General features: G+C 38.6%; 10 protein-coding genes and 1 long non-coding RNA gene across 19 annotated transcripts; 8 read left to right on the forward strand and 3 right to left on the reverse strand.

The window, feature by feature from the left end:
- Positions 1-14,039: 14,039 nt before the first annotated feature.
- On the forward strand, positions 14,040-22,210 carry LOC148674221 (uncharacterized). Its single transcript, XM_088624169.1, has 4 exons — positions 14,040-14,369; positions 15,878-16,758; positions 18,092-18,175; positions 19,146-22,210. Exons 1-4 carry the CDS (start codon positions 14,318-14,320, stop codon positions 19,149-19,151), a joined length of 1,023 nt encoding a protein of 340 aa, XP_088480295.1. The 5' UTR covers positions 14,040-14,317; the 3' UTR covers positions 19,152-22,210.
- Positions 22,211-24,399: 2,189 nt separating this feature from the next.
- On the reverse strand, positions 24,400-29,675 carry LOC148674222 (caspase-7-like). 2 transcript variants are annotated; one of them, XM_088624171.1, is made up of 4 exons: positions 29,194-29,675; positions 27,305-27,468; positions 26,413-26,548; positions 24,400-26,039 (listed from the first exon to the last, which is right to left on the reverse strand). In XM_088624171.1, exons 1-4 carry the CDS (start codon positions 29,402-29,404, stop codon positions 25,795-25,797), a joined length of 756 nt encoding a protein of 251 aa, XP_088480297.1. In that variant the 5' UTR covers positions 29,405-29,675; the 3' UTR covers positions 24,400-25,794. The 2 variants fall into 2 exon arrangements, with proteins under 2 accessions (XP_088480297.1, XP_088480298.1); XM_088624172.1 differs by lacking the exon at positions 29,194-29,675 and adding an exon at positions 28,131-28,213.
- A 1,515-nt stretch (positions 29,676-31,190) lies between these two features.
- Positions 31,191-39,453, forward strand: dusp11 (dual specificity phosphatase 11 (RNA/RNP complex 1-interacting)). The gene is made up of 9 exons (XM_088624170.1): positions 31,191-31,694; positions 32,252-32,327; positions 33,392-33,523; positions 33,878-34,001; positions 34,800-34,860; positions 36,327-36,373; positions 36,541-36,616; positions 36,962-37,096; positions 37,535-39,453. The coding sequence occupies exons 1-9, from the start codon at positions 31,450-31,452 to the stop codon at positions 37,860-37,862; spliced, it is 1,224 nt and encodes a 407-aa protein (XP_088480296.1). The 5' UTR covers positions 31,191-31,449; the 3' UTR covers positions 37,863-39,453.
- Positions 39,454-40,582: 1,129 nt separating this feature from the next.
- Positions 40,583-49,420, forward strand: LOC148674224 (STAM-binding protein-like A). The gene is made up of 10 exons (XM_088624175.1): positions 40,583-40,735; positions 42,391-42,621; positions 43,411-43,486; positions 43,809-43,904; positions 44,446-44,824; positions 45,510-45,634; positions 46,434-46,571; positions 47,089-47,201; positions 47,840-47,939; positions 49,007-49,420. Exons 2-10 carry the CDS (start codon positions 42,419-42,421, stop codon positions 49,061-49,063), a joined length of 1,287 nt encoding a protein of 428 aa, XP_088480301.1. The 5' UTR covers positions 40,583-40,735; positions 42,391-42,418; the 3' UTR covers positions 49,064-49,420.
- Positions 49,421-51,305: 1,885 nt separating this feature from the next.
- On the reverse strand, positions 51,306-65,325 carry letm2 (leucine zipper-EF-hand containing transmembrane protein 2). Its single transcript, XM_088624174.1, has 11 exons — positions 64,704-65,325; positions 63,916-63,989; positions 61,799-62,258; positions 59,628-59,771; positions 58,409-58,546; positions 57,354-57,557; positions 56,509-56,628; positions 55,763-55,882; positions 54,977-55,087; positions 54,360-54,431; positions 51,306-54,045 (listed from the first exon to the last, which is right to left on the reverse strand). Exons 2-11 carry the CDS (start codon positions 63,960-63,962, stop codon positions 53,983-53,985), a joined length of 1,479 nt encoding a protein of 492 aa, XP_088480300.1. The 5' UTR covers positions 63,963-63,989; positions 64,704-65,325; the 3' UTR covers positions 51,306-53,982.
- A 1,448-nt stretch (positions 65,326-66,773) lies between these two features.
- On the forward strand, positions 66,774-107,911 carry nsd3 (nuclear receptor binding SET domain protein 3). Of its 3 annotated transcripts, none has more exons than XM_088624178.1 (23): positions 66,774-67,120; positions 74,203-75,218; positions 76,273-76,432; positions 77,163-77,317; positions 78,152-78,757; positions 80,953-81,070; positions 82,524-82,624; positions 82,983-83,028; positions 83,526-83,656; positions 84,624-84,749; positions 85,124-85,250; positions 86,340-86,537; positions 87,834-88,013; positions 91,415-91,564; positions 96,380-96,536; positions 97,060-97,262; positions 97,755-97,867; positions 98,605-98,874; positions 99,034-99,150; positions 99,652-99,793; positions 101,035-101,141; positions 101,364-101,568; positions 102,049-107,911. In XM_088624178.1, the coding sequence occupies exons 2-23, from the start codon at positions 74,247-74,249 to the stop codon at positions 102,288-102,290; spliced, it is 4,626 nt and encodes a 1,541-aa protein (XP_088480304.1). In that variant the 5' UTR covers positions 66,774-67,120; positions 74,203-74,246; the 3' UTR covers positions 102,291-107,911. The 3 variants fall into 3 exon arrangements, with proteins under 3 accessions (XP_088480304.1, XP_088480305.1, XP_088480306.1); XM_088624179.1 differs by having other exon boundaries at positions 91,541-91,564; XM_088624180.1 differs by lacking the exon at positions 91,415-91,564.
- Positions 107,912-110,075: 2,164 nt separating this feature from the next.
- plpp5 (phospholipid phosphatase 5) lies at positions 110,076-121,321 on the forward strand. Of its 2 annotated transcripts, none has more exons than XM_088624176.1 (8): positions 110,076-110,235; positions 111,478-111,606; positions 112,493-112,601; positions 112,704-112,794; positions 113,444-113,507; positions 114,293-114,417; positions 115,621-115,791; positions 117,136-121,321. In XM_088624176.1, exons 2-8 carry the CDS (start codon positions 111,536-111,538, stop codon positions 117,303-117,305), a joined length of 801 nt encoding a protein of 266 aa, XP_088480302.1. In that variant the 5' UTR covers positions 110,076-110,235; positions 111,478-111,535; the 3' UTR covers positions 117,306-121,321. The 2 variants fall into 2 exon arrangements, with proteins under 2 accessions (XP_088480302.1, XP_088480303.1); XM_088624177.1 differs by lacking the exon at positions 110,076-110,235 and adding an exon at positions 110,385-110,647.
- Positions 121,322-123,594: 2,273 nt separating this feature from the next.
- ddhd2 (DDHD domain containing 2) lies at positions 123,595-145,309 on the forward strand. 2 transcript variants are annotated; one of them, XM_088624181.1, is made up of 19 exons: positions 123,595-123,835; positions 125,234-125,533; positions 127,697-127,895; positions 128,678-128,868; positions 129,115-129,204; positions 129,731-129,851; positions 130,093-130,182; positions 131,315-131,456; positions 132,204-132,412; positions 132,847-132,914; positions 134,446-134,577; positions 135,195-135,290; positions 136,600-136,776; positions 138,455-138,610; positions 139,897-139,999; positions 140,381-140,542; positions 141,593-141,682; positions 143,763-143,940; positions 145,192-145,309. In XM_088624181.1, exons 2-19 carry the CDS (start codon positions 125,366-125,368, stop codon positions 145,271-145,273), a joined length of 2,454 nt encoding a protein of 817 aa, XP_088480307.1. In that variant the 5' UTR covers positions 123,595-123,835; positions 125,234-125,365; the 3' UTR covers positions 145,274-145,309. The 2 variants fall into 2 exon arrangements, with proteins under 2 accessions (XP_088480307.1, XP_088480309.1); XM_088624183.1 differs by lacking the exon at positions 141,593-141,682 and having other exon boundaries at positions 123,596-123,835.
- A 5,984-nt stretch (positions 145,310-151,293) lies between these two features.
- On the forward strand, positions 151,294-214,932 carry tacc1 (transforming, acidic coiled-coil containing protein 1). Of its 3 annotated transcripts, none has more exons than XM_088624186.1 (13): positions 151,294-151,562; positions 179,477-179,580; positions 194,744-195,857; positions 199,751-199,811; positions 201,802-201,997; positions 205,885-205,946; positions 208,814-208,948; positions 209,394-209,470; positions 209,608-209,651; positions 210,024-210,184; positions 210,460-210,566; positions 211,635-211,755; positions 212,475-214,932. In XM_088624186.1, the coding sequence occupies exons 1-13, from the start codon at positions 151,498-151,500 to the stop codon at positions 212,541-212,543; spliced, it is 2,316 nt and encodes a 771-aa protein (XP_088480312.1). In that variant the 5' UTR covers positions 151,294-151,497; the 3' UTR covers positions 212,544-214,932. The 3 variants fall into 3 exon arrangements, with proteins under 3 accessions (XP_088480312.1, XP_088480311.1, XP_088480310.1); XM_088624185.1 differs by lacking the exon at positions 151,294-151,562 and adding an exon at positions 161,329-161,653; XM_088624184.1 differs by lacking the exon at positions 151,294-151,562 and adding an exon at positions 176,062-176,679.
- On the reverse strand, positions 160,009-161,311 carry LOC148674230 (uncharacterized). Its single transcript, XR_015935279.1, has 2 exons — positions 161,143-161,311; positions 160,009-160,562 (listed from the first exon to the last, which is right to left on the reverse strand). It is a non-coding gene; the product is annotated as an uncharacterized LOC148674230 (long non-coding RNA).
- Positions 214,933-217,741: 2,809 nt separating the features above from the next.
- LOC148674231 (uncharacterized) lies at positions 217,742-226,860 on the forward strand. 2 transcript variants are annotated; one of them, XM_088624190.1, is made up of 3 exons: positions 217,742-217,907; positions 221,355-221,495; positions 225,334-226,860. In XM_088624190.1, the coding sequence occupies exons 1-3, from the start codon at positions 217,859-217,861 to the stop codon at positions 225,552-225,554; spliced, it is 411 nt and encodes a 136-aa protein (XP_088480316.1). In that variant the 5' UTR covers positions 217,742-217,858; the 3' UTR covers positions 225,555-226,860. The 2 variants fall into 2 exon arrangements, with proteins under 2 accessions (XP_088480316.1, XP_088480317.1); XM_088624191.1 differs by having other exon boundaries at positions 217,745-217,907; positions 221,382-221,495.
- The last annotated feature ends 3,770 nt before the right edge of the window (positions 226,861-230,630 follow it).

The raw sequence follows: 230,630 nt of genomic DNA on the forward strand, positions 1-230,630 counted from the left end.
GACTCAGTTTATATCCATAAGCATTTGTTTTAGGTTGAACTTGATCAAAATGGCTTAGGTAACTATTATTATTATTATTATTATTATTATTATTATTATTATTATTATTATTATTATTATTATTATTATTATTAGAAGTAGTAGTAGTAGTCATAGTAGTAGTAACAGACACCCTTATCCAGTGTGACATACTACAGTATATATACACTAATAGTACATGCCGAAAATTCTCATGTAATTACAGTAAAACAATAACAGCATGAAAAAAAACAAACAACAAGAAAATAAAATGTATATTTTAATTCTTTTTTAAGTTATATGTTATTTAACTTCTTGTTGCTGCTGTTCTGTTTTTGTGTTTTTAGTGATTCCTTTAATGTCTTTGCATTGGAGCGTACAGGCAAATAAGCATTTCATTGCAATTGTGCGTATGACAAATAAACTGAACTGAACTAATCAAATCCACATTCTCCACTTTCAGCTCAAAATATGTATTTTAGTATAATAAAAATAATTACAACTTACAACCACAAGCAACTAGTGTGCGGCTGTTCCTTTTGTTATCACAGGTATTTTACAATTAATGACCAACCACTGGAACTAACACTAAATTAATTTATTTCATTTCTTTCTATCTTATCAAATATTTCAAATACTTTTCTACGTCAAAGAAAGAAAAATCCAGTCTTTTAGTGGCAGATATGTTTCATAAAAAATGTGCTCCCATTTTAAAGGAGCTGCCAGTTTGAGATTCATTATCCAAAATGCTTCCATTTTGTTTTTGTGAGTATGACTAGTGCTTTAGGAACACAAAATAAAAATAAAAAAAGGCAATCTAAAGGCCTGGTGTTAAACTGCAGCATGGTGTCAGTGCTCTCTGGTGCTTTCTCCATTAGAGCTTCTTAGCAAGGGAATTGAGATGGACTTATTATGCAAGACCTCCTGCTATGCTTGCATCTTCACCTCACCACTACTCCAATTAAGGCAATTAAACATTGAACAGCTTCGGCTCTGGTAACTGTTAACCCAAACAATGCTATTTAAATGAACACACCCCCATAGTCTCACTGAAGCATCTTCTGCAGCAGTGCTATATAGTCCAGTCAAAGAAAAACTGTCACATTTCGGATGTTTTAAGGTAGCACTTCCAATCTCCAAAACAGCATTAATGCAGCTTGCTCAAAACAATGTTTGAGTAAGGGAGTCTCAGAAGGTAATGATTTAGCTCATCTGTGTTTTACTTTCATTCTGACTTCCTGCATAAACTGTGATGTGTGTCTCAAGAGAGTCTACCATCACTGCTCAAATGTTTTTTTTATTGTCCAGGTGCCTGCTGTAGGATCTGAACAAAGATGTTGAAGAAGGATTCTATTTACTATAACATGTCTTATGTCAACTAAGTAGAAAATGTAATCAGGAGATTGACACAGCACACACACAACAGGATAATCAAGTAATTAAATAACAGGGAAATGCAAGAGATTTCATCTGCCCCACCCCAAACTCGAACAGAAGAGCTTTAAATGAGTGTGAATTTGAACACATGAGCTACACCAAGGAGTGTCAAGGAGCAGATAAAATACAACATGTATCACTTGATTGCAGTTTTCTGTTTACCTAAGCTTTCCTGTTTTTATGTAATAGAGAGCTACTGTCATTACAGTATTGGTTTTAAACCGATTGATGGGGGTGCGAGCTGATGATTTAATCAAGGCTCTGATCACAAATGTGATCTAGTATAATATGATGTAGTGGATCTAGTATGATACCAGAGCTAGTTAAAGTCAATTTGCTTTGACATTTGGGCAAAAACCTTCATTTAATTTTAGATCACTTTAAATCCCACCCTTTTATTTGGAATAATATCATGAAATGAATATATATTTAAATATATATATTCACATGTTCGGTTCTGCAACAGAAACTTAAATAATATAGACAATAAAAAGATTAATTAAAAATAAATTACTTTAAAAAACAGGTCATCTTCTGTATGAAAGGTGTTAAATATTTGTTGGAGACTAGATTCCTTTGTTTTTGTAGATTTGTGAAGTAGGATGGCTGTTTGAAAGCAAGGATCAATATTTGACAAAAATATCAGCCTTTGGAGTTTAGCACTCTCTAGAAGCTTTATCGCAGAACATAAAATCAATTCTCTAAATGTGAAAGCCAGTGAGTTCATTCAGATGAAATGAACAATTTAATAAAACCTCAACAAATTCTAGAACCTTTTAGTTTATCTTCTGACCATCTTACTTCTTTCTTAATCAACAATAAAGCACAGCCTTCAACTCTTACTTTGAGAAAAAAAAAACATTGCACCACAATTGTACAAAATCAGATAGCACTTCAGATATTTTACATAAAGTTTCTAAAAAAATCTAGTTAAAATCTTAGTTCAAACTAAGAATCTCTACGGTAACGCCTTGTAGAAAGCCACATCTGATAAGAAAATCCTCTGAAACCAGCCATTTTTATTAAATGAAAATATTTGTTTCTGCCTTCTGGGGGGTCTTTAAACCCTTAAAATTCATGACTTTCAGGATCCTACTCGCACACCATCTGTTATTCACCTAGAAATTAGGTAAGATTATAGATGAAACTTTAAAACATGTCCGTACTTCCAAGCACAATGGTGTTTGCCCAGTCGTTAATTGAATATTAATTCACGTACTTAATCAAAATGTCTTGAACCATCCGAGTGAGCCATAGTTCTTAATCCGGTTACCTAATTCAATCTGCTCTGCTGCCCTTCTTTCTTAAAAGAAGATGTTCATCAATGTAATTTACACTGGCAACTTTGGTGGTGAAAATGAATGTTCCAGCAGTTTGTTTAAGGGTTTACAAGAAACGGTGTGTGGCAGTAGTGCGGTCATGATTCCTGAACGCCCGTGGCTCTGCCTGTTGCCCTCTCTCTTTCTTCCACATGTGCCTGCAAACAGTGGGGATGGAGCCATACTGCTGTGGGAAGCCGGATTAAGCTTTGCCTGTGAAAAGGACGCATGCATGGATTGACATGCTCATTGTGCGAGGCAGTCAGAGCTCCTGCGCCCACTGAGCAGGACTGGCCTGCCTGGAATAAGGTGTGATCTGGAATTTTAATGGCCCCCCATTAGCTCTTGCTGATAAGGGGAAGGGAGGGATTGTAAATTGGTTAACCCCAGGGGAGTGCTTGTACACAGAAAGCCAGTCTATCGATCTACACACCTGGAGGTGATGGTGATAGAAGGGGGGGGTTCCTAGCTCTGGTAATCACGCACAGACACTGCCTGTTCCTACAATTAACAGCCCAGCAACAGAGAGGGTGTGCGTTTATGTGTGTATATATATACAGTGCATGTGTGGCCGTGCAACTTGCTGGTGAAAACCGTTTAAAAATGAACAAAGAAAGTAAAGCTATAAAACAACCTTAACTCCACATAAAGAAAGATAAAATGCTGTCACACTCTAATGTAGTTACAATATACTATATGGAATCTATTGCAAAGTAAATTGAGGATTTATGAATTTAGGTTTATTTTGATTTTTCTATTTTTTAAGGGAGGGGCTGTTTCCCAATTCCGATTTAACCCGACCACTATGCTGCTTTTCAACTTGGTAATGAAATGCATTTTAAGAAGCCTTTGACACTGCTATCTGTTTAAAATTCTAACTTAAAACATATCAGATTAGCACGAGGCAGTCTGAATAATTCATTCGCAATAAAATCCAATGCAGACTTTCAACAAAAGTGTTGCAGGATTTAAAAAAACAATATTAAGTTTTAATATAGCGTAGCTCTCACAACAGAGAAATGTTTATTATGATCATTACAAAAGTAGGTCTAGTCTGCATGTCAAATAAAATCTTTTGCTTTGTGTGAAGAAACACTGAAGCTGTTTCACAGTAGAAAAAAAATGAACTGCAAGCTAAAAGAAACTCTAAAGAGATAAGGCACTTAAAAATGTTATAAGCAGTCAGGTATCTGATCATGTTGACATGCAGAATTAAATCAGAGCTAAGGAAATGGGCCATGCGATTGTATTTGCACACAAGATAATGTGCCTTGCTATTAACAAGTGAAAAGAAAGCTCTCCATTGTGTTACGATTGCTTTACTACATTGTAAACTCAAGAACTGCCTGCATACTGTAGCAAGACCATAATCAAATTACACGCATTAGGTATAAGTAATACACAAATACGTCCTTGTTGGCACTGACAAGGAGACTTTCAATGTTTAATAGTTTTTATTCATTTTACACAAGATTATAAATCTGTAATGAGAAGGCTCAGTACAGGAGCTTCAGAAGGTTGTTTGTATAATGCATTAGTAAAACTACATTTAGAATACTATGTACAATTGTGGTCACTACATTACAAAAAATACATTGCTGCTTTGGAATCAGTCCAAAAAAAGAGCAACCAAATACATCCTTGGGCTTTAAGGAATGCCCTACACCGACAGTCTAAAAGAACGCAACATTTCTAGTCTTGAATAGAGAAGACTACATGGGGATTTGATTCAGGATTTTGAAACCCTCAAAGACGTTGACGAAGCAACTCTGGGAAAAGCTAGGAGACACCAGTGGAAACTATGGGGGAATCAATTAAGACTGAGAAAAAGAGGCACTTCTTTACGCAAATGGTTGCGGGTGTCCAGAACAAGATACTCAGCCAAGATGTTAACACTTGCACCCTGGTTTCGTTCCAGAAAGTGATGAATATCACATCATTTACTTACCAGCAACCAATGAATTTAGGTAAGCCAGACGGCTCCCTTCATTTTGTAACTTTTCATAAATTCTTATATGTTCCTGACAATGAGTCAGTCTATCCTTATTGTGTTATATGTTTAAATCAGATTACTGATATGAGAACAATAAGGCTTATTGAACATAACATGAAATAGATTTGCATACGGGCCCTTGACATATTGACATGCTATATACATACTTTCTTTCTACAGACATACTGACTTCATATACATGTGCAAATCTGTTATTCAGATCATATGTAGGGATTAAGTAAATCTTTTTCTGGAAGGTTTCAAATAGAGTATTTCAGATCAAATCTATGACCTACTCCTGCAAAATGGTCTAAATAAGTCACATATATCCAGACATAGTTCACGTGGGTAGTTTGCAAAGGAACAAGTAATAGGTTTATTACATGCTGAAAAGAGAGGAGAGAAAACACAACGTTTCAGCTGTGAAGCCTTCTTCAGGCGTGAGAAAGACAAGTATATATCCAGAAATAATGCTTTACCTTCTTTGCAATGCAGAAAAAAAAATTACATTCACTATTTTTCCAAAGTGGGGAAAATTCATTTCATTCATTATTACTGAGGATTAGAGTAATAATGAATTAAAATCGGTTACAGAAGACTGATATCCATAAAAAACACTGGATAGTGTAAATGCTAGTACATTGGTTCAACTAGCAAGACTAGAATTTGCCTCCTCAGCTTGCAAAAGGGGTGGCGATATAGTCTTCAAGTTACAGGTCTGTGCAACACGTCGATTTGTGGATTAGCAAGATGGAAAATGAACCACAGGCGACAGCTACTACTGCATTGTTTTAAACTCCAGCATATTATAGATGTGACACTGAAAACACAGTGATATGCACCCTTCCCAGCCCTTAACTAGGACTGCCCTATGGCCTTGTTCTCCTCTTACAGCAGAACAATTGGTTGTGTACCTTGTGAATCAGGCTAACTCTATATTATATCTTTCAACGGTGCACATAGAACAGTCATACATCACCTTAGCCCCTGAGGGCATGCACATACTTGGGACAGTGAAAGTAAACTCCCTACTGCCAAATGCCAGGCAGACTCAAATACGACAAAAACACACAGGATTATTTCAGCTCAGCATAGAATAAAGCACTGCAATGTAGAATTCATATAATCTTTTGGTCCATAAAGCTGAGCTAGGTCGTGCGTCTCTTTTCTAGCCTCTCCACCACATATGTTGACACTGCGCAGGTTTTTAAAACATTTATGACAACAGACAGTGCCACCAGGTGGTCAGCCCCTGAATTGCCACCTTCACTCAAGAGTGACCTTTAAACGTTCAGGCGAATTGTAATATTTTCTTTAAGTTTATTATATCCTATCATTAATTGCATTTTTTATTATGCACATTCATAACGATGCTGTGGCTTGCAAGTACTTAAATTAAACTTGTAGTTCAACATCAGCACTACCAAGTGGCCAGATCATGTCAGAGCTCAGAAGTTTAGCAAGGCTGGGCCTCGTCACTACTGAGATGGGAGAGCTCTAAATTTGTAGTCAATAAGTGACACGTTTCCTTCTGGACAACAAGTTCCATGTATAAATACAATTAAGTAATTACGCTGTAATAATCATTTTTGTTTGGATGTTTTTATCTTCAGGGTAACTAAGGTTTTTTTTGGGTGAAAGAAAGCCTAATGTTATCCAATTTCACTCCAGTCATGTGAAACCGCAACTAAACAGCATCTCTAATTCATGAAATTGAGAGGGCCTTGATTTAAAAAACAGCAGCTGAGTCACTGAAGAGAGCCTTTTGTGCGGTGAGGATGAGGCTGGAGGAGGGGGAGGTGCTAAGGACATGGCTGCTAGAGGGCTTCTCTGAGCAGGGCAGACTCAGTACCCGAGTCCCCTGCTGCAGGCCTGACCTCCTATCTTCTCCCCCAGCTGAATCCGATTACAGCCAGGCCCTGAGGACAGTGGGTCATTGACAGAGCGGGATGAGCAGACAATAAGATATTATCTGAAGGAATCTCTGGGTTTCCCAAAGAAAGTCCTTCTCAGTGTCAGAGTGATGAGGCGATCCTCAACCTGACATCAAATCGTCCATTTAAGAAGAAAGAACACTGGCACTCATTCATAATTCCCAACAAAAATAATAGGAACCCTTTTTCCCCTAGATTTAAGAAACATAAAGGGAAACTCATAAGGGTTTTAAAGGCTGACTATGAAGAAACTGCAGTACATAACCACCTAATATATAACAAAATCACAATGAAAATGCATCCACATCGCCTATGGTACCTTTGTCTACAGGCTCTTATAGGGAAAACACTGTATCTTAAAGACTTTGATGCCCCTTTAGCCACAGATAAAATGATTACAAAAAACACTAATGTGATTTGGACTGCAGTGATAAAACATGCCAACAAGTTATGAATTTCAATTTTACTCAGGGATTGCACTGCAAAGTTTATCAAATCTAAAAAGGAAACTAAACATGTTTAAAATAAATACCATACATTACATTAAATAAGACAAATATGGAATTAAAGATGATTGGAATGAACCAATTTTAATATGTTGTCCCTCAACACTCAATGTTAGCTTGCTGGGATTATACTAAAACACACGTACATCTTTATTTCCACAGTTAATAGGTTTATTCTATGCTGAAAAAAAGAAGAAAGAAAACACAACGTTTTGGCCGTGGAGCCTTCTTCGGGTGTGTGTTTATTTCCACAGTTGTCTGCCATCCTATATTAAAAAGAGAATCCTTGCAGAAAAAAAGATGGTTTCATCTTTATGCCCTGGGTCTCCTATTTCCCCTCTTCTTACATAGAGAATGTTGCTCCTTTGTGTCTCCTTCAACTCTTGCTTGCGTTTCACGTAACACTTTGTTTTTATTGCATTATAACAAAAGGCAGCTATATGAGCTTGCTCCTCAGATATGGCTATGAGGGGCAGAAAGAGATTAATCAGTTCTCTCCATAATGCCAGTCTCAATGAAATTGTTTTTCTCACTATTTTTAGTTCCCTTAAAAGCCTGCTTGTCATGTGTACATACTCTTATTCTACTGTCAGCCTCGATTTCCATTACTCTATTTTTATTTTAAAAATACGGAGGTAAATAAACGAAGCATTCACTCTTTAAATAAGTTTATTTGGTGACATGTGACTAACAGAAAAATAGTTGTGTACATTTCAGTCACAACGCCACTCATGTTGCCATAAAGTTTCCTGGCAGAGCTCTGTTTCTTACACTCTCTCAACTGGTGTTCCCCATGGCTCAGTCCTGGGTCCCGTGCTGTTCTCTCCACACCCACTCCCTGTGCCCACTCATCTTACTGAGCTGTTTTTATTCCATGTTTATCCTGCCAATGCTCATATCTCTCTCCTCTTTTCCTCTCTCTGATACTCGTCTCCTCCTGTATCTCTGCCTGTCTGTCTCTGAAGTCTTTTCTCCTTCCTCTTCTTCTATGAACTGTTACATCTCTTTTCTTCTTCACCTCCCCCTCTTCCTCTGTCAAGAACTTCTGTGTCATTGATCGCTCAGCTCTCTCCTGCACCAAACATTTCTCCTCTGGCACTTTCCTGACGCTTCTTCTGAAGCATGATTTGTAGACTCCTCCCATTCCTCACCAGCTATTCTACACAGCTTCTAGCCCTGGTCCTGGTATTCTCTGATGTAGATTATTGTAACTCAGCCACCCTGCCTATGCAATTTATCCAATGTGTTTTCTCTTCCTTGCTTTTTGCATGTTACTCTGTAACTCTGGCTCCCTATTGCCGATGCGAAACCCTAGTTCACTCCTACCACCCTCATCCACTCTTGTCATGCCTTCTCTTCAGTCCCTACAGCTCCTCTCACTGTCTCTTTACTCCTCCTCTTCTTGAGCTCATTGACTCTTCTCCTATGCTCCACTGTGTGGAATGAGTTGCTATACGCAGAAAGAGAGGAGTGGCTCACTCTGTCTGTTGAAGACTGTTGCCCTGCTCCAGACTCATAATGTCTACATTATACACCGACTTGTTTAGGATGAGACAGTGGAGTGCGTGATAGTATATTACTTTTTGCACATACAATCATAATGATTGTGGTACCTACTGACTGGTACCTCCTGAGCCATTCTGTCACCTGGGAGGTGCAGCAGGTATCTCCTTTACTTTTCCAACCACCCAACCCCTCACTGATAACGGCCCATTCCATGGTCTGATTGCTAGCACAACAGCTGACATTACTGTAGTCCCCACTAGCAGTATATGCTATGGTTGTGGTTCTGGCTATTTCGTTTTGTTTCCTACAGCATTTGTGTTGCACTTCCTGTACTGTACTGACCTAATTGTGATTTAATTTAATTCATGCTGTTTTATTGTATGTGCTTTCCTTTGTAGTTTATGATGTAATGCAGACGTTGTATTTGTAAGTTGCTCTGGATAAGGGTGGAAATTAAGAAAATATAACAATAGAGAAGTAATGATATTAAAAATACAAATTCACAATTTTGATTCACAAACACTGGCAGTAGGGTAATTCAGGTCCTAAAGGTTAAAGGTATCATAAAAATAGTCAAGAAGTGGATGCCTTCTTCCCTGTCTTGTAATGTTGAATATGTGCACATTGGAAATGTAATGTACAAGAGAAATACAGGAAATAGCTTGTGTTCTTACTGATCCAAGGATCTCACTTGGATAGTAGTGAAGGTATACTAGGCAATGGGCTTTAATAACATGATCTGGTACCTCAATCCATTCAGATTAATGTGTGCACGGACTTTTCTCTGTGCATTGCTTGGATGTACTGTATGCTACAGCACCGATACAAATAATTGATCTTTTCTATAAAACTGCTGGAAAGGTTCGTCAATATCTTTCACTGAGTTTAAGACAGTGACTGTAGATTGAAATCCAGTTCCTCTCTGAGCTATATTACTGTTAGTTTTAGTGACAACAGACCAGTGTGTAAACATTTTAATTGTGCATCATGTGTATTTTCTCTCCAGTACCCATCCAGGATATATTTCCTATAATATAAATGGGAGTTGGAAGTGATGTGGTCTGCAATTTCCTGTTTACTTACTTCATTCTACGTGCTGTCTAGTTCTTTGTGCTCTCCTTCCTCCTCCTAGTCCTGTTATAGATGAAGTGTATTTACCTTTTGCAAATAATTCTTCAGATTTAAACAGTATGTGTTGTCTAAAACAATTTCCATGAAATAATATTTTCGGCGATGAATGAGAGAAAGAAATGTAGAAATATACCAATACGTTCCACTGCCTGAAATGCACATGGCTCTATAAGAGCACTAAAAAAGCTGGGGTTATGGCGCTCCTCCATATTAAATTAACACTACTAAATCTATAACATCGGTTTTCTACATGATAACCAGCATCAAGACCCTGGGTAATATCATGCCAACTAACACGTTTGCTGGTTTGGGTCTGCTCCATTTTGTGCTTGGTGTTCTACTGCAGCAATGTCTACCTTTTAAAGCTGCTCGTTTAATAAGGAAGGGCTTTGCACATCACTCCCTTGGCTCTTTCTCCAGCACTAATTTCTGATAATTTGGTTGAGGAGTTTTTGGTTATCTAGGTATCACAGTAATTGAAATTACAATGTCACAAGAATACACACCATGATTAACAAAACGATAACTGTGCCTTTGGAGTCTAAGAGCTCGATTTTAATTAACTTAATATAATGTATAAAGTTCTATGTTCATGGGTACATTCTCAAGGGTATACACGAGAGCACACATGTCTCGTTAAAACCCTGTATATTGATCTCCAGGAGAGGCAGGTGACATCACTGATTCAGAAGTTCAGCTCTCTGACTCCTTCAATAACACCTGGGAGGTTGTTATGTCAGCAATACAATCTGCCTGCAAAAGTAGGACTGATATCAGTAAAATAGTCTTTCTCATTTCTTAAGCAATTTTTACACATATTTATATATGTGGTCTGTCTAAAACTCAGTTTCAGAATTTGAAAGAATGTTCAGTTTCCAAAAGCAGCTCTGTGTATACTTTTAAGGTTTCCTGTAAGTCCTTTAAATTTCACAAAAATATCCAAACTGATCCCAAGCTAGAGATAAATCCTGGTATCACCTCACCCTGTTATAATGTGTTAAAGCTCTGTGATGATACACTAAAGCAGTGGATTAAAACTGAGATTCAACAGCAGCCGGTCTCTTCCCCTCATACAGAGAGATTAATTGATTAACTCCTTCTCATATAGAGTTTGACAGGACACAGCAGGCACCACTATGGAAACAGGTAATTCTGACCGAGAGCAAAAAAGCACTTTTAATTTATTATTTATACCCATTTGACCTTAAAAAAGGAAATGCAAATGGTGCTAAAAAAAAGATCATTCAGGCTTTTAAATGTCAAATGCCACAATTAAGATTCATTATTATTAGATCTCCGCAGGTTTTCGTTTCCAGCTGAGGGGTAAAAATACCCTAATTAACATTTGGTTAATTAGCCCATGCCCTCATGTCTCTATTCATGGCAGAAACAGAACTTGAGGGTCACTAATGACTAATGATATAAAACTCCAATAAGAAAGAAATGTTCCTTCTGTTCAGGTTTGATGACAGACAGTCGATATTTCAAGAACACTGAATCTCACAAAACCTGTTTGTGCAAAGTTTCTGATCTGTCATTACAGATAATGCCTGACAACTCCCCCTTACCCCCAGTGGACAGATTCCAAGTCAGACTGAAAGCAGATTGTTTCATCTGGGGCTTGACAGTCTCTGCTCGGATAAAAAGAAATTCTCTCAAAGGCTGTGACTTCAGAAATCAAGGATTCATTCACCTTTAGCGAACTTCAGCAGTTGGGAAGCACTCCAGAAAACAGTTTAAAAGGAGCAATATTAACTTGAGGAATTTAAATATGTGGAAGAAAAAAGAATGTGGAATATGTTTTTGCAAAAATGTGTATAAAATCTGAGAAAGTATATAGTTTTAACTAGTATCTTAACACTGTGTCCCAAGTTACATTCAATTAAACACAGTGCAGTCAGTGAACCTCGTAAAGTGTTTGGGCTCTTTGTTCACAATCAGATATTCTCTTGGGTGCATGCTCAAAATAAATATTACAATCCAGGAAGACAGGAACAGATTAATCCACAACCATGCTGAGATTTTGCTGCTGTTGTAATTTTTATCTCTTTTTCATCTGTCCTCACTGGAACCTGCCGTGCGACAGCACTGAAATTTTAATGGTCTGACTCTGTTTGAAGCTGCGATACAGAGATAAAGCACATTTTCTGGCCTTTCCGTGAGGGCTGATTGTGAAGCGGCAGACCCAAAATATTCATTTCTTGTACATGTCAATTTTAAATAGGTTATGTGTAGTGCAGGATTCCTACTCTAAGATACACCAAATGACACAATAACCAGAAAAGATCACAGTTCAGTGTGAGAGGACTGTGATTTGGGCCACTGGGGTCATAGCTTAATGTGGTTAACAGTTAAAGTCGGGAAAAGCAAATCTGATCGATTCAAACAGCCAAACCAATGTTTGCGATAAAATACACATTGTTGTTTTATATCGCCGCCTGCTGGAAAACGTCTGGCAATACAGCAGTTATTTCTTTATGTGTCTAATCTCACTGACAATTGCATCAACAAACTGTATATTTTCCTAGATAATGTATATATAATGTAATCTTAATTATATCTCAAATAATGCATTGAAGGAGCTACACTGTGTTCAACATTTTAGTTTTTTACTAACCTTAATTTACTAACCTTAATTTTTCTTTAGTGAAAATTATTGCCAGTTTTATTGAACTAAAGTACTTTCTGTTGATATGAATTGCTATAAACATTTTTAAATGACAAAATAAAAAAAATCATGATATTTTAATTGGATAACAGATCTGTAGGTCGATTGCCCAGATGGTTTAATAAATGTAATAAGTTTTAGCAGAAAAACATAATCCATACAAATTGTTTAAAAAAGACAGAATCCCATTAAAGAAAGGGAGTGAAATAAATTGCAATGATAGGTAAAAGATACTACATAGGAATTTGATTCGCGTTTTCAAAATCCTAAAAGGCACCACAAAGTCACCCACTGGACGTCTTCACAAGCATTAAAACACATTAACCACTAGAAGCAGCTGCTTCTCATTTGTAACCTTCCTTACGGAGGTATATCCTCATCCCAGATCTGAGCTGAAAATAAAGATCTTTAAAAAAAAAGTTACTTGATGCATCTCTTAACTCAGTTTAACTCTGCACAACGAAGCTGTTGAGAATGAAATAAAACTACATGCTTTACTGACACCTAGTGGTAACATGCTACTACTGCATCGGTGCTGTCATCTGTTCACTTGCACCACTGTCACCGTCTGGATACTTGAGGTTTGGAGATCCCCGATGATGATTGTTAGAGTAGCTTACAACACGTACATACATGCCATACTAGGCTCAAACAACATTTTTATTTTTATTTTATTTTTCTTATTAATGAAACAATTCTATTACGCCTATCGATTACAATCTTCTTTTTCCAATCTATTTCAAGATACAGACAGCCATGTCGGAGACACTAGCTAGGAAGAGATTTGAATTGCAGTGGTTAACGAAACAGCCTTTATAGGTGGCAACCTTCAGAGACCTTCTTAGAGGCCTCAATCAGATATAATAAAAAATACGATTCGAGTTCCTTGCGCTCAGTGGCTGAATAACTAAGCTGTAGGTCTTACTTGATGATCTCCTTTCATCTTGGATGGCCTGACAACAAACTTTCGCAAAGCTCTTTGGTTTCTGCGCTGCGTTCCGGTGACCAAGGGTAACTTTGTTTTCCTCAGCAACATAAATACTGTGATAAATCTGGATGATATTCTTTGTGGAAATAAAATCTGCGTTAGATACTACTATACACATATTTTAGGAGGGACGTCCTTAAGAAAACTCGTCTTGTTCCAAGTGTGTACAGGTCTACGTAAAAGAACCTGGTAACCATTTGTAGAAAACACGACTGTATTAAAATACACCATCTTCGTTAGTTTAGCTGCCACGCATAGGATTAAATCTGAAAGACTGACATGCTCAGCCTGAAGTAAAATTACCACTTAGACCAGAGCACTTCGAAAACGTAGCTGATCAATAATCGAAGCTGAACGATCTATCGAGTAGTCGATTTTTCTCCTTCTGAGAGTAGTTTCCTTGTGTATTTAACTGCTCTTTGATTTACTCAATTCATAATTTATTACGGACACGGTCACGAGCGTTATTCACGGTTAAGGATTTCCGGTTCACTTATTCACCAGGGCTACTGTTCGCTTAATGGAGGACATTTCCTACAAGACAAGAAAAACTAGACAAACCTGGAGTCTACTGGAAAGAGCCAGTAGCACAGAGGAGGTTTGGGTATTTTTTGAGAAATGCAACGTGATATCCAATCGTAGGGCCCCCCTGTCTTTAGGACAAACCACGGCGTTGCTTTTTTGCTTCGCGTCACGTGTGATAAATCCTCTTCTGTAACCCTTTGCGACACAAGGAAGAGAGAGACAGAGGTGACGGAGTCATTTTTGACAGCGTGTACAATTTGACTCGTTTTATTTCGGTCGCTTCTGCATAAAAATGCGCCGTTTAGTCATTATTCTGTCGGTGGTGTGGTTGTTTTTAGCAGCGGGTAAGTAGGAAAACTACTTCAATTACCAGTGTACTCCTGCGTTTTGCTTGTCGCCAGACACTTTCACTTTGTTGTGTGTTGTGTATTGCGGGTGTAATTTTGGCGATTGTAATGTAACGGCCAAGACGTTGAGCTCAGCTGCGTGACCCGACGCTGGCGTTATCGGGGTATATAAAAGAGAGATTTATTGACGACTGATACGTGCCGATTTACTGTTATATCGATGGGATTTAAATCGATGGGATTTTATTTCCGCTCGAAGCTGCGTTTAAGCTGGTGTACAAAACCTGTAAATAGGCGGCCTGTTAAAAAAAAAATTACAATTGAAACAATGAAAGTGTGCAAGCTGAATGCTTGCTTAAGTTCGTCGACAATGGCCCTTGTTCCGTTTTGTCGTCGTTCTTCAAACCCTTGTAAAACGATTCTAAACCGGGTAAATTCTGATGAAATGAAAGGGATGCACCGCAGAATGTCGACTGTAATATATGGATGTTGCATTGTGGCAACGACAATATCACGGTTGTTAAAAATGTGATCCGGCTTCTTAAAGTATTACCTGACGTGAAACAGCTTTCCTGAAGTGCGTAAATATCATAGATTCGTTATGTGCTTACTTACAGTATATATGATTTTAGTATTAGTAGTTCAGGTGGGTGGTTGCGTCAGCATGCGTAGCCTGCGAAGGAACAAGTAATACTGTAGGTTTATTCCATGCTGAAAATAGAAGAAAACACAACGTTTCGGCCGTGGAGCATTCTTTAGATGTGATTTTAGTATTAGAACCTTATATCCCCTATATATGCCGCATTAGCTGAAAACAAGACTACTGTGATGGAGATAGTGTTACATATACTGTAGTATTGAGCTTGGTTCTACCTTTTGTGTAAACTTTCTCAAAGCATTTCGAGAGTGCCCCGTGTCTTTAGGAAAATAAATCTGAAAAAAGATCATTCCTGAAACTCGTTGTACTCCACCATGTAATTTTAGAGTCTGCTGTGTACTTTTTCTATTATATAGTTTATATAAACTTGTGAAAAATCTACGATTTAGCATTGCAGGTCAACATCTCTCAATGCTGGAGTGATCGCTGATCACTTTTAATATTGCACTAATGAGTCTGTGATATGAAAAGTTAAAAGAGGACAGTAAGATGTTTGGATCTGTGGATTACAGTGCACAATTGCTATAGTACATGAATTAGATAATAAACCTGACTACAATACAACAACTTGTACAGATAAGAACTCAAATAACAGATATATCTTCAACTGCAGGGCAGTATCATTGATTCACAGTTACGTATCAGACGTGTGCAGTAGGAGTTTTAAATGACATCTGGAGTTCTTCTCATAACACAGGGATTTAATTGGTTTGGACTAGTCGGTCTTTAATTGTTTTATTTTTGTTTGTTTCCTGAATCCATTGTATCCAGAATGTGTTTTTGGTTCATTTAGCCTGTTACAAAGTGTAAGAAGTTTATGTATGATTCTTTTTCTTCTTAAATGCAGCAAGCACTGGAAACGCAGCAGGTGTAAATTCAAGGAACAACCCCAGTACAACTTCCAAAGGAGAAATTGGAAGTCCAAGCGTAGGTCCAAAAACTAGTAGTACATCTCATCAGGATAAGAGCCAGGCAATCGACCAAAATGCCGCTTCACATGTTGAGTCCTCTACGACTGTTCAGACAGCTGTGGTTGTCAGTGGTCCCAGCACAAGTGCCAACAGGTCCGGTAATCCATCTGTGGCAACAAAGCAAACACAAGATTCTGTGGCAGAAAAACCTAGAACAACGAACATTCAGGAACAAAGCAAGCAGGGTGGAAATAGCCCTGAAGGGGACAAGGACAAAACCACAAACCCAGATTCTGTTCAAGACCCTCCAAACAAAGACCCACAAAGTAAAAGTACTAGTGTGCCTGACAAGCAGACAACCTCTGAACCCATATCAGACACAGAAAAGACCCAGAGCACTGAAGAGAAAAATTCTGGTGCTGCACCTGGAACCAAGATGGTTACCAGTATCGAACAAAGACACCCTGATACAGCAGAGAAGCAACCAGAAATAGTCAGTACCCGACCGCCCACTGCCCCGATGACTGGGGAGTCGCAAGATAATGATCAGGACAAGAAGCCTACAGAGGCCCAAGAGGAAGGAGAAGGAGATGAAGGAGAGGAAGGAGAAGAAGATGAAGGAGAAGTAGAAGAAAAAGGGCAGAAGACCGATGATGTAAGTGTCGATGATTCTGAAGATAACTCTCGGCTCAACAACCAGGATAGCTCTGGCCTGCAGCCCAAAGATGACTCTGAGAGCAGCCACTTCTTCGCCTATCTGGTATCATCTGCTATGTTGGTGGCCCTGCTGTACATCGGCTACCACAACAAACGCAAGGTAAGGCTGATGTCTGCTCCCTCTAACCCCCCTGCCCTTCTTTACCTTGGCCAGATGCAGGTAGTGTGTTGCTAGTCAAGCAGATCAAGCACCAGACAGCCTGCAGATTTCCCTTGCAGTTGGATTTGCCGCAACTGATGTTTAGCTTTTGTGTTGCACTGAGCTGTAGGAAGCCCCAGCGAGCTGCTATGAGTTACACTTAGAATCACAAGCTGCAAGAGCTTCAGCAAGGATTGGTAACAGTCAGCAATTCAAAATCGGGCTCATTTCTAAATGCAATCTGATATTGCACCTTACTTAACATTCCAATAGGCCTATAGTGTCATCAGCACAGATTTGGTAGATCCTGCCTAACTGGTAGTGTGGTGTAGGAGGACCTAGTCACATTAACTACCTGAACTATTAGGAATACTGGAGATGGGACTGTGCCATAGTTTGATAAAATCATTGACCTTCCATAATATGGTCTGTAAGATACTTTTCTTGCCTTATTTTCATTTGTGTCAAAACCTCCTTCCCCAGTAGAGCAAACTGGCTCAAACAGGCATTTCCCCTCACATGTCTCAAAATAACCTTTCTTCACTGCTGAAAAATACCACTGCAGTTAACACATTATGTAGTTAATAAACCCTGAGTCAACTGGCAAGCACTGAACACTGTTGCTCATGTGGGTGGAGACTCTTAATTCTCTTAACCAGTCTCTCAGAAAAAACAATCTTTTGGTCTGATCTTAACAAGAAACTAGATACCTTGTCCAGTTTTCTTACTTAATTACTTTATTGTCCCAGGTGGGAAATATGCTTTGCAGGTAGGTAAGAAATGTAATACAACACATTTAACACAACACAAACCCATTGGCAAATAAGAAACGTACATGCAGAAGATGAGAGAAGCAAGTTAGCAGCTTAAGTAAACACTTAGAAAAAAAACCAAATAAATTGTGTCATCAGTGTGCGAGAGATACATAAGATACATGTATGATGAAAAAATAAAAAGTAAAATATACAGTACAATCAGTTGTCGATTTAAGCAGGTTAATAACATGGGAATAAGGGATACCTTATTTCTATTGCACATAAATCTGGGTAGTCTAAATCAACAATCTGATGGAAGGAGCTCAGAAACACTCAGATTCCCTGTTTATTTCCTAGTTAAAAGCCTACTTGAGACTAGCTGCATTAGTGTTCTGTTTGGCAACCTCTAGCATATCTGGCACTCTGAACCTAGCATGGACAGCTCTAAGACACAGCTGCTCCAGTACACAGGTACTATACAGGAACTCCTTACTTGTCTGCTTATTGACATTTTGAATTTGTTTCTCTCTCTGTCCCAGATCATTGCCTATGTTTTGGAAGGAAGGAGGTCAAGAACGTTACGACGGCCCAAATCAAATGAGTACCAGAGGCTTGAACAGAAGGTAACAATTTTAAAGGACAGTCTGCTTCATCAAGACCCCTCTCAGCACCCCAATCACTGTCTTTCTCACAAAACTACTGATGAATTCAGTGACCAGTTACCAGGTTAAATTTCTAACCCATTTGCTTCTCAGATCATAGTTCTTGTGTGTTAGCAAGGCTGTAGTGACTATAGGTCACTAGACATTTCGGTTTAGACACCTGTTTGTCTTTTGTTACAGAGTTTTTGTTCAGGCTGAAATAAGGCTATATATACAATTTAAAGGCATTCATATAAAACCATTAAACATGATTGTTCATGAAAGTTATGCTTGTAGCTTTCTATATTCAAACATGCAAGTAATCTGCATGTTTCAATCATCTGGACATTTTCTTGACCGTAATAATTTGTGAAGTGTTTTGAAAAAATTAAGGGCAGTAGATACTATCTCTCCTACGTGCTAGACTAAATTAATGTAATAAAAAGTGGTACACGCACTATTGGAAACCTATGCAGTGTGGAACTCGAGCCATAAGTATTTTTTAAAGCAGTTTTGTTTTAAATGTTTTTTTTTTGATCGAACATTAACATCTTAGAGATATCAAGCCAAAGGATCTCTTGATTTACAAAGAATAAACAAATACCTAAACAGAACCAGAGAACATTTAAGTTCCTGTTTTTTATTTAATACTAAGTGATGACTGAGATGACAGCACTTCTAAGGCTGAGGAGTATATAATTGCTGTTTTTAATTTACACTGTGTGGTTAAATAATTAGTCTGTTTTATATCAAAACATTGTGGTTATGCCCCAGTATACACCTGTACTTAAATATATACACGAATCAACATGCATGCCTTCTTCTAAATGTTTTTTTTCTTTAGTGCACTTTAGTGTATTGTTTGTATATCTTGGACAGTACTGTAACTTGGGATTAATATCTACATCACCTCTCGCACTAATCCTCCATAATGTGCCCCTCCTTCCCCCAGCTGTGAAACACCCACTGATGTGAAGACAGAGAAGACCTTTCTGCAGATGATGTGAAGGAAGAAGAGACAGAAACGTTGCAATCTGAACATTTTTTACATTTTATTTAATGCACTTTGAACGATCCGCAATTTTTCAACTTGCTTTGTGCTTCTTGCTTGATTAGGTTATAATTTTTTAAGCAAATCTTAATGAAAAGAAGAACAGCTTTTATGTATTTTGTGGCTGCATTCTCGTTGCATGCCGTGAAGAGGATAAAATTGCCTTATGCCAGGAGCTTGCTAACAAAACTTTCTACTCAGTGCTGGGAAGTAGACACCATGGCAGGACTCCTGGGTGTCTTTCCTGTGATAAGACATCTTATTGGCAGTACAGTGCACGAATGTAGTGTGTATAAGCTGGACAGAGAAAACTCAAACCATGACTTACAAAGCAGATGAAAGTAAATATTACATTATTTAAAGATGCCAGGAACCGAGATCTAACTGAGTTAGCTAGCAGAAAGGCGGTCTGCCTTGATGAGAGTTAGAACAGATGGTTTGTTTCGTCTCGTGGGTTACAGCGTTTGTCTGCTGATGAGAGAGATGTAAGAAGTCTTGTGATTTTTATTTTCCTCAAGAACATAAACAAGGGGCTGTAGACTGCTCACTGGTTTGTGATCTTATCTGTTTGCTATGGGACTAAATTGCACTGACACCTTCAAACTGAAAGGAGAAAAAAGAGAGAGCATGTGATCATTTCTGAGCTGGAAGCCAGTCTTCTAATCTTCTACCACAGATTACTTCATCTGTATTTCCCTCTGTGTAATCTCTTCCTTGTGGCAGTGCCTGCAACTCTTTATGGTACTTTACATCTTGTGTGGATTTCAACCCAAAGTGATATTTCTGCAAGACGTTCACAAGACAGAGTATACTCTGATGTATTTCCCTGTGCACTTGGGTACAGCTAGTCTGCTTTTGAAAAGCTCCTTGTCCTGTTATTCTCTTGCAAGGAACTCGGATGACAGGCATTTTAACCAGTATCTCGGTAATGCATGGGTGAAATACAGATGCTTTAAACTGTTCTGAGATGTGGCTCTCAATGGATTTATTTCATATTTGCTAGAAACCATGGCTTGTTTTTTAACTGTGCTGCTATACAAGATCCCAGACATTTTTTAGAGATAAATGCCTCTCAAGAGCACCTTGTGAAAGGATTGAAACCTAGTAGTGTGTGAATACTTGAAAAAGTCTTGCTTTTTTGTGATTTATCTGACCAACCTTCTACAACCACTATGATACAGAGCCTTTGTCAAAATGAGCACCTTTGCCATAGCATAATTAGCATAAGATGTATGACTGTGACACAATGCTAAGCACAAAGTGCAGCAGACAGACATTTCCATACCCAGCAGTTACTTGGTTCACCTGATCATTCAGAAGACTGCTGCTGGTATAATGAGTGCAGAACGGCTGTGAGGAACACTTGAGAATTCTGTTTTTGTGAGGGCTTATTGGGTAATCTGGCCAAGCCCTTGACAATTCTCATTCAAAAGAAGCTGAGTGAGGAGTTTCTAAGGGAGCTCAACCACTCTCAGATGCAAGAGTAACATGCTGTAGCCTGGGTCCTAGCTGGTGACTATCATTTCTCTGTGGCTGCCAACAGTCAGCTCAGGACCTCCAATGTTGTAGATGGGATGAGTTGGCCAGGGATCTCTTGGTTCTATGACTCTTTCAACCTCCCCAAATGCCCTGAGTAATTTATCTGCCTCTGCTTATTCAGCACTGAACCCGCTGTGTAATAAGAGGGTTTGTGGGTCAGATTAGAATGAGGTGTGTTTTCCCTGATGTAGAGTAGGTACAAGGGGCATCATTAGGAGCTCAAAAATAAAAATACAATAGACAATTTCAAATTGGGTGGGTATTGAATAATTAATTGCTGATTAAAAAAAACAAATTGAATCAAGACTGTGATGCAATAATGATGATGATGATAAAGGATTGTCCCAGAAAGCCTGAATTGTCTTGATAGCAGAGGACTACAGTGATTGTAGAGTGATTGCAGGTCATTTGTGATATCTATGTTCTTTGAAGGCAGCAGCTTTGCTGGGGTTTAGCAACAGACTGCAGTGCTGCAGGTGTATTAGGAAAAAAAGCTTATTAAGTGAATGATGATAGTTTATGTGATTTTGAATGTTTTATCCTGGGAGTGGGTGGGTGTGGAATTTCAATTAAGATCAATTTACAAAGCAGGTCTATGATTGTTTTTTTGCCATGTGAATTTGTTAGAGAAATTACCGAAACAAAAGCACTTGCTTTTACAATGGATGGTTTTGTTAACTTCAGTTCTGAAATGTGTTAATTGTGTTACTGGTTTGTTTGTGTCTCCTATTTATTTAAAGTAGCATCTTGTAATTATGTGTTTTCATATACGTCATTAGTTCTCAGATTGCTAAAGATATCCTTCACTTTATTTAATTGAAATCAGCAATGCGGTACATTTTGAGTTTCTTCAAAAACTGCATTACTAGTGTGCTATGGAGATGACCAGTAAATATTAATATTCCTGTTGTCCAAATAGGTAATTTTCAGGAATCACAATCCATTCTCTGCAAAAGTAATCATGTTTATCCATGCAGAAAATATTTAGCAAATTAAGAGCACTTGCATTTTAAATGAGGAGCTCAAGAGAAGTGGTTTAGATGATGAGGTCCATTCTTTTTGTTATTGTAGTTTTTGCTTAGATTACTTTCTAAAAGTGGGCAACCCTAGTAAATTATTGTAACTTAAAATATTTTACCCACTTAGATTTTGTTTCAGATGTGGTAGAGTGTAGGAGAGTAAGACCAACTCTTACTGTGAAGGAAACTGTTAGGATCCTATAATTTAGTCTAAATGACAAATGAAAACAACTCTTTCATTTCTTACCTGGGACCCTTTTGGACAGAACAAGGACCTGCCTTCTCAGATGTTTCCATAGTCTGTCACTGTGGTGACAAATGCAGCTGGCTGGTGCAAAGATACTGTTTTGTTCTTTATAAATATTTGATTCACTTTTTCTGTCAATGAAAAATAAATTTGAGACCTGATTTAACCTGTTTGAGTACATCCATTTCAGAATTTTTTGCTTCTGCTTTCAGGGGACTTAAAGACCAATAAGATTTTCATTGGACGTCCTGGTATTCTTACCATTACTATAACCAGGATTCTTGCTCCTCCTTCAGCTTCAGAAGAGTTTAGAATATTTGAAGTTGGACAAAAAAAATATACTGGGCACACAAAGCATTTTAGCTTTACTTTAAGCATAATTTTAATTAAATTGGAAGTATAATTAGGGGTTCAAAGCAATTACTGGAATTACTGGTGAAAGTCCCTAATGAGAATTTTAAGGCAGATAAAGTTTTAGGTATTCCATCCTTTTGTTGAAATGAATTATGCATTCCTGGCAGATGACGTTTAATGTAGACATGCACATGCAACCAAGCATAAACTATTAATAAAATGGAAATGCTGAGCTAGAAGAGACTTAGAATATTGTGTACAGTTTTGGTCATTATGTTCCAGAGCAGAGCGATGCATGCTGGGGCTTAAACGTCATATGCTGAAATGCTGAAGAAAATGAACCTTTTCAGACTTGAGCAGATAAGACTATGAGGGAACCTGTTCCAAGTATTGAAAATCCTTGGCATCAAAAGTATTGGTCATCACTTTGCATACTTCTTTGGAATAAACAATGAAATACAAACCAGAGGATGTAATTGGAACATACATGGAAGTGCACTTCAAAATAAGAATGTCTTTCCACAGAGGAGTGGAGTATGGACTAAGCTACCCAACCAAGCTCTTGAAGCTGATACCCTGCCTTCCTTCGGGAAACACCTGGTTGAGATCTTTCGATCGATTAGCTGCTAAAAACAGACTAGATGAGATAAATGGCCTCATGTTTGTAATTGATCCAATGTTCTTAATTCTGCTATACAAACATCACTGCTTACATCACCTAAAGAGCATTAGTCTGGTTACTTGTACAGTTTTACAAGACCTGACGTGAAATCCTATATATGTCTAAGTCTAAGATGGAAATAAAGTGAATCGTTTAATTGATTGCTTAGAACGCCACCAGGAGGGGCCATTGTCACATCTTTTGGATTTCAGCAACGCGTACTACACGTTTTATTTAAAAAGTTGTTTTTCCCCTAAAGATTTTCTTTTTCAAAATTTCACTTGTGGTTATTTCAGTCGTTTTGTGATCTGTCACAGACTAGGACGCTTTCAGAGAAATGTATTATTTTTAGGATAAGTCTAACAAAAGAAAACAAAATTATGAACGAGGATAAGGGAGTTGAACCTTTGATATTCCGTGTTTCCTTATTACCCTTTTATTACCCTTTTCAGAGAGGGCAGTGTTAAGAGGCCAAGGTACAGTTATATCTAAAGCACAGTATTGACATAAAAGAGCCACATGATTTTCTCGTATGTTCAGTAAACCACAACAGGCTTCTTGCTCAGTAAAATGGACTGATAAGATGCAACGTTTTCTATATGTGTAACCTTCATTATCGTAGTTCATTTATAAATTACACGTTCGTGGTTTAAAAACATGTAGCGAGTTTATATAAAATGATGTTCACTTCACGGGACTTCGGTGCGGTTCTCGGTAATATTTTCTGTTCAACAATTTAAATAAAATTTAGGTTCACGTGGGAATTTCATAAAACAGATTTAAATGAGTGTCGTCCCAAAAAAAGAGGCTGCTTCTTAAGAAGTCAGATAAGTTCCGCACTCCTGACGCTCATAGCTGTCAAAGACAGAAAATATTTTTTGTCTTTTGTTTAACGTGAACACAAACTTGGCACGCATAGTTTTACTTCCAGTATTTTCTTTTTTAGTACACAGTAAACGTAACGTAATTCATTCAGGTGTCACAAGTTTGGTGTCCGGGTCATTTCACTAAAGATTAAACAACCGTGTCCGGGTTTCCCTTTCTCTATTTATCTCAAGATGTTAGTAACCTCAGTTTTTGTGAGGCCAGGTGTTCTACCTGAACAGCCAGATCCTTCTAAATGAGTAACACCTGATGGGTGCTGGAGGGCAAATCCGACAGAGGTGATGACAGACGCATTTGTCTATCTATGCTTGATGCATTTCTTGAGAAAACGTGTTAAACTGTCTAGTATGTGACAATACAGAAAGTCCATTCTCTTGGTAGGGACAAATAATGGGGTAGGTGAAAAGTTTCAAAAAGATAAATTTACAGTACAAAGAATATATGCAGAAGGAGGTGAAGTTGTTCTTTTTAATTTAATTCATTTAACCAGGTTAATATCTTAAGAACAAATTTACAATAATAACTTGGTGAAGAAGCCTGCAGCACAACAAAGTGTGCAATTTAAATCAAAGTATTGTTTTTTAAATTAAATCCATACATTTTAAATAATTATTAAATTGTTAGATGGCATATAGTACTGCAATATATTCTGAAGAATTAAATTATTTTCTCAATTAAAGGTCTGTAAATTAATATTCCTCAGGCATGCAGAGAGGGCTGATCAATCAAAGCAGAAATATAACAATCAAAGGAGTTGCATTGTCACATTTGTGGCACAATTTAACTTTCCTTTTTGAATCAATTTCAAAACATTTCATGTATATTATTGTCTTGCAATGCAAAATTAAACTGTATTTATTTAAAACCTATTTTCAATGGCTAAACTTTAATCAAATACTATTTTACTACTATATGACTATTTTTTTAACTATAAAATGGAACATGATGCAAAACAATCACTTAGCTGTTCTTTTAATTGCACCTGTAACTTATAATTCCCTAAATGTCATTCAAAGAAACAAAAGCTCAGTTACTTATGCTCAGTAACTAGGTGGCTAAATGTGTAGAGGGCTGTGGGCTCAAATTCACGTGTGAACCAAAAATCTGCATATAAAGAAACTGGTCATTGTAACAGTAGCGAGTTGTTTTGGATAAATGCATTAGCCAAATAAATTAAGAATCATGAGAACAATCCTAGTAAGCAAGATCCCACAACCAGATGCTGCTGTGTTGATATCTGTTCCACCGTGTGCATTGCATGGCATCACATAGCAGGTATCCTGCTGTCAATCCTGTTCAGTTCCATACTTCAGGGCTCTATATAAGTACAATATGAATGACTTTCACCACTAGTTACAAGATAAAATTAGAGAGCTAGCAGTGTTCTGAAACAGGAATAATTCAAGAAGACACTTCATAAAGCAAAGGAAATAATCATTGTAGAGATCTTATTTTAACATGAAACATATACAGTATACCTACTAAAAATAAAAAAATATAATTTAGGGACCAAAAACCAGGACATTTGGGGAGCACCATATCTGTATACCCTCCAGTGCCACAAACTAGACAAGCAGTGCCCAGTTGTTTAGCCCCATTCACAGGATGTGGAAACTCAAATGCCTCACTAGAAGTGTGTGACTTTAAAGCATACGGGACAAGGGCATAGAGTCAGGAGTCCAGGGTGTTGGGCAACATCTGACATTTGTGACAAAGCCCAGTCCACGGTCAGACTGCACCAACTACATCAGCCCTCAGTAGCTTCACCACGGACCAGTTGCAGGAGCTGGATGGCAACGGGGCCTCGTCAAGCGAGGCTGTGAGAGGGGAGGCTGGGGACAGGTCTTACTGTGGGTGCTGGGCTCTGTCAGCGAACGGGAAGACCTCTCGGGTGAGTCGGGTGACAAAGCAGGGCATGACCTTCTTGCCAGCCAGGTCCCTCCCCCTGGCTTCAAAGTTATAAGCCACACGGTAGTTGAGACGGGTGAGGAGCTGGTTGATCTCCAGGTTCTTCCCACCCTCCTCTTCCAGGAGGTCGCAGAGGGTCTGGATGAACACCGAGCCCAAGGGGTGAAGGAAAGCCGAGTACCCTGCCGACGACAGAACACAGCCGTGTTTAAGACTTCTGGCCCTGTTGATCGGTCACTCTCCCAGTCATTCTAAAAGCCACTATAACGTGCTTTCTTGCCAGTAAAATGAGCTGAATTCTCATTCTTCCATGGCTTCTCTTATTAAATCAAAGGTCCAGCACTTTTATTTGAACATTTTTGGATTCATTACTTGTTGTCCTAAAATGTCTAGAAGGCTAAGACTGCTTACCTTGTGTTCCCTTTGTTAAAGCCAAGAAGGTGTATCGGTCTCCCTGTTCCACCATCTTTCATTCTGGGTGACCCGGTACATTAGCTTCAATAACGCGTTCAGCCTGTTCTTGGTGGCTGACTTTTCAGCGTGACTGGGTCTTACCTGGTGAAGTAGCGAATGTGACGGCGCAGTTGATGGGGATGGCGTGGCAGTGAGAGAAGCTATCTTCTTCCTGGCTGAGCTCTGGCGAGTCTGTCTGGAGTTCCACCCCGCTATCCAGATCGGTCCCACGACAAGCCTGCGAAAAACAGAGAAACACAAGCCAATGCTATGGTTCTATGACTAGCAAAGACCTTTCTTCACAACTGAAGTGTGGCACTCTCAAAAATGTTGAAAGACATGTCCATTTTGTTTGCAAAGTCAATACCCCAGTACAGATAAGCTAGGAGGAGAGTTATTTTCACCCTGACTTAGGTCTTTCCATTAACTCTTCATCTTTAACATTCAAATTCAAGTACTGTACAGAAGACTTTTTGCAGAAAAATGTTAGCTCTTCTGTTTAGTTTACACATGCTTGGCTTTATACAATTAATTTTTTTTGCAACAGGAAATGATAATTTTCAGTCAGGTTCTCGTACATTCCCAAGACACATTGTAAGAATTTCTGGAGCATAGCTTTTGATAAAAAAAACAGAGCAGACTGGTTTTGTCAGAGAATTTCGAAGAGAAGTATCTAAGAATACCTAAGAGTATCTTAGGTTAAATGTTTGATTGAGCATGTTTCCAGCCTAATTCTAACCTGAACAAGTAGTCAAGATGATCTCTGTGGCACTGATTAATATAGATTTTATTTTCGTATCATGAAGGAGTGTCACAAGATTAATAAACTCAGATCTCTTTCACATTTCACAATCCCTAAGGTCTTAAAGAACCTCTCCTGGGAAGAAATGTGGAAAAATCTGCATCTGGAATTATTTTATGGAAGAAATGAAACTCTGTGGCCTGGACAGTTAAAACTGTAAAAGTTAAAATACAGAGAACAGACATGACCTACCTGCACAAAGAAGACCTTAGTCTTCTCAGCCATGACAGGATTTCCAAACCATCCAAAAATATCTGCCAACCTCACTGCAGCCCCATCTGCCCCAAAAATTAGACCTTCCTCTCCGTGACTAGACAAGACCCCCACGAAACACTTGTCGACTGGCTCCGTGCTTGCTGGGGAGGTAAACGGAAGAAAAGGAGAAAGGAAATGGAAGGTTTGCATGACTGGCATTCTTCTGGATATTCCCCATGTTGGTCTCTTGCTCTTTTGTGATTGTTTTCTTTGCAAATGTGTTTCTTGGCTTAGTTAAGGGTATAGTTCAGTGAACGAAGACTAGATAGTGCTAGTAGCCAAAATAAAAGAATTACAAGCTATCCGTCCATCATTTTCTAACCTCTTTATCCGATACAGGCTCGTGGTGGAACCTAAGCCCGTCCCAGGAAGAAATGGGCACAAAGTAGGACCCTGGATGGGACACCACACAATCACAGGACAGACAAAACACAAACTCACATCGGGACCAGTTTTCCCAGAAGCCACTCAACCTGTCCTTGGGCAGTGGGAGGAAACAAGAGCACCCAGAGGAAGCCCACTCAAGCCAGGGGAGAACATACAATCTCCATGCAGATAGCACCCTAGGAATTGAACCCAGGGCCCCAGCACTGTGAGGCAGCAGTGCAAAAGCACCGCATCACCGTGCCACATCTTATTTTTAAAAATAATTTTAATAAAGCAGACTAAACAAAGAACACATAATGGAGGAATTGAGTAGAAAGCACAGAAAAAATACCATCCTTCTTTTTCTTAGTTCTACATAACAAAAACAGAGTTTTACCTGTTTTCATGTTTCATCAAAACTGGGACCAAAGGTTTTTCTCTTTTAAGCAGTAATGTTTTATGGCTTCTATCAGCTGGGGCAGCCTCCTTGTGTAATATACTATGACCTAGTTGAAATCATGTGATTTATGAGAATGTCAATTATCACTGCTTCCTTTAAAATCTGTCTGACTTAAATTGAAGGTCTGGGAATTCTGTCTGCAGGTTTACTAAACAGAGGTGCCAAATTGTCTGCCCATGTGAACAGATGCAGAAATATACATCTGCTGGGAAAAGCCGAGACAGTGCACATTAATATAACTGCAACTGCAGATTTATTTATCACGCCTTCACATTACATCCAGACAAAAGCTGTTGGGTTACTGCATGCTTGGTCACAATATGAAAACTAAAGGGTATATGACGTGTTCTTAACACCTGTCTTCATGATTGTGGGTTCTGCTGAGCTCTTTTTGCAAAGCTCTTATGATTCTTGTTTCCATTCAGTTCAAGCTTTATTGTCACCTAGGGGAAATCTGTTTTACAGCACAGTCAAACAACACAATGACAAATAAACATCACCAAAAGGGAAGAGAATACAGTAGTGTTACAGCAGAAAAGAAACAAGAGACAGGGTAGATACTTTGCATTGTTTAAGAGTGTAAATGCAGTGGGAACGAAAGATTTCCTGGGTCTGTTGGTTTTACACCTGGGAGCACATTATTATCACATTATTTTAATTGATAAACACATTTTATACATTGATTATTTGTTTTGCATGGCTCTAGGCAATAACAATTAAATAAATACATTGCCATTTAACAGTTTAAGAGAGCAGATTTGTGTACTGAAATTCAACCTTGCAGTTTCAATGTGTTTCAGTGTGTGGTGTTAACTCAATAAATCACACCGACAGAACTTGCTGTGTACAAACATATACTGCATTACATACTGTAATGAATATAGTGATGAATGCATATAAATACATGGTAGTAAGCACTGTTTTCACAAGAGCTGGTACATCACTTACATGGAGCACCATAAAGACATGCAAGACATTAAATCACACAGCTTGGGCCTACCTGTTTTAAATACTTGCTGGATCTCATTTGCAGACAGGTCATTGTGAATGTCCACCTGGAATCCCAGTCGAGAAAGGATCTTGTGGAGTCTCTTTGTGTCTCGACGCGCCCCATTTCGTATGCCCAAATCCACTCCGGGATCAAATTTGGTCACCGAAACCAAAACAGCCTTGTTACAGGTTAGGGGCTTCCTTGTCCGTAAGAATGGCATTGAAGAGGAGCTCAGCAACTGGGAGGAATTAAGAACTAAACCTGGATGGCAGTTTATGGGAAATCCACTGATCAGATATCCCGTGATCTTAAAAACGAACAAAAGTACAGACTTTAATGAACTCTCAAGCTAAAGAGACCTCCAAGTACTGGAAGATGCATCTACCAGTTCTAGGAAGAGAAGAGGCTGAGATCTATTAAGCAAGCTTCCCATAAAGAAAGAAAAGGACTCTTTACACTTCTGAATCATATACTTACCTAAGCGCTGTGAAGCATTTTAAATTAGCAACCACTCCCTCCTGCAGGATAGCCTTATAAGGAAATTGCCTTTCTCCCTTATTTCCCCCTTGTGTAAGTTTCTTGATTTGCTTGCACACTTATCCCTGTTCATTCGAGTAAATACACCTGTGTTGAAATTCCAAGAACCTTGTGTTTTCTTCCATTGGAAATTGCCAATTACAAGCACACAGCTGAACATTTTAATTGTAAGAATTGTATCTTTAGTGTTAAACATTTTACAGACTTATGCTGTCAAAACAATTAATAACATTTCATACAGGTTTTCTTGCTATGTTTTGTGCTTTTGTGGGTTTTGTTTTTTTTTGGGGGGCTTTTAATTGCATTACAAGAGAGATTAAAAATGTGAAAACTGAATCAGGAATCACAGGAAAATACAAGAATTGTATTTCAGTTAATTGTGGACTCTACTTAATGTGCATTTTTAAATTTGATGTTTAATGATAAGGGCATCAGGAAATGTCATCCTCCCACAACTAAGTTAAATGTTCATGAATGCATTTTTTTAAAATGTGCTGCTTCATATGACAATTAGGACACGTGGTATTGGACAGAATGACAATATGTCAAGTCCTAGAGATAACATTTATACAATATTGATATCATGTACAAGTTCATACGACTTTTACCCCCTGAAAGACCACTGTGGAATTACCTTATACAAATATGTTCAGTGGTGTCCTGACTAATTTGTACCTGTACATTTCCTTTGGGTGTGTTCAAGATAAATACACATGCATCCCAGTATTGTGAAAGAGTAAAAAGTACCCCAGAGTACAGCAAGTACTGTACATGCTGCGACATATCGTCTGGCTGGCATAATAGTGTTTTGAGCTTTGGCGCCCTCTGACAGGCCACATTCAGTATTGTAAGTAAAACATGAAAACGATACGCAGACCATCAATGGCTTCAATTCTTGGTCGTAAAATCAAGAACCTTCTCTTCCGTAAAGGCGTATTTTCTGTGCTGACCTTATCTTTGTTTACTTTTTAAACATTTTTCTTAAAGTGTATTTGTATTATAATATGAATCCCTGACGATGTTTGTGATATATGTAGTCGTTTTTGTTTCCTTTTCTTGTTCAAATACAAAGTAAAAAAAAAAAACACCCGTGTCTTCCAGATTTTACTTTAGACGAGCTCTTATTTGCGGGTAAAATTATTTTTAACAAGGCACATTCTTAAATTTTACTTTTAGGTATCAGCATTTTAATAGAATTTGTAATCAACTCCAGTTTCTTAATTTCAGAACTCCTCTCGTACAGACGTCATCTCACATAAAATGATGTACGCTGCAGCATGTATTTTGTAATCCAAGAACAATCTGACTTGAAAATTGCCTTCGAATATCACTTCAAGATTTAAAGCCGTAACTTAATATTACATTCCAATTCGTACCGAATATTTCAGCAGAGTACTATTATTTCTACACCGTGACTGTAGCTGGGAAATGGAGTCCTTACATGTTGCTACTGCGCAAGCTCGGCGTTGCTGGGGTGGACGGAAACGGAAGCTCGTTTGGGAACTTGTATTCGTCATCCGCCGGCACGAGGTGAAAGCTTTCAAAATATGCGGTTGTATTAAAAAAAAAAAAGCGATTTAGGGTCGTATGCAGTTTAGAGGTCGTTTATAAGGAAAATGTCTTTGTACGCATTTAATGCCTACAATATTTCAAGATCTTCAGGTTCTTCTGTTTTGTATTTCATAACTAACTGCGGCTTTTCCTTCGCTTCTGGTATGCATACAACTAATGCTTTCTCTCGGTACGCAAATTAAAGCCGGACTACTGAATGGCTTGCACTACACAACAGTTTTTAGTTTCAGTTTAAACAGCAGCAAGGCCTGCCTCAGCCCGCGATTAGCAGTGATTGAAAGCCTGAGGTGGAGATCACAGCAGCAGTCCCGTGCGGCGTGCCAAGGAAGAGGCGCCTTTTTTAATCCATGCAGGCAATATCACAGGAACAAGCCTAACATGGCGAATAAAATCCCGGACAGGTATGTGGAGAGAATCATTAACTATATAGTTCAGCGGTCGTACCGGTGCATCCCTCTTTTATATCTCCAACTCCGAAAGAACTGTCGAAAGGAATTTAATTGGTCTAATTAATCCAATAATTAGATGATTGATGCAGTTAGGAATTTGGGTAGAGACTCGCAGTTACATGTGCTGCATACTTGTATGCCTTTGATGATTTGGCTGGCTAATAAGTAATGCTGGATTAATAAATATGCATTTAATGATTGGTTTTACTCACTGTGTGGTGCATGGTCACGTGATTTACTGCTTTACGATTTTAATTACCACGCTAATTGTCACCCTCATTAATATGGTGACCATCATGGACCTGAAATATATAGGAACCTTTTCAGGGTCAAGAAACTGAGCAAAATGAACTTCATTGCTGTTGACACAGGTCAAATCAGACACGAATAATCAACAGTGTCCATAAAACCCAGGGATATCATAGTGCTTTCATTCTCAGTAGTGGATTAGCCCATGGGGAAGAGTAAAACGTTTCAGGTCAAAGATGGGTGTTTTTACTTTGTTTCAGATGGACATATTACCAGGCTTTGGGGAAGAGAATTCCAGGCACACGGTTCATTGCTTTTAAGGTCCCCCTGAAACGGGTAAGGTTGCAACCTTACTAGTTCCTGTCTCACTTTTGGGGGTTATTAATAAACAGTTATTTGAATTAATTTCAATCGTTCAATAGTGCTTAAGGTATGGTAAGGTTTGTACCATGTTGAACAGTAATATTTGGTTGTCCCCAGTTTGTATGTATGATCAGTTCATCATTATCATTCTTCATCACTGCAGAGGTTCAAGTGGGAAGATGAAGTATCTGTGCACTTTAATGTATAAAATTGTCCTATAGTTATTGATTGACCTTTTTAAATGTATTTCAGGCCTAATTTGTTCACCTTCAATGTAATCAGAGGTGCCCATAATTCTTTTCTGTACACTCATTTTCATCATTTGATGAAGGAAAGCATTACTTGAGAAACCCATTCAGTCATACATCTGTTTGGAAGAGGCTTGCATTTTTTGTCATTGAGCATATTCTTGCACAAACTGAGAAAGTCATTGCCATTTAAATATCTCTGTCATAATGACAGATGTTTAGCCAAATAGACAATGTCATAAAATGCTTAGTAAGTCATGTTTCAATTAGTGGTTATAAATGAGAAGGCTCCTTACTTTAAGCCATCTGATATCTAATTGATCCTGGGATCTCAAGGAAGAAGTTGAGGTATCGGCTTTATCTTGGCTAGGTAGTTTCTTCAAGACTCCCACAAACCTTTGAGGCTCCTGCTGCCAGTTTTAAGTGTACTTCTGTTTCCATTTGTCTCTATTGGTTAGTGTTTCACTGTTGATTTTGTTGGCTTTAAAGATGTCCATTATGGATAGCTTTAAAGATAGCTTTTCAGTGCCTTTGAGGATTTTGAATGTTTGAATTGGGTCACCTCATACTCTTCATGGGGGAAAAAAGAGTTGGTTGTGAGTCTTGATTTCTCCAGACCTATTCAAGAGTAGTGTAATTTTTTTTTTTTGTGACTTGGTGACCAGTTGCATGCACAACATTCTAAATGAGGTCTTACTTGGGAATTGCCTGATTGTAACATAACTTCCCTTCAGTGAAATGTGTAGTCTTTAAAAGTGTGTCCTGTTGTTCTCTGTTGATATTTGCCAGTCTTTTGAGAGTAGGCTGCACCCCTCTCAATACTTTGGCCCATTTGACCTGGTTCAGCAGCTGAAGGAGGAGAATCAGGAGCTGGGCCTCATCATTGACCTCACCTTCACCACACGCTACTACAAGCCACAGGTTAGTGAGCCTGTTTAGAAAGTCCCTGGGACACAAGTTCCATCTGGCGTTGATGTAGAACCTCTTAAAAACACTGCTTGAGAAACTCTTAACACCTTCACATATCCCTTATTTAATCAATGACTCAAAAGCACTAGACAGTTATTCTAGGGCTTAACTCCACTCTGCTGTTTAGGAAAAAGTATCAATTGAGGTCACTAGGCTTCTTCAGTTCTCTGAAAACAATTTGGTGGTCAAACTGTAAATTAGCAATAACTAGCTTTAAATAAATGGCAATAAATTGTATTAGGGGTCCTCTGACTCACAATAATAGGTACTACGAGTCATTCGTTTTTCTTTTATTCCCATTCCAAGGACTTGCCAGAGAGTTTACATTACGTGAAGATCTTCACTGCAGGGCATGAAGTGCCGAGTGACAAAACTATCCTTAGTTTTAAAAGGGCTGTGAATAAATTTCTGCAGGAGAATGAACACAATGGTGAGTCTCTTTACTGAGCTATACCTACCAGTGTGCTGTAAATACTTATGTTACTGTGTGCCAGGGCAACTTAGGGTTAGGAACAGAAGGTCCAACAGTAATTATATCTGATTAATAAGATCTTTTCAGAAATACTAAAAATGCTGATAAAGAAAGTCAACACCAGGGGACTTTTTTAATGTTTTGGAATTGTTTCCACAGTTTTGGTTATAAAAAAACATATTACATACAATGTTAAAAAACAAAGTTAATTTAAAATCAAACAAGTCTTCCTAACTTTTTCCCACTTCAAATAATAATGTGTGCTGGGGTAAGCTTTAGAGTGTCTGTTCATAAACTGTTTTTCTGGCTCTATTTAAATTTAGTGTTAAGTATATTGATGTACAGTGCTCTCCAAATGCAGGGACACAAACAGAATTATTTTTGAAATAGGTACTTATGATAATTGAAGTTGCTCTTTGCAGTGTTATAATGTAATACTGTAGTCATATTTTGAATGAGACACATTATCCAGTCCAGAACTCATTCTGCTGTGTCATCATTTTTATTCTTGCTTCATCTGTGCATGAACAAATCTGAAGAGCTCTGTATCATTCATGTCGATCTCATGATCACAAATACATGTCCTGACCGTAAAGCAAAAATAACAGTTTTGACTTGACAGTCCCAGTACTTTGAGAAGCTGTATCATGTACAGGTTACATTGCAGAATATGTATGTAGTTAACTTTGAGTAGTCCAACTTTGAGCATTTACAGTTGGTATGGTGCTTGGCAAGTTTTTTTTTTCTCCTATTTAGACAAGCTGATTGGAGTGCATTGTACCCATGGATTAAATCGGACAGGTTATCTCGTGTGCAGGTATGTTTAACAAACCTTATAAAGGAATGTGCTCTCCATGGGAGTTTTTCTAAAGTGTGTGGGCCAGAGGTAGTGTGAGACTGACAGTCTAGAGTGTGAGGAGGGAGAGAATGCTTTATTTTATCCAGCAGCCATATCACCCTGCAACTCACACCTGGCAACCCACTGAGGCTAAGCAGGTGTGAGTCTGGTCAGTACCTGGATGAGAGACCTCCTGGGAAACACTAAGGATGCTGTTGGAAGGGGTGTTAGTGGGGCCAGCAGGGGGCGCTCAGTGTGTGTCGTTATGCCCCAGTATAGTGATGGGGACAATATACGGTCAAAAAGGCCCCATCCTTTGGATGAGACGGTCATTAAAAATCCCAGGGTGTTTCTCGAAAAGAGTAACCGGGTTAATGCCGGTAACCCTGGCCAAATTTGCCATTGGCCTTTACCAATCATGGCCTCCTAATAACCCCCATCTATGAATTGGCTTCATTACTCTGTTCTCCTCCCCACTGATATCTGGTGTGTGGTGAGTGGTGTTATGGTGGTGGAGGGGAGTCCGTATTACCTGTAAAGTGCTTTGAGTGGAGTGTGCAGAAAAGCGCTATATAAGTGTAAGGAACTTATTTCCCCCCCTCATTGTGACAGCATGCGAAATTCCCTAGGGCGCTAAACACAAAAGTCCAGGTTAATTGGCTTAATTGGAAAATGGAACCTAGGTGTGAATGTGTGTTTTGTCACGTTTGCTTGGAGACTCTAGCTTCCCTGTAACCCGGAATTGGAAGAAGCAGTTAAGAAATGGTTGAATGCTTTAAGCAACATGCTGTACCACTTGAAAGTGAAGGCCCTTGACACACATTGGCCAGAACGCCTCTCGGCCTTCTGCTGATAAATGTGTTGGAATCAGCACTTCCCCAGAAACATGCTTCAAAATAATTTCTCTAAACTGCATTTGCAAAACAAAGTTTTTGACAAACTTGCTCTGGTTGGAAATTTTCTAAATATTTTATTCTGATAATACCAGTGGCGTGTTTGTCATGTAGTCTTCAGTATGCATTTTACCATATAAGAATAACGGGGCCAGTACAGTTATCTAAGCCAAAGGCAATTCAACTTGATCAACTCTTCTGTTTTCTGTAATTTTCTAAGTTATTAGTCGAGATTAACTTGACCTTTATCCCTTGATCTTTTGGAATTTGGGGCTCTCCAAGGTTGGGGTTAGAGATGATTAATGTCTTTAACCCAGTGTTAATATATAGCAACAATCAAGGCAACAAAACATTCTGGATCAACATTTTTTAACATGTAGTTTTACCTTTTCACATATGTGAAAAGTACTTAAACTTCTGGTCTCATCTGCTGTGTGGTTTTCATTTTCAGTGTTGGGTACTTTGTTGTTCTCTATTGTCTGTATTTATGAAATGTACACACGAGATTTCTAGCCACCAAATCTTTTAAGTCTTTTAATCTTTCATGTTCAGGTACCTCATTGATGTGGATGGGGTAAATCCCAAAAAAGCCATGCAATGTGAGTAGATGGTGTTAAAAATCATGTTTCTTTTTGATTATTCGAGTCTCCTTCTTTTGATATGTTAAGTACTGTACTGTTCTTTCATTGAAGTCCTAAATCTTAAGTTCTTCTAGAAAGGCCCTTCTGAGATACTAGACATGTTTTAACACAGGTGTTGTGTTTAGTGTTCAACAAGTCCCGGGGTCACTCCATAGAAAGAGAGAACTACATCGAAGATCTTCGCCATGGTCCAAAAAGAAGGTGAGATTCCTAGATCAGTGTTGTGCCTTCATGTCACTGTTTCTTCCTGTGCAATAGTTGCTTGAAATGCTTTTAGATTTACTGGGCAACTGAAATGCATTTTCTGATTGGATCATAAAGGTTTAAGGTGCACAAATAGTGGTTTATAAGGAATATTACTACTAATGCTTTCCCACATAAAAATGAAGGATTTTAGGAACACTGATTCATCTACCGAGGAATTTTGTAAGGTTTGAAAATGATTACTGGCATATCAGAGTGGCATCTCTTGTGCAGACATCTCTTTTCTGTGGGGGCATGGGTTTGTTCCTTCAGTGCATACCGAGTGTCTCTCTGTTCCTAAAGCAATGCAGGCATGGAGGTGGCAGAGCAAGAGCCGGTCAGAGGAAGTGCAGGTCAGGTGCAGAGTGTCACACCATTCAGTAGGCCTGCACCCCACTGTGGACGGGAATCTCTCCTGGGGCCCTACAAATCTTGTCGGTATGATAAGTCTTTCTAATGTGGTGCAGTGCTGAATGTGCAGTGCCTTGGGTGGAGTGTCTAGAAAAACGCTATATAAGTGTAAGCAATTATTATTATTATTAATGTGTAGTAGCTTTTTCACAGATGTAATCAGAAAATGTGTGATCTTGTTAAAATAATTGCTTTTTCTATTGCCTACATATGTCAAACTCCTGATCCATCTGGTTTGGAATAGAAAACGTTTAATTGACATCGAGGCTGCCATTTTTAATGTGTACATACTGTACATGGTGGAGTGCTTAGTTTGCCCTCAATTATTTCCCAAATCTCAGCTGTTGTGTTTCAACCTTTTGCATGTGCATCTGGCTGGGGCCCTGCCAAATACACAATGCCAAATGGCAAGATATCACACCTGCCCCATCCATTCTCTCATTTATTTTTGTCCTCTGTTCTCAGGCCACCATACCCCCCCTCTGGTATTCAAAGAGACCAGCCCTACCCACCTTTCCTTCCCCGCCCTCCTCCTGCTCGTGGGATGCGACCTCCTGGAGCCCCCCGACAGCCTTTCAGACAGGCCTGGAGAGGGCCTGCAGATTCTTATCGCTCATCTTTGCCTGTTTTCCACCACTGTGCTGGCTCAAGTGGCACCACCGGCCCCAGGCCAGGAACATCCTTGAATGGCCAGCAACCTCCACCCCACACTGGCTCTCTGGAAGAACCCCGCAGAACCAAAGAAAAGGCTTACTGGAAGGCCAAAAAAAAAGAAAGGAGGAACCCGAAATGAAGCTAATCTGTATGATCAAGGTTTCAGTGGAAGAGCACATGCCAGCCAGCTACAGTACAGATGGCAAAACATTAAGAATTTGTAGCTCATGTTATGGTTTGCTCACTCTTTTTCTGGGTGGTGGAAAACCGAAGTAAAATAGCAATTGTGTTCAGCCTAAACATTGGTTGCTTGAAGTCCCGCACCTAGTACTTCTTACTACAAAAGAACTGCTCCTGAACACCCAGATACATTTAAATCTGTAGGGCAAAATTATATATTTATAGCAAAATGGGCTTTCCTGTCAGTAGGTAATGTGGAAAAAGAGTGTCAGATCCTTGAAAAATGTCATCAGAAGGTGGACTATCACCATAGATGAGAGGGTAGTCAATAGGACTTAAAATCTTTTTTTATATCAGGAATTTCTGTAACATGCATCAACTTGAAAACCTATTATAAATTTGACCTTATAAGAACTAAACATTTCACATTTTTGTTGTGAAATATTAAGCTAAGGCTGCAGATGCTCAAGAAACATGACCATTTTTTTTCTAAAAGATCTCCTAGTCTCTAAATTCTTTGCTTTTGTAATGATGGGGAACTAAATCTATTCTGATGGATCGGATCTGTTTGTGGTATGAACAATCTGCAAAGACAGACAGACTTTTGGTTTCATTGTGCCCTAGGTTTGAATGGTCATGGTCTGTGTCCAGTTTAAAAAGTGATATTCTCCTTTTTTGCTTTGCTTCGCATGTTCCTGCTTTGCATCACTTGCGGTTTGATTACAGTCCAGTATTAAAAGTTAAGTGATGCAAGGTGTGCAAATATTTAAGCTGTGTCTAGTCTTTAACCTGTGTGTTTTATAGGTTCTGGGTAAGAGCTACAAAGGGTGAAGTGGTGCCAAATTAACATACTTAGCTCCCATTCTTCAGTGTTAAAAGTTTTAAAATTGTGTGCTAGTTTACAGATGAAGACATCTCTATTGTTAATTGAAACAAGGCAGTGCACTGGGCTCGTTAAATCTTCTAGCCTCTATTCTGTTGGTAGGTTTCTTGTCTGTTTTATAAAAAGACGTAACTAAGCATTGGGGTTAATTTGATCATTGTGAACGTTCATCTGCCTGTGAATAGTAGTACAAATGAAATACTTTAATATTAAATTATTGATGCATCAATCAAAATGAAGAAGGAACATCAAGGTTTAAGATGAAAACATTAGACAATATTTAACTGCAGCTTTGTTAATGGGAATGGCTTTTCACTCTGCTTATTTCTATTTCTTTTTAGAAGAGAAAAAATTGCATTATAAAATTCAGTTTTTTTGTAGTGTCTCCTGAAGGACTTAAAATTGCACCAGTTGGTAGTATAAACTCCAGGAGCACAAACACCAGAACCTATTTGTCTAGACTGTATGATTCAATATCATTTACATTTGACCTTTGGTTTTATATTGTATTTGATTTTAATGGTTTTAACTTAAAATTGTGAGGTGCTCTTTCAGATTCAGTGTATATTCTAACACATTATTCATTAGGGTTTCTGTACTTTGACCAGTTTCCAAAAGTGCCATTTCTATTAATGAACATGATGAATAAAGGGCTTTTGTTGAATAACGTATGTTTCGCCTTAACGTTTGAATGATGACACTGTGCAGTGCTTTGCAAGAGTGCCACAGGGCACTTTTGAACAGTCTAGCAGGCTATTTGGATACAATGGAATTTTAGTATTTTTCTTTGGAAATGTATGCATGTTAAAATAATTCCCTGCATTTATACTGCACTTTTCATCCCACTGGTTCCAAAGTATTGTACATCCTGTATAGGAGGGAACACACTTTATTCACCACAAAAGAGATACGCAAAATGTGTTGCATTTGCAAAGAAATGTACATTCACCTGTGGGGAAAAAAACTGCACTTCCACTTGTAACGCCTACAGGTATCCATCCTTTTCCGAACCTCTTTATCTCCTACAGGGTTGCAGGGGAGTGGTTAACATTGTTGCCTAGCAGTGCTGGGGCCCTGTGTTTCCATCTGCATGGAATTTGTTTGTTATTCCCATGTTTGCATGGGTTCCCCCCCACAGTCCTAAAACACACTAGTTACTGCTGTGTTTGAACTGCAGAGGACTGGTGTCCTATTCAGGGTGTATCCCAGCTTGTGCCCATTGCTCTCTGGGAAAGGCTGCAGCTCCCCTGTGACTATTGGGTAAAGGAGTTAGAAAAGGGAAAGGTGATGTTAAGCCCTTGGGCACCTCAGGTCGCATTCCCAGTCACGATTTGTATGTGTAAAGTCTACACTTCCTCTTGGAGCTTTAGGTGTATGTGGAAATTTCCCGAGATGCAATACCTAAGAAAGTACAGATTGTGTTTTTGTGAGAAACGCGGTTACTACATTCAAGTTTCATATTCTTCAACCGGGGATGATCGGGATTAGTGGTCTGTTTTAAAAAGAACGTAAGCCATCTTCAAAATGTGTTCAAGGGCAGGTTATTTAGAAAATTCAGTGGGATTAATGGAAGACACTTGGTTTCTAAAACATTATTTTCATGACTGGGGGATATATCTTCCTTTCGGCGACGTTCAAAGATTCAGTCAGAGTAGAACTATTGAAACCATTTTCTCTCTGAGTTCGATACTCGGTACTCTTGAGTAGCATTTCAATAACGCGGTCCTGCGGCCGCAACTCGGCGATGATGACCTCATTCCCAGCTGATCGTGAGTGGCTGAGACACGGGCTGCGAAACAGGAACAGGAACTGCTCCCGGCAGCAGGAAGTAGTAATGTGACAGGCGTACGCTTGCTTTTTTCATTGTGAAAGCTGCACAAAAAAAAAATCAAGAGTCTTTATCAGAATATTTATAGTCGAATTTAAGGCACTGGGGATTATATAGATAGGTAAGATGTGGATGGTGATAGAAAGTAATTTTTGGTGGTGGTTGTTTCTCCGTGTAAACCGATTTACCTGTCTGTTTTTATAATGACCGTCGTTATTTTATTATCGTATTATAATTAATATAGACCTAAAAGCTTGTTTGATCTTATTGGATTGCCTTGGTTTTTGTCGGTGTAATCTGAACGTTTTGCTCCTATTACTAATTCTTTCATAGATTTTAATATAAAGAACTGGAATTTTGACGTTTTACTTCATGTGAAATTGAAGTTAAATTGGTAATGTGGGTTTTTTATCCTGGATTGACGTCAGTCAATGAAAACTTATTTATATAACTATATAGGCTGTATCTGTGTTTTTCATTTCGTTTAAACAGGTAGTAGAAATGAAAGATAGTTGCAAGCACTTTTAAAAGGCCTGTCTTTCACCTTGGAATCAGGACTGTGGTTGAAGTACAGTTATCTCCGAGCCCGGTCCGGCAAAAGTTAGTTTTAGAATTTGTGGTGATTTTCGGTTATGATTTGCAAAGCAAAAAATAGTTATTTAATGAAAAAAATGCCACCAGAAGATCAACACAATACTTTCTTTTTGTCATTGCGACGTTAGACGCATTAAATACTAATTAAAATATGTGTAGTAGCACATAAACACTTCATGAATGCTAACGAGTGCATGAAAGCAAAATAGTTTTTTGATTTATGTGACTTAATCCTCATTGCCTCGTTTTATAGCACTCTTTCTCACTTAGATTTCAGCCGAACCGTATCAATTTGTGCGGTGTATTTTTAATACTTTCTAGCTAATTTGAAGTAAGAGACGCCACCAAAAGGGGTTAAAGACAACTTTCATGTGAAATGTATTTCAAGATTTAAGTTCCATTTCCAGAACAGGTCTTAACTTTCGGAAGGCTCTGATTGTACACGCTGCCCAAATCTTCGTTTGGCTTCTGGAGAACTAAAGGCTGGGGACTCCCAGATCTTGCTGTGAAACTCTAGACCCCAGCTAGCCAATCCTTCTGTTTATTTCATTTTATTTGAAGTACATCTTTAAGTGATCAGGTTTTCCTCCAAATTATGATAATACTAAAATAGCAATTAAACCATCACGTTTACCCATTGGTACTGGAGCACCATTGATTGATTGTAATTGGCCAGGATGTGTGTGGACTACATGCATCAATAAGTAATCGAGATTATTCTGACTATCAGTTTAATTGTTTTTTGCTATCAGCATTCTTAATTAAATTAGTCCCCCATGCCTCAAAATGCACAAGAAAGTCAGGAGTTTTCAGCTCTGTTCCTAGTGGACCACAGCTGTATCATGATGTTTGCTTTCAGTTTCGAAATTCTTATTCCGAATGCTGTAAATTCCATAGACAGTGTGGATTATTTAGCAAAATGGACAAATTCAAATTTTGTCCCTAGACTTCCAGAGTGTTTTCTGGATACTCTACCCAGAATAAAGTAGGTTTTGGAAATGGCAAGCTGAAAGATAAAAGATGTACAATCAGGCAAGAGATTAGATGAGCTGAACAAGTGAGGTCTTAGGCTTGAGTGGAAGCAGGGATACCCTGCTGCTCCGGGAGGGCTGGAGTCTTGGGCTCTGGGTGACGCTGGACGGATGACTGGGTGCTGATGGCACCAGGTGTGGTGTGTTGTAGGTGGAGACCTGGGAAAGCTGGCGCCGCCATGCCAGAGCACAGCGATGCACACCTGACGCCCGAGGAGCGCGTGCGCGCCCTCACGAAGATGGGGAGCTCCGTGGACGTGAACGAGGACGTGCCCCCGCGCCGCTACTTCCGGTCGGGCATGGAGATGATCCGCATGGCCTGCGTGTACGGGGAGGAGGGCAACGCGGAGCGCGCTTTCATCCTCTACAACAAGTACATCACGTAAGGGAGTCCCGGGCTGTGTATCCCTCGACTGCATTCTGCACAGTGGCCCAGGCTGTGTGGTTAACCCAGACTCCTAAACACATTAAAGGGGCTTGATCTCTGCTCTCCTGGGGCTGAAGGGGGTGGATTGGGGCTCCCATAGCGTGGAATCATGAACAGTGAGGCCAGCAGGACCATTTCATGCAGCTTTCTGCTGGTCTCTGTATTGAGCTGCATGTGTCAGCTGCATGGATGGTGGCCTACAGGCAATGCACTGAACGGCTTGAGCTGCAAGCCAAGCTTGAATAAGACGTGCAATGCAGTACAAAAATCAGAATAATACCTAAAATATTTTTTTCACATTAACACAGTACTGGTGTTCCGTGTAGCTTAGAAAATGAAAAAGATGGGGGCAATAGTTGCTTACTTTCTCTTTTGTAGTACTTTAAATGGGGTCATGCTTTCGCATTGTAGCCTACATAGTAAGTTAATATGAAATATGCGCGTTATAGCAGTGCTTTTCTTTATTAAATGTTTTTTATAAGCAGTTTTTTTGTTAGTGTTTGAGGCAACACATAAGAGAGTTGATAAATGGAGAGGTATTTGTTTTGCTATGTTTGGGGGTTTAAAAGTTATAATAGTCATCTCTAGCAATATAAACTTGAAAAAGAAACTTGGCTTTTGCGATCCATGCGGCTGTTACGTTGTAGAGTCCACTAATATCCTGAGTTGAGAACGTTCACCTTTTTGTCTCTCCACTGAAGCGTGTTGCATTTCAAGTGCTCTTTATCATCTTTTCTTCCTTAGGCTGTTCATTGAGAAGCTTCCCAGACATCGAGATTACAAGACAGCCAACATTCCAGAAAAGAAGGAAACTATGAAGGTAGAATGATCAACTCTTCTCTGGTCTCTGCAGATCAAAGATTTATTTCTGATGCTTGATTCTTGTGTTGTGAGGTAATGCCAGTAAAGATTTAGACAACTATGTTAAACCTTAGCAACATCTGACTTTTTAAGACTTTCTGACTTTGCAAGCAAGTAAAAAATCTTTGCAAGCGTCTTTTAAATGTTCTTAGGTTTTAAACTGTAGTGCTGTATTATTCTACGTTCAGGATGGAGGTTTTGTTTTGATTTGTTCTAGCCATAACTTTGTTCAATAGGTTCAATAGGCAATTGTAATATAAATGCCTTCTTTTGTGAGACAGAAATTGAAAGAGATTGCTTTTCCTCAAGCTGAAGAGCTGAAGAAAGAACTCCTGAAGAAGTATGAGAAGGAATATGAGGAATATCTGGAGAGAAAAGTATGTAGCTGACACAGAGGGATAATTTAAATGAGTCTGAGAACCAGACTGTCTGATGCAATTGCAAATGTACATTTTTATACATGTAAAGCAATTTATTTCATCTGATCTTTTTCCTGTATTGTTTTCTGTAATATTTTTGTTTGCTGTCAAATATTGCATCATTCTTTTCCATTCTTTCTTTATCGTGTGCTTTTAAGCTTGATAAATCGAAAACTATTCTTTCCATTACTAGATCTTTGAAACAAGATCTCTGTTTAACACTGTTATTAACATTAAAATAAAACATTGCTTTAATTATTTGACAACAATTTTGAAAATATTAAGCAATTTACTGAAATCACCGAAGGTTATCTGCAAGAGGAAGCCATTGTTTTAGTTTGAACATGAACATGAATAGCTCCTCTGGGCTGCTATGCAGTGTTGATGCCCAGGATGTGATCGTAGAGAAGATCGATAAGGTAGCTGACAAGCCCCAGCATCACGAGGAGCTCTTGTCTGGTGCCGTTTCTTGGCTTTAACGGTCTTTTCCTGCCGTCAGAAAGCTGAGGAGGCAACCCTGGCTCGCGAGCTGGCCAAGCAGAAAGAGCTGGAGGCAGAGAGACAGCGCGTCGCGGAGCAGCGACGCAGGCAGCAGGAGCAGGAGCAGTTTAGCGCCTTTGAGCAGATGATCCGCCGCCAGGAGCTGGAGAAGGAAAGGCAGCGGATCCTTCAGGAGTACAGCAGCCCCAGCGCCCCTCCTCCTGACGCTCCCCTTGTCCCAGGCGTCCAAGAACCCCCCCAGCCTGTCGTCATGACTACCCCTACCCCCCCGCAGAGTCCAAAGGGGACCTGCGCTCATGTCTCTCCATCTGCACCAGCCTCAGCTCCCACCTTTGACCGCTCGCTCAAACCTGGGGCACTGGTTGCCCCAGGAAATAGTAAGCAAATTCTGTTCTTGCTTGCCTCTGTTCTTGCTTGCCTGTTTTATGCGTTTCCCAGTCCTTACAGTGTGTATCTCCTAAGAGTACCTATTTTTCCAAAATATTGTATGAAACGTTCTATGTTCCCATCCAACTATTACTTCTAAAATAAATCCTAATGTCAGGTCACGTTTCAGAATTGAGGGGTGAATGTGCAGACAGATCGCAGAATGCTTCATCTCTTTTATTCAGTATATTGTAGGTTGACCATTTTCAAAAGATCTGTTTTAGCCTGATTAGCTATCTGGTAAAGGAAGCAACGAGGTGCCATCGACAAACATACAGAACCAGACATTGCAAGAATTAACTATACACAATAACTTGGACATTCATATGGTATGAATTTCTTAGTAAAATGCCTTGTGTAAGACCTGTGAAGTACCTGACTATTCTGGTTTTCAGGCTGAAACCTTAAAATACAAATCAAGTAACTTCACTTGAAGCAACCTAAAAGAATAGCATGAGTACTCAGCATTGTATCTACTGGAGTTTTGCTGAAAGTTGCCTAATAATTAGGTAGTTATATATCTAACATAAAGCTTTACTACTCTGCTTGTTAGGTGTAAGAGCTCGACCTGTTACACTGGAGGTTGTGGAGAGCTGTGTTGCTGGCAGCACTGGTGACGAGTTTCTCTCTATCCAGGTGTGGCGGTGGACAGACTCCGTCAGGTGGCAGTACCAGCAGAGCTGTGCCACAAGTTCCTGAAGCTCGCAGAGGCCAACACAGCACGAGCTGTGGAGACCTGTGGTATCCTCTGTGGCAAACTGGTATGGGGCCCGTCTGAACAATATGAAAGGCATAATTAATGATTTGGTTGTTAGTGTAGCCAGTAATTTTCTGTCAGCTGTAAAGTGGAGAAGCCTGGATGCAGAAACAAGAGTTTTCTGCTGTATAGTGTATATGTAACTTTATTTAATGAACTGCTTTGTGCTGTGCTAGTTGAAGTAGAGATTTGCCCATGTTGTAATTTTGATACCATTATTTACTAGCTATTTACTGAACCTTGCCTAGTAATTAGTTAGATATCTAATATAAAGCTTAACTACTGAACTTGTTACACTCTTAAGAATTACACTGTGTGCTGGAGTGTATATATATATGTAATACCAGTAATTAAAACATGTAGAAAGACAGACAAGTCCTTTTCAACTTTAAATTGTTTATTGAAATTAACTATTTTAGTATAGATTCCTTTGAAAATCTGCACTTGTAGATTGTTGTATTTAGGATATCAGTACAAGAAGATTAACCAGTTAGTATGGTCAACAATAGACATTTATGCGGTTCATACGGTTACAATATAATCCTACAAGAAAAATGTTTCTTTGGATCAAAAATGAATTTCTAGATGCAATTTAAGAAAGAAGGTTTGATTAAGGTAAATTCAGTAGTTTATTGAGAATCTTGATAGCAGATTTCATCCATATTTAAATATGTGATTTATAGAGATTTATGTCAATGCTTGTATCTCCTGTGGGACTTGCAGTGCTGTAATGTGGACATTTAATGTGTCAAGCAGTCGCTGTCTGTGTGAATTTCACCTGTAGGTATTTGCTTGTGTTTCAGATGCGCAATGCATTCACGGTGACCCATGTCATTGTGCCCAAGCAGTGTGGAGGACCAGATTACTGTGACACAGAGAATGAGGAAGAGCTCTTTCTGGTCCAGGATCAATATGACCTTATTACACTAGGCTGGATCCATGTGAGGCACAGTTGAAACACTTTCAGTCGTAACCAATCCTTCTCTTTCAGTGTCTGAGAAAAATTCACCCTCAAAATATTTCATCAGCAATTCGATATGAGCACAAAATAAGGGTTTTATTTTGCCATGAACACCTCTCATTGTACCTTTCGAAGTTGGTAAAATCTGGAAGTTGATTCTGGAAGTTGATCACTTCCAGAAGGCTGAGTTTCCTGATTCACAGAGGAGACTTTATATAATTAATACATCACCTTCAATCCCAAACCTTCCTTGACTAAACTTCATTTTACACAAGAGCATCTCCATTCATCACATAGGAATGACTTATTGTTCCATACCTTCTCTGATGGAGAATAGTTTGTGACATTGAATTATTCAACAAATTCTAACAAATTAGAGAAAACAAATCCAAGAAAATAGAAATGTGCTTTATAGTTTTGTACCATTAATAGTTTAATATCATTGCCATTATGCTATTCTTGTATCATAAAATGATTTACCTTCTGTCTATCTGCAGACACACCCCACACAAACAGCCTTCTTGTCCAGTGTGGATCTGCACACTCACTGCTCCTACCAGATAATGTTGCCAGAATCCATAGCCATTGTCTGCTCACCCAAGTTCAATGAGTGAGTACAAGAGATGGAAAAAGAAGAGGACAGAAATGTGAGGTGGTTGGTGTTCACTGTAAGAATAAAGTAAATGGGTTGAGTTTCGTTTTTCCCTTGGAGAAATTGATTCTCCCAAAACTGATTTGCAATATAAAACAACCATCTAGCTGCACTGTTAAACTGGACCTCTAACAGTTTAATGCTGGGGTATACACTGTCTTTTAATAAATAAGAAAACCGTAACAGAATATCTTTAGAGGTGAGACAGTCATCTGCTTTATTACCTCCTGATTTTAAAATGACATCCTTTGCAAATCTAGCAGTTGAAAATCAACTTGAAATTAAGACTGTCAGAAAAAAATGGTGCCAATACGGTTATTATTGCAGTTTTGTTATCAAAGTAGTGTAGTTCTAATACATTTAAAGAATTTGAACATTACAAAGAAGAACATTCAGACTTTGTTGTGTGATCTTGCTCCTTTTAAAATTTGTAATTGTCACAGAGCAAGGCTGATTCATTGGAGGGGGGTTAAGAAAGATGTTCTGTTGAAGCTAGCTTGATAAAGGAGGGTACTTCCTTGACACCAAGGTGCAAAAGTGGTTCGGGAGCTTCTCAGGTGCCATTGTGCCAGGCTGAGGGAGTGTCTGTTTTGTAGGACAGGGTACTTCAGACTGACAGACTACGGAATGGATGAGATCTCGTCCTGCAAACAGAAAGGCTTTCACCCCCATCCAAAGGAACCCCCCCTCTTCACTGTGAGTTACACCTCTCTGCCTTTTCACATGAAATTAAATCAAATTCTCATGTATTTGTCGTTTCTGCTTGTGATCCATTTATGAAGTTCTGCATGGTCTGCACCGGACTCTGAAGTTGATCACTTCCAGAAGGTTGTTTATTGTGTTATTTTAAAAAGTAGTTGTAGGAGAACTCCGTGGCCGTGGAGTGTCCAGTTATGGTCATGCCATGTTCAGCAGTTTGCTTGTGCAGATTTAAATATATGCATAGGGCTTCTTTCTGTGGTTGGAGGTATGAGTTTGAGGATCAGTTAAAAGTTTGTGCCACAGCCTTTTATTTTCTCCATACAAGTTATCTGACAAGAATTTGTTGTTTGCAAGATTTTTTGTTGTTGCTCCGGTGCTTTTGCTGGTACACATAATGATCCCTTTACAGCAAGCCCAGGTTTTAAATTCGGATCTGGGCTCAGTGTGTACATTTCCTTGTAGGCAATGTTGGTATTGCTTTGACTATTTTAAAACGAATTTGTGGTCTTGTGCCAAATAGTGCAGATGACTTGTGTCTGAGTGCTGGAACACAATGAATAGCCAGGCCTGGCTCCACATTTTCATGCGTGGGGCACTAGTCTTAATGGGACTGGTGTACGGTATAACTCATTAATCCAGAGGCGGAGCGGTGGCTCTGTGGCTAAGGATCTGCGCCTGTGGCTGGAAGGTTGCCGGTTCAAATCCCGTGGCCGGCCGAGGAATCCTACTCCGTTGGGCCCCTGAGCAAGGCCCTTAACCCCAACTGCTCCAGGGGTGCTGTACAATGGCTGACCCTGCACTCTGACCCCAGGCTCTCTCCCTATCTGTTGTCTGTGTGTCTCATGGAGAGCAAGCTGGGGTATGCGAAAAGACTAATTCCTAATGCAAGAAATTGTATATGGCTAATAAAGTGATCTTATCTTATCTTATGTATCTGTACCTTTCGCATCCAATAAAGTGTTCAACCATAATCAAACTGTTTATCCAGCCAAATATACATCCGTAATGAAGAAGCAGTGGAGTGCTCTTCGATTTTGACAGTTGCTTGTCTCTTTCTTCAGGCATGTGGTCACATAACCATCGCTGATGGGAGTGTGACAGTAATGGATCTGCGGTGATGATGCAGACTTGCATTTTGTCTTCACTTTTCTGCGGCGTTTGGGGTTGGCGTGTACAGCATCTTTTGTTTTTCAAAGAAGCAAACCATCAAAGACGAACTGAAGTATTTCAGCCATACAATTCAGTCACTCCTTCTCCTGACATGTGTGGCAAGAACTGGAACAGATGTACCATGTGCTCATAATATCAATATGAAGTACAATTACAAGTCTTCTACACTAAGCCTTTTTCTTGGATGTCTTTAAGTGCTGCAGAAATATATCCTCAAAATTAACAAGTTCAGATGTCACAAATGGAGATTTTGAAGGCTGGGTGGTTTGTACTTGTATAAACACTAAAACTGTATGTAGAATTTACTATTGGATTTTTTTATTTCCATGTTTTGGTTTTTAACCATACTTTGTGATACAGGATGCTTAGGTACCTTAATCAAAAAGGATCATTTCACCCAGGTGTGACTTCACAGTTAGGCATATTACACCTAAACATATCTATACTATGTTCTCATAACATCACTAAATTATACGTACATCTGTGACTTAAAATTAATCAGAAAGATTAAGTGTAAAAATGCTTTAATCTAACAAAATTGTAAATTACAGATAAGTTTGGGAACTTTTTTCTGAGTTTGGAATAGTATATTGGCACCCTATTTATAATGGTATTAACTATATAAAGAACATTGAGTATTTCTACATGTTATTTCTAGTTAATATGAATAGGAGTTTTAAAAAGTTTTAAATTCATCTTCTTATAGCAGGGTGGTGGCGTAGTGGTTAACGTTGCCACCTGGCAGTTCTGGGTCCCTGAATTCAATGCCTAGGGTGCTGTCTGCATGGAGTTTGTATGCTCTTCCCATGTCTGCATGGCTTTCCTCCTGCAGTCCAGAGACATGCTGGTAGGTTATTTGCCTCTGGGAAAAACTGGCCCTGGTGCGAGTGTGTGCATGTTTGCGTTTGTGTGGCCTGTGATGGATATTCGTCTTGTCCCGAGTGTATCCTGCCTTGTGCCTGTTGCTTGCCGAAAGAAGCTTCAGCTCCCCTGTGATCCTGGATGGATACTATAGCAAAATAATCTTGGCATTAAAACTGAATATCACCAAGGGCTCATCTCACATTTTCAACAGTAAGATGGATGCTAACAAGAATTTAAGCTAATTTTCTTTGTGTAGTTGAAGTAATATAACTCCTACATTCTTCTCTAAATTACATCTCTTATTTGTTTCAAAACCATAATTTTCTAATATACTTTTGTTCACATCATGGTAAAGTATTCGTGTAGTGTTCACCCAGGAATTCAAATGAATCTGGCACCACACTTTTGGACATTTTGTTATATTTTATATTTCCTACTGGAGCATGACAAGCTTAGGGTTTTATTTGCAGCACTAAACTGAAAATACACATTCTGGTATTATATATCACGATGCCACTGGGCCCTTCACGAACAGTGAAGGATGAACGGACTGTATGGACAACCTGTTGAATTTAGGTATTTCTCCTCAGGGGGTGTTGGGTCTTGTTGCCAGATTAAACAGTTGCCATTTCTTCCGTGGTTAAATAGAGTACATCTGTCATGGAGCTTTTTATGTATCTTAATAAAAAGGTACAGTAAATACTGCTTCATGCAAGGGGAGTAGCAGGATCTCTTAAAGCCAAAATCTTCATTCTAAGATGAAAACAATTGTGGAGCTACGATTGTGTTGTTCAGTTTTAATTGGTTGATTGGATGAAAACTATACAGGTAACTTACACATACGGTGTATGGTAGGTTACATTGTAAATGTATTAGTCACTTATAGATATGACTACTTACCAGGTTTTGGGAACTTCATCAAAGTGCACTTAGATAAATTACAGTGTGCAGGAAATATTTTTGTCCTATATACAAGTTCAGAGTGAACTGAAAACTTAATTGCATTATTCTCTTAAATATGATGAATTAGTCCTTCAACAAAGGTTACAGAGCCCCAGAATTAGTACAGTGACCACATTTCTTAAATATTTAATGCAAAGCTTTCAGTTACAATCAACATTATGCCAAATGGAGCTTGCCCCCTCCCATCTATTGGATGTTCTTTATTAAATAGAATGTTGATATAATTGTCTGAGTTTTATTAATACTAGCATTACATTATTTCACTAACTGCAGTCTTTTATATCAACAGCAAGTGGTTTTACCTTTTGATGAAAATGGATTGAATAGGGGTTCTCAAGATGGTAATAAGATGGATCAGTTGACTTATAAAGACCATATCATAGAATTTTTAATAACTCCACAACAACAAATGTCATTAAAAAGCTAAATTACAAGTTGAAGGTCTTCAAACTTTAATTGTCAAACATAACATTTTCTCTCCAAAACCTGCTTATCTGATACAGTGGACATTTCCAAGGGAGCAACAGATACATGTATGCATACTTGGCGATACTTTACATACAACCCAAAGCAATATAGTTAAGAATTACGTTTGTCGGGCTTAATTTACAGTAACAGTACCAGAGTTCTCTACAGCATAAGGTAACTGAAGGCTATCCTATTTTTTCATGTTATTCAGAACATTTAAGGTCTCTAATAACTGACTACTTTGCATATGGAGTACAGTTCTGACATTTTACAGGTTTTAGAAATGGAAAATTGTTGTCCCAAACATTAAATAAGAAAAGAGAGAGAATACTTGAAAAATAACAGTAGTTATATAATTACAAATGTTTGTATGTTTACATAGCATACCTCTGAACCCGGAGGACACTGCAAGAATATTAACAGGACAGGAGTGTAATCAAGCAAGCATCCCACTGAAGGATTGAAGCAATGCCGAACATCTCAGTTGTAGGCTGTGCCACCACCTTCTAAGGTTTGGATACGCATCATAGAAGAAAAAGCCTTAGCTGGTGGGCAGGTCAGACTGAAAAAGTGCAATCACGCAGAACAAGACAAAGCAAACTTTGAAGTATACCATGTGCTGGAAAAAAATGGATGCCTTTTGAATTTTGTTTGGGGTTTTGCTGATCTTGGCAAGAGAAAGTTTCATAGGAAATGTTAAGCGTTTCTAATGGTCCTGTTCACTTCTTTTCTGAGACACCTGTTTGCCCTTTAATTTAATTTATTAAAAAATCGTATAAAATTAAACTCATTTCGAAATCTGCTGCATCTGGGGAACTTGGGTTTACAGTTTCATCTCCTTTGCTCGTAGTGATTAAAAATGAAAAAAGCAAAATAAAACCACCTTTTTCATGGCTTCTTCCAGCAACGGTTCATTCACAATAAAGCGAATACAGAAGCAATCCCAGCTGCCAAAACCCACCCCAAACCCTGACCGTTACTGAGGTCAGGGCCAGCGGGGTGCTGGAAGGGCTGTGCTTTAGACTGAGGTAAACATTAAAACTCAATGTAATACTTCCCAAAACTTTAAATTCATACTTTTCACTAGGGAAAAAGAATAAAGGCAGCACCAGTTCATATGTAAAATGTCAATCATCCATCTTATACTTAAAATCCCTTATTTTTGTAAAGATGGAGCCACACAAGAAAAGCGTCTGACTTGTGGTTTATGTGCCGTCATTTTGCATGTTAGTCATCAAAGAAAAAATGTGCAACAGAATTAAAACTCCAATATATCAGAGCGCTTACAGTCTTCATTTAGGCATTAATACCTATCTGATAAAGTATAAGACACAAAAAGTCAAAAAACTAGTATGAAGAACTTATGTAATACAAGTTGCACCAATTTAAAAATATATATGATGTATAACTTGAAATTCATATTCCCAAATAATGGATATCTCTCACAGTATGTACACAATATAAATATTTCAAAAAGGTATATATATATAAACACATTAGTGATGCTTAGGATAAAACCGAAAGCAGGCCAAGTAACCTTGCTATTTTTAACAGTTCTGTATATCCCCTGTCTTTGAGAATTAAGATGGGACCTTAAATTCAGCAGGGATGATGAAGTACCATTAAAAAAAGCAGCTGTCAGCTGCATCCTAGCAGGATGTGGATGACAAGGTGGAATACTGACTTTCCATGGTGAGAGAAGAGAGAAGAGTTACCAATTACAGTCCTCTTAGGTTCACTAGTGGGAAGGTATTTAGTCACCACCACAGAATGCAGTTTTGTGGCTCACTAATATTTCAAAAACTGCAAACAAATATACAATATTTACACATTTTACACAGAGCAAAGCTGTAGCCAGTAGTAAGGTCATTCTTGACATTTACTGAAGTTAACCAACCTGTCAGAAGTTCAGGGCTTTTTATATAAAAGATATTCATTTAACAAACATGAGTTCCTGTCCTGAAACTGCTACATCACTGTAAATATGGTTTTGATAAAACCAGTGTAAACATTAAGACTCAAGTCTTTACTGGAAAGTGACTGAAAGGCTGCAGTAGCCAAAAAATGTAAATTTGGAACAAAGAATTCTATTTAAAAATAAGTGTAGCTGTATAATCACACCACATGAGAACCTTGGGATGGCATGTTTACCATCCCAAGGTAAACAGAGTTCTTGGAAACATCTTTACCGAGACAGGAGCAGTGTGCTTCAGATGTGAACACAACTGAAAAAGCTCTGCTCCTCAGACAGTATGGCAACTTAAAGAAAATGTAGCAAGACCACGATCCTCCTGGTTTTAACAAGACAGCTCTTTGGAGTGGACGGCGTGAAACCAAATTACCTGTTTCCTCGGAGCTGTGCTCCAATCTTTTCAAAGTAATTTAAGTTAGGTTTTAAATACAACCCATTTTCTCAGGGGTGTTCTTGAATATGTTTTTGGAGTACATAGAAATATGCCATTTCCTTGTTCTTCCCATAGCAGCAAACTGGCGAAGTCCATTCCATCTTCATCTCTCTTTCTGCCCAGATCTAATCCATCTGAATCCCTCTTGGAATCTTCAATCACGTTCCTCAGAGGCTTCCCATCCCATTGGCACTGACTTTCGTTTTCTGCGTTTCCTCGGAACCCTTAGACTGGTCACGGCGAAATGACAAACTATGAGTATTCCACAGATCACTGAAGAGTCAAACTCAAGTACCTTTAAATCTACAAATAAGCTCCGATATCCTCATTTTATATCACGTGGACATCCAAACCATAACTCTCTCCGACGATTGTTAGGAAAACCCAAGAAAAAAGTTTCTGCTCATTAATGACTTAATATTCATGAAGGAAAAAAGGTTTATATTCTGAGACAATGTGGCTTACCCTTCTTCACAACTACACAATAAACTATGTAATACTCATTTTAAGCAATGCACCTTAAATTAAACATCATAGAACTTACTGATGCTACTTGTGCGATTTGGGTACGTGGCTCTGAAATGGCCTTAGCAGGTTTATCCAAGATCTCTTCGCCCTGAAAACACGAGTTAAGACATCTGCTTATACACTGCTGTGGAAATGCACACCTCGTCCAATGCTCATGACCTCTCACATATAATTACTGTGACTTACTGCAGTCTAGGCCTACAACACGCCATTAATAAAACAGAAGCCATCTGTTCGTTTTCAATCACAGAGCATAAAGAAGTGTCTCTTCTATCAGCTTTGCCGAGAAGTAAACTTGCAAAATATTTCTCAACAGAAAGGGAAGTACGCAGACAGAACTCCTGTAGTCACCTATGGGATCTGTGACAACACGAAAAAGGAAACTTTGTCTCTCACTAATTTGTTTTTTAGGGAGCATGTCATGTAGTGCTGAAGTGAGAATACATGCATAGAAATGTACTGTTGTAAACCTAGTAATATACGGATTTCACAGGGACAAATTATATTCCCAAATTAGCAACACGCAATTATACAAAATATACATCATTGCAAAAAACATACTGTAAGCTTGCACTGGCCAAGTCAATCATTACTCGCAGCTCCAGTGATACAAGGTAACTACTGTTTTCTTACCTTTACTCCCTGAATGACAGGAGCTGGGTCGACCAGTACTTCCAAAGAGGGGGCTGCTGGTTTCTCGTTCACTGGGGGTTCAGTGCTCTCAGTGAGGGGAGGGCTTACTGTCTGTAAGAGAATATTTAGTCTTCTGCTTGAAACAAACTTCGCTAAAAAAAAGCATTTACCAGCGTTTCAAGATTTCTCTTGCTTTGTGCATCGTTCACTATTGTGTGCATTCTTAACTTTGCAGTTTGGGCTTTTTCATGGACTCTAAAGGTGTTAAGGAAATAAAAATTGTGAGTGTGTGTCCAATTACTCAAAAAGCAAATGAGGTAGTTACTATACAGTACTATACTTACAGTAGGTATGTTTAATTATGTCTTACTAGGTTAACAGTGGTTTATTAAAACACAAACTGCAGTATGAATGTTAGTTATTACTGTTTCTTTTTTCATTTTTTAGTAAAATTAGGGGTGACTTTTTGGGGTCCGGAATGAATCCAATTTTTTTCCCATAAGAAATAATGGAAATAGGTTTCTTTTTTTACGAATTTTCGCTATACGAAAGGATTTCTGGAACGGATTATGTTCGTAAAAAGAGGTATGGGCGTACTTCCTGAAACATTCCTCCAGCACTCTGGTCACATGATGATAACAGGAGTGTCCATCAGTGCCAATGAGGGGCTGGAAAACTGGTAACCAGGTGGGAGAAAGGCATTCAGTCTCTTGTAACCCTGCTTTCAAGCTTGATATTCTCCCACAGGCTTCAAAGAGCACACATTAAATTGGCGAGGGCTCTCACCTCCAGCTTGGGCACCGGTGGGATGATGGGCGGTTTTGGCATGACGTCGGTCAGGTACATGGCACGAGACAGCAGCAGCAGGGAGGGAGGAACATTCTCCTGAAGGTGCAAGTCCAGCCACTGCATTGGGGACAGAAAACGACTGCAGAAAACCACTTTCCACTGCTGCCCAGGTGTGATGTTGAAGCCAATAGCCTATCTCTTTTCAAATGGCCTGAAAGGCCCTCCTCTCACCTGTTGTAGTCTTTTTACGTAACAATTCAATGACAATGGTGAACCTGACCAAACCTCCATTCTTTGGAAGCATAAATTTCATATCAATATGACACTGTTCCGTGTTGCTTTGTATACTATTTACACCAATGTAGATTAGGAAATAGCTATTTAATATTCAATACCATTTGGCTAATATGGAGGGCATAAAACAACTACAGAGATCTACATTACTCATTCTCCTCACAGCATCCGTTTATAGATTTTTAGTACCAATAGAACGTATCATTTTTACCCGTTTAATGTCCCTTTGTAGGAATCGTCTATAATTATAGAAAAGCGTTCTTCTGATGGGAATGAGATCACAGTAGTTAAGGGAAGGTACTGGTTGAAAATTCAACCTTTAGCCTTTACTGTCTTCCTTTAGTAATCACCTGCTGTCCAAACACCACACGAATAAGGGGAGGACTTGGACCTTAAAACGCAATGACTGGGATTCCTTTGTACAGACACAGGGGTGGCGAAGGAGGTACCTGTTGCAGCTGTTGGCGCAGCTGATCCTCGGTCAGGCCCAGTGACCTCATGCCCCGACTCCGGCAGGCGGCCTGCAGCTCCGACACGCTCATGGCCGCCACGCCCTCTTTCACAATCATCTACACACACGGTGACACACAGGGATTACACAACATTCCTGCTGGCCAGGGCTCACGACTGGCTTTACACAAGACAAAAAAAGGTTGTGGAAAGACCAGACCTCGCACCACCACAAAGGACTGAGAGCTAGGCGTGAGGCTATTTGTGCTTCTGCAAGTACTAGCAGGCACTATCACACAGGTTTTGGGCTTTGTTCTGAAAACGCTTCAGTAAAATCTGTCCGAACAGAAGAAAAAAAAGATATCCCTCCAAATCGGCACATAACGTCAGACAAATTATAATGCAGTATTTAAAACAGGAAAGACAGAGTAAAAAAAATTTTTTTGGCAGTATTATAATTAGAATCTGAAGTATAATTGCTATAATAAACTAAAAAAAAATACCCTAACAGCAACAACCATATTCTCAAAAAATCCCTCCAAAATTAAATAAAGCATCCAATGTTTGGTTTCAAAACTGCAATTAGATTAAAGGTCAGTTATTGCCCAACTCACTGAGAACAGCTTTCATTTGACCAAAAAAAAGATTGAGGAAGGTCGTTTTTGTTCCTTGAATCCTGCCTCTTCAACTGTAGGTAGAAACAGATGAGTTCTGACTAGAGGCAAGAGTAAGGCACCGGTCTGTTTTTTGTTCCCCCTATAGTACAGATGGGGATACACTACAGATACACTCTAGAGACCCCTTGAGGCCGACGTGTTGGCCAGGCCAGCGCGCGCCCTCTTACTTCGTCGTCAGCCTTGACAGAGCGCAGCTTGAGCAGCAGCTGGAAGCGCAGCAGGTTGTTGGTGCCGATGGGCTGCAGCTCCAGCAGTTTGCACAGGGCCACCAGCTGGGGGCGCTCCAGGTGCTCCAGGGTCAGCTCGTCCTCAAACAGCTTCGAAAACCTCACGATGTCTTTGGTGGAGGGCTGCTCCCCTGTGTGACGCACCTGCGCATACACACACAGCCCTGTGAGCCAGGGACAAACGCCTACATAGCTTTTCACCACCACACCTCGGAGACAGAGCTCGCCGAGTCTGGGATTGGTTAGTTATATTTTCACTTGATTTCAGTCGAAATCAGGGCATTTGTATTCTTGTGCCCCACTTAGACCTTAGCTCAGGTTAACATAACTTAAAACAACACACCTCACAATCACAGTCAAGTTCCTCATTGGTAATTGTGGACCCCAGTGTTATTAAACAGCACGACATCACAGTGCTATTTATATCAAAGAAATTGGTATGCACTACACTATTGAGTCGTAAATTATATTTTTCTTGTATTAGATGGCATATCGTTCCTTTTCAATGACCATTACCTCGTTTGGTTGCAAATATCTAATTGATGTAAGGGTCATCACATTCCATAAAAAGTTCCCTTGTAGAGCCATCTGAGTGACTCACATGGGTGCAGACTGAGCCTCGTGTCACAGGTTTGAGCCTGAGCCACGTCACTAGCCAGCTGTGGGATTCCCCAACCAGCGGTGCCCAACTGACTAAGCACTGCTGGGGGCAGGGTGGGCCTGGAGCCCCCTGAGGCCCATGTGCAGGGCTGCATCACCTGTGATGTATTAAGAGGCAGGTGGCTCGAAGGTGGGCAGGTGGAAGAAGTCCGAGTGCACGTCTTCGTCACTCTGGTGTGAGCTGCAGCTGTGGCTGTGCAAACACACACCTGGCCAATTTCAAACAACTGGCAATTCTGCATATTAGCAAAAAATCGTTCCCCTTGAACCGGGCGTCAATACATCTGGAAATCTTTTCAATCACAGATGCGTTGCTTCCCGTTTTGTTAACGTACCTTCTGCACATAGGACGAGAATTTCTCCGTTTCGTCAGCAGTCTGGGCCTTGTTCCTTCTGGCCATCTCTGCAATGGTCTCCTGGAGGAACTTGGCCAACTCCAGCTTGGCAGCCAGTCCCTTCTTCTGTTTCTCCTCCTGAGAAGAGAACAGCGGTCTCTTAAACCTCAGATACACAGGATAGAGCAGGACCTTGTTACAGCAAGACACAGAGCACAATATCATTAAAGCATAAGGTCATTTTAAATGTTATGACAGCAATAACTGGAACCACTGACTTGTTATTTACCATCAGCAGCTTACCTGTTTCTTTCAGAGAATCTGACTTTATCATTTTCATTAAGTAGTTTAGTACATGTATGCTGTATTGAGAGGATACACAACACTGAAATTGCATGCTAAATTCCACGCAATAAACCATGCTTGCTAACAACCACAGAATACATCTATTGTTTTGGAGATCTGGGTCAGCAGTCGAAAGATAGAGGCCTGGGGTACCTATTGAGTGTATTTTATTTCTAATGTTACATGGTCACATGACATGCTTAACTCCCTAAGAATGCAGGCTACAACCTGTTTCATTAGGTTTTGAGATCATATACTGTTACAGGTGACTATGTTTCAAGAATTAGCAACCCAGTTCTCACAACTGTTTTTTTTTCTGCCGTTACCTTATACAAGACAAAAACAACTCCAGGTCTTTCATTGCAGGTGTAAAATTACTTACTGGGATTGTGACATACATCACAAATTAAATACTTAAATCCTTGGCTGTCAAAGCTCCTTAATCTTAACTTAATCTTTTTAGTTGTGTTTATCAGATCAGTTGCAGATTAAACATTTGTCCGAGTACACAAAGCCATATATTCCTGGCCAGGTATATCAAACTCCAGTGTTTTCTGGTTCGTGTTCTACTCGAGCTTTCAGCTACATTGCTGGTCTAATTATTTAATTAGCAGCACCAATGTTAATACTTCTAAGCAGGCTCAAACATGTTTTATAGGTAGCTGTACTTATTGCGGTGCATTTTTTTCCCCAAATTAAGAAAAATCTTATTGTATCCAATTAAGAAAATTCGGTTTGTTGTGTAATATGCAAACTGGACCAAAAACAACAGGACGCAAGGCTATGCAGGAATTTGCTTTCAGTTTTTGAAATGGGACTTTCCCCAACTGTGACTTTTGATTGCTTTTGTTCTCCTTTTTTTAAATTAAAATACCTTCTTGGACTCAGTCTCAAAGGTGGAGGGCAGCATCTCGGGGAAGAGCTTGAGAAACACGGGCAGCAGGAACTCCATGAAGGGCACGATGATGAACACGATGAAGGGCACGAGCCGGAAGAGGTCAGCGCACGTCCTCATCAGCTGAACGCACAGAGGACATTAACAACGTCAGTACAGTGGTCTTGGACAGTCTGACAGTTTCTTTGCATGTCTTGGGTCTTTCTTTAGTTGTATAAATTATATTTTACATGTCTCAATGTCTCATGGTGAAATACCTATTGAAAGTTAAACAGCTTTACTCTATTGTGCACAGGTGGTTTCATCATCATCATATTATTTATATAGCACTTTTTATCCCAAAGTTTTCCCAAAACACTTTTACACATACTCTTTAGGAGGGGAAACACTTCATCCACCACTGAAGTGCACCACCCAGCTCAGTGATGCACAAAACCCTTTATACAACAAAACCACTTTTTATTCTAAGAATGACAAAAAAACAGGTTTTAAAATTCCTGTAACATTCCAGTGCGGGAGTCACCAACATTTGTTTGCAGGGTTCAGAATGTAGCAGGTTCACTGTAAGCTGTAAACAGATTTGCGCCCAGGAGAAGAGTTTAATTGATCCGATTAAGATTTAACTAGACCAATTTATTCCTGCTTCACAGACTTAAGCTGCTGGGGATTCAGAGAGACACTCAATTCAGGACCCTGACGTCTGTCGTTGGCTTCAACTCAACCATCATCAGTAAAGTCTCAAAATTGGGCCTCGGTCTCTCTCTTCAAACACTGTTTTAATTTAAATTTATTCTATCCTGCGACAGTGTGCAGGTATAAGAATAATGGTAACAGGCTAATGGTTCAGGCTGTTTTAGCATTTAATTTTAGCTTTTGTTTTGACAGGGTTTCTAAAAGCTTTGTTTCTTTTAAGGGATAATTGTTCTAAGAACATGTATGGACACACCTGCACTTTACACCTTCAACCACAACCTCAAATAAAGTCAGCAAGGAAAGCCTCTGGAGGACAAAGTAAATGTCACTGATTCAGCAGTGAGGCAGTGAGGCTCGATGGAAGTAGCCTCGCACGTCACTGGCTATCATCTTCCATGAGCCTGAAAGTGACTGACAAGGCCAATGATGGGGATGTGACATTGTCTACTGTGGAGAAACTGTTGTCCACGCTTATCATGACAGAACACAACCTTGACCCAACAGCATGGAGACCGGGACAATTGGGGGTTCCATATTGCGCAACGTCCATCCACCCAATCAGCCATTGAGATATTCTAGGAGGGACACCACCTGCTAAATATCCTGCTGTTGGAGACTTGTTTGGAGTACTAAGACAGGAACAAGAACCCCAGACAACAGGTTTACACCACACCAGAAAATATGGGTAATCAATACTTGAGCACCCATGAGAGAAGTGGTCACTTCCTCCACTGCAGGAAAATCAAATTTGTCACCAAACATGACTGTGCCATGACATTCAAACACCTGACTGCATTGCACACTTCTGCCCCAAGACAGAGAGCTGCTGAACTTCTACCAAACCAAATATTAGGCTAGAACCTGGCTTCAAAAGCTGAACATACTATTTCAAGTTGCAGATGTAATTACATCTATTAGGAAATTCTGAGAATCCCTCACTGTAAAAGCTTAACTATAATAGCTTCTTCAGGACAAAATTCTACAATCTTCTTAGCAGTAACAGCCTGTGAAACTTTGGCCTGAAAGTGCAGCATTAAGGTTCGATTTTTCAGTGGACTTCATTAAAACCCTTTAATTGGCAGGCCCACCACCTACCCACCCAGCCATCTCCTAATGCTTTATCTTATACAGGGTCACAGGGAATTCAGAGCCTATTGCTACAAGCAACATTAGCAAGACAGGATACACCCTGGACTGGACACCAGTCCATCTCAGGGCACACACAGACACAAACACACTCGCCAATTTTCCCAGCAGCCACTTCACCTACCAGTATGTCTTTGGACTGTGGGAGGACGCCAGAGCACCCAGAGGAAACCCCCACTAACACAGGGAGAACACACAACCCCATGCAGACAGCACCCCAGGAATTGAACCCAGCCAGCAATGCTAAAACACTGTGCCACCCTGTCGGCAGGCCAGGCTTTGTTCCATTTTTTAGCACGTAGCCGCCTTACCCTTCTCCTCTCTCTCCTGGTGAGCAGCTGCCCGTGCAGTAGCCTCCACACCATCCTGCCCGCAATCTTCGTGTCAATCCCCAAAAGCCGGAAGCCGTTATAGTAATGTCTGAGCTCGTCCAGCACCCTCTGCCGCAGGGACTTCCTCGCCACCGCTTTCTCTCTGCCGGCAGGGGAGGGCGAGACGGGGCCGGCGGCGGGCTTCGGGTCCTGTGCCACCGGGTCGGCGCCGTCCCCCCCCGGCCCTGCTTGCGTGCCCTGAAGCCAGCGGTGCGAGCCGTGCAGAGAGCGAGAGGGCAAGCAAGCAGACCTCGCGGGAGGCAGAGCCCAGCAAATATACCCCCACTCGACGGGCCTTCTGGACAGGAACGACCTGCTCCCGTGCTCCAGGTGGTAGTGGAGACAGGCTGCGGGAGGCAGGGGATGGCAGCTGGGTCTTTGCGCGAGCAGGTAGGATCCCCTGCAAGCGGAGAGCACAGGTTAATGCCTTGGCATTCATTTCTAAAATCAGTACAGATTACAGAGCCCTGTTCCAATGATTACTTGAGTATCTTGATGACTTGTCTTTCCTCTATAGGGTGCAAATGACCCTGAGCTGAGGTGATCATCGCTTACCACTAATGAAAAGCAACAAGGATTCGCATCAAGCTCTAGTTAATAAAGTATCTATCTCTTCATATTTCTGGCCTTCTCGTGAGCCAAACAAAAACATGTCACTCCTGAACAGCATTCTTCAGCTGTTAAATGTGCCATTCAAGCCTGAGTGCAGCCTACAGCACTCCTGACATCACCTGCCGCGATTCCGTTAGGTAGTATGCAGTAATGTACGCATCCACTGTCACTCATGCCCAACAGTCAGTAATGAAACTTGATGCCATTTTATTTTTACTGCTGCAAGCTGGCTTTCTACATTATTACCTTCTCATTGCATCTGCTTCCAGACACTGTTGCAGAATGGAATTTTGTAAATGTGTAAAGCAATGCGCTTTAATTTTTGTGTAAAAAAACAAAACAAGGATCCCATTAACCTGGGCCTCGAATTGCTGAAAGTGGACGGAAGTCAGACATTTATTGGGCGCTGCAGAACGTCAAGACATTTTTGACTGCTCTTCCAGTGTATTACTAGGCTTTACTGCAATACCAATCAGGCAACACGTTTACGGTCCACATGCATACACAAAGTGGTTCAGCTGTATCCAAGCACTTGCTGACAAAGGCCTTGAACGTCCTGCCTGCTGTCCGCTTTTAGAATAGCGTCCATAATAGTTGCTCTTCTTTGGAGGCTGAAGTTCTGTGATGAGATGTTCTGCCATAATTTTAAAAAATGATGTCAGAAGTGGGTGGGAAGATGGCGCTGTGTTCGTGTGCGTTTCCTCCGGTTGCTACAGTTTCGTCCCACAGTCCAAAGACATACTAGTAGGGTAAGTAGCTTCGGGGAAAACTGTCCCTGGTGTGAGTGCGCAAGTGTCTGTATTTTTGTCTGTCTGCGATTGACTGGTATCCCATCCAGGCTGTGCCCTGCCTTGTGCCTGCTGCTTGCTGGGATAGGCTTCAGCACCCCTGCAACCCTGAACTGGATGAAGCTGTTAGAAAATGGCTGGACATGAAAGTTCAAATGGCCATGCCTGGCCCATGTACTGGAAGTAGCCAACACCTGCAATTATTCAGCTGTTCCAATGTTTGATGTCAGTCCCTGTCACAACATATGTGTAATAATAATAATAATAATAATAATAATAATAATAATAATAATAATAATTGCTTACACTTATATAGCGCTTTTCTGGACATTCCACTCAAAGCGCTTTACAGGTAATGGGGACTCCCCTCCACCACCACCAATGTGCAGCATCCACCTGGATGATGCGACGGCAGCCATAGTGCGCCAGAACGCTCACCACACATCAGCTATCAGTGGGGAGGAGAGCAGAGTAATGTAGCCAATTCATAGATGGGGACATACAACTGTTAGGTACAAAGTAGCTTTTATCCAAATACAACATTATGATTGTCCCATACAGTTTTCACATTCTCCTTTAGTCACGTTACAGAATACCTGTGAACTTGTTGTAAATACATTTTTATTTAGCATTCTGTAGCCTCCGGTAACAACTCACCTTGATCTGGCCACATTGAAAAGAGCCTGGGAGCCATAAGCAGCCATGATTTGTTCAGGGTCCAGATGGCTAAACTAAAAAAAAAAATGACATTACATTACTCTCTCCTCTTCAAAAGACTGTTTTCAAATGCCTTGCGTTTCACAACACTACAGGTTTACTACATACTGTATATGATAGACTTACATGACTCAAAAAGTTCAAAGGAAAACATTATACAAGAGGAATAATTGATATTTCTGAAAGATAAAAAAAAACACAACTTTCACACTATATCCCTGATAGGTAGGGATTAGTTGGATGCTAAACCTGTTTAGTTTACAAAACGAAAAAACATGTATCTAAGAAAAAGATCATGCACAGACGTCTAACATCACTGCTACATTAACTGGCTCCCATGGCTAGCTAGTCTGTGGATTTTCGTTTTGCTTATATAATCGCCCAATTATTTACGTTTTTATCATCACACTTTGCTGCCCAGAATGGGCACAAATTTTGTTACAAAGGTAGATGTTTTGTTACAAAGTTACCGACGTTACTAAGGACTGCAACCCTAGAACTGGACCCCCAGAACAAGAGTTTCGATTTTAATTACAGTAATCCCACGAACTCCTGCTCGGTCACAGCGCAACGGGCGCCTGGTACCTTGCAGGTCTTTCAAAAGCGGTACTTATTTTGTAGCAAGCTGTCATCTTCAGTAACCCTGGCGGCTACACTTTTGCAGTGGGAAAACGAGCCCGAAACTTTTGAGAAAGGAACGCGGCCTGTCTCCATAAATAAGAACTTACCCGTCGTTAGGCACTATTGTTACAAACTGCAGCTCAGTCGACAATTATTTTCCAGCAGCGATATTTTTCACTCGTTAAAGCCGGTAAGTCCAGCTGTAAATCCCCAGTCGAACAGACCAGGCTTGACCGACAGGTTCAAACTACCAGCCAAGCTTTTCCACTTACTTATACAAGGAAAATGTTACTCTGAGCACACAGCGGTTGGTTATATGCGAGGAAACACTCCCAAAACTTTCCACTGCCACGGTGAAGTTATTTTCTTCGGCCGGCACATCGGACTGACGAGTAGGATTTAGGTTAACTCAGACGCCCTGGCACAGCGGCGTCAACTTTCGTCTTTCGGTTTTGTCGGGGGCTTGTGAAGGGGACAGGAACGCGACTCCATTCAAGGGGATCGCTCGGCCGGCAACGACGGAGGAAGAGACGACAAGAGAGGGATGGCAAGAATAATTCCAAACCCATTGACGACCGGTTTCTCAGGACCTAATCCAAACGCTTTCCAGCCGCTAACCGCAGCAGCAGGGCCCAAGCATTTTCGGGAGGTTACTGCAGGTCAAACAAGCCCCACTGACGCTCTGATCAGGCGAGGAGGGAGCGCGTTGAGAAACGCCTCTCTACGCCAATGGCTGCTGCAGAAGCAGGCCGATGCAATCCGTGACACCAAGCCAATGAGCTGTGTTAGGACAAACCCCAGGGTCTTCTCTTATCCTGAAACACCAACAGCCATGCAGTCCCATAAAACCCATAATAAATACAGATCGGCTTCTGCATCAGAACGCAGTATTAAATAGTCATGATGTGAGTCCCTTACTCCAAAGATAATTCTGCTGGACCACCATACCGTTTTTGATTTACAGATATGCGGGTCTTTCGGCAATTTTAGAAGGATAATCCAATAATCGTCTAAGAATTACTCCTATTTTCTTTTACAGTAAAAGCTTGGACCGCTTATATTCGTTTGTGGATAGGCTATACGTTTTTTTTTACTTCAGAGGTGAATTAGGTGTAAGCAAACTCGTAATTATTCTTATTACAACCCTGTACCCAATGAAAAGACTAAATAAGAAGATTTAATATGAGTTTTTCTTATTTGTTTCTTAAACTACAAAGTGAAATTGGCGTCAGCGCTTGAGAGATACACATCTTTAGTCCAGTATCGGTAGCTACTCATAACATTCATTGTTTTCGTTATTTCAATGTCCTTAGCCTTAGAAAAAATGTATTTTTCTATTTTCATATTTCCACATATTCATATTTTCACAGTCTCCACCAGTGCATATACTGTATAGAATAATTAATAGGGGTTAAAGAAAATAAAAATGGAAAAACGACCTTCGACCCTAGTATATGGTGCGCCTATTCACGATCATGTGTTCTGTTTGACGTATTTAGGTGGGGTGTATGAAACAGGAGTTAAAAATGTTAAAAACACGAACGTCAGATTAACCTCAGTACCGAAAATAATTTTGTATTTTACCCTTTTTCCTCTAGAGGGCAGAAAACCCACTACTATAATTCAGAGCCTTAAATATCAAAGCTTTTCGTAAATTATATAATATTCTGTTACAAATTACTTATCACTATAATAAAAGATTATGTACACCAATACCCTTGAAAAGGATTTACAGTGATATTTATAATTATAATTCTGAGTTTTCTTTCTGAACTTGCTTTACATCGTGTCCCTTGTCCAACCCCCTTGTCTTCTTGATAAAACGATCTTTAATAATGCAATACATACACTTTAACATAACACGAACGTATAGAAATAAACGAATCTTTGCAATTAGGTTGAGTTACTGATTCAGATCACATAAGCATTTTTGCTAACTTTCTCAAGTTATAAAACGACATCTGCAATTACTGGCAGTTGACACCTGCATCTCCAGAATGTAATACTGGTTCACGTATTTGAAGCTTTCTCTTCAGTGGAACCAGACTCCCCTTCATACAGTATAAATCGACATTTCCTTCAACGCATAGATTGTAAGTTTCTGTTCTGCTTCAATAAGACAACATTACCCGGCATGCTGTTAGCCCGGCCGAAGCGGCCAATCGCGCGGCGCTGATTTTGGCGCTGAGCAAGGAGACAGGGCCTGAAGCAGGGAGCTTTTGTTACAGCTAGAGGGAGAGAGGGAGACAGTAATATTAAAAATACATAGGAACCAGATTTAGCCAAATTCCGCTCCAACATCCCGCAAAAAAAGCGACCCTCTAACAAGTCTACGGCCACCAATTCAGCCATGGAACCGCGAAGTGACTGAAAATTGCCCCCAATTTTATCAATACATTGAGTTAGCAAGCGAAGAGGCCTGTACTTTAGTATTCTCCAATCTTTTGTTGTATCTGTTTTTTTTTATATTGCACCAGGAAGCTCAAATATTGGGTGTATTTGTTTAGAATGGAACACGCTGAAGGTACTGGCATTTTTCTTCTAATTATCATCCTTCTCTCTCTTTTTTTTTCAGTAGCGCTCTCGCATCTCCGCATTTAAGGCTGCCTTTTTTAAGTGATGGGTTGATTTTTTTTTCTGCTGTAGCGAGTGATGGAGGTGTAATCTGGCCAATTTGATTTAAAGGGGCAACGGCAGCCATATTGGTTTCTGCCTCCGCTGTTTAGTATTTTCTGCCTTCCGCATTTTTGCGTTTCCTTGCTGGGATTTAAACGTTAAGAGGGGGGCATTTGATTTTTTTTTGTTGCCGTGTCCGCGCGTGTGAACGTCGTTGCTGTTTTTGTTAATTAACACCAGTAAAATGTGGGCAGGAGCATGGGTACTGTCCACTGTGTGATAAATGGCACATCAAGTTTGACATGATGCATGTCTGTGTCGAATTTTTTAACCAGCTTTTTTTTTTCCTGTGTGTTTTGATTTTGGTATTTTAACTATGGGTTGGTTTGCGACCTTTAATGTACGGCAGTGTGCTGAAATCTCCTTATCCAGATCGATCTTAAGTTTAGTTCATTACATTGAGTTTTTACTCTATTCCAATGAGATTCATAAGTACAGGTAGAGATAAACGATTCCCCCCTTTTCCCGATTAAAGAATATTCGACGAACTTGACACACTCGTCACTTTACTGGACATCTTTATGGCTAGATTTTATTCAAAAAGTATGGAAAGCACCAAATATATGTTGATCATTTGTGATGGCTGAGGTTTACCTGTGTTTCTAAAGATGAATGGCTCCTTTTGTAATTTAAGCTGTTGGATGAAATGAATACTTCGTACCCACAAAATAACGCATTTAAAAAAAATAATATCAATATCTTATTATTGTGTGGCTGGATTTTCTCTGTTGGCTTTGATCGTATCAGAAACAGCCTGTGCGTGCAGTTTTCATTTGCTCTGCAAGGTCCGATGCTTTCTAACACGTTTAAGGTCGAAGCATTTAATGTATCTCGGGACAGAAACCCAGTGGATTTATCGTGAGGCCTGTAGGAACAGGACGGGAAACATCACCAACAGCGATGCTCTCTTTGTCCTCTAAGTCGTCTAATAATAATAATAAGAAATACATTGCTGATTATTCTAAGCATATCCTGTTCGAACTTTTGTGCCTCAAGTTCTCTGGATTTTGTCGTATCGTCGTTTTCTTTTCCGATACACTTCCCAGCAACCAACTTTTGAGAACTGTTTTCAGAAGTTTTTTTGTTTGTTGGATTTGTGTGGCATACACCGATAGGAAGGAAAAACAAGAAAAAGATGTTTCGAAGCCATAAAATAAGAAATTAAATTGCATAATCTTTATTGCATAAGAAATGTAGATATTAGAGATTGTAAATATTAAAATGGAGACATGCATATCTCATTTTTTTAATATAGATTATGAGAACAAGTATCAATTTACCCTCTTTATCATTATTTAGTGTGTAGTTTTGATTGTACATATAAATTGCTATATCAGATATTTAACAGGATAACAATCCTTAATACCTTCACATACCAGGTGTAATATCTGAACTGAATATGTTATACCACAGTGTGAAGTCAGAAAAAGCAACTTTGTCTATATTTTCTGCATTACTATGATTATTCAGTTATTAGGTACTTAGGAAATAGGGAAACAATCTTCAGTAATGTTTTCCAACACAAGAACGTCCATACTGTGGGACTAAATGTAGTGCACAAAATTAAAATAGGAATTGTAAAGTGATCAGGTCTTTCCTCTATCAGGAAATTGTGATTTTTAGACCTCCCCAAAAATCGTAAAAAGATTTATTTTACCCCTCCCCAACACACACAGTTTTTCTTAGTATTCCAAGTAATGAATGAGTTCCTCAGTTTGGAGATACTCATCAATGGGATTTGGCATTTACCTCAAACTAAACACTACCCCTTTAGATCTCAGCAGTTGGGATTTGACTGAGGGGCTGCTTCGCATCCTAACGAACCTAAATTAATCAAAGCACAGATCTATCTGTCCACCGCCCCCCATTTAGCCCTTCTTAGCAGAATTCTTACATTTGAAAAATTTTAGGTATGCCTGCTATTAGTATAGCAAGTAGTTTCATAGTTCCAGTTCAGTGTTTGATTGTGTGATAAAAGTTTAACAGATCTGCTTATACAGAGGTGCTGTTTTTCTCTGACGTGTTGGAGAAATGTTTTTTTTTGTTTCTTCCGCTTAAACATTTTTTATTCCGATACATGCTTGTGAAATGAAAGCATTAGTGTTGAGTGTGTGAATGTGACTGCCAGACCTCTTTAGCTATAGGGGCAGGGCTGACAGCCTTCTCAGTATTGCATTTTCCCCTTTAGCAGCACAAAGATGTGAAATGATTGTATTAAATTCAGCTGAAGACTGATTACTTTCTTTAAAGAGCCGTTACAGGGTGAACACATGAGTTTCTGTTGTTGAATTCTTGTACAAGTTATTCCCATCGAGCTTAGTGCATACCTCATATGATTGAAAATTTCCACTATTGACATCATTTAAAAAGGAATAATTAAAAAAAGATGCTGAATAATGGCAGGCAGCTGGTAAAACCTGAAATGGATTCAAGTGCCGTGCACTGGGAGTCTTTGTTTTTCTGTTTAACACAGGACATGAACTGTAGTTCATCTTTGTGCAAGTTGTCTTTTTCTGAACATACAGATCATGTCAGTTTTAGGGAGCTGTTTTAGTGTCCAGCTGGTCTAGTGAATAAAATGCCTTTTGAAAGGGAAGCTGCGGAGGAATGGGTGAAGGTTAATTCCATGCCGAAATGCAAATAGAGAGAAAAAGATGCACCGTCTTTCTTCCACACACCTGAGGAAGGCTCCACTGCTATTGTGTCATGTTTTTTCTTCTTTCTCTTTCCTTTTCAGCACATAATTACCTTAGATGATGAGGCACTCGCTGAGATCCTGGCTGGTTGGTTGTTGTCTGAAATCTGTGGGTTTACTGGTTATCAGTTTGACTTCATTACACAGCTACCGTACACGTGAAGTAAAGATTCTGATTTGTCATGGGGAAAAACAGGCCAGATGTACCCTCCTCGTGGATTGTAGAACCTGCATGCTGCCGTAAACACGGCAGAAATCACACATCAAAGCTGTGCCTTTTTACATGGAGGGTTGAATTTGGGAACTGAGATCACATTTTTTCAGGATCTTTTTTTTGTGAAGAACGAGCATAGATCAGTAAGGGTGTGAGTCTCTAAACAAGCACACAAAGAAGATAGGCTGTATAAGGACACCTCTGTCATGCTTTGTCACACAGTGCTTTTATTGAAGCTAATAACAGCAGTGGACCTAGCTGATAAAAAAATAAATAAAGCTGAGATCAAATCAAAGAGTAATTTGGAATTACCGTGCAAGCATTGATCATTTGTTTTTATTTGTTTTTGTTTTTCTTTTGTGTATGTGTCAACAGCTTCTCGGTGAAGAAGTTTTAAAATAAGGCTCTGGTCCATTCCATACGAACTCAACCAACCTGGCACTGTGAGCCTCGCAGTCACAAGTTTTCACCCGACTTAACACCCTGGTTGTCAGTGTCTGCTATTCCTCAACCAGTATGGCACAACTCGGAACCCTCAGGAGAAAGAAAAAGAACAGGGATCTAAACAACAATATATGGAAGAATGGGAAAAGCAGAGGCTACCCTGTCAAAAAAAATTGCCTACGCAGAAATGATAAAATAGTTTTAAAATGATGTCAAAATTACCCTTTATGGTTTATGTGTAATGAGGATACGGATATCTTTGGTAGTGTGAGGGGTCCAAAATGGGTCACCTTTGACTACCCCTGTCTCCCTTATACTAGTCATTCTGATCCAGAAATCACAGTCTAGCCATTTCTCCCGTTGGTAAACATAGAGACATTTATAGAAATGTTCATGAAAATCAAAGGGGTTGAGGTAAACAGGCAGTTGATTGCAGATGGTATGGCTCTCCAGTTATAGAGCAGGCGAATCCATTTCAGGTTTTTCTCACCACTATCTCTTGTACATCTGGTGCTGAAGATTTTGTTCTGGTCCTCTGATGTTGTGTCATTTTGTAGAGAGTTGTGGACTTCAAACAACATAAGACATTTGCGTCTCAGCACCTGAAACCCTTACAGAAGAGCCAGCATCTTGTCAGATCTGAAATGAATCAAATCTCTGTAAAATGTAGAATTCGCTGTGCAGACTACAGAAAAGCCCCCAACCCTATTACTGTTACGTTTGGTAAACTAAACCTTGTGCATTTGTACATTGTAGTGGTGTTCTGTTCATTCAAGCTGGTGATAACATCTCCAGGAAAGTGGCACTTGAAGTACTTCAAAGTTGTGGCTGCCACTGCATCCGTTTTTTGGATAGCAAGCTTGTGCTGATCATGAACCACTGAACTTCTTGCACAAGAAATTCTTCATTTTGTACAAGGCAGCTGTGGTCGTGGGGTTTTTTTCCTTATGTAAGCAATGAAATCAGAAGTGCTTTTCATAGCATTCCTTCTGATATAACATTAGTGTTCTTTGGTTGACCTAATGTATCAATAGGTAAATTAAGTTGTTGGAATTGCAGATGTATTTCATGACATGATTACATTGGTTATTTCAGTGATACAGTACCTTCAAATTTATATGCAATCATTTTGTTACATTACACTGACAAACATAGTTATGTTATGATAAATTCAGCTGGCATTTAAGTAGGTTGAAAAATTACTTTGGGAGAAAAAACAAGTTGAGAGTTTCTCCTTCTCTCTTTCTTTCTGAGGTCGCAGTGACTTCCTTAGAGTTTCAAGCATTTCGTTCTTGTAAGAAACTATATGAGTAAGACTCTTCCCACCACAAAGTACAAAGGTGTTTTTAGTTTTACCCAAGCCTTTCATGTCTGGTCAAATGTCACCATGTGGTATTTTAAAACCTGTTAAGTGCAATTGTTCTTTATCTGCAATGGCAATTTCATACACTAAACACACATGATTTTGCAAGAGATAAGCAACATCAACTGCCGTTATCAGGCATGTATAGCCACGTGAAGCACTTTTTAAACATTATGCCCTTTTAGTCTACTCTTTTGCAAATAACCATCCGGAAAACACTGCTTGAGCTGCTTGAAATTGTTGTAACTGAGCTGTTGGTGTTTTGCAGTAAGTGTTTAATAATCTCATACAGCACAGCTTAGCCCCTCACAACACTACTGTTCATTGGAGGTTTGCGTTTAATTAGTTCAGTGCATTTTGGCCTGTTTTCATAAAGCATTTTCCATCTAATCGTGATGCAAATATACCATCTTACAATGATACAGCAGCAAACAAAAAAAATCACAGTGCCTATGGGCACTCATTTAGACGGTCCTGCTCTGAGTGGTTGACACTTGAAAGTTAATCGTGGTATTGCATTTAAAAAGGGAAAATGGGTGTACACAGTGTGGCAGAAAACATTCGTGGTTAGGGAAGTATGTCTCCTCTCTTGATTCTTGAATCTTGGCAGTGATTCTTTGGAAGAAGTGGTGTTTAATAATAATAATAATAATAATAATAATAATAATAATAATAATAATAATAACTTACACTTATATAGCGCTTTTCTGGACACTCCACTCAAAGCACTTTACAGGTAATGGGGACTCCCTGGATGGTGTGATGGCAGCCATAGTGCACCAGAACACTCACCACACATCAGCTATCAGTGGGGAGGAGAGCAGAGTAATGAAGCCAGTTCATAGAAGGGGACTGTTAGGAAGCCATGATTGGTAAGGGCCAATGGGAAATTAGGCCAGGACGCCGGGGTTACATCCCTACTCTTTTTAAGAAACACCATGGGATTTTTAATGACCACAGAGAGTCAGGACCTTGGTTTTACATCTCATCCAAAGGATCGTCACTATACTGGGGCATTAGGACCCACATGGTCTGCAGGGTGAGCACTCCCCTGCTGGCCCCACTAACACCTCTTCCAGCTGCAGCCTTGGTTTTTCCCAGGAGGTCTCCCATCCAGGTACTGACCAACTGGGTTGCCAGTTGTGAGTTGCAGGGTGATATGGCTACCGGCACACTTTGCTTTTTACTTTAGTGTTTTGAAGGCGAAAACTATTCAAATAAGGCTGATGTTTATGTTTCTTAGTATCAGTACCTGCAGAAATGCCCTTTATATTTAATGTGTTGTGGAGCTAACGACTTGTTCCTGTCTGCAGTTGCAGCTAAATGTGGGGGGGGGGGGAAATGAAAGCATATCAGTACTGTATTTTAAAATCCTCCATGATAGTTTGACAGTTTTCAAATGCAAATGATATAAGATTACAATATGTAGCATATACAAAATTAAGAAAAATAGATATAGGAAATTTAATTTAATAGGACATTTAATTGAGTACTTTAATATTAGTTTCTGCTCAAGTGTAAGTAAGTAAACCAGGAAAGGGCAGTCCTGGTCTTGGGGGGCATGTGTACGTGCTGATTTGCTAGCTCTCAATGCAGCAGCATCTGATGACCTGGGAGATGTATTTAAGTGACCAATTACCAATCATGTAATTACCAGTGATGTAATGTATTGGGCCAATAGATCAATAATGATCTTGTTTATGTCAATAAGAGAGAATGAGTCAAAATGAAAACTGTAGACACACTGGCCTTTCAGGACCAGGACTGCCTGGTCCTGAACAGGAGTAATGTGACCTTAAGTTCATAAAACCTGTCTGGCTAGAGAGTGCTTTACTGTTGTATTTTTCTTTATAAACAAACAAACATATAATGTGTACTACAAAGAGCTATCAGTTGATATCAGTATCACCTTGAAACAAGACATGAATAAATACAGTACTTTGCCATATACTGTAATCGTCTTTGCTATAATTTTTGTCACGTGAAATTATATTGCTTTTATGCATCATTGTTTTTTATATAAAAAGGAAAGGCATTATTTTATTCCTTCCAACCTACTGTGGTTGCTGTTTGTTTTTTCCATTATGAAATGTTATTTTCTTATAAATCCAAATTAAGGCTTGAATTATTAACTCAAACCCACTTTCTGATTGACAAGCACGTTGAAATGTTTCCTTTATTTTTTTTTGTCATCTTCATTTGTGTTTCTTGCAGGCCCTGTAAGAGAAAGGGAAAGTTAAGGATGCTGGAGCAGAACAATGGATTTCTCCTTCTCTTTCATGCAAGGGATCATGGGAAACACAATTCAGCAACCACCTCAACTCATTGACTCGGCTAACATCCGCCAGGAGGACGTGTATGATGCCGGGAGTGACAATGGGGAAGACGGGGGGCCGTCTGCCTACGAAACTGCCCTGGAGTCGGGTTTCTCTTATCCCCCCTCAGCTGCAGAAGACCTGCCTGTTGTCACCAATGGCTACCCGCCCAATGTCAGCCTCTATGAGCCGCAGGCCAAGTACGCCATGTATTCTCAGTTCCCCAATGGCTCTGCAAACGGCTACAGTGCCATTCGCAGCTACAGCGATCATTGCCTGCTGCAAGGAGAGAACACTGTGTTGAGAGCCCCTGTTGTGCAGGAGAAACCCCCCTCCCCTTCTTCCCCTTCCGCTACACATCATCATCACCCTCATCATCAGCCACAGCAGCAGCAGCAGCAGCAACACCACCACCATCACCATCACCCTCACCCTCACCCTCCTCCACCTCACATGAACCCGTCCGTACTGCCCCCTCCTCCACCGCTGCTTCTCCCCTCCTCGCCTCCTCCCTCCTTGGCCACCATCATCACCTCCCCACCCCATCCACAGCCGCCCGCCACGCCCAAGAAAACCAGCTCTCCCGAGATCAAGCTGAAGATCATCAAGACCTACCAGAACGGCAGAGAGCTCTTCGAGTCCTCGCTGTGCGGGGATCTGCTGCACGAGTTCCAGGCCAGCGAAGCGTCCCGCAGGAGGCACGAGAGGAAGAAGGAGAAGAGGAAAAAGAGCAGCAGGCACAGTTTGCACAGGGACCAGGAGGAGCAGCAACAGCAGCACGAGTTGTGTGTTCCGGAGCCAGCTCCTGAGCCAGTTCCAGAGCCGCTTTGTGAGCCATTGGATGTGCACAGGCCCAAGCTCGAGTTTTCACCCAGGAACCGTACATGTCCCGAAGCAGAACCTAAGGAACACAAAGTGAGCGCCGAGCCTTTCTCTGCCTAATCTAAGCTGCTCATTTGATTATTTTCCCTAGAATACAGATGAATGATCTGCACATTAGCAAGGCTCCACCTCAGAATTGATTTTGAATAATAATGGGAAACAATTGCTTCAATGTTAAAATACCCTTTTGTAATATGGCTTGTGTGTGTTTAAAGTTTGCTTGTGTGAATAGGGTAGAACTGAGCAGTAGTATTGTTTACATAAGTGTAATATTTAAGAAATATTTTTTTTGTTTCGTTATTTTTTTTAAAGAAATATATCAAATTAAATGAGACATGCTATCCAAAACAAGACTTTACAAAGTACTTCTTAGTGACAGTCTCTAAAAGGGACCTTCCTAGGAGTAAGTCAAGACATGATCTTGCTCTTAATTACCAATGGAGATATGGTTATGTAAAGTATTTCAATTACATTTCATCACATGAAAAACTTATATACTGGTACATAAATATGGAAAATTAAATTAGACGAGCCTTATGAGAGAATAGGTTGCAAATGTCATTATATAGTTATTAAATTTTTTGGGGGTTGTCATCTTCCATCTCTTATATTTACCTGAATAAATAACTTGCATAGATTATGAACTTGTGAAGCCCCAGAAAATTACAATGTCCTGAATTAGATCATCATGTTCTCCTGCTGCACATCTGGTGTTCTCATTCTGTGTGCAGGTGGATAAATAAAACATTATCATGCTCTAATCTGCTTCACCTTAGATTTAAAAGGAATGCTGTATAATATAATCTACAATCCAGCAACTTGCTTAGATAGGAAATGTGCTTAGAAAGATGTGAAAAAAAAGGATGGAATGAACTTGTCTTTCTTGCAATAAGTCATTTTTCTTCTGAAAAAGTGGTATATCTGTGATTCTCCAGATGTGATTTATGAATATTTTTAATCTCCAGATAGTTTTATGGAGAATGGTGTGCCTGTTCCTGTGGGTTTTTAAAATGCACTGCTGTGTTGGTCTCTTCTCAGGTCCAAAGGTGGTAACAAGAACTGTGTTTAACTTTCTGTTTCTTGGCAGATTCAGAAGCACTTTCCTACAGTTATAACAGGTACTGGTTGTTGTAAGGACCATGAAGTCGGTGATTTGGTCTGGGCAAAGGTTGGGACGTACCCTTGGTGGCCTTGCATGGTATCTTGTGATCCACAGTCAGATGTTCATACCAGGATAAACACTAGAGGTAACATACAGAATCCCACAAAGTCTAGATTTTCTAGGTCTTGATCAAATTTTTCAGGCAGCAATAATTTAGCAGATTCAAGATTTATTTCAGACACTCCTGTTCTGCAGTAAAAGTGTGATCACACAGATTTGATATTGTGCTAGAAAGTACTATAAATGTTGAGGGCTGTGCTGAGGCTCAGTTACCTTATTGATTGTAATACAAAATATGAAAATTGCAGTTGTTTCTGTAATTTAAACATTTATATGTTTATTTAATGAAGGGATGTTTTCTTACATGTTACACATCTACATTTCCATCTTAATTAATTTTATTATGGTCTGCTCTTGTCCTGTTCAATTCCGTTGTAACATTAGCATGTTCTGTTTGTAAATGCAGAATAGCTTTCTGGTTCTCTCTGTGAATTACTTTGAAAGTTTACAGGGATAGCTCCTGTTCAACAACAGACTGAGCAAAGCCAGATGTTATGAGATGCAGGTTCTTGTTTATAGGCAGATGCTAGATGTGTAATATTTCATGCTGTTTTATTAGTTTTGCACAGATAATTGTTGGTAAAAATCTTAAAACTTTTAATTTGATTTTCTGTTGCTTGTAAAACCTAAAATGGCACCAGAAAGGGAATCTTATTTATCTCACTGCTATGAAGGGCAGTACATAAAATGATGTTTAATTGCATTGTAGCCTTTCTCCAAATGTGCACTAGCCTACCTTTCTGGTTTGTGCGCAGGTCACAGGGAGTATCATGTGCAGTTTTTTGGGAGTGTTCCTGAAAGGGCGTGGATCCACGAGAAGAGGGTAGTTGTATATCAAGGGCGGCACCAGTTTGAGCAGCTGCAGGCAGACACCCTCCGGCGAGCCTCAAATCCTGCAGAAAGACACAAGGTACTCAAGACGCAGCTTGACATACCAAGGCATTGTTCTCGAAGTATTCTGTATATACTGTAGGTCTTTAGCTTAAATTTTTGTTTGGTGAGTGAAAGGTTGCGGCCTTAATGTGAAAGTGGTCAAATTCACAAAACAGAATTTCATATATTATATCTTGCAAGTTTAAGATATCTTCCTATATATAGATATAAATATATCTATATAAGTGTTATATAATTATAATTCCTTGCACTTTTCTGGACACTCCACTCAAAGTGCTTTTACAGGTAACGGGGATCCCCTCCACCACCACCACCAATGTGTAGCCCCACCTGGGGTTATGTGTACACATAACCTTGTTATGAGGCGACAGCAGCCATAGTGCACCAGAACACTCACCACACATGAGTTATCAGTGGGGAGGAGAACAGAGTGATGAAGCCAATTCAGAGATGGGGATTATTAGGAGGCCATGACTGGTAAAGGCCAATGGGAAAGTTGGCCAGGATGCCAGGTTAACACCCCTTCTCTTTTCAAGAAATTCCCGGGGATTTTTAATGAACATGAAGAGTCAGGACCTCGGTTTTTCATCTCATCCGAAGGACAGCACCTTTTTGAAAGTATAGTGTCCCTGTCACTATACTGGGGCATTGAATTTGTATTGAATGTATACACTGAGTAATCTTTTCCTCTTTTTTTACCTTTTTGTCTGAATTTAGGACACTAGAATTTAGGAGGTACCATAAGGAAGGCAGAATATAAAAAAGCAAAACCTTTTTCTATCGCCCCCAAGCCCCCCATTTCCTCAAGTTACAGACGTGTGACGGGGATACGTTTGTTTCCTCTCCCCAGCTCCTCAAACCGATTCCCCAGAGGGAGCGTGCTCAGTGGGAGGTAGGGATCGGCCACGCGGAGGATGCCTTCCAGATGACCCGGGAGGAGAGGATAGAGAACTACACCTTCATCTACGTGGACAAAGAACCAGAAACGTCTCCGCCCCCCGCAGAAAAACCCGCCTCCAAGCCTGACAACAGGAGAGCCCGGCGAACTCGCAGTGCCGTTTCCAGCCCGCGACCTGACCCCTCGGGGGAGGTGAGCTCTGCCAGGCCCGGCCTCCCGCCACGCCGGCAGCAGCCCAGAAGGCAGTGCAGCATGACGAACTCCGAGGAGCCTCCGCAGCCGGCACAACCGGAGCAAGACGAGCAGCAGCCGCGCTGCCCTGTACCCCAAAACCAGCCGTCGGAGGAGCCCAAAGACCAGGGGGCTCAGCAGCCCCCAGTTAAAACAGCCTGGAAGACAGCCGCTGCCAGAAAGCTCCTCCCGCTCTCCATAACCATGAAGAAGCTGAACGTGGAGATCCAGAAGTGCGACTGGCCTCTGCCAAGGGACAGGACTCCCTCTCCGCAGGAATCTGAAGGAGAGGACAAGCCCAGCGATCAGCCGGTCTGTCCCCCCAGGGTACAAGCTCTTTGTTTCTTTTTGTCAAAATTCAGCAGTTTCTTCTTGAAAGTTTTTCACAATTTAAAATACTGTGCGACATAATCTGGGGCGTGTCATAACAGGATCTTTAAAATGGGCTGCTCTAGGCCAACAGACACCCCAAACACAGAGCTGTAAGGTTGGAAACACCAGTGCCTTTATTCACAGTGCAGCGAAAATAGGAACAGCACAACCATGAACCAAATTGCTTACCAGACATGAAAACAAAATTCTCAGAACAGTCTCTTTCTAAAATCTTTCATAAAGTTTCCTAAAGTTCAGAACTTACTATTCCTTTACCAGATACTTGCAAATCCTTTAGCCCACATCTACAGGTAAGTCCTTATCCCTCTGGTGAGTGGGGTTCTACCCTCAAACCCCTCAGATAGTAGCCATCCACTCACACAAACAGACTAATACTGGAAGCTTCCTCTTCCTGCTTTTTAAACAGTCACCTGGCCAGTTTGCTTTCTGCAGCTAATTGTCGCAGAGGATCCTGGGAAATGTGGTCCTTGCAGGCCGGTACTCCCACAAGCCATTACCTTTGGACGTTCATATGAGTTTAAAATTCATATTACTGGTAATTAGTACATTACACTTACATCAACAAGTAATAGAGTAACTTGTGCACTTGGTTGTCCATCAAGCACGTGTTACAGCAAAAGGCATGAAGGTGCTCAACCAGTAGCAATGGAATCAAGATGTGGCCACCAAATAGGGATCAATTTTGGCTGAAAATAGCTGACCTTCATTGGAGATAAAAGCAGGTGTTCTCTCAGATAGGACCTCAAGGTTACAAACTAGAGGCTGCCATTTGTCTCATATAGCTCTTTTGTTTGCTACTAGCCAATTGATCTAAGGATCTTGTCCTGCCATTTCTTCAATTAATCCAGCGTATAGGCTTCAACAACATTGATGTGTAGCTTGTAGAGGTTAGCTTGATTCCTACAATGACAATACAGTTGAATAAGTACTAATTTATAATCTGTCTAAGCATTTGATTAAGAATAATTGGAATAAGATGCAAGGTTCACATTACCGAATATAAGGTTCTTCTTGAATTTGCCATTTTTTATATCATCTAAGGAAACACTTCAAACTTGTATATATGATTGAGTCAGCCTGGATTGGATATAGAAAAACCTAGTGCTGTATAGACGACCACATGTAATTATTACATGGAATTATCCGTTTGAATAAGTGTAAAGAAGTAGAAACGGCAAGGTTCACTGAAAAAATGTTAAAGATCAACACTCTTATCAATCTTACATTGAAATCCCCAAAGTGTTAATGTTTTTAGATGATAAGTCCAATGTGTTTCTCTTAAGAAAATTCCCTCATCTAAACTGTTTTATCTTTTCAGTTCCAAAATAAAATAGACCTGTAATGTTGTGCCATCTTTGCATCACATTCTGAAGTAAGAGTAGTCCAAACTTTACGTTCTTTGCATTCCTACATTCACAGATTTTAATCATTTGCAGAGACAGTAGATATTATTGCAGGAATTACAATTAATCACCCTTCAAATCGCAATCCTGACCTGGGATAAAAAAGCACTTAAGTTTTCTTGGTATAACAATGTTGATTGCATTTTCTACATTGGTATTTACCAGAAAGCAGTTATGAAAGTGATGGTTTTCTGTGCATTATGTGACAGATCTGTTTTTATCTAATTCTTCATATTCTTAGCTCTACTAAGAAAGTAGTGTAAAAATATGCTATTCTTCGCTAGGTTTATCTTAATCTAGGCCTATTCAATTTAATTATTCAATTCAATTTAGAGTTTCCTTGTAAATTTTGTAAATTCATAATGAACTTTGTATAGAAAGTCTTTATAGTGTGAATCTTGTATGTTTCTCTTGTCTGTTTACCTTTTATTTTTTATGCTTAATTGAATGTGACGATTAATAATTAATTGTCATGTTTGTCATCTGAACTATTGATTGTAGTTAAAGAGTGGAGAAGGCCCCAGCTTTTACTTCTGATGAAGGACGAGTATATTGGAGTAAATGTCAGACTTTGCTTTGGTTTATTGTGATTAAAATAAAGTTTTGAATTTAGAGTGATTGTTGTGAGATGTCTTTTTTTAAGCATGCATGTTATGCCATCTCCTCTGTGACAGAAACGTTGTGTTAAACCAGACAACCTCTCTTTTTGTGTTTCTCTTTCTGCAGGGAGCAAGTAGCAAACCTGAGATGAGCTCCAAGGAGCAGGAGAGGCTTGTGTCACCTGTTGGACGTAGGAGTGACCCAGGAATGGTACAGCACTCTTCCACTGCAGAGGTGTCTTCAGGTACCTCCAAGATGTGACAGCTTTGTGTTATTGATCATCATCTTTTCATTTCATCACATCCTACAAATGTGTAATCCAGTGGAAGTTGGAAATCCATTCTTATTTCTAATAAACTTAACAATGTTTTGAAGGGGTGTTTGTAATTATTTGCTTTTCAGTGCTTGTTTTATAAGGAAGACGTTCCTCCTTTGATTTTCCCTAATACAGGTTTGCCCACAAGATGGAATGAGTTTAGATCTGCCCTGAAATTTTGTTTTGTAAAACCTATCTGCCTTGGAAATGTTTTTCAAAATTTCCTGTGGTTTGTTGTCACATTTTCCTCTGTCTTTGCTGTTTCTGAAGACTTCCATTCCTCTTGACTGGAAATGGCCTGTTTTTCATTAGAGTCCTTTTTCATCATTCACTTATGGGTGAAGCATCCTTGTTCTTTTTATAAAAGCTTTTTTTAGTTATATTGAAAACCACAACATCTGTAGAATGTTGGTACAACTTGGGTTCCCCAAGTGTATAAAACAGATTTCTTAAACGTTTTAGAAACCCATACTACCTTGCATTCCTTCAGTTGTTTTTCTGTTTCAAGCTGCATACATATGTTTTGAGAAGCTGACTAAACATCAGCAGTGTAGTCTTTCCATTCAATATATAGCATTCTCTTTGGGATTTCATAGGAAGGCTGTTAATGTATCATCTCAGCTTCTGAGGAAATGGATGTACCTTAAAATGGGTGTATTTTCTTGTCCAAAGATCCAAAAAGACGGTTACTGTTGTATCAAATCTGATCTAGGCCTGTCTCCCAATGCTCTGTTTAAAGTTCCTGTCGTACGTTTGCTTTAGAGAGCTAAAAGATTTGAATCCTGGAGCCCCCTGAGTGGTTCAGTCAATGAGTGCTTGTTTAGATTGGAGATTGAGCCTCATGGCCTGGAGTTTGCCAGTTGAAATCTAGGATGTACCATTAGCCACTGTGATGGCTTCTATAAGCAGCAGCACACAAATGCGCAAGCTTGCTCGGATTAAGCGGGCTTGAGTTCACCAGGGCGTCATCAGTTTGCTGAACCTTCCTGATCGTCGAGAGCTGTGTTACCAGTTGACACTGACCCTCTTTTGGGACTTGTTGCATGAAAAGTGGCAGACCCCGGTAAATCTGATCTGATTAAAAAGTCCAAAGGGGGAGAGAAAATTAATCAGTGGTTCCATAAACCACAAAGTTCTCTTCAGCCTAGATTGGCTCAAATGATTTTTTTAGTATGCATCCTAAGATGCTTTTGCATGATAAAACACTAAATACCATAAGAGGACATTTTTTTAGTTGTCCTCACTAAAGTGATAATGTACTGAGTTTCCAATGTTGCAAAGGAGAGCATGATGTGCATAATAAATAAAAAAAAACATTAAATGTAGGTTTAATTGCACTGAGAAGGGGAATTCTTGTATTACATCTGATGTTTTTCCCCAGGTTTGTTGGAAAGAAAACAACAGAGGAGGTCTGTACGAAGTCGGTCAGAGTCGGAGAAAGGTACAGACCCGGTGCCAAAGAAAAAGATGAAAAAAGAACAGGTAAAACATTTTTCAGGATTTATCCAAAACTGAAAAAATTATCCAGCATTGCTCTTTTATGCTCTGATTGTTAAGCTGGAAGTCAAAACTAAATATAACCAACATTCAAGCTTTGGAACAGTGCTATCAAGTATTCACCTACGACTACAGAGTACTTGTAAGGGAAATGTGTCACAAATGAATGACTGTCAACAATTTGTTGGAGTGTCTAAGAATTCTGAACCACTAAACTGGCTGATGAAGTTGCACGGGCCTCAGGTCTAGGCTGTTCCAACAATCTTTCGAGTATCAACTGTACCAAATTTTCAGCTACACTGTAGTTACCCTTTCCTAAAGCTGAGATATTTTTTCATTGCAGACAGAAATGGTCCCACAGGCAGCTTTGAAGACAGGATCACAAAAGGGTATTTTTTATTATTTATTATATCATATATTTTTTATTTTAGGACTTCAGAGATAAGATAGAACTTTTAAACCTCATATCTTTAAATTGGCTCTTATGTATGAAATCATACAGAAATGCATGTATGTCTTCTTTTGAAATATTTTCCTTTTTTGAAGCTTATGGACACAATTTTTAACAGCGGTTACTGCACATTTTAAATTGCTCTAGTTAAAAGTGTTTCAAATACTTCTAATAGTCAGTTAATGAAAGATGTCTAAATATAATGCATTAATTCTTTATACTGTCTAGTAATGGATGTAGTTCTCCTGCTCTGGGGAAGTAATGTGCTCCTTTAAATGGAGAACTTTTTATTGGCATCCATCTGATTTCAGTCTGTGAGAAAACTGTTCTCTATCCCATAGTGCTTTTGAAACTGTTGCAAGTTGCTTTATTTCCTTCCGTGTCTTATCTGTGATACAGCTTTAGGTTTCTTACAGGTTGTTTCATTTCTTATAGGTGCTAGTGAGATTTCAGATTCTTGTAAACCTCTGAAGAAACGGAGTCGCGCATCAACTGACGTGGAGATGGCCAGCTACCAGTACCGTGACACATCAGACTCTGATTCTAGGGGTCTGAATGACTCTCAGGTAGGAAAGAGAGAAGATGATTCTCAGCAGTAAGACCTTACTATTTTCATCTGTTACAGTAACTGTTTTGAAAAACATAAATGGAAAAGTTAACATTGGCGACTAGAGGAATTTGCAATGCTGATTAAGCATCCTATTTCAGCCCAGTTTATGAATTGAGGTAAATGAGATTTAATTATGCAAGACACTAGTAGTTTTAGTAGTTGTGACAAAGTTTTTGGATGCAGTTTCATCTGCAGTGGTACAAGCTGTCAGCCTGGTTGAAGATATTTTTTGTTTTGTAGTGTCTCTTCATTTCATGTTCTGTTGATCACATTAAATAATTTTTTTGGCAGAAATGTTTAATCAGAGTGACTTAAATTTGTCCCCATTCATTCAGCTGGGTATTTTACTGGTGTCACACCTTGCTCAAAGGTATATCTTCTTTGTCTCACCTTTGAACCCACAGCCTCCATGTCAGAGTCTGGCACTCTAACTGCCACTTACTATTGTAGGAAAGCAAATACAGTACAAACACAGATCCAGAGTCTGATAAGGTGCATGGTTATGAGGCTCAGAACACGTACAAAATGTAATAAAAACTAAGACCCACTTTAAAACCAAAACTTTTTCCCTCCCACCAAAAATGAATTATAAACCCAATATTTAATGCCAGGTTACCATAGGAAGTAACACATACACTCTGGCAAATAAAATGCAGACATTAAGTTGCCAGGTATGTAACCTATAATCGGTGATTGGCTTTCATTGAAAAGTTGATTTTAATATACACCTTATCCGCTCAGGTCTTAACTTAACCCTATTCCAGGCTGGCATTTCAGGAAACAACAAACTTGAAGGAAAGAATGTTGTGGGACATATCCAAATGAGCGTTAACACATTATATTATTCTGCATTCAGGTTTGTTAGTTTCAGGGACGTGTGCTCCTCTTGTGTTGCGTTAGTGTCAGTGACGTTTGACCTGCAGGTGGGGTTTGGGAAGCGATCAGACAGTCCCACAGCTGCAGACGCTGATGCCTCAGATGCCCAGTCTGTGGACTCCAGTCTGTCACGGCAAGGCACAAGCACCACTAAGAAAGACACCGTTTGTCAGGTGAGTGCAGTGTTACTCTGTTTCTTACAGTGCTTCTCTTGGAAAAGTTGTGATTATCAATAATATTAATAATAGCAATGGTTAGTGTTCAGAGGTAAAACCTACTGGATCGGGTAATTCTAGTACAGTAAAAGCACATGTGAAGAAGGGCTTTTTGGCTTTTTTACCTGAAGTGCGATTAAGCTTATATTAACTGTGTAACTCAGTTAGGAAAAAGGGTTTTCAAGAATTAAATCTGTCTTAAGTGCTGGAAAGAACTGGCAAGGACAATTTTGCTTTTATCCAGCTCTTGAAGGGATGATTTTTAATAAATGAAGCTGGAAAGAGTTCAGTCATTTATGCAGATTACCATTAACATTTCTCCCCCTTATCAGATCTGTGAAAACTTTGGTGACACACTTGTTTCCTGTGAAGGAGACTGCAGCAGACTGTTCCATTTAGAGTGTTTAGGACTGACTTCCTTGTTGGAAGGAAAGTTCACATGCATGGAGTGTAAAAATGGTAAGTCACCTGGCTGGTTCCAACAGCACACACTGCAGGGTACATTCGTTTCTATAGGAAAGGAAATGCTGTAACAGAGAGCACAGTGTTGATGCACGTCTTCATAGCTTCAATAGGAAAGAGTCTAAAATCCCTGACTCTTCCTTTAAGGCTCTTATATATTTCAGTAAATGCTTAGACAGCCATTGGAGAAACATCTGGGCACTGAAAACTAAAGTCAAAACGTTCTCATTTGAACATGATGGCTCCAACACTACTTTGCATTAAGGCCAACATTTTGTTAATAAAATCAGATTTAGGATTAACAGAAGAAGTTTCAAATCTTTTTTAAGTTTTATTCTTTCAGTAGACTTTATGCTTTCTTTCTGTGATTTGCATGCCCTTTGCAGTATTTCATAGTTGTTATATTGAAAGTGCATAATAAGTATTAGTGTAAATTCTGAAAACTGATGTCAAGAAGCATTATCAATTCACATTGTTTGTACTAAAATTGTCCTTCCATCCTCAAGTGACATATCTCTTCTATGGATTTGCTTGGTTTTCATTCACTCTAGCTTTGTCGAGTCACTCATAGAATTGAGAAGTGTCGCTTACCAAATGCTTTCCGCTGGCTCCCACTGATAGATGCAAGTGAATCATTGGAAGCTTTCTGTGAAATCTGACATTTGCTTGTAAAGAAAGACACACTGCTGATATGACCTTTAGGATATGATTCCTGCTAGATCTTGAACAGGCCTTAAAGCCCAGAATTGCGTACCACTTATACAGTTTAATTAAAACATGATTGCCAACAAGCCCACACATTAACTTCAAATGAAAGGTCAGTCCCTAGCAAAATGTTAAAAGTCAAATCTCTAAAGCACCTGCAGAATCTGTTCAAGAATTTCAGATAACCTTAAAATGGGGTTCAACTTTTTTAAACTCCCTTTTTCTTCTTTTCAGTCTTTTTCTTGTTGATCGTGGGCACTTGTTGAGGGCTGGCGCAGGCTGCATGGGTGTACACCGCTTACACGCGCCGGCAGAGCTGGCATTAATTGTCGCAGATCTCGGCGTGCAGGGTGGCCTCAGTCCTGTTCTGTGTTCTTCCAGGTGCTCACTCCTGCTTCTCCTGCAAGGCGTCGGGCAGCGACGTGAAGCGCTGCTCGGTCAGCGGCTGTGGCCGGTTCTACCACGAGTCGTGTGTGCGCAAGCACGCCAATGCCACCTTTGAGTCCAAGGGGTTCCGCTGCCCCCAGCACAGCTGCGCCACCTGTGCTCTCGAGCGAGACATGCACAAGGCATCCAAAGGTACTCCCTGCTGCTTTCTCAATAGCCGTCCCAGGAAGAAAGCCATTTCTTATTTCTAAAGACTTCTCTGTTTGTTATCCACAGAGAGATTTTTTTTAAATCATTTATGCGTTTCTTAAATTTCATGGTGGCCTTAGTGTCGGGTGTACGCATCTTGGCTTATTTATAGAACATCATTGATCAAGTTTGTTTCTAAAATATCTTGACATCTAATGACAGTAGATTTCTTGAAGTGTATTACTAAACCATGTACGCTGAGGCTGGGTGAGTATTGGTGAATTAAGCGGAAGACAAAATGTACTTTAAATGAAGATGAAGAAAGTGAGGTAGGATATTAAGGTTTTACCAGCTGGAGGGCTCAGTTCCTACCAATGCAATTTCCAGCTTTCTGTGCTACTAATTGACTTCCAGCTAGCACAGCTCTAGTGCTGCATTTATTGCAAAACATTACTTTAGAGTGATGATATTCTAAACTAATTTTACAACAGCATTAGGCTGGCTATGGGGAAAAATGGTATGGAGCAAGTAAGAGGTAAAGAAAGTGATGTCATGGTCACACTTAAGTTTCTTTATACTTAATACTTATAAATGGTTAATACTAGTAATGTTCATTGAAGTGCTACGTCTGCATTAAAGAAGATGGAAGGAGAATTGTACGTCGATCTCATTTTCTTGCTGGGAGATCATAAGGAATAAGATAAGAGACCCTTGGAGTCTTTAAGAAGAACTTGGATGCTTCCTTGAGAATTAGCATACTGTAGATATATCCCCTTTCTGAGACTCCCTGAAGGTCACCACTCACCTGCCCAGAAAGAGGCTGACCTGTCCAGCCATTGATTTCAGGAGTTTTCTTTTACTACTTGTTAGAGGTTTTTGGTGGATCACCTGAGTGCTGGCAGACCATGGTTAATCCAAAATCAAACTAGAATAGGTGGTCCAAATTCTGTTGTGCTTTAGATAATATTCTTATTTTCCCTGCTGTGGCACTTTGTGACCTTTGTCTTTTCTTTCAGACAGGGACCTGGGGTACTTACCCAAACTCTCTACTGTTAAACTTCCAGTTTTAGGTGGTTTGAGCTATTAATTTTGTTTTAAATAGTTTTCTTTGGAACTCCTTAAAAACTCCTCAAATATATTTAGATTGAGTCATTTCCCCACTTGGGGTAAAGTTGAGAAGACACGGGGATCCCAAGATTAAGGGTCAGGTGGCCTGACACAGAATCTGGTATTCTTGTTACATGGAATGTCAAAAGCTTTGTACAACTCCTCCACGGTGCCCTGTTCTGCTTCTTACAGGTCGCATGATGAGATGTATCCGGTGCCCCACTGCCTATCACACAGGGGATAGCTGCGTTGCAGCTGGCAGTGTAGTAATCACTCCACATATTATCATATGTAGCAACCATTCAAGTTCCAAAAAGAATGGACACATAACCTCACCTGTAAACGTAGGCTGGTGTTTCGTCTGTGCCCGAGGTAAGCTTGGTCTGACTCCTTTATTGCTTGAAAAGTCACCCTAGTACTGGTCTTAGGATTTCTGTTTTTTAAAGTTAGTCATGCAAACAGGATTTTTCTGGAGATCAAATGTCTCATACAGGACTGAAAACCTAGTTTTAAAATGGTATATTTACACAGTCTCCCATTACTTGTGATCTTGTTTGGTGTATATCCCCTCTACATGTATTTAGTATCTGTTGTTATTTTCTGGATATAGTTAGTTTAATTTACCACCCTTTTCAGGACGTATAGCTCCAGAATAGACTTAAGTTAATCATTTTGAGATGCACCTGGTGACATGAACTTGCTTCCCTAGGTTATGCCCTCTTGTTCACCTTTGAGCAGCCTTTCAGAAGAACTTTTTTTTTGTTTTTTCATAAAGTAACTTGAGCAGTGGTCAAAGACAAAAAAAAAAGCATTTAGACAGTAGGGACTTTTTCCCCAAATAAAACATTAAAAGAAAAGTTCAGATTCTATATTGAAGTGCAGTTTTAATAAAGTTTAGCATACATCATCAGTGGTGTCCGTGTCACTTTGTAAAGGCCAATCAGCAGTTGCTCGTGTCACAACTACCGGCTCATTTGGAGACAGTGTCAAGGAACTGGGGTCTGCCTGCAGTGTGCGTTCTAGTGGTGTGGTGAAACAGCCGAGAGCCAGTTTGTTATGGGGGTCCGTTTGGGTGGTCTATCACTGTTGAGGTTGTGGAACCCTTCTGGGTTCTTATGATGTACAGGCAGTCCCCTTTTGGAGAAGCCTGCTCATTCCAAAAAAAAAAAAAGTTAATCACTCAAAGGTTTTTATAGCAAAGTTAATCCAATTCCTCTCATCACCTGCAGAGCAACCCCTCGATTTTCAATATAGTTGGCAGGAGGGCAGGAACAGGTAACTCCTCTTAGTTCTCCATTTCTCTTCCTTTCAAAGTATATACTCTTCACTTTCTTTTACTGAAACCTCTGGTACACTGGGCTCTCCCTTCCACAGCTAGTCTTCCTTTACTGGAAGACACTTGGTTCCTGTCTCATCAGGAACCTACTGGTGGGCCTCACCCAGTTTAACCTCTGACACCCAGTTTCCAATTATAAACAGCACCTAATCTACTGCACTTCAGTGCCTCTGGAGAATTAAAATTAATCCAGGATTATAGATTTATATAAAATGATAAATTCACTCTGGAAGTATCTTTGTTAGTAAATCTAACCCAGATCAAAATCCTTGCAAGTTTTGTATTAACTAACTTAAGAATTAAAACTGGGTTTAGGGCTGCCGGCTGTCTTCTGAAGCACAGGAGAAAAATCACTTTTTTACAACAATATCTAACTTCCTACAGTTCATATTACTACTAACTCCCTCCCTGAACTGCAGGGGCTTAGACACAGCTTAGCCCCATGCCTCTGCACCTGACTGCACATATACAGTACTCTGACTGCTGCTCTTGAGGAATGTTCTGTTATCCACATGGCCAATCAGATGAACCCTTTACCGCCTGTGTAATTTTGTTCCACAGGAGGCAAATCAGTTAGTCAGGGCATGTGTGTCCAATTTACTCTACCAGGAGGAGGCTAAAACAAAGCCTCCGCTTGCACCATCACTAATGGCTTGTCATGACGTGTCCTCATCGACACCTGCCATTGAGCTACTCCTGCCTGTATGTATGCATATAGCTGCAGTTAGGGGTCTCCGAGATGAAAAATGCAATGCAAAAAGCAAAACAAATGACAAAATAAATTACTTTATCCTTTGCAAACCAGACTTCAGAAATACATCCTTAGTCTTTATTCGTGATCAAGTGTTTAACAAGTTGCTTATGTTTATTTAAGCATACAGTACATGTGGTTTATACATTGAATAGTGTCATGAATGAATGTGTTGTAGGAGTTTTAACTGTCTTTGAACTTCAGAAGTCAACACTAGAATCACTAACATTGTGTTAAATCAACTTGAACTAGAGCATTATAAATAACTGAAAAATGCATGTAGTGCAGAAATGGTGTTTATGTGATGTGCTTTGCACTAATACCGGAGTTTGTAATAGCCCCCAAAAATTTAAAAACCAAACACTTTGCATTCTTCCCTTCTAAAGCATGTTTCATCTGAGGTTTGCCTCAAACCACATACAGTATTTGTATTCCCAGATTCTGCAGTAAAACAGTAGTTCATAAGAACAATCTCAACATAATTGAATTAATTGTGCTGAAATTAAAAGTTCCGCGTAGATCTTGGGTGGTTGACTAGCTGAGAAATGTTTTGCATGATTGCACATCTGCCTTAAACCTGTTCTAAAATAAGAAATGGACAGGAGTATTCAAAGAACTTAGGTATTTTCAGTTTTTTGCAAATGATGTCCTTCGAGTGTTCATAAATATTATTTTACCAAGTGAAATTTAAACGTTAGTCCCTTTTACCGACATCGTTGTTTTCTATGGCTGGTATAGATCCAACAGTAAAGTGTTTCGTGTAAGAAATCCAAAAAGCAGGTTTGACCTCCATATTTTTTTAACAAAAAGTTTCTAGAGCTTCCAAGTTTATTTTCCCTTTTCTAATGAAAACTTTCTAAACAGATTATATGAAAATGTAGTGTTTTTAGACTGATATTGACAAATTGATTAACAGTATTTGTAAACCTTACGAGAAGGTGTGCAGCTGAATCAATCCTTACAGTGTGTGAAAATATCTTGAATAATATATCTTAGTTTCTTCTGTGTCTTCTATAAATAATATGTCTTCGTTTCTAGTACCGTGCTGCAGTAAAAACACACTGTTGGCTTGAGGACATGTTTTAAAATTCTAACGAAATTTTAAAAAATCCTGGGCGATGTAGCACACTGCTTTAAAGACTGATGTGAACATATGTCATACTGGGTTTTAAATGTATTTCGTGTCACCTGATGTGCTTCTTCATCTTTGCATGTTGAAGTTGACATTTTTAGAACTCCATATGTCCTATTTGTATGCAACTAAGGAAATGTATTATTCTTTAAACATGAAATCTATACTGAATTACAGATGAATTTAAATTATAGGTCATTTTATAATATACACAGCACAGATCGAGAGATATTGATTCTAAAATTGTATTTTTTTATACAATTTTCTTCAGTTTATTTGAATAAGACTTTTATATTGCCTTTTTATACTTTATAGCTGTTCAACATAGTTATAGTTACAGAACATATGTTACTGTACTCTATTGGTTTTTAATTGGGAATTGGATTTTTTTAAAGACAAACTCCCTTTCTTTTTAGACAACTGTCAGTTTATTCTTCTGTTTTCTCACATTTACATATGTTTAATAGTTTGTCTTTTTTGTTGTTGTTTTGTTTTCTGGAATCATGGGTAGTTTCATTGCAACTCATCATTTTTCCTGTTTGTTTTATGTATAGGGCTATTAGTGCAGGACAATTCTGACAACATATTCAGTTCATATGCCTATAAGTCGCACTACCTTCTGACTGAGTCAAATCGTGCTGAGTTGATGAAATTACCTATGATTCCTTCCTCTTCGTCAGCTACCAAAAAGAATTGTGGGAAAGGTAACAGAAACTGTTTCTTTGTTTTTTATTTCTGTGTTTGTGTGTCTCTCTCTCTTGGCTATCTTCCTCTACTCTTTAATGCTTTGTGGCTAGCAAACCTGTTGCTTTTGTATAAATACTTTTTTTTAAATCGTGCCTGCTGTTTATGCAAAATGCAAAAACTAAAAACAGGGCTTAAAATAACATCTGATTGGAGGTTCAACAGGGACTTCTGCTGTCTTGTGAAGTGCTGGAAGTAAAGTTGCCACATGATATGAGCTGGCAAACTAGAAAAAGAACATTTTTTTTCTTCTCTGATGTATCCTGCAGCAGTTTGCAAGGGGGGGGGGTCCTGTTCTGTCACGCACAGTGTAAGGTTTTAGGCCCAGTTACTTTGGGTTGAATGGATATATTAAAATGACTCTTGCCCTTGTTGCAGTGTAACTTAAGATCCCCAGTAGATGCAAAAAAGTAAGATGCAATGGTACATTCAGTATTTCTTGCATAAATAAATGAAAACAAGAATAAGCATCAGGACCATCAGTATTGGATACAACTAAGAAATATGTCTAAAATAATGGAAGATTTTTTTAAAATAGTGTTCTTTTTCACACCCCAGCAATCAGTATTTCAACAGTCCTCCCTTGATTTTGACATAGAGAAGATGCATCCTGTACACCTTTAACAGGTTCAAGTGTTCATCCAGATTTTCTCCAGCTCATTCTGCTTCTTATCTACTTTCTTTAGTTCTTATCATGAATGTTCTGTTAGCCTTAGGTCTAGGGATTGTAATATCTAATGGTGCTGTAAATTATTATGTTCCCTTAACCATTTGGTGATAGATTTGGAAATAGCTTCATAGCTTCATAATCAGTTTTGAAAATATATTTTCAGTCAACCTGATTAATTATAAATAAAACTCTTTTTTCAGACCAACTTTGTTTTTTTAAAACTGTGATAATCAGACTGAACCCTGTTATATGTTGTTTTGTTCACTCCTGGCAAAACTGCTCCAGTTCTGACACTGAATCGTTGATGGAATACAATCTTAAGTCTCGTATTCAATTTTATTTTGGACTTAAGTTAGATCTTTTCTTATTAGACCACTTCAGTATGACTCAAGTCTTGTGCTTCATGTCGTTTTCCTGCTAAAAGGTTTTTTTTCAACCCAGTCTTAGATTCTTGGGTGACTCAAGCAGGTTTCCACTCAGTTCCGCCTGTATTTTGCACCATCCATTTTTCCCTCAATTGTGACAAATGTCCCAGTCCCTGCCGTTGAGACGAATCCCCATAACATGTTACAGCCACCATCAAGCTTAAGCCTGAGCTGTCTACATCGGACATAATGCTTAACAGTAAGACTACAAAGCTAAATGTTTGTCTTGTCTGTGTCATGTCCGGGCTTGGAGCTGCTCACAGCCCACGCTTGCCACAAGTAACTGCAACATTCCCAGGAGTGCTCGCATTTCACCTGAGCCAGTGAGGACCAGGTCAGGCCACCTGTCTGTGTGTCAGTCTCCCTTTCAATCAGAGATCCAAACTTCTAATCAATCCTCCATTTAAACGAGGCACCTCATTTAAGTCCCTGAATCAGTACTCTGACATTGAGCCCGCCTTTGCACTACCTGGAGTAGTGCAATTCCCAGCCTGCCTGAGATACCTGCATTTGCAGGATTTCAGAAAAGCCGCTTTCCTTGACTTCCTAATCTCCGCCCACAATCAGCCTGATTCCAGCAATGTGCCTTTTCTGTCAGCTTTGTTTCTCCGAGATTCCTATTGAGCCTCACTGCTCCAGACTTCCCAGTCAGCTTCACTGCTCCAGGCTTCCCAGTGAGCCATACTGCTCCAGCCTTCCCTGTCTGTCTGCATGCATCATCTGGCTCTGTTTTTCACACTCTTCAGACTTCTGTAGCCTCCTGAGTCAACCCAACTCCTGCAGTTAGATTTCTGTCTGTCATTCCAGCACAGTGTTGCACAACAGTGCAACCAGCTATGGTGCAACAGTCTGACCAGTATGTAGTGTATCTTATATAAGATTTATAATGAGTCTTTTCCAGTAAAGACCACTCACCATATAGGCTAGCTTTGTGTAGAGATCAGGACATTATTGATATATCAATGGTGATTCCCACTTCAGACATAGAACTTTACAGATCTTTCAAAGTTGCATCCCTAACACGTTTGCCTGGATATTTGGTTTGGAAAAGTGGCCTGTTCTAGGTAGCTTCTGTGTGAGCTTTCTAATGTTCCTGGTGTGACTTCATAAACTCCATTTGAGTTGTATCCAGCTACAGCATGTGTTCCCATTTGACTTGGGGATTCCATTAGTTGCTGTTTGGCAAGTGAATGCATTTTCTTTCAGTGCTGCCATTTCTAACACGAACCCCAGATTCATGAAGTCAGCCTCCAATTGTAATTCTGTAGACATTGACTCCTGATGATGAAACTCCTTTGTGGAAAATGCACAAAAGACTGTGCTATCTTCACTTCCCGGGGTGTGAGTTAGCTTCCCACTCCACTTTTTGAACTGCAAATGTGGGTAAAACTGTTTTATGTCCTGTTCCTGATGGAGTAGCAATCATCTCATTGCAGTTCTTGGTGACGAATAACACAGCTGAAACAGGAATGTCTTTTGGACTTTGTTATAGCTGTTACTGGAGTAATTGAGATCTGTATGGATTATTGTTTAGTCATCACTTAAGTTGTCGAGGTCAGTAGTCTTTTGCCTTCAATCTTCAGGCCGTGTTTTAACCTCCTCTTTCTGAAGTGATTCTAAGTGTTCGTAGTGTTTTCCCACCCTCAGTACCCAGTGCCAACCAAGATGACTTCCAAAAGCTTTATTTTAAGCCCCCAAAGTGCTTTGTCAAACTAAAAGATGATTAAAAACATCAGATTAGAAATCTATTTTCAAATTATTAACAGGATGTGAAGAAATTTGATCATTAGGTAAATATGCAATTATTTTGACTAATCCAATACTAGTATTAATATTAATATTCATATTTTCATTTATTGATGTAATAAGTAAAGTACTCATGATTTTCCCCCCTGAAAACGACTTGCATTACGCACATTATTAATTAATGTGAATAAATTTGAACACTTTGTATTTATGTAACTATTTAATTATTCTGGTTATTATTTTGATTCATCCAATACTCACAGTCTTACAATTGTTTGTGTTTTCATTTATTGATGGAGTAAGTAATGTACACATGATGTTTTTGCTGAAAACAACTTTGTTACATTGCAACAAGGGTATGAATACATTTTGAACCAGCTCTATAGACACTAGCTTTTTTAGGGTTGGCACTTAAAAATAGATGAGAATCTGGGAAAATATGCCTGAAGTATTCTTAACCTAAATGTAAGAATTGCAGTCTTCAGACTTTGACCACTTTATTTTGCACAAAAATGTATTTGTACTGTGCCCTGACCATCCATGCACACAAACTGTAGATAAATACATTAAAATTTGTTTTAAATAAACAGGCCATTTTCATAAAGCTTTTTGATTCTTAAAATGAAATATATATTCCAAGTATATTTTATAGAACTAGAAACCTAAATAAAACAATGTTATTTTTGCTAGTTTGCTATTATTTGGCCATTTTGTAGTTCTTGACAATTTATACATTCACAAAAGCAACAGAGCTATTGAACAGGTATCGGGATTATGTACTTGGTTATTTTGAGCCCTGAAGGTGCTTGGCTTAAAGCAAAGTGTGCTGCTGCAAAGGACCTTTTCTGCTTAGCTTTCCAGCTCATTTTTGATTTAAGATGGTTTTTTGCTTCCTGCTTATATTTGTTTTTACGCTGATCAATAGAATGGGGCTTTTATTCCTCTGATTAATGTCACACGAAGCATTTGTTGGCATGTTTGGTACGTTTTTAAATCATTGCACGACTGCAAAATGAGCTAATTGTTTATGTATGTTTTGTATTCTGTTGCTAAAGTGTCTTATAGTGTTGTGAATCAAAGTTCTATGATATTTTTTTAAAAGGAAATATGGAAACTTGATTAAAATGTCCATTCCGTCTGCTGACATTTGATTTGATTGACCAGTTCTGTCTAAATATATGATCCTAGTATGTTTCATGATCTAAAAAGCATGCTTTTGCAAACACAGCCCAAAAAGAGTTATTTATTGCCTAATCTTCTCAAAACGTTATCTTTAAAGTTAAGCTAGCCAGATTGCATTTAAAGATGAGAACATTTCTGCACATCTTGAAGTTCAAAAGTAAGACATTTCCTTGAAAAATAGCACCATAAAGGTTTTTGTGATCATTTAGGAGAAAAAAGTGTGACTTTTTGCTGATGTTGAAACAACTGTACTTTTGATACTAAAATGGACACAACCTTTCACTGGGAAAAAGGAAGAGGCGCAACCTACCAAATGCACAACTTGTCACGTTCACAGACAAGAATGTAATGGGATATCATGCATGCGTGTCACTTTGTTGCTTTTTTTCCATGTGCCTGTTTTTGAAATGTAGTGTTCGAGAATTATACAAAACAACTGTCATGCTCCGAATCAAAGTAAAACTTTGATGCATGCAAGCATTCCTGTGTATTGCTTTGTTTTCAAAGTTTTTCCTCAAGTCTTTAATTTACACCCAGTTACTAATATTATTTTCAAGTCTTTCTTGAGATCATTTATTGTAATATTCAGATGTACAGTACCTTAAAATAATCTGAGTACAATCCTATAGCTCTTTGTGACATACTTTAAACCAGGGGTAAATTAAATGCTTTTGCAAAAAGCTTTGAGGAAGGGGCCCCTTGTTTGCTTTAATGAATGCAAGCCTTAAACCGCACCATTTCTCTGTGTGAAGGTGGAAGATTGTTGTGCTGTGAATCCTGCCCTGCCTCTTTCCATCCTGAATGCTTGAACATTGAGATGCCGGATGGGATCTGGTTCTGTAATGAGTGCCGAATAGGGAAGAAGCCTCATTACAAGCAGATAGTCTGGGTCAAGCTGGGAAACTACAGGTGAGATACAGGATCAGATACAAGTGATTGTTCTATCAATCTTTTCCTTCTGACTGAACCCAGGCAAATGGCATACAGTATGTACAATTAAGAAGAGGACTTCCAAATGACAGGGTGTCAATTATTGTGAGGCAGTGTGGTCTTCTGTAATGTACGTTTAAGCAGATCATTTGATGGACACACAAAACATTGACTTTATAAATGCAGAGCATGTTAACTACAAAGCCTCACAATTTATCCCTTTACATTTTTTTCTTCACCATTTTTCTTTCATCGACTCGAACCATTATTTTCTGGGTTATTAGAAAGAGCTGTGCTTTGGTATTTTATCTTGAATACAAGTTTTAACTTATATATATCAGAAGTATTTTGGTATTAGACTTTTCACATTTTGGCAAATAATTTAACCTAATAGTAACCTAACCTAACAATAACCTAGCCTAATAACGTGACTTTACCCTATCCAGAATGTGAAATCTTTTTTGGGGGGTTTTATAAATTGCTGCATTCATTTTCTGTACAGGTGGTGGCCTGCAGAGATCTGCAACCCTAGACTTGTTCCTTTCAACATACAGACTCTGAAGCATGATATTGGAGACTTCCCCGTGTTCTTCTTTGGGTCTCATGATTACTACTGGATCAATCAAGGTAGAGTCTTCCCCTATGTTGAAGGTGACAAGAACTTTGCTGATGGCCAAATTGGAATAAACAAGACCTTTAAAAAAGGTAAGGCAGAAGTTGTGTTGCTTTAATAACTTGATTAAACTGAATCATCTGCTTCTGACAGTGAACATCTATGTGCCATACCTATCCTTCCTCATTGTGACTGAGAATGCTATGTAAATTAAGATTTTTTACAGGCTTAGTTCTTTTATGATACGTTTGTTGTCTGAGGAAATTTAATGCACACTTTCATTCTTTAGTGGTTCAAAGCAACAGCATTTCAGAAGAACTGTACAAAAGGAGCTGGTCATGGTTAAATTTGTGGAAACAGTGTATTTATAAAGATTAGGCCTCACTCAGCCTCTCGTTCAAGGCTAAGGTAAATATTCCATAGCAACAAGGATTCTAATGGTCTCCATGAGTTCTCTAGAATGATAGAAAAACTGCATACTTACAAACTACACAAAGCACTGGGCACTGTATTCTGCATGTATTTCAAGAGACAGATTGACAATAGATCAAGTGATTGTGAATGATGATTTCCTCCGTTCCCAGCACTTGAAGAGGCTGCTAAGAGGTTCCAGGAGCTAAAGGCACAAAGAGAGAGCAAGGAGGCATTGGAGCAGGAGCGCAGCTCACGGAAACCACCCCCATACAAATTTATCAAGGCAAGTGTGCTCTAGAAGCAGAATGTGAAAGCATCAGTCAGTCAGACTGTATGTTAAATAGCGCTTGCAAGGAAAGCATCCTTTGCAAAGGAGTGTGCATGAAAAGTTATTCAAAGTCAATAGATAACATTTACAATAAGATGAAACAATAAGAGCAGATAAATGGCAGTGCAATTAGTACAATTTCACCCCAGCACGTGAACGTTTCAATACGAAGGGTAATGCAAAATTAATAACTGTACAAGCCTACAACACAATCCCAATCCCAGTCTATTAGCCAATCACTAACATGAATGTTCAAATTCATGATTAGGGAAATACAACAGTTTTTGTTTTTTTAATCATTAGTCACACTGGGCCTCTGTGTTTGAGTGGTTGAAGCACATGAATAATGAAGAGTAAGGCTCCTGCAGAAGACACTTTTTGTGTGTTCTCATCACCATCCTGCATTTTCAGCCTGAAAGTCTAACTATTCGTAGTACAGTACAGCTCACTGTAAATTACATATACTGTATGTAGCTATAGCTTTGGGAGGAAGCAGGGAGAAGAAGGTATTATTAAGATCACACTTCTCCCCTGATTTCTGAGTTGGGAGAGGCCAAGGGTGTTGAGCATGTCAAGGTACCGTGAGATTCAGACAGAACAGGAACTTGAGGAATCATTCTTTTCTTTGCGTAGGTGTGAATGCTCCTCTTATTGTACCAGCATAACACCTGTGTGTGTGTTTTTGTCCCCAGTCCAACAAGCCAGTTGGGAAAGTCCAGATCCATGTGGCGGACCTGTCTGAGATCCCTCGCTGTAACTGCAAGCCCACCGATGAGAACCCCTGCAGCCTGGACTCGGAGTGCCTGAACAGGATGCTGCAGTACGAGTGCCACCCTCAGGTGTGCCCGGCTGGGGAAAACTGCCAAAACCAGTGCTTCACCAAACGCCTCTACCCTGAGACAGAGGTCATCAAAACAGAGGGCCGTGGCTGGGGTCTCAAAACAAAGAAGAGCCTGAAAAAGGTAAGCACAGTGCTCTGATACAGGTGTATCTTTGTGTTATAAGCTTAGTTCTGTTGCCTTAGCTGTTGCACTGGAGGTACCTATTTGTATAGTGTTCTGTTAGGTCTTGACAGGGCAGGTTTACCTTGTTTGAGGTGCGCGATTGCTTTAACCCCACAGGGGGAGTTTGTGACTGAGTATGTTGGAGAGCTGATTGACTCAGAAGAATGCAGGCAACGCATCAAACATGCTCACGAGAACCATGTTACCAACTTCTACATGCTGACTCTCACTAAGGTATGGCTCTTCTTTTCTCATTTTTCATCAGATCAGAGACCTTTTTCATGTATGCTGCCCTTTCATTTTTGGTCTGTCGATTGAAACACAAAGTTAGTCCTGACAGCTCAGAGCCGTGGTCTCTAGAACCTGTCCTTCGGAAGTCTTAGTCTTTGTGCTATGACGTTTGACGATGACAGTGACAGAAAACGCAGGTATCTGAACTGCCAAAGCCATTGCAATTGATTCAGTTAATTAACATCACAGTGAGAATAAAAAGCATACAGTTCTTTAGGGCCAGGACTTAACAGATTTCTGGTTTAGCAAGAGAAAATTCAGAGACCTGTTAAAACGGTACTAATAAAGACAAACCATCTTGTTTGATGTTGGCTTGAGTGCAGAGCAGAGGTTGAGTTTTTTTTTTTAAATAAAAAAATGATTATGATCACTATTCAGATATTTTCTTGAATAATAACATACCTGTAAATTCTTCAAATGGAAGTCAAAGTTTTTCTTTTGCAGGATCGGGTCATTGATGCTGGGCCGAAAGGAAACTACTCCCGGTTCATGAACCACAGCTGCAGCCCGAACTGTGAGACCCAGAAGTGGACGGTGAATGGGGATGTCCGAGTTGGCCTGTTTGCTCTCTGCGACATCGAGACTGGTGAGATAGAGGTTACCTTTCTCAATGATTTTAGGTAACATAAACAGCATTTGTAGCCCCCTTGTATTGACTGTAATATATGTCGTAATGTATGCAAGAGCCTGCAGCTAGAAAAACCTGCATTGCTTCAAATATCTGGTCAGCAGTGGGATGGGACCCTCCAAGGAAAGCTGCTTCTGCAAGTGGTGTTGGTGGACCAGAATTACCAGAAACCGATGCCCCAGTGTAGTGTTCGGTGACCATGGCACTGTGTCATACGAATTGTCTTGTATGAAATGTTAAACCGTGGTCTTGACCACTTAATGTTAATGATCCCATGGCAGCTTTGAGAAGCATTGAGGTGTTAATGCCAGTGTTGTGAATAAATTCCAGTCTGGGTTTAAACAATCTGGCCTCCTCGAAGGCTCCGCTTTAAATTATTCAGTGAAGTATTTTTTGAAGAGCCTGAAATACTCTTTTGTGGTGCATAGTAAAAGCTGCACTCCTATTACTTGTGATGAATGATTTGGCCACTGTCCATTTATATACAGCACTTTGGAATCCTTTGGGATGGAAAATAGTACATAAATGCATAAAGAACTACATGGCTACAACAAACTACAAGGCTCTGCATGGCTTGGCACCTCAGTACCTGTCTGAACTACTACAGTCCCACTCCCCACCTCTCAACTTCTGCTCTTCTAATTCTGGTCTCCTATCTGTCCCCCAAACTTAAACTCTATGGGTGACAGGGCCTTCTCCTGTTATGCCCACAGAACTATGGAACTCTGTCCCTAAGGATATCAGAGAGTCACCTTCCCTAAACCACTTCAAATCTATTCTCAAAACCTTCTTTAGAAGGGCCTTTACTTAACTTGTTCTATTATTTACCACTCTGCTCTTACTGTATTCAGTACCCCATTTACTGTCTCCTCTCATTGTGCATATCTATTATATATATCTAGATAGTGTTTTTTTTATTATTGTTGTCGTTCTGTAAAGCGCTTTGAGAAGCCACCTTTAAAGGTGCTATATAAACTAAAGATTATTATTACTGGATAAATTGTTAATCTAATTTAGTCAGTGTGTTAACAATATCAAATGTGCCTGAACCTAAAACGTAGAGAATTAATCTTGAAATCAGTATTGCAGAAGTCAAAATAATGATTCTGTGTCAATTCAGTAGTTCTCTATCTTGTCTCTGGAGGAAAATATGTTGGAAGTATAATCGATCAATATTTCCCCCTGGTGTTTTGTTGTAGAAACTGAGCTGACGTTCAATTATAACCTGGACTGTCTGGGAAATGGAAGGACAACTTGTCACTGTGGAGCTGAAAACTGCAGTGGGTTTCTGGGCGTGCGACCGAAGGTAAGAGAACCCCTATTTTATTTTCCCAGGGAGAAAACTGTTTAGTCTACAAGCCACTCTGAAATGGATTCATATTAAGGTGTTACTGTGGCACTTTATTTCAAAACCACTGCCTTTAACCAGTTTTTTTCGTTTAATTTGAATTTTGAATGTCCTTGGACTCAATGGATTGCATGAACCGTACTTTATTTGTTTTGTTTGCATCTGTTTTTCCTTGCGCAGAGTGCGGTTGTTATAGAAAAAGAGGAGAAGGCGAAGAATGCCAAACTCAAAGCAAAGAAGCGCAAGATCAAGCCCGAGGCGAAGCAGAACCACGAGTATTTCTGCTTCTGCTGCGGTGAAGGGGGGGAGCTGGTGATGTGTGACAAGAAAGACTGCCCAAAAGCATACCACCTCTTATGCCTTAACTTGACGAAGCCACCGTATGGTACGTCTCCCCACTCGTTGAATGCAAAGACTGACCCTTTTTGCACTAGGCTGTCTGGAGGACACATTTGACTTCTTTTGACATCACAGAAAGTGTATGTCTTTCATAATGTGATAATATGTTTTAAAGTAGTGAATCTTTTGATAATTCAAAGTTCTGCAGTTCATAAAAGTAGTTGAGTTTCCCTGAAATCTACTGGTTGAATTTGATCTGGAGATATAATTATATGATTATATCAGTGGTTCATTCTACTATTGCTATTTCCCTGTTACTGTTTCTTTTACTGGACTTATTACTGTAGAGTGTTCAATTTTTAAAAGTTTGATTTCTAAAAACAAAATACCTATGTGGCTTTTATACTTAAATGGACTAACCGACAAACACATGCACACAAGACGAAACCTCAGCTGTGTTTTGGACAGGTTTAGAAAACGGAAGAGGTGTTTCTGACTGCCCTGCTGTCCTGTGTTCTGTGTGCAGGGAGGTGGGAATGCCCCTGGCATCAATGCAGTGTGTGTGGGCGCTCCTCCATATCCTTCTGCGAGTTCTGCCCCAGCTCCTTCTGCAAAGACCACGAGAAGGGGGCTCTGGTGCCCTCTGCCCTCGAGGGCCGCCTCTGCTGTTCCAGCCACAACCCTAAAAACCCACTGACACCCGAGTCTCTCAACAAGGTTAAAGTCAAACTGGAGCCCCTGGACCCTCCTGATGCAATGGGAGAATGAGGCACCCTGAGTGCAGTTTTAAAGGGGGTGTCCAATGAAATGGTAAAAGACTCGAGTTCAGAGCGTAAGTAGAGGAAGTGGGCTTGTTGCTTTTCAGGCAACCATAGTTGATACTCTTATATATCATGCACACATTTAAAGACTGAAAGTGTTGTTCTCATTACAGTCCATTCCAGTTTACAGCAGGTAGGAGCAGCAGGTATTGAGAAGTAGTCCAGATGAGGCTGACTTTTCAGAGAGATTGATGAACTGAACTTTTTTCCAGAGGTGAACCAAATATGACAGTATTGAATAATTGGCACTTTTTAAATGACATAATCTTATCACTGGTGGAGGTCCAATGGTTCTCTGCCCTGCTGTGTTTTTGTTTGTCTTTGAAACTCCTGTGAGATGTGGTTGCCTGGAGGCCTTTAGTTTTTCCAGTTTTGCACCATTTATAACACGTCTTGCTGTCTGTACAGGGACATAAAACAGCAAAACCACATTCTGCCAGCTCGTAGGTCACTCCAAAAATATGAATATTGTTTTTATGTACCTCTTGTAAAACCTCTTTTTTGTGCAATTTTAACAGGAACACACTACTTTTCTGGACATTTACTAATTATGTATGTCTTTTACTAGGGAACTTCATTTTAAATCCTTCTTTTAAAGACAGTGATTAAGGTTTTAAACCCTTCCTTCACCTTGTGTAGTATTTTTGTACTTCTTCCTCAAAATTTACATTCTTGACTTTGAAATAGTTCAGTAAGTGTTTGGATGTCATTCTGTCAGGTTCTCAAAGGAATTCTTTAAGGTTATTGGTGTGACTTATGTCAAAGTGATTTTAATCTATTTTTTGCTGCTTATGAAACTGTTAATGTGTTTAATGTTAAAGAAGCTGCTAGTTCATGTAACCTTTCCACCCTTTTCATCATTGATGGGTAATGTGAATGTCAGAATTGGGCAACGAAAAGGAGCTGAAGGCAATCTGTGAAAGAATGCTTTTGCACTGATCGGTGTCTTGAAACTGCCATTTCTGTACATGCAATCAATTAACTAAATTTCAGTTTCAGACTAAGAGATGTTAAAATTATTTAACTCTTTAGTCACTTTTCTGTTCACCTTCTCTCATGAAGGCTAATGATCTTAATACATTTTCTTAATCGTGTATTTAGCATTGTTAGTAAAATCCACTGTGATCATGTTTTGTTAATGACATTGCAAACAGGCAAAATTCAGGAGAGCAGGAAAGGAAATTTTAGTTCACCATTTTCTCTTTTAATATCCTGCATATGTCTGAGTGCTTATTTGAAATTTCTGAAAAACCTTCGTCATAGTATGTGGTGTAGTGTACTTCAAACTTGTCATCTCCTCATCCCAACGTGTTCTTATACAGGTACTTCAAGTGATGTAGAAGATTTCAAAGTTAAGAAAAACTTGTTTTAACTCAAGAGGGGGCAGTGAGGGAGTAATAAAGCTGTGTATTGACCAAGGTTGGAAGTGGGATTTAAAACATTTAACTCTTTTGTCTTTTAAAACTCCCCTGACTTTTTACTTTGGGGCACAAAGAAAACATGTTTCAGTACAGTGAAGTTCACAGATTCTTTTTCCTATTTTGATGAACTAGGCAAAATTTCATATTTCACAAGTGTCAAAAATGGAAATTAGGAATGCCTTTTAGTTATGTTTTTAGAGACTCCCATCTATTGAGGTGTTTGTTTCCCATTTTTAAGGAACTTAAAGCCATTGCATCCACACTGAGTGCACAGTTATTGTGACTGGGCGTTGCGTGTCTGAAATTTGCACGTAGCTCCATGATAGTATGTGTCATCACATTCAACTCGCGGTCATGAATACTGCACGTTCAAAGAGTTGGTTTGGGAAAAGCCAACTTCTCATGCATACAGACAATTACGTTAATATCCTAATAGTGTTGCACAGCTTGAATTTTGTAGTGAAAGTTTGAAGTTATGGCATTAACAGTTTGCAGGAAGCCCAGCAGGTAATTAAAAAAAACCGTAATGCTTGATCTAAATTATCTTATTTTCACTTCAGTGGTAAATAATAATGTGTATCAGTTTGAAATGGTGCATGTAAGTGCTTTTTTGGTTTTGTTGTTGGGTTTTTTTTTTCTCTAAAGCACTAATCATTATATCACCTACATTGTGAATGACTTGTTTTTTTAATGGTCTCTATTTTCATAGAATAACAATGTTTTGAAGAGATTATATCTGTAAATATTCAAAGAATGTATTCCTTTATTTAAAGTATTAGTAAAAAATAATTTTAAAAATCCATATTGAGAATTTTAAGACTTAAAGGCATATTGCTTTATTTTTTCTTCAAAGGGTGCTTTGAGAGTAGATGTCTTTAAATAACAGAAATAACAGAAAGTCTGGTAACATGCATAGACCATTCTTGAACATATGTGTGGTGGAAATGTGCTTTTACCAGGATTGTTTTACCATGTGTTATTTTAAAATTAAGTCATAAAGTGTTTTAATATTGTTAATCTTTGAAGAAAGGGCATTTTTCTTTATACACTTTGAAAATGTGTGGTTACCAGGAACGAGCGTACTGTATCTCTCAACTGAGTTAATCCAAAAACCTTTTTGAGAGCCTAACTACCTTAAGCACTGTACTGTCCATTATGTTGGAATAATTCTGTCCTTCATACTAGCTAGAGCACTGCCTACCAACTCACATCACTACCATCAGATAAATGCTTGGAATTAATTGCAGTCTTACTACACTTTAGGGTTTTTTGCATTTTGTGATGCTGTCAACCTTCAAAACCAGAGTAGAAATTGTTCTAAAATATGAAATGCTGATCTTTTGTGATGTCTGTTTTTATTCGTATTAATCAGAATTTGAGGAGTTTACATGTAGACATTGCCTCTGTAAAAGGTGTCAGATACATTCAGTATTGGCCATATAATTGTAACTGTATCTTGTCTTTTGTTTTTATTTATTGTTTTTTTTTAATGGTATTTCTGATGTCTTTCTGAACTCTTCCCAGATCCTTCCTGTTATTTCTAATGACATCATTCATTCCTTAGTTTAACTGCAAGCAATTAGCAGTTTTTATTATAGGTACTTTGAAACATCACACAACAAAAACACAAAATATTACAAATGTAATTACATGCATAATTATAGTAACACTATTGGCACCCTTTTTTTACCTGTGTATGTACATAAAACTGAGCAAAACCTTCCAAAACATTTAAAAAATACATTTCATTTTGTTTTTGAAAGAGGAACTGTACAAATACATTTTTGTCTAATTTCACTCACTTCAAACTTCATAATGAAGATCAGAATAGAATTGGAAATGAAAAGAATGGGCCAATGATGCCTGAAATTCTTTTTTCTGGAGTCATGCAATGAAAATGAAAGTCTTGATTAGTGTATACCATCATCTTAATATGAACTTTAGAAAGCTCCTGTAGTTTATGTAATTTATCTCCTCAGTAACTCATTACTGGTTTAATGTTTCACACAAGTTGGGCCTCTGCGGGTTGTGAGGGAAAACAAAGAAATTAATTACCCACAATGGTAACTTTCCCTTCAGTGAAAGCCTCTCAGCTCTGTTAGAACTTTAACACAAATTAGCCACCAAATAATGAAATAGCTGCACCACTGGCACATGAAGAGTCACTTTATTTATATATAAATCTGCCTTTTTTTTCCTAACGTTCCACAGAGTTTACTTGAATGTTTTTTATGTTGCTTCCATTTTATTTATAATTGTTTTATACTAAAATGTAATATTAAGTAGATTAGATGCAGTTTTAATGATTTTATATGGGGGGGGCGATTGTAAATGAGGGCAAAAGAAGCAGAATTTGAGAAGACTTCATTTCCAAGCCACGGTTTTCTATGACGAGTAACAATAGTGTTTACCCCACACCTTTGCCACTTCTAGAGCTCTCACAGGTAGATAGTTGTAAATCACGTTAAATGTAATAAAGGCATGAGTAAAGTCATGACTGCAGGTGTTTACACTCACATACGAATATTTTTTTAAGCTTTGCTACTAACCAACCTTTGTTTATCTCCAAATAACTGCTCAACACTCTTCTGCACTTTTTGTGTTTAAATGGCGAATCATCCTTTTTTTTCCTTAACGTGTGTAAGCACTTGTTAGCCTCAGTCTTGCTTTGTCACTAAATCAGTTCTTCACAGCTCTTTTATGTTTTCCTGAAGCAAGACTAGAGCCCTCACTGGAGAGCCATGTGGCAGAACTTCATTGAAAGGGGGTCCTGTAATTCATTTAGAAGCAAACGGTGTGCAGTCTATGTGATGCTATTCCCCCTAAATCTGCTGGACTGGTGCCTCTTTTGATAGTGTTTACTCTTACTCATGGGGCTAAGACAAAAATTTTAAAAAATATTTTTCTTTATAGAAGTTCTATCTCATATAGCTGCTTGAGGCATTGTCACCAAAGGGCTGCATACGTATAGCTACATGCATGCCTCTTTTAGGGTGCATATCAGGATTTTGTTTATCTTAAAAACTGCTTTACTGTGACTTCTTAACAATTATTCACTATTCTACTGCTTTATTTTTCAGACTCTTGCTGGCAATGAGATTGCACATAGTCAACCTAGCCTAAATTAGACTTGGTTTACACCTCAGGACTAACACATTGTTCTTATTTCAGATTAAGTTTGAAGCCAGAAGTATTACTATACTGATAATGCTTAATATGTGCTTACCCCCCACACACACGCACACAAAGGGTAGAGAGGGTCTCATTGTATAAAATGGTGCATTCTAATTTTTATGTTTGAATTCTGTCATGGCCAGTCAGTATTCCATAAACCACAGATGTATATTCTTGAAAAAGGAAGAAATTAACATATTTATATACATATCATGTACTGCTTATGCTTCAGAGAGTGTATTATGGACTGTCTGTTGCTTATTTTTAAAGAAAGTCTTAAGATGAGTGTAACTCCTGTATAATTTGAGATGTACAACAACATAAACAATTTTTTTAGAAAAAGAAAAACATGTAATTTTAAAGGGATCCTGTTCTCAATCTTGCAAATAGACTCATTTCCACGTGAACTTTACTTTTAAATTTGTTGGTTTTGTGAAATGTTGATTGTAATTGTTGACTATCCATCATGACATAAAATGAAGTATACACTCTGAATATTTGAAAAACTGTTACGGCTTGGCTAGAATGATAATTCATCTTCAAAACACTACAGTAGTGATACCTCCCTAAGATTTCAGCTGGGGGGTTTGTAATTGTATTAATTGATGTTGCTGTTTAGAATTAAAACACCAATTATTTTCATTTTGTTGTTCAGCCTATGTTATTGCATAGTGTAAAAGAATGATGCTTGTCTAATCCTGTATATAGTTAGCAAAAACAATTGTCATTAGTTGTAGTGTATTTAGACTGCCTGTAATATTTAGCTTCTGAATGTGTGTGACTGTAGGAACGTATAATTTTTTGTACATTATATTGACTGAGATGTCCTTTTTTTATTTGAAATATTTTGGAATTCAGATGTGTTTTGCTTCTGCCAGAATTCATTCTGAAAGGTTTTTAATGACATTCCACAGATTTATCAGTTTCAGACTTTGCTTGAGGTTTGACTTCAATAAAACTGTTCTGAATGTTACAGTCTGAGGCATGAGTCTTGTCTTTCAGTTCCAGTGCCTTTGTGGGATCCCTATCTTATATAATATGTAATCTAATATGTAGTTTATTCATTCTCACCACTTAGTTTATTCCAAAGAAGAAAATGACACATTAAAAGTTGTGAAATGTTGCATAATCTTTTGAGTGTCCATACTTTATTTTTTGTATTCTATAACCTTACATTCTACTCTAGCAGAAATGCTTAATGAATTTGTTTTTCAGATCAGTATTATAATTAGATGTATTGCAGTTTTTTTGCAGGTAAGTCTTGTTTTCTGCAAAATCATAAAGAATGATTTAGTATTATTTTGAATATACTGTAATAAGTTATTTGTATAGACTTGTATATTAGATATTGTATGGTATACCTGAATACAGGGTATATGGCAAACCATTTCCAATGCATTCCATTCCTTGAGATGTAAAGAAATTTAGCTTGCATGAGATGATTTATAAAAACGTAACTGAGTGCTCTCTGGCCGTACTATCTTGAATGTGCCCAATATCATCTAGTCCTGGAAGTTAAAATAGGCTTAAGACTGATTACTACTGAGACGGATGACTACCTGGGGATAATAATATCTTACCGATTGTACTCAAGAAAATAAGAGATGTAGAGCAGAAGTCGTTTACACAACTCTTTCAACAGGACTGAAGAATTACTAATGTAGTGTCCATAAAAAGGTTTTGAAAAGTATAGACCAATAAGTCTACTACATATAAGGTAATGGAAACTATTATAAGGTCTACACTAGGGGATCACCTAACTAGAGGGACATCATACCCTAGTGAGTCGGCATGGATTTAGAAAAGGTAGGTCTTGCCTAACAAACTTGTTAAGAGGTTTTCAAACACAGCACTGGGATTGTATACAGAATGGGTATATGATATGGCGCAGTATATTATGATTTTTAGAAGGGTTTTGATAAAGTTCTCAAATTTTCAGAAATAAAAATTCTCAAATTGCAGGCAGTAGGCATTCAGGAAAATTTGAGTGTGTGCTAAGAACTGGTTGTTATAGAAGGCAATGTGTACAAATAAGGGGTGAATCCTGAAACTGGGGTGATGTAATTAGTGGAGCAGGGATCTCTAGTAGGTCCACTGCTCTTATATACAGTATTTTTTTCATTACTTGCACTGTGAAAAAGCACCTTGTCTGATTCACTGATTTTATGGAGAAAGCACAATGCTCAGACAATTAAAAAGAGCTGTCACATATACATTGTAAAGTATATAAGCGATGGCCTTACAAACTGATACGAACAGTCCTTTTGTATTTTGTGTGACAGAAACTATACATATTATAGTTCACTTAACAAAAGAATGCAGAACTCTTGTCAGTTTTGCATGCTAAATTCTACCTCTGTAGCCTGGAGAACTTGGTATTTCAGATTGAAGTAACCAGGTCAATGCTAAGAAGCTTTACTATACTAATAGATTTTTTAAAAATAACATAGTAAGTTATGGTTGGAATAATGATTAGCATTGCTGCCTCAAAGACCTGATGCTTTCTGCGTGGAGTATGTTCTCTCTGTGTTGGGGTGTGTTATCTCCCCCAGTTCAAAGACTTACTACTCTTGATCTTAGCCAGAAGGCTGAGAAGTTCACAGACGTACAGTACAGTACGTGTTGGCTTAATGTCCGTCTGCCCTGTGACGGACGAACAGGATGTACCCTGCCTTGCGCCTGTCGTTTGTTGGGATAGGCTCCAGCTCCTCCGTGACCATGAATTGGAAGAAGAATTTGGTAGAAAACTTATGAATATTAAAATTTTAAATCTTGTAAGTTAGGTTGACGTGGGCTAAGAAAGTGTGAGAATCGCGCCTGTTATAAATTCTGGATAATGCCAGGATTTCTCCACAAAATTCTGTAAAATATGTAAAGAAAATTCTTTTTAGAATTTTGAAATGCTGGAAACTGGAAATGAGAAGAAATATTACCTCATTGGTAAGGAGGAGCATGTTAAGTGATAAAAGATATGACCTGTGCAAAAAAAACATGTAGCAAACAATTTTAATAAATGTCTTTTTTACTGCTTGGCTTAATTAATATACCCGAATGAATATCACACAGTGATAATGTTATCTCTTCAGTGTCCTATAGATGTCGCCGTGCAAAATGATGCACTTTTTTGTCTTCCTGTAAGATCTATTCCGAATACCTCGATTTTTGTTGAACTGCGGTCAGACGTTTCCCATTCAGAGCTTTGCCGCTGAGCAGATGCCACGTCTTGCGCGAGTCATAGGTCAGCGCTTCTTCCGACGGCCGACCGAAACGATTATAGAGGCGAAAACAAAACAGAAGGTATGTGCACAATTTTAATAAAAACGCTGTTTAATCAGAGTCGACTTGTACAAAGCTAAGGACAAGGAGGTTGTGGTCGGGAGCCCGGAAATTACGTTATTTGAGAAATGTTGGTGCATTATGTCTGCTGCTCCAGGACAAGACAGAAAGGGATGCTTCTCGTCTTGTGTTGGTTCTGAGTAACTATCTATCGGTCTGTCCACAGCGTGTTAGGGTGTAGCAGTCGTGCCGTGTTTTAAAAGATTAACTGATAACATCTAGCAGTGAAACGCTGCAGTCGTCATGTAGTTGAAATCGTGAAACAACAACTCAGTTATTGCAGATGTCCCTCCCGGCCGCTGAAGGCGAAGTACTGTAGGGATGGCAAGCTAAAATAGGGCGCACTGTGTCCATCCTGCTTTCCAAACCACAGGTGTGCTGTGCGCTTCGGCTTTCTCAATTAGGTGTTTAGATTATTTTGATGAAACTGAATCGACAGGCCCCAGTGGATGAACATTAACAAACTCCACATTAGAGATATCTGTGTAGTTGTTACATTATTTTTCTTCGCCAGAATGTTAAATGCTCTATCCTAAAACGTTTGTTTAAAATTGTCTATTTTTGTATCCAAATGCATGTTGTATACAGTACTACTGTACACCCTGTAGTAACTAGTTCTTGGTCAACTACGTGATAGTTACAGTATGTTAGGTGCACTTCCGTGTAAGGGAAGAAGAGATTTTGTTGGTGGCTGACAATTTGCGACATGGTGTGTGCTTTTATTAGAGTTGGACGCATCCACTTTATTCTCACCATAAGGGCAAGCGTAGTTGGAATTGTGTGTGTGACTCTGAAAAACTCTGAATCTGTATCCTTGCCTGTATTCAATTAAGTTCAATGACTTGCTTTCTGCATGTGCTATTGTAGTGGTCTACAATCGGCTGAAGACCATACTGAAGGCTGTTGGTGATCAGTGCTGGCAGTGACACTAAACTTACAATGATTTACACTCATCCTAGGCAGACACCTAGTTCAAAGACTGAAACAGAACAAATGTATGACTTAGTGAAAGTGGGCTGGGGAAAGATTCTGCTTGTGTTTCACAATGTCTTTTGTGCAGATTTTGGAATTGTGAAAATGTGCACGGATGTCTTTAAAACCTTAGTATTAGGGTATGCTTTTTTAACACATTTTATGGGTTGTGGGAGCATTTAGTTACACTTAGTGTAGTTATTTTGTCTTTGTCTTTTTCTCTGTATACAGGATACAAATGGATTTGCTTAAATAGATTTTCTGGATGACCCAAAAACCCACTTAAAAGATGAGGAAACAATTTGCACATGGCTTCATCTCTGAAGCTGCCATTCGACTGCTTCTCCTTATAGTTTTTCTGTAAGTACTGATCTTATATTGCATATTCAAACCTAATGCGTGCGTCTTAAATGTGAGGGAGTAGGGTTAGAAATATCTAACGCAATGCCTATGCGGATTTAGAACAGTGTCTAGGAGGGGAAAGGTGTGTATCTCTGTGTGCATGTGTTGAAAGCAACTAACTGAGATTATAAAGCCCTGTCTTTTGAATGATCTCTTTCTTTTAATGGGCTGGCCGTGGGCAGCAGTGTGGAGAAGTGGTAAAGGTTCTGGACTTGTATCAGGAAGGTTGTGTGTTCAGTTCCTGGGGGGGTTATTTTAACCAAATTGCTACATTAAATGGACCGGCTGTATGCAAATTTGGTGCAGTGTCTGTAATGTATGCAAATGGCTGCACATTGGATAAAGCATCAGCCACTGCAAATAGTAATAATAATCCAGAGAGGTTACTGGCCAATGTCTATAGAGGCCTCTTAATTCTCTTGTTAATTTAGCTAATATTCTTACATGAATGTTGGTTGGCAATTGATTACCTGCCATAGTGATTATACATAGCCTGTTCAATCAAAAATACTGCTTGTTGAAACTGAAAGAATAGTGTGCCAAGGAGAGCTTGTTTGTTAAGTAATTAGAAAAAATGGGTTGGAAATACACAACAGTCAAATTGGTGCACAGGTACAGCAAGAAGATTTGATTCTGATAGTTTAGGAGTGAACGGGTTATGTAAATTTGGATTGTAGAGGCATGTAATTGTAAACCAGAAATGAACTTTGGCCTTCGGTTATGCAAATAGCATTACTGAAGGCCACAGTTCATTTATGGTTTACATTCTCAAGCTGAAGTTCACAGTGTGTCCTCAGTTACACGAGTCATTGATTGCCTTGCTGTCTGCATTGTTTGTCTTCAGCATTACAGAGCAACTACCTCCATTCAATAGGGAAATTCAGCCTGAAGAGCTCTGGCTGTATAAGTACCATCATGTGGAGATGGACCATGTTCCCACCTTTCTCATGTTTGTAAGTAGCGCATTCGAAACCCTATGGGTGTGATTACCTTTCAGTGGTTGTCCCCTTGTGTTAATGCAAGTTTCCCTTTTTATACCTTCTTCTGTCTTGCAGACCATTGCCTGTATCACCCCACTGATAGTCATATTATTATTCAGCTGTTCTAAGAAGACCGAAAAGGGAGACATCAGGGAAGCGTCTTTAGGTATCGGTTCTTCTACGTCTCACACTTAGTGTACTTCTACATTACAGCTGTACGTGAGAAGAGACTCCCAAGGGTTGCAATTATTAAAAAACAATGCCTTGTGTGCATGAGGTAAGCCCTGCCATAGCGAATCAGTCACAATTCAGAAGTTTGTTTTACTGCCGAAGCATGGTGATGTGACCACTGAGCCCCAGAACCAATGTCTGTGTGAGTCTCTGGAAATCTGAATCTGTGCTTCCAGAGGTGAAGGAGTTGGGGGATAAACTCCAGGGTCACCCCATGGTACCCGACGATAGGTCGAGAAAGTGTAAATAGATTGTATGCCGTGTTAAGATGATGCGTCGTCAGTAGCTTTTTCTGATTCAGCACTATGCATTGAGTCTACAAGAGTACTGAAATGAGATTTGACCTAAGCCTATTTGCCATTAATACTTTGCCACTGGCTGCACTGCCTCTTGAGAGTACAGATATAATTCCTGCAGGTTGATCTCTGCCCTGTGAAGTTTATGAGCTTGGTAAGACCTGCTCATTTGGAATCAGAGCGGAGCTGGTAGCTGGCTCAGCTACCAGATCTGACAAACTCAAGCAGCATTGATCTTGTGTGATGTTGGAGGTAACTGCAGCTGTTCCTCTTTTCCTTCCTCTATAGCTGTGACCCTGGCTCTAGTGCTGAACGGAGTGTGCACCAACACAGTGAAATTAATTGTGGGAAGGTGAGTGCTTGTGCTGAGGTTTACTCTCTGTGCCCAAACTCTAGATTCTACAGGACAGCTTCCTGTGCAGAAGACACTAGTCTAGATTGTAGTAGTTCAGGTGGGTAGCTGCGTCAGCATGCATAGGCTGCAAAGGAACAAGTAATAGGTTTATTCCATGCTGAAAAAAAGAAGAAAGAGAACGCTTTCTAGTCTAGATTGTTTGTCTGTCTTCATGTATGTTAATAGGGCAGTAATAATGATGGACGACTGTATATAATAGTAATAAACTTTATTTTATATAGCAAGTAAGAGACAGAAAAACAGTAAGAAAAAAACACACTATAAGAGACAACAGAATTGCACAATTATAATAAGTAGTTTAAGTAGCAGGCGTAGGCTGCGAAGGATCAACTAAAGGTTTATTCCATGCTGAAAAGAGAAGAAAAGAGATTGGTGTGTGACTCGCTTGTGTGAAGAAGAAGAAGTCTCCGCAGCCAAAACGTTGTGTCTCTTTTCTTCTCTTTTCAGCATGGAATAAACCTATTACTTGTTCAGTTATAATAAGTGTATATAGTAGGAAAGCAAAGGGGGCAGACACTAATATCTGTAATATTCATTGTTGGAAAGGAGAGTGATTAAATAGAAGTGGGGAGGATACTGGGCATTGTGAAGGAGTGATTATTAAAGCCCAGATGAGTTAGATCAACCCCCTCGCATGTGTGCATATATGCCAGCATTCTGGAAGGTCTATTCTCATGTTTTTGATGAGAAACCTTTTTGTTTTATTCTTGCTTGCCCTTCAGACCGCGGCCGGACTTTTTCTACCGCTGCTTCCCAGACGGACAGATGAACCCAGAGATGCGCTGCAGTGGCGATGCTGAAACTGTGATGGAGGGCAGAAAAAGCTTCCCCAGTGGCCACTCTTCCTGTAAAGTCCCTCTCCCGCCACAGCGAGTAGTGTTGCAGACAGTGCGTCGTAGGGCCTTGCAGAGGAGTTAACTTGGACAAGCAATGGCAGTGCACACACCTGTAGTGTTTTTAATAGCAGGCGGCAGGATTATATTTACTAATAGGTATGCAAAAATGTAATGGCATAGCACACCGTCTTGACATACTCTGAGAAAAGAATAATTAGTATTGGAATAATTTAATTACAACATCTGAGCAGCGGATTGATATTGCAAATAAGATGTAGATCCGAAAATATACAATTCTCTTTTAAATTAGCCAGGAGGGTTAACAAATACTGGTAAACCTGGATAAAATGCATGTCCCCATTAAGACCAGATTCAGAAAGTGAAGTAATATTTCTGTCTAGACTACTTTTTATTTTCCTTTAATTAACAATATGGATTTGACAAAGTAAATATATTTCTTATAATTAGGAATTGAAGACACAATATCAGATATTATGCTAGATCAAAAAGCAATAACTCAATATTTAACTTAATAAGTCAAAAAATATTTATTTACTTGTAGAAGTCTGCCAAAATCATGCAGACTTTCATGGACCTTGAAAACGGTTGTCTTTTTACATGTTTTGATTGTGTTTGTTAATCTCATTGTGTCATCTCTGCAGTCCCAGACCAAATACATATTAAACCAGTTTGTCTTTTTGCCGACCGCTCCAATTCCATGCTCAAAAGTAAAAAAACAAAAACAAAGTGTAGAATTCTGTAGTGTAAAAGTGTAAAATATTCCCTGTCAGTGACTGCCCAGTTCTCTTCTTGTGTCCTCTGCCTCAATAGCAGGAAGCTTTCTACAGGAAGTGCTTTAAATGGGCAAGCATGATGTCCTCTGACTGAGCCTGAATTGGCCAGAGGTGCATGTACTGTATATGTTTCTGCGCTTTCCCACCCTTCTTTACTCACCAGAGGAAGATTCCACAGTCTAAATAACCTCTGCTTGTTCCTTTGCCAACCAAACTCTGGCACCCTCTTCTAACCTGTAAATAAAATATACCTTTGTCCATGGCAGGTGTGGTGGACATGTTCAGCACAGTGCATTTTGAGTGTTAAGTTTAATGTTTTAAATGCATAGGACAGGACATTCAGTTTAACCTGTGTCTGAATTGTTCATCTCACTGTGTTACTGTCAAGTCCTCTTACCCATACTTTCTCTTGCTTTCTAGTTGCCTTTTCTGGCCTGGGTTTCACTGCCTTCTATCTGGCAGGAAAGCTGCACTGTTTCAGCCCAGCAGGCCAGGGGAAAGCCTGGAGGCTGTGTGCCTTCCTGATGCCCCTGTTATTTGCAGTCATGATCGCCCTCTCCAGAACCTGTGACTATAAGCACCACTGGCAAGGTGAGCTTCTTCATTTGCAGCAGGCTGGTCCCAACCGTGTCTGCAAGTACACTTGACAGACTGCAAGCATCATTGTTAGTCTTATCATTACTAGTAAATATTCTCTCTTAGAAGTTCGAGTAGGTAGCTGCTTCAGCATGCGTAGGCTGCAAAGGAGCAAGAAAACGTTTATTCCATGCAGTAAAGAAAAGAAATGGGACACAACGGCTGACACCTGACACCTGAAGAAGGCTCCACAGCTGAAACTTTGTGTCTCATTTGTTTTCTTTTCTGCATGGAATACACTTTTACTTGTTCCTTAGCAATATTGTCTGAGCTTTTCAAAATCTAGCATTGCCAGTTTATCACCAGCAGGGTGAAGTGATTTGACATTAGTTTAGGACTTTTGTCCTTGAAGGACATGTATATTGTTATGCAGTTTGCCATCAGCTGAAAACAGAGATGAGGGCTTTTAATTAATTGTTACAAATTTGCATATTACACATATTAATGTTCTCATCAATTAAAAGAAGTCTCATTTAACATGCTCTTCTAGGTAACTCTGTGCCAATCTGACTTTTAGCACTCAAAAGTGATCATTTCAAGCTTAAATGTACCTTACGTAAGTAGCAAAAGGTCTTCAGCACTCAATTTGTTGCAGTATGAAGGAATCGTAGTGTTCAAGGTGAAGATGAGTTGATAGTTCTGATCTATCTCACAAACCAATCACAATTTATTTTTGTTCTGCTTGAATTCAATATATACATAGTATTAGGTTTCCGGCTTACCTTTTAGCATATCTTCAAAAGGTATTATAATACAATATTCTGTTGCTTTCAAAGATTTATTTGTAGCAAAAAAGCAAAACAAATAGGAATGGTACTTCATCTTACTGTGAAATCCATCATGTGTTCACAGCAGTTGCCATTGGATCAAGCAAGGTACAGTACTTTACCCCAGCTGCTCCAGTCAGCAAAACAGTAGATACCACCTTCAAACAAGGATGCTCTCAGAGAGCACTGCAATCAGTTTACAGGGGTTTCCAACCCTAGTCCTGGAAACCCATGTGTTATATGTCACCATTTTCTAAAGAATGGCAACACCTGTTTAGTTATTGATGACAAGCAATCAGTTCAGTGAAAACAGCTCTGGTCCTTGAAGGTTGAAGAGAGTCGATTGTGGTCGTAAATGATCTCTTAAGTGCTTGCTTAATCTTCATAGTGTACTTTCATTTTAATTATTGCTGCATGAAGGTGGTTCATTTACAGTATCTCCCCTGTTTGAGTCTGCACCTCTTCATACAACTTAAGACTCTGTAAGAAGCATTCATAACCCTATAATGAATTAAAACCCTTTTTTCCCCAGATGTGCTGGTTGGGTCTTTGATAGGCTTGACGTTCTCCTACATGTGCTACAGACAACATTATCCTGCACTGTCAGACATTGAAAGCCACAGGCCCCTGCGGAACAGAGACACTGTATCAGCTGTGCAGGAGAAGAAGCAGACAAGCTCGAGCTTCATTCTGCCTTTATAGGGATCTGAACTGTCCTAAGAGATGCATTTTAAAACCATCCCAAGACCCCTCCATTTCCTTCACACCACATTCTCCTTATACCTCGCTGGATTCTAGTTGTGTAAGGTGGCTGTGTTCTCCAAATGCACACATCCAAGGTGATAGATTTGAAATTCCAGACACTGTGTGCAACAGCTGGAACAGTAATCTGGCATTTCGTTACAGTACCCTTGGTGATTTATTCCTAGATCCTTTATCAACCTGTATTGGCTGTTGAGTATTTTGTCTTCTATAGACCTGAGTAAATATGCATGAATGACAGTCATGGATTACTCTACAAGTGTTTTTGATTATTCTGGTAATGCCGGCAAAAGTGACAACATAAAAAACTGGAGGCATTTCATGTTCTTCTGTACTGTAAAAATACAGTAAGAAAATATCTTTACTCTTTGCATTTTAACAGAGAATGTGGACAATGTCCTCTAAAATGTCTCTCAGATGATGCTGGTAATCATAAAAGCAGGGAGCCTTGACCACAAACTCTGCCTGCAGTTCCTCCAACTTCCTTGTAGCTTTGATATTGTGAGCAAACAGACTTGATTTTTAGACTGTTAAAAGTGACATCTTATTATATAATTTAGAAATCTTATTGGACCATTTATTCTGCTGCTTAAATTGTAGGTTTTAGGTAAATGTAACAGACTTAACTATTGTACACCATGACTACAATACCATGAGTGGTGCCGTGTCTATGATTAGTTATGAACATCAGGAGAGCACAGGAGTGGAATAGGTATAAATGTATTTTTTTGTGCCCAACATGATGGCTAATGTAATGTAAGGCCTTGAATCGCATATCTTACTTTCTGCATAGTGAAAAAAGTTTAGCAAAGACAAAGTGTTCCCATGCTTTATACACATCCTGTAGCTGAAAAGTAGTCAACGGTGTATGCAGTATCTTCTAGCATGTTAATGTTTGTTTATTATCACCAGACAAACCTGACAAACCTGCTTTCATTGTGGTCTTTACAAAGCGCGTGCATAAATGTTGTACATATCGTCTTTGTCTTTAGCTTGTATTTCCAGCTGAGCTTTTTATTTTGTATAATTTTCCCCTTTATTGAACTAATAACGTGATAAATATTAATGGTTTGTCTTAAGGTCTGGGGAATAGTGACATATACTTAAGATACCTCGCTATCCAATCTCTTTTACTACAGCTCACAAGAAAATACTTTTTTATATCTATGCAGTAAATGTTTTGGTATTTTGTATAAATGGATTTTTTAGTGACTACAGGACTCTTTAAGTGGTATTTAGGTTTTGATATTTTCTGGATAATACAGGGTAGCTTACAGTGAAGAGAGACCCGTGTTCTGAAGGGAGTGAACTGTAGCTGTCAGGGACTGAGCTTATCAGTGTCGGGTTCAAGACTCAGTGTGTTTAGAAGGCTGAAGCTTTCTAGGCGGTCTTTCAGTGTTGAGGACTGTTGCTGCATGAATTCTGACTTGTTAATTGGTCTCCTATATTTTACATAAAAACAAAACTTGCGTTCTTGTAGGATTACACAGTCCATCACATGCCTTGAAGCCAAAGAGACCATGAATATCTGTCAAATTGTGCTGTTTTGTCTTGCACTGCATTTTTGTAAAAATGAGGGCAAGATAAAGTAAATAAACAAAAAGGCACCAGTATAATTTTTATGCTTGTCAGGAGTCTGCTTTCCTGCAGCAACCTTCAGAACTGAAACTACCTATTTTTCTGGATGAAAACAGCTTATAAGAATAATACCTTCACTTGTTTTCTTAGGTTGATGCTGAGTTTCTGTGCAATGCTCATGGTCCTATTCATACCTCTTATCTCTTTCTCTAAACCGAATGTGCTTGTCCATTGTAAAATTGGGAGATTGCAATCCATAGCATCTTATATTGGTTTCCTTTGCAAACATTGCTGAGTGATCTTAAAGAGTATTCCCCCAGTTAAGATGCTTAGAAGTGTTCTGCTCTTTGACCAGATCTTCCAGATTTGAGCAAGTTCCAGGGTCTGGTCTATGTATGTGGCTATTGTAATTCAGTGAGTAAGAGATGATGGATTAGAAGTTGTGCAATACTGGGTAATTCCCTTTGCTAATGCACAGCACTGTGTGTGGGTGCAAACTGTTGAGATTGTGAGATAGCTAATTTGGTTGCTTTCACCTCCAGCTTTATCAGACAAGCAGAGATTGTAATCATAGTGGTGGTACAATGAAACTCCTCATTTAGACATTCCATCTCAACATTCCTTCATCAATCATGTTTTTCATTATTGTTGACCTCTGACCTCTTTTGTGTATAGTGGCCACTTCTCCACTTTGGGGTCAACAAGAATCTGACTCTTCCTCACACAACAAACCACAGCCTGACCATTGGGACAGTCTTAAAAGCGACATTAAGTGAGCCCGAGATGCCCAAACACTTATGGCAGATTTTTAAGTTAACTTATGTCTTGGGAAATATTAAATCTTGTGTACTGTACGTTATATGTATCCACTATGAAAGCATGACACATTTATATACCTCATTTGTTTCAATGTCCCGTGCCTAACCAAAAAATGAAAAGGCCTGGAAACCCACACTCATGCAGTCCAAATCATTTGGTTCAGTTAATTCCTAAGACCTCACTGGGATTAGAGCAAAAACCTTGGAGACTGTCAGGAAATGGATGACATCGCTCTTTCAGACCATTTCACTTTGTTTTATGTCTCCATAATAGCCAAAACACAGAGATCATTGCTAGATCTGTTGCCAGCACTGGAAAATGACTCACAAAATGATCTAAATTAATAATCTAAATAAAGATTCACACCATATATCCTTATATGCAAGGACTCCAGTTAATAAGACTCATTTTACTGCACTACAAAAACATTGAAACATGTTGTTGTCTGTTAATTATATAGCATCATTCTGTTTTGTTGGTTTATATATTGGTTGTCTTAAGGTGGAAAGTAATTCCAGAAATTATTTAATTTTTAAAAAATGCTGCCTTCAATGTCCTTTATACAATTTTTTGTCAGTTTTGATGTTTACTGTGATGTGTTTATATTAAATCAAATGATTGGTTTTCCTGCTTGATTGTCTTGTTTCGCTATCTAGACAATGAATTGAGTAATTAATTAACCCTGGCACATTACCGAGGCAGACACTCTTACTGAACTGACCTGCTTGGTGGTGAATTAAAGTGCTGAAATGCGATGTGATGCACTTGTCTTCCCTCAAAATAGTCCAATATGTCTATTTTCCCTCTAGCAGTGATATACTTGCTCAGAGAGCTGCCGTGTCCTCTTGTGTTCACAGCAACCTGACCAGTTAATGACTTTATTTGACTTTATTGAATCAATTGTTCACTTAATTGGCATGTATTTGATTGTACTCATTGAGGGCTTGTAAGTTGCCAATAAAAGCTGGAGGACTGCAGATCTTCAGGACCAGGAGTGAATGTCTGCTCTGTAGCAGTGATTTCCAGCTCCACCCCCAAGGGTTTAGGGTACAACGGGTTTTCTATGTTTCCTTACGTGACATTTCACTAGGGAGAACTGGTAAATGGAATCAGTGTTCAACTTGGCCAATATATCTCATCTCCTCAACCTTCACCTGTTGGAATTGGGAAGCCTGCTCTATAAGATAAAGCATCTAGATTAAGCTGGATAATGAATGGTTGAAATGGAATACAGTATTACTGTCCTTTTTATATATCAGGGCACAGACCATTCCCCACTGTTATGAAAATATTCCATCCAGATAAAGTGTACTGTTTGCTGGACATGAGTTTCATATGAGCCAGTAATAGGTTTATTCCATGCTGAAAAGAGAAGAAAGAAAACGGAACGTTTCGGCTGTGGAGCCTTCTTCAGGTGTGAGTTTCATATGTCCATGTATTAATTCCAAAGTGACTTTTTAGCTTGTGTTGTGAATGTGCTTGTAAAACCTTTTTGTTTTGAGTCTGGGTTCTGGGATTTCAATTTGTTTTTTATGTAAATAAAAGTGAACTGTGCTTAATTCTTTGAAACAGTGTCCTCTTTTGAAGCTCATACTTTGCTTCACACTTTTATTTTGTATTATTAGTGTGGTGTCAAATCCCTGGAACATTGATCCTGTGTTGTACAGTACTGACTCTGATTATGGGAGTGTGCGGGTGTTTTAGAGATTGTGGCTAAAGATGTTATTTCACATCAGTTGTACAGCTCTCGGCCCAGAGGGTCAGTCTTCATTCCATCAATGCCATTTTCACAGTTGTTCATCAGTTTTGATATTTTTTGTGATGCTTTTTTATATTAAGTCAAATGATAGGTTTTTCCTTGGTTTGATTGTCCTGTTTCACCATCTAAGCAATGAAGTGAATGTTTAAGCTCCTAATTATTCAGTTCATTGTCTAGATCTCTGGTGTTTGAACTGAATAATTTGGCTCTTAATGACCGAAATTAGCTGGTTATTGGATAACAGGTTCAAGTTTTGAGACAAGTTCTCAGGTTCTTTAGGTAATACTACTGTAAACAGACTTAGCAAACCTGCAGACATGCTGGCTTTCCAGACAGGGCATATAATATTTGTTCATCCATACAACAGGGATGGGCAGTCCTGTTCCTTAAAGTCCAGTGTTTCTCCGGGTTTTCATTCCAACTCGACTCTCATTGCCTTAATACGACCTGTTTTAACGGCTTCTCCAAGCCTTTCAGGGGCAGGTGCTAGAAATAGACTGGGAAAACCTGCAGATGTTTCACCCTCCTGGGATTAGGATTGCCAACATTTGATGTAAAGTATAGCCTTTTTATTTTTTTGTAATGCTAGTGTGGGACATATTTGAGTTAACATGTTCAGTGTTCTGTGTGTGGTAATTTGTTTGGTGTGAGTGAAGTTTTATTTAATCTGTGTCCCAGGAAAAAGGGTGGTGTGGACGGTTGAGGAGAGAATGCAGGCTCAAGCTGTGTCTGCTCTTCTTTTTCTTCTTTTTGCTTGGTCAGCTAGTTTTGTTTTTATCAGTAAAGTTTGATAATCGGCCAGTGAAAGCCCTGTTTTCCTTCTCATGAATGCCTAAAACCCTAAACCGAACCTAGGATTTTACACTAGTGAAGATATAACAGCTGTTTCTTTCTCTCTACATTTAACATATTTTCCATTGCTGTAATTTTGTATCCACAGCAGAGAGTGTCTCAGTCAATTTGAGTCTTGTGGTTAAACAATCCCTTGCATTTCTATAGTGTTGTCGATAAAAGATTCCAAAGGATCACAAAGCCCTTTTCATACAGACAGGACTCATTTTATCCACAACTTAAGCACATGGCCTACCTAGGTGATATGTGGTAGCTTGAGTGTACAAGCAGCATCACTGCATAGCAGATGATGTAAAGTGGAATAATTGTTTCACCTGTTTGAATTAATGGGGAATTTTACGGGAGCCAGATTGTGCATGTCCAGAATTTAGCCAGGACACTGGGATTGACAACTGTATTCATGGAAATGTTATGGGACCTTTAGTGTCAAGGTAATCTTGGTTTAACTGCTCTGACAGAGGACAGCGCCTCATACAACACAGTAACCCACTGTCACCATACTGGAGCATTCAAATTCTGCTCTAGAGAGAATAGTACTGCTTTATCAGCACCGTTTACAGCTGAAACCTGGTTTTCTTTAGAAGTCTTCCATTCCAGTAAAGGCCAGGCCATGTATCCTCCCTGGACATTCAGCAGAAATTCATACGCAGGAAGCAAAGGACAACGACTTTTTTTGTACATGGAATGAATTACAAAGAAAATCAAAGTACAAAACAGGAAAATCAACCTCAGCAGAAGGGGATTACTGTCCTATATCCAAAAAGTAACGTAGTCTCATAAATAATTAAATATAATTAACATTTTCTTGACAAAAGGGTATTTCAATTCAAAAAGATTTTACTGAATAGGATGTATTTTCAGGTCCTAACATGTTTATCTGTTTTCGCACTCAGCTTTGCTTTTTAGAGTGGAACATGTTGAATCTTTATCTAGCATAATTTAAAACGGGGCCTGCATGTATTGTCTTCAGAAAAGCCTGAAATACCTCTCTTGCATAAAAAAATCAACCTTGTAGAAAACTAGAATTGATAGTAAACACTCCTATTATATTCTCTATCGTCCCTCAATCTAACAATAATCCATACACTTATTCTTGTATTTGTATCGGATTAATCATCGGCGGTGAGCTCATCCTGTTTTCATTTCAGCTTTCATAAAGCTCAGCTGATTACGACGTGTTTATTTTCTCCTTTGGCGACCTTTAATCTCCTCACGGATGACGTCATCTTTCGTTGTCAGGAGCAGTCGCATCCAGCGTCGCCCTGCAATGGAAGAAATACGGGAGCTGAGTTGTGTGAGCATCGTCACAAGACTTTTTGTTACCCCCGAGAAGATATTAAAATGTCCACGGGACCCAGGCTTCCACATTACCTCGAAATAAATTCTAGTCACCCAAATCGTGCGTCCTTTTACGAGCTACACGGAGTCGAAGATAGCAAATCAGACCTGTCAATACCGTCAGGTTAGTTGATATGAGAACTTGGGGGTATCCTCTGTCTTCTTTCGTCAGATATACTGTTTCCCAATAAAGTGTCTGGGGTTGCGTATTTTAGTAGTAGTTTTGGTTAGCTGCAGTATTTTAGTCCTGATTTCTTAAGTATAATATAAGCCGCTGATGAAAGGCCCGGTGTGCATCCAACATTTACTGAATGTTAGAGTAACTGTTTTAGATGTTATGGTACATTTTCATAATCATGTAACCGGGTTTACCAATGCATTTCAATTTTAGTGTTACTGTAAATAAATTAAGTCTGTTGGTGTTCTCTTCGAATTTCTTCCAAGTTGTGAAAGGAACTTGAATGTCTCCCCACGGTAATTCGATCTCTGATCTCTGGTTCAGGGATGATTAATGAATTGGCTCACGTTTGTTACCCAAAGCGCGTTTACGCTCATGGAGTCAGGACAACAGGGTCGTCTTGTGTGAGTCAGAAAAACCTTCTGGGCTTGGAGAGAAATATTTCGGCATGGCGTGACCTGACTGTAGTTTGAGTGCTGGGTTTGTAGCTGGACAGACTCGGCTTGTGTGGAGTCTGTGTGCGAGGGTGTTCTGTGGCAGTTCCGGTTGCCTTTCACCTACCAAAGGCTGGGTTGATCGGTGTCATCAGTCATGACAGGTGGTGACATCATGCGCTGGACTTGCCTGTCTGACACCCTGTGTTTCCAGACTGTCATAATGCTTAGACCCATACCAGGAATAAGTAGCTTTCTGATGATGGGTGAATATGGCACAATGATCTGACCAACCCCAGGGGATACACAAAGCAGATGGAAAGGGTTTTGTTGGAAGACAAACACATTTTGCTTTCTAAATCAGGATGGAGCAACTGCAATGTTGCAGAGTCCACTTGTTTTCATTGCATCAGTGATCCTAGTGACTTCGTTGAAGTAATCATTTGGATAGAAGTCAGATTGCCTTTTTTCTGAGGTCTTAGTGCCTTGTTGAAAACTACCTGTAAAACATTTCGGATTCTAGCCCTGGAATTGTCCAGTGTCTTTAAATGGCAGATGCAAAGCAAAAAAGCTGCTGAGAAGAAAAATAAACTGAAAATGAAGTACCATACAGCCATACTTTGTTGGAAACAATTGATTGATTAATGTCCAATAAATTATAGTTCATTGAAGGTATACTAATAGCTATTCAGTCATCCTGTTCAGTTCTGAAACAGTACTTGTACAGTGAAGAGATATTTCACTTTCTTTATTGTGATGGTAAACTGGCATCATTTAAAGAGAAATGTGATACACTTGTGTGAAATCTAAGCAGATACGGTATTTGGTTTGAATATGAATGAGTGCATCTTACAGTCCTTACAATCAACAATTAACGGTTGCTGAAATCTTGCTGTTTATTTCTCCCCAGGTGAGTCAGCTCTTGGTGTAAGAGCTTGGCACTGAGAGTCCAGCCTGTATTGTTGGACGCAGCCAGAAGTCTCTGCTAGGAGAAGTCACAGCCAAAGGTCGGGGGTGGCCAAGCCCACAATCCGATTACACAATGTTCCAGAGCCCTGAGCCTGCTGACAGGCCTCCCCTGTCTGCAGTCCTGGAGCCATCTCAGAGGATCAGTGTCCTCGCTGAGGAAGGCTCTAATCCCCCCAGGCAGTCTCATCCAACCACACAGAGGCATCGGCCGGATACTTCTTCCAGCACAGGGACCGAGCAGGTGAGCCGTGATTTCAGAATGTGTGGGCCTGTCACTTTAAATCACAGCTTCCAGCATTGAAGCTACACGTTGTCTTAAAGTGAATGTTGTAACACCTTTGAAAACCAACCTTAGGTAATTTAGGACAGATTGCATTTGTTCTTTTTACTTTCTTTAATGGTTTGCAAAAAAACAGGTTCCCATTGTGTTTTTTTAGAAGCAGTGAGTAGCTGGTTATAATCTTGCGACACAATGCCACTTGTTTTATGAGATTTATCTCAATGGACATTTTGTTCCCAAGTTATAAAATTCTCCCACATCCCCGGCTGGAAAGGTAATTTACCTGCTGACTGTGCTGTACATGATGTATAAAGATGTTCATACTGTATAGATGTATATGTGAGTCAGTTGCAGAGGAATTTAAGTTTAAGTTTTTTTATCTAACTCTTGTCACAAGAAAATAAAAATACAATGCACTTTAGTTATATGTGTAATGAAATTGAAAATTGTGTTTTGTCAGTGTTATAATGTGTGCAGTTTTATTTAATGGAATGAAAGTTGGTATTTAGCATTTGAGCCTTAATTTGACCTTGACTCACCAGGATGTCTTTAGGTTTTCATGTAGGGGTAACCCCTGGGTGGTGCTAGCAAGCCAGGAGATTCTTCATTCAGACACACTGCTCCTCAAAACAGTACAGTCTGCATTATAACAGAAGTCAAATTAAAGTTTTCCTGCCTTCCCACTCGAATTATATATAAAATATGTATTAGCACTGTGTTATTTTAATCAAGGGTTGCACCTTGGTTAGTATTGCTGCTTTGAAGCTCTGAGGCCCCCAGTTCAATTCTTAAGGTGCTGTCTGCATTGTGCATTTTTGTGATTGTGTCCGTGTGTCTGCCTTGCGATGGACTGGCACCCTGTTCCAGGGTGTACCCTGCCTTGCGCTGGGATGGGCTCGGTTGTTTGGATACAGTAGTTAGAAAATGGGTGGATAGTTCAATCAAGGGAACAGAAGACACAGATCATCTTTGGCAGCATACAAAGTCATGCTGTTACAATTGTAAACATTTATGGTACAGTACATACAGCACAGATGTTTAGCTATTATCAACGTGTTGTGCAGTGAACTGGAATCATGAAGGATATTTCTTGGTTTGCTTTCTGTGTTTGTCAAGGATTTTAAAACAATGATCAAGACATTCATTGTTTCAAATGTGCTGAGTAAATTGTCAGTGCTGGGCGAATAATGCCTTGCTTTGTAAAGCTATGGTTTTTCTGTTACAAGACGTGCCCCGGGATATTCTCAAGATCATTCTGAACTGCCTCTTCAAACTGCTGCAGTATTGTGTAGCTCAGAAGACTGTGGTGTCTTTTAAATTATTAAAACCTTTGCTGAAACTCTAGATTCAGTTTGTTATCAGATGGGAGCTTGACCGTACCCTGAGTACAAGGTATGTATTTTTCTCTGTGTGTTTTAACGTATGTTTGGGGTATAAGAACAATGTGCCTTTATCCTTTTTAATGCAGTACACAGAGTAAATGCTGATAAAGGTTTTGAAAATAATATTTTTCAGCTGTGCTTTTTTGTTTTAAAACTGACAAAAATCAGTGTAGGTTCTACCTGCCTTGTTGTACAAAGCTCGTTGTGATACATTTTAAATAAATGTGTAAAATTACAAATGTTGTTATTTTGAAAAGTTTATTTGTCTAGCTTTTCTTCCTATTGGCTGACTTCATTAAGAATCTCAAGAAACTGCAACACCAGTATTCATGACGTCAGGAAGTGTTTGACTCTCTATTTGAATATACTAATTACTCATTGTGAATGTACTTCCATATATAAAAAAACAAAATAAGATCCTCTTAAACTGGTTTGTGCACCAAGTTAAGTTTAGTGCGTACACGTGGTGTAAGATTTGCTTTGCCACCTTCAGAGCAAGTTCCTTGCTAAGCTGCACTAAAACATGTTCAGTACTAGACAACCTCTTGTGATTTGAGACGAGCCCAGTCCTCCAGCTATTTAGTTACTAAGTATTTCCTGACATCTCCCCATTGTTGGAAGCTGTTGATTCAAGATGGCTGCTGTGCTCTGGTGTTGGCTGAGGTGAATTGGCTCCTGCCTGCTATGGATTTGAAAAGAAGGAATACCTTCAACAGCAGTGTTTTGGTTGCTCTTCACACAGACCATGGCGGCTGCAGACCAGGCAGAAACCTCCCCGTCTTCTTCCGGTTCATTTGAAATCATTGACATCGATGCTGTGCAGTCACTCTATGAGCCAGTCCAGCCTCACTGGTTTTACTCCAAGCAAAAGGACTCCAAAGACACTTGGCTTCCGTTCAGCAGAGAGGATTCAAAGAAACTAGAAGAAGCGTACAGCCTGGGTAAGCAGCTGTTAGGAGTTTTGAGCAAAGATTTCTGACTGGGAAAGTTAGCATTATTAAGGAAACCAATTACTAACTAAATTATTAACTAAAGTGTGACCACTTGTGATCACCACCCTGAAGCTGTAGTGAGTCAGAATCCTACAGCTGAGCGTCTGCAACATTCAGGGCTTTGACTGTTACACACCGGTGCATGGGCTTTCATGCATTTGTACATTGTGTGATGCTTTACACACAATGCATTTGTGCCAAATGTTGAATATGTTAGTGGAATTTATCACTGTTAGCAAAAATGCTATGTATAAAGAGAAGGAGCAATTGTAGGTGTATGTCAGAGAAAGCAAATCTCATGAAATCTATGGCGCAGGTTCGAAAATACGTCTGTAGTGATGATTTTTTTATATTTGATTACTTTTTTTATTTTTTTCATTTAAAGCATTATTACGTCAAATGTACAAAGCTGCTTTTCCTCTTTTGGAAGGTAAAGTGGTCATTTTTGACACGTAGGCTTTTTGTTTTTAGTCATAAAGTAGGAGACACTGTTTTTAACCACCATTTCTTTTTGAAGTGTTTTTTTTTGGTGAGTGAGGTTTACTTGCTGCGGGGTTCCAAGTGCTGGGATTCCTCAGGAAATGGTTGCAGTTTGTGTGATTTGTGTTTTAACTCGAGTCGGTTCAGCCGGAGCGGCGAGGTTTTTTTCGTCCCCGCGCTTGCTCGCTCGCTTGCTCGCGGGTCTCCAGCTCTGCCGCTGACTCGCTGCCTGCTGTTGGTCCTCGGTCCAGGCGAGAAGACAGGGGACGCGGTGGTGGCCACGGAGGGCGGGCGGTACGACGTGCGCCTGGCCGACAGGATGCGCTTTGCGGTGTTTTGGGAGCAGGCCCCCTCCGAGGTCAGACGCTGCACCTGGTTCTACAAGAGCGACAAGGACAGCTGCTACGTCCCCTACCCTGAGGAATTCAGCGAACGCCTAGAGGTCAGCTCTTTTAAACTGGCCGTTTTTAATGACACTTCCTCTCTTTCAGCACACCAGCTGGATCTTTTTGCCTGTAATTAGTTTTTTTATTTCTCTTTGCCTGCAATGTTTTTTATTATCTTCCCCAATACGTTTGTTAGCCATCTGTAAAGGGAGCCTCCTACGAATCTCTCAGTGCCGGGGGTGGGTGTTGATTAGTGAGAGACGTCGAGGCTGCAGGGTCACGACTATCCTGTGTTTCAACAGGAGACATACATGATCGCCGTGACGCTGGATGAGTGGAAGAGGAGGCTTGAGTTTCCCTCTGGCGAAACTGTCATTTTACACAACCCGAAGGTAGGAAGGCTTCTCAAAGGTGCTGCAAGGTTGTGGGGGAACTCTTGTCTCTTCCAGTCTGAACCTTTCAACCATCAACGCCAGCTGCAGCTCCTTCAAGTGGGAAGAAGAGGGGAACCTTATTTGAAACTAAGAACAGGAGGTGTTTCTTGACACAGAGTGTAGAGGGAGTGTGGAGCCAGCTGCCCAGCCATGTTGTTGAAGCAGATAGCCTGTCTTCTTTCAGGAAACAGCTAAATGACATCGTTGGATAAATTAACTACTAAAAATCCAAATGTGGTAGATGGACCAGATGGTCTCCTCTCATTTATAACCCTTTTTTATGTTCTCATTTGCTTCTTTCCTGTACCACACCACTTCTAGCAGCAAGGTGACTTTCCTTGGATAACTTTTGCCAGTCCTGACCAGGCCTGTATGGCGTTATAGTTACTGGTACAGCTGGCGTTATGCAACAGTAAACTTAACAGGCCTTTGTGATGTATAACACTCAATGATGTGATTAGCTGCTGTGTTTTCCTGCCTCTAGCTGATAATGCAGTACCAGCCTATCATGGCCCAAGATGAATGGGTGTCCTCGCCCTCAGAGCACACACGGCCAAGGACAGTGAAGCGGGGCATCGAGAACATATCGGTCGAAATTCCTGAAGGTCAGTTTCTCCGATTTTCACCAGCTTTGAAGGTTGCTAATGGGTAGCATATGATAAAGGTGTTTTGCTTTCACTATGTGTTAAGCCCAATGTGTGTTGGAAAAAAGCAGAGCCCACTGTGATCACGTCAGCTCTTGTGGTGGAGGTCTGAATGTCACATCAGGCTATAGTCAAATCTGTGTATAGACTCTGCAATAGCAGCAACCCGTTCTGTGTTAAATTTGTCTTTCCTCTCCTACAGGGGAACCCGAACAGGTGGACCATTTAGTTTTCATGGTCCACGGGATTGGGCCTGCTTGTGACCTTCGTTTCAGAAGCATTGTTCAGTGTGGTATGTACTTTCACTGTGTGGCGCCGCACACCTTCGAGTTCATGTCAGGTGTTTTACTGTACTTTTATTGATGATTGATTTTGTTTTGTGGCCTTTTCTCCCTTGCTGTGGAGAATCATATGAAGCTAGGGATATCCTTATGATAAGCTAGTCCTAGGAAATGGAATCTTCTAAAATATATATTGTACTTTATATGGATTGATTTCAGATCAGAAATGTAGCAAATGCTATAGGTTTCAGTTCTCATTTGTTGAATTTTTAATGACTCTCTTTATATATACTAGTTTTTTCATACAAAATGTGCAAACCGTGCACGGCATCCCGTTCATGTTAATATTCCCCTTCCTGATTGACTGCTTCTGGACACTAGGCCACTGTGTACGCCTGTGAGGAACAGACGTCAGCCCTTTTGAATGTCATTGTCATAAACCTTATATGCAAAACAGGAAATGGAAGAGCGGCTACTGTACTTCTGAAAAACACTTTGGTTTATGTTGACACATGTGAGGAAGCTTGCTGGGATATAAAGCAAGGAGAGTATAATTCAAATCAAGGTATATTAAGTTAAACTGGTGTAATGGTGTAGTCAGAGCTCATTACGAATACTGTGTACAGTTCTGGTCACCACAATATACTAAAGATATTGCTGCTCTGGAATCAATCCGTAGAAGAGCAAGCAGTAAGATACTTTCTGGGGTTTCATGGAATGTCCTACACTAACAGACTGAAGGAAATGAACCTTTTCAGTCTTGAACAGAAAAGACCACAAAGGGACCGAATGCAAGTATTCAAAAGTCTCATGGGAATTGACAGAGCCAACCCAGAGGACTTCTTCAAGATGAACAATGAAGTATGAACCAGTGGACTCTAGTGAAAGCTACATGGGAAAATCAAGAAGAAGTGGCCCTTCACTATCCAACAAGCTGTGTTTGAAGCCTTGAAGTACATTAACACACTTTACATTAGCTTTAACTTTCAAGAAATCACCTAATTAAATCCTTAGATCAATAAGATACTAACTCCCAAACGGGCCAGATGGACTGAATGACCCACTCCTCTTGTTTGTGATCTTTTTAAAAAGTATTTTATTGCTGAGGTGTCTGTTTACCTGTGTCCATTTCTGTCTTTCTAGTGAATGATTTTAGGAGTGCGTCACTGAGCTTGCTCCACACCCACTTCAAGAAGGCTCAGGAGGAAAAGAATATTGGTCGGGTAGAGTTCCTTCCTGTCAACTGGCACAGTGCCCTCCACGCAGATGCCACTGGAGTGGATAAGTAAGGAGACAGCCGCTAGCACTGCCCCAACACTGCTTCCATTTCAACATGGCCGATTATCGGGACACCTCATACAGTTCCGGTTTCTCCAGGTTCCTGTGAATTAGGAATGTGTTGAAAAATAATTTAAAACAAATTAAATTATTCCATTTGAGTCAAACTTGTCTTGTGCCAACAGGATTGTTTTCTTCATTTTTTCCTTGTCTTTTAGTGTATTAATCGAGTGTACTGTATATCACCATAAACTTGTAAGCAGGTAGTCGCTTTTAGCAATGAATACTTTGCAATGTTAATTGAAGTAAAATGAGACAGTTTTGGGGGGTTACTAAACCTGATGTGCATCATATGAGGCTTGTCTTGCCTGTGGGCTTTTGTTCCACATCTGGTCTTAACCTGTTTGATACTTTCAGAGGTCTTCAGTTTTCCTGATTTAAAAAATGTTAGAAAACGTGCTGGACTCTGGCCTTCAAGGACTAGAGTTGTGTGTTGTACTTACGTTACGGATCCATATTGACATTGACTTGGGTTTTATTCCTGAGAAACAGCTTGACTGTGTTAAATTTATGTTCCAGGAAAACTTATTCTTAGCTTGCAAAGTTCAGTTTTTATCATTGCAATCCCTTCCAACAATAATACCCCGTACGAGGTATTTGCAGTAAAGACTGCAAAACCCCCTATACAGATGCTGTGCATGTTTTGAATTAAAGCAATGGGTGTGTCTGTGTCTGTGCATGTGCTGCCCCACAGAGATATCCAGAAGATCACGCTGCCCAGTATCAGCAGGCTGCGCCACTTCACCAACGACACCCTGCTGGACCTCTTCTTCTACAACAGCCCCACCTACTGTCAGACCATCGTGGACACGGTGGCCTCCGAGGTCAACCGGCTGTACAGTCTGTTCCTCAAGAGGAACCCCCAGTTCCAAGGAGCCGTCTCCGTGGCCGGACACAGCCTTGGTCAGTCCCAGCTGTCCTGGGTGTCACAGTTTCCCGTGAGATAGAGAGATACTTTATTGATCCCGTGAGGGAAATTGCAATGAGAGTGAGAAACAAAAAACACCTAATGTCACAGAATCCAAGAAAGTATTGCACTAACAGACACAGTGAACATGGCCTGTTTCTTTATCTTTTTTGCTTTTTAAGCTTTTGATCGATGTTTCATCTTTCAGTGTGCTGATTTTTTACTTGTCTGGAATATAATTGCCTGTCGTGTAATTGCACTGAAACACTGAAAAGAAGCCTAAAGGAGCAGATAACTGGCTTATGATGAATATAAATACAGGGTTTGTACTTGGAATGAATAGGATTGAGTATTTGTTGAAAACTATTGTGCCAGTTGTAACCTTCTGAAAGGTGAACCTTGTTTTTTATTTCAATATTGTCATGTCCAGGCTCCCTTATCCTCTTTGATCTGCTGACGAATCAAAAGAGTAACCAAGACAACACTAAGCCAGCAGAGGTACTGTATTTGGAAGATTCCTTTTTTCATTAAAGGAAATCAAACAGAATGTTGCACCAACATGGAGACACCTTAGTTTTGTGCTGCTGTCTACAATTTATGTTTCTAATGACAGTTTTGCGACTCAAATGAGACATAAAACATTTTCCACTGCACGTGACAATTGCTTTGAGAAATATATGTGTAAATGAGTTCTTCGGAACCCGTGAAGAACATTTTAAAATTTGTCATTATGATAGGGCTTCCGAGGAGGAATCAGTTTAATAGATTTGTCATTGTACAGCATGTGACCAAAGAGAAGAAATGGAATCCAGTAAGCCTGAAACTGAATTGCTTTAATTATATAAAATAGCATTGCCAATGTCTCCTCAATGCTAAATGGATTTGTCTAGGATTAGAGCTCCATCTAGTGACAGACAGGTGGTGGAGGTATTTAATTTAAGAGATAATAATAATTGCTTAGACTTATATAGCGCTTTTCTGGACACTCCACTCAAAGCGCTTTTACAGGCAATGGGGACTCCCCTCCACCACCACCAATGTGCAGCCCCACCCGGATGATGCAACGGCAGCCATAGTGCGCCAGAACGCTCATCACACCAGCTATTGGTGGGGGGGAGAGCAGAGTAATGAAGCCAATTATTAGAGGGGGATTATTAGGAAGCCATGATTGGTAAGGGCCAATGGGAAATTTGGCCAGGACGCCGGGGTTACACCTCTACTCTTTTCGAGAAACACCCTGGGATTTTTAATGACCACAGAGAGTCAGGACCTCGGTTTTACGTCTCATCCGAAGGTCAGCGCCTGTTTACTACAGTATAGTGTCCCCATCACTGGGGCATTAGGACCCACATGGACTCGGTGAGCGCCCCCTGCTGGCCCCACTAACACCCCTTCCAGCAGCAATCTTAGTTTTTTCCAGGAGGTCTCCCATCCAGGTACTGACCAGGCTCATACCTGCTTAGCTTCACAACTGGGTTGCCAGTTGTGAGTTGCAGGGTGATATGGCTGCTGATGTGCATTATTGTACTGTAGTTGTCAAGAATGAGAGTGTTAACATTACCATTCGTTTCATTTAATGGAAAAAGTCAGATCTTAAACTGTGAAATATTCAGATAATTTCAAAACCTTTAGGAATTACTTTTTATTTTTCATTTTTCTTGACCCTAAAGTAATTCCTTCAATTGTTTTTTGAATTCAGTATTGCTGCCTGGCTTTTAGAACAGTGCCTTTGGAGTTAGTATCTGCAAAGGAAGTGAATAGTATACCTGAGTAATGAGTTGCATTGTTTTTTTATACATGCAGTGGACAATAATGCTCAGTAAAATGAAAAAAGCTTAACAGTAGACTGAGGAATAAATGTGGTTTTAATTTAAAAAAATACCAATAAGTAATCAAGTTCTGAATCTGCACACTATGAATATGCACCCTGTGTTTCAATGGAGCTGAATCCTGTGTCCTCTCTGAGACCAGGCTGTGGTTTGCTGTCCGATAAATCTTAAATAAGTGTTGTTTTGTCTTGTGTTTCAAGTTGTCACAATGCAAAGCAAGAAATGCCTCTGTCAGAGGGGATGTTCAGAGCCTAGAAGAAGCCTTGGAGAAAATGGGGTTGGGAGATTATATCAGTGTGTTTAAAAAAGAAGAGCTTGACGTTGAATCTCTGGTAAGTGTCTGCAGATGTCTTTTTTTGGTTGAGGCCTGACATTTCCACTGGCACTGGTCTTCTTGAGCACTGCATGGCATTTAACTCATCTTTAGGTTAATTAAGCCTTAGCGGATACTTTTTTTTAATTTGCAGATGATGAGTTTTGAAAAGGGCATTCAGATTAGCTCTGATTAAAAGTATAAAAAATGAATTATCATGAGACAATTTACTGTATGTGAGGACTCTCATTTGCTTTAACAAGTTTATAGAAAAAAAAACGCTTCAAGACAAAGGAGGCAATGTGTCAGCTGTCACCCTGCACAAGGCGTGAAAGTAAATAACACTTTTACAACTGAAAATCTGGAAACAACTATATTGTTCCAAACAGAAATTCCAGGCAGTGAAACAAACAGTAGATTGACAGAGGAAGTAAAAAGAGTACTCAACACCTAATTAAAATAATACGTTTACAAAATGCTGCTGGAAATTCAATTTGTTTGCTTAGTATGATTTGTTCTGCTTTCTTTACTTGTGTTGCAGTTCTGCGTAGGGAAGTTCTGTAAGGCTGTTAATGGTTATTAGACGTGGCTGATGAGGACACTGTTTGCGTCTTCCTGTTTCCTTTGGTACTTTAGGCCCTGTGCACAGAGAGGGACTTGATGGAAATGGGAGTCCCTCTTGGACCCAGAAAGAAAATTCTGAGCTTCATGAAGAAGAGAGAGATCCTGCAGGTTTGATAACACAGTCTTCCTGACGCTTATAACATTACTGGACAATAAAAATATAATTCACATACAGCGCGCCGCATCAGTTATGTTGTTGTACTAAACAAATTAGTTCTCTGAACTGTTGTCTTCTAAATTCAGCAGTTGTAGCTGGAAGAGTTTTCATTTGTGTTCTGTTTCTAATTTCACACATCTTATAGAAGTTACAGATTAGGAAAGGATACTACTGCAGTGTCAAATGTGCCCAAAACACTCAGTTCCTTTTGTAGATCTCAGTTTGTTAAAAAAAAGACAGACGTTTGTTAAATATCTATTTAATACTATCCATTTTAATTCTGAAACATGTAGTTAATACTACCCTCACACCATAGAGATAAGGAGTGAATATATATTGTTAAAAAAGGGGGGTTATAAAAAAGGAAAAAATGAGAAAATGACCGAACAGATTAATCAATAAAATAAATCATAACCCACAACTTAAAGATCATAACCCACAAACGTAAAGATTTTGGCCATGAATATACCCAAGCGGTTGTTGTAGTTAGAGGCACACAAATTCTTTATTTTCTGGCAAAGCTTTGGTGAAACTTCGTTAAAATATTTATTAAGAATAATAGTACACACTAAACAGACCAGAAACATAAATGTGCAACCAAAGTTACACTATGTAAAGATTTACAAATGAGGTGTCCCAGAGGTCTAATGTCCTAACTGCCCAGAAAAATCAGAAAAAAAATCAATCTCTTATATAATGCCTACAAAGGCCCAAAGAAGAAATACCTTCTGAACTAACCAGAATACAACCTACAGATGAATCATTCTCTCTGTAAACCTGCATGCCATTAACCATTTTAACGGAGAGATTCTTTACACAGGAAATCAGAGTTCCCTAGGCCTATAGAATAGCAAGCTCTCTTAACAAGGTTCATATACTTAGCTCCAATCTGGTCTTAAAGGGATATATGGAACAAAGAGCTCCCATCTTCTATATCTTCCTTTCTCCCCTTCACTCTGCCTCATCATCCTCATATATAGAATCTATCTGGGCTGTTGATTGACATTTAAACATTTACCAACAACCTATGTAACCAAGGTTAATCAAGGTAAACTTTAAGATTGCTTTGATCACTCTATCTGGACTCCCTGCATGTCAGCCAAATATCCCTTTGCTTTGAAGCTGGAAAAGTTGATACTAGTCAGGTGTTACCCATTGTATCTGGATTCTTCGAGACACTTCCTTAGACACCTATAGCTATAACAATATACTCTATAAAGATGTTGTAACCATATGCCATTTCTCTGCCTCTGCCTGCAGGGATGTAGAGCAGGACCTGCACACCTTGCACATGGTTTTCATGGGTCCAAAGACAACACTGGGCCTTTGGGTTCAGAGCCCCCCGGAGACACAGAAGACCACCTGCTCCTGCGGACCCTGTCCTCCACCAGCGTCAGCCCTGTTGACTATGAGTACTTTGATGTCGGAATCGGGCAGGTAAAACAAAAGCTCTTGAGAATAGCGTAAAAGATGTATTTTCCAAAAAAATCAGTCTGGCAGTTCTTAGGCAATTCTAAAATTTCCAGATTTATCATGGGGCTTCAGAGAACTGTGCTTTCTGTGAATTTAGCTTTCTGCACCACAGAAGAGAAACTTTTCCTTAATAGTGGGATGCAGTAGGCCCCTGCAGATAATTCCACATTCTGTTCATGAGCTCATTTCCGATGTGTAGCTGATGATGCTGTGGACTTTTCCTGGCTTCAGTCAACCTGAGGAGAGTATGACTTTGTCAACTGTGATTTTTTTTTCTTACAAAAAAAAATCTCCAAGGAAATGCATTTTTTGCATTCTTTTTTTGCGTGCTTTTTCATATTTGGCTGAGGTGCCAGGACACTAACAGTCCTCCTGTTTTTGCCCCCTGCCTGCCTGCCTGCCTGGAGAACAGAATCAGGGGATTGGTACAGGCCAGGTTGGTGCAGTGTGTTGCAATGGGCTCTTTTTCTCCTCTGCATCTTTGGCCCCCACCCCTGCCTGCTTTGTATTAAAAGAAAGGCCCCTCATTACCGTTCCTCCTCATGGTGATCAGCCATCTTTATTTGTATTATTCCACTGTGTGTGATTATAGTAAGCGGAATTCATTATTTTATCCACCAACTTGCTTGTGCTGTGCCCACTCTTGGAAAGAGCTGGTCTTTCCTTCGGTCATTCTCTCATCCTAAGAATGTCTGTGGCATTTTGCACTGGAATGTAATCATGGAGCTTTGACTATTGCCTCCATTGTTACCATTGCCTTAAGTGATCGAAACTATTTGTCAAAAAGTAAAATGTCTTGAGAGGTGTAAAAACTGTTTTCTGTAGAGAAAATGCTCTTGTTTCTATGTTATGAACTGAATCTATACTATTTAAACTGTAGGTACTTTACAATGTATACTTTTGCATGGCTGTCAAATTATACATTGTTTCTAAAAATATTTGAGTTCTTATTTACTAATCATGATTTTTTTGTCAGTGAACTGCCAAATTCCAATTGGAATTGCAAATTCTGTGTAATAGCTTTAATAGCGTAATAGCTTTTACATAAAACTGAAAATCAGATTTTGAACATGGGGATGGGAGTTAAAGATGTTTTGAAATGCTAGAATTACTTTTTACTTATTTTGAATTGGAGGTAGAGGGTACTGTTGTTAGCACTATATGTGGTACCTGCTCTTTTTAATAATGTATCACACCAAGATTCTTACCAGAATGAGAACATTATCCTGTATTTGTACAAAATCTAGACTGAAGTTTCTTGCACAGATCACAGCAGTGGTCAGCGAACATTTCACATTGGCGAATTCTGTCAAAGCACCTTTCTGTGTCCTACGTCATGGAGCAATCCCCTGCCTTGGGTGTCATTCGCCATCACAAGGATGTTTTTTACATTTAAGCAATAAATTAAAAAAAAAAGAATTTTCTCAGGAGGTGCCACACAGTTTTATTAGTCAGTGTGATCAAAAGAAGTTGGACCTGTGATAAAGTGACAGGAGTGTGAGTGAAAATGACAAGCTGTTTCATCTGAACTATTGATGTAGTTCCACTTGAAGAGTGTTTTAGTATAATACGGCAACTCAAGAGAATCCCATATGGTGGAGATCTTAAATATTACATCTGACTGCTGACCTTGAACCCCTAGGTATGTATCCGATACCCCCAGCTGACGTTCGAGCCACAGGCTTTCTTTGCCTTCGGGTCCCCCATCGGAATGTTCCTCACCGTTCGGGGTCTGAAGAGAATCGACCCCAACTACAGCTTTCCCACCTGCAAGAGCTTTTACAACATCTACCACCCGGTGAGCTCAGGGGCCATCAAGTCCACGGAGGACAGCCAGCTCAGTCCCGCTGCCGTGATTTTATACATTACATCTGTATTTGTGTAACTAGCTATCAGGCATTTTTTCTGTCCAGTTTGGTAGTGTTTTTAATAATAATATTTCCTTACAATTATATAGCTCTTTTCTGGACACTTCATTTAAAGCACTTTACAGGTAATGGGAACCACCAATGTGCAGCCCCACCTGGATGATGCGATGGCAACCATAGTGCACACAGTACGCTCCCCACACATCAGCCATCAGTGGGGAGGAAAGCAGAGTGATGAAGCCAGTTTAGAGATGGGGATTATTAGGAGACCATGATTGGTAAAGGTCAATTGGAAATTTGTCCAAGGTACTGGGATAACACTCTTTTCGAGAAACGCTCTGGGATTTTTACTGACCACAGAGCGTCAGGACCTCAGTTTTATGTCTCATCCAAAGGACGGCAACCTTTTTACAGTATAGTGTCCCCGTCACTATACTGGGGCATTAGGGCCCACACAGACCACAGGGTGAGTGCCTCCTACTGGCCCCCCATCTAGGTCTCCCATCTAGGTACTGATCAGCCTCACACCTGCAGAGCTTCAGTGGGTTGTCAGGTGTGAGTTTCAGTGTTATATGGCTGCTGGCATGTTTTCAGCATGTGTTGTGCTGTTTCCAGCCCTTGAGTGTGTAAAAGCAAGATAGCTACTTTCGCTTGCTTTCATTTGTCTTTTGCCAAGCCACTTCTCCTGAATAGTCCCCTCTTCCATGGGTTAGAACTGAATTCCACCTTCAGTACAGGAAAGTGTGTTTTGTATTGAGAAAGACAACAGGTGTTTTATGAGAGCAATTATTATGAGTTTCTTCAGATAGGAGATATTCTCCAAACAGAGAAAAGATACAACATTCATCTCCCAGAGGAGCGTCTCTCAGTGTAGACACACAAATCAGCTTGCATGGGAGTCTTTCAGGATGGAAATGTTTGAAATATCTAGAGACGTTCTGTGCCAGGGGTCTCAACCATTACCATTATCATTATCATACCGTTTATTCCCTAGGGTAAAATAAATATTTCAGATATGTACATAAACATTGAGCATATACATTGTGTATGCAACAGCACATTAACAAAATAGGACACCAATAGAGCGCATTTCAGTCCATTTCTCTTGCATAGTGTTTTAAGAATGTTAGCGCAAGTAAGCGATTGTCCTTCCTAAAATTTAGCTCCAAAATATTTGAGTCTGCTTATGATTTCTGTTCTTCCGATCTCCGTGAAGTTCGACCCAGTGGCCTACAGGATAGAGCCCATGATTGTCTCTGACGTGGAGATTGATCCCATGCTGATTCCCCACCACAAAGGCCGGAAGAGGATGCACCTTGGTGAGTCTTGTTAACTGGTCTCTTTCTTGTTAATGAGCTACAACAGTAGCAGGATTTTGCCCTTATCAAAGATGACATGCAAGATTTGGTTCTCAAAATAGAATGTGTTACATATGCAAGCAAGAAGCAGTCAGATGGACAGTCATGAAATCACAGTCAGCTGTACTACGTTGCAGAGTTTAAGATTGGTGTGATACAGGTGTTTGCAGAATGCATGATGCAGGAAAAGTGATTTAATGATATGCCAAAAGACAATACAGTGCATGTGTGCACTGAAATGTTTTTATCCACTGGTGAGTTGATAAGTCTATAAGGCATGGCAGCAAGACTAAGACTTGATTGTTTTTTCATGGTAACCTGAAACCCTGCAACTGTCAACAGAGCTGAAAGAGAGTCTAACTCGGATGAGCACGGACTTGAAGAACAACGTGCTGGGCTCTCTGAGAACAGCCTGGCAATCCTTCTCACGCTTCCCTACCCCTGCTCTGCCCCCGCTGGCTGATGGAGAAACTGCGCCTGGGCCGCCTGCAGTAGAGACAGATGGTGAGCATCATTTTCTCCCTGTTTTTTTTTCAAAAGTCATTTTGTCTTACTGGAAACGTGTTTGCTGCACAGTGCTGCAGAAATCACTGTGCTTTTCCAGACCCTTCCAGGCTTTCCATTTTAATGCATTCCTATAAAATGACTTCCGTGTAACTGCTTTTCATTTACATTCAGGGTACTGTGTGGCTCACACTTCATCTATTCTGCAGACATTGAGTGCTCTTTGAAACCATTTTCGAACAATAAAAAGGCATATAAAAAACAATTAATTTGTGTTCTTTTATTAGCCTCACAGATCCTTATGTAAGGTGTTAACTGGGAATTTCTGCAGAAGAACAACATCCCTCTTCTTTTCATACAGGAACTTTTATGTCCCCAAAGCCCAGGTCTAAAGCTGAAAATTAGTCCACAAGGTCATCTGGAAAATTAGCAGACTACAGTAGGGTCATGGCATTCATGAAAGTTTTGTCCAGAGAACCATCACAAATAACCAGATTCGCATATAATCAAGTCCACCCCTATACCTTTGCATAATGTACTACAGTATATGGTATGTACAGTACCATTAAAAGTCATAAAAGTATGTCACTTATATGGTAATTAAAGTACTAATACATTGGCTACTACTGTACTTTAAAATAAAGGCACCATGTCATCTTTGTATATTATTGAACAAGCCATTCTGGTTATTTTCTGTCTTAACTGACACCATAGTGTTGTCAGATAAATAGGTCTTCCATCATTGTTGGGCTCCCAGGGTTACAAGGTCCTTTGGATAAGCACCAGTGAGCTTTTCTTTTGGATTCACCATGATAATCACAGATTTTCTTTTTTGTGTGCCTGAAACGTTTCTGCTTTCAATTTGAAGGCTTACTTTGTTTTTTTTTTACTTATCCTAAATACTGCTCCTGTAATATAAGGAGAAAGCAGATGAATAGGAGGCCCTGTGTATGACCGTTTCTGACAGTTTCTTTCCTTGCTTATAATCTTTGCATGGAGTTGTCTGTGCAATGTGCTGGACTGATATGGTGATTTTCTTCTGTGATGCAGCTGAAAGGGATAGCAGGAAAAAGTGTAAGCCTGACTTTTGGAAAGGTGTACTGGAATGGCCAAAAATAATCAAATTTAATTACTTCCAAGGTAAGGAAAGTAACCAGTGAGGTAATGTGTGAGACAGTAACAGTGCTGTAATGTTGCTCCTTATCCTCCAGAACATGTGCCCATTCAAAAAAAAACTTTATTTAAGAAAATATGATTTGGTTAGAGAGAAAATCATTTTATCAGGGGATGAGAGTGCTGTTCTTGAGTTTGCTCTCCAAATTTGCAAAAACAAACAAAAACTAATGTATTAGGAATATGTGGTAAAACAAAAAGTTGCCACCATCATACATATTTCTGTCACTTTCGTTAAATGTACGTTTACTGTACATGGGCCTTATAGATAAAACTAAAATGATGAGAAATGACACCATTGTTCTTACAATACAAAATTGTATTGGGTGTACTGTTATTTGAATATTTTTATTAACTTCATATCTGAGTAAATCCCTTGTTTTTTTTTATATCATCCCTTATTAAGCTTTTAAAATCCTTAAATAAAGTGCAATCCCAGCTTTGTGAACTTTATTCTGCTATCATTTATCAGCAGAGACTTCTTTCATCTGGTCATTTTGGCTGCTATTATTTTTTCTTCCTCTTCCTCTTATTTTATTCCTCACACACCATTATTACCACTGCGGCCAGCACTGTTTCATCTTGTTTCCCCACATGGTAGACGTTTGGTTTCTTATATTCGTGTAATATAGGGAAAAATATGCCTGTTTTTTCTAATAGTTCTTCTTTGAGCCAGAACAAAAGCTTTTCAGTTATTTTGGTGAAAAAGACTTGTTTCGCCTTGTTTGTGATCTGCTTTGACACCAGCAGTCTGGCCTCTCCTTACTACCTGTGAGTGTGCTCCATGTTTCCACATTGCAGCTTTGCTTGAAGTGCAGCATGCTAAAGGCTAGTTTCTGTCCTATTCCTTCAGTGACTTGTGCTTTCCCTGGTGTACTCTTCTACATGCAGAATCTTCTGAAGTAGGCAAATGTGAAAACAACTTATTATTGCTCTCCTACTCTCTGTATACTGGTTTCAAATTTATATACTGGTTCCTTTGGCAAGGAACCTCAGTCTGAATCTCCGTCTGTATTTCTCAATGGCAGCAATAACAGTTAGTCCTTTTATTGAGACCATACTTCATTGTTTTCTGAAGGAAATAATCCAATTAATAACATCTGTAGATTTTTAAAGCTTTTCTGAGAGGAATTACTGGCAGTGCTTATTGACTAAAAAGCTTTGCATGTAAAAATAATGACAGAGGTTACTTCTAGTAATAGAATAATGAAAACAAGCAGTACCACAAACTCATAATGAATATTTACCTTCACTGCATCGTGCTATTTATTGTCTCATCTATGTTATAGATGAGTATTTGAAATGTGTAAAGCTTTTTATACCAGTATAAAAATGACTCACTTTGGTGAGTCAGCTTCACATGATTAGCTGAGGAATTGATTAGCCATATTATAATAATAATAATAAACTTTATTTTATATAGCGCCTTTAAAGGTGGCTTCTCAAAGCGCTTTACAGGATGACAATAACAATAAATAAGAAGACTACAACAATAAAGAAGAAAATTTCACAAGACAGGACACAATTATAATTACAGCAATACAACAATAACAATAGAGGAGACCGTGGAAGATGGTATTAAGAAGAGCAGAGGGGTGAAGAATGGAACCAGTTAAGTAAAGGCTTTTCTGAAAAGGAGGGTTTTGAGTCTGGATTTGAAGGAGTTTAGAGAAGGTGACTCTCTAATATCCTTGGGCAAGGAGTTCCAGAGCTTGGGGGCATAGCAGGAGAAGGCCCTGTCGCCCATACAATGTAGACGGGCTTGGGGGACAGTAAGGAGGGCAGAATTTGAAGAGCGGAGGTTGCGAGGTGGGGAGTAGGGCGATAAAAGTTCAGACAGGTATTGAGGTGCCCATATTAAATGGACAGTTGATTGCTACAAAAAATACTGAAACTTTCAAAATGGCTTTCGAGAATAAATAATGGTTTCATCCTGAAAGGTTTTTGTTCACTAGTGTGAGATGAAGTGCTATGGACGCCTGCTAAGAAGGGGCAGAAATTCATTCCCATGGCCCGAGGAACTGACCTGTTGTCTGAATCCATGCAGGGGCCAAACTAGAGGAGGCTGAACCGCAGCCAAAGGAGGTGGACAAAGAGGAGGAAGAGGAGAACGTTAGTATTGGGATGCTGAATGGGGGGCGACGGATTGACTACGTTCTCCAGGAGAAGCCCATCGAGAGCTTCAATGAATATTTATTTGCACTCCAGAGTCACCTTTGCTACTGGTAAGTGTGGGACAGAAACACCAACAGCCTAGTTAAGATGGGCTGCGCTGTGGTCGTGTATGTGGAATATACCTTGAGCAACATCTGTCTGGAAGTTTCTGCTCCATCAGTTAGGTTTAAAGAAGACTTTCCTGGACAGTGATTGGAAATGCTTTAAAAAGTAGCATTCGGAATACTTTAACTTCGGTTGTGTTAGTAACAATGTTTGCCAGTATATTCGAATTCTGATGAAAACGTGAATTTAATTTGGATTGTGTTTGCTGCAAAACAACTTTGAACTTTATGATCCTTTTAAAAATTATACTGGACATATTAGCATAAAGGAACATTTTATTTCTATTTAACTATATTCCCAGTATCTTAAGCATAGCAGAAATCTAACCGCAAGAAAGAAATGAGAAAGCCAAAGTTATTGTGTCTAGATTTTCTTTGTATGAACCGTACTCTAAAAGGACAGAGGCATGATTTTTAAAAAGCTATAAAATCACTGATAACTTCAAATTATTTTCAAATTACATGGAACACTTGAGTCTGTCAAAACATCTTAAAGTGTTTTTTTCCTGTGTGGTGTACTTCGCAAAAAAAATACAGTGGCGCCAAACATATTTCTGTGTTTTGAAATCAGCACTGTATATATTGTGGGGTTTCAGGAGGTCAGGGTTCAGGCCTATAGGCCCCACACATGAAGAGAAGGAACAGCTAACTCTCCATACATCCCATACATTATACTGTACTGTGGTAGAGTATTTTGGTGCAGCTTGTTTCTGTTTGAAATGGGCATATTCCACTGACCTATTTATCAATCGTAACCCTTGCAGTGACCTGAAATACGTCCGCGTGCTTTAATGAAGGTGTCTGTTTAATTAAGTGCACGTACAGTAGCATCACTCACAATCAAGTGAGAAATGTCTCCATCCAATCGTTGATAAGTCTTGTTAATGGAGACTTATTTGTGGGCATGTGGTGGAGTGACTTTTCGCTCAGCCACAAGAACATTTGCAGTAATGCAGGCTGACATCTTGAAAGCAAATGTAGTGGATGTGTTTAAGAACTTACCAGCACATGAGTAATGAAAACAACAAGATTCTGCTACTTACTGTAACTGCCCAGACTAGTCAGACAAAAGGGGACCAGTTCATTTTTGTTGCTTATGTTGCAGTTATCTTGCCAGTGTGTGTAAATATTTTGAGGGCTCTTGCAATAATAAAGGCCCAGAACAGTATCTTAATTTCTTCCCTCATTGTCTTCTAGGGAGTCTGAAGACACAGCTCTACTGGTCCTGAAGGAGATTTATGAGAAACTCGGAATCACCCTAGAACAACCACAACAGTAGACCTTGAAATACTCAATAACAGCCCGTTGCAACAAACATTTTCCTTGTTCATATCCATTTTGGTTTTATTTATAGAACCTTTCTAAATCGTCATTTTGGGGGTTGAGGTGATACCTATTGATTTATATAGAGCATTTGAAGGACTTTGATATTAATGGCTTATGATCATTTCAGTGACTTTGTACATTTGCGTTGCAAAAATGATGCAGACCCCTGACATGCCACGTTTTTTAAACTGCAGGTATGTTTCATTATTGCATGAAAGCTTTGTTATTTTGTTGCATTATGTTGAACTTCACCAAAGGTGAAATTAAGTCCTGTTTTCTCTGTATTGGGGTCCAGTTAAAGAAGATCTTTAAGGCAGAGCATGTCAGTCACATAAACTACCTTTTTTCTCTCTTTCTGCTGAAGTGGACTTGTGCATGCTAGTGATTAGACTGCCAAAAACTACACTACCTGCCATTCCAGCGCACTTCTGATGCTGTATATCTCACTCCTGTGTCCAAGGTTTCAGACTAAAAGAATGGTTAAGATACCTTCTTGGGTTAGATGGTGCTTTCAGACTCGGAAGACTTGCACAGAAATACACATCTGTTCCCTTTTTTTGAATCTGAAAAGTATAAAAGTATAACAGCCATCACACGATTCTTCAGTTTTACTTCTTGCATTTGTATGTAAGTTCATGTTTGTAAGAAGAAAACAGCATCCACCTCACACAGCTTTTTAAACTCAGTTCATCAAAACAAATAGGACATCTTGCAAAGCAGGTTGGTCTCTTTAATGTGCTTTCAAAAAAAGGAGGCAGCATTTAAGGTGGCAAGTTTTCCAAAAGTTTCTAAAAGTCTGCAGGACCTTCTTTGAGTTGAGCTTTTTGGGGGGTCATACTTAATTGTGCAATATATGGATTTTATGAACGCAGGTTCAAGCCATGTCTCATTATAGCAACACTAGAATTCTAATTGGTTCAGCAATTCAGTACTTAAGAAAACATCCAAAAATTGAAAAAACACAGTTGTAGTTTCATGGAGGAAGGCTTTAATTTTTCTCCATTACGATAAAATTGATAATTGATAAAATTATCATTTGATAAAATTGATAACATTTTAGTCTTTCTTCGATGCATTAATGTGTGACACATGACATTTCTCATGACATACTTTTTGCTCCACATATTTATTAATTTAGTAATCCTGCAGAGCTGTAGTCCAGTTGTGGTCACCCAAAATGATTCCCAAAATTGGAAGATTTGTAAAATATCAATCTAAGCAAGTAATTTGTTTAATTGTGGTACTACAGTGTGTTAAGATTTTTATTCTAAAATATCTGTACATTACTTAATTTAACAAACCAGGTTAATTGATTAATTAACCTCAACTAAAATGTTTAGAGTCTTTAGAAATGTATGATTTAATTTTTAACCTGGACCTGGTTTGGAGATGACAGATTTAGAGTGACCTACTGTACATACTGTAACAGCAGGGGATACCATTTTGAGAACTGCATTGCATATTCCCCCTTAAATTTCCTCCCCTAAACTAGAATATCCTGTATTTTCTTCACATCTTCCCTTCAGAACATAAGAAAGGTTAGAAACAAGAGGAGGCCGTCCATCCCATATACTGTAGCCCTTTTGGTAGTTTGGTATTAAGTGATCCAAGCGCATCTTTGGCTTCAGTCTTAGATGGTGATCACTTGAATTCAAAATGAAATTCTTGTTAGAATTTCACCTTTTGCTTTGTTTATCTCTGATCAGTTTTTCCAAGATGGCCTGCTCACTACTTCTTGTGTTCGTCCAGTCTCTGGTTCAGTCTGGCACTATGGAATAAACACCAGTGTCACCTAGGTCCATTGGGAATGTGAACGGAACTTTGTAACCAAAGTGGAAAGGATTAACTGATTTAGGAACGAGTAAAAGCTTATTCCATGCTGAAAAGAGACGCAACGTTTCAGCTGTGGAGCCTTCTTCAGGTTCTTTACTTGTCTCTTTGCAGCTAACGCATACTGACACACCTGCCTACTTGAACCACATATTCAGCTTTTTTCCTTCTTGTATACAAATCAAATGAAGTAGACTTGCCTTGTTCTTTTACCCTATCAAAGTCTTGCCACTTGTTAAAGAACAAGGAAGATGATGGAGGAGTGAAGTTATGTTCAGTTTGCACTTTATTGCATATTGTATTTAAACCAAATGTTTTTTTTCTTTTTTAAAAGCCTATATTATGTTTACGTAAGTTATGTTTGCCATAATAAAACTATTGTTGAATGGATATTCCCTTGTATTGTTTTAATGGTGTTGTGGTCTGTTGAGCTTGTTAATATACTCTACAAGGAGAAAAGTTTTTTTTTTTAAATCTGTGTTTATGACAGGCAGATGAGCCACAAATTAGAGACTGACATGTAAATGTCGTGGGTCTTTTGACAAGGGGTCCCCCACCCTCCTCCCACTCTGGTTCCAGTTGGGCGCTGAAATACTAATGAAATAATTAAAGTTACTTGACTGGTAAGTTTGCATTTGTTTTGTTCAGAAGTTGGAGATCTTCAGTTGCTTATGAAAATGCAATACCAACCTCCAATATATTTAGGAACTTACAACAGCTAATTAATTTAATTTACTTAAAGATTAAAAATCTTTACGAAGGTTTAAAATCTTTTAAATTAATCCTATTAGGGTTTAATAATGTAACTGAGAGCTCAGCTGGAAAACCACCAGATGTGAAGAGTCCCATGATGATGGCTGAGGACCCCTATATTCGCCAACAACAATAAATTCTGCTAATTGCAATGTGCAGCGTTGGGTAAAAAGTGTTGCATTGCAGCGCACTGTAAATTATACAAGTGTGAGTTGATGCCAGCCGTTTGTCCATTGTGTTGCATCTGTAGGGAGAATTGGGTGATTACGATTGAAGTTAGAGATTTACCGCAGACTTTTGTTATATCCATATGAACACTTCTTCATTTAAACAATAGCATACTGTACAGTATATCCACGTGGCATTTGGCAAGTTTGTTCAGGTTCTTTTAAAGCTTTTACTTTACAGTAGTTTATGCGTTGAAGACTAACCAGAACTACTTTGTTAACGGTTTCACCTCTTTCTTCAGTGACCTATCATTTAAATTTGATACACAGTATCTTTAAACTATTTTAAGTATAATGTTAGCGGTATTGTAAGATAAGCAAAGAAGCAATCAGTATTCCTTAAGTGGACAGACTTAAATCAGCTATTTTCCCCCCACAAATACCTGTAACAAAATACTGTCATGATAACTGTACGTAAATTATATAAAGATATAATAAGATGCAGCACCGTTTGATTGCTTTCTATTATAGGGCAGGCCGAGTGAATTGCTTTGGCTCGGTCTTCCAAAGCATTTTGACTGGTGTTTATGCGTAAAGTGTTTATTTTTTTTAATAATGAAGCCGAGCCACATGTTTTCTGTAATTATGTCGATCCATACGCTACTTAAAATAATCATTTAAAAGCGGCTGCTATATTTTCACGCGTAACTCGTAGCTTGCATTGCCCCAGGGGCATTAATTCATTTCCTTTATGCGCTATTGGAAGAAGCCAAATATTACAAAACATCCTTTTCCTCTGCATGGTAGAAGCCAGAAAATCCCTCTCGCAGCCCTCCCTTCCTTTTCCCGACAATTCCAGTCTTGCATAAGGAAGTATGCTTAGTCCAAAGAGGGAAAAGGGGCTAGGTATCTTTCATTCCTCAAGTTTTAGACATTAATATATCTGTTTCATGTCTTTGTATTTTATCGAAAACGTGATTACTTTTGGTGCCAATATTTGATTTCCTAATATTTTCCAAACTTGAGCGTTGTTTTGAAAGGTGTACAGGTGGAATGGAAGGTGGGAACTTGTTAAGAGGTATGTGTTGTTTTGTAAATACTTTTAACGATAAAAGAAAGTTTTACAAACCATTATATTTATTTCTTGAAGGGTGTTCGGTAGTTCATGCTTTGGTTTCCTTTTGACCTTGTTAGTCTGTAGTCCAATTTTAATGTTTCGCTCAGAATCTCTGTAACACCCCCGGAGACATTGCATAACCTTATTCGTGAAATTTGCTCATAAGATATTTCACGTTATTACACTTTCAGTGGGACGAAAACCTGTTTCAGCTAAAATGACTAAATACTTAATTAAATGACTGAACAGCGATAAAAAGAAATGTCGTATTTTCGTAGACATTTTCAATGCTAACATTGAATTTAGAGCTTTTAATTCCCGATTGAATTTTGACAAAGTACACCATAAGACGTAACTTATAGTTTTTATAACCTTTATAGAAATGATATTCCTATATAGCATTTGTAATGACAGTTGTTTTCCAAAGTGTTACGCAATAGTAAACGTCAAGTTTCAATTCACATTTAAACTTTTTAAATCGTGAAAAGTTTTTTAAATGGTGTTTGTGGCTCGTAATCCTTCGTGGGAAGGATAGCAAAGATTTATGGTGATTTTTTTAAAACGAAAACTACGTGTGTTCAGAAATATTTGGGAAATTAGCCCGTGTAATTCTCCTGAACAATGGAAGAGCCAGTTGCTAAGGACAACCGTGATAAACATCATCTGAGGTCTGCACGAGAAAACTGTGGTTTCCTACCAGAAGTGCCAAGTTTAAATACCGCGGCGCTACTGGAAATCTCTCTGAACTGTTGTCTCACATCTGGGCGGCTTTTTGGTGAGTCCTATAATTAAACACCACGTCAGGTTAAGGAATTCCTGGCTTCCAGAGATTCCAAATGTTTACTTCAGAAATACTTGTAGATGTATGATTACAACGTCAGGATGTGGAAGCTTATGCACGTTGTACGGAGGAGATTGAGACCCTTAAGCTATAAAAGTGCAATTAAAGGTGCTGCATTTTGTAGTTTTCTTTTAATTCAACTGAAGGAAAAACCGGGAACCTCTTACTTAGAATTAAGTAGAACTAACAGTGGGAACGGTTACACATACTGTACCTTCCTTTTACTGCTTCCACACATCTTATGAGCAACAATATCACACTAATGTTCATTTAGTATATCTAATTTCCTCTATGATTTGCCTGTACAGAAAACGAGAAAAAAAACTTTTATCTGAAAGCTATTTTTTTAATGATGTGGTTTACAGTACACCATGTCTAATACTTCTATAACAATACAAATTCAAATAGCACAATATTTTCTGGTGTGGAACAGACAGCAAGGGTGTGGGAGAAGGCTGCTGTCAGGAGGGTAGAGCTGATAAGCAATTGTTGTTGTAAGAAGGTTCAGATTATCAGTGTCCCTCAGGGTGTGTGGGGAAAAGCAGTTGCCTTTAAAAACTCATTTGTCACTGCTGTTAGAAGTAGACTGTAATGGAGCATTGCTATACCTGACGTATAGTGCTAATTGGATACCCTCTTAATTTCCATATGGATTTAGCAGCTTAGCAACTGCTGCTTTCCACAAAGGGCTAAGAGCAACTTGCCCAGCCAAGCAGTTGAAACCAATTTAAAAAAAAATACTTCAATGTGTTAAAGAAATCAGGTAAATGCTGAGGGTCAAAGCAAAACAAAATTGGACCAAATGGACCACTCCTTGTTTCTAACCTTTGTCTTGTTATTCAGGTGGGTAGCTGCGTTAGCATGCGTAGGCTGCAAAGTAACAAGTAATAGGTTTATTCCATGCTGAAAAAAAGAAGAAAGAGAACACAGCGTTTCGGCCGTGGAGGCTGAAGAAGGCTTCTTAGTGACCCCAGATCCCTTTTAAAATGGTTTATTGAAGGCTGCTAGTGCACTATCTCAACTGGTTGGTATGGCAGTTTGTGAAGCCAAGAGCATGATGTGTGTAATGTGAGGGAATATGAATCTCCCTGTGATTTTTGGCGTTTTTGTTTTTTTTCTTCATGCTTAAAACGTGGTGCCTACTTAAAACAGCACCAGGCTGAGCGCTCCACATCACAGAAGTATCTGATCGTGGTTTAGTTTAGTGTTTCGAAAAGGGTGGAGGACCAAGGAAAACAGATCTTTTTACATAGCATTCTTTGACACAGCTCATCGGCACAAGGCTTTGAGTCACGGCAAGAGATTTCAGCTCTGACATACACGTAGTTAACGGAGGGTGGTGGACCAGAGTTTATGTGTGTTCGTTCAACCTTGTATGATTTTCCACACAACTGTAATTATAGCTGTCTGGAGCTTGACTGCTAGTCTTCCCCCTATAGAGCGTGAAGTTTGTTAGTTGTGCCTCTTTTATGAGCGATCTTAACTGTAGGAAACAGCTGTTTGGCTTACACAAGATCAGTTCCTTTGATACCCGGTGAGTGACGTTCTTTTTTTTTCTCTTGTACTTACGTTACAGACTTTCTAGGTTTTGCTGTGCTTTCATTTCTCCTAACCTAGTTGATTCAAGAGCTTTTTAGAGAATGTTTTTTTTTTTGTTTCCACTATGGATGTTGTCTGGTCAAACAAAGTAAGGAAACCGTTCCAAAACTGAGCAGGAATGGAAAACTGTTTAACAGAAGAGAGACATTTCAGCTCTGAAGTGTTGATGGGATTGATTTACTTTATAATATACTGTATTCAGTCTGCAAGGATTAATGAAAGGTGATCAAAAACTGTATTTGGACAGTGTTAGCTTTGCCATTCACTTGTTTGAAAAATGTGTTGAAAAGTGCTGAAAAGGTTTGAATTGTTCTAGATTAGTATGGACAGTGCTTGGCAATGGTATTCGGAGCTTCCATATGTAGTAATGTCCCAGTTTGTGAAATTACATAATGATGCACGCACATTTTTTACTTTTAATATATTTTATTCCAGATCTACTGTAAATGCTGAAACACAAGATTTCTAAGAGTAAGATAAATTACAGTAAATGCCCACAAAAACTAAAGACAAAAACTGAAATTTGTTGATTGTTTATGTACTCAGACTCTTGAACTTAAAATTTGGTGGAGGCAGTTTTGGCAGCAGTAGCATCCAAAAATCTTTTTGGGTAGGTCTCTACCAGTTTTGATTTCCACCCTGGTGCAATGTTTGGGTATTTTGCTTGGCAGTTTTGTGCAAGCTCTCTCAAATGATGGGCAGCAGTTTTACATTTTTCCACAGATTCTCAATAGGAGATGGGATTCAAGTCACTGAAGTTTAGATTTCAGTGTAGGTCCTTCTCCTGCTGAATGTTTGTACCAATGTTGCAGTAGGTCTTTAGCAAACTGAAACAGGTTTTCCTCTATGATTTGCCTGTAATTTGCTACATCCATTTACCCCTTAGTCTTGACATGTTTCTCAATTCTCTGATGATGAGAAGCAGCCCCATAACATTATTCTGCCACCACTGTGCATCACTGTAGATATCATGTTGATTGGGTGATGCACTGTTGTTTGCACTAGACATAACGTTTTGCATTTAGACCAAAGTGTTCTCTTTGTCTCATTTGACCACAAAACAAAGTTGTCCACATGTTTGCAGTATCACTTGAATGTTTGGGTGTGGATTCCATGCAGGGTTTTAGATGTTTTCGTTTCATTAATGGCTTCCTTCTTGTCACTTAGGCCAGACTGGATTTGACTTATGGACATTATCTCCCATCACAGACAAACAAAGGCCACTGAACTAACTGATTGGCTCATTATTTTATGTTTGCCACAGCAAAGGGTGTGAATACTTATGCAACCTTCACTTATTTTTTACTTTGAATGTGTGGAGTAGCTTATGTATATACTGTAACTAATATTAATTGATACTTCAAAAGCCCTTGACTGCAACTTGTAAAGCAATGCTCTGTTTACCTTTGCAAATATTACACGTGTTTTTAATCCTAGATGTCAGACAGGACAAGCTCCATGAAATACTTCAAGAAAAGCAAATATGTTCAGATTTACAGACTCAGCTTGAGCACATCACACCTGTACTTTATAAACGTAAGCTGGTCACTGACTAAAATGTTCATACACACTTGGTTTTCTCATTAATTTTGTCGAATATGCCAGATATACATCCTAATATTTATTGAAAATTTAACAAAACCATGAAAAAATTGCACAATTTTGGGGGATTTCCGGAAATACACGTGAAAATAAAAAATATATTAAGTGCAGCTTCATTCGGGAAATTGTGACTGTGTATTCCACAAAATGTGAGAGACTTCAAGCCACAAGGTTTGGAAATCCTGTGTGGGAAATACATAATTCTTAAAAAGCTGGATCATCATAATACTGTTTATGTCAGGTGGTATTAAATCAGGTTCACTTGAAGAGAAAGAAGTATTTTGAGGCTTGAGGGCTTTTTTAGCTGAAAGTTAGGAAGATTAGCAACAACTGAGCTACAATTTAGAGCAACAGAGTCTTTTCAGATCAGTGTCCTGTCTTGAGTCTGGAGTGGCTTATGTAAGCAATTTTACACCTTGAAACAACAAAATTCTTCCAGCTCCCAAGCAGCATTTAGTCACATGTGACTTCCATCTGACTGGATTGAGCTAGGCAGTGGTCCGTAAAATTATCAGATGTCAGACCTCTCTATGAGCCAAAGTGAAGTTGAGCTACAAACTGCAGATGGGTTCTCTTGAGGTATGAGAAAGGGGCCTTTCGAGGTAATTTGTTTGAGCTTCTTCACTTGCTGGATGCCATGCAGACACATTTTAGTGTTTGTATCTACTTGTCTTTCTTGTTAATCCTTTCCGTTGTCTGTCCAGAGGATCATATTATAAAGTTCACGTTTATCCATTAACCAATGTGCATTCGACATTGCCAGATGTGTAAAAGTGTTTATATTAGATATTTAAGAATGTGGTTTATATGGATATTTATGCTTAACATTTAATGTTTATTACAGTTTTGGTTGTTTCTCATGCACAATGTCATAATGCCTTTACTTGGCCTTGACAACGTTTAGAAGAAATAACTGACCTTGAATATATTTTTAGCCTTTGAAGTCCCGGTGTTTATTAAAATAAACTCTTGCACAGCGCTTATTATAAAAGCACCATCTAATAAAATCTGCGCATAAGCTTTATTATTTAAAATACATTTTAAATGTATTTTTATGACCTTTGCTTTCTTAGTCCTGTTGTGTACCAGAATCAAACTACAGTGAGTCTAGTCCTCAGTACTCAGAAGCTGTTGCTGACATTTTATGATCAAAAAGAATAGGTTCAGAATGTTTTTCTGATGGAGATTTATAACCTTTTGTTGTAATTAATTTCAGTATGCTACAATATATTGGCAGTTCCTCGATAAGTAATTCCTAATTTTACTTCCTTGACATTATGTATGGCTTTTGTTTGAGTTTGATTTTTGTTGTGGTTGAAGTTGTAAACTTTTCTACTGCTGTATACTGTACTTACTTCATGGTCTTTCTAGGACCTTAGTTGGTCGCTGTTTGATAAGGGTGAATCCAGAATTCACCAGATAACAGCTTCATGTTTTCAAAGGCAATCTAAAAAATGCAAAGTGGATGAGACACTTGTAAAAGTAGGGGATACATTAGTAGAGAGTAAAGTATCTATACTGAGTACTATTAGAATTAAACAAATTATTTTGGTTCCTAGAGTCAGTTGTCATCTTTCTAACACCTGTTAGTACATACTGTATTATCATATCTAAGATAATGATGGCACTGGAATTCATCTTACAGTTCAGCATATGATGAAAACTTTTTCTCCTTTGCCCTTAGAGCTGAGTGCAGTCTGGGTGCTGTTGGCTCCATTTCTAAATCCAAGCATCAAAATGAGGTTGTGAAGCCATGCGAGGAAATGTATTGTCCAGTTCTATTGGAGGTGTAAAAATAGACTGGAAAGACGGATGCTTGAAATTTGGAAGACAGGCGTAACCTCTATGGGAGCACCACACAGTCATGGCAGCTTCCTGTCTGTCAGTGATGTGTTCAGCACAGCTGAAGCCTTCTTTTAAAGCTTGGTTCTCTGTCTTGTTAATGGCACATGATTATGTACTGAGTCTACATCGGCTATTGACCAGCTCAGACTGTTCTCAGATTCCTTATGGTCTCCTGCTTCCCAAAGCCTAATGGAAACACAACATTAGTCAATGCAACATTGCCCCTGCAACAGAGAGAGCTGTTCATAGTATTATAAAATGATCCTAGTAATTACAGTAGTAGCTGCATTATCAGATGAATCCTGGTGCAGACAGCACAGCGTTGTGATCTCAGCTTTTGACAGTTTACTCTTTAATGAAAACATTAGGATCAGGGACAGCACGGTGAAGCAGTGGTTTGTAATCGAGCCCTGGAGTGCTGTCTGCATGGAATTTGTATGTTGCCCCTGTGTTTGTATGGGATTCCTCTCACAGTCCAGAAACATAACGTTGGGTTAATTGACTTCTGGGAAAACTGGCCCTGGTGTGAGTGTCTGCGTCTGTGTCTGTGTGTGCCCTGGTGTCATGGCCAGGTTGTATCCCACCTTGCGCCTATTGCTTGCTGGGATAGGCTCCAGCTCCCCTGCGACTCTGATTTGGAAAAAGCGGTCAGAAAACAGATGGATGGATATTAGGATCAAGACAAAAATGACTTCATCAATCCAATCTATTGCTAGGCACATACACTCCTGGACAATGTATACAATTTAAAGTAGTCATTCTCTAAGGATTGTCTCTGGCGTAAAATTAATGAAGATGAAAATTTAACTTAGTTTTCACAATTGCTTTGGAATTTAATTAGAAAACTCTCTTCTTATTTCGCGATATGACGTACCCCGACAAAATGCCCCGCCCCCATGTCGCGACTTAAAGCCCGTATATCGCGATATGACATACCCCGACAAAATGCCCCGCTCCCATGTCGCGACATGAAGCCTGTATATCGCGATATGACATACCCCGACAAAATGCCCCACCCCCATGTCGTGACATGGAGTCCATATGTTGCGATAGGAGATACCCTGAAAGGATATGCTGACCCCATGTTGCGATATGAAGATATGTAAGTACATGTACCCTACAAAGGCTTAATTCCCTGGAAGAAAATATTCATTAATAAATTTCACAACGGCTGAGATAACGGAGCAAAAAGCGGCTGTAGGCTGCATTTGAGAAATGTGAGCAATGTGATTTAGAGACCCGATTTATCCTAGTCAGATAGTTTTTTTAAAGTGGAAGGTAACTGGGATAAATCCCACTTGAACACAGGGAGAACATGCAAATATAACGCGTAAAGATCTATAGTCTGGAATTAAACCCTGGACCGAAGAACTAAAGCAAGCACTAATTCCACTGTGCTGCTCTTAACATACGTTTCAAGAAAACGTTCGTCTTTCTTATTGTATGAAAACGTTAACAGTTTTATTCATCTTATTTGGTTTCACCAGATAGGAAAGGATATTGGTTATCAACAAGTTTATTTTTGTTTAACGTCTTCATTTAAAGTGGCAAAATAGAACTAATATGGGGTTCAGTAATGCTTCTTCATCGGTCTCTGTCGTCCTCTAGCGGTGTGATTTTATTATGTCAAAATTATTTGAGATCTTTTATGTTGTCCGCATACCGGCGAAAACATCTGTCAAAAAAAGCCTCTAACTGGGTACAAGTAATTATTTTCAAACTGCTTACAATTTCAGTGTTGAATGCCTACAATGTTCACTAAACAGCAATGGTAAATTGCTACTTTCTTTAATTCTTTGAACTGAATTGATTGAATGAACCTCATAATGCACCTACCGAGGCTGTAGCCCAGATGAAACGTGATAAATCCTTATTTTTCAACAGTACCAAAATGAACATTGATTATTTGATAAACGTATTTGATATAAGTAAGTCTGTTTGGAATGACTTTTCTAATGATATGTACAATAATACTGGTCATATATTCTTAGGTAAAATGTGTTCAAATTAGAATTTTCATCAGGACTAAATACGGTAAATTTACTACCATGAATAGTAGTAGTACTACAAATGAGTTTAACAAGTCAAAAAAAGTGGCCAGTATTCTTTACTAAACCTTACCATTGCATAACAAACCAAGATCAGAAATGTTTAATTGGTATAACATATAAACAATTTAATGCCAACCCTTGCACATATTGTGACCTATTTATACTTTTCTTTCCCCTCTTTACATCTAAAGATATGCGGTATTAACCAGTTGATTGTGTATCATTAAAATGTCACGTTTTAGGAATAAAAGCATGCGCATAATTTTAATCCCTGTCGGATATATGGCCAATTTTAATTTACAGTGTTCCACAGCTCAGCAGCACTACAGGGGATTTGAATCACAGTCTTTGTTGCGTTTGCGCTGATGATACCTACATCATTCACAATGTGATGTAATCGATGGTGATTATTTTTAGAGAAAAAAATCGGCAATTCATTTTCGTTTTCGCTACAATATAAACTGGTTTTAATGCATCATTGATACAATTATTAAGAAAAAATGGAACGGAAAAAAAATCAAACGTTCTATTTTTAATGTAATTACTCAAAGGGTTTAGTCGTGTATTCGGCGGTTTTCCAACTCCAGTCATGAGATCTATCACAAGGCAGCGTATTGAGGGCAAGAGAACGCTCAGGTGTACGGGGGTGTGCCTTTCAATCTCAGTCTTTTAAACGGGTCTTTTCGTACATTTACAAATAGTCGTATTTCATTTGTATATATCTTCAGTTCCTACCTTATACTTTTACGCCATAAGCAAGTCATCTGTGGGTTAGCTTGTGCTTAGCTTGATAATACCTTAACAACTATATTGCACAGTAAACATTGTACTTAAGCAGTCAGTTTTGCTACGGGCTTTTCATATAGTTTTTTTTATTGTTATTTCGATGCTATCACGTTGTCTGCTTATTAGATAAATGTGTATTCCTAAAAGAACTTCAGACTCCACAGATTGGAGTAAAATTTTTCATTTTCTTTTAAAGATACTGTATTTTAGTCATATCCTAGCCACTAGGTGGTGTATTATCTAAAATAAGTAGCAGTGTGTATTAATAACTCTTTGTTAAGACATAGTTATGTGACAGCCTAATGAGGAATGTGTAGTAGCACATCATGTTGTGTCTTATCTGCTGTGCCTTGTGTTATTAACTCATACTAGATAGCTATGGGAATGTTAGATTTGTTTCAGGATATTTAAGTGAAAAGTAAAAATAGAAGATTTTTTTTATCTGATAATAAGAATATATTGTTATGTGATCAATTCATCTTCTCATATATCCAGTTATGAATAGTAGCCTAGATGGGTTTATAGTCTATTGTCTTATCTTCTGTCCTATTTATATACTGCACCTGAGTGACTAATGAGAAAGACTTTTCATTATACTATGCACCTGTGTAAGTTTAATGACAATAAAGTTTAATTGAATTGAATTGAATTGACTATAATGCCTGAATCAGATCATATCTTGTAATTCCATTTCCGAGAGGAAAACGGATGAACTCACAAATTTAATTCACCTCACCTTGCAAAGATTCATGATGTCTCCTGAGTAGCTCTCTGAAATGATCATTATAATTAAACCCACCATGATACTCGAATGTTAATTCCTGCTGTTTTGCTGTGGGCACACTTTGCCAGAAGATAGGGCCTTTTTTCAGCATAGGCTGTCTGTATGGTGCCAAGATGGGTATCAAAGGAAGGAAGGTGATTTGATGCATTTTGCCCATTTGCTTTTGAGTAGTTTATTGTTCATGTATTTCTTGGCAAATCCAAAGTGGAATGCTTCAAAAACATGGTTACCTGGTTAGTTTTGTAAGAGACACCCTCAGCCCTTTTTTAAAGAAGTAGTCTCTGTTCTTAATAATAGCATATTTCAAGTTGTCACAATGCTAAAAAAGTACCTTCCCACCCCTGTCGCCACCAGCACCAGAAATCCATTACTGATGTTGTATTCTGTACGCCTCCTGAGGCATCAGCTTACGGTTTTTCAACGATTCACTTATAGGCAGGTATGTGGTAATGTTTTTTTTTACTTTTGATTGCAGAAGTAAATCTGATCACTTTCACTTGACATTCTGACTCATTTTGAGGCTAATAATAGCGCCAGAGGCTGTTTCTCCCTGTCTACCAGAAGACCACAGAACCGCATGGTCTAAAGTACTGTATGTCTGCTTAGGAAGCAAGTGATTGCTGACCTGAGAAAATTCAATAGCACCTACTGTAGAAACAAAAATACCGGAGGAAGACGGGCAAAGTGCTGCAGTGAGTCGAAAAATGCAGTCAGGCATTAGGCCTCCTTGACTTGGCTCTTTGACCTTTGTTCATCACCCCTGGCATCAGCTGAACAAATTTTCATGCACTGTTTGCATTTCCCATTGTGTGAGTTGAGGCACTTATCTGAATTGCAAATTAGTTATGCAGTTTGTGCCCCATAGTACCCCAAAAGCTTGCTCTTATGTACTACGTGAAGGCAAGTTTTATATAAAAAAGTCAGCAAGGTTGCTAGACACGTTTATGGTTCACTTGGAGAACCTGTTCCTGAACAAACATTTGTAGAACGCCCTGAAGTGAAATGTAAGTAGATCTTGCTTGTTGTGTTGAATGGACAGGTGCAGTGTGTTAGAAGTCAAACATATTGCATCATTTTCCTTTTACTATTATTAAATTAGTCAATTTATAATAAGCAACTAAAACAGCTCACCTCTCATGGCAGTTTAGTAATTTTGAAAATATAGAACTGTGATGGTATTGTGAGCAATGGATGTTGAGCAGTTTTTGAAGGCATTTATAAAGTTAATTAAACTACTGGCCATTATCTTATCAACCTTTTTGATATCTTATCAGCTCAACTGTGACTCTCCTGAACAGAGCTTGCTTTATTCATTTGTGACAGGATATAGCAGTTTTTTATTACACCGTTGATATAAGGAAAAGTATTTCCATAGGTATACATTGGGATTGCAGATTAAATGTCCTCTATTTTAATATTTCTGCTTTCAGTGTGTGTTTTTTTAACTCTTGTTGATGAGTTAGGTGGAGGTTGAAAGTAACTTCTGCTTCATTTTCTCAACAATACTGTTCACATTTACACATCTCATAATATCTTTCTTTGGGGAATTTTGTCTTTTACACAGTTCGTGTTGATATACTAATTAATGCTAGTTATAGTTACATTAGAAAAATGAATGTTTTAAAGTTGGAAACAAAAACTTCTGTATTTCAAATATGGATTCTCATTGTATCTGTGCTGATGAAGGCTCTCTTCGGGCTGACCTGAGAGACTCCTGCTGTTTGAGAGATGATCTTCAAAGCTCATTGATTTAGCATTGTTTTGTTTCATGAGTGACCAAATTCTTCTTAGAAGCCCCTATCTCCATAATGTAGTTCAAGAAGGAATCTCCATGATGTTTCTCATCTGCCAAAATTTGATTGAGATGCTGGGGAGAAAACAAATATCCCCAGCTTCATTTATGTGAATGTCTGTATGTAGATGAGAAAGAGTGAAGGCTTACTTACACCTGTAACCTTTTTTCTATTTGTATTTAATTACTGGGATAATTTAGGTCATAATTTAAGATTTACCAGAGCAGAATTCTGGGTTGATTTTAGAGTTTCCGCAGAAAAGGATACAGAGATTCTGGGCTAGAACAAGTAGATAGATATAGGAGTATTCTAATTAAAAAATAATTCCATAAGGCCCTCCCAGGTCCTGTATCAAGAATGCTGAGAGTAGACTTAAAATCTAATTTTGCATATTGACCCTTTTGCCCTCTGTTATGTTACACACAATGGCTTCTGAATGCCCAGCAGAAAGAGAGGTCTAAGGAAGAGCCCCTGTCACACAATGCCAGCCTGTGTGAAGTGCTTTCTCATGCTAATGTTACTTTTGCTACATGTATGGGAACTCTGACAGGCAGTGCGGACCATTGTGGGAAGGCAGGTAGATGACACACTAAAAAAAACCAAACTACAAATAAAGCACAAAAGGAAAGAGTTAATCCTTTAGACAACAACAACCTTAATCCCGTCTATGTTCCATCTGAGCCTTCCAGGATCTGCTGTGTGGCATTTCAAAGTCTGTCCTTGGGGAGAAAAAGCAGTCCCTCCCTTCCTTGTGCTCTGTAGAACGCTCCGTAGTGTTTTAATTCCTTCCGAGTGACCGTAGCCTGTTTCACCGGAGTGAGCAGTCATGTGTGTGCGCTGCCTTGCAAGGGCTGGCCGGCGTGAGAGGGACCTGTGATTGGCTCAGAAAGTTGGCAGGGGATCAGTAGCACAACCGTGCCTGTGGACCGACAATGCAGTTGCACTGCAGCACTGTGCTCGAGTGCTAGAGGGTTGGGATGGGGATGAGATGAGCCACCTTTGCCTGTGCTCTGGGAAATCTTACAAACCAGCCTGGGACACCGCCAAGCACAACAGAGAGGCAGGGAAGGAGAACACGCACTGTAGAAACCATGGGAGGCTCACTCTCGCAGCATAAGAAGCCAACTGGATCGGCCAGTTTGCCTAGGCAGAAAGAAAGCAGCGTGTAAGTGAGAAACTTTTTGGTTCGTCTTTCCTATATATTTTCAACCATTTTAGCTGCTAGATCTCTGAGCCCTTTTCTTTTTTTCTGTCATGTACTGTAACTTTTGTTAGCTGTCAGAAAATATTCTTGCTGCTTCTCATTATAAAGCTGGTGGCTGGACATTATTCCCCACACAAAGATTATTTGTCACATGAGAAGTCAGATGTGAATGTTTTGCTTTTCCAGTGCTCTTATTATAATTTAACCTGCCATTTTTAAAAGCCCTAATGTCAGTGGTGTCCTGTCAGTACCGGGTGTTGGTGCTGCATGGTGTTTATTATCAATGACCTACTGTATTTCACACGAATGTTTTTACTTCTACTGTATGTGTTTATCAGTTTTATGTGTGCCAACGCTTGTCTAATTGCACACTGTCTGCTTCACATGTTGTGTGAAGTGTTGATTTAGCTGTTTTGCCCTGAGCATGTCTTTCTGAGATGTTGGGTAAACGCAATCTTGCAGAGATCGCCCATGTCGGACCTTTGTTTACTGCTTCATTAACCCTTAACAAGCCTGCTTCTCAACTCATAGGAAATACAGTACAAGCTGTTCCTTTCATAGCATCAGACAGCTTTTAACTAGAGCTCCAAATACTGTATTCTGTGGAACATCTGAGGTCTTAAGGAATTTGTGCACTGTATGTTAGTATCATTTTTTAATTCTGGATTGAGAAAAATCTGTTTTGAATTGCAAAACCTGGTTCTATTTTTACTCAGAAGAGAGATGAGTAGGTGATTTACTTTATTTTATGAGTTTTAATTTGGAAACTAGGAATCTAGTACGCAGTATGCATGACTATATTGCTTACGTACTCACACACACCCACAAAACAAACTCAAATGAAGCACTTACTGTATCACAGCTGTAAACCAAAACTATAATTCAGATATTTGACAACCCAGACTACATGCATTGATGTGTGCTTGTGTCTTCATGTGTCTTAACTGGATTGCCCTGAGAAATACAAGGTGAATAGTTTAAAGTAAACATGATTTATATTGCAACAAGATTTTAGTGTCAAATGGCAGAAAGGAAAAGTTACAGCTTTTTCTGAGAGTGACTGCTCTTATTTACATTAGCAAGGCTTTTCTTACAATGCTAGGGCACCTTGGAAAGACCGGAAGTGCCTTCACTGCACAGCTTTCCTGCTATAAACATTTGAATCAATTTGGTTTGGCATGGTGCTTTATGGCCAGTTTATGGTGCCTCTGTATGGGTTGCAGTCTCTCTGCAAGGTGGCTGCCAGTGAAAGTCCGCATTTGCTTCTGTTTCTTTTCGCAGACAATAATATAGAGTCCCAGGAGAACACGTCGATTTATGGGTCCCCTTATACAGGGCTGAAAAACCGAATCCTAAATGTTGAATGGAGAGTGTCCAGGGGGGAATTCGGAAAATTCCCATGGACCAGCACAAAAGAGAAGATATTAATGAGCTTAGAGTTAATTGAAGTCAATGTTGTAAACAGCTAGGCAGTGAAAAAGATTATTGCCTCTCCTCTACCCAGAATTTTTAGAACAACACTCATTCTCCTGTCACAGCGTACGTCTCTCTGGTATTCCCAGTTAACTTTTTTGGTCTCAGTTAAACTTAGGTAGGAATGTCAGAGACCACAGTTCGGAGTTCAGGATCTCCCAGAATTAGGACCAAGATGTAATGTTAATTTAGAAAACACTGCTGGCTGGTAACCATTGCAATGCATTTGCCTCTTCAATTCAATACCTATGTTTAGAAGGAATTCAGGAAAGGCATAACTATGTTTCTGATAATGTATAAACAGATGATCTCATGCAAAATGAGGTTCTGTATAGTCTGGTTACATTGGTTTATCCTTAGACAAAGAATTACTTGACTTATAAATTAGCCTAAAAAGAGATAGATACATAGATGCCTGAAATCTAAATTATATCATGTGTTTTTTTTGTTTTACTTTTAAGGTCATATTTTATTTATTCCTGCAGCACACTGAAGCCTTCTAAGAACAGTCTTGTATGAAATGACCTGTGAAAATAACAGTCATCTGGGAGCAGCTTTAGGCTCTTCATTGCTTCTTAAAGGAACACTATTGTGTGTGTTAATTGATCTATAAGCAGCACTTGACTGCAGCGGAGCACTGAGGCCCTTCTGTCTGTGGTCTGTGATGACTCACCAAAATAGAATTCATTCTATCCAATAACTGGCATTATTAAGTGTTACACATTACTATCATGGCTTAAGGAACTCTCTCTATGTTTTGCAAAAAGAAAGGAGCCCTTTGATTGAAGAGGCATTTTCTGTGAAGTTGCACTGGGGAGCTAAGATGTTGAGGAAATTGACATTTTGTTTGGTTCCCCCCAGAAAACAGTCAAGAGATTAATATTTTGTTGTTCTCTTCCTTACCCAGCATAGATAAAATCAGACATAGCAACCAACTGATTTCTGTGTTGTTTCCCCAACTGTTACACTTACTTGCCACTGTTTTTCCACACACTGCCTGTCAACAATTATCTTTCACTTTACAGTGGAAATGGATCATAGAGGAAATATCTGAAAATGAACTACCCTATAAGAGCCCAGCATCACAGAGCAATAACAATAAATTCTTACCTCTTGAAGGTTTACCTTGTGCATTTCTAGAAATATGAGCTACTCACTCCCAATTTGTTTGAAGACAATTTGTTTTCCATCCTTTCATGCCCACAATTCCGGATAACAAGCTGATTATGCTCATCTGTTTTTTGAAAAACGTCCAGGTCTTCATCTCCTTCTGGGCCTTAAATATGTTTTGGTGTAGTGGTATTTTTAGGAGTACTTTCAGTTGCCTCTTTTTTACATGCACTTTGTACTCAATAAAAAATAAATCTGTCAACATAAATAATTTAGAGCACCAAAAGAATTAAGTAGGCTATATCTCTTTATACCTAAGATCCACTAAACTAGAAAACTGAGATCTGTTTGTCTGTTCGCAGAATACAATAATAAAAACCCGACAGGCATTTTTCAGATGTTAAAAATATAATGTGTAACTGCACAGCAGTCTGATTTCTCTGTTATAAGGTGTCATGCATTGAAATGTAAATGAGCATGGACTAACATGTGATGTTCTGTTAAATTCATTAGAGATAAACATTGATTCCAGGCTTTGTGACAGCTGGGTGATGCTTACCTTCAAGATGAGATAATTGTGTTGCAGAAATTGCAATCTGAAGTGTCTCAAGGAATCTAGATTAGAAATAAGAAAGGAAATGTGACTGTCAAGGGTATCTTAGTTTCCTTTTTGCTAAACCACCATATTAATACTTAAGAAATGGAAAAAAAGGCTGCTGAAATTTTGCAGCCAGCGCAGGTGCTTGGTGGGAGTAAATGTTGAGCTCTCTAGTCCACACATTGCTGTTTCGGTCTTTAGTTGATAGTGGTTGGCATTTCCCAGACACTGATCTGCTGTTGGCCAAGTGTCCCCAGCTTTTAGTGGGATTGAGCAGGCCATGATATTCTTGTCTTGTTGTGCAACAGGGGCAACTGTGACTTACAGAGTTTCACATCCGTCTCCCATCAGGAGGACAACTAACCCTAATCTTAACCCTAACCCTACAGGAGGCAGGAGGCTACACAGTTTCCCTAAATGACAAGAGTTCTTGGACCTAAATCTTCCCCAGCTGCTATAAGGGTCATCAGTGTTAGCTGTGTTGTTGAACAATTATTTTATTTTTTTAATAAAAAGTGTCAGTCAGGTGAATTGATTATACCTATATCTGTATCTTTTCTCTGCCTTTACATTGCAGAAGTAGTGGTACAAATGGTCCTTTTATGTATTACCTGTTTAGGAGACAGGTACCTTTGAAGTATTTAGGTGACTGTTTGGAAGGTTTGGAACTGAGTTTTGTGCACCTGTAACAGAAAATATGCAGATGATTCTCCCAATCCTTGTGTCAGGCTGAATGCAGGGAAATTGATTTAATCCAGGCAGAAAGGAGGAACTGAGAACAACAGCAATCAGCTCTTTGTTCCCTACAAATACAGAGCAGGCCTGGGAACTCCCATGGATTGTTATTTCAAGATTATTATCCACTGTAAACAGGCGTAGACCCGGATAAACATCGAGTTCTGGATTATTTCAACTTTGTCGCATTTGTTTGGAGTGTGCATATTATGTTGTGTTTTTATTCACAGCACCCATGTGCTGGTCTTTTTAAATTTGCTCAGTGAACAGTACCTCAATGGGTATTTGCAGAGTGGTGTTGTAAATTTTCAAACAACACAGTGTAGAAATAACCAAATGGAAGTTATTTTATTACTTTAAAATGAGGTCTATAATACAATTACTGTTTCAATGGTAAAGATCAAATACACAGTGTATATCGGTTATGTGCATATTTTTATGGTATCCCCAGTGATTGTTTTCCCATTTATTTGGAAAAACATTAATTGTTTCTGGTATGTGATGATAGCAGACGTAACATTCCTGTTACCAATTTTTCCTAACAGTGGTACCATCTGAAAGATTAAGAAACACTAAAAACCCCAAATCCCGGGTTTTTGAACTAATTGGCATTTATCATTTTTAACTGTCTTTGTTTTACGTTAACATTTCTATATCTCATGGTTTTTATTTTGGCCTTATGATGTAAGTTTCCAGAAATATCTGGGTATTTACATCATAAGAATGCCCATGTTATGGAAACAAACTTTAGGAGTGAGGTAATGTACACTGTCAAGGGTTTCAAAGCAGAAACCTTACATCCCAGGCTGGTGGTAGGGGTAAAAACCTGATCATTTCTGGCCTTTTGATCAGAAGCAGCAATTGTTGTTTTCACACGAATCACAGCATCACAGATTCTCCCTAAATGACATGAGAAGGATTACTCAGTCTTGAGGAGATAAACAGATGAACTGCCAATATCTAGCACCAATAAAGAACGCAAAAAAAGTTTGGATTTTCCTTTCTCGTCTCTGCTCCCCCAAGTGAAAGAGTATTATTGCAGTAGAGAGGTTATCTGATCACCGTCAGTGAAGTAGTTTTCACTGGAAATGCCGGATTTGGTTATCATTAGGTTTTACTGTCATGTACAATACAGGGAAATTAATGAGAGACGTATTAGTTTGGAGTTTGATACATTAGAGGTTTTAAGGGCTGTAGACTCTTTTACAAATTGCACAGATGGCACAGAAAAAAACGAATGTTGTTAGTGTTATTTGAACTCCACATTTGGATATCCAAATGTAATCAAAACAAGGTAAGAAGCTTGAAATGGTGTTTCATGATACTGGCTCACATAAAGATCTTGCTGTTTGTAAAAATTAAAATTGATGCAATTACTATAGGAGTCATATATAAGTGTCTTTACAGAGCAGGATTGAAATTCTGATTTATCTCTACTCCCATGGCAATCTCTTAATGTCAGCTACATCATTAGCATTCAGGCTCAGGGCAGCTCCAGCTTTGCTTTGTTTCCACATAATAATTTCTTCATTGCCCTGCTTTCTTTAGCAGAAATGGGAAAAGGCAAGGTTGCTGGTAGAGTGTAATATATAACGATCAGTATTTAAATGTCACACTCTTCATGACTCTTTTGGTCTTAATAAATAAATGCCCAGATATATTTCATACACAATTCTGAAGTACATTGCTAAGTGCTTTATAAAGTACCGTGGAGTGACAGAGAATGTTAGTAATGCATAAGAGATGTTTTACAGTTGTTTGTCGCATGTACAGGAACACTTGTCAAAGGATTAATGAACTATGTTCAATCAAGAATAATTGCCTAATCACAACATTTTTGTTTACCAAAATGGCTGTGTGAACATTTTCCCTGAAAATATTGATAGTTATCTCTCTTCTAAGCACCCTACTATTCTGGATTGCTCCTTTAAATGGCTGGCATGTTTTCCAATCATCTCATTAGTCCTGTCGTTGAGGAACAGTGTCTTGTTTTGCCACTAGATGGCATCCTCGTTCCCCAAATCAGATGGCTTGTAGGTCACGTTGCAAAAACAAACTGCTTTGGGCTGTAATGTAACAGGAGGGAAGGATAGTGTCTGAAAATAGAAGTCCTTATGTCATCAGAATGTCTCAACCCCCTTCTTTCAGTGTCTTTTAGCCTAAAAGTCACATGGGTTATGCAACCAGTAGGATACATTAATACTGGTCTTGTTTTTGAATATGATCATTTGTGTCTAAGGGTTTCTAATATGCCACTGCACTCACTGTCAGATTTTGTATGCATCTCCTGGCTGATTGCTGTGGGTAAATACCACAGTGTGTCAGGAAAGGTCAAGATCTACAAATAAGTGATTTAGTAAAATGCAACTGAGCTGCAGTAATCATATCTTTGAAGCATTCACTGCAAGACTGTGCCCTGATGATCTCGCTCAACAGTGCCCCCTTCTGGTATGTGTGTGAGCTGGCTGACAAAGTGTATAATATCCTATTACATAAAGTCCAATTATTGTCTGTAAATTATATTGGATAAAGGCACCAATGTAAGTCAGACTAACAGTAGGTAGATCAGATTCCATCAAACTGGCCCAATAAATCTGGTTGTATTTGGTTTCAGTTTAGTTCAGTTCTGTTGCCCTCAAAGAGTATAAAATAGTAAATGTTTGTGATTACAAATAAAAAGTATCACCAACTAACAATTTTATATACATCTTGTAATTTGTTTAATATCTTTGTCTGGTTTATTTTAATATAATCTAGAATACATAATGTAATTAGTGTTCATTAATAGGACTGTTGACTGTCAAAAGGATACTCATCCAGGCTTTTCCACAGGGGATTTGGGCTCAGGGGTCATACACTGCCTGTGAGGTCACTGACAGGTGTGTGGGCACAGGGTGGTGGGGTTACAACCTGGCTGGTGAGGCCCAGTGCAACAGGTGCAGGAAGCTGGACAAGCACACCAGAGTGACAGCTGGAGATGAACCAGCAGAGGAGTCTTTCACTAGGACTTTCACTGATGCCAGCTGGTGCTTTTGTTGATGCCAGCTAGAGGAACTGTTGGCACAAGAGTTTAATGGTGTCTTAGCACTACAATGTGTAAATTAAAGCTTTGCCTGACAGGTTTTTATTTCTTGTTTTTAATGTCTTTCTTCTGTTTTGAAGAGGCACTGTGACATTATATTAACATTTGGTTTATTCTTCGGTAGTATTGAATTTATCAACTCCACTCTCACACACAGACTTTTTTCTTGAAAAGAGAGATTTAGAAGAGCCAACATCGGTGATGTTATTACCTCTGTGGAAATCATTATGTTTATACTTGGAAGAGGGTGTTTGGCATGCACAAGACAAGCAAAATGGCTAGTAGTATTCATTTGAGATAATTTGCAGAGTATTTTGGCATGATTTGTATGGCTTCCCTGGATATGTATTATCTACCAAAATATGCATCTAAAATTCCAAAGTTGAGAATGTCGCTGATTCTAGTTTTAATGTTTTTAATGTTTCTTTATTAGGCCTATACAATTTCTGCTTAGTTTAAATTGATTCTCTTATTGATTCTTCCTCTTGATTGTTTGTTACAACAGTACAGTCAAAGATCTGAAGTGGGAAATTTAGCGTGAAGAGCCCTAGTCCAAATGCAGTACTTTCTAGTACAGATTGAGCCTGCAGAAACAGCACTCAAAAGAGAAAGTACTAACCTAGACTGGCCAGTAGAGGGAGGCTTTCCCTTCAGGCTAGCAGTAGCTTTCTTCTTTTCACTTTTTCTGCAGCTGTGTCTCCGCGTGGCTGCAACACGGAGAAACAAAACTAAACCTCAAAGTGGCATAAAACACTCGTTTACTCTAATGTGGTATTTGAAATATTACTTTCACCGTGTCTTCTAAACAGACTGGAGACCTAGGGTGACATTTAAAAATAACATTTGAATGCACATATTTCCCGAATGAAACAATTTTTCACATACATCTTATAACTTTAATCGTTTGTGGCTCTGTCTCCACATTAAATCTCAAACTTGTTAAAGATATTTATAATAATGGCGGTGGGTGCTGTGATAGTAATGATAGTAAAAAGGTATAAGCAAGAAAGACTAATTGACTAATTGAATGGGTAAAATATTTGGACTGAAAAAGAGCCAGAATAAACTGAAGCGTTCACACTAGATTTTGACATTGCTGGACATGAAGGCTTTAAAATGTTAATATTGAATTCAGGCAAATTTGATTTTAATAAACCCTTTTTGAAGCAATCCTAGAAAAGTTCAACATATATTTTGAATGTTTAACAGGCTGCAGGCTATCCAAATGGAAAACATCTGTCCAGCTTGGATTTTGAGTCTTTTAGAACTGGCGCCTTGGGTCGGATGAGCTGCACAGCAAGCACTTTGTATCCTGGCTTGCCTATTTCTTTCTTTCATTATAAATTTATAATCAGCAATTGATTTTTTTCAAACCTCAGCTCTTAGTTACAAACCCTGCAACCCCATACAGCAGACAATTAGCAAACACAGGCAGAATCCTCCAGCCTGCCCACGCTAGAGCAGTTTGTCTTTAAACATGTCACAGGTAATTGGAGGTTCAACATCATTTGGAGGAGACTGACAGGAGCACGTCTGCAAGCACCTAGGAGGCCGACTGGGATCTGTGTTGCCATGATGAGCCGAGAGAGCCCTGCCTAATGAAACCCACCCAGTTCTCTGTCACACGCAGTCAATGGCCTGCTGCTCCTTGAGGAATCCCAGTCACAGTTGGCGAGTGACATGACCCAGGCTCGAACCCGTGATCATAGAGCTCAGGCTGGGTTCAGGCGAGTGTCCTTACTGATTGAGCTTATTCAGGAGGCTCTGGTGTACTTGTTTCTGGCAGCAGGTGAAGGTGCGCTGTGTAAGACTTCTGTTTCCACTCTCGTCCTGTGTCTGCAGTTAACCCCGTGACAGCAGTACTCCTTTCCAGAAAAGCATGCCAACAGCACTTCCTTGTTCCCTGTTTTCTCTCAGAAGTATGGGTGAAAGCGAGAGTTGGGTTTGGCTGCCCTGAGAAATTTGAGGAGTAATATGATCTGGCGTTTATCGAAGTTAATTATCACTGGTGAGTGGGAACTTGGGGAAGTTATGAGGAGTCCAAATCGCAGTTAACAGTTTTCCTTTCTGCTTTAGTTGAGATGCCTCTCCTAAAAATTATTCACTATGGAAGGTTAATACTATGAAAGTAGTAGTAGTAGTATGTAGTAGATGTTTAGTTTGGAAGTCATGTGCTTTATTGCTGCCTTAAAGAGTACTGTAAGTGCCAATAGATGGAAGTAGAGACTCCAGAAAAGCATGCTTGTGATTTCAAAGGGCTGGGAATCACACCTGTGACCAGTAACCATAGTAAAGTGGGTATCTAATAGTGAAAAGTGTGACAGTTTGACTTGACATTTTAGTCATTTGCCTTTCTTGTAAGACTCCTATTAAGTGGAATTAGCTATTCACTAATTACACTATTCTTTTTGGTAAAATACTACATTTTACGGACTAGAAAAACACAGCAAATATTTGAAAACAAACGGTTCATTTAATTTCTGAGACAGAGTAGAATTTTTAAGGGCTAACACAAGCTGATTTTTTTTTTACATTATATATTTTTTATATAAAAATACATAGCCCAATTCACTTCTAGAAACAACAATACAGATCACCATTAAAGCTTATTTATACCATATTAAAATGTAGTGCACATAACAATCTATCTTGCAACTGCTGCTGTCCTTTTCATTTTTAAAACCTAGCGTTTTGCAGCTCTGTACACTCCATTAAATGAAGCTCACTCATGTGTAGAGAATGAAAGGGCTTGGCCTCTCACTCTCTGTCCTCCTGTTCCTTCCCTTATTATTATTCCATAAATCCGCGAGACACTGATCCATTTTTATGAGATCAGTTAACTTTAATCACAGCTCAAGGACGGGGGCCTCCTGAGAATAAAAAGCTCTGTGTCCCTTGCTTTTGAAAGGTTATCGCTTCCCTCTCACCTAAATATTAATGCCCGTTTTGCCTGAAGCGCTCCTATTGAGACACTTGGAATTCCTGGAATTCCTTATGGTGCAACCTTAGTACAACCTTTTTGCTAGCAAAGAAAAACAAAAAGGCATCTTGCACTATGATAAAGCTTTGTTGACTGGCGTTGGGAATATGTAATTCCTAGGAATATGTGTCTCATTTGAAACACATTCAGAAATGTGGTCGGACACTCTTCTGAAAAAAGTACAGCAGAGTCTGAATAAGTCACATTATTGTTAATCCAAATACTGTAAAACACTGTAAAACACAATAATAATGTTTTAATAATGTAAAGACATTTCAACCACTCTTTTCATTTGAGAATATCAGGTAAATACAATTAAAAAGTTTTTTTTTCTTATTTTGTTTTCATTGTTATTGTTATTAATAATAAAGTTGGTAGATATCTCTTTACTGATTTGGTGGTTCACAGTTTGAGCTTTGAATGTGCAGTTCAAATATCTAACTAATGTATAAAGAACACCAGCCCTAAAAAATAAATTCAATGGTATTAGAAATGGGCTAACAAAGTTGCTTTCATCTGAACGTAATGAAAAGTAAACTAAGGAATTTTTTACTCTTCTTGTTTTTTAATACGGAATGGTGGTTTTAAGCATCCAGTGCTAAACAATCAGGGATCAAAGCAGCCATTTGAAGTTTAATGAGCTGAAAGTAATTTTGCTTTCAGGTGGTGTGTATTTGCTTGTAAATAGCTTGTCTTTGTGTCTGAGCAGCAGATTTAGTCCTGAGAAAGCTTCAGCCAGGTACTATGAGTCATTAAATACTGCTTTGATCACTTGAGAATGCATTTTGAGATGGAGCACTGACTTGAGAAGGTTTCATTGTGCCAAAAAACACAGATGGATGCAAAGTAAATAAAGCTCTCATGATAAAATTCAGAATATGATATTTTGTTTTAGAAAAAAAAAGTGAAAATGTAGGGGAAAATACAGAAACAAAGACATTTAATTGAGTGTCTTTAAAGGTTTTTATAGTATGTTGTTTTTTTTACTAATTTGGTATCTTGCATCGGGGAATTTCTTTCTGGTTGTTTGAAATGTGACACCTCCCCTTGTGTACTTGAACCAACATACTCCACATGTCAAGAGAAGCACACATGTGTGACATTGGTATGCTGGATCTGCACCTTAGGTGGACTTGCCTGTAGGCGAGCCAAGGTATCTTTAAAAACGAGTCAATGTTTTGTGCAGACAAACCTCATGGACACCAGTGACGACAGTGTGCAGAACAATACACTCATTCATGTGTGCAGCAGTGCAATTGAGGTTAAACAGTTTCAGTTCTTACTATTTCAGGTACAGTATTTTTCTTACTTTTTTTGCTTGTTAGCAGAATGTACGGCTTTGGCTATATAAATATGATAATGATTAATACTGTGGGTGACTCCCTTCCCTCTGGACCACAATATCCACACCAATATCCACCCATTACTGTGACAGGGGTGCTGTCAGATGTAAGATGAGATGTTCTTTGGATGAGACATTAAACTGAGGCCTTGACTGTTAGTTTCTTTCTCATAAGAGTAGGGGTGTTATCTCAGTGGCTAATTCCACGCTGAGCTTGTACAATCTGGCCTTCCTAAAATTCTTCTTTTATTCACTCAATGAAGTATTTTTGTACTTTTCCACCGGATCCGATGTGTTGTGGGACTCCCAGTACAGACCAACAAGTCACATCACTCAGATGGGAGCTGCACTTCATTGGTGAAGTACTTTGAGATCATTTGGGATGAAAAGTGCTATACAAGTGCATGCAATTATTAATAATTATTAATATAAGTATTAATTGAAGCAGGTATAATTCCAGCAAAACTAAAAATATCTGTTTTGCCTATTTTCAAATGGGCTGACAAGTTGTACATGAACTGTTGGAGATCAGTATCCATTTTGACTTGGCTTACTAAGATCATGGGAAATAAAACAAGCAGACTTTTTTCTGTAGAAATAATTTGGGCTGCTCCCTTAGTAATGATAATAAACATTTACCATTATATAAGAAAGGTTAGAATACGATTTCTAAAAGATTTATAAAAATCTAGACATTAGACTAGACATCTAGAAGTCTAGACATAAATTAGACAAAAAAACAAAAAATAGACAAAACTCATACAGTATAACGTAATTACAAGCTAAAGTCAGATCTAGACTTAGATTCCTTTTTAAATCAAATTGTGATTTACACATTCTCCTGTGTATACAAGAGTTCAGATAAACTTACTCTCCATCTCGGGCTATGTTGATGTAGTTTAAATAATGGCTTAGTTGTTCTTGGGACACCTTGATGTATTAGCCATTCTGCCATAAGATTTGTCACTGCTGCCCCCTATTGTACTCATCAAGGTGTTAATTACACTTTGATCTGCAGGCCCTCACTACAAAATAGATCAATGCTTAGCTGTTTCAAATTAATGTACTGATCTTTAATTAGAAGAACAACATCATGGTTGAATTATCTGCAATTCTCTATCCCATCTTACAGTTTAAGATTTGATATCAAATTTTATTAATTGAACCTCCCAAGAGAATCTCCTAACTCTGGGTGCAAGTCATTTCAATTTGCCGCTGCATTGGACTGGAACTATCAGTAGAGTGATCTGAAACTATCTACCTTTGTATCCGACATTAGTTATAAATGTTTGCAATGTAAGTGTTTTTTAATTGTTATTGCTCTGACAACATTGTAATTCATTGGTCATGCCGATAAAGCTCATTGAATTTGAATTAGTTAGATCCAGACTCTCATCTGCCTGATGGTGAATTGAAGTGTGAGAGAAATGCACCTTGATGCCACAGCTATAAAGACACTGCAGATCTCATTTCTTAAGTATGTGGTAATCTATTCATTGAATTCAGTGTCCATCAGCAATACATGATTATCCCATATCCTGCAGTAGAAGTGTTTAAATGCAGATTGAGATTGGTTAGCCCAGAGTGATTGACATCTTCCACAGTGGTGTAAAAAGCAAGGCAGTTCAATGGAGTATTTTTTACAGGACTTTAATTACAGGGGATAAGGCATCTGACAACAATGACTGTGATTCCCAGGGATTAGGGAGAAGGGCATTACAGTGTGTGTTTGAAGTTAATTATGACCTTTTGGTAGACATATATTATTACCCCAGTTCTATGTCTCAGCAGCTGATGGGTTGGTACTTGACTTCATTTCCATCACCTGTAGAAAATAGTATTATGTTTATTATTGTGAGTTTGATTATGAGCTACTAAAGTAGTTTTTCAGAGTAGTTGTGCATTGATGTATTATATCAAATCATACTTTGGAGTTTTTCTTGCACTGTATAGGTAACAACATTGGAAATAACAAGTTTAACTATTCAGATGAATTCCTATTCAATCACGACAAAATATTTCTTACAAAACGCCCTTTTTGGAATATTAGAATATTCGTTTTCTCTACTATAGCTATGCAGCTATGTTAGTGACAATATGGAAACTGTATTTCAAATGTGATATACAGTATGTGATACTGTATGTTCTGCTATGTACTATATGAACTCTAGAATGGCTTTTTTCATTGAAACCTTTGTTTTCCATGTGAAATGTAAGGGATGGGTGTGTCTATAACTCAGTTTATTCACGCAGATATGGCTTTTGATGTCATCGCACTGCATTTGTAGATGACTACAAGTACAATGTACATGTTTAAAAGGATGAATTATTTTAGCATTAATGCAGATGAGAATTCTGCCTCACTTGTTGGGACACCTACAGTGCGTGACTCATCCTGTTTTACATATTCTTAATGCCCATGAATGATCTGTATGCAAATAAGTTGTAATACAGACGGTGATTGCGGCTAACAGTAAGCTGTAAAACTAGACTGGATCATGTCAGATAAGTATGATTGTGTGTGCATGTGTTAGGGTGTGTACAGAATGTGATGGCTAACTTTGTGTTCCCTGCCATCCCTACCTTCGTTTGGAGTGGGTCTCTATTACTTGGAAAGCCAGCAGAACCAGGGCTGCCTGGGTTGAGTGGGAAACTCACTGGGTTTCTAATGAAAACATCATGACTTAATCTTGGAGCCTGTGATTCACTGTAAAAGCAGCTCCACTTCAGCAGCATGACAACCCAGCTTGTTTGGCATTCCAGTCAGCAAGTCTCCTGTTTGAAATTGTAAGGTTTGCCGAGCCTCAGCTTCTCTGTTTTTTTAAGAAAAAAAAACTTGCTTCCAGTCTTGGTGAGAGTGACATCACTTCTCTCCTCCTCCAGCGCTGGCTTCAGCCAATCCCCTGCAGAAAGATGCCTGGCTTGTGTGCAGATTACACCGGCTGGCCTTTTGAAAGAAGAAACTTTCCACTCCCCCCTGTTCTTTGACAATAGCACGGCCCTGAAAAAAGAACTGTGGAAGGGGGGGGGGGGGGGGTTGGAGGCGGGCAGTTAGAGGCAGGCAGTCTGTGGGCTGGAGAACGTGTGCACTATCTGGCAGCCAGCTGATCTTTGCTTTGGCATTCAGTGCTCAGAGGTAGAGTGAGAGGGAGTGAGGAGGCTGTGAGCTCTCAGAGAGTGCTTTCAGCTGAGTGAAAGGGGATTACAAAACTGAGGAGAGAGAGAAGGGAAAAAAAAACAAACAGGGGAGGGCTGCTCTAGCCTAGTTAGAGGAAAAGAGAAGCATTGGTGATGAGAGTACAAGCTGCTAGGAATGCCTTTAGAGGAAGTGAAGGCAGAGGCAGTCGTTGAGGGACTTGTGATGTTTTAACCACATCCGTGCTTTAGTCAGAAAGCGAGAGAGAGAAAAAGAACACATTTGCTGTCAGATCCTGTGCGAGTTTGCCCCCCTCCATCTTGCGGAGTTCACAGTAGCAGCACCCAGAGAAGAGGAAGAACAAGGGACGATGTCTTTCAGTCCGTGGCAGATGCTGTCGCCTGTGCAGTGGGCAAAGTGGACCTGGTCTGCAGTTCGAGGAGGGGAGGGAGAAGGGGGGGAGGGGGCCGAGGACGAGCCTGGAGATGATGAAGACTTTTCTCAGGAGGAAGAGAAATCCCAGGGCTGCAGGCGAGTTGTCTTTCCCTCCCCCTGTTCATCTTTTTAGCAGGTTTGGTGTGGCTTGCCTGTGTCCTGCATGGGAATTTGTGTGTGTTTATCTGGTAGGAGGAGAGATGCTTTTCATTCCACCTGTGAGATAGGGCCCAAGGGATTATTGTCATTTTCCTAGATTTGGTATGCTACAGACTCACTGACAGGTGACCTGACAGGTAGACAGGTGTAATTGCAGCTCTGTATGATGGCGGAGAAAGATTTTTCCAGTGAACATGGGCACACTACCCTGTAAATAATTTGTACTGTATATGTCAAACCTGCAGCTTCCTCTGATTTGTGTCTTTTTGTATGCATGTCAGCTTCTGACTTGTGACTGTTAAATGTACATTGTCCTGAAGCCTGTCTGTTAAAATGGGATTAGGAATGTATGTGCTCCTTACTCCATCCCTACATTGTCATTCTTGGTCAATAGTTGGTTTATCTGCCCTTGAAAACTGCAATCAGGGTTACCTCCTTTAGAATGTGTGGGAAGACAGGGGCAGTGAACACATCTGTAGGCATTTCCTAAACAAACTGTAAAGGAGGGAAAAGGCTGAGACAACCATGTTATTTTGCCTCTCCTGTGTATTCTAAGTCTTTAGCTAACACAAATGGGAAGGAAGAAGCTTTTTTTTTAAAGACAGGGTTATTTTTTTAGCATGTCCTAGTTTCCAAGTAGCTATCCAAGACGAAAGACTAAAGCTATCCAACACTGCTTTCCAAAATAGTCGCAAAGCTCTTGCTTGGGCTCATTTATATTCTGTGCTCCTTAAGGATTTACTGACAGACTTACTGACAAGAGATATGTGCAAGAGGTACTGTGTAAGAATGACACCTGAAGTGGGGTTGTCATCTGCTGTTTGTTGCTGGTTGTCTTTTTTTACGGTGATGAAATAAAATGTAAGACATAAATGGTCAGTGTCGGGGGGAGGGGGGGGATCCTGACACATGCATGCTTCCCCTTTTCTAAAAACCCACAGCTAGGAAATTAATTTACAAAAACTAAAGCCAGACCGATTTGGCAGTCCTGCTCTCCCACAGGAACGAGGATGCTATTGGACAGACATGAGGCAGGAACTGGAGAAATATATTTAACCTTGGGCACAGAAAAGTTGAAGGCGACTATTTAACAGATCAGCCCAGAGAAATAAACCATAGTAGTTTAGAAGGGAAGTGGCTGAGGAAAGAAGATTTTCAGGTCTTTTTCCACAAATTGGGACTTTGTGACCCCAAAACTTCTTTTAACTGGAGATGGTGTTCATTTATTTATACAAAAGGGGATGCATTAGAGAGTCCTATTTAAGTGTTTTTTATATTCCACCTCTATATTGTGAATTCTGAATAAATCTGCAATAATCGTAAAATTCAATTATCTTTAATAAGGCTCTTTTCTGGAAGAAATAAATTTTAAAATTAAGATGTAAACAAGGGAAAGATTTAATTAAATTTATTTCTGGTATGCAAATAGTTTTAGGTTGACTTTGGATCCAGAGCAATATCTTCTGATCTTTTAGAAATCATCAATGGCCTGAATTTTAATACTATACTATAATAATTATTGCTTTTCCTTCTAATGTCAAACTTACAGTACCTTTCACATGGGATTCCTATAGCCTTGCCAAAGACAGAGAGTTGTTTTGTAAATCAGCTGCTAATGAAACACATTTCCTTTTCTAATCATATCAAAGTATATGCACTAAAAAGCATGTGCTATAACAAATCTGCCTACTGAAATATGCTCTTGTGTCCAATTTGGGTTTTGAGTTATTAAAATGTTTTTAAAAAAATAACATAATACCACGCCTGCAATTTTTGTGAAATTTCCCAAGACTTGTATATACTTCAGTCAAAAGCAGTACATTATTGCAGGGCTGATGACTCTGTTTATTTGAATTCTCTTACCTTGAACAAACATGGCACCTCTGTGTCCTTTTCTTGACATCCTTTGTTTTGTCATTGGCCTAAAGGCTTCCCTGAAAAGTCTAGTCTGCCAAAGTCTAAATGACAGGTGGCTCACATAACAACAGCAGGAAATTCTTGTAGGGCTAACATTCTTATTTGTCAGATTTCCTGAAGCCAAATCAGTAGCCTCCTTACCCTTCAGGCCTGCATCGGAACATTTAGAGACCTATAATAAAATTAGAGAAAAATTCAGCTGCTGGTTTTTTCTGATGCAAACAGAATAAAGTGCCAAAGTCAGATTTTTCTTCTCCATGTGAAACTTGGCTCACAGATGAGCATCTGTAAATTAAAGGTAACTATTGAGAGCTAAATGAAAATTACATACAAAAGTGTATCTGTGCTTTCATATCTGTATTATTGGTGTTTTCTTCATGCAGAAACACATTTTTTCCCTCTTTCCAACAGTATATGAAAACTGCTCTATTAAATTCAGAAACAACTCTTTTTTGGTGTCCTTCAGATAATTTGGTGACTTTAGTTGTTTGTCCTGTAAGCAGTTCTAAAGATAGAAAAAAGATATACAGTAGGTTTCAAAGAACTACCTCTGCATTTGAATCTGTAGAAATAAATTAAAACATCAAAATCCCCATATTATTGTATTGATATGTATCAACCTTTGGTAAAAGATTCTCCAGTGTCCAATAATGTTGTAAATGCTGTTGTATCTGTGTTTTCTTGTAACATAAACATTGTTCTTCGTTAAGCTTTTTCATTACATGGTGATGAGAAACACAAGAAAACAGACTTCAGGTACAGAAAGTCAACCCAAACATGGATTATTAGGTGAATTGCTTTTGTCCATTTTTTACAGCTCGGACTCTGAGGGAAACTTCGAGACACCTGAAGCTGAGACGCCAGTCCATGGCCCTCTAAGAGACCTGGGAGAGCTGGATAATTCATCTGCTAAAACAACAGGTAAAGCTAAGATCCCTAGTTAGGGCCTGTGTGATGTAACAGCCCATGCTGATGCCCCCCTCTTCATATACACTGTTCTGTAACACTGAATATAGGCTATAGGATAATCAAGGTAACCAAGGTAACAACATAGAAGTGTGGGCTTTGTAGAAGCACTGCATTAAATCAGCTCCCAGCCTACAGCATCATATACTCATGCAGGCAATTAAAGAAAGCATTTGAAAGCTATAACCAGTTCATCCAGTGAATGGCAGATTTTTTTAGAAGTAAAGCTGCTTTTAAAAAAGCAGGAAACTAGTTCACTAAGTGCTCCTGTTTTTGTTCCCCCTGTATGTAAAAAACCTACAAACTGTTGCACTATAAAGATATCTTCTTTAGTTTCAAACAGTGAAAGAGTGACATATCTAATCTATAGTACAGATGATTTACTTGCACATATTGTTCCATGTATTAAATTGCCATAAGTAAGTAATGGAATAGAAGTGAGTGGAATTCATTACACTGGCAGTTTTGAATGTGTGGTGATTAGCCAATATCCATGATGTGCAATTTACATTGCATCTGCCTTTAAAGAGTGTACATTTAGGTTTGTGGAGAACCAATATCCTGCAGAAATGATGTGCTGTAGTGTTCTATTTTTGCAGCTTAAGTCACTGATGGAATTTGACTGCCCTCTTGAAATCTAAATCAGAGGAAACTGTGCTAGAGCTAATGCAAAGTGGCAGTGTGCCATCTCCAGGAAAGTGCAGTGAACATATTTTTTCTAGGTTACTGTCACAAATAAAAATGTATTTTATAACAGATCGTTTGGACAAACTATATATAGTCTTTGATATCTTGGTAGAAATCTTAAAGAACTCTGCTAATATTGCAGAGGCCTATACAGATTTGTGACTCTTATGTAGTCATACAAAACTGTTATTAAACATTAAGTGCATGGTATACATTTAAAACCTTTAAAACATAAAATAAATACATACCTATGTATTCAGCTTTGATTGTATATTCAATGAATACTTGTGTAAGCCACAGAAAGATTTAAAAAATCTTTGGTATTTCATTGAATATACTAAAAGTTCAAAATTTCCTGTAAGAATGCTAAGTTACCTTTTGGAAATAAACTCCCAGTCTGTAAAAGGTATATCAGCTCTACTGTTACATTTTAATGATTAAAAACGTTGCAATTCTCCAAAATCACATCAAAAGAATAATAATGGAGATCACAAAATGTGCCTTATGGACTGTTTACCTACACAGATACCACATAAAATACTACAACACATTTGGTATTCTATTATAAAGATAAACAATGTCCTAAACTGTGTTATTATTCAGCTGCATTTAATATCAGAACAATTTAGTAACTGAAAAACACAGTCCAGACTTTTCAAGGTCTTTGTATCTAAACCTTGGTATTCAGTTAAAAGCTGTATGTAAACACAAGAAGTTCAGCACAACCCAGTCATCTCTTTCTTATTAATTCTTCTTAACTTGGCTGCCAAAGTTGACACCAGATGATAAAATCTGATTTTTTCTCATTTCTCCTCTGGGAGTAGGCGTAGATCACAGACTGTTGTGAAATAAGACCCAAGATTCACAGCTGTAGAAAACATCTTCTGCATAGCAAAAAAAAAGCTGTTATTATAAAAATATATTATAAATATAAAATAATACTTTTTTGTACATTGTGTGATTTATATCTTTGAACACGGGATAGGATGTCCCCTGCTGTTTAATATACTGAATTAACACATACTGTACACTGTTTGATACTTGTGCCCGACTAGGTGATTCTTAAGGTGAAAGGACATGGGTATTATTTATTGGAAAAACAATAATATCCTACATTTTTTATAGAGTATATGTTATGTTTATGCTGCTCATAAAAGTAACATTCCAAATAGTATAACTAAATGCTTTCAATTTATAAGAATTACTAAAGATAAAATTACAAAACGTTGTCAACATAAACCAAATCAGGTGCTGGATATTTAATGTTTGCCATATTAATCCAAATAATTATTTATGTCCAAAGATGTGGAGTTAAAGTTATATTAAACTATGAATGTACAGTACATATCTTTGTCTCCTTAAACAGTACAGTTTGTATTATACTGTAGCTTGCAACTTGTAAAAATCTGAAACTGATAAAAACTGCTATGTGGTGAGAGTCTTATTTCAATCTCTGTTTTACTAAAACGCCAGGAAATGTTTTTTTTCTTAAAAGCGAGTCATCTGATGTTCTCATACATCAGTGGCTAGAGCTTCATTGTTAGAGAATGTGGCAGCAAATTTCCTGTTTGTTCCACAAATATCATTAGGGTGTTTGATTTAGCGGCAGTACACAATGAGAATGTTGATAAGCATGGCATTTCTGCATTCCTGGCAGCAGGTTTCTTAAGATTGTTTGTTGGTGTCCCAGCTTGAAAGAGCTAAAATAATACACACATATATAAAAAAACAACCAGATACTGTACTGTTTTTATTGGTTGTATAAAATGCAAACTAGACTAAATTTCATACACAACTAGCATCCTTCATGTAAAAAACAAACACTGAAAAAAAGAAATAGCTGACACTATTTTGATGGATTATTTTAACTCGAGCCAGGTTTGAGGGGGAAGGAGAAATTTGCACAATATGGAGCTTAGCTGGGAAATCATAAGTTATATTTAAGCATGAGTGAAGTTCTGAGTGTTCTGTGTTCTGTGGCTTTTAATTTCTGGGAATCATGTGGTAGACGACTTGTATAAAAAAGGGATTTAGCACTGTAGAATGTTTTGAATTTAAGAACGGGGAAAAAGAACACATGCATACATCAAAGGGAAAATTGAACAGGCTCTTAGTCCTTATTCTAAGCTCAGTTATGTTTGGAGTGAATACACTCCATGCACTTTTAATTTATATAAATACATGAAAAGGCTGCAGATACTTCCCTCTTGATCAACTTTATTCTGCTTCTGTAGTTTCTGTTAATCTACTTTTCTTAGAATCTATATACAGTTTGTGATTCAGATCCAAAATTAGTCATATTTTAATGGGTGTGATTCCATGAATGTTTTTGTGTAGTTTTACATGTAGAATTAAAAAGCAACAAAGCAGAAGGGAAGTGGTCAACGAAGAATGAATACACAGGACAGGCGAGGTTGCTTTACACATTAACAATGAAACCTCAGGCAGTGCCAGAGGTGGTCCATAAGGCCTACGACACTAATAGATGTAATAGATGAATTGTCTTTATAAATGAGAAACATGTGCAAAAGCTCCCTTTAGAAATGTACATGGGACTAATTTCACATATTTTGTAGGGTGTATCATATTTTTAGTCATTGAAAATGATGTTGATTCTGTGATTTCGGATGTACTGGTGCTACTGACTTTTTGAGACAAAATCACAGAACTATTTCAGTTTCATATATCATAGTTAGTAACTACTATATAAAGAAGGGATGTCAGACATACTGGCCCGCCAAGCCCATTTGTTCAGTCTGTGTGGCAGCTGCGGTCAGAACCATTGGTGGAGATTTAGTCCATGCCTTGTCTGAACCTGCACAGCCCACACACAAAGGAAGCGTTTTTAATGATGTTCCTATAACGATCTCATTGTATTATTGTATTATAAGGGAGTCTCACATTTCTCCCTGTGGATCCCTACCTCCATTGTAAGTATGCAAAAAATCCATTGCATCACTGTACTCCTGTTTAATGTTGTCGCAAATCTATTGTAGTTTGAGTAGGGGCAAGCCTTTGCACAAAAATAGTGGGAAAATAACTGACATCACTATACCTGTATACACACTTCCTTCAAACCTTTCTTGAGTGAAGAAATATAACTTATGTGGTTCAAGAAAAGTGAAGAAATGTATATTTTTTTTAATAGGTGAATGCAAAACTAACATGTTTGACTTGTACAACAGATAGCTGTTGCCAAAGAGCAATAGCAATAGTAGTGGAAGGGAATTCATTGCCGTTTATATATCTCGGATATCTTGCACTGTAGGATCCCACATTTTTGGCATTTAAATTTGTCATACGATGTCCCTCAAGCAGAGGTTACTAATACAGTGGTGAGCATCACTTGAGCAGAGTCTATATTCTGTATAACTTGTGTTTCAAATACACAATATACAGTACAGTACCAGTTGATATACAGTTGATTGATATACGCCCATTCCTTGGTTTGCGATGTCAATTTATACCTCAAAAACTGTTTGTAATCTTGAAAATTCACATAATGAAAATTAAATTCCCTTTTGGTTTACAGGAAAAAGCTTACAGCTCCTTCCTTTTCTGTACTAACTGTAAATGGCTTTATTTCTGTCAACTGAGACCTTGGTTCTACACTGCATAAAGCATATTTGCATTACATATTTGGTGTTTAAATACTTCTTTCTGGCACGGTGGAATTTCCTTTCTGGAAATGTCAGGGACTGGAGGACAGAAGACAGGTTGTGCCTCCCTTTCCATCTCTCTCTTTCTCTGGCCTTCCAGTTGTGTTTCATGTCTCCAAAACAGGCTGCTCAAGCTGGACTTGTACAAAGTTGCGATCCACCCTTCAGTCACTAAATTGTGTGCTTTTTTTGTGCATTGGGATCGGCTATCTTTGGAATTTCCTATAAAGTCTGGACCACCTCTGGTAGCAGCTGGAAGCATGCCATAGCTTCATAAAACAGATCCTTTTCACAGTCTGGGATGAATTAAGGAACTCATCCTTTTCCGTGATGTAGATCTCAGGATTCTGATATAACTCTGCCTTGTGGAATCTTTTATTTTATTTTTCTAAGAAGTTTCCATTTTATTTATATTTACATGTTCCATGCCTGAGTTAAAATAGGAGATGTGTAGAAGGACCTTTGGCAAGGCTTTAGTGCGTGCTGTAAAATAACGTTTTTTTCAAATTGCTAAGCATCTGAATCCCGGCATTGTTTCAGAGCCCTGCCACAGACTACTTCTGTGCATTTCCAGACATTTCTTGTGCTTTTACTTCATTTGCCTTAGTGGGTAAAGAAGGTTAACTGCTTGCTGCACTTATAGGACCTCATTCACCCACCTGAAAGTTTCAAATTAATTGTTTCAATGGATTAGCTATGGATTAACTAATTCTAGATTAGTTAACAATGGATTTTATGGATTAATGTATTATTTCTATGAAAAAATAGCCAAAGAGTAAGGGATGGAAATAATCTCTGCATGTTATTATTATTATTTTAAAGAATTTTAAAACAGAGTGATTGTGCTGAAGTCCTAAGGTTTAAATATATGGGAAGGTGTGGTGGTTAAGTATCCTTGGATAATCCTGTTTTAAGAGACACTCTGAAGACACCCCTATCTTCTCATCAACCCCAATCCTGTTAATCTCTTTAATTGGATTTCCCTTGCCGTTCTTTAGAGCAGAACCAGCTTCAGGAGAAATGGCTGATTACACACCTCTTGAAAAGCAGTAGATTTTGAAACACTGGCTCTGTTAAGAGCTGACATTTTGGTTTAAATATGAAACCTGTAGTACAGTTTGCTGTACTATTATAGATACTTAGAATGTATCTATAATATATCTAATGTATTTAATGTTGCTTGGCATTGTGGACTTGGATTGTAGTGTTTTCAGTGCCCTTAAAGTAATAGATTTGATATTAGTAACAAAGACAAATGCCAACACAACCAGACCAGGAGAAGTAAAAAGAATTTGAAGTGCTTCTCTTTGCTCTTGCATCTGCTAACTTTGTTGTAGCAGGTTATTTCAGTGTCATTTCCTTGATGCATGATGGAGTGTCAGATTTAGATTTCTTGGCTGGAATCTCAAAGTTTGGTAGTCTTTGCAAATCTTGTGGTATCCTACATAAATCAATGCTGGTGATACAAGCCATAATATTAAAGCATTGACATGGATATTTTAAAAACTGCATTAATTAATTAATTAATTTTAAACTGCATTAATTTTTATAATTTATTTAGTGTATTTAGTGTGGTTCAATAATTCGTGATGGTGGGCTGAAGAGAACAGACATGAGCATGTCTGCATGGCTTTCAGGATCCCACTCTTTCAAGCAAGTTTCCACAGAAACTCAAGAATGATAAACTAGTGTTCTTATCTCTTTGAATCCTAGTATTATCCTAAAAGCAGAGGCTTTGATTGAAAGATTTTCTTGCTTATGATAGTGCACGAAACAGTACACTGTTATCCCAGCCTATCAGAAGCAAGAGGCTTCTTCAAACAGTTGCCTTAGTCTGCACTAAGACCTGAAAGCAAAGCTATTTATTTCTATATGTTTGAAGTTTGTGTCAATGCCAGGAATTAATTTTTGTACAGTTGTATCATTTTGTGCAATGTTTTACTGCACACACAGGCAGAATAACATATTTAAAATGAACAAGAGTGATTAATAATATTTCTTCTTGAACTATTGCAGCACATTAAGCCAGCATCACACTACATGACTTGACACGACATCTAGTTGGAGAGCATGTCAAATTTAATGACTGCAGTAGCTGAATCTCGCTGCCTTTTCTGTCCTAGAGGGTGTCAAATTATACGACTAAGAATCGCAGGGGGTGACTAATTACACGATTCCCTCCCAACTTTTCATCATGGTTCCAAATCTTGTGGTGTGCTGCGAAAGTACTGCGAGGTCGCCTCATTTTGGCAGCCAATCACTGTGGAGCACAAGAGGAGCACCGCACGAAAGTAAACAAACAACATGGAGAACAAGCACGTAAACATCTTAAAAATGTAACACAGGCATTGTGTTCCACAAATGAACATCTGCAAAAATATAATTCTTCTTTATATAGACCAAATTTACAAAAATAAAACACCTTTAAAACAAATATTGTAAACAAATTAGTATTGCACTATAAAGTGTGGGCACATTTTCTCACAAGTACACATCTGGCTCACTGCCCACCGCTATGACTTGCGACTTTCTAGGAGAAAATTAAACCAGTTTAAACCAGTATTTTATCGTAGCGAGTCGCATTGAGTCGTGGGGACTGTTAAGAGCGCTTTGACTGAGTCACTGGGGTTGTCACACTACGCAACTGACGGTTAAGGGGCATGCGCTGCGACTCTCTACAACTGCTGTGATTTTATTACGATGATGAAAATGAAGGCTACGACTAAAAATCCTAGGAAAAGTCCCTAAGTGTGACGCCAGCATTAGCCGAATAGGCCAGAAAAGCTTCTATTCTACTCCATGAGAGTAAGGCAGGCCAACTATTCCTTTCATTCGGAACCTTCCTGATGATCCTGCTTGAAAATCTACATTTTGATAAGTGAAAGATATGCAGTGAGACAGGGATCTACACCCGGGGCCAGAAGTACAACAGTGTCTTTGATCTTTATTCATCTGGAGCTCTGCAGGACTGAATTAAACGTTTTTTTTTGGCAGAGTAGTTAACATTTTCCAGGTGCCTGTGTATTGACTGCTGAAAACTACTCACAAAAAGGTGACTTTCCTGAACTAGTTTACAGACCCCTCTGCTAATGAAAAAAACAGTAGTGTTGGCTGCCTTTTTCAGGGGGCTGTCAAGCTATGGGTGGCTGACGTAGCTCAGAAGTGCCACGTGTGTGTTTTGTGCTGGTAAAGAGCGACAATCAGTGGGTCAGGTCCTGCTGTGTGATCTCTCTTGGAACTGTGGCAGATGTATGAGCCACCGCAACAGTAAATGTCTCTTGGCGGGTGTCCTTGTTACCAGAGACCTGCAGGTCAAACCAGCAGAAGCCTTTGAAGTGAGCTGGAGATAAACTGAAAGAAAAGCAGGAGACGGCTCTTCAGGAATGCTGGTCAGCTGCCTCAGAGGTTTAAAGGTCTCTGCAGAGTGTGCTGTAACGTGGGATGGTCTCATTGTGAAGCATTTCAGAGAGAGCTACCTAAGACATGTGAAGACTGTAATCGTACTTCTAACAAATGCGCCACATATACTTGTTTTATAAATCATAGTGCAGTGCAGGGATGTAATTTCCCACTATCCCATGTTAAACACAAGGTAATACCATCTTATTTTATGAGTGCTTTCCAACAGGCTCAAAGAAAACTTTGATTTTTTTTAAAGTGTTAAATACATGCTTGGAAATGCTTTTATATTCCTTTAATAAAACCATTAATATGTGTAAAGTGTCCGAGAACATGGGTTAAGCTGGGGAAAAAATGAAAAATTGGAAGCTGCAATGATCTATAAAATTAATGTATCTGCTCTTTAAACAGTGTTACCATGACAAATAAAACATGAAATCCCAAATGAGCAAACCCTACCAAACATGAGATGGTTTCTTTTCGGACACTATACTGATAGAGGCAAAATAACCTTATATCTGTATGTATCTGTATCTGTATGTTGTATGATAGCTCATTTTGGTCATTATTTGCCAAGAGATGAGCATTTGAACAAGATATCTGAAAGTGATGCTTGAGTTACATTGTTGCTTCTGAAAAAATATTAATAATATTAAAATCTTAGTAAAAATATTATTTAAACCCATAACAGTGACCACAGAGGCCATAGCAGAGGAGTGCAATTGCTGCATCTTTGGTGGTGAGTTTTTTCATGAGCAGCAGAGATACCAAACGCTGTGCTGTTGACTAGTCATACTGTAGATACAGCACAGCCAGTTTCATTCTGTTTCACAGAAATTATTATAAAGAGATGAAAACCAGAGATGCAAGAAAATGTTGTAATGATATGTGTTATCACTTTGTGGGACGAGAAACCTACTGCCTTGTGCAAGTGACTGCATGATTTTGGATTATTAGATATTTCTGATGTAATTATTCCCATTCTCTGGCTCCCAACTAGTTGTACTTGTGTTAGCAGTGAATTTTTTATATTCTATGTAAGAAATGGCTGAATATTTACACATCTTATGTTTCCAAATTACACCACATCTGGAAAGTATAAATATAACAATTCATTGATTTGTTTGTGACTAAGAACTTTTAATTAAGTAGAATGTTAGTTTTAAGTTTCAGAAAGAGGCTTATATTCAAACAGAATAAGAGGAGAACATCAACACTTCTGCTTTCCCATGAACAGATCAAATAAAGCTAGTGTGGTGTTATGTAGCTTTAAATAAAACTGCTAATTTTCTTTTTTAAGAGCAGGGCTCAGACAGCGGTTTCTGGAACATCTCAATACACAGATGTGTCAGTCATCACAGAGCCAGTGTATTATTTTTGTTTCTTTATAAGACATCAGCTACAGTAAATTGGTGCAATGTTTAAAAATAATTTCACTTTTCATCTGAAGCCCTTTGATCATTCCCAGCTGCTGTCATTCCTACACAACATCCAAAACAAAACATTTCTTTCATTGTCTAACTGCAAGTGCAGTGAATCCATTCCATTTTAAGCTCGTTATTGTAAAACAGCGAAAACATGTATTTTAGCTTGGGAACCAATTCTTTCACATTCTTCAGAGTTGCACAGAACAGTACAGAATACAATCTTAATGAGCTATGACATAAATACTTGTGAGAAGTTCTCTTCTTGATTAAGACGTGTCCATATTATTTTTTTCTGACTGATGCCAAGTTTTTACAAATTTCATTTTTGAAGAAATGGATAAAAATCAATTCCTTGTCTGCAACCTAATGGTAAAAATATTCCAAGTTCAGGAGATATGTGGAATTAATAGAGAATTGGGTGCTTTTTAAAATTCACTGGACTGGAGATGGTGTTGTTTACCAGTGTCTTTAAAGAATCCTTGTGTTATTAAAAACAAAAAGATGGATTGTGGCAGCTTCTAGGTGTCTAAGTAGGTACTGTAAAGATATGAATTCAGATCACAGGTTAAGCCCAGACAACACTTTTGTATTAATTCCAGGTACAGTATATCTCATGAGACTGACTGAGGCCAGGCTTTCCCCCAGTGGGCAGCACATTAGTGGCCAAGTCCTGCTGGACTTGAGCTATCCTTTGAACTTGCAGTTTTGTCAGTGAGAGATGCATCAATCTTCCATTTGAGACTAATTCTTCTGTAAAGGCACTGCATACTGTAGCTTAGAACAAGAAGAATGACAGATGACCCTCACAAGAACTGTTTCATCTCCCCCACATCTACAATATGTGGATGATCAGTAAAGGATCATTACGTCATGTGTTGATTATGTTTTAAGTGTTTTTTTGCCAGAAAGTCTTATATTTAAAATGATTTCAAATGGGACAACACTTTCAGTTAAAGGGTTTTGCTTTAATACTGTATTTTGAGTCTTTAAATTTACAGTACATTTACTTAGAAATCTGTTAGTCTTTGTTAAATTAAACAAGGCCATCAAATTAAATGAAGTAAATTACCTTGGGGGTTCACTTTCTTTATTTTCAATGAATGAACCCAATTGTTTATAACCAAATGTGTGGACCTTGCAACCTTTTTTTGTAATGAAATGAAAACAAGCTTTAACATGGCTATTTTGTTGTTATTTGTTAGTTGTCTCCAGTCTGCACATACAAACCAATGAATAGATGTAACATGTAACAAGTTCACTTATCAAGTGTGTAGACTTCGCTCCACTTAGAAACAGCATGTTAGAACCTCGTATCTGTCCTCACCAATGAAAGACATTGACTGCAAGAGGGGGTAATGATTTGACCACGATTTATAGCTTGGATGATTCCAAAACAGATTTGTGTGTTTTAGACTTTTTCTGCTGATGAAAAGATAAAAGACTAAAAGTGATTCTTGTTTTAGTGGAAAGAAAGCAAATGGAAACGTAAAAATGTGTATTTGCATTTCCTTAATGAGGTCTGTAATATCCTCAGGCTTAAGGTCTTATATAATTAAAACCAGCTTTTTAGTGTTCTTTTCTCTGGTACATAAAAATATGGTTTAAAAACATAAAGAATGTACCAAAAAGAGAAAGCAATTTGACCCATATTCATGATTTGGTTTGTCCGTAGTTTAATGACCTAAAGCTCGGACCTAGCTGTTCCATAAAACGTCTCGGAGAATCTGTTTTAACAGCTTGTCTGGGTAGTTTTGGCCAGACCCCCCATCTCTGTGTAAGGAAAGATGTGTCTATTTCCAGTTTTAAATGCACATTATGTTAATTGTCAATAGTCCTGTACACAAAACCAAGATGGGCGATTATAGTCTATATATTGTTAGTCTGATTAAGGTTTATAAAGAGAGGACACTCCAAAACAGGGGTGTGAAACACATTTGCTGTGGCTGGCCAGATTTGCTGCTGTTTAAAATGTGTAACCTGAGTCAATTTACAAATTAAAAAAACTATACAGTATATGGCTGTGTCATTTCAGCATCATCTTCAAACAGACAACAAAAATACAGTACCTGTGAGATGAAGGAGAAGCACTTTGCCTTGCTTCAGAGTTAACAAAGTAAACTATGGAAATTAAAATTAAAACAGGCAAGAGATGTTGCGTGACAAAAAATAAATAAAATATATACCAAGGTCTGATTGTCCTACATCTGTAAAAACCTGTATGCTCTAGTTTTTATTGTCTTTTTCTTTTTTCACAATGTACAGCATCCTTCGGTTTGGAAAGGGATTTAATAAATAAAAGTTATTATAATTTATTTGTAAGAGTTCAGTAATTCAGTAAGTACAACTGTGATGTACTGAAAAAATAGGTTGGTGAGCCTCTACGCTCAAAGAATTAGTAATAATATGAATAATTTATATCAATAAGGCCATAACAAGTATTAAGAAGCTGTAGGTAAACATGGTTTAAACAAGTGCAAAAGGAAAGGTCTTTTCAAATCCTTACTCACGGGGAAAATGACTTAGTAGATCAATACACTTTGTTCATCTGACAGTACTGTGACATAAAACTGTATTTGGAGGTATCTTGATGGTCCCAGGATTGAAATGGTGTTGAGAATGATACTGAAATAAAGCAGTGTGTGACAGGAAATAGTACAAGGCCTAGTACATGTGGAAACTCATTTCCTTCCAAAACAGTTAGACAACAGCTGATGAGCAAGCATTCAAAAAAATAACTTAACAGTCTCTTCCTTTTATCATTAGTGTCCGGGCTTCAGCATACATATTGTTTTTATAGGGAACACATACAGTGCACCAGAACATTTTGAGTGATGTGTTTATATTCTCAGATGCAACAAGGAACACCTGGTGGATTTTACAGCTTTTGTTTGGGATTCTGCTGACAGAATACCCTTGACATTATAAAGAAAAGAACTTGCTACTCTGATGGAAGGGCAAAACCAGTTCTTTTACCAGCAGAAATTCAGTTTGTATTGAGAGAAATATTTTTAAAAATTCACAAAATCTCAAAAACATGTTCCTAAAACAAGCAGCATTTCCATCTAAAAGTAACTACGTAACTGCTGCATGTGGGTTTTATTCAATATGTTTTCAGCAACACAACCATGTTTTTGATCTTTCTTGTCAGCTAAAATCCTGAATCGTAAATCATTTGGTGAGATGATTTATATGTTCACATGTATACAGTGCCTTGCGAAAGTATTCGGCCCCCTTGAACTTTTCAACCTTTTGCCACATTTCAGGCTTCAAACATAAAGATATAATTTTTTTATTTTATGTGAAGAATCACCAACAAGTGGGACACAATTGTGAAGTGGAACGAAATCTATTGGATTTTTGAAACTTTTTTAACTAATAAAAAAATGAAAAGTGGGGCGTGCAAGTCGCTTGGGGTATGTCTCTATCAGTTTTGCACATCGAGAGACTGAAATTCTTGCCCATTCTTCCTTGCAAAACAGCTCGAGCTCAGTGAGGTTGGATGGAGAGCGTTTGTGAACAGCAGTTTTCAGCTCTTTCCACAAATTCTCGATTGGATTCAGGTCTGGACTTTGACTTGGCCATTCAAACACCTGGATACGTTTATTTGTGAACCATTCCTTTGTAGATTTTGCTGTATGTTTGGGATCATTGTCTTGTTGGAAGATAAATCTCCGTCCCAGTTTCAGGTCTTTTGCAGACTCCAACAGGTTTTCATCCAGAATGGTCCTGTATTTGGCTGCATCCATCTTCCCCTCAATTTTAACCATCTTCCCTGTCCCTGCTGAAGAAAAGCAGGCCCAAACCATGATGCTGCCACCACCATGTTTGACAGTGGGGATGGTGTGTTGAGGGTGATGAGCTGTGTTGCTTTTACGCCAAACATATCGTTCTGCATTGTGGCCAAAAAGTTCGATTTTGGTTTCATCTGACCAGAGCACCTTCTTCCACATGTTTGGGGTGTCTCCCAGGTGGCTTGTGGCAAACTTTAGACGAGACTTTTTATTGATATCTTTGAGAAATGGCTTTCTTCTTGCCACTCATAAAGGCCAGATTTGTGCAGTGTAAGACTGATTGTTGTCCTATGGACAGACTCTCCCACCTCAGCTGTAGTTCTCTGCAGTTCATCCAGAGTGATCATGGGCCTCTTGGCTGCATCTCTGATCAGTCTTCTCCTTGTCTGAGCTGAAAGTTTAGAGGGACGGCCAGGTCTTGGTAGATTTGCAGTGGTCTGATACTCCTTCCATTTCAAGATGATCGCTTGCACAGTGCTCCTTGGGATGTTTGAAGCTTGGGAAATCTTTTTGTATCCAAATCCGGCTTTAAACTTCTCCACAACAGTATTACGGACCTGCCTGGTGTGTTCCTTGGTCTTCATGATGCTCTCTGCGCTTTCAACAGAACCTTGAGACTATCACAGAGCAGGTGCATTTATACAGAGACTTGATTACACACAGGTGGATTCTATTTATCACCATCAGTCATTTAGGACAACATTGGATCATTCAGAGATCCTCGCTGAACTTCTGGAGTGAGTTTGCTGCACTGAAAGTAAAGGGGCCGAATAATTTTGCACGCCCCACTTTTCATTTTTTTATTAGTTAAAAAAGTTTCAAAAATCCAATAGATTTCGTTCCACTTCACAATTGTGTCCCACTTGTTGGTGATTCTTCACATAAAATAAAAAATTTATATCTTTATGTTTGAAGCCTGAAATGTGGCAAAAGGTTGAAAAGTTCAAGGGGGCCGAATACTTTCGCAAGGCACTGTACATGTGCATATAGATAAAACATAAACCTTCAATCAAACATTGTACATAACATAAAATAATAAATAATAAATAAATAATAGTAAAATAAATGAGTTCATCAAAAGTTCAGACCTAGTATACAGACTAGGGAGGGTGGTAGATTATAATCAAGACACAACAGCTTCCTGGGCCAGAGTTTATCCTATGCTGATTCCTATGGCATTAAGCAATCAGAATGCACACCAATTCATTACAACAACCACCTCTAACAAATGCTGGTCCCAAGAACTGTACATATAGCTTTTGTGGATGGCAGTAATTGTGGTTCAGCATATCACTTAAAGTACAATAGCAGTGTCTGTAGTAGGGACTTGAACCCAAAACCCAATAATTATGAGTCAAGAGACTAACTCACTACACTATGCCCTCCTTTGCTATGCAGGCTATAAATAAATAAGCAAAATTGCAGTTCCTAGCCCAAAGAACAAATTGAGAGTTCCTATATTGCTTTTATTTTTTACTTAATCATGTAGCATTGTTGTGAGTTTTTTCATAGAGTCAGATCAAACATAACATTAGCCTTTTTCTTTCCAGTAATGAAATAACTTATGAAAGAGTGTAATAGAAAACATGTGGGCTATATCAGATATCTATTATGAAAACCAACTAAAAACCAACTAAAATTCCTTCACCATCCTATCGAGAAACTGCACAGAAATTGGTACTTAATTGATCTTTATTTAAATAAATATCAATAGTTCTAGCTTAAATGACAACAAAATTGGAAATTGCTACATTTTCTATAATTGATCAAGTTTATAATTTTCTTGCAAATATTGACTGAGGCTATTTTCAACTTATGGCTTGTATATCAATTGCTTGTGCAGTTCATCTACATGTGCTTTGGAGAGGTATATTAATATATGTTGCAAAGATATAGAGTCAGGTCAAACATAATTTAGCCTTTAACTTACCAAAAAGTGTGGTAGAAGATCGGTTGGCTGTATCATATACTGTATCTGTTATTAAAATCAACTAAAAATTCCTTCAGCATCTCACTTTGGCTAAAGTGAAGTGAATCCTGCAATTTTCTCTGAACTAGCTGTTTCAATACTATTTAAAAATTTGAAATAGTTTTATTAATATAAATATATATCAAATAATAAATTAAAAATAACATTGTTTTGTCATTTCTGCAGGGCTGCAGGAAAATGATGAACAGCTGATCTCTAAATCAAGTGGGAATCAGAATACTTATCTGGATAAAAATTCAAACCAGCATGAGATCACCCTGGTTCCCAAGATCTCCAGTGCTGAGGAGTTAACTTCAGCTGAAAAGCAAAATGTAGACGCACTTAATAACATATCTGATGTGACTCAGAATCTAGCAAATCTCACTGTCACTGGGGACATAGGTTTGAGAAAGCCTGTGAGTCAGCACAAGCTCAAAGTTGACTCTGAGCCAGCTCAGGCAATTGAGACTGCAGCTGCTAGCTTGGATATGTCAGCTGAAACAATGGTGGTCAGCACAGAGGAAGCAGGTCATGAATCTGGTGATGACACCACTTTGGATCAGATCAAAACGAAGAAGGTCAGGCCCCCACCCCTGAGCATAAAGGGAGTACAGGGTGTCACCAACCAAGCTGAAGTAGAAGATGAGATCCCTGTTCCTAAGGCAACATACTGCTTCAATCCAGATGATTATGATGATAGTGCCAACCCTTTTGCCAGTGGTGGTTCCAAGCTGCAGAACTCTCCACCTTCTTCTTCAGGCAATTATCAGATGGAATATGTCACAAATGTTCCCAAGGGTGCTCCAGATGAGGCTAAACCTGTCAAGATGGAATTTGGGTTAATGGACGATGGTGAGAATGGGGAGGTTAAGAAGCCACCACCAAGAAGACTGGGAAAAAAGCCTGGCAGCAGACTTACCCCCAAAAGACAAAAGTCTAAACCAGCAGAGCCGAACACTGATGCTGCTCCCACCATCCAGAATTTAGAGGAAGTCCCCATCCCTAAGGCATCCTACAACTTTGATCCCAGCCAGTGGGATGATCCTAATTTCAATCCCTTTGGTGGGACCTCTAATTTGGGCAGCTCACCCGTCCTTCCCAAAGGATCTTATACTTTTAACCCTGACAACTTTGATGACTCCATAGACCCCTTTAAACCATCTAAGAGCTTTCCTGAGTTACCACAGGACTCTTCTACAAATGCCAATCTTGAAGAGGATACAGAGAAACTTGATCTCCCCTTGGACTCTGAAGGGAAAGGGAGACAGTCACCAAAGAAGACCAAGTCCAGATTAATTACGTGAGTTCTAAAATACTCTTGGTTCCTAAAGTAGTCTAAGATGACTTAAGAATTTAAGAAAGGTTGCAAACAAGAGGAGGAAATTCTGCTTGTTTAGGTATCAGTAGCTTAATGAACTTCCAATCCCATCAAAATGTTTCTTTAAAAATCCCAGTCATATTCAATTCAATGAATGGGCTGGGTTAGTGTCAGATGGGTTATTTGAGACACTGGAGTCTTTGTGTAAAGATGTGTTTCCTATTTTTTAAAATACACTGTACTTGTTCATTGTAAGTTCATTTAGTCTTTACCTCAATAAATCACCATTTTGATCGTGCAAGAAAACTGCATGAAAAAAGCATGAGACTCAAAACAAGAAAATTAAAAGTATTGTTTTTCTTCAAGTCTGTACCGTAAACAAATCTGCAGTACTCCTTTTTTCTTTTTCTTTTGCTTTATTTTATAACTTTTCAGACTCTCACATTACTGGAGGCTTTGTACGCTGCTCAACTTAAAATAAGAAGTATTTAATTTGCATTATAAATCCCAACAACAAGAAAAAATAAAAAATGAATATGAAAATCTATCATCCTATTTTGCATCTGACCATTTTTAAAGAGCGTCATAAATGTATAAGGAGAGGCATAAACTCATATTATATTGATGCAGTTCGGCCTAGTGAATCTGAATAGGAACATTTATATCATTGTATCATTACTAATGGATAGACTATTATTTTATTAATAGTGTTATGAAATCATAGAGCTTTACAGAAAACAAGCATATGAGCCCTTTTGTTGTTTTTGGTAACTTTTAATTTAAAATTTTCTACTTTTCTAGTATTTTTTCCATTCAAAAGTAACTGTTTTGTAAATATACTGCCTCCTTAAAAATAATAATATAAATGAATATAATTATATTTATAATGTTTTATATTATGCATTTTCTGGAGGTGAATGTGTCAATTTCTTTGCAAAGCATAATATACTGTACATGTTGTATGTGATGCATGATATGAAAATCATGACAGTTTCTGCGTGGGTTGTGGCACTTCAGAGCATCTACCCTGTACAAATGTCTTCTAGTCACAACATGCATACTGTTGGAAACCTTGAACTGAAAAGAGTTTACAGCCCTAACTTCTGCAGCTACTTTTGTTTACATCTATATCAAAATTTTACATGGCTCCCATTTCTTCCAGTGTTCTGAAGAGATTTTCCTCCCACAATCCTTTGCTCCCTTTTATTAACCAGCCTCTTCATTCTGGGCTTGTCTACCCTCTGTGTGAGCAACAGGCTTATACTCTCACATGGTATCTTTATCTCTCTCCTCATCTTCTAACTGTCCATCTGTCTGTCTTCCCTGTGTTGTGGTCGTCTCTCTTCTTTCCTGTCATGTGTGTACATCAGGACTTCTGAGCAAGTGAGGTTTCTCTGTTTTCTGTTGTAAGTACTTCTCCCATCTATTTGCTTGGGCGCTGCTTGTGCTTTGCCTCTGGTCTTTCTCACACACCTATCTGTGCATCCCATTGCATGGGCATTGAGTCCCTGGTCATGCTGTCATTGTGGCCTGGGTTGCGTGCTGTGTTGGCTCACTGACTTCCAATTCTCGACCCCCCTCCTGCTCAGTAAAGCACTCCTTGGTCTCCTCCCCGTGTGTCAATACTAAAGCTTTTGTCATGATTTTAAAATTTTGAAAAAAGATGTACATTTCTGAGACATATTTTAATATAAAATAGTTGTTTCAAATTCAAAAATGTGCATTTATACATCATCCCTATTATTTTAAATTGATATTTTCATGTGTATTATTAAGCAAGGAGTTTTCATGGAAAACAGCCAGCTGATTTATCAAAGAGAAGCTTTAGGCTCCTTCCTATTTGCTTCCTTGATAGTTTTACACATTACAATGTGGACATTTATCCCTCCCTCCTCAGACTGCAGTAAAAGCATCTTTGCATGCCCCTATTCTTTATAAGATTTAAAACAAAATTATACCTTAATACTTCTGCCTGTTTGAATTTTTTGACAGGCAGATGTCCTAAGATATTTTTACAGGGTATCTCTGAAAATATGAGGAACTCCAGTGGTCTGGTTATCTGATCATAGCAACTAGCTGTTACTTGGTTAAAGTATTTAACAGTCATACACAATTCATCAAAGACAACAAAAACAACAAATCACAAACTTTGTGAGCTTCCCACTGTGATTACACTTTAATCAGATGTGTAAACTATTCTATTAAAAGGGTAAATTAATAATTACAGTATGCTTTCATATTTTATGTTGGCATGAGTTATATATTTCTAATAATAAAAAAACAAATATTCCAGAAACACATTACATTAAAAAGACATGTTAGATACTGTTTTTTATTGCTAGTATAGCTACTGTAGTGCTTTTAATGATATTCTAAAGTTTATCAAGCTGTTTGATTATAGAACACATCTTCGTTCCATAACAAACTCTCCTGCAAACACCATCTTTTATAGCTGTGGAAACCTCTGCATGAACACAAGGCAATCATACTATACTGTATATGAACAATTAACTATTTAATGACTATTTCAAAGCGTCATTAAATAGTCAGATTTTTTTCTTGCTACCTGCTGCTTTCCTCTCCACGCTAAAAAAGCAATGTGTCTCATAACCCATGAGGCATCCTTTGGCCTTGATCAAAAACTACACATAACTAAAGATAATGCAGAGAACCTGGGTTACACTGATAATATGACACTGTTAGAGAACCTGTTTGACTAAACCAGTTGGTATATATAGTAGAAGCCCTGAATGATCCAAAATGTTTCACTTACTTTAGTGGTATTATATAATTTAGACCTTTAAGCCTTCTGTTTCTCACTTACAAAGGCAAACTGAAGTGATCTTTGCAGATCAATTGAAAGCATTAAAAAGGGTGAGCTAAGGTATGAGCTGAGGTATGTGGTGTCCAGATTTGGGGGTAACTTTTTTTTAATCCATTGTTGATATTATCATGCAGTGTTAGTACTGTATTTCTTGTGATGGCTTTTTAAGTGCAGTGAGTCAAAAGCTTTTTTTAAAAAAAGTACCTTTCAGTCATGTTGAGTTCCTAACAAATCATGCCTCATCTTCATGGAAGAACAATGCTATCTTTGGTGTCCTGCCCATGACATTGATCTATGGCTGAACGCATGCCTTACATAAGGGGAGTGGTTTGTTTACGGATGAACTGGTTCAAACAGGATGATGCAGGTGTCAATTTAAAAGTCTTTTCTGTGTTTGACAACAGCATGCTGTCGTTTTTAGGCCTTCAGCAAAACAAGAGGCTCTCAAGGCAAACAAAACACTTGTTTTGTGGTTTTTAAAAATGTAATCCCAAAATGTTCTTTTCTATCCTTTGGGAATTTAGTTACATAGAGAATACGTATTGGTATTGAATTAGTAGCTGGCCAGATTCAGTAGTGTATCTTAATTACAATTTGTTTAATATAATTAGAAGAGACATTATTGATGTTACATTTAAATAGAATATACTCCATAGATTAGTGAGTTGTCTTAGAATAAAGGAGTGCCATTACTTGCATCTGCATGTGCTAGATGATGTCTTTATGAAAAATAGTGTTTCTTTGCTTTGAATCCCTCTCTTTTGTCAACGGAAGTAAATCAGGGAAGGCCCAGGAATGACGGGACATTAGCACTACAGGTTCGGGTCGGTTGCCTTCAATTGGTTTTTGTAAGGCATGACATTGTTTTGTACTGGAACACTAACATTCCTATTCTTTAAATCTTTTGAAATATCTTAAATGCAACAGATGTGCTTCATTTGTGTTTATATCATCTCTCCAGGAAGAGTCAGGGAAACTATAGCCCTAGATTTTAATTCCATGCTTTTTTCAGTTTCTGTGTTCATAAATTCACTTTATCTCTTTTTCCTAGGGGTGCTTGCAAAGTGAAGAAATATGAAAACCAGTCCTTGGTTTTGGATATCTGTGGTCAGGTAAGACTGAGTACCAAAAATCAACATTACTTTAGAATTAAAGAATAGCTTTCTTGTCAGATATCCAATAAAGTGTTTTTAATCAATAAATCATGTCAGAAGCTCTCTTGTATCTCTGAAATCATACAGTACTTGGAGTGAGACATGAAATTTTTTCTGGGAAAAGAGTGCTTGGGCTTTCTTTTTCCCAAACGCAGTGTTACATAATAATGAATAACAGTACAGAGTCAATGTATTTTGAATTAATTTAAAATAATACGCAGAGTCAGCAGTTTCCATTAAAAAAACCTGATGCACATACATTAATATTCCTTTAATCAGGTGTCAAAAATATACAGTATGTAAAAATATACAAAAACTAAATCTGAGATTTATTTAATATGATACCAAATTTCACATGATACACACACTGCTACATTTTTAATATAAACCCTAATTAGTGTTTAATTTTTACATGTTCACATGCATCCATTTGGTACTGTGCACTTTTCAGGTGCTCCTCAGCACACCAGTGAAAAGTTCTCACGCCCACGATAAAGCTGTTATTTATTCTGTCCTTTTTTACAACATGATGTACCTGCGGGAGTTCTTTTAGGAAGGGGATTTCTCTTTTTGCGGTGACTAATTTGTCATTCTCTTTGTCTCCCTGCTTGGCATCCTGACAGTGCATGACTCACACCCTATTTATGTGTAATGCATTTGGGCGGCATTCTAACAAAAGCCCAGCAGGCAACAAAATCCTGGGCAGAAACTCAGTGCGATGTGCAGTATGTGCATCTGTGTATATGCTATTCGTTCCGTAGCGTCATGTAATTGAGCTCATTCTATAATTCATCATATCCAGTATGCAAAGAAATAGAGAAGGATTTTCATTGCAATTGATTATTGTAATGTTGTAATGACAGGACTGGCAGGTCTTTTTTCTTGTGGTAAAACTAGAACTTTCAGTAGGTTCTTATGATGAATGAAGTTACCAAGGCCTACAGTGCCTCCCTCAGCTTTAGACACACTAGAGAGAGATGAAAGGTAATGAAAAACACTTAACAGGCATACACAGTGATTTAATCTTACTCTTTATTCTTACTCCTATGAGAAAGCCTGTGCAGGAGAGCCCCCTTTTAGAACATAGAAAATAAGGAAGGTTACAAAATCCTAAGATTTATTCTCTGTTTGTTAGTAGCGAATTGATCTAGGAATTTCATGTCTTGGTAGCTTGTTCCCTACTCCCACACACTTTAAAAGGGGGTTTCTGAGAGTGGCAGTGGCAACTGAAAAAGTGAAGAGTGTCCTGAAAAGAGCTATATAGGTGTGAATTATTATTATTATTATTATTATTATTATTATTATTATTATTATTATTATTATTGCGGCATTGTAGTTAGCTTAGGTTTGTTCGTTCAAGTTTTCATTCTCTTGTTAATGTTAGAATATTAAGCATAAGCACAATTTGTTTGTGTGGTAAGAGAAAAATCTGTGCATTTGCCATCAGAACATAAGAAAGTTTACAAACAAGAGAAAACCATTATGCTTTTCTTCCTGATTTGGTTGCTAGAAGGTTGATGATCCAATGATGATCTTATGATCTAATCTCAACAATATGAGATCGAATTCGCATCCCCTGGAGTCAGCTTCAATCATGTGGCTAGGCAGTTGTTTCCAGACTCCTGGTCTTCAACCTTATAATACCAATTACTACACATACTGCATCTCTTGTTCTCTGTTCGAATGTTCCTAAATGTATTTTATCATGTTTTCCCAGGTCCCTGTTTTCTTGCTGATGTTGAATAGATTTCCTGATTTGAGGTGGCCAATGCCCTTTGGTACCTCAAGTCTCCAAGTTAATTAATCCAAGATTAATGTCCTTTAATATGAATCATTGTGTAGCTTGGAACAAAGGAGATTATACAGGGACAAGTTCTGTTTTGACAGCTCATTTTGAAGTGAGTTGGTTAGGCAAGAATAAAGTGTCATGTATCCATGCTATTGACAGGACAATGAGCCTGTGGTATCAGAAGTCCCTGATATCGCTCATCGTGAGGGGCATGCCACAGACGAAGAGAAGCTTGCATCCACTGTTTCCAGCCAGAAACCTGGAAAGCCAGAGATGAAGGGTGAAAATGAGGAGGAATTCTTCGAGTGCTCCAACTTGCCAAACTCAGTCAATACAAAGAAACTGTCCAGTGAGGGTACGTCCTGTCTTCTCTTAGAGTTGTGTTACCATGGGTTCATCCTGCCTGTATTTTGATTTACAATTTTATTTGACAACTTGAAATTGAGGTGTGAACCTTGCTCTAGAGGCACATTGTGAATAGGATCACCTCTCTTCACTCTACAATCAGACACTGACTTTGACTTCCTCTGACAGGCCTACTTTGGTTTCACTGTGTAGAATTCTCCACTTGATGAGATGTTGGTACTAATGGAAAGAACATTTTACCGACGGATAACCATATTATCCTGTGTGTAAACACTCTCCTACTCCTGAGCCCTATTTAATTGTCATGCTGATGTTTTCACAACACCTGTTTACACAAGAAAAAGAAAAGCTATAGACTATTAGTAACTAGTAGTAACCAAACAAATCAATTGGGCTCTTGTAATTTATATTTTTTTGTGTTAGCATGTAGCCTTGTAGAAGATTCTAATGAAGACAACTGGAACATTTATTTTAAAACTATTTGATTTGTCTTTCTTATTATGACACTACTATTGCAAATTGCAGCTTGTTTCCCTTACAGAAATAATCCTAGATTTGTAGAGGCATTAAGAACCCTTTAGATTTCTATTCTTCTCCTTTTTTATGCAAGATAAAATAAGATCACTCTAGTCGTCAGGCAAGGACTGCAGATGAGTAGCACAAACTCACTTATAATTCCATGGATTGAGAGAAGACTTCACCATGGCAACAAGGCCTACTTTTTCTGTGTGACTAGTGATGAGAACCACAGTTTACCAACTGTTAAATGATACAACTCAGTATTTTACTGTCTTCTTTGGTTAAATAATGTAAATAGTAAATGTAAGACCTTTAAACATTTCTCATGTCAGTTTTCCTCCCCAAATAATTCAACTGTAGCATTTTTAGTTGTATATGTCAGGCATTACATCTGCATTATTCATAGAGTCTCTACCTCCCCCTCTAAGGGAACTGCTGAGGGAGGAATGAGTAGGAAGAGAAATCAATATAATAAATTTAATTCTATCTTACTACTGAAATCGGCACAGTCATTCTTCTGCAATCACTTGCTTTTCTCCATTTTAGTTGTAAAAAGGTAATGAAATAATGGGTTAAGTTGCAATGGAATAATGGGTTAACTTGTTGAGGCATCTCAGCTGTGCTGCATTAATATATGCAAATTGGGAAAAGCACTTGAAAGCTACAGTTTTAGATTAGGTTTGTTCTCAGGCCTATATTTAAAGGGGAACTGTAACTCTATTTTCGTATTTCAGGGTCAGAAAGAGTCAGCATTGAGTGCATTTCAAACTGCAATAAAAGTAAAATGTACACAGTAACTAATTTACATTACAAAATAACTGACATTTTCACGTGTGCATAGCGCCATGTTCTGCGATTCAGAACGCAGCAAAAAACATCCGGTGACAGATTTGTGTGGCCCTACAACATTGTGAACAATCAGGCTTGTGAATACATATCTTTTAATCCAATAGAAATCCAATAATCCATAGAAATCATGCTTTCAATTGGTTTTGCCGACAAATACTATTTACTTGTTAACTCTCCATGCAGATCACATTAGAATTTGTGCAGTGAAATGTCTGCTGCACATTTCATCCTATATATATTTGTTCTACATCACAATACATTAGTACGGAGCCCGGGAGGGGCCATCGGTAGGAAAAAAAAGTTATATCGAGGGAACAATTTACAATTCGTGCGCACTAAATAGTTATATCGAGGGAACGATTTACAATTAGTGCGCACATAATAACTAAATCGTTCCCTCGTTTTCTTTAATTCATGCGTACGAAATTACGTTTTCTCTTTCCTTTGTTGCCTTTGTGTCATGGTAGTCGTGTGCACATAGAAAGCTTCTTGAACGCCAGCCTTATCCCCAGCTCCTAGAGATATCAGGGCATTGTAGCTACAGGGCATCACCGTCAGCAAGCGGCAACTGAAGAGGATTCTCGGGTTTAATGGGCTCTACCGACGGTGATATGCAGACATAGAAGAAGTGATTGGCTTTATTGTTGACCAATTGCGAAGGAACAAGTTAGAAAACATTATTTTGTACACACGAACTAAAGAAAACGAGGGAACGATTGAGTTATTTCGTGCGCATGAATTAAAGAAAACGAGGGAACGATTTAGTTATTTCGTGCGCATGAATTGTAAATCGTTCCCTCGATATAACTTTTTTTTTCCCTACTGATGGGCCCTCCCGGGTTCCGTACATTAGTCATTACGGAGACTAGTGAGCAGGAAGGTCTGCATCACGTCGTAATTTGTGGGAACTCAAATGCGAGTTTGCAACAACATGGCGACTTACAGTACATTACTTTCACAAAGTTCATGGTTTTGTTTAATTCAGAATTTGTATTATTTTCTATAATGTCAATACATTATTTTTTTTAAACCAAGACTTAATAACTGGTCTGAAAAAATTGGGATTGCAGTTCCCCTTTAAATAGAAGTATCAAACAGGTTGTACATGTTACAGCTTTATACACAGCATCTATATGGCCATTCTTCTCTTTTTTCTCCATTTTTTATTGATATGTTTCTTTTCTTTCATTAAATTGTTACAATTAGTTTACACACCATATTGCAGAAATAGAATATCAGAGCAGTTTGTAACAATACTATAAAAATTAATACAGGGTGACCTGCAGGATAAATATTACACTACAGTAAGCTGTAGCAGCAGGCACAATGAAGTCTCTTATAAACCATGGTTGTGATCTGATTTTCTGTTGTGGACAGTATAGAAACAGTGTTGGGAATAATGTATAGGTTACAGAATCACAGACATGCATTTTTTGGGAGTGCAGTTTGAGGAAGTGCACGAACATGGTCTGAGATAGATGTGGAACATGCAGTTGGAGCTCTAACAGTATTTTTTACCAAGTAGAAATGATGTACCAGTGTTCATTGTATCATATTCTAAAAAACACCTAGAGGCTATGAATGACTTTTTACAGATTCCTGACTTAAGGCACTCTAAGGAAATCAGTGACAGGGTCTCCTCTTCCCCTGCTCTCCCAGACAGATTTAGGGCTGTTTTTCAACAAAAACAAGTACAATTATTATGATCAATCTGTTTTAGTCAGCAGAATGTAAGAATGGAAAACCATTTCCTAGCAATACTCTGGTATTGGCAGCTAATACGTGTTCTGTTACTGCATTCTTGTTTTCATGGTGATAGTCCTAAACTGTTGCCGGTTTTGTAATTTTATTTGTCTTGGTATCTGGTACATGACTTCTTCTGCTTATCAGTGGCATTTTCTTGTTCGTAGAAGGCTGACAATTAAATTACCCAATAATGGAAGCACCACAGACATATTACATAGGCATGCAAAAGATAATCATTTTAACTTTAAATGTGATATTGGTCTAAAACCTGATAGACATGGATAGTTGATTGCATGCTTGATATTCATTTGAATTGAATCTAGTAGTAGTGGTCACAGCAGTAAAGCACTTAAAGTTATCTATAAACCTTTGCACAATGCTGCCCTCTGCTGATTTCTTTGAAGGAATTTAATTAGAATCAAATCTGTAAACCATTTCCACCAGCTAATCAATTAACAGGTATTTATAGTTAGGAGAAATGTTTGTGGACTGGGAAATTGCACTGAAATAGAAACTCCCTTCAAAGAAAATCTAAATGAACTGCAGGTTCAAAATCACTGACAGGAGTAATATTGGAATGTTGTGTTTTCATTTAAAGGAAAACCGAAAATCGGTCTCTACCAATTGCAGTTTATTAGAGCAGAATCTTTCATATGTCAAATTGTATGAAAGCTAATCCAGTCTTAGGTTTACAGGTCTTCTTATGATTATTATGTGCAGTGGTTTTAATGATAATAAGTTGGACAACTTACTTCCCCACAGGACTTGAAATGGGAATTTCTGACACTCCAGATGATCTGGAATGCAAAGATTCCTGCTCTTTGGTGAGTACATATCTCGTAAATAATTAAAACATTATTAGTCATCTTTTTATACTGTAGTTAGATATTGGAAGAAATCCTTGAATATCATACTTGTAAATTTTGGATGAGCTGATCATCTGTGGTACTGGTCATTAAAGGTACCATGGCACTGTTTGAATATGAGTAATGGCTCCAGTGTCCTGGATGAATTCACCTCTGGGCCAGACCAATCTGGCCGAGCTAACCTTTTCCCTTTATTCAGTTTGTAAAGCTTCTCAATTCTCTACCCGATCAGCTATGTAGTGGGGCTGCTGTTGAACATCACCCAGGTGGTTGCTAAACTACAGCAGTGGATGAGAAAAAGCTTTCCTTTTATAAATAAGGACATAGAGAAGGAACACTTTGAAATGCATTGGGGTGAAGATACTATCATTATTATTAACTGAAAAAACAGCAGCCACAGTGCCTTTCCACTAGGTGGAGGTAAACTGATGAGACATGAACGTGCAGCTCCAGTCCAATTCTAGAGTATGAACATTAGTGTCAGTTCCAGAAGAGTCCATTACATGTAGTAAAGAGAAGACTAGGAGGGGACCCAATTCAATTCAAATTCCTCAGGAGGCCTCAGTGAAACACAAACCAGAGGACACACATGGAAGTGACAGAGATTGTGATTTAAAACTCAGGACAGGAGACACTTCGTTAAACAAAAGCTTATGGGAGTATGGAACCAGCTGCTCTGGCAGGTTGTTGAAGCCCTGTCTTCTTTTAAGAAATGCCATGGATTTTCTCTAGCAACAAAAACAAATTAGACCAAATGGTCTCTTATCGTTTGTGACCTTTTCAAATACTCATTGTATGTTAGGGAACATAATATGCCAGCTACCGTGAAAATAATGAAAATGGTTATCTCCTTGTCATAGCATAGAGTTTGTGATAATTTATAGTGTGGGTAATTGTGACCTACTTCAGTGCATCTTCCCAGCTTATAAAAAAACGCCCATCAGTTATTTAATCAAATGGAAAGGAATTCTACAACGTAGTGTATACAGTAGGAGCATGTGTTCTTCTGAATAATGAATAAGTAGGTTATCCATTGTAAGAAAGCTATGGTGTGTCTCTGTTGACTGTCAATATTCACCATTCATGCAAATCATGAATGGTGCATTCATGCCAGTGCAAGCATGGTTGACCGTATTTTTTAGAGAAAAAAATCCTGTCACAGGCGCTTCACATTCTGCTGAACTTTCTATTCTGACTTTTCTCACACATAAGATGAATAGTCAAGATTTTTTATCTATTACATGCATTTTCCCCTGGTAAACAGCATAGCATTTGTATAATTCACTAAGGCCTAGAAGGATTTTTTTTGACATTCTTACCATTGGATGTTTCCTCTACTGTTTTTCCCAGTGTATGAGGAGCACATCAGTTGTAATCTTACAATCTCGAAAAACATTGCAAGAAATACGACAGTTCTGTAATGTTACAGTTATCTAGCTCTGGGTACATTATGTTTACAGGGATGTCACTATTGAGATAATAACTTGTTATTACTTTGCTTTCATATTATTAAAATATTTTAGGGCCTTTTCACCTCTTAACCTTTTAAGTAATTTATGTATCTGTATATGTCTTGATCAGTGACACAGTAATTAGAATTACATTAACCAAAATTTTCATGTGTCCCTGATGATACTGTAGCTTATCAATAAATTGTACTTGTCCTTTTTTTCAAAAACACATCTGATCAAGATACAAATTTGAAACTTACCACTGGATAGATTTGGTTTCTATATATTTAGTGCTTCACAAAGTTTATTTTTATTAAGTTTATGATTATTGACAGTTCTGAGAGTGGACAGGGAACAAAATTCACAGTAGAAAAATTTACCAATAATTAACAATATAGACAAAATGCTTGCCACTTTTTATTTAGGCGTTGTTAAGGTAATCCTATCAAATGCAAACACAATTTGGAAAATTTAACATTTTTGTGTTGCAGATTTTCTAGCTCCTACATGTATGTAGCTCTTTAGAAAATCTCTTTTCTTTTAGTAGGACAGCTGGTGACAAAGGGATTAGGATTTTCTAATAAAGGAGATTATCAAAGTGTGGATTAATATCGGTGTCATAATCCAGTGAAGGGCACTTAGAGAACAAACACTATTGATTAATAGGAATCTAATAGACTGATGGTTTAGCTGCAGTGAACATGGTAGGAATATTCAATGATGTTTCAAATTTTCTTCATAATTTATTTTCTGTATACAAAGAAATACTTTCTTAGGGTTTAGACTGTATAACAAATAATTATGCACAGATAAAGTATGAAAACATCTGAATGAAACAATGTAAGAAAGTCTAATCATAATATCATACCATTTACACTATTTAAAAATGTGCCCAGTTATCAAAAAGAGAGTGTTCTCTGTATTTGTTGTGGTGCCAAAACGAAACACTGATTGCTCACAGAGGGCTCAGGAACCTAGAGCAGAGATCCATCGTTTCCCCAGTCAACTATTAAAGGCTTTCTGTTTCTTAATCTTGTTTTTTTTTTATGTGGGCTTTTAGAATTAGACATCACCAACATACCTCAATGCCACCCTTGAATTCACACCTCTTCCTATCTGTAGAGGAAATAAAAGTGAGATGGAACATTTAATTAGACTGAATAATACTAAATAAGAAAGAATGAGAGGGTTCTCAGTTAAAATCCATCGGTTGCCTTCAGCAAAATACTAACATCATATTTGCATGTTTTTTGGATGTGACATAAAATGACTTACTATTGTAGGTCATGCTGCAGCAGCAGATATTGATCCCTAAGTAAATATAATTAAAATGCATTTTGTTTTACTGACTTTGTGTTTCTGCTGTTTCCACAGTATGATGTCCCATCAAAAACCAAAAGCACAAAGCTGACAGGAAGTGAAGGCCAAGGCAAAGGGAGTCCAGTTTTAGACACCATCTCTATCAGTGAGGCTGATAAAATGGCTGTCCTCACCCTTATTCGAGAAGAGGTAAAGAGGAACAGAGTGTGCGTCTTTCCCAGCAGCAGTATATGCCCAAATTTGCCCCAGATTATATCAAAATAACACCTGGCTCAGCCAGTTTGAAATCTGTTGCTCATCAGAAGCAAATTTCAGTTTCCTCTCTTTATAATTGTTCTAGGTTTACCAGACACTGTTTGTATTTGGCCAATGGAAAGCCATCTTTCAGGTTCTGGGAGGGGGTGGGGATGGAGGAGAGTTGGAATTTTGGTTGAATCTTGGTTCATACAATATCTAGTTAGTGCTACAGTATCACAGCCTGAATATGTGAAAACATTTTCCTCATCTTTCTCTAAAATCAAACTTCGTATGCACATTAGAGTCCGATAAATTGTTGATTTATGAATATGAATCTTTCATTTTTCTTCTATGGGAGCCATACTTCCTTAGTAAGCCATGTGTCCCTTTATTACAGATCATAACTAAAGAAATTGAAGTAAATGAATGGAAGAGGAAATACGAAGAAAGCAGACAAGAGGTCATAGAAATGAGGTACATGATTGTCATCAGTAGATACAATTTTGAACATACGGAATACATTGTTGAACAAAAACATAAAGATTTTTAAATACTGTTGAACAACAAGTAAATTATAAAAACATTTTAATCCTACCTCTGTTTCTTTCCAGGAAAATTGTGGCTGAGTATGAGAAAACCATTGCTCAGATGATAGGTGAGTTTGAGTTTGTATTGAATGGGTTTACTGCTTTGAAAGCTCCCAGCCAGCAAGAGGATTTATCATGGCATCACTTTTCTCATTAGTTAAAAATGTCAAAATTAAATGAAAACTATTTAATTACATTACTAAAGAAAATAAATAAGTTATATTTAGTTCAAAATTTGTAGACCTTGATTGCTTTTTCTAAAGTATGTTTTTTTTTCTTGCACCACTTTTATTTGACATCTGAGGCCAAAGAGGTGAAAATGCATTTTTTTATTTCTGTTTTTACTTCTGTTCTGATAGTAAAACTCTAAAGCACACCTGTCTGGCTAAGAAGAGCTGCTGGGCTTAAAACCTGTCCTTTTATTTTTATATATTCTGTAGAGGATGAGCAGAGGACAAATATGAACTCCCAGAAAAACATACAGCAGCTCACCCTGGAAAAGGAACAAGCCATCGCAGACCTCAACTCAGTGGAGCGTTCCCTGTCTGACCTCTTCCGGAGGTATGAGAACATGAAGGGAGTCCTCGAGGGTTTCAAGAAGGTAAGTGGTCTTTCCTGACATTGACCAGTGCTAATAGATACATTTTAGCTGTACAACACAGTGATGCAGTGAAGAAGAAGAGAGGCAAGTTCATTCCCAAATGTAATTTCATTTATCGGAAGTAGAGACAATCCACAAAAAGCTAAATAGCCTTGAGAGATGTGGAAGGACATATCTCCTTAACTATTATTGTTATCGCACGCCAGAGACAACCTTCCCCCAGGCCAAAGCAGAGTGAAGCAGCTTTTCATTTTGTATGTGTATCTGTGTCCCAGAACGAGGAGGTGTTGAAGAAGTGTGCCCAGGAGTACCTGGCCAGAGTGAAGCAGGAAGAGCAGCGGTACCAGACTCTCAAGATTCATGCCGAGGAAAAACTTGACAAGTAAGTAAAACGGGATACAGGATACTTGTCTAAAAGGCCATCTTCATCTGATGAATGTTGCTGAATTCTCTATTTGCTAGAGATAGAATGAGCTAGGATTTTTTAATGAAAAACACATAAGCTGGCATTTACAAAAATGTTTTGTTCTTCTGTCTTTTATAGTCCCAGAAGGTTATATATTTATACAGTATATATAATGAAAGGACAAATGGGAAATAATCAGAACATTAAGAAGTGAAACTGTATGGACTATTTCAGTAATATAGTCTGATCTTAATAAATGTGATATAGATATGAAATGTATAAGATTTTGTTCAGAAAAACACACCGAGATGAGGGAACAGCAGCCTAACTGTATGGGTGACAGAACCCCTCTCACTTTTGTGAGGAATGAGCCAGGGGAGCTGCTGGATGGGTGAAGATGGGGTGGCAGGAGTGGTGTGAGAGAAATGCGCAAAGGGGAGTTTGGGACGTGATATACTGTACTACATGTACTGTATGTACTGTAGGAGAGCTGAAGTAGGATTAGGGTCTGACTTTCCTCACGAATTTGAAATTCCATATTGATTACCATATATAAATATTTTAATAGTTTTGGTAATTCAGTGCTCTTCATATTGGAGATTGAATTAGTTTAGATCAGAGCCAGTCAGCCTCTGATGTCCTTTAAATTACTAGTCTTGCTGCTGATGATAACAGAAACAACAAAGTTTTAGTTGAAACAAAGTCTGGCAATAAACGAGAATGAAAGAGACAAGCTTGCCTTCCCTTCAGTGACTGTTTTCTAGTATCAGTTTTTTACTAGTTCCTAATTTTCACAAAAAGAACAAAATAGATAATAGTAGAAACCCAATTAAATAATATTAAAATAAGATGGGACTCACAGGAAGGAAAACAGAGGTTTCTTGTGTGGTGTGGGGAGATCAATGTGGTGAGACCAGCCGTCCACAACTGTTTCTGCTGGTGCAAGATGCCAAGATTGGTGTTATCATTTAGCAGGAGCACGAGACATTAGAAAAGAAAACAGCAGTGGGTCACTAAACATTTGCATCTGTCTTGTGTTTGAAGGGCCAATGAAGAAATTGCTCAGGTTCGTTCCAAAGCCAATTCTGAGAGTGTGGCTCTTCATGCCAGCCTCAGGAAGGAGCAGATGAAAGTGGAATCCCTGGAGAGGGCTCTTCAACAGAAGGTAAGTCAGTTCAGGGAAAAAGCCAGATAGGACAAGTAGACAGCAATCTCTTTTACTGACCAAGAAACATGTCAAATCTAAGTACACTAACCAGTGAAAGCTCACTCAGGCTGCAGTGGTTTCAGCCTGGGTCATGTCACAAGCTAACAGGGAGCAGGAATTCCTATGCAACGGCTCACAGTTGGCAGTGTGCTACTAGCTTAGGTTGTAGCTAGAAGGGTTCCAGTGGTGTCGGCAACAGACTAACTGCTTCTCAAGCCTGTGGTAAATCTTCTGTAAGGCAGTGTTTTCCTAGGATAAGTGGGTGTGGAGGAGGAGCATGTCTGTAAGTCCTTATTCTTCCCATGCAACACAGAAATTGTAACTATGAGGCCGAGTCTAAAACAACTGAAGAATAAAACATTGCAGAGGCTCCAAACTTTAAAAATATAATCAGACTAATATAATGGAGCTCAGCTGCAGAACCCTAATGTATTTTAATATTTTTGTAAGCCTCTTTTTATTTTTTTACAAAATTCAGATGTAACTACCTGGTATAACTTGGTTGCTTCATGTTTGTAAATGCTACAAAAATGAACAGTAATGAACAACATGAACCCATAACATTTTGTGTGGAGCTTTTAAAGTTTCACCGTATGAAATCTGTCTTGGATGGAACTGAAATTGCTTTGGCTAGACAGTGTTTAATCAGTGTCTGTCTTCTTATCTTTTCATTTCAGAATCAAGAAATTGAGGAGCTCACCAAGATCTGCGATGAGCTGATTGCTAAACTGGGAAAAACTGATTAAGTCTCCAGTTTGAATCCTTTATATAGGCTCTTGCCACTCTCCGAACCCACTCCCAAAATACCCTCTTCAACACTGTGCATGTGACAGCTAGCCTTACCTAGTGATCAGCTGTGTCCATAGAATGAAATCAGCCCCTCTGCACTGGCTAAATTAGGCAGTAGGTTTTTTCAGTTAGGAAAAGAAGCATACCCCAACCACAGATCACTTGTACATGCAGTGTCATCTGATATTAATATTTAGCAGCAGTTCTCGGAATGAAGACTTGAAAAACAAACAAAATGAGAGAAACTATAAGAGCTTGTATTTTTTTTTATTTCTACATGAAGACTGTGATCCTTGGACTGCTTTTGCTGATGCTCATTGATTGCCGTTGGCAAATCGCTGGAATATTTAATAGAATAAGAACTGTGGTTTCATCGGTCTTTCATTTTCATCCACTGACTACGGATGGATAAAAATATGTGCAAACCATCCATTTTTAAATTTTGAATTTTAATGTTTGAAAGTTGCTAAAGGTTTGATGCCAGCTGAAATGTTACGTGAGAACTGGGAAGTGGGGTCTCCTGGCAGTTCGCGATGTTTCACAAAACTAAAAAGGAAAGAGCTGAAATGAATGGGGACTACGTCCCCAGATCAGCACCTGTACTCTGGCACAGGGAAAGCTTGATCCTAATGTTTACGCAACCAAATTGCTGCTACAGTCGGATTTAAAATGAAAAAAAAATGGTGACCAAATTCTTTTAATTTTTTTTTCCTCTTCACTTACAAATCTTAATTGTATATAGAATGATTAGTAAACTTTTATTTCCTTATTATGAAAAGCTATGACTTGGAAATACTTCATGTTGGAAATACAGAGAGCTATTGTAACGAGCAGAATGACTTAAGATTTTCATGTTCCATTGTGAAAGCAATGCTTGATGATTTTCATTCACCACTCATCACAACTTATACTCTGTTGCTCTGCTGAGTTCCTGTTGGTTTTGCTTGGAGTGGAAGGGAACTAATGCATTTAATGTCTCTTTTTACTGTTATAGATCCCTGTAGAACATTTTAACACATTCACACCTCTTGCAGTAACATTTCAACTCTAAACTACTCCAACCACTATCAGCAATGACACCGCTGTAAGCCACAGAAGATAGTGCTGTAAGTGTGTCTATATGAACAATTGTATGGTGAAAAAAATTGAAAATGTAACAGAAGGTATTGGTTCCAACACTTTTTATAAGAACAAATTTAAAAATGTATTATTTTTTGTAATTTTATTGTTATTATTTAAAGTGGTCATTATCTTTCTGGTGACTGATTTTATTTGATCCTTTTAAACAAATGCATTCATCCCTCCTAAAGATGAGAAAAATAACTTTGTGTGCCCACATTCTCCCCCAGTATTTGCCATCAAATAATTCTCAAATAAGTTTTTTATGATGCTAAGTATTGGCTTTTCGAGTGGCAAAGTAGGTGAGGACAAAATAATGCTAATTTAAAAACTAGAAACATTAATCTCATTATTTCCTGAACAATGTCTGCTATACTTTGAGCTCCTGTACTTTACTGTTAAATTCACAAAGCCTAGTCTTGATCTTAAACCATTTTTATTCTTATTTGGTTTTATTTGTTGTTTGTTTTTTTATTGTAAGCACGTATCCTCCAAAGAACCTATTGAACACTGTATGCCTGTAAAATAATCTCTTAGATTAAAATTTAGCTAAAGAGAAGCTAAATTCCGGAAGGAAAAATCAAGAAATAATGGCAAATACGATTCCATTATTGTCACTATTTTTGTAGAAGCTTCAGGGAGGCACATTTTGATGTTTTTTTCAATTACATTTCTTCTGATAGAAAGTTCTCCTGTGATTTTAGCCTGAGTCAGAATGACTCCCATCCCTAAAGACTGCATGGGCTAGCTGCAAGAATTGCCACGCTCGTATTGTATAATTTCACCCGGTTTTCTAACAAAATGCCAGATTTAAACAAGGAAACCTTTCAAGACCTGATGCAGTGTCAAAACTGACATCACTCCAGCAATACTCATGCAAATTTACTCTTAATGCACTTCAATTTTTTAATTACATCAGCCGTGTGACACATCAATACACTATTTTCAACTGCCAAAACACTTCGCTATCTTTGTGCCAAATGTAAACAGTATTGTTAATTTTACACAGAGTATAGAAAATCTGTTGCTGTGACTAATATGTTCTTTTTTCTTTTTTGAATTGCTGCCATATGATCGTGTATGTTTTATATGCAAAAAAACTTTTTAGTGTCATTAATATTTGTAAAGTGGAAACATACACAGATGTAATGAAATTATAATGTTTACTAATATATATTTTTGTCCATATCTCATTGCCTGAATAAAAATTATCATAGTTATCACCAACTTTCAGAATCTGCTTGTAATATGTGCTTTATTTAGTTGTTTTTCTGTAAACCACCAACTTGATGTAAAATGAATTTGCTCATGTATTGTTGCATGTGTATTTCTAAATATTTTGCAGGGCTACTGTAATATGTCTACTGGAATAATAAGTAGTAGTTCCATCAGAAGTATATTTGAGCTGGACTGTAATTACATATACCTTTACTGAAAAACAGTTATTTTCAATGACTACAGCAATCAATGCTGTTGTTCTCTACAGATTTGTCTAAGCGTGGTATAGGTCATTCACATGATTACATTATTTAATTTTCATTAATGATTTTTTGTTGGATTTGTGACAAAATATACCAAGGAGAATTGCATCAGTATTGTACAGTAAGGGGTTACCATAAAATGCTATTTTCTCTGGCACATCTATCATATGAAAGTGGCCAAAGAAGCTGTTTCCATGGAAATTTATCAAAAGAACAGGTGAATGAGAATCTTAAATGGTAATTGGTAGTTGGTAATTATTCATTTAACAATTACTAACCAAAAGAGTCTCATGCTCTTAAATAATAATCTAGAGACAAAATAACAAAATCCCACACAGGGTAATAACATCATTTACACAGAAAAAGAGAATGGAAATATGAAAAAGTATTTCCTTCCGAGTTGCTGCAATGAATTTTATAGCTTTTACACTAAATGCTTGCTTTGCAGAGTGTATGTAAAAAGGTTTTAGTTTTATCGTACCGTGTCTGGGGTCAGGGCTATCATAGAATCCTCTTACACTCAAGAATAATTACATATGACAATCACCAAGTGGATGTCAAGTCAGTGACAATTTGTAATGAGCAATGAGTGAGATTACCCTTGTGAGAAAGGGCAGTGTAATCTGGTTTGTCAAGGAAACATTCACCAGGGGACTGAAAAACAGACGGGTCCATAAATATAGCTTTGAAAAGAATAATCTTAAGTACTCTCTACTGTGAAAACAATCGATTTTATGCAAAGATTGGAAATGAGCTAATGCTCTAATTAACGTGTTAGTCCGGATCACTTCATAAGAAAGATCAAATATAAGGAAACTAAACTTAATGCTGTGTTAAAGAAATACTGCACAGTGGTCAGCAAAATATGTTACTTGCTTATTATCGATTCCAAAAAAGAGGTTGGTAAGCATAACAAACAAATCAATTCTCAAAGTCATTGTATGTCCACAGCTCCTCTGAGGCCTTAACAAATTTAAAGCAGTGTACTTCAGAGTAGAGAATACAGCAGGAAACTATGTGGACATATATTTAAAACAAAGACCAAGAGGCACTTCTTTACAAAATAAATTGTTGGATGTTGCTAAGCAGTCTTAGCTTCCTTTAGTTCCTTTAGTCCTGGCTTCCTTTAGTTGGAGATTGTGGTTGAGATCCTTAGATTGGTTACCTACTAAATGGGCTTGGTGGTCCCATATGCATTCTCTTGTTTGTAATTTTTCTCATGGTTCCAAGGTCATGTTTAAGGAATATATTAATAAATTAGCGAGGTTTGACATTGGTTCCTTGGTTCTATGATCCCACCAACCCGCTATTTAATTTGAAAAAGCAAGTATTTCACCTAACATAGGGATACTTTAAGGAAAACATTCTGAAGTCCAAGATTTATAAAAAAATTATAAAAAATAAGAATTTAGTGTTGCTTCATTTTTTAGTTTGAGTTGCAAACCAAAACCAAACACAAGCCTCACAAAATTCTAAGCTATTGTTTACTCTTCAATGTCTTCTACTTTTTGGTTTACTTAATAGAATCAGAGCACTGGTTATTATATTCCAACAGCTTGGCAAAAGAAGGGCTAATCATTTTTGACCGCACTGCTGCCATTCTAGCCTGATCCCATCAGTAATAAGCTTAGCCATGCTGGGCGTGGTTGGTGCTACAGTAAATATGATCCAGGGAAAACCAGGTTGCTGGTGGTGTCAGTATACCAGTAGGTGGCACTCTTCATTCTAGACCACAATGAAATCTAATCCAACACCCCAGTAAGGGTGCAGTACAGGGACAAGGTCCTTTGGATAAGACGATCAATCAATCAATCAATCTTCATTTGCTACAGTGCCCTCTGTAACAGTTTGTGACAGGGCAGTTTACAGCATTATACAGCACTTGACAACATTTCACACCAGTAGTCAACCATGTGGCCACAGAGGAGAGGAAAACAAAAATGTCCTGTGTGGAAAAAAACACTGGGGTTACCCCCACTCTAGGGAGGGATTGGTATGTTACTCATGTCAAAATGAAGTCCTGACCACTGGGCCATTACAGATCCATTGGCACTGTTTGTAATAGGGGTGTTATGCCAGTGTCCTGGCTAAATTCCACTTTAGGCTTGCGCTTAATTAAGATGGTGAATTAATCTCTCATTTCTCCACCTAGTCTGCTGCATAGTGGGGCTGCTGGTGCATAATATGAACCCAACACAATAGTGGTGGTCTAAGTGGGTCTCCTCTTATACAGTACGTAAAGCACTTTGGGATCAGATGAGATAATATGCTACAGAATGCTATAGAAATGCTAAATGTCTTGAATTATTAATAAAGCCAAGATACAAGATGTGATGCAGGAGATATACAGGTATAGATGATATGGGTTTGTACACTGCAAAACAATGGTCTGGCTTTCACTTAAGAAAAAAACGATCAAAATATTTACAGTGCCATTTATTTTTTCACAAAGACCTTCAGGCTGCTCTCATGAAAGCCCTGCGTTTCCCTCATGTCACACCTGTGAGGCCTATCTATAGGGAAGATCTAGTATTAAACACTGCCTCATAAGTGCATTATCCACAAGTGTTGATCTCCTCAGACGGGAAGCAGCTTAGTAATTAGACCTTAATACCAGACAGTATTTTCTTTTCTCATTTTGAGCTGCATTTGGCTAGAGGACTATCGGCACTATGAGGACGGTCTTGGTTTTGCTAGTCTTGGCCTCCATCGCAGTCCAGAGTGAGTATTTGATTATTTGTTACAGAATGGAAAGCTGTTAAGTGAGGAGTGTGTTCTCTTAAGGAGTGAGCTAGTCATTTATTTTCAAGCGGCAGACTCAGAATCCTGCTGCTCCAATGATAATCGATTACAGTGGGCAGGCCAGTGCAATCACTCCTTAAATGCACAGCCTGTCTCTCTCTAAAGTGCTCCATCAACTATTTAAATATCATTTGCAGCTCATGAAAAGAGGGTATAAAAGCCCAACAAAAAGTATGTTTTTTTTTCTAGAAATGACAAAACATTGTTACTTCCTGTATACAAAAACTAAAAGCCCCATTATTTCTAAGGCCTTCTTACTCTCTGGCTAGTAATCACATGAGTACAGTAAATATTCAAGCTGTCAACTTAGAAATACTGAATCTTTTAAAACTGTCAGTAAAGGAAAAATCAGCCTGTTACAGAAAAGGGGAAATGTCCAGAGGAAAAGGAAAAAAAGATTAAATTTCCATGTACATTTCAAAGTATCACTAACTGTAAACCCACAATATGTTATTAATTCTGTATCAGATACATTTCATGAAGGAGACAACTAGTGCAGTATACAGTAGGTGTGTAGATACAGTATATGGTGCTGTCTTCAACAGCTCCTCTTACTTAAATGCTTTTTAAAACTGATTTCAAAACTCAACAGACTGAACCTGGTATCTCACTACTATATATGTCATCTTAGAATACAACAATGACAAAAAATAATCCAATTACAAGTGTATTCTCATTTTCTGTATTCTGTATTAATCGAAATGTTGAATCTAAATTACTTTTTTTCCATTAGATACTGTATGTATTGGGTGCTATATTTTTGTTTCATCCTGTTAATTGTGGTTAAGATAACTATTTTTGCCTAAAGATAGATAGATAGATAGATAGATAGATAGATAGATAGATAGATAGATCTAAAGGCACAATAGTTTGAAATTGTGCAAAGTTTATTGTTGTACTTTATCCATTATTGTACTGTTTCTGTTTTATATTGAATCACCTGAAACATGAAATTTGTTTTGTTGCTGGAGTAGCAATCCTGATTAAGTTTTTTAATTTCTACAGTCAGTAGATTCATTCTAGTTTACTCATGTGTTTGTATTGATTATATATGTACATATAGACCACTGTGTAAAAGGCTTAGACATTTTGCAGTGCTTTGCTCTTTTCAGTGTTTTCACTACTTAATGCAGGAGCAATATGGTTTGACAGTCGTACTGTATACTGAACTATTACACACTTTGTTTTAAAATTGATAGAGAAACAAAAATTGATAGATAAACAACTGTTAATGACAATAATTACCTGACAATAATTAAGTTAGATTTGATAGGTAATTGTTATGTACAATAAAAGCAACTATAATACCTCATGTTTTAGGAGATTCTGATCAGTGTGAATTAAAGATTGCTAAACATCTAGTTTAATTTATTTTACCTGAATTTTCAGTTATAATAAATTGTTAACGCTTATGACATGTATTGTAACATTGATAATAAGATGTCTAAGACAAGAAAGTCTTTGATTAGCACTGCAGTATACACATATGAGTAAGAAGGAAAGAATTTCAGAGCTGGGTCTTTTAAAGAAAATGTTTAGATCTTGTAATTGGCTTTCTTAAAAATATTTAAATCAAAACCTGAGGCAGAGAATTGAGCTAGTTCTGACAGTCTCGCTTGATATACAATGATATCCAGCAGGGGGCGACTTTAAACAATAAGCACATTATTTTTATAACGTTGTTACAGATTTATTACAGTCATATTTTAATGTTTAAAGGCTGCATTTACTAAATGTATAGCATTACTAAATGGAATGATAACCTTTTTAAATACTTTTTAAAATTATTTAATCATGTAGCCTATAAAAATCTCTCTCAAAAATAATTATTTTTTTCTTAAATTTATTATCATTGCATTTAACATGCATTTCAGTAACGCAACACTGAAGTCTAAAGGATTTAGGCAAATGTTTAAATAAAGATATCATAATATGACAAGAGAACAAAAAAATTCAATCAAAGATTGAAAAAAATTCAAAGCACTATTAAATGAAAACATCAAAAAGTTAGTATTGTATTGGGTACAACCTTCCTGAACATTAACACAGCCCTAGCAGTGTGAACACATAAAACTGAACAGCCTGGACAAGCTCCTGTGGGATATCCTCCTACTCTTCGTGTGCACTTCCATCTAATTGATAGTATCAGAAATATTCCTCTGTGGTCAAGACAAAAGATGGCCCTGACAAGCTCTCAACAACATTTTTTGAACCCATGCCATTGTATTCCTAGCACTGTGAGAACTCCCATTGTCTTGGTGCAAAACGGACATTACCTTGTGAAAAGCAGGAATGACAAATGTAGGAATGATGGGTGAAGATGTTGTAAAAGTTCCTAAACATATCACTGAGTAGTAAGGTTGCCCTGAGTCTGCACAAGAGATGCTCCTGTGTTTAAGGATATTTCTTTCCACTTTCATCACTCCACTGGTTAGCCTGAACAACGTAATACAGTATATTGCTCACCATGATGTCTCCACACACATTGTTTTCCATTTGGTCTGTCAAGGGCAACTGAATGACATTCAACAGTGAATAAAAGACCCCAGCATTCACTGTGCTGCCACTCATCAGAAATTCCTTGGCCCAAAGAACATGTTGTCTGTACCGTTCAATGACCTCTGAGCATTTTCATTCAGAAGTCGAACTAGTTTTCCTGGTCATGCATGGGATATATTTTCCTGGGGTTTTTCATGCTGTAGTACTGTAATTTAATAGATGGATAAGATGTGATGTGATGGTTCTGGGTCTGTGTAGTGACCTTGTGCAGTCTAGACCTTTGTCAGTTTAAACACCCCTTCTCTTCCAAACTGTGCATCACCAAGTCATCAGCACCTTGGTTTATCATCTCATCTGAAAGATTGCATTTTACCGCAGTACAGTGTCACATGTTGCCATACTGGGGCTTTGGTCCAGAATCTTTGGGTCTTAGGGAAGCGCGCCACCTACTGGTCCACCAACAACACTTACAGCGGAAATCTGATCACAGGCGTCTCCCATCCCAGTACTGACCACATCCTTTGTGGTCATCCAAACAAGCTTCGGAATTCTGAGGAGAACACAAATATGTCCTTCTCAAAATAATCAATAAACCTTTCTGCTCAGTCTTTAACATGTAAATAATGTACAGTCTGTGCCTGATAAACTATTGATTCAATATATTGAATATTTTTTGCACTATGCTGTGGGGTTGGAGTGCTTGCTAAACCTTGAAGCATTCTGCAGTCTGTTGTGGTTTGCCGATGACGTCCTGTTCTCTCCCCAGGATATGGATTTTTTTTCCCTTTATGGCAGCGAGTGGTGGGATCCCCTTAGTTCAACCATGCGGAATCATCACATGACTTGTTCTGCTTAGTGTCAAATCAGTTGTCTCTTCTTGTTCGGTTTGTAAAGGCGAGGGGCTGAAATGCCACACCTGTATGGCGGCGAACGAAGAGGAATGTAACCGGCAAGGCTCACAGAACTGCCCGCAGTATGCAGATGCCTGCTCCACCATCACGGGGCCCAGTAAGTATAAGGAGAACAGGCTGGAGTCCCCTGCCCAGCCACTGTGTCTCAGAGAGGAATATGGAGCAGTGCTCTATGTTCCTCGTAAAACTGTTGTGTCAGCAAAGCTAATGCTAATAGCCAAATGTTGCACAAATGTTTGTAAATATAACATTAAGTTTTCTGTTGTGTTATAATTGAGCAATATTAGGAGTGTTTTGATTCTTAGTAACTCCATATGTCGATAATGTTAGAACAATAAGTGGAGAAACATTGGCCTTTGTCTGATGTATCGTAAACAGAAAAGAGTATAGGGCCTGGATCTACAGGAGTAAATAGACAGGAAATTAGCTGTGTCATACAATAACTATATTACCTGTTGTAGGAACATAATGTATTCATCCAGCTGGAGACTATTTGCACAGTAATGCCATAATAGAAACTCAACTATGAAGACTTTGATGTAACTGGAAAAGCATCTCCCTGTTGCAATTGTAGCCTGAGCCCAGAAGGTGACAGTAGTATGCAGACTATTTTACATTCTTCCTGTATAGTTCTACAGATAGTGGTAATATCCGTCATATAACCTGCAGGTTCGGTCTAAAATATGAATCCTTAGGGTGTGGAGTCCTTCCTTTATTAGACATGCAACAGATGCAAAACAATACCCCAGGGAAGTACTGTTAAATTACTGTTATCATTCTGCATAATTACTATGATCTTGAGAATAAGATTAAAAAAATGCAGCATGGCTGTACATACTTTAATAATGGGGGGCGTTTTCCGCCAAACAGAGCTATGCTAGTATCATTCTAGTACTCAAATTACTGTATAAAACACAATGGTATTTGTCCAAAATCCAAGGTTTATTATTTTGTAAGTTTGGTTTTTTTTTTGTCCCATGTGTCTCATGCTCAGAGATTTACTGTTTCCTGTTATAAAATGTACTCCCCTTTTTGTATACATATTTCAGTTGATTGATCACTGTAAAAGTCAGAGAGGGTTTTATTTGCATCTGTCCCGAAGACTGATTTTTTTTAAAGAAAAGAAAACGGAGAACATCTGATATTTTTTAAGTGTCAAATGTAGGTTTGTATGTCAGATCAGATGCATTTCATTTATTATGCATGCGATCTGGTTAATCTAGATTTGCGTTTCTTTTTATGCTCGATAATCAGCGTACGTGAACTGTACTGTTCTACTTGGGCTTAGGGGGTAACTTGGTTGAAAGCTTCTTATGATTTTTGCTTGTTTTTAAATGCCCCCCCACTCACAAGATTTATGAAGAGAAATCCAGGCATGCCTTCTTAATGTATGTAGGAGATGGTGGAGGTTACAGAAGATTATGCCTCACTCTGTATTTTCATCTGGAACCTTTTCAACTCTTGGGCCTGCAGGCTAAGGCTTTTGATTAGTCCAAGTTTCAATGTCACCACAATGCTTTTAATAGCTTCGACCAGATCTGCTTCTCACTGAGGGAGGACTTACTGGGAAAGAATGATTCAGCATGACTGTGCCATTGATATTTCATTACTAAGCCCACACTAACTCCCTCCACATGTGAACCCTGAGAATCTGCTGAAATGGCTTTTCAGAAAAGCCACATCACTTTGACACATCTAACTCCTAAGAGCAAGGAGAAATCACTATCTCACTGGAGCCAAGGGGAAATGGCAGAGGTTAAAAGGACACTTTGCCAATGGGGTTAACCCTTTAGCTAGCCCTTGTGGATGTGGTCATCAGTGACAAGCAAAAGCTTCAGACTGTGGTTGCTGATAGACCAATGGCACTAAGTGAAAGGCTTTAACGTAACCTTGAGTAATTCCCCACAGAAAAGACAGACATATTGTCAGTAGTGAACAACCACTATGCACCTGGGTACATTTCCAAAGCTGTAGTATATTTAAAATAAATACTCCAGAAACAGCACCAAACCTAACCCTCTGTCTAACCCATTTTTGATCTATTCAGAGCCCTAAAATTAATTATGGTTTTATTAAAACTAATGCCTTTTTATGTGGCAGTGATGTTAGAGAAGGCTAGGACTTTTTTAAAGAAGCTTTCTAATACTTCTTTCTTTAAACATGTAAAATGATTTAATTGATAACATATCACTTAACACTAATGATTAAAAAAGATTGCTACTTATTTTTCAGTTATCACTCAAAAAGTATAAATAAAAAGACAAATCAGAAATATAACACTTTTGCACGAAAATTTCTCTTCAGAGCTACAGATCATTAGCTTCTTAAGGTGATATGGATCACTTTGATTATATTAAGGGAGGTTTAAATCTTATTCATTTTTTTAAATGATCAAAATCTTTAGCAGGTCTTTGTTTCTCGAAGGTAAGACTAACAGGGAATTGCACACAATTTTTTGGATGTTACAGTACTTCACAATGAAAAACATCTGCTCTTTTTTAATTACAAATACTAATTAATACAAATACAAAATGTACCAAATGATAGCTGATTTTCTTAGATACGATAGCAATCAGGTTAGTATTAGCCTATAATATTCACTTGTAACATCTATGGTTCAGATTACTGGACAGTTTTCAGAATCAATATTTTAGACTGAAAACAAAGATTTAACACAACAAATTTTCTCATTTTGCAAGTAACACCTTTTTAGAAGGCTTCTCCTTGCATTCACATATCTAGTGATTTAAAGTCTGTTTAAAAGGAGAAATGTTCTAAATCTCTTTAGATTAGCCTCTAGATTTTTAGTAGGATTAGATTAATAAGGACTGGTCTCTGTTCACAAGCCATCACAATATTGTAGAAGCTATTGTACAGCACACAATATAATACAAAACCAAAATACAATGACAAAATATAGACAATAATAATAATAATAATAATAATTGCTTACACTTATATAGCGCTTTTCTGGACACTCCACTCAAAGCGCTTTACAGGTAATGGGGTCTCCCCTCCACCACCACCAATGTGCAGCATCCACCTGGATGATGCAACGGCAGCCATAGTGCGCCAGAACGCTCACCACACATCAGCTATTAGTGGGGAGGAGAGCAGAGAGTAATGAAGCCAATTCATAGATGGGGATTATTAGGAGGCCATGATTGGTTAAGGCCAATGGGAAATTTGGCCAGGACGCCGGGGTTACACCCCTACTCTTTTCAAGAAACGCCCTGGGATTTTTAACGACCACAGAGAGTCAGGACCTCGGTTTTACGTCTCATCCGAAGGACGGATGTCAAGATCATGGAGCTGGTCTGACAAACAAAGGGTTAAAACTTGAAAAGGCTAAATCAAGATGTCTCTTAAGGCTGACTACAATTTCTTTAAAACAATGGCTGACATTCTGAAAGTAGCACTTATACAAAGCATTAGGAACAATTTGTGGGTTAGATGACAATTTGCGGGTAACAATAACATTCAAACTATGGGAATAACACGGTTAACATGTTAAAGGAATATGAGAGAAATGATTAAAATATAGAGGCACTTTACCTGGAACAATGCAAGGCATTCAAATACTGGACCTTCTAGTCCAATCCACAACGGCACTGCGGTCTACCCGACTCTTTCATTATTTGACTTGTTTGAAAGTCAGATGTTATATGCTTAAGGATCTGGCTATAACGGGTTGTAAAATGCTTTGGAAGGAACAATATGTGACTATCCCTGCACTACACAGTGATGAGCACTAGATTGTGCCCATTAGCCTTTGAAGAGTGTCCTACCTTCTGAAGCAGGACTTTGCTTTCAGGTGTTTAACATCTGACACTCCAGGAAATGGCCAGAAAGTGGATTCCTGGTGTCTTCTGCCTCATTTCCTTCCACGCCGTCTTTTATTAACATGGAATGCTTTTGTCGTGGCTTGTTTTTAGACACCGTCATGAAGTCCTGCTCCTACAAGTCCTTCTGCGACAAAGCGCACCAGAGCAACTCGGGCGTTAAGATGGACTGCTGCTTCTCTGATGACTGCAACGGGCCGCCCAAGGGCCGCAGCGCCAGCCAAGGGGGTCGCAATGCGGGCTCTGTCCTGCACTGCAGCCCCACCCTCATTCTTGGGGTGCTGTTGGTCAAGCTGCTCTTCAGCAAACTCTAAGAAAGGACATAGCCCAACACATAATACCCCCCACCTTGTTCTCCTTTCCTTTCCACCCTCTATCAGGTAAGGAGCCAGATACAATGAGCTCCTTGTCTTCTGTATGGTTTAGAGCACAATTATATTGGATCTGATGGGTGTGTCCTGTCTTCTGATTGTCACATGCTGTGGCTGGTAACCATTCCTAATCAGTAAAAACAGTAAAAATGTTTACTTTATGCTGTAATTGCACACTGATACTGTCCTTTATATTATAGGAGCAATTGATAGAGGCTGGGATGTACTGTAAGTCATAGAATCACTCTCTTAACTAGAGGTGCACAGCAGAGCTTGCCATAAGGCTCCCTGTTTTATGGTTTGCTTTATTCCTGAGAAGAAGCTTTTGAAAACAAGACTGGGATCTGTTTTTTTTTTTTAGCTTTTTCCATTGTCCAGTTTCAAGACCTGCTCTCGCTTCACATGCTTCATTGCACCAAGTACAGTTTATCTGAGTGAAATACACCCTGCAGGTTTGCAGACCGCCAAGTAAAAGTGTGATGTTTAAGGATAGAGTTAAAATGCTGTAGAATGAAAAAAAAAGCACGAGACTGCAAAAAAGAGGCACATGGAGAAAGAGGAACAGGAAGGGCTGCTATAACGGGTACTTGTTCTGCAGACATTTACACAGTACTGGTTAGAAACCTTGCCCTGTACTGTCCCCTGTTTCCCTGTGTTCAATGTCCTTGCTTCAACAATACCACCCTTTCTCTGCTGTCTTAAACCATGAGTTACAACCTGATCTAAAGCACTGTGTGTCAGATGTTGACCAGATGTACAGAAAAAGAAGACCTGTGAAGTTTCAGCCTCATTCCTGCCCTATTGCTAGTGCTATAATAATTGGCAGGTGTCTTCCTGGCTTTTTGCTGCACTCATGTAAAACATGGAAAATACTGCCAATTTCCCCATTTAACATTCTTATTTGTGGAATTTTAACTACTGAATTGCAGTTCAGCAGTCTATTCAGTGTAGTGGATGAAGGCTGTCAGTACTCTTTGCATCTAGTAAAAGATAAAGTGAATTTAAAGTGACCTCACAAACCAACATGTAGGACTGTAAAGAGAAAAGAGGGAGAAAGGAAGGAAATTTGAAATATGTGGATGCAAATAAAATGCAATTAAAGGTCAGCGATTCTTCCCAAACACAAAAAATAAAGTTTCAGCTTACTTTTTTCTTAACCTTCGTATTTTGGGAAGACAGCTTTTGTCTGAAATGTTTCCTGCGATGGACGCTTTTTAGAATCTAATAAACTGTGCCGTATGGTTAATAAGAGATGGACTCGCCTCATTTGTCATATGACTTTGACATTCTGTATACAAATTTAAGAGCACAACTTCACCTTCATTTTATGGTGCATTCAGTGAAGAGAAAATCTGGGAGCAAGGGGATGAAAAAATACTGACAGAAAAAAGAAAAGAGAAATGATTAAACCTCAAAAGCAAGGAAGTGTTGAGAATATCCTGAATTCACTTCTAAGAACTTTGCACTGAAGACAGAAGGGGACATTTTCCACATTTTGCTTAAGCAGTTGTTAAGTTTTTTTTGCTCCACCATAAATCTGAAGCATATGTGTGTCCACCGAGTCCTTTAATGCTCTGCTGCCTCTCACATTACTGTAGGAGGTTGTTGGAAAGTCATTAAAATCCTTTATCTTTCCAAGCAATGGAATATAAATTAAACAGAAGATACAATCAGATCCTCACCTAAAAACGACTACAAGAAAAAGTTAATATATATAACAAGCTCGCTGTTCTACATAATTTCATTTATAACTTTCTGTGGGCAAGTACTGTAGCATTGATTTACAAAGAAATACGAATAATTCTGTATTCAGAAGCCCGTGCTCTCTCTTTCGAAGCAAAGCAGTTTAACACATTTCATAATATGTGCAGTGGTTAGATTGTGCTTGCAGCGTTCTGAACGAAGTCGCTGTAATTCCAGTTTAACTATACACACCGTAAAACATGACTTCCTTTTGAGGTCAAACTGATGCATACAAAATGAGCATACACTCGAGACTGTCCACGTTATCTCCTTCTGGGAAGCCGCAATGAACAGGCGCTTTATTTTACGTATTATTCGTTTTCCAGATGTTACATTTTGCTAGATACACATAGTCACTTTCGGGTCTTTCAATTTCATATATACTAAACTAGTTTTAAATAGCGCTGCTTTGTAAACAGTCTGTCTTTTAAAAAAGATTAGATAATTCTTCTCACTTTATAGAAAAATATATAGAGAGAAATTAAAATAACTGCATGATGACCTCTTAAAGTTTTGAATTAATCTAATGTCCTCATTTGAGACGTCCCATCACATTTAAACACGAATGTTTTTTGTAAAGATGTAAAAATTTTGTATTAATATCAAAAATGGCAAATTTAAACAATTTCAGACTATTTGGGGGGGGAAAACAACGATAAAATGACATCATACAGGCGAGGTCATATGTCTTCTGTGCTTTCCTGATGCTAAATGTCTTTCTTATTGCTTCAGATTCTCCGTGGTTTCATATACTGTAGGTCCTGTGCGCGTGTTTCATCTCTACCCTCTCTGCAGCCAGATCAGTTATAAGAGGATTCGACGCAGACGCATCATCAGGAAGTGCTAAGGGAGTAAGGTTTAATTGTTGCACAAACACTGTTGCAGACCAATTGCAACCAGGGCCGTGCAACTCCAATAAGCTTCCCCAGGTAATATTCACGAATCCTCAGCAAGTTTTGTGCATTGCAAATGTAGCGTATAAGGCAGTCACAATAGGTGCAAATTGTCGAGAACTCCTGTCATCTTAACACAGTTCTCTTGTAACCTTGGTCAATAAAGTAGTATCCAGTTCTTAAATGTTTTCGTTTTAGGTTTGATACAAGGAAGTGCGGTGTTTCTCTACTCTACTTGACAAGATAATCTTATTTAATAATGGTTTTTTCCTGAGCAAAAAAAAAAAGGCATTTTCTTTCATTTTTTCCTTTCGGAAATATTGTTCTCTCTAGTTTTCGCATTTCTTCAAAGAAGAGGGCAATGCATCCAGTTCTGCACTTTTAATTCTGAGGCACCGTGGAACGGAGATGTCTTCTTTCTTTCTGATGTGATGGTATTGTGGAGAAGTGAGTGGGTGGCGGAATTAGCGGACAGCGCACGAGGAGTGGAAACTGCGCAATTTTTTTTTCTTTACTATCTCTGAAAAAACCCACAGGAAGTGTAATCTGCAACAGGTGAAACATTTTCGAGATAAAAAAAATATTTATATACAGTATATATTATCACAATACAACTATATTAATTTTAACCAGGTTGTAAGGGTTACAGACCTTTTATAATACAGGCGACGAGTTATGCGGAGGACAGAGTACACTACTACTGTACGTTTTAATTTAAAGGTCGCTTAAATCTACCCAATCACATATGAGAAGGCACTGTGATTAGTGGCATAGTTTTTATTCTTTAAGGGTCGCCATGGAAAGATCGGAAGTACTCTCATCTTGTTTCGTCACATTTCTCAGTTATGTTTTTTTTATAAAGTGGCTTTTTGGTTCTCAGGAACATTCCAATTCAGTGATTATCAAAGACACAGCTAGAACTCAGCTTTATAGAACCAGAAGAATTCAAATGATACAAAAGAGACATAAGATGGGAGATAGTAATAACGATCGAGCATTTATGTGAAACATGATAGCCAATATAGGACACGTAATATTCGAAATATTTGAAGTGCCTTAGAGGTTGGTGTGGAGTGTGTCCAGAAATAGTGTCATCACATTTGGCTTTATTCACAGATTCTGCAATGTATCTGAGTTTTAAAATCTCCAACAGATGCAAAGTGCAGAAAATAAAACACGATACACATAATGGGATATAACCCTAAATATATGTAACACATATGTGGTTAACATATTCTGGATATATAATGTGGTACCTTTAAGATGCAGAGAATGACTTAGTGACCATGGCATTTCCTTCTGTTGGCATGGGGAGCAAACATCTGATTAACATGTGAGACCTCCAGCTCTTATGATGAACAGTTCCTTCTGAGCATCATCGAAAAAGCTGATGCTTCAGCTGAGCGGGTCTTGCAAAGGAAATAAATGAATAAATTTGTAAACAGGAGCCCTTTTTAAGAAACATCTTTCAACATTGAAAGAGTCATGTGATTTATCCTTAGCCCAGTTCTCACAGCAGTATTGCCAGTCATAAAACATTCGGAAAGGGGTGGAAGAAAGCAGTCATGCCTTTCCTACTCTGCTATTGCATTATTTTAAGTGGCTGGTCAATAAATCAGCAAGCTGTCAGGGTGTGGTTCCTAATGAATACGCACATTGTGTTGTCAGAAGTGGTTTGTAAAGGATGATTGTTCATGATCCTTCTTTACAAATGAAACCTATGCTAGATGGGCTACCATCCCCAGCGACCTATTTATTTGTACATTTTCTTTGCCAAACATGCATACGGACCCTGGTTAGAACAAGAAACTGATAGCTATCAGTGAAACTCTGAAGTCGCAATGTCTTTGGAGTGAAATTCTGCAATGCTTCTGTTTCTTATTTGGGGATAATCACTGGGTTTGTAGACACTGTGAAATGCTCTATATGATAATAACATTTTCTTTTACATTATGAAGAAGAGGAGGCTTTGAGCACATTCTTGATTTGTCAGAACACCTCCTGATGAATCTGCAGACCCAGGAGTACTATACTTGCACATTTCTCTAAAAAACCCAACTCTAAACCTCCCATTCTATCCATTCCTCTAGATGAAAACATAACATTCATCTATCTCATGTCAGAAAGTTGCTTGTACTGATGAAGGTTGGAGAACTCCTAGGAGACTGAGTACAGACAACTATTCTTTCCCTGGATGGGATCCCAGTCCATTGCAGGGCCACAGAAAAGGCACAATTTGGAAGATTCAATCAGACCTAGTCACCATTTTTTTGGGAGGTAAGAGGAAACCAGAGCACCTGGAGAAATGTCAAGTGAGTGCAGGAAGAATTTTGCGAACTCTACACAGACTGACACCCAGAACAGGAACTGAACCTGACCCTGG

This window comes from Lepisosteus platostomus, chromosome 3, assembly GCF_059453375.1.
Source record: "Lepisosteus platostomus isolate fLepPlt1 chromosome 3, fLepPlt1.hap1, whole genome shotgun sequence".
NCBI lineage: Eukaryota > Metazoa > Chordata > Actinopteri > Semionotiformes > Lepisosteidae > Lepisosteus > Lepisosteus platostomus.

Coding starts and splice junctions, on each gene's coding strand:
- ddhd2 (XM_088624181.1), top strand. CDS start 125,366: ATGTTCCAGAGCCCTGAGCCTGCTGACAGGCCTCCCCTGTCTGCAGTC. Junction 127,896..128,677: donor AGAAGAAGCGTACAGCCTGG/GTAAGCAGCTGT, acceptor TCCTCGGTCCAG/GCGAGAAGACAGGGGACGCG. Junction 136,777..138,454: donor TTGATGTCGGAATCGGGCAG/GTAAAACAAAAG, acceptor TTGAACCCCTAG/GTATGTATCCGATACCCCCA.
- LOC148674221 (XM_088624169.1), top strand. CDS start 14,318: ATGCGCCGTTTAGTCATTATTCTGTCGGTGGTGTGGTTGTTTTTAGCA. Junction 14,370..15,877: donor GTGGTTGTTTTTAGCAGCGG/GTAAGTAGGAAA, acceptor TCTTAAATGCAG/CAAGCACTGGAAACGCAGCA. Junction 16,759..18,091: donor GCTACCACAACAAACGCAAG/GTAAGGCTGATG, acceptor TCTCTGTCCCAG/ATCATTGCCTATGTTTTGGA.
- dusp11 (XM_088624170.1), top strand. CDS start 31,450: ATGCTTTCTCTCGGTACGCAAATTAAAGCCGGACTACTGAATGGCTTG. Junction 34,861..36,326: donor ACAGGTTATCTCGTGTGCAG/GTATGTTTAACA, acceptor TTTCATGTTCAG/GTACCTCATTGATGTGGATG. Junction 36,617..36,961: donor CGCCATGGTCCAAAAAGAAG/GTGAGATTCCTA, acceptor CTGTTCCTAAAG/CAATGCAGGCATGGAGGTGG.
- LOC148674231 (XM_088624190.1), top strand. CDS start 217,859: ATGAGGACGGTCTTGGTTTTGCTAGTCTTGGCCTCCATCGCAGTCCAG. Junction 217,908..221,354: donor GGCCTCCATCGCAGTCCAGA/GTGAGTATTTGA, acceptor GTGTCAAATCAG/TTGTCTCTTCTTGTTCGGTT. Junction 221,496..225,333: donor CTCCACCATCACGGGGCCCA/GTAAGTATAAGG, acceptor GCTTGTTTTTAG/ACACCGTCATGAAGTCCTGC.
- LOC148674222 (XM_088624171.1), bottom strand. CDS start 29,404: ATGCCATTCTTACGGACAAGGAAGCCCCTAACCTGTAACAAGGCTGTT. Junction 27,469..29,193: donor CCAGCAAGTATTTAAAACAG/GTAGGCCCAAGC, acceptor TTACCTCCCCAG/CAAGCACGGAGCCAGTCGAC. Junction 26,549..27,304: donor CTAAGGTCTTCTTTGTGCAG/GTAGGTCATGTC, acceptor TGTTTTTCGCAG/GCTTGTCGTGGGACCGATCT.
- letm2 (XM_088624174.1), bottom strand. CDS start 63,962: ATGGCTGCTTATGGCTCCCAGGCTCTTTTCAATGTGGCCAGATCAAG. Junction 59,772..61,798: donor CCAGGAGAGAGAGGAGAAGG/GTAAGGCGGCTA, acceptor CTGTGCGTTCAG/CTGATGAGGACGTGCGCTGA. Junction 55,883..56,508: donor TGCGCCAACAGCTGCAACAG/GTACCTCCTTCG, acceptor TCCCCAATGCAG/TGGCTGGACTTGCACCTTCA.
- tacc1 (XM_088624184.1), top strand. CDS start 176,519: ATGTCTTTCAGTCCGTGGCAGATGCTGTCGCCTGTGCAGTGGGCAAAG. Junction 176,680..179,476: donor GAGAAATCCCAGGGCTGCAG/GCGAGTTGTCTT, acceptor CATTTTTTACAG/CTCGGACTCTGAGGGAAACT. Junction 195,858..199,750: donor ACCAAGTCCAGATTAATTAC/GTGAGTTCTAAA, acceptor TCTTTTTCCTAG/GGGTGCTTGCAAAGTGAAGA.
- nsd3 (XM_088624178.1), top strand. CDS start 74,247: ATGGATTTCTCCTTCTCTTTCATGCAAGGGATCATGGGAAACACAATT. Junction 91,565..96,379: donor CAAAAAGAATTGTGGGAAAG/GTAACAGAAACT, acceptor CTCTGTGTGAAG/GTGGAAGATTGTTGTGCTGT. Junction 101,142..101,363: donor TTCTGGGCGTGCGACCGAAG/GTAAGAGAACCC, acceptor TTCCTTGCGCAG/AGTGCGGTTGTTATAGAAAA.
- LOC148674224 (XM_088624175.1), top strand. CDS start 42,419: ATGCCAGAGCACAGCGATGCACACCTGACGCCCGAGGAGCGCGTGCGC. Junction 45,635..46,433: donor GTATCCTCTGTGGCAAACTG/GTATGGGGCCCG, acceptor CTTGTGTTTCAG/ATGCGCAATGCATTCACGGT. Junction 47,940..49,006: donor AGGAACCCCCCCTCTTCACT/GTGAGTTACACC, acceptor CTCTTTCTTCAG/GCATGTGGTCACATAACCAT.
- plpp5 (XM_088624176.1), top strand. CDS start 111,536: ATGAGGAAACAATTTGCACATGGCTTCATCTCTGAAGCTGCCATTCGA. Junction 112,795..113,443: donor CATCAGGGAAGCGTCTTTAG/GTATCGGTTCTT, acceptor CTTCCTCTATAG/CTGTGACCCTGGCTCTAGTG. Junction 114,418..115,620: donor CCCCAGTGGCCACTCTTCCT/GTAAAGTCCCTC, acceptor CTTGCTTTCTAG/TTGCCTTTTCTGGCCTGGGT.